General features: G+C 41.9%; 9 protein-coding genes and 1 non-coding gene across 23 annotated transcripts; 6 read left to right on the forward strand and 4 right to left on the reverse strand.

The window, feature by feature from the left end:
* The first annotated feature begins 8,904 nt into the window (after positions 1 to 8,904).
* On the forward strand, positions 8,905 to 12,774 carry LOC109888662 (insulin gene enhancer protein ISL-2B). The gene is made up of 6 exons (XM_020479826.2): positions 8,905 to 9,022; positions 9,378 to 9,567; positions 9,890 to 10,149; positions 10,995 to 11,278; positions 11,600 to 11,767; positions 12,072 to 12,774. Exons 1-6 carry the CDS (start codon positions 8,965 to 8,967, stop codon positions 12,186 to 12,188), a joined length of 1,077 nt encoding a protein of 358 aa, XP_020335415.1. The 5' UTR covers positions 8,905 to 8,964; the 3' UTR covers positions 12,189 to 12,774.
* Positions 12,775 to 15,103: 2,329 nt separating this feature from the next.
* On the reverse strand, positions 15,104 to 112,363 carry LOC109889365 (S phase cyclin A-associated protein in the endoplasmic reticulum). Of its 6 annotated transcripts, none has more exons than XM_020480756.2 (31): positions 112,068 to 112,363; positions 108,532 to 108,649; positions 103,871 to 103,947; positions 103,467 to 103,664; positions 91,842 to 91,942; positions 91,296 to 91,412; positions 89,387 to 89,514; positions 88,955 to 89,214; positions 84,840 to 85,163; positions 83,024 to 83,191; positions 82,807 to 82,870; positions 82,573 to 82,690; positions 82,320 to 82,431; positions 81,749 to 81,889; positions 81,346 to 81,501; positions 81,096 to 81,238; positions 80,810 to 80,891; positions 79,865 to 80,017; positions 76,806 to 76,913; positions 73,071 to 73,204; positions 66,566 to 66,628; positions 66,308 to 66,434; positions 56,514 to 56,629; positions 42,849 to 42,972; positions 36,997 to 37,220; positions 35,183 to 35,338; positions 32,312 to 32,552; positions 28,142 to 28,291; positions 20,862 to 21,053; positions 16,233 to 16,281; positions 15,104 to 15,986 (listed from the first exon to the last, which is right to left on the reverse strand). In XM_020480756.2, the coding sequence occupies exons 1-31, from the start codon at positions 112,230 to 112,232 to the stop codon at positions 15,883 to 15,885; spliced, it is 4,413 nt and encodes a 1,470-aa protein (XP_020336345.1). In that variant the 5' UTR covers positions 112,233 to 112,363; the 3' UTR covers positions 15,104 to 15,882. The 6 variants fall into 6 exon arrangements, with proteins under 6 accessions (XP_020336345.1, XP_020336344.1, XP_031678642.1 ...); XM_020480755.2 differs by having other exon boundaries at positions 82,573 to 82,708; XM_031822782.1 differs by lacking the exon at positions 112,068 to 112,363 and adding an exon at positions 110,527 to 110,632 and having other exon boundaries at positions 82,573 to 82,708.
* A 145-nt stretch (positions 112,364 to 112,508) lies between these two features.
* On the forward strand, positions 112,509 to 114,954 carry rcn2 (reticulocalbin 2). The gene is made up of 8 exons (XM_020479827.2): positions 112,509 to 112,652; positions 113,205 to 113,342; positions 113,427 to 113,529; positions 113,686 to 113,882; positions 113,985 to 114,098; positions 114,192 to 114,285; positions 114,385 to 114,527; positions 114,768 to 114,954. The coding sequence occupies exons 2-8, from the start codon at positions 113,205 to 113,207 to the stop codon at positions 114,909 to 114,911; spliced, it is 933 nt and encodes a 310-aa protein (XP_020335416.1). The 5' UTR covers positions 112,509 to 112,652; the 3' UTR covers positions 114,912 to 114,954.
* Positions 114,955 to 116,232: 1,278 nt separating this feature from the next.
* Positions 116,233 to 127,511, forward strand: LOC109889367 (proline-serine-threonine phosphatase-interacting protein 1). Its single transcript, XM_020480759.2, has 15 exons — positions 116,233 to 116,674; positions 117,963 to 118,063; positions 118,158 to 118,232; positions 118,365 to 118,399; positions 118,511 to 118,617; positions 118,865 to 118,927; positions 121,266 to 121,370; positions 123,872 to 123,917; positions 124,812 to 124,891; positions 125,092 to 125,190; positions 125,413 to 125,509; positions 125,749 to 125,836; positions 125,954 to 126,039; positions 126,531 to 126,640; positions 126,763 to 127,511. The coding sequence occupies exons 1-15, from the start codon at positions 116,645 to 116,647 to the stop codon at positions 126,889 to 126,891; spliced, it is 1,251 nt and encodes a 416-aa protein (XP_020336348.1). The 5' UTR covers positions 116,233 to 116,644; the 3' UTR covers positions 126,892 to 127,511.
* A 2,962-nt stretch (positions 127,512 to 130,473) lies between these two features.
* LOC109889368 (tetraspanin-3) lies at positions 130,474 to 147,780 on the reverse strand. Of its 2 annotated transcripts, none has more exons than XR_004209703.1 (8): positions 147,448 to 147,780; positions 146,996 to 147,106; positions 135,823 to 136,014; positions 135,479 to 135,553; positions 133,847 to 133,948; positions 133,584 to 133,736; positions 133,412 to 133,495; positions 130,474 to 131,470 (listed from the first exon to the last, which is right to left on the reverse strand). XR_004209703.1 is itself a non-coding variant. In XM_020480762.2 (8 exons), the coding sequence occupies exons 1-7, from the start codon at positions 147,508 to 147,510 to the stop codon at positions 131,378 to 131,380; spliced, it is 762 nt and encodes a 253-aa protein (XP_020336351.1). In that variant the 5' UTR covers positions 147,511 to 147,776; the 3' UTR covers positions 130,474 to 131,308; positions 131,354 to 131,377. The 2 variants fall into 2 exon arrangements, 1 of the variants encoding a protein (XP_020336351.1); XM_020480762.2 differs by lacking the exon at positions 146,996 to 147,106 and having other exon boundaries at positions 130,474 to 131,308; positions 131,354 to 131,470; positions 147,448 to 147,776.
* Positions 147,781 to 172,604: 24,824 nt separating this feature from the next.
* On the forward strand, positions 172,605 to 173,582 carry LOC109888846 (cholesterol 25-hydroxylase-like protein 1, member 1). Its single transcript, XM_020480011.2, has one exon. It carries the CDS (start codon positions 172,634 to 172,636, stop codon positions 173,489 to 173,491), a length of 858 nt encoding a protein of 285 aa, XP_020335600.1. The 5' UTR covers positions 172,605 to 172,633; the 3' UTR covers positions 173,492 to 173,582.
* Positions 173,583 to 176,179: 2,597 nt separating this feature from the next.
* LOC109889369 (zinc finger protein 592) lies at positions 176,180 to 183,918 on the reverse strand. Of its 3 annotated transcripts, none has more exons than XM_020480763.2 (10): positions 183,527 to 183,918; positions 182,849 to 182,922; positions 180,453 to 182,749; positions 180,165 to 180,343; positions 179,872 to 180,045; positions 179,601 to 179,760; positions 179,224 to 179,493; positions 178,922 to 179,031; positions 178,606 to 178,744; positions 176,180 to 178,519 (listed from the first exon to the last, which is right to left on the reverse strand). In XM_020480763.2, the coding sequence occupies exons 3-10, from the start codon at positions 182,727 to 182,729 to the stop codon at positions 178,049 to 178,051; spliced, it is 3,780 nt and encodes a 1,259-aa protein (XP_020336352.1). In that variant the 5' UTR covers positions 182,730 to 182,749; positions 182,849 to 182,922; positions 183,527 to 183,918; the 3' UTR covers positions 176,180 to 178,048. The 3 variants fall into 3 exon arrangements, with proteins under 3 accessions (XP_020336352.1, XP_020336353.1, XP_020336354.1); XM_020480764.2 differs by having other exon boundaries at positions 182,849 to 182,934; XM_020480765.2 differs by having other exon boundaries at positions 182,849 to 182,934; positions 183,523 to 183,918.
* Positions 183,919 to 195,809: 11,891 nt separating this feature from the next.
* Positions 195,810 to 215,845, reverse strand: LOC109889370 (titin). 2 transcript variants are annotated; one of them, XM_020480767.2, is made up of 15 exons: positions 215,660 to 215,845; positions 215,023 to 215,302; positions 214,668 to 214,700; positions 214,107 to 214,228; positions 210,891 to 211,008; positions 209,356 to 210,760; positions 200,222 to 202,793; positions 199,901 to 200,048; positions 199,154 to 199,281; positions 199,015 to 199,050; positions 198,295 to 198,569; positions 198,013 to 198,101; positions 197,649 to 197,866; positions 197,504 to 197,552; positions 195,810 to 196,836 (listed from the first exon to the last, which is right to left on the reverse strand). In XM_020480767.2, the coding sequence occupies exons 2-15, from the start codon at positions 215,160 to 215,162 to the stop codon at positions 196,470 to 196,472; spliced, it is 5,700 nt and encodes a 1,899-aa protein (XP_020336356.1). In that variant the 5' UTR covers positions 215,163 to 215,302; positions 215,660 to 215,845; the 3' UTR covers positions 195,810 to 196,469. The 2 variants fall into 2 exon arrangements, with proteins under 2 accessions (XP_020336356.1, XP_020336357.1); XM_020480768.2 differs by lacking the exon at positions 214,668 to 214,700 and having other exon boundaries at positions 215,660 to 215,844.
* Positions 215,846 to 218,729: 2,884 nt separating this feature from the next.
* On the forward strand, positions 218,730 to 238,307 carry LOC109888847 (mucosa-associated lymphoid tissue lymphoma translocation protein 1). Of its 5 annotated transcripts, XM_031822788.1 has the most exons (15): positions 218,730 to 218,900; positions 223,550 to 223,639; positions 224,030 to 224,152; positions 224,260 to 224,398; positions 224,544 to 224,719; positions 225,102 to 225,198; positions 225,876 to 225,896; positions 226,556 to 226,759; positions 228,265 to 228,442; positions 229,785 to 229,859; positions 229,943 to 230,070; positions 233,006 to 233,155; positions 233,856 to 234,010; positions 237,564 to 237,686; positions 237,793 to 238,307. In XM_031822788.1, the coding sequence occupies exons 8-15, from the start codon at positions 226,615 to 226,617 to the stop codon at positions 238,186 to 238,188; spliced, it is 1,350 nt and encodes a 449-aa protein (XP_031678648.1). In that variant the 5' UTR covers positions 218,730 to 218,900; positions 223,550 to 223,639; positions 224,030 to 224,152; positions 224,260 to 224,398; positions 224,544 to 224,719; positions 225,102 to 225,198; positions 225,876 to 225,896; positions 226,556 to 226,614; the 3' UTR covers positions 238,189 to 238,307. The 5 variants fall into 5 exon arrangements, with proteins under 5 accessions (XP_031678648.1, XP_031678646.1, XP_031678649.1 ...); XM_031822786.1 differs by having other exon boundaries at positions 225,876 to 226,759; XM_031822789.1 differs by having other exon boundaries at positions 224,083 to 224,152; positions 225,876 to 226,759.
* A 3,711-nt stretch (positions 238,308 to 242,018) lies between these two features.
* On the forward strand, positions 242,019 to 242,090 carry trnah-gug (transfer RNA histidin (anticodon GUG)). Its single transcript has one exon. It is a non-coding gene; the product is annotated as a tRNA-His (tRNA).
* The last annotated feature ends 662 nt before the right edge of the window (positions 242,091 to 242,752 follow it).

Here is a 242,752-nt window from a genome sequence, read left to right on the forward strand (position 1 = left end):
TATACTTCTGTGTATTGATTTTAAGAAAGGCATTGATGTTTATGGTTAGGTACAGTCGTGCAACGATTGTGCTTTTTCGTAAATGCGCTTTTGTTAAATCATCCCTCGTTTGGCGAAGTTGGCTGTCTTTGTTAGGAAGAACTGGTCTTCACAGAGTTCGCAACGAGCCAGGTTAGCAGGCAATATTAACTAAATATGCAGGTTTAAAAATATATACTTGTGTATTGATTTTAAGGAAGGCATTGATGTTTATGGTTAGGTACACATTGGTGCAAACCAGTCCTTTTTCGCAAATACGCACCGCATCAATTATATGCAACGCAGGACACGCTAGATAAACTAGAAGTATCATCAACCATGTGTAGTTAACTCGTGATTATGATTGATTGTTTTTTTAAAGATAATTTTAATGCTAGCTAGCAACTTACCATGGCTTCTTACTGCATTCGTGTAACAGGCAGTCTCCGTGTGGAGTGCAATGTAATCAGGTGGTTAGAGCATTGGACTAGTTAACTGTAAGGTTGCAAGATTGAATCCCCGAGCTGACAAGGTAAAAATGTGTCATTCTACCCCTGAACAAGGCAGTTAACCCACCGTTCCTAGGCCGTCATTGAAAATAAGAATGTGTTAACTGACTTGCCTAGTTAAATAAAGGATAAATAAAAGGTGCAAAAAAAAATCTAATCAAATACAAAATTGGGCCAAATCGGTGTCCAAAAATACAGATTTCCGATTGTTATGAAAACTTGAAATTGGCCCTAATTAAATCGGCCATTCCGATTAATCGGTCGACCTCTAGTACTCAGTGATGTGTTGTGTTTGCCCCAAACATATCACTTTGTATTCAGGACATACATTTTTTTCTTTGCTACTTTTTTGCAGTTTTACTTTAGTGCCTTGTTGCAAACAGGTTTAGGAATATTTGTATTCTGTACAGTCTTCCTTTTCCCACTGTCAATTAGGTTAGTATTGGAGTAACAACAATGTTGTTTATCCATCCTCAGTTTTCATATCACAGCCATTACATTCTAACTGTTTTAAAGTCACGATTGTCCTCATGGTGAAATCCCTGAGCGGTTTCCTTCCACTCCGGCACATGAGTTAGGAAGGAAACCTGTAACTTTATAGTGACTGGGTGTATTCACTGCTCGACTGAGGGACATTACAGATAAATTTTACAGTTGGGGTACAGAGATGAAGTAGTCACTCAAAAAGCATGTTAAACACTATTATTGCACACAGAGTGAGTTCATGCAACTTATTGTGACTTGTTAAGCAGCTTTACTCCAGAACTTACTTAGGCTTACCATAACAAATGGGTTTTATACTTATTGACTCAAGACATTTGAGCTTTTCCTTTTTAATTAATTTGTTTAAAAAAAAAATGTCAAACATAATTCCACTTTGACAATATGGGGTATTGTGTGTAGGCTAATGACACAAAATATAAATGTAACCCTTTTTTAATTCAGGCTGTAGCAACAAAATGTGGAAAAGGTCAAGGGGTGTGAATACTTTCTTTAGACACCATCTGATCAAACCCAAGATTTAGCATACCGTTGCACAGTCTGTTCCAGCAACTAAACAGGACACGTCTCCTCCTAGTTTCTTGGCTGCAGTAATAGCACTCAGCGTAATGGGGGTCAGCTTGTCATTGTTGTGCTCTGCCACCACCAAGGTGCTTTGAAACCTCTGGGAGACCAGACTACAGAGGAAATGTATTTTTCAATAAATGACATAACATAAGCGTAAACATAACTGCTCTCATGCCTATCAAACTTGAAAGCTACCATTACGATATGGACAATTCAGCAGCATTTTGTGTAGTCCAATAAACAGCAAGGCATTGAATCAAACAGGATACTACAGATTCTGTTCAGGTGTACCTTTTGGGCGAAAACAACATCTAATGGGTATTTTCTGGAGGTCAGCTATAGCAGAAAGTGTGAGCTACATAACACAGAAGGGGAGGAAGGATCTGGGCCAAACCCTTCTGTAATCAAGCTGACATGACATCCAAAATATGCACTGGCTTATACAACATTTTGACCGGGAGTATCATTCCTATCACCAACCTAAAACAGGAACAGATATATCTGAACCTGTGTCTGAAAGACAATTTGAATTACCAGAGTAAAGGTCATTCACACAGCAGTCTAGCCAACGTCACAGCACAAAACAGTACCAATTGGGAGCAAACTGTTAACCTTTCTATGGTTTCGTGCATGGGGAAGATAAGTTAGACATATAAGTTAGCTAGCATAGCTATCAGGCACCTACAACACCAGCTTGTACTATGTGTGGTTTTTTGTATTTGCCACATTGCGAATGAATAGCAAGTTACTTAGCTAGTTAGTCTGATATAATCATTTGCCTGTAACGTTACTTACCAACTGTTTGAAATGTGTTTTCTTGATAGCTCTGTGCATCTTTCACTCTGCTCCTCGATGCTCACCTCTTGAATGAACTCTGACAGCTGTAGAATGTTCTGGTTTGACTACAAATTTCCGTTTTGGGTGGAAGCAGAATAACCAAAGACAGTACAGTGTGAAGAAAGGCAGAAATTGATTTTCCAATAGGTGTCCGTGCGGGAGTTGCAGTGATGAGACAATACTGTAACTATCAATTGGATACCACAAAACTGGGGAGAAACGGGGTAAAAAATAAATAAAAAATCCCTGATCACACAGGTAGGCGACGTTGGTTAGTTTAAACTCATGCGCAGAAACATGTAATCGGGTCTAACTCGTGGTCTCCGCCAAACTGCGCATGTATCCAAGGCACTCCTTATATATAAAGTTGTTTTTGACGAAAAGGAAAACGTGTAAGTTTGTCACTGTCAGGTGGTTGTAGTAATGACATGTTCAACTACTTAAGACATTGTTTCGAATCTAGGTTGTGCCTTTAGACTTATAGATAATTAACAACTAAGGAATACTTTTCCCACTTCTCTCATTGACTTCTCAAACCTAGGACTGGTCTGCTTGGTCTGTTTCGAAGTATTCCCTATTGCGCCTCCGGGTATAGAAACATAACGTTGTATTTCAGAAGACCAGCCTAGATCCTGCCTGTACCACTCGGGTCCATGATGATGAACTCTGTTTCTTTTTGGTCTATGAACTATTTTACCTGTGATGTCACCAGGCAGGCCAAAACTCCATCCCACCAAATAAGGCTGAAATTTCAGGCAGGCTTTTCAAACAGCTAGTACACTAAAATGGCCTCATCAATTTCACAGTATTATTCCAACCTCATAGCGTGTAAATATATATCTGCAACACAAGAAAATCACATTTTTGACTGCACTGGGCCAAAGGTGAGGGTCGATACAAGTTCACAGTTTGATTTTCAGGAAATGGTTGATGTTGCCACATGTTCTTATGAATAAAGACATATTGAACAAATAAACCAATAATCTGATGACATATCATGCAGTTCTTTGCAATAATGTAATTATTTAGGGTGAGTATTGAAAATGTGCTTTCTGGAAAACCTTACAGAATCATCCCATTGTCATGTCCCCAAAATGATACTATTCTAAATAGCTTTGGAACTCTACTACAATATATAAAGGAAAAAATGAAGAAATATTAAATACAGGATGGATGATGTCTTCAAACACAAATTGTTCTGAGACCACATTTTTTCAGTCGATACTGGCAAATTTGAACACATTGATTGGCAAAGTGGGACACAAAATTATTTATTGTAAAGAAGGAGAAATGAGAGAATATATATCAGTAATTTCAATATTTTAATGACAAAACGTCCATTATTAATTCAAATTAAATATATTAAAACATTCTGTAGGTATTTTTGTGGAACATTAATAATTATAATTTATTGTTATCATTAATATCATCATACTTGATTATAATTATATGCCCTACAATACCAGTCACAAGTTTGGATACACCTACTCATTCAAGGGTTTTTCTTTATTTTTACTATTTTCTACATTGTAAAATAATAGTGAAGACATCAAAACTAGGAAATAACACATATGGAATCATGTAGTAACCAAGAAATGTTAAACAAATCAGATTTGCCTTGATGACAGCTTTGAACACTCTTAGCATTCTCTCAACCAGCTTCACCTGGAATGCTTTTCCAACAGTCTTGTAGGAGTTCCCACATATGCTGAGCACTTGTTGGCTGCTTTCCCTTCACTCTGCGGTCCAACTCATACCAAACCATCTCAATTGGATTGAGGTCGGATTATTGTGGAGGCAAGGTCATCTGATGCTGCAGTCCATCACTCTCCTTCTTGGTCAAATAGCCTTTACGCAGCCTGGAGGTGTGTTGGGTCATTGTCCTGTTGAAAACCAAATGATAGTCCCACAAAGTGCAAACCAGATAGAATGGCGTATCACTGCAGAATGCTGTGGTAGCCATGCTGGTTAAGTGTGCCTTGAATTCTAAATAAGTCACTGACAGTGACACCAGCAAAACATCCCCACACCATCACACCTCCTACTCCATGTTTCACCGTGGGAACCACACGTGCAGAGATCATCCATTCATCCACCCCTTGTCTCACAAAGACACGGCGGTTGGAACCAAAAACCAAATGACAGATTTCTTGGCCCAAGCAATTCTCTTCTCCTTTTTGGTGTCCTTTAGTAGTGGTTTCTTTGCAGCAATTCAACCATGAAGGCCTGATTCTCGCAGTCTCCTCTGAAAAGTTGATGTTGAGATGTGTCTGTTACTTGAACTCTGTGAAGAATTTATTTGGGCTGCAATTTCTGAGGCTGGTAACTCTAATGAACTTGTCCTCTGCAGCAGAGGTAACTCTGGGTCTTCCATTCCTGTGGCAGTCCTCTTGAGAGCCAGTTTTATCATAGCGCTTGATGGTTTGACTGACCTTCTTGTTTTAAAGAAATGATGGACTGTCGTTTCTCTGCTTATTTGAGATGTTTTTGCCATAATATGGATATCGTCTGTATACCACCCCTACCTTGTCACAACACAACTGATTGTCTCAAATGCATTTAGAAGGAAAGAAATTCCACAAATGAACTTTTAACAAAGCACACCTGGGTGGCAGGTAGCCTAGTGGTTAGAGCGTTGGACTAGTAACCGAAAGGAATCACCAAGCTGACAAGGTAAAAATTCTCATTCTGCCCCTGAAAAAGTCAGTTAACCCACTGTTCCTAGGCTGTCATTGAAAATAAGAATTTGTTCTTAACTGACTTGCCTAGTTAAATAAAGGCAAAAATAGAAATTCCAGATGACTACCTCATGAAGCTGGTTGAGAGAATGCCAAGAGTGTGCAAAGTTGTCATCAAGGCAAGAATCTCAAATATAATTTGTATTTGTTTAACACTTTTTTGGTTACTACATGATTCCACATCAAATCAAGTTGTCACATACACATGTTTAGCAGACGTTATTGCAGGTGTAGCGAAATGCTTGTGTTTCTAGTTCCAACAGTGCAGTAATATCTAACAATTCACAACAATACACACAACCTAAAAGTAAAATAATGGCAATTAAGGAATATATAAATATTATTAGAGTGACTAGTGTTCCATTATTAAAGTGGCCAGTGATTTCAAGTCTATGTATATGGGGCATCAGCCTCTAATGTGCAGGGTTATGTAACCGGGTGGAAGCTGCCTAGTGATGGTTATTTAACAGTCTGATGGCCTTGAGATAGAAGCTGTTTTTCAGTCTCTTTGTCTCAGTTTTGATGCACCTGTACTGACCTCGCCTTCCGGATGATAGCTGAGTGAACAGGCAGTGGCTTGGGTGGTTGTTGTCCTTGATGATCTTTTTGGCCTTCCTGTGACATTGGGTGCTGTATGTGTCCTGGAGGGCAGGTAGTTTTTCCCCGGTGATGTGTTGGGTAGACTGCATCACTCTCTGCAGAGCCCTGTGGGTGCAGTTGCTTTACCAGGCGGTGATACACCCCGACAGGATTCTCTCAATTTTAAATCTGTAAAAGTTTGTGAGGGTTTTGGGTGCCATGTGTTATTCATAGTTTTGATGTCTTCACTATTATTCTACAGTGTAGAAAAGAATACAACTAAAGAAAACCGTTGAATGAGTGGGTGTTTCCAAACTTTTGACTGGTACTGTATATGTAATTGTGTAGCCAATAAATACAATAAAATGAACATCTAGGCTTACAGTATCAGCACAACATTCTCAACACTACACTCTAGTGGACATTACATAGCATGCAACCTGAAAGACCTCTCACACCTCAATTTGAATGCCTTTTGTTATTGTTACAAGAGTCAAATACAGCAAAATAAAACAAAAATGATCCTATACCTGTATGGTTATGAATATAGCTAGCTAGGGTTTTTGTTGGTGAGTTAATATATTTCTAAGTAAATGCAGCTATGTTAGCTTTTGCTAGCAAGCTAGCCTCTCTGGGATAGGGGGCGGTATTTTCACATCCAGATGAAAAGCGTGCCCAAAGTAAACTGCCTGCTACTCAGGCCCAGAAGCTAGGATATGCATATTATTAGTGGATTTGGATAGAAAACACTCTGAAGTTTCTAAACCTGTTTGAATAATGTCTGTGAGTATAACAGAACTGATTTAGCAGGCGAAACCCAGAGCACAATCCATCCAGGGAAAATGTTTTTGAGGTCAATCTGTTTTCCATTGGTTTCCTATGGCAAGCCCGTTTTAGTAGAAATATGTTTGCAGTTCCTATAGCTTCCACTAGATGTCAACAGTCTTTAGAAATTGGTTGATGTTTTTCTTTTGAGAAATGAAGAAGTAGCCATTTCCTTTCTGGGTGTATAGCCAAGTGTACTCTTTTGTTTGGGGCGCGTGAACTGAAGCTCGCTCCACTTTCATTTTATCCGCTATTGAACGCAGTTTATCCTGTATTAAATTTGATTAATTATTTACGTTTTAAAATACTTAAAGTTGGATTAGGAAAGTTGTTTGAAATGTTTGGACAAAGTTTACAGGTAAACTTATTAGATATTTTGTAGTCATGCTGGGTGAGTTGGAACCGGTGTTTTTCTGAATCAAATGCGCCAAATAAATTGACATTTTGGGGATATAACGATGGAATTAATCGAACAAAAGGACCATTTGTGATGTTTATGGGACATATTGGAGTGCCAACAGAAAAAGCTCTTCAAAGGTAAGGCATGAATTATATCGTTATTTCTGAGTTTTGTGTTGCGCCTGGCGGGTTGAAATATGATTGTCATGTGTTTGTTTGATGGGGTGCTGTCCTCAGATAATCGCATGGTTTGCTTTCGCGCAATGCCCTTTTTTTTGCGTTAGTCATTAGAGAAATCTGACACGGTGGCTAGATTAACAAGAACTTAAGCTTTAATTTTGTGTATTGCACTTGTGAAAGTTAACTATTTCTAATATAAAAATAAAAAAAATTGCGTACTGCATTTTCACCGGATGTTGTCAATCGATCCCGATAACAGGATTTGATCCATAAGAAGCTAGCTGATAGTAGATTTAAGGTTAGTGTTAAGTTTAGGCGTTCATTTAAAGGGTTAAGGTTAGGGGAAGGGGAAGGGTTAGTTAAAATGGTTAAGGTTAGGGGAAGGAATAGCTAAAATGGTTAAGGTTAGGGTTAGAGGAGGGGTTATCTAACATGCTAAGTAGTCGCAAAGTACCTAAAAAGTTGTTGAAGTATGTTGTTGTAAAGTTGCTAATTAGCTAAAGTTCTCAGTGATGAGATTTGAACTCGCCACCTTTTGGTCATGCTACACGCCTACCCGTCCAACCTGGCTAACCCTACTTTCGTTTTTGCCTTAAGTAACCATCTGTCTTATGTGACCATACCAAACGTGACATATCAGACTAATTTTAGCGTCCAGGATTTACGTTTACTATGTCACCTCTAGTCTATGAGACCAGGCTGCTGGAGACGTGTGTCCACAATGATGAAATCATAGCCATTGAACCTATTGTTTATCATCACATACTTCCTCATTAACAGGCATGCATTAATTGTTGGTTATGTTAAAGATATCCATTACAAATGTTAAATGGTGCACTTTGCTACCTGTTCCTTAACCAATAGTGTATATCACATGCAAAAAAATGGATGGGTTTTCCATGTCAAAACGGGTCTTAAAACGTCCTGAAAAGGGTAAATCTTTTCTAAAGATTTCTTGATTTATATATCCAGACAATACTAATCAAATTTGAATTTTGATTATACAATATTGCAGAATGGGAACATCTTGTTATTATACTTATACATTTACAAAACGAAATTCAGAGTAATCTAATAATGTCAGTTCATGGAATGCGTGGCAAAATAGCTTCTTCATTTATTTTTTGGAGAGATTTTGTTAGATTTGTATAAATTGACAAAATAATAATATTGACTAAATAGTTTGGCTGTTATTAAAAACATAAACAACAAAATGGTCCTTTCTACTCCAAAAGGACCTTTCTGCTTCTTTTCCAGTAGAGGGCTCACTCATAGAACTCTAGTTCCTATGAGGCCTCTAGTCTAATCTTACTTAATGAAATCCAGGCTTTTAATATGATTTTGCAATGCATATTATACGTTTTTGTATTGTCACCAGGAAAAATAATAATGATAATAAAAAATTATATTAAGAATATAAAAAATGAATAGGTCTGCATAATCATTATCATCACCGTAATAATGATCACAATCATAAGTGTAGAAGCATAATCATAACAATGAAGTTCAACTTTCCACTCAACTTAGGCGAACTTATGTGTGAAAATCTCTTTATGTTAAAGAAAATAAAACCGTTTTTAGTATTTAGAATTTTTTGTCTTGGGCCTTTGAAACAAAGCCTTTGCATAGTTTACCCCCTCCCCAAACCCACAGAGGTCCAGGTTGACATGTGACGTCACTCTGCGCGTGGGACATTGCTCTTCTCTTCCCACCTCTCAATCGAGGAATAGAAGTTAGCAGTCAACCAGGAACGGGACCGGGCAGTCTTCCACTCAATTTCTTAATCTATCGGCCTGCACTATCCCTCCTGTATGGTGGATATTATATTAAATTCTTCTTTCTTGGGTGATATGGGGGATCATTCCAAAAGTAAGTAAACATTCGTGTCCTTATTTTAATTTTGACCCAGGCACATTTAAGATTGATTTGATCGTTAACAATATTGGGCTATTATTGGAACATTTCACGATTTTTTTGTTTGTTGCATTGGTCAATTTCGATAACTGAAAAGGGTGATGTGAATACATCTTAGGTCTACGGTCAGTTATACCCGTATATAACTACGGCCCTTCGTTCTGGAAATAACAAGGATAACAAAACAGGACACGACACGGTTGCATGCTGCAGAGTGGACACTGGACGAACATGCGGGGATTTAGCGAGTATATATGGTGATTACATTGGTGTAGGTGGTGGTAGCATTAATATACTGTGCATTCGACAGAGAAGTCTGGAATCGCAATGTGTGTGGGCTGTGGGAGTCAGATCCACGACCAGTATATCCTACGGGTCGCCCCGGACCTGGAGTGGCATGCTGAGTGTCTGAAGTGCTCGGAATGCAGTCAGTACCTGGATGAGACGTGCACTTGCTTCGTCCGAGATGGCAAAACATACTGCAAAAGAGATTATGTAAGGTAGGAGTTGACAAAATTTCCTCACTGACGTGATTTCAGAGCTTTGGAATTTCCAAAGGCCCCAATTGTGAAAGAAATTGTAGTTTGGCCTACTGAAGTGGAAATGTATGAGAAATTGTTCAAACTGCTTGTTGACACTAAACAGTATCCACATGAGAGAGAATAGCACAACCTGGTCAAAGTTTCTGGTTTATTTGGTAAAAATACAATATAAAAAGGTCGACTTGTGTCGTAGGCTATTCGTCTCCTTCATCTGACTAAATTGCATGTTTTTGTTATGCATTATAAGGTATTGAGACCAATGTTCCTATGTCCTTTTCAGATTATTTGGGATTAAATGTGCAAAATGTAACATTGGCTTCTGCAGCAGTGATCTGGTGATGAGAGCTCGTGACAACGTTTACCACATGGAGTGTTTTAGGTGCTCGGTGTGCAGCCGGCAGCTTGTGCCGGGGGATGAGTTCTCTCTGCGGGACGAGGAGCTGCTCTGTCGGGCCGATCACGGGTTACTTCTGGAACGGGCCTCAGCGGGAAGCCCCATTAGTCCGGGAAATATTCTCTCCAGGTCTTTTCATATTGCTGGTCAGTGAACGAATAATGGTGGTAATAATAATAACGAGAGTATAATATTAACGTTAATAACAACGAAAGGATATAGCATAATAATAATAATAATTGTAAAATATATATATTTTAAATAATAACAGTTATTATTATACTTGTCTGCAACATGTTCCTTTCACTGATCAAGTGTGCAGACTTTTAAGCCTATAGGTTTATTACATTACTTTCATTGGTAGACTAAACATTAATTAAAACATATTGGGTGTTGTTTGTATCTATTAAGTTGTTAAAGTGTATGTCAATTCGTTTATTTTGAAAACAATAAGGTAACATTTTGGCTGTGTAAAGGGGGTATGCTGCAATGGTCGATATATTTTTGTTAAGTCAAATACTGAAAGTTTTGAGTTTGTAGGTGTAAAGTTAGAAAAATACAGAATAAAAGACGTCGATCGAAATATGATTCTACAACAAAAAATACATTCATGTTCAATGGGAAGCATTTTAAATTGTATTTGTAATTCACAAAATGTTTTTGATTTAGTATTTGAAGGGATATTCAAATATTGTATAGCCTGTTTAATTAAAGTTTACCAAAGAATCTTGTCAATTATCACGAAATTACATGATCGTCGTTATTATTTTTGGTTGAGTACATCTTCAATGAGGAATGTGGGTGTTTTTTATGATTGTTTTTTTCTTTTTCTTTGTGAGTTTCCTATGCTCCTGCCTTGATTGTGTAATTACTAGGGAGAAGTAGGCAGAATAAGTGTATCTATCATCAGTTATGATTGCTTTTCTGAATTTGGCTCAGTCAGTGGAAATGACATTTCAAAGATATTTCCTTTTGAATATTTGTCCCACAGATCCTGTGTCAGTTCGACAGCCTCCTCATCGGAACCACGTCCACAAGCAGTCAGAGAAAACCACTCGGGTGCGAACAGTATTGAACGAGAAGCAGCTTCATACCCTTCGGACCTGTTACAATGCCAACCCAAGACCAGACGCTCTTATGAAAGAACAATTGGTAGAGATGACCGGTCTTAGCCCAAGGGTCATCAGAGTTTGGTTTCAGAACAAACGTTGTAAAGACAAGAAGAGAACTATATTCATGAAGCAACTTCAACAACAGCATCACATCGATAAAACTGTAAGTTCATTTAGACATTCTAATGCAACATAAACTAAAAATAAAGGTATTATTTAATTGGGCGTGCCAAATAAAATGTAATGAATGCATATTTTTTATTTAACTAGGCAGTTAAGAACACATTTTTACTTACAATGATGGCCTACGAACAGTGGTTTAACTGCCTTGTTCAGGTGCAGAACGTCAGCTTTTTACCTTGTCAGACTCCGGTGGCCCAATGCTCTAACCACTAGGCTACCTGCCGACCATATTGCACTTTGAATGCTGAGAAAAACAGATGGATGGTGGTGAGATGTGTGTTGTGATACATTTTATCTGTAGAATCTTCAGGGGCTGACGGGTACACCTATGGTGGCAGGCAGTCCAATTCGACACGACAATACGGTCCTAGGGAACCCAGTAGAGGTGCAGACTTACCAGCCCCCCTGGAAGGCCCTGAGCGAGTTCGCCTTGCAGAGTGACCTGGACCAGCCCGCTTTCCGGCAGTTGGTAGGCACACACACACACACAATCATTTTGCAATAAATGTATGTTTATTAAAATATCATCCACTCGATCACTGAATGGCCAATCTCGATTCAGATGAGAGAATGCGATTTTATTCAGTCAAATATTTCTAAATTAAATAAATGCTTTTCAGCATCAAATTCCAAGGCTGGTCGATTCACATGAATATTCATATTGGCCTAATATTTGCATTGGACTTCATCGAAACATAAGGGTCAATATCAATATGCAATAAGCAATATTGAGAGAAGAAAAACGCTAATTAAAACAACCGTTTCCATCGCAGGTGTCTTTTTCTGAATCGGGCTCCATGGGTAACTCCTCCGGCAGTGATGTGACCTCCTTGTCGTCGCAGTTGCCGGACACCCCGAACAGCATGGTACCAAGTCCGATGGACACGTGAGACCAGCCCAACAGTGACGCTTCGAACTCCAGCATGCTCCCGCGTGCTCTGCATGAGAATTGGCTAGTTAACAGCTTTGAGAGGAAAAGGATTTCATCTTATTTAAAGAACAATAACGCTGGATTTGTCTATGAGGATGCACAATTTGTTCACGGAGGGACCGGTCTGCATTGCTCAGGATCGGATGAATTTTAAGTTACCAGCCAGTGACAACCAAGGGCTATAACTAAAGCGGAGGCTGAGCCTCGGATCTTACCTACATGGTTGGACATAGCCTACGTGAGGATTATATCTACAAACATTCAACTTTATTATGAGTCGCTAGCTTGTAATGATGAACATATCAGAACATTATCCATAGTGGCCAACAGTTGTATAGTTTCATCTATGTAAGTTCCCTATGTCGGGTTACGACCATGACTCTGTAGATGTGCATGATTTCTAGAGATGATTTAAAATCAAGCCCTGTAAAATATTGTAATTAAGTGGATGGGATACAGATTGTGGAACCTTTCAAGAAAAAGTAAGTTATTGATATTTATTATGCGAAAATGTAGGCTATCGTAATAAACCCATATGAACGGTTTCATGTCTAATGAACTCTGCATGTGAAATCTCATAGATGCAGTAATTCAATCAAATATTAACTGACATTTCAAATGGACAAAATAAATCACTATGTATTTATGAAACGGCTATTTCATGGTGGTTTTGCGTTGCCATAAACCTATGGGCTTAATCTAAACTATGTAGCCAGGGTGAAAAACGTTTGAGATGTAATAGGCCTATAGAATCTAAAATTAATTTCGAACCATCCAAAATAAATCACTGTGATGTCAGTTAAGACCACAATCTTTCACAGAATCGCGTTAGTCATTAGAGAAAATCAATTTGATGGAAGCTATCATTTTAATGGCATATTCAAAAATCGTAACGCAACAGAATCACAGTTGGTCAAATGCAAGCATTTCTACGTTGAGGCCTGTTTGTTAAATACAATTGAGGATAACATATTGTTTATTTAATTGTCCTCCACATATGGATTTGCGATATGATCATTCCAGTTTCACTTGTAAAGTCACAAGTCTAGACAGAGGACAGGGCTCGGCGGCTTCTTATCTACGCTTGGCATCATCTGCAAACGATACATTGAATGGAACCACAACAAACCCACCTCTCTCTGTCGCTGGAGTCTGTGCTGAAGGGGACTCCCACCCTGCAAACGCATACTGGCATGTCTTGGGTTTATTTTCCTTCCAGGCAAAATCCTGGATAGCCTCTGGACAAGGAGTGCAGGTCAAGATACTGACGACATACTAGACCTCAACAATTTGTTGTTGTGGATGAACTTTCTGATCAGAGGACGCAACAGCATTCTAACCTCTTAATCACGATCGGAAACATGATCAGTCTTTCAGCACAGTACATAGTAGTCCTAGCTAGGTCTCTTTATGTGACTTCTGGCATCAAATCAAAAAGCCATTAGGCCTATCCTGCCATGCATAGTCTTTTATGTCCAATAATTGTAGCTATGCACCAGTAGCCTACTGACCAACAAATTCTGCCATTGTACCCCACCTAATCTTTCCTCTGGAAATATTTCATAATCGTGGTTAAAAGGCATTTTAGAAACAAATCATAGATTTGAGATACAGGCCTAATCAAATGATTTCCCCCTTAAACATAAGATATACACATTCATATTCATTTGATAAATGTTTTGCATATAAGGAAGGCAATGTCTAGAATAAAAGTTTATAACTTTCAAAGTCGCACAGAAAATAACAGCATCCATAGGCCTCACATTTTGGAATTGCTTTATCCATTAGCCTTGCTATAGGCCTAGATAGGCTATGTAGTTAGTTGTATTGTTGCATATTTCTGTCATTTACACAACTCATTAATTCGTCCATAAAGCCATTTAAGAGGGGGGGGGGGTTGCAAGACAACTGGCAAATAAATCAAGTGCGTAATGCATGTCTTTTGGCACGTCAGATCATGGTTTTACAGTTATCTAATTTCTATTTGATCAGATAATTATATAGTATGGAAATCTGCAGTTCACAATCAGCCATTTAGCTGTATCTGATAGACATTAGTCCAAACAACAGCCAACATTCGTTAATCCACTGTTGCGCTCCGAGCGGCAGAATGAAAATAGATGCTGTAAATTTCCTCCTGCGTCATTTCAGGATTTCACCTAACCGATAACAAATGATAAGAATCTAATGGACACATTTCCCATATTAATGTAATCAGTTGTCATAATTCTGATGTATAAATAATTAGGCTACTCCACATTTTGTGGTAGGCTACACTATTTCAGGGAAATAATAGACCTAGGCTACTTTTCAAGCAGTAGGCCCATTGTAGAGCTGCAGTATGCTGCATGTGAAATGCGTTTAAGAGTCTTATGCATTTACTATCCCTTAATATGAGAGGCCTCTTCAGTTGTTATTAAAGTTGAAGAGACACTTGGCAAGAATTGTGAGAATATACCCAGCCCTGTATAGGTTTATGTACTGAAAATAATTATTCAATATTGCATTCATTTCTAGGAGTTATCTTTCAAAAAATCACTGGTATGTCTCCTTGCTGGGAGCTCTGAATTAACTGTTGGGATTGATTGAGCTGCTCCAAGGCAAGAGCAGAGGATTGACTGGGTCTGCAGAACTGAGTCTGGTATAGAGAAGGACCAGCCATTTTCTTTTAACCCAGCTCCTCACACCACCTGGGATATTAATCACGATTACAAATGTTACAATGCTGTACAGGAACAACATTACACAGGCAGAGAGGCTACAGTCAGTAGTTCTCATTAATTGTCACTTGATCAGTAGACATAGGGGAAATCACTGAGACTTGAATGAGTGAGCCGCACAGTCTATAGATAAAAATAACTGGAGGACAATGAATGACGCCTAATAATAAATAATTTATTAAATAGGATAAAAATGTAATTTACTAAATCAATTATATTTTGTAAGTTCTTCAAAGCATAAAGGCAAGAACAAGGGAAACATTTGTACTTGAAATCAGGACAGCTCCTACTAGAGCAAATCTAAAATGTACAGAATAAACACATATAGACTACGTAACTTACATATTGAAGTACAAAACTGCCCAACGCCTGTAAAATAACTACAGGGGGAAAAAAAATCTGATCAGGTCATTCACATCTTAACTGTATATGAAAATATTAAAAGGAATTAACAGGAAGTACACAGTATTATTGATGAACATGTTATGTAATCTAACCATTATGAGAGTGCTTTTGATTATCTCTGCTCTCCTCTGCTACGTTGCCATTCTATCCACAATAGAAACACAACACGAAAGCAAATGACTTGGTTGGACAAGGAACATAATTATTGTGCGTGACTCACGGTAAAATACACAAGATACTCACTTCCAACTCAAACTCTTGTGGAAATCGCCATGGACATCGATGGATGACTTACACAAACATTTTAGTTATACATGTGCATCTCAAGTTAGGATTTATCCCTCGTCTTCTAGGATTTCAAGAGTTTTAGAAAGGCTAAGACTGCATTTTTAAAGAATAAGTCCATATGCAGACTTCAAATCTAAATGGGAAAGTATGTAGTGTAGAATGGAGGGTTAAGTGTCGGTTTCTAATTTGTAGTGTTTTTCATGTATATGTGCGTGTTAGAGGTCGGCATGCAATTCTGGATTAGTCCTCCTGCTTCTTGAGGAAGAACTGCAGTGCTGATTCCCATTGGTCTCTGGGAAAGCGGTCAGACAGCTCACAGTAATCCAGTGGCTGAGAGACTCTGTCTGCATGGTGACAAACCATAGAACATTGTTTTTTGTCTGAGCAAGATGCCTCACGATTATACACTAATATTTAAGAATTACAATCACCAATTGACCAAAACAATTCATGTAAATTCATATTTTGCAATTGAAAACACTGTACTGTGACCTTTAAAAAAAATAATAATTGGTGAATGCATTAATACATTTTAATGCAAAACTATCAAAAAAAATTAAAAGTGAAAAATGGCATTGAAGAATACCTACCTCCTTGTTGCATTCTGTTGTCTGGATGGTTCTCACTTGAGGCACCGTCCTGGAGGAAATAAAAGAGGAATATGTCAGAGTGATCCACAGTATTAAGACAGGAGTAGGGGAGAAGCCAGACACCATTGCTCACCAGCTGTGAAGAAATGGAACATTTTATCCACCATATCTAAGCAAACCATAACTCATCATGCTTGAAGCTAGCCAACCTAAATAGGTACGAACAGATAACTTTACCTTAAACATAAACTTTTGCATACATTTTGCAACGATTTCATGATGCCGGATTTGATCCTGACAACGGTGTGTTTTGAACATCCGAAATAACTCAGTGTATTTTACATACCCATACATTCTGTTTGCAGTCCCTGCATGTCTCCCTGTTCTGATTAACACACACATTAAAGCTTATAAACATGTCACAATATACTCATAATTTCAATACGAACCATATCCTTAAAGGGATATTTCACTCAAACTATAAAATGACACATTAGTTCCTTACCCTGTAAGCAGTCTATGTACAAGGTATGATAGCAAACCATGCTTTGGTTTAGTTTCCCTAGCACTAGCTGGTACAGTTTCCTAATGCTAACGTTTTAGCATTTGTGGCACAAATCCCATTCAATTCATAGAACCGATATTATACGGAACAAAAATATAAACGCAACATGTAAAGTATTGGTCCCATCTTTCTTGAGCTGAAATAAAAGATCCCAGAAATATTTCACCTGCACAAAAAGCTTTATTTTTTATTTTTTTAAAGAGCAAAAATGTATTTACATCATTGTTAGTGAGCATTTCTCCCCTGCCAAGATAATCCAACCACCTGACAGGTGTGGCATATCAATTAGCTGATTACACAGGTGCAACTTGTGTTGGTGACAATAAAAGAGCACTCTTATATGCAGTTTTGTTACACAAAACAATGCCACAGATGTCTCAAGTTTTGAGGGAGTGTGCAATTGGCATGCTGACTGCAGGAATGTCCACCAGAGCTGTTGCCAGATAATTTAATGTTAATTTCTCTACCATACGCCGCCTCCAACGTTTTTTTTGAGAATTTGGCAGTATGTCCAACCGGCCTCTCAACCGCAGACTATGTGTAACCACGCCAGCCCTGGACTTCAACATCCAGCTCCTCACCATGGTCTTGACCTGACTGCAGTTCGGCGTTGTAACCGGGCAGATTGCATGTATGGCATCATGTGAGTAAGCGGTTTGCTGATGTCAACGTCGTGAACAGAGTGCCCCCATGGTGGCGGTGGGGTTATGGTATGGGCAGGCATAAGCTATGGACAACAAACACAAATTAATCTTATCGATGGCAATTTGAATGCACAGAGGTACAGTGATGAGATCCTGAGGCCCATTGTCATGCCATTCATCCGCCGCCATCTCCTCTTGTTTTAGCATGATAACGCACAGCCCCATGTCGCAAGGATCTGTACACAATTCCTGGAAACGGAACATGTCCCAGTTCTTCCATGGACTGCATACTCACCAGACATGTCACCCATTGAGGATGTTTGGGATGCTCTGGATCAATGAGTACGAGTGTAAATGCGCACAGGCATTGAAGAGGAGTGGGACAACATTCCACAGGCCACAATCAACAGCCTGATTAACTCTATGCAAAGGAGATGTGCTGCATGAGGCAAATAGTGGTTACACCAGATACTGACTGGTGTTCTGATCCACCCCCCCACCTTTTTTTCCAAGGTATCTGTCACCAACAGATGCATATCTGTTTTCCCAGTCATGTGAAATCCATAGATTAGGGCATTAATTTATTTCAACTGACTGATTTCCTTATAAGAACAGTAACTCAGAAAAATCTTTGAAATTCTTGCATTCAAATTTTTGTTCAGTATAGCATTTTTGCATATCATGTTCAAATCATCCATAAGTGACTTTGGTGAATTTCACAATCAATTGTAGGTACTGTACTTTTGAACGATTTAAACATGATGTGCAAAAAATGCCAATATCAGGCCCACGACTTGAATGGGATGTGTGCCAGAAATGCTAAGAAGTTAACATTTAGAAACAACGCCAGGGAAACTAAACCAAAGCACGATTGCGGACATACTGTCCATAGACTGCTTATAGGTTAAGGAAACCAATATGTAATTTTGTCATTTGGGTGAACTACCCATTTAATACTATTAAAATAGCAAAAGTACTAGCAAAGCAAGTTTTTGCTTAATCGCAGGTTAATTCTATAATAAATAATGACACAGGGAAGGAGGAATCTATAGATCTTCCCACTGTTTGGCTGAAATGACAATAGCCTGTCCCTCTATTGTGCGAGATAATCTTAATGTAAATAATGGTGGTAGCTAGGCGGTGAGAGGCGATGTTGTCAGAGAAGATGAAGGAGACAGCCTGTTTACTGGAGGGTAAACCACTGGCAGGTAAATCCACTGAGGAAGCCATGTAGGTGCTAAATATCCACCAGGAGACAAACACATTAAAAAAGGTCCAATGCAGCCGCTTTGATCTCAATAACAAATCATTTCTGGGTAACAATTAAGTACCTTACTGTGATTGTTTTCAATTAAAATAGGATTAATAAGTAACTTAAAGAGCAATTTCTCATACAAGGATTTTGCTAGGACTGTCTGGGAGTAGTCTGAATGAGGTTGGGAAAATGGAAAACTAGCTTTTAAATGGCTGAGAGGTTTGTAACTCTTTCTTATTGGTCTATTGACTAATTTACCACCTGGGGATGTCACCGGGCAGGCCAAAATTCCATCCCACCAAAACAGTATACCTCCCCCCACCCTTTTCCCTCAGAACAGCCTCAATTCGTCGGGGAATGGACTCTACAAGGTGTCGAAAGCATTCCACAGGGATGGCCCATGTTGACTCCAATGCTTGACATCAATAAGGGATCATAGCGTTCACCTGGTCAGTCAATGTCATGGAAAGAATAGGTGTTCTTAATGTATACAGTGCTTTTGGAAAGTGTTCAGACCCTTTGACTTTTCCACATTTAGTTACGTTACAGCCTTATTCTAAAATGGATGACATTGTTTTTTCCCCCCTCATCAATCTACACACAATACCCCATTATGACAAAGCAAAAACAGGTTTTTAGAAATGGTTGCAAATGTATAAAAAATAAATAACTTAAACATCACATTGACATAAGTATTCAGAGTACTCAGTACTTTGTTGAATCACCTTTGGCAACGATTACAGCCTCCAGTCTTCTTGGGTATGACTCTACAAGCTTGGCACACCTGTATTTGGGGATTTTCTCCCATTCTTCTTCTCTGCAGATCCTCTCAAGTGCTATCAGGTTGAACGGGGAGCGTAACTGCGATGTTAGATCGGGTTCAAGTCTAGGCTCTGGTAGGGCCACTCAAGGACATTCATAAAACTTGTCCCGAAGCCACTTCTGCGTGGTCTTGGCTGTGTGCTTAGGGTTGTTATCCTGTTGGATTGTGAACCTTCGCCCCCAGTCTAAGGTCCTGAGCACTCTAGAGAAGGTTTTCATCATGGATCTCTGTACTTTGCTCCATTCATTTTTCCCTCGATCCAGACTAGTCTCCTAGTTGCTGCCACTGAAAAACATCCACACAGCATGATGCTTCCACCACCATGCTTCACTGTAGGGATGGTGCGAGGTTTCCTCCTGACGTGACACTTGGCATTCAGTTCAATCTTGGTTTCATCAGACCAGAGAATCTTGTTTCTCATGGTTTGAGTCCTTTAGGTGTCTTTTGGCTAATTCCAAGCGGTCTGTCATGTGCCTTTTACTGAGGAGTGGTTTCAGTAAGGCCACTACCATAAAGGCCGGACTAGTAGAGTGCTGCAGAGATGGTTGTCCTTCTGGAAGGTTCTGTCAGAGTGGCCATCGGGTTCTTGGTAACCTGCCTGACCAAGGCCCTTCTCCCCCGATTGCTCAGTTTGGACGGGCAGCCAGCTCTAGGAAGAGTCCAAACTTCTTCCATTTTAGAATGATGGAGGCTACTGTGTTCTTGGACCTTCAATGCTGCAGAAATGTTTTGGTACCCTTCCCCAGATCTGCGCCTGCAATCCTGTCTCTGAAGGACAACCATCAACCTCATGGTTTGGTTATTGCTGTGACATGCGGCGTTAACTGTGGGACCTTATATAGACAGGTGTGTGCCTTTCCAAATCATGTCCAATCAATTGAATGTACCATAAGGTGGACTCCAATCAAGTTGTAGAAACATCTCAAGGATGATCAATGGAAACAGGATGCACCTGAGCTTAATGTCAAGTCTCATAGCAAAGGGTCTGAATACTTAAGTAAATAAGTATCTGTTTTTATTTTTAATACACTTGCAAAAAATTCTAAAAACCTCTATTTTATTTGTCATTATGTGGTATTGTGTGTAGATTGATGAGGATTTTATTTAATCTATTTTAGAATAAGGCTGTAATGTTACAAAACATGGAAAAAGTCAAGGGGTCTGACTACTTTCCGAATGCACTGTATACAATACAGAAACATATTTTTTTTACTACACTGTGCCTTTAAACCAAAAAGACTGACTAAACCGGTGGCTCTATTATGTATTTGCTCTGTATACATTAAATGAGCTAGTTCTTCAGAAAATGAAAGCTTCGCCAAAACATCAGTGTGTGTGTTACCTGTATGAAGGTGGCCAGTAGCACACAGCTCATCTCCTGCTGCAGGATAACCTTGTTCTGGGGATTGTTGTAGCAGGCTGAGATGAGTGAAGGGAAGAGCACTTTGATGAGGCGCGGGTGGCTGAAGTACTGGAAGGGTAGCTGACACAGTTTCTGCAGTACGCTGGGCTGGCGGCCAGACTGCACTATCACCTGGAACACACAGAGCAGGGCCAGTCAGCCAGTGCCACCCGTAAATCACTGCCCTGCACCCCTCCCACCCATAAATCTGCCACTAAAACAACACACAAACACCCATTAGGAGGAGAACTGGAGGGCACAGCATCCCACCACACAATTACAGGCTATAAAACACAATGATGGGATGTTTTGCTCTTCCTTTGTACTGCAGGTAATTTCCAAGCTGTTGTGAAATGGGGGCAACAAGAAATAGTAATGTGAAATATCTTCTTGATGAGAAATATCTTTACTTCATTATCAAAATATATAGGCTTTTATGTATTACCCGGTAACAGTTATCTCCAACTGTGTGAGTGTCACTGAGATATTGAAGCCAACACCAGACCATATCCCTGTGGATGTGCACTGTGCAGCTTAGGTTAAGAGGGCATGCACTGCGTAGGATTGGGGGGGGGGGGGTGAACAGACCTCCACTGTAGCCTTGCCACCACCACTAAGAAATGAGCAATACCATTAATGGAGTTCTCACCCGGCTGACATCCTGCTCCCCTTTACCAGCGGCCAATCAATCACACAATTACATCCGGCCCACCAATATTAAAACCAAATCACGTCCAGCCTAGTTTGATTAGAGCGGGAACTGGTCCAAAGGAAGGGGTCCTGGCCTAATGCTCAGGGCATCTCCCCAGAGCCTGGGAAGGCCATCAGCACTTCTCTGAAAACTGGGGGGGGGGGGGGGGGGGGGGGTCACCACAGTAAATCCTGTCTGGAAAAACACCCCACTGCTTTACAGGTACAGAGACCCAGGCTGGGGCTCAGCTGAAATAGGAACCAGAAGGGCAGGGTGAGGTCCCCTGGCCACAGTGACATAAATTCAGAGGATTTACAAGATTTGGAGAATACACTTAACAATACTCTTCCAATGCATTCTCTCTTTGATAATGCACTTTAAGGTTTAAGGGTAGGATAAACAAAGCGATAATTCACTGCTTTTATAATTTCAAGGTGAAGCTCCTCAAAGCTCTGTTCTACAGCAGCGTTCAAAGGGCCACAGGCGATGCCTCTTCCTATTAATGTCTGTAAAGACTCTTTACTGACCAGCTAAAACAAAAGAGGCTTTTTAGGGGAGTTAAGTCTCCACTGGCACGCAACTAAAGCAAATTCTCAATGAGGTTAACAAAGATGAACTCACAAACATGCAGGTTCACTAGGAGGATACCGAAATACCCTGTATTTTCACTGTCATGTAATGCAAGAATCTAACGTTAACTCCACTGTACAGAAGGAAAAAAGGGCAAGATCTGATTGTTTTCAAAATAGAGCAGCTTATTTTCATTTTAGAAGCTAGCTGCAGGACTTCGCAAGATCCTAGATCACCGAATCAATCTTTACCGTTGCAACACTGCCGGAGGAGGAACGGCCAGAGAAGGTGGTCATACATTTGATTATGAGATCCCAGGTAAAGGAATCTTTCATCAGAATATTGAAAAACACACTTCAGAAACACTGCAGACTAACAATTTGTTGTTGCAGGGCCTGCTTTTGGACATCATAATCCTGAACTTTCATAGGTCTCAGAGATTCAGAAGTCAGCGTCTGTCTGTGTTGGGGCCGATGCTCTAAGGACTCAACCTACAAACCATACAGCAATCTCATAATCCTCCACTATGCAGTGTTCCATCCTCAGCTGCCGAAATTAATTGCCCACCCTCAAGTGCCCTCTGCAGGGAGGCATACAGTGCCTTCAGAAAGTATTCATACCCCTTGACTTATTCCACATTATGTTGTATTAAAGCCTAAAATCAAAATAGATTAAATGTTTTTTTAAACAATAGCCCATAATGACAAAGTGAAAACTTTGTTTTAGGAAACGTTTTCACATTTATTGAAAATAAAATACGGAAATATCTCAGTCACACAAGTAATCACACCCCTTAGTCAATACATGTTAGAATCACCTTTGGCAGTGATTACAGCTGTGTATTTCTGGGTAAGTCTCTAAAGCGCTTTGCACACCTGGATTGTACAATATTTGCACATTATTCTTTAAATTCTTCAAGCTCTGTCAAATTGGTTGATAATTGCTAGACATCCATTTGGAAGTCTTGCCATAAATCTTCAAGCTGATTTAAGTCAAAACTGTAACTAGGCCACTCATGAACATTCAATGTTGTCTTGGTAAGCAACTCCAGTGTATATTTGGCCTTGTGTTTAAGGTTATTGTCCTGCTGAAAGGTGAATTTGTCTCTAAATGTCTGTTGGAAAGTTGGACTGAACCAGGTTTTCCTCTAGGATTTTGCCTGTGCTTAGCTCTATTCTGTTTATTTTTATCCTAAAAAACTCCATAGTCCTTACCGATGACAAGCATACCCATAACATGATGCAGCCACTACCATGCCTGAAAATATGACGATTGGTACTCAGTGATGTGTTCCATTTACCCCAAGCATAACGCTTTGTATTCAGGGCATAAAGTACATTAATTTGCCACATTTTTGCAGTTTCACTTCAGTGCCTTATTGCAAACAGGATGTTTTGGCATATTTTTATTCTGTACAGGCTTCCCTCTTAATTAATACCGTTGCCATGCTCAAAGGGATATTCAATGTTTGTTTCTAGATTTTTTTTACGCATCTACCAAAAAGGTGCCCATCTTTGCGAGGCATTGGAAAAACCTCTCTGGTCTTTGTGGTTGAATGTGTTTGAATTTTACTGCGAGGCCTTAAATATACTTGTATGTGTGGGGTACAGAGATGAGGTAGTCATTCAAAAATCATGTTAAACACTATTATTTGAGTTAATTCACATCATTTTGTGACTTGTTAAGCACATTTTTCCTCCTGAATTTATTTAGGCTTGCCATAACAAAGGGGATGAATACTAACTTAACCTTTAATTAATTTGTAAAATTGTCTAAAAACATAATTCCACGTTGACATTATGGGGTAGTGTGTGTAGCCCAGTGACACAATCTCAATTGAATCAATTTAAAATTCAGTCTGTAACAACAAAATGTGGAAAAAGTCAAGGGGTGTGAATACTGTGAAGGCACTGTAAAACAAGGCCAGCTGGCAGCCACAGAGGTTACCTAGTCCTACAGAAACCAAGTCTACAGGCAACTTTCCAGGACTCTGTAGGCATCACCCCAGGTGAAGAGCAGTGCCCCACACGGTGTTCCTGTCCACTGGAAGTATCTATTCAAACCCTGACATCATAAAAAGGTCCAGCAAGCGTCTGTCTGAAGCCATGAATCAAGCCGCAGTTTAACACAGACCCGTAAAGCTCAAGTGCCTGGTGGTTCTGGTCTGTCTTAACTACAGAGATCTGCCTTTTCAAACAGGCATGCTCTTTTATGACTCGCCATTACATAACCACTTTGCTGTCCACTGACAACAGAGAGTGTGTAAAGTTAATGTTCCAAAATGCAAACAAAACCTTGGGAAAGCCCAAGTTGAAGCGGAAACCAGGCGGTATGGACTATCCAAATAAAGTGTTACCAAAAATAAAACTCTCATGCAATAACCAAGGTTAGCTAGCTAGCTAGATTTGACAACTTCTAAGAGTCAGAGTGAACCTGTACTGTAATTCCAGCACATTAAACATTTTAAATTTGAGATTCCTCCACACATAGGAAGACTACCGTGGATGAATGGATAGTGGAGTAGTCTCTGTTCCGCATGCTGTCTAGACAGACCCAGACACCTCAGCTAGAGGAACCATGTCAGCCTTCAAAACAGGGCAACAAACCTGAAGCTCTTGCCCACAACACAAGTCAGACCCTCTGCCAAGCCTCCCTCTACACACTGGGGTTACCCTAGTGAAGGAACGGCCCTACCGATAAGAGTGAGGGGCAGATGATATTAGAGGACACAGAATTTTTTCAGGAAGACAAGCTACTGCTGAATGTGCCTCTTAACAACTAGCTACCACCTGATTGAGATGATGTAAATTGTCAACTGACAATCAGATGTCGACATGGACATTGACTTAAGATATCCCCTGGACAAGAAGAGAAGATCCCACCATGGCTTTTAAGAGACAGACCAAGGGTATTCATCTCCTATAAACCACATGTGACACGGTGTTTGCCAAATAATGTGTAATTATTCTAGATTTATCTGCCTAATAACCTTGTCAACTTACAGCAGATGATGCCGTTCTGAAACTGCCAAGAGCCACAATCAAAATGAGTCATTCTGCAAATACAACCTCTTTAAAAAGATATGGAAGGTTTATGGGGAAAATGTCCCCTTAACTACACTGAAGTTAGTTGGACCTGGGCCCTCCCAATATGGAGTGTGTAAATCATCTACAGAGCTAACAATCAGCCCTTACCTGCCAGTCACCAGTCTGAGTTGGTGTGTGTTTACTGTGGTGTATAGTAGGAGACATAGGGTGCATTCCCTAGCACTGGGTTGGCTCCCCAGGAAGGCGTGAAGGTTTAGGGTTGTGTTGGCAGTAATGGGGAGTTGATCAGGGATTACAGGTGCAAAGCTGTGAGCTGGAGTCTGCAGGGCAGAGGAAACACCTTCGTACAGAATGGGAAGGACAGGGGCTGGTCTGGCTGCAGATAAAACTGATGTGTGGGATGTCAGTCTGGGAAGGGGCCTACTACAGTTCACAAGCAGATAGTTTTCTATTTTACAGTAGACTTCTTAGTGAACTGAAATATTGTATCCGAGTAGTAAATGCATTGCAAGTGTCGGGATGAATTAATGTCAATTTAAGTCAATTTGGGAAATTGCATTAAGCTCCTGAAAACTTTCCATAGTCTGGAACTGGTCATGAAATGGAAAGCAAGCAAAGCCAGTGGTCTGGGTTAACGTGTCAACATCGCTAGCATTTACTGTTCCTACATCTTAAAAGAACCTAGAGATCATCACCATGAATGACTCACAAATGAATCACTGGGGTGTTGGGAAGAAAAAGTTGCGGGAGCTTACCGGTACTTATCCCCTCATGAGACAAGGAACATGGCAGTTACAAAACAAGTTTAATTTAGCCCCTTTTTAGTGTGACTGTCTCTATGGGTTCTCCCAAAAGACAATGAAAACATATGGCCACATGGCCCTGTGAGCCGAAACACTTAAGCACACACAAGGCTACATGTGTCACTCTCCCAATGGCTTTCTATGTGACAGGCTGAGTTATTCATACCCTCAGAGCAGGGAGAATATATATCTACAAAGACCGTCTTCAAAGTTCTACGTTTTATGTGCAGCGTTATTTCTAGCGCAACACATATAAACAAAGGCTGGTGTGCATGCCTGCCGACAGTGAATCAGCAGTCTGTGTGACCGCACGGGCGGGCCTGCTTTTGTGCTCTGCCAATGCTTACATTAGTCTGAGAAAAGCTAAAGCTACTCCAAATATTCCCCTCTTCTCCATCCATCCTGCTCTTTTCAGGGCCCAGATCACATGGACAAATTCCAGGAACCGTGCCACTGGCCAGGATCAGTCCACGAAGGTTGCTCTTCACATTTCTTTACATTTTCTCAAAGGGTTCTCACACCTATCAAATAAACAATAAAAGGAACAAGTCCTAAACACTGATTTCACTCTCTGGGATGACATTGGAGTAGATAGACAAAGGCTACATATAACATTTACTAAATTGTCAGCAGCTTGTGCCCTGATTGGAAGTCGCAGGTTGAAGACTTTGCATTAGGGCATTTCAAATTAGCAAAGTGCGCTGGTCATAAATGAATATGCAAAGGTCTGCTACTCCCAGGCAGACTGTTAGGTTAACTTTGCTGGGCAAGTACAAAGCCCAATCATCTGTCACCCCCCTAATTCAATCATCGGTCCTCATTCAATTATCCAATATAATATGCAAATCAGGCCAACAAATGCTAATTACGTACATCAAAATAATTAAATTGGATAGGAGAAGCAGAGGAGAGCTGAACTGCCATAAAATGGAGACAGATTCTTTAATTAGGACTAAAACATCATGGAAATTAGAAACTGAAATCCGCCTATAAATTGCTGCGTGGTTGACCGCGCCTGTGAGGACATTAAAAAGGCAGAGGTTTGAGGTAAAGCTCGATGGCTGGCACTGAGGGTCAGGCTTCACTTAACTAAAGCCTGGCCAACTGTAGCACTTGTAAGCTGCTCAGGGGCTCAGTAGACAGACCATGCATGACAGCCAATTACACAGCAGCCAAGTCTGCTCCATCACATCCTGCTCACAGCCACATAGGCCCAGTAGCCTTAACACTAGGCCTGGGCCAACACAGCAAAGCACACAACACTAGAGAGAACTGGCAGTTCACCGGGACAGAACAATGGACCATGCTACTGAGGAACAATAGAGCACCCACAGCCCAACAGCACAGAGGTGGCAACATATGAATCTTTAAAGAGGTGGCTCTTGTTGCTTTTGTATGAACCACAAAAAACTACACCCTCTCTTCATCTAATGATACGTTATCAGAAGCATATAAAGGAAACAGAAGTATCATTATATGAACAGACTGTTGCAACAGGGCCACAATGCCAAACCAGATACCATTCATCTCATATTTCTGAAACAGAACAGATACAGTGGGAACTGAAATGATTGACACCCTTGATAAAGATGAGGAAAAAAATGACTGTATAAAATAATTCAAATACTGTCTTGGGGGTATGTCTAAAATGAGACAATACATTATTTACCATTAATTTCTATTGGGCACAACATAATCTGAAATACAACCAAAACGAACTACAAATGCATCCAACAAGTTTGTAGTCAAAAGCTTGATGTCATTGCATGCTAGGAATATGGGACCTAATACTACACTTTTGACTACTTTATATAGAATACTCTTTAGGGGTGTCAATTTTGCCCCCTACCTTTTTGAGAAAAATCTTTCTCTGAGCAATTGAATTAGTATTAAATAATCTCCCCACTTTCTGAGCATACAAAATAGCTCAGGATTTGAATTATATTTATTTATAGTCATTATTGCTCATCTTTATCAAGGGTGTCAATTTCAGACCCTACGAATGTCTCAAATTACAACAGTTTATGGTGATAACTAAAGAAAAGGCATGAAACAACAACATTGACTTTATTACATATTTGAGTATGTGTGTGTGTGTTAGACCTTTACCTGGTTGTCAGGGTGGTTGACGGTGAAGTAGCCCACACAGATGATGACTTCCTGCAGCAGCTCTTCAGAGGAGTGCTGAGAGCAGTACCACAGCAGGGAGCTCACTATGTGGCGGAAAGCAAGGGACAGGCCCTCTGCACCTAGAACAGTCTGAGACGGCACAGAAAAAACATCAGCATTCAAACACCACAAAAACCACAAACACAAAGCAGACACAATCTAGCTGGAGACATTCACTAAATCTAACTGGATAGCGAACAACAACCGTCCTAAAGAGTAGAAAATCAACACGATGATGGTAATATAAGTGAGGCTGGATTTGCTCAATTAAAAGAGAGGAGAGGGATGTGTGCTTTAGCGGGTAGAGATTCAGACTGGATGATGCAGTGTACAGGGACTCCTGCTAGGGGGTCTCTCCCCAGCACCAACACCAGAGGGTCCTACCAGAGGGACCCCAATCCCCCAGAAAATGAGATGCTATCAGAGGTCCACAGACAGTATTTATTAAACATGTCAGCATGACTGAGCACCACAGGGTAAGCAGAGAAAAAACACACTGGAATCAGGTTGGGGTGTATGTATGAGGTTTTGGGACTGATGGAGGGGAGGAGGTAAACAGTCTCCTAAATAGTACCTACCTGAGAGGCCCACCCCTGTTAGCAGACCTGAGCCTTACTGCTGTCTACACTCTCAATATAACACCCTGCAATACTGGAGACATAGAACTCTATTTCTCCCCAACTGTAATTAACCATACCCATCAGTCTTAGGACAGCGAGACAAACTGAACCCTATATTTTGTTAGTGAATGAATGCAAAGGCTGAATATACTGTCTGTTTTGATGTGCACCAAAAGGTTGGTGATTAAATACTAATATAGTTTATTAATTTACTTGAAAATATTTGCTAAATAACTCATCACCAGCAGTGTCCTTTTCAGCTTGAAATCCCCTCTAACCACACTATTTGGTGGTTGATTCTGGGGCCTAGCAAAATGGCCAATGAGAAGAGAGAGCAGCTCAGCATCTACTGTAGTGCTTATTAGTCGGCACTAGTGTGGGGTAATGTGAACCACAAGGTGATTACAACACAGGCCACAAAAAACATTATTTAAAATGTTCATAAAAACGTTGGTACTGAAAAGCTTTGAGTTCCAGCTGTTATGAATAGCCTGAGCATGGCGGAGCCGAGGGAGAGCAGCCTCTTTGTTAATTACCCACAGGTATTAAAATAATTAATAACTCTCCCACTTCCTCCCTTACGCCGTTCTGTTTATGCGCTGCCTGAGCACAGTGAAGCTGTCATTCTCTCTTCATCAGAGCTGGTAATGTATGGCTCAGGCAACAGCACTAATCACTCAGGTCCATCCGCATTTCTGACCCACAGTGCTCCATTTAACCTCAGCAGCTGACCCTCGGTCAGGGGACACTCATGTTTATGTCCGAGAGGTCAAGTTTATCCTGAGGATAAATACTCCAGTCCAATGGCAGCAGCTCTGAGACCTGACCTCTGCTGCCTGTCGAACAGTTACACATGGCCTTGTTGCTGCCAGAAAGAGGAAAGAGGGATATTTGTGTTGCACAGGGATATCAAATCAAATTGTATTTGCCACACACGCCGAATAAAAGAGGTGTAGACCTTACCGTGAAATGCTTAACCAACACTGCAGTTCAAGAAATCGAGTTAAGGAAAGATTTACTAAATCATAATGCATAGATAAACAGCGAGTAGGGGGGAGGATGCAAATTATCCAGCTGGCCATTTGATTAATTGTTCAGCAGTCTTATGGCTTGGAAATAGAAGCTGTTAAGGAGCCTTTTGATCCTAGACGTGGCGCTCCAGTGCTGCTTGCGGTAGCAGAGAAATCAGTCTATGACTTGGGTGACTGGAGTCTTTGACAATTTTTTGTACCTTCCTCTGACACCGCCTAGTATATAGGTCCTGGATGTCAGGAAGCTTGGCCCCAGTGATGTACTGAGCCATACGCACTACCCTCCGTAGCACCTTACGGTCAGATAACGAGCAGTTGCCATACCAGGCGGTGAGGCAACCGGTCAGGATGCTTTGATGGTGCAGCTGTAGAATTCTGAGGATCTGGGGACCCATGCCAAATCTTTTCAGTCTCCTGAGGGGGAAAATGTGTCTTGGTGTGTTTGGACCATGACATTTTGTTGGTGATGTGGAAACTCTCGACCACTACAGCCCTTTCAATTTTAAATGGGGGCCTGGTTGGCCCTCCTTTTCCTATAGTCCACGATCAGCTCCGTTGTCTTGCTCACATTGAGGGAGAGGTTGTTGTCCTGGCACCACACTGCCAGGTCTCTGACCTCCTCCCTATAGGCGGTCTCATCGTTATCGGTGACACGATTGTGTCATCAGCAAACTTAATGATGGTGTTGGAGTCGTGCTTGGCCATGCAGTCGTGGGTGAACAGGGAGTACAGGAGGGGACTAAGCACGCACCCCTGAGGGACCCCAGTGTTGAGGATCAGCATGGCAGATGTGTTGTTGCCTACCCTTACCACCTGGGGTTGGCCTGTCAGGAAGTCCAGGATCCAGTTGCAGAGCTAGGTGTTTAGACCCTTAGTTTAGTGATGAGCTTTGTGGGCACTATGGTGTTGAACGCTGAGCTGTAGTCAATGAACAGCATTCTCACATACTGAGGTGTTCCTTTTGTCCAGGTGGGAAAGGGCAGTGTGGAGTGTGATTGAGATTGCGTCATCTGTGGATCTGTTAGAGCCATATGCGAATTGGAGTGGGACTAGGGTTTCTGGCATGATGGTGTTGATGTGAGCGATGACCAGCCTTTCAAAGCACTTCATGGCTACTGACGTGAGTGCTACGGGGCGGTAATCATTTAGGAAGGTTACCTTCGTTTTCTTGGGCACAGGGACTATGGTATTCTGTTCAAAACATGTAGATATTACAGACTCGGTCAGGGAGAGTTTGAAAATGTCAGTGAAGACACTTGCTAGTTGGTCCGTGTACGCTTTGAGTCGAGCCCCGCAGCTTTGTGAATGTTGACATGTTTAAAGGTCTTGCTCACATAGGTTACGGCGAGCATGATCACACAGTCGTCCGGAACAACTGGTGATCTCATGCATGCTTCAGTATTGCCTTGCTTCAAAGCGAGCATAAAAAGGCATTTTGCTCGTCTGGTAGGCTTGCGTCACTGGGCAGCTCTCGGCTGGGATTCCCTTTGTAGTCTGTAATAGTTTTCAAGCCCTGCCACATCCGATGAGCATCAGAGCCGGTGTTGTAGGATTCAATCTTAGTATTGTATTGATGCTTTGTCTGTTTGATGGTTCGGGATTTCTTATAAGCGTCCGGATTAGTCCCGCTCCTTGAAAGCGGCAGCTTCCTGCTTTGTTTTTTGCTTGTAAGCAGGAATCAAGATGATAGAATTATGGTCAGATTTGACAAATGGAGGGCGAGGGAGAGCTTTGAATGCGTTTCTGTGTGTAGAGTAAAGGTGGTCTAGAGTTTTTTTCCCTCTGGTTGAGGAACGGATTTAACGGATTTAAGTTTGCCTGCATTAAAGTCCCCGGCCACTAGGAGTGCCGCTTCTGGATTAGTATTTTCTTGTTTGCTTATGGTCTTATACAGCTCGTTGAGTGTGGTCCTAGTGCCAGCATTGGTTTGTGGTGGTAAATAGATGGCTACGAATAAAATAGATGAGAACTCTCTTGGTAGATGGTGTGGTCTACAGCTTATCATGACTTTATAATATTAGACATCGCGCACCAGCAGTTATTGACAAATAGACACACCCCAGCCCCTCGTCTTACCAGACATAGCTGCTCTGTCTTGCCGATGCACAGAGAAGCCAGCCAGCTCTATATTATGAGGGTGCTAGTCAATAAAACTGTGAGAGAGGACATTGGTGACAAGGCCTTTTCATGGCACCCCCTATTTGGAATGTCTGTCTGTGGAATGTGTCCAGCATAATACACCTACGTAACCAGCAAGACCAGTATATACTGTATGGTATGTGATGTACCGGTATTGAAAAACCTGCCCCACAGGCAGCATAACCTTTGGAATTAGAGTCACTGTAATTAACACCACCTACTGGACCTGCAGGATGAGGGATTCAAGTGTGAGAATGTGTGCGTGTCTCTCTCTGTGTATGTCCTGTACCTCAGTATGAAGTGGTGTGTGTGTGTGTTACCTGGAAGGCAGACAGGTCGAGCAGGGCGAAGCTGTTGAGGAAGCGGAGGCCCGTTAGGGCCACCTGGATGACCCCTGGGGCGTAGGGCTCCTGTGGGCCCTGGGCAGCCGGCTCAGGCAGGGCGGAGCTGTGGAGCAGGATGCAGTACAGAGTGTGTACCACACCCACCAGGTCTGTGGACTGCAGCAGGGCCGTCAGCCCTGTGGGGTCTGTACGCTTGTTGTCAAATATACTGGGAGAGCTGCAAAGGACACAGGCAATATAAATAAACATGTGACATGATCATTTAATTTCTGCTCAATGAACATAGTGACAGTGAAATGTTATATAGGGAAATGAATGGGATCTGACTACTCCACATTAGAAGTTCTCCAAACGTATTATTTATTATTATTGGTTAAAATGCTTCACTTCATTCTAAATCAAGTAAAAGTTCAATTCACAACATAGCTTTTGTCTGCCCTCACCACAGTGACCAGAGACTCAGGATGTAAGAGTGAAGGGAGTCTGGTCCCTGTGGCTTCTAGATTTACTCGCTAGACCAGGGTTACACCTTCAAATATAAATAATAGGGCCTGCCCCCTTTACACTGCATGCCTATCGGGTTAAGTGGAGTAACTGGTTACACTGAGTGAGAGGGAAGTGCAGTCTGGGGGCTGTGTGTGAGAAGGTGTCTATGCTCAGCTGTGCACTGAAGATTATTTAGGCCTAATCAAGGATTGCAGTTAAAAGCTTGGTCATTATCACTACAACCACAGACTGAGAAATCCCTTAATGGTACAGCAGTGACACAGAAATGTGACTGTTATTTTAAACCAGTTCAGAATGTGAGTTTGAGCCTCCAAGCTGGGCAGAATGAACACAGGAATTTGGAAGTAGCTCTGACAGCTCATGGCAGTGGCTCATCCATGCCCTTGGCTGCAGAAAGCTTCCTGGCAAGGTGCTGTGTACTCAGGCACATTTAATTAAGGTCCACCTTACGTGATTGAAAGCAGCATGTTAGTGTGTCTTAGCAAGGAGGGAGATTAAAAGGAATTGGTAACATCATCCTCTCAGCACACATCACAGGTGAGAACAGAACGGGAGTATAACACTGATGGGATGGAAGGAGAGATCGCTCTGAGTTCCTCAGCTGCCCTCTTCATAAAACTGGAGGCCAGTCAATGTAAACTTCTATAGCCAGACTAACACCTGGCGCATAAGAGGAGTTTACCCTGATTAGTCCATGCTTTATAGATGGGAAAAGTATTCTGTTTAGCTGAGACTAAATACTGTAGGAAATTTACATCGGAGTCAATGGCATCAGGGAAAACATGTCAAATGGCTCCCACTGTTTTACAATTAGGATTCCTGCAAACCCACGAGTTCCATAAGCTTGTGCTGACAGGGAATTTAAGAATACCCCTGCTACACAGGATGTGATTTGCAGGCAGAGAATAAAGGCTGTTTGACCTCCTGATGGAACCCACTGTATGTTGGCCAACAACTCTGTGTGGGAATTCCTAGCTCTGCAAGTACATGGTCTCTAATGCCAGTTAAACCCCTCGACACAGCAACTGGCATGGCAAAAAATATTCCAGGACTATGGTATACATTCTCTCCAGTATAATCTCCTGAACACACAGAGGACAGGGTAAGAATGGAGATAGTTGACTGGATTAGCAGGGTGTTGATTATTACGCAACACTGCTCGGTGCACTCATTAAAGTGGCGAGGTTATGGCGCTGTGTTTTCTCACAGATATTCAGTGACACAGTCACAGCAGTGCTCCCTGTGTTGGTGTGAAGCAGCTGGGCACTGTTACAGCACACAGCAGCTGGAGAGGAGAGGTACACAAGCAGTACAGTGTGGGCACAGGAACGATACAGTCACAACATCTACAGTATGTGATAAAGACTTCTACACGGATGGGTTGTTCAGTAACAAAACCGATGCGTGTGCAACGTTTGGGCAAAACAACTGTCAACGCCAAAGGATTATTGAGATGGGAACTGTATTGTCTCCAAATGTTTATTGAAAACATAAATAAATGTACAAAATAAGCACTTGTCTCTCAAATACATTGTTACAGTTGTTGGTTAGCTAGCTAGCGAATTTAAGCCATATTAGCGTAGACGTGTCATCAGTCGAAACACTTCAAAACAAGACATGGTGTAAGAACAAGATGAAACGAGCCACTTAATATTCCCCACATGGCAGCTTTTTGTCATTGTTTCTAGCCATCTGACCGTTCAGAATCATAACACACACAGCCCCAACGATGCAAACACCTTTTCGTGACGTTGTCAGGCAACCCGTCTAGAATGTAAGGTTTTGGCAACAGACCAGCAAAATTTAGAGTTAAAATACCTCTGTTATAATTCAAACAATGACACTACAGAAACTAAAGGGATAAAATGTGCCCATATGACCACTGACGATATTTAACTATGAGGGCAGCATTCCTGTACTAAGGGTCATGCTATCTTCGTCGGTATTGTGTCTCAGTCTGTATGCTTAGCCTCTGTCAGCGGCGCCATTGAGCCTCTCTCGGGGCAGGTCACAGTAACACGTGGGTGGGCTTCCCCTGGCGTGCTGGAGGCAAGGGTTTATGGTGAGTGACAGAGCACGGGGGTCAAGTAGATGCCTATCTCGATCAACAGTAACGATGGCCTTGCCAGCGCTCAGACTAAAGGAAACCACTGAGTGTGATTGAAAAGGAGGCAGTGTCTTTGTTTGAGCTCCAACAACAAGTCTTTATGGGATGGCCGGGCGGACTTAAAAGATCCAACGGTGAGTCACTCCTGTCATTAGTCTTGTGAACAGCCGTGCATGATCACAGGGATGTCTGGAGAGGAGGGTCATAAAGGAAGGGAGACTGCTGCCACTCACCGGCTGGTCACAGCGAAGCACAGCTTACACATGGCGTGCAGCAGAGCGGTGGCCTGCTGGAGGAAGGCAGACATCTTGGGGCTCTCGTCCACTGGGCCCTGGACAGACAGGAAGCAGCTGTACAGCTTATCAATCAGACCCATGTTTACCACATAGCTGAGGGAGGGACACAAACACAAAAGGAGGATAAGAGTGAATCCACATGAACAAAACTACAAACGACAAAACTTTCACAATGAATGAAGTTTGTCCCGGTGAAATATGTTTTATCCTAACAAAGGCCCTCACTGATAGGAACTCACCGACAGCACAGTTGAAATGTGATCTCGCCCTCTGTACTCCCTGTTATTACTGTGATATTTGTCTTGCCAATGGCAGGTCTCATGACCATGTTCCCTCTGCTCTCTCAGCCACATATCACTGGTAACAGCATCATTAGAGGGTGGCTGTGCCCCCGTGCCAGCCCAGAGACAGGCCCGACTGTCCGCTGACCTGTGGCTGCCTCACGGCTAAGGTATGCCTCTCCCACCACTGCTCAGCCTCCTTTAGCCCTACCCACCATAGGGACAGACAAGGAGGCTCAGCTGTCAATCACAAGACCTCCCAGATGTACCAGACAGCTCAGTCAGGAATCAGGAAGCCAGCCACTGTTTTACGCTACAGGCATCCATCTATTCCTTTCCCTCTCCGTCTCCGCTTAGCTTACTCCCTTAACTTGCTAGCATACCTTTTTTTGTTGGGACTGTCAGTCAAAATGGCAGCCTTCTCCAGTCAGGTAATTTAAAAAAATGTGAAACCTCCACAAAAGGTCATCTGACACTTGAACCACGGCAACATGCTATGACTATCCTCTTCCACAGCTTCACCTAAGCTGAAAGGAGCTCACCCATAGTCTGTTTGAAAAGCGGTTTAGTGTTCGTTCTTGCCCCTGTGTTTCACAATTGATGCGCTACACACATCTGTACATTTCTGACACTTGTAGGAGATAAGTATAGTACAAAGCCTGGTGAGTGATTGGTAATAAGAAATTAAGACGTAGAAGCGGAATGCTGATGTTCTCTTTCTGTGTGATCTACAGTTCACCATAATGAGAAAAAGTGTTGCAAAAGCTACCATCTTTTTTTATCTTATTTCCTCCCTACCATTATATACATAATTTGAGGCAGTTGAGGTAAATCGTCCATTGCTTTGCAGGGATTACTAGACACCATTTGTCCTCAAGATCTCCCCTGTCTCCTGGGTTACGACTGGGACATAGTATGAGAGTTGGGCCTGTGCAGATGCTCTGGTCAAATTAATCATTGGCTGTGGGAGGGGATGGTTGGAAGACTCCACTCTTCCTGAAGGCTCGGGCCTGCCTTTCCTCACCGCCCCACGGTGCCAGGAGAGACAGCCCATAGCCCTTGCTACTCAAAAGCCAAGTTCAAGGGGATGTTGCAAACTTCCAGGAGTGTTCTTTGTTTATGTTGCCCTAAGTAAAAAAATGACTTATTACTTTGCTGAAGATTTTGATCCAGAATGTGTGAAAAAGTACTATTTGGACACATGCCAGAGGACGACCTCTCTCACCCTCACTGAAAGCCCCTGAGCAAGGAGGAAACAAATACAAACACTGGGACCTATTCCAAGGGCGCTGACATTTTGTAGGCTATTTCTGACAGTAACTAAGTTATAATATCAGTGGTTCCCCCATCAACCCTGTCAGTAAGAGAGTGGAGGGGGGACATAGGAGGTGGTGGGAGAGAGGTACAGTGAAAGGGAGGAGGGCCCCAATAGAGCGGTGTGTGGTTTGAGAGAGAGGAGGAAGAGCTTACCTGATGAGGTCCTGGGCACGGGTGTTGAAGGGCTCTATAGGGGAGGTCTTGGTGTCTGGTGACATGATGCGAGGGGCATCTCCGCGGCCACAGTCAGGGACATAGGGACGGAGAAGGCTCAGTACAGTGGCGCTGGTCTGCAGCAGGCCGGTGGTCAGTCCCTCAAACACCTGCTTGTTTACACTGCGACCAAATATGGTCTGGTCTTCATCTGGGACGAACAGCTGAAGGAGGAAAAGACTGGTCAGTCAAGAGCTCTAAACCTCCACCATGTCACAGACCAGTCTGTACCAGTAGCTCGATACCTGCATTCTCAAACAAGCTTGTATCACATATTGTATAGTGCATTCGGAAAGTATTCAGACCCCTTGACTTTTTCCACATTGTTACGTTATAGCGGATCCTAAAATGGATTAAATTGTTTTTTCCCCCTCAACAATCTACACACAATACCCCATAATGACAAAGCAAAAACAGGTTTTAAGATATGCTTGCATATTTATTCAAAATAAAAAAATGACATAAATACTTTGTTGAAGAAACTTTGGCAGCGATTACAGCCTCAAGTCTTCTTGGGTATGACGGTACAAGATTGGCACACCTGTATTTGGGGAGTTTCTCCCGGTCTTCTCTGCAGATCCTCTCAAGCTCTGTCAGGTTGGATGGGGAGAGTCGCTGCACAGCTATTTGAAGGGCTCTCCAGAGATGTTTGATCAAGCTCAAGTCCGGGCTCTGGCTGGGCCACTCAAGGACATTCAGAGACTTGTCCCGAAGTCACTGTTGCATTGTCTTGGCTGTGTGCTTAGGGTTGTTGTCCTGTTGGAAGGTGAACCTTCGCCCCCAGTCTGAGGTCCTGAGCGCTCTGGAGCAGGTTATCGTCAAGGATCTCACTGTACTTTGCTCTGTTCATCTTTCCCTCGATCCTGACTAGTCTCCCAGTCCCTGCCACTGAAAAACATCCCCACAGTATGACGATGCCACCACCATGCTTCACCGTAGGGAATGAACCAGGTCTCATCCAGATGTGACACTTGGCATTCAGGCCAAAGAGTTCAATCTTGTCTTCATCAGACCAGAGAACCTTGTTTCTCATGGTCTGAGAGTCCTTTAGGCTTTTTTGGGCAAACTCCTAGTGGACTGTCATGTACTTTTTACTGAGGAGTGGCTTTTGTCTGGCCACTACCATAAAGGCCTGATTGGTGTCTGAATAGTTATGTAATAAGTTATTAGTAAAAATGTATTAGTAAACATTTCTAAAAACTTGTTTTAGCTTTGTCATTATGGGATAATGTGAGTAGATTCAGGAAAATGTTTTATTTAACCCTTTTCAGAATAAGGTTGTAAAGTAACAAAATGTGGAAAAAGGGAAGGGGTCTGAATACCTTCCAAATGAAGTCCTTGTCAGCTTGACAAGTCCTCTATCAAAAAAGAAACCAACATTGATTGATCACAGTGCAAAACTGACAATACCCAAGGCAGTCACAGTATCCCCCAAAAGTTCAACAAAAGCCCTGGTCCAGAAAAAAGGGGTATTTTTTTTACCCCTTTTTCGTGGTATCCAAGTGGTAGTTACAGTCTTGTCCAATTGCTGCAACTCCTGTACGGACTCGGGAGAGGCCAAGGTCGAGAGCCGTGCGTCCTCCGAAACACAACCCAGCCAAGCTGCACTGCTTCTTGACACAATGTCCGCTTAACCCGGAAGCCAGCCGCACTAATGTGTCGGAGGAAACATAATATACCTGGCAACCGCGTCAGCATGCATAGCACCCGGCCCGCCACAGGAGTCACTAGTGCACAATGGGACAAGAACATCCCTGCCGGCCAGGATCTCTAGTGGCAGAGATAGCACTGCGATGCAGAGCCTTAAACCACAGCGCCACTCAGGAGGCCCCACAAAATACTTATTCCGCAAAAACATAAGACGCTTCTTAAGAAAAAAAGAAGAGGTTCGTAAATGCAATTCCTCAAAAATATCTTAAATGATTCTTACGAACTTCTCAAATATCTTCAAAGTTTTAAGATAGCTAGCGAAATCGGTTGACTAGCAACAACTATCTAGATAGCAACGGAAATCATGTTAGCATATTTCCTACTGAGATTACGGTTTTAAAACATGTTCAAAACATGTTTAAAATAAATCAATACTGAAACTTTCAGATGAAGTTTGAGAGTGAATTAAACATGTTCAATTGAGTTAATGAGCTTATTCTCTCACTGCCCAGAATTTAAGACAAGGGTTTAGCCTTCTTGGACTTAAGAACAAATCCAAAAACGTAATTTTCAAGAATCAAATTTCCTCAACTTTTTGCTTAAGGAGATACATAATAAACAGCGGAAAAACATTTCCAATAACGTTTTTGAGGAACAGCAACTTTGACTAACTTTCTTCAAAAGTCTATAGTTAAGGAAAAATGGCAGGTTTTGTGAATCTGGGCCCTGGTCATTTAAACCTCAGCCTGCCTTCTAGAACACAGACAATTAAGACGGAGGAAATATCCCTTTCTTTTGTTTACCGGCAAAGGCCATTTGTATTGGTTGGAATCCTGATACACCATGCCATAAACAACACACGTGTTATTGTATAATTCATCATTGTGTGCCATAAATCGGTAGTTAACAATCAGTGTGACATGGTTACTGTTGCCGTGCCAGACTGCTACCATATGAGAGGTCTCAGAGGTATTCCCTCTCTGGTAACAAAGAAAGCCAACCGAATACTGAGACTCTGTGGAGAAAACCACTGGACTGGAGCTAACATAGGGGAGGGTTCTGTATTAACCATCTGTGGGATTAACTAAATGCTCCCCTTAACCTCACTTTAGACAAATATGGGCTGAAAGAGGAAGCAGTATGCTCCAAGTTCTGGTATGATTTAGAAGAGCACAAGCATCTGAAAAATATTCCAATAAACATTTATTAATAAAGAGATTTTTAGAGAGATTCAGGGTATATAAAGACCAAAGATACTAGTGATGGGGGGGGGGGTAGATAGTTACATATCCCAATATTAATTTTGGATGATATATCGATAATTGGCTAAAAGTATCGGTTTGTACTGTAGGTAGCACTAGCTAGAGCTAGTTGGCTTCTTTTTAAATGGTGAGCCAACATGTTTTTAGCCATTTTACTTCACTGACAGATCAAAACTTGTTTTCTCATGTGCTCTCTTTTCTCTCTGCAGCAGACATATGGTGAGCAATAGGTTTGGATCATAAAAATCGCAATAAAATCACAGTATTGTATCGCAATACATTTTTTATCGTGATAATCACAATACATATCGTACCAGTACCTAAGTATCATGATAATGTTGAACTGTTAGGTCCCTGGCAATTCCCAATCCTAAAAAGGTATGGAGTTCCTGTGACAGGAGCACAGAGTGCATTTCCCCTTTTAGATATAGTTCCTTCAGAAAGAATTCATACCCCTTGACTTACTCCCCATTTTGTTGTGTTACAGCCTGAATACAAAATGGATTAAATAGATTTTTTCACACTCATCTACACACAATTCCCAATAATGACAAACTGAAAACATGTTTTTAGTATTTTTTGCAAATTTATTGAAAATGAAATCTCATTTACATAAGTATTCACAACCATGAGTCAATACTATGTAGAAGCACCTTTGGCAGCAATTACAGCGGTGAGCTTTCTACACCTGGATTGTGCAACATTTGCACATAATTCTTTTAAAAATTCTTCAAGCTCTGTCAAATTGCTAGACAACCATTTTCAGAAATATCTCATTTACATACACTACCATTCAAATGTTTTAGAACCACCTACTCATTCAAGGGTTTATCTTTATTTTTTACTATTTTCTACATTGTAGAATATTAGTTAAGACATCAAAACTATGAAATAACACATACAGAATCATGCAGTAATCCAAAAAGTGTCAAGTTGTATGTTGATCATTGCTAGACATCCATTTTCAAGTCTTGGCATAGATTTTCAAGCAGATTTAAGACAAACCTAACTCGGCCACTCAGGAACATTCACCCTTTTCTTGGTAAGCAACTCCAGGTAGACGTGGCCTTGTGCTTAAGGTTATTGTCCTGCTAAAAGGTGAATTAATCTTTCATCTAGTTGTGTTGTTTGGAATATTTAATTTTGTACGGGCTTCCTTCTTTTTACTCTGTCAATTAGGCTAGTATTGTAGATTAACAACAATCTTCTAGATCCATCCCCAGTTTCTACATCGCAGCCATACATCTCTGCAACTGTTTTAAAGTCACCATTGGCCTCATCCCTAAGTGGTTTCCTTCCTCTCTGGTAACTGAGTTAGGAAGGACGCCTGTATCATTGTAGTGACTGGGTGTATTGATACACCATCCAAAGTGTAATTAATAACTTCACCATGCTCAATGGGATATTCAATATCTGCTTTTTTATTTTTACCCATCTACCAATAGGTGCCCTTCTTTGCGGGGCACTGGAAAACCTCCCTGGTCTTTGAGGTTGAATCTGTGTTTGAAATTGGCAGCTCGACTGAGGGACATTACAGATAATTGTATGTTTGGGGTACAGAAATCATTAAAAAAAAAATATGTTAAACACTATTATTGGAAACAGAGTGAGTCCATGACTTGCTAACAAATCTTTACTCCTAAACTTATTTAGGCTTGCGATAAAAAAGGGGTTGAATACTTAATGACTCAAGACATTTCAGCTTTTCATTTTAAATTCATTTGTAAAAATGTCAAAAAACACAATTCTACTAAGACATTATGGGTGCGTAGGCCAGTGACACCTAAATGTAATCCATTTTCAATTCAGGCTGAAACTAAATGAGGAAGAAGTCCAGGTGTGTGAATACTTTCTGAAGGCACTATAAGTGACATTTTGGTGTGTGTGTTGTAGAAATAAGGAGATGGTCAGGTAAAACGTCTGAAAACATCTCATTTAGACTAATGGTTAGGGCAGCATGCTGACAGCGTTAGTAAATCCACCAACATTCTCCACAAATCTAATTAAAAAGGAGGGACAAGCACCGACGGCGGCACCCGCTACCCCCACCCACTTCCTAACACAAACACACGTGCGCACGCACGTACACACGTTTTTACAAGGACTATTCATGGGCCCCATATTTGTCAATATCCAACACAACTTGAAAAGTTAGCATTGTGCTGTTCAACATGTCAGTCGTCAGAGCAGCTGTGGGAATATGTTTTATATAAACTGAAGCATACAGGCTAATCTCCCCCTCTGTGCCCTCAGGAAATATGACAGCTTTGGATTGGAACTCAGGACTGGAAAAGGAAGCCCCAATAGAGTTCATGCATGTAGCAAAGGCCATGTCTGTGCCTCGTCTGGTTCTGTGAAGTGTGCAGCCGCCACCGTTAGATGTTTCGAGTCGGCTGATGTTTACAGTCTCAGAGAGTGCTGAAGGATATGGGCTGACAGGTAACCCAGCCGCCATATTGCCTCCCTGACAGGCTGCTCTTTCCCCTCCCGCTCTCATTCCCTAATCTGCGTGGCTAAGCCTGTGGCTGGGCCAGGATTTATACTGTAGCGTGTGTCTCTCTCTGTCTTTTATTAACACAGTGCCAGAAAGGAACAAATGCTGGTGATGAGGTCCTAGTTTCAGCACTTAAGTGTTGCATGTAGCCAGGAGGAGAATTTACAGAGACAATGGAAGGGATTCTTTAAACAGCCTGGTCCTTGGGTAAACTGGCTGCAGTTCTGATCATGCCATGTCACCTTCATAAGTATCACACAGACTTTAGTAGCTCAAGCTAAAATAATATGTGTTGTTTGAGAGAACATATATGTTAAGTAATGTTAACATATCAATAATGGTAGTAATAGGAGATGTTTTCTATGGTGTGGTGAAAGGACACTTACTGTAAGCTGATGTAGCAGCAGGTCCATGAGGAAGGCTATCTTGTTGCTGAAGATAACATATGTGCAGTTGAGGTGGCAGCGAGAGCATGCCAGATAGTAGGTGTTTATAGCCGCACATAGAGACCTGAGAGGAGAGAGAGAGACAAGAGGTTAGAACAAGATGAATCACTTGTCACAAGTAAAACTAAATAGTTCAAGGCAGAATGTTACGCTCTATACAGCTCATTCAAAACAACACGAGATACAGTTTAGCAGTTTATCACGGGCATTGACATGACTCAAGTGATCAAGAAACCAAAACGCACTACACCAAATGTGTGGTTCCTTAAAAGGTTGTTTTATCTTTGGCAGAGTTGAAAGCATATACATCACTGACAGCAAGAGACGGAAAGCAACATTCAGGAACCCAGTTATATTAACTACTACTTATGCTTACAACGAAACTACCTCACTCGTCAACTCCTTATCCAGAGTGGGACAGTAATAAGACAAGAGATCTGCATAACCAGAGAAGCTGCTGGATGGAATCTGCAATCACAGTGCCGGGCAGTCCAATCTGGAGTCAGATCCTGTAGTGTTTCCTCTGTGGAGATAAAGCCATTCCTCTCAGCAGCTCTTCAGCTCAGAGCCCCAAGGTACAGCCAGACAAAGCAGAGCAGTGAGCGGAACATGCCTCTGTATTATGTCTGCTTTAAACAAGCCCCAGAGATGATTAATGCTACAGATACCTGATGAATCATTCTACTCTTGACTGCTGCTCCCCCTCGCCCTTCTTTCATCACTTAATATTTTCTGACAACTGTATATTTTAGCCAATAGCAGAGTGGCGTGTCCTATCTGCTCTGAGGAAGAATGGAATCTGGCTTTCCTATTCTAAAGTAGGCCATGTTTATTTCAACTGGTAAACATTTTGATATCTACCGCAACCTTCACATCTGCAATGCATTTCGACTCCAACCTAGTCGGCATATAGAGACAAAATATCAGAGACTGATGTAGGCCTAGGTGGATAGGTCTGCCAATAACTTCCTCGTGACCAAAATATTCCAGTTGTTTCATATGCTAGTGGGCAGATCTGTCATTTGCTCCATATCACTATTGACAATGTAGTGTAAAGCTGTCAGACATAGAATGTGGTGATAATCTGAGAAGCATTACATTGTGAGTTATGGGAACATTTCCAAATAGTGGTTAAGCACGCCAAAACTTGCATCTTACTGTATGGGTATCATATGCCATAATGTGTATGGGCTTTCTAGACAAATAAAATGTTTGGGTCTTTTCCACCACCATTTATCAACACATTTCTGAGAAAACACAAACCACACCTGGTGTGTTGATCCCGGTTTCTGCCAATCACTACTTAATGACATCGGTTTATGTGTCAAGCACCAAAACACACTCATTATGTTATATTGATATAAAGTATATTATAAGGAGTGGTAGGTAGCCTAGTGGTTAGAGTTGGGTCAGTAACCAAAAGGTTGCTAGATCGAATCCCAGAGCTGACGAAGGTAAAAATATGTTGTTCTGCCCCTGAACAAGGCAGTTAACCCACTGTTCCTAGGCAGTCATTGTCAATAAAAATATGTTCTTAACTGACTTGCCGAGTTAAACAAAGGTAAAATAAAACAAATCAAAAAGTATTGAAATGGAGTGGTTAGGACAAGACAGCCATCATGGTTGAGTGGAATGATAACACAACCTCTATTGGGCCAGAGTGAAGTAACGTGAGAACCCCACCAAACTGTGCTCTCTGGGCAGCCGACCAGCACTGGGGCTGCCTGCCTGACTGATCCCCCCCCCCCCCCCCCCCCCCCAAAAAAAACAGATCCATGATTGAGTAACTCGGCAAGAAGTCCGTTTTTCACTGACACAATATCACCATCATTAGAAAGACTGTACCAATTGAATTAAATACTAGTTTTCCTCTCAGTCTGATGCTGTGCTGCTTTTAATAAGTCCATATCAAATCAAATGCTTAGTAAACAACAGGTGTAGACTAACAGTGAAATGCTTACTTGCAGGCCCTTACTAACAATGCAGATAGAAAAGAACTAGAACAATTAACGTACAGAGATTAAACCAAGCCATTGTCATTCCTATGCCTGACACAGTGGGGAGAAAGTCAGTTTCATATGAATATTCCTTCAGGTACTGTGATGGAATGTAAGGTGTCCTTATTGAATTAAACAAGACGCAATAGCAGGGTGTCAGGTCACCTGGTCAAATGACAGGGTTGGGCTGATCCTGTTACAGCTTCGACATGAAAAGGCCTGGGAAATCTATAAGACGTTATACAAATTATGAGGAGAGGGATCGCATCAGAGCAGTCAAACGGAATATGAACGACAACCTTACAAAAAAAAGGCAAGGTCAATATTTAAAAAAGATCTTGTAAATATTAGGTTACAAAAGCAACGCATGAAATAGGCAAACACCATCTTCACAGTGTCCATAAAAACCTGTCAACCATAGCACCCTGTTTCTTCACCATGTATAAGTAGAGGTTGCCCTGCCCAGAATGTCTTTATCCATGTAGGAAGATGGGGGGGGGGGGGGGGGGAGGCCAGTCCCCAGGTGGCTGCCACTCTTAACCAGCAGATTAAAGGGCACATCCCTCATTTATTTACTCTAATCTTATTAGGGAGAAAAACAGCCGTCGACTGCTTCCATTCTCTACAAGAAACCCATGTGAGAGAAACCAAGATGGATCCAAAGGAAAATGTTGCTGTACAAGTTAACATTGCAAATGTAGGCTGAAAATTATCCATCTAACTATATAGAATGTACATTTCCTTTTATAGCAGTTCATCTATTAATCATTATATTGATGATTTTAGTCTTTAATTCAATTCCATTCCCATTAGAATCACCACTAGGTTTGCAAAAGGAGGGTATATTAAAGGAAACTTTTGAACGTTTACTGGTAAACAACAAGAATTGTGGTAACTTAAGGATTTTATGTAATTTTTCACAAGACATCTGGTGGCCCTTTCTGGTACTTCAAATGATCCTCTTTGGCCTTCTGTGTGGCCTCGTCACATGTAAAATAAATACAATAATCAAATAAGATGATTACATTTTTTTATAATAATAGAATGACAAAGCTGTAAAACATTATCCTAAATATAAACCATAAATTTAGTGAAAACTAGGTGTTTAATATCTGAAATAAATAAAGGTGTAAGTTATATATACAATGAAAATAATACCAGTTGATTAATTCTTTTTTTCATTAATTATTTTCTCTTGAACCATATGGTCCATCTACTAGAAACTCATGGACACAGATCTTTTTTTAAATACTATATATGAATAATAAATCAAAAATAAATAAAACATTCTATACACACACATAAAAAAAAATATATATATATTTTTTTTTAAATCATATAGTATTAAAAAAAGTAGATCGGTGTCCATGAGTTTCTAGTAGATAGACCATATGGTTCAAGAGAAAATAATTAATGAAAAAAATATCTAATCAATCAGCAATGGTATTATTTTCATTTGACTCCACAACTCTAACTATTTACTTTTTTTCACAACTGCCCAACATTTACAATAAAGAAATATTGACACATACATGCATGCATACATGCATGTATACACACGTATATGTACACACACACACATATATATATATATTCATGTATAAAATTACCAAAAATACCATAGATTTACATAGATTACCTGTTAATTGCCGGAAGAATCTGGTAACTTAATTACCGGTAGCTTTGCAACCCTAATCACCACACTCTCAACCAGAGTCAAATCTGGAGTCATGAACTTCCACTGACTTCTCACAATCGACTCAGTTAACTACTCATGTAATGAGCATGCAATTGCTTTGTAACACAGCTAATCAGGCATGTTTTAGGCCCGCTAAACAAATGGCGACTGTCAGAGGTACGTTTGAGTAATGTCCTTACAGCAGCTCATGCAATGAGAAATCTCAGTGATCCATCTTTAGCTCCCTCCCACCTAATTGAGCTTAATTAGCATGACACCTGATATCATCCCTGTCCCTGGAATCTGTCGCTGTGCCCCCTTGATGACAGCCTATTTCAAAGATTTTGAGGAGCAATTTGGTAAGGGGCCATGCTATTCCGTCTCGTGTTACCCATGCACTATGTAGGCGGCGTTGGTTGATCCACGTATGCCAGTCCATCCTAACAGGCAGCATACCTCCACAGCTCTGGGTGCTCATTCGACAGCATGCCACAACGACTGCCGGACCCAAGGATTTGGTGCCTGCACCAACCGCCAGACTACACCCAGCGGGAGATACAACAGGTACATTGTTAATCTGGGATTAATGAAACCTTATTTTGTAGACGCGGGATTAGGTTCCACTGATGGCCCATACTGACAGGTTGCGGAGAGAGAGCAAGAGAGAGGAAATAGGAGAGAGGAGAGAGAGAGAGAGAGAGAAGAATAAGAAGCCTGGAGAGATGTAGATAATTAGCAGTGCAATCTGCTCACCTACTCTAAACTGCTTAACCTCAGACGGCCGGCCACAGCAAACCACCCTCCTGTTCTGATGAGGCCATAGACACACAGCCACCTCAAGACAGGAGCTATTGTAAAGGGCTAGATAGAGACTAAAGACACACAGACTGGACTAGAGCACACAGTATTCTGGGCCAGCCCCTTGGGACAACCATACACCATGGAGCCCCGTGGGGATCACCGTGGGTGGCCGACAGGCTTGGACATGACAAGGGGGCTGGGGGATTGGGAGTGTCACTGATCTCTGTGGCTGAATTAAAACTCTTAAGTTTAAACCATCCCAGAATCCATAGAGTATCCCAGGGGCTGATAGACAGATGGCTGGGAAGGGAAAAATTAGAGCAAAGGTCAGGACCCCCCGCAGTATAGTACTGCCCCAATATCCCAGAAAACACTTAGGGCTCAAGACACAACAGAAAACAAAACACAACAGAAACTGCACAATAGTTTTGGGTACTGGGAAAATAGCAGGTAGACTCCCCTTACAGGTAAATGTTTCCAATTTTCAGAAGTCGTCCCTTCTTGCAAAGATAATAGAACATCATCCATGTAAAAGACTCTTTATGCTTTTGTTACTGGGTTATCAAGCAGGAGATCGTTCCACCTGAACCTCAAGCTCACGTTTCCCAACATCTCAGTGCTTTTCCTATGTGCCCAGTCAGGCCTGACCATGGCAATGCTGCAGAAATCTGACCAACTTCCAGATCAGGTTGAACCCCTGCTTTTCAACAGGGAAAATGTGTGTTCATGGAAAGAAAACTAACCCTAAGCCAAAATACAAGGTGAGGAGCAAATCCATTTCCTGGTGCTGTCAAACAATCCCTTCATTCACTGCTATCTAAATGACACTTCCTTTGATTCTTCTGTTGATCTTTCCGATACCCTGAGTGCTTCCAAGACGTTCCACACTAGCTGGGTATGAACTGGGAGTAATCTGATGAGCCTTCATGCATCACACACTCACACCATATAACGACATCCTGAAATGAAACCTAAGGTAGCAGCTTTGATTACACAGCATACACTCAGTCATGTGACTGAGGTGGGTAACTAACTATAAGAGTGTTTTAACATGCAGTGTCCTAGCATAGCAGTGTCACTGGACTATTCATTTTTATTCATTTTATTTAACCTTTATTTAACTAGGCAAGTTGGTAAAGAACAAATTCTTATTTACAATGACGGCCTACCCCGGCCAAACCCTAACGACTCTGGGATAATTGTGCACCACTATAGGGACTTCCAATCATAGCCGGTTGTGATACAATCGAAACCATGGTCTGTAGTGACGCATCTCGCACTGAGATGCAGTGCCTTAGACCGCTGCGCCACTCGAGAGCCTTCTCGGGAGTTAAGACCTCTCTCTAAAACTAAAAAGCTTAAAAATAAGCCTGTTTCATTTTCAATGTGGTAGAACAGAGAGGACACTTAGATAAAACAGATACCAGATACCACAGTCAAACTGAATTGTATCATCAAGTGTCCTCTCCCGATTCTCTCAAATACAACTCTAAAAGTTATGACCTCTTCAGCCCTTCGGGTGGGTCAGTCTGTCTGTTCTGATGTTAGCTTCGCTTCTCTTCTCTTGTGCTGAGCCCAGACATCACTGGGAGAAACTCCCCCCAGTCCTGTCCCTCTCCTCCTCTACTCCCCAGTGACCCCTACTGGGAGACACAGGGACATGTCCCATAAACACACAGTAGTTGACACAAGGTTGGAATACTTGAAGACTGTATCCATCTTTCCTTGACAGAATTACACATCTGAGAAGTGTCAGATTTGTTAAAGTAGTGATGTGGAAACTTTGCTTTTGCTAATTAAATCATGCAGGGATTTCCCCAAAGTTAGGAAGGATGTGCTAATAAAGAATGAAAACAGGGCCAGAACGGCACCTCCGTTTACCCCCCCCCCATCTAACCACACCTCCAGACTGGGGCAAAACATTTCCTCAACATATAATAATAATGATGCTGAAGATAAGTGTCTCCAGAGGCAGAGAGAGCAAAGCTGTGGTTTTGCCTGGTGAGGATCTGTGATCATTTACAGCTTATTTTAGACAGCTCTGCCCCCTCCTCCCCAAGGGAGCACAACACACTCTCCACTCAGAATCACAAAGAGAAAACACATTCACACAGAGTAGGGCTCACACTTGCAAGGCCTTGAAGAAGATACGTAAAGCTCAAAGAGCAGTGATACTAGCAAGAGCAATGTGTGGGTTTCTTCTTTTTTCTCATCTTATTCAACTGTTGCCATGCACCTGCTGCAGAGATAGCTCAAATGTGCAAGTGCCTTTCAATTTTGAGAGAGCATTGTTAAAATTCCTCCAACAATGGATGTATATTGTTTTCTGTTTCAACTAGCAGGCTTATTTTTTCTCAAAAATACTCCCTCACCTTGAGATTTGAATATGCAAATTTAGCAGAAAGCGTGTGATAAAGGTAATCCAGGTGGAGAACAATTAAGTATCATCTACACACATAAGACCGTTTGGTTTATGGATGACTTTGCAGGTAAAAATCTCTGGTATATCATATATACTGTGTTATATTGATGTTAATGAGAGTTGTTACTCTGCTCGTCTAGACATGGATCCAGTGGCCACAGGGTTACACAGGGACATTAGCCGAGCCTCAGAGGAATTAGCTCATTAATGTAATGGTAACAAGTAGGAGTGGGCCTCCCAGGGGGGTAATATTACCCAAGCATCTCCGACTCGGCAGTTGACTTTTTTGTAAATCACTCAGCTTATCTGAGAGGAGGTGATCAATACGGCAGCATTACTGTAAACAGATAATGTAGCAAGCGCTGGGGTTAGCGTCTATCTCACAGACGCCGACCATTACGCCATACAGCCACCCAGATGAACAACAGTGATTAGTGGACAGACGGGCGATGTCCTTATGTTGAATCTCATCACTGGCTCCCAATATTCCCATCCCTTGCCCTGAATCCCTTACATTTCCCCCATATTGTAAAGGTGTGTGTTTATATATAATGAATGTGGGTGTAATACATGTTTAACCATGTACAGGACTACTATGAGTGTGGGCTTGATTTTTTATTTTATATCTGTTTTTAATTTAACCTTTATTTAACCAGGTAGGATAGTTGAGAACAAGTTCTCATTTGCAACTGCGACCTGGCCAAGATAAAGCATAGCAGTTCGACCTATACAACAACACAGAGTTACACACATGGAATAAACAAAACATACAGTCAATGATACAGTAGAAAAAAAATAAACAAAAAGTCTATATACAGTGAGTGCAAATGAGATAAATTAAGGGAGTTAAGGCAATAAATAGGCCGTGGTGGCGAAGTAATTACAATATAACAATTAAACACTGGAATGGTAGATGTGCAGAAGATGAATGTGCAAGTAGAGATACTGGGGTGCAAAGGAGCAAGATAAATAAATAAATACAGTATGGGGATGAGGGAGTTGGATGGGCTGTTTACAGATTGACTATGTACAGGTGCAGTGATCTGTGAGCTGCTCTGACAGCTGGTGCTTAAAGCTAGTGAGGGAGATATGAGTCTCCAGCTTCAGTGATTTTTGCAGTTCGTTCCAGTCATTGGCAGCAGAGAACTGGAAGAAAAGGTGGCCAAAAGGATGAATTGGCTTTGGGGGGTGACCATATACCCGCTGGAGCGCGTGCTACGAGTGGGTGCTGCTATGGTGACCAGTGAGCTGAGATAAGGCGGGCTTTACCTAGCAGAGACTTGTAGATGACCTGGAGACAGTGGGTTTGGCGACGAGAGTGAAGTGAGGGCCAGCCAACGAGAGCGTACAGGTCACAGTGGTGGGTAGTATATGGGGATTTGGTGACAAAATAGATGGCACAGTGATAGACTACACCCAATTTGTTGAGTAGAGTGTTGGAGGCTATTTTGTAAATGACATCGCCAAAGTCGAGGATCCGTAGGATGGTCAGTTTTACGAGGGTATGTTTGGCAGCATGAGGGAAGGATGCTTTGTTGCGAAATAGTAAGCCGATTCTAGATTTAATTTTGGATTGGAGATGCTTAATGTGAGTCTGGAAGGAGAGTTTACAGTCTAAACAGACACCTAGGTATTTGTAGTTATCCACATATTCTAAGTCAGAGCCATCCAGATTAGTGATGCTGGACGGGCGGGCAGGTGCGGGCAGTGATCGGTTGAAGAGCATGCATTTAGTTTTACTTGCATTTAAGAGCAGTTGGAGGCCACAGAAGAAGAGTTGTATGGCATTGAAGCTCGTCTGGAGGTTAGTTAACACAATGTCCAAAGAAGGGCCAGAATTATACAGAATGGTGTTGTCTGCGTAGAGGTGGATCAGAGAATCACCAGCAGCAAGAGCGACATCATTGATGTATACAGAGAAGAGAGTCGGCCCGAGAATTGAACCCTGTGGCACCCCCATAGAGACTGCCAGAGGTCCGGACAACAGGCCCTCCGATATGACACACTGAACTCTATCAGAGAAGCATCTTGGCCATGTTCTGTTATAATCTCCACCCGCCACAGCCAGAAGAGGACTGGCCACCCCTCATAGCCTGGTTCCTCTCTAGGTTTCTTCCTAAGTTTTGGCCTTTCTAGGGAGTTTTTCCTAGCCAACGTGCTTCAACACCTACATTGCTTGCCGTTTGTGGTTTTAGGCTGGGTTTCTGCAGAGCACTTTGAGATATCAGCTTATGTACGAAGGGCTATATAAATACATTTGATTTGATGAGTACGGCTGCACAGTAATGTCTCTTATCGATGGCGGTTATGATATCACTTAGGACCTTGAGCGTGGCTGAGGTGCACCCATGACCAGCTCTGAGACCAGATTGCATAGTGGAGAAGGTACGGTGGAATTCGAAATGGTCGGTAATCTGTTTGTTAACTTGGCTTTCGAAGACCTTAGAAAGGCAGGGTAGGATAGATATAGGTCTGTAGCAGTTTGGGTCTAGAGTGTCTCCCCCTTTAAAGAGGGGGGGATGACCACGGCAGCTTTCCAATCTTTGGGAATCTCAGATGATACGAAAGAGGTTGAACAGGCTAGTGATAGGGGTTGCAACAATTTCGGCAGATAATTTTAGAAAGACGGTCCAGATTGTCTAGCCCGGCTGATTTGTAGGGGGTCCAGATTTTGCAGCTCTTTCAGAACATCAGCTATCTGGATTTGGGTGAAGGAGAAATGGGGAGGCTTGGGCAAGTTGCTGTGGGGAGTGCAGGGCTGTTGACCGGGGTAGGGGTAGCATGTGGAAGGCATGGCCAGCAGTAGAAAAATGCTTATTGAAATTCTCAATTATAGTGGATTTATCGGTGGTGACAGTGTTTCCTAGCCTCAGTGCAGTGGGCAGCTGGGAGGAGGTGCTCTTATTCTCCATGGACTTTACAGTGTCCCAGAACTTTTTTGAGTTTGTGCTACAGGATGCACATTTCTGCTTGAAAAAGCTAGCATTAGCTTTCCTAAATGGCTGTGTATACTGGTTCCTAACTTCCCTGAAAAGTTGCATATCACAGGGGCTATTCGATGCTAATGCAGAATGCCACAGGATGTTTTCATGGTGGTCAAGGGCAGTCAGGTCTGGAGAGAACCAAGGGCTATATCTGTTCCTGGTTCTACATTTTTTGAATGGGGCATGCTTATTTAAGATGGTGAGGAAGGCACTTTTAAAGAATGACCCGGCATCCTCTACTGACGGGATGAGGTCAATATCCTTCCAGGATACCCGGGCCAGGTCGATTAGAAAGGCCTGCTCGCTGAAGTGTTTTATTAAGGACGGTTTGACAGTGATGAGGGGTGGTCGTTTGACCGCGGACCCATTACGGATGCAGGAAATGAGGCAGTGATCGCTGAGATCTTAAAAACAGCAGAGGTGTATTTGGAGGGCAAGTTGGTTAGGATGATATCTATGAGGGTGCCCGTATTTATAGATTTGGGGTTGTACCTGGTAGGTTCATTGATCATTTGTGTGAGATTGAGGGCATCAAGCTTAGATTGTAGGATGGCCGGGGTGTTAAGCATGTCCCAGTTTAGGTCACCTAGCAGCATGAGCTCTGAAGATAGATGGGAGGCAATCAGTTCACATATGGTGTCCAGGGCACAGCTGGGGGCAGAGGGTGGCCTATAGCAAGCGGCAACGGTGAGATATGTCTGAGGGGCCGGATTGATGTGCTCTGGAAGAGGTTCTGACCCAAGCTCATAGCTCTCAGGGGCCCAACAACAACCCCAGGCCTGAGGCAGCACTCTACTCTATAGCATGGAGGACAGAGAGAGCAGAGACAGCCCAAAGACAGCTAGCCTATCACAACCTGAGCCCACAGGTGCTGGGTAGACAGGAACTGGCAACACGTTGTCTGCTTTGCAACTGGTAACATCATGAATATACTGTTATTATGTACTATTCAACATATAATACCACTTTATCAAGTGGAACACATACTAAGAACTGTCAACAGAACTGGATAACTTTCTTGAGCTTTACTTTAGGAAGGTTACATTCTAACATTCCTATTTGTGATGACCCCACAGGAGTGACCTGCCCCTTCATGCTTGAAAGTTGTCCTCAGTCTTATGTATATTTCTAGAAGATCTGAAGAAGTTATTTTCAACATGTTCAGACAAGGTGGTAATTGAGTCCTGAAAGAAGGTAACAGGGAGGCCATTCCTTTGTCACTAGACATGGCACACTTCAGCTCTGGATTGGACTAGGAGCCCGGCAGAGGATGAAAGAAGTACCTCTGATCTTATTCAACTCCTCTTCCTCTGTACGTCAAGTGGCTGTCTCAAAGCGTAGGAACAACAGTGAGTGTGGGTGTAGTCTCCCGCTTCAACAAGAAGAAACAGTCCAATTGTGAGCAAAAGACTCCTAGCTACCTACAAGTAAAAACCTGTCCACCCAATTTAAGTTAATAAAATTCCTCACGATACGGAAGTCTGCTTCAAATTCTCCAGGATTAGTGATGGAGTGAATCATTTTTTATTTTTTTTAAAATCTATAAACACGAGATGGCCATATTTAAAAGCATTAGAAATATAAGAAGCATTTGTCCATTAGTAGAGGTTTGGGAAACAGTAAATGCTAATGAGTGTAGGAGAGAGGCCATTCCAGTCCATTAGAGAGTTCCAGTGTTGTGAGAATGGCGGTCTCTCCGAGGTTATCTACTGGCAGGCCACACTAACTCCAGACCCACAACTCAAAACCACGACAGAGTCCTTCTGATGGATTAGACACATGGCCTTTCTGTATATCAACAGAAAAGAATGAACACAAAATAGATGACCAAAATGTAATCCCTTTCTCCTTCTAAAAAGGTTGCATTATTATTCATGATCCATTCTGAAAGTATTGATTGAGATACGAGCACTATAAACAGAGAAATAAAAGGAAGGGTTGAGGTTACCTCACTCACTTTACGCAATTGCAAAAACATCACAAATTGTAAACAGAGGAGAGCCGTCACGGAGGTCAGAGTGTGGAACATGTCTTTAGAGGCTTACACAGCAGCTGATAAGGCTCATGGGTTTTAAGTGGAGGTCCGGTTGGACGACAGACAGTGAAATGTCGGCTCATGACTCATGAGAGCAGCAATAGGCCAGGATATTGGTTGTGAAGAGTATGGGAATATGGGGATGGGGATGGAAAAAGGACAAAAAAAATACAAAATGTCAATTTCAATGGATTCATGAAGTTGTATTGTATGGGGACCGTAGAGGTTCCAGCCAAAGTAAATGGAGTAATTTGACATCCCGTACACTTCCTCACAGCTGTCTCAGCAGAGGTGACATCACGAGAGGTCAGCAAGATGCATTATGACCAATGACGATGACCCTCACAGAGCCACATGCAGCAGCCACATACCCTTCATGAACAATTTGTATTAAAACATAGTGTCATTATACACTACTTGACCAAAAGTATTTGGACACCTGCTCGTCATCTCTTTCCAAAACCATGGGCATCAATATGGAGTTGGTGCCCCTTTGCTGCGATAACAGCCTCTACTCTTCTTGGAAGACTTTCCACTAGATTTTGGAAAATTGCTGCAGGGACTTGTTTACATTCAGCCACAAAAGCAGATCGGGCACCAATGTTGGGCGATTAGGCCTGGCTCGCAGTCGGCGTTCCAATTCATCGCAAAGGATTTCGATGGGGTTGAGGATCAGGGCTCTGTGCAGGCCAGTAATGTTCTTACACACCGATCTCAACAAACCATTTCTGTATCGACCTCGCTTTTTACACAGGGGCATAGTCATGTTGAAACAGAAATGAGCCTTCCCCAAACTATTGCCACACAAAGTTGGAAGCACAGAATAGTCTCGAATGTCATTGTATGCTGTAGCGTTAAGATTTCCCTTCACTGGAAGTAAAGGGGCCTAGCCTGAACCATGAAAAACAGCCCCAAATCATTATTGCTCATCCAAACTTTATAGTTGGCACTGTGCATTCGGGCAGGTAGCATTCTCCTGGCTTCCGCCAAAGCCTGTCGGACTGCCAGATGGTGAAGCGTGATTCATCACTCCAGAAAACATGTTTCCACTGCTCCAGAGTCCAATGGCGGCAAGCTTTATACCACTCCAGCCAACACTTGGCATTGAGTATGGTGATCTTAGGCTTGTGTGCGGCTGCTCTGCCATGAAAACCCATTTCATGAAGCTCCAGACGAACAGTTATTGTGCTGACATTGCTTCCAGAGGCAGTTTGGAACTCGGCTGTGAGTGTTGCAACCCAGGACAGACTATTTTTTACAAGCTACACGCTTCAGCACTCGACGTCCCGTTCAGTGAGTTTGTGTGGCCTACCACTTTGGCGGCTGAGCCGTTGTTGTTCCTAGACTTTTCCACTTCACAATAACAGCACTAATCCAACAAACTGACTTGCTGGAAAGGTGGCATCTCATGACGGTGCCATGTTGAATGTCTGAGCTTTTCAGTAAGGCCATGTCAATGTTTCCCTATGGAGATTGCATTGATGTGTGCTCAATTTTATACACCTGTCAGCAGCAGGTGTGGCTGAAATAGCCAAATCCACTAATTTGAAGGGGTGTCCACATACTTTGTATATATATATATATTGTAGTTTGTGTAAAACCCTCTAATCTGAATAGAAAGTGTATCAAAAGACAAGTGTGTGTGGAGACTAGGTTAGCTGTATTTGAATGTAAAAGCTGGAACTCACTTGATTGGAATGCGTGAGACTGCGGTGGGGGTGGAGGTTGCAGTGACTACCTGCAGAATCTGTTCTAGAGTAGAAAGTCCCCCTCCCACCTGGAATGCCACTTGATCTTCATTGTTCTGTGGAGGGAGAGAACAAGAACCGCAGTCAGGTAACAGGGAGCCGGATGGACAAGGGTATCACGTTGCTCTCACTGAGGACCCAACGGCTCTTTTCCCCTCACCTCCCACTTCCAAAGGGGAGTTGGGAGTGAAATCTGAAAAACACAGCGATCCCCAAAGCATTCCTGTTAAATCTCAAAAGTGCACAACCCCAGCTCCACCCCCACGCCAGCCAAGTCTCAGTGGAGGACAGTTACTCTGCAGAACTCCACACACACACACAAAACCAGGGTGGTCTGTGCTCACAAACACAGGCCGAGGAGAGACTCTAGACAAGTAAATAACTGAGAAATCAAACAAAAACTACTAAAGAAAATCATCAATCAAGATAAGAGTCTTGGATACATGCTGAATTGACCGATGTAGTGCACCCAGCTGAGGCTAGCACATGGGATTTAAAATGTATAGTAAACAATTATCATTAAACTGATCAACATGTTTAGTCTAACACAATACAGTGGTCCATAGAGTGAGTCATAGATCTAGCGATCAAACAGGCCCTAAATAAGAAGAGGGCCGTGCCCTGCTGTTAGGATAGGAGAAACGAGTCGGAGCTCTTGGCATTTGGTCAGATGCTGCTGCAGCTACACAGTCCCATAAATCAACAGCTCCGAAGCCCAGAGCAAGCGGCTGCTATCAGGCATGTTAGTGCCTGGGTCGACCGGGAGGATAGGGGCTGCAGGGCATCAGGGGAGGAGTGGGTGCTGATGGAGGGCTTTTCTCACACGGACGGAACAGCCAGGGGGGTGCACACCTCACCACATCACGCAAGGACGGACGGAGGTACACTGGAGGTTGCTTCTACACCTAATGAGGTCACCGTCTCCCAGGTAGTGTGACAGCCTCTATATCCAAGCACTTCAACGTGTTTTTGTTCCACAGATAAGGAGTTTGCCAACAAGCCTGAACACATTGAGGAAGCGCTTTGCAAAATTATATATAAGCCCTTCATCTGTCACTCACATGGAGTGCCAAGGCACAAGTCCTCAGGATCCGGTGACAAGTAAACACTGAACTCGGCTAGGGTTAAAGTATTTTGGACCAACACACTGAAAAGCACACCAGAAAAGCTCCTGCACTGAGGATTATAGAAATCTCTCCAATGGTCCAATCAGCACCGTGTGTGGTTGTATTCTGTTTGTAAGAGACCAACCTCCTTTTGTGGAGGTTACCAACACTCTTCATACTTAAATTACGATGGTCTCTAGCACTGAGCTGGGTTTAACCCACTCTTAACTCACCCATCAACACGCCCATCTGAAAGCTTCTGGGCTAAATGAGAAAAAGGCAGCTCTTTCATGGTAGTAATCAAATGGTCTTCTAAGGGAGTTAACTGGGACCTGCCCAGTCCTGGCTGTCTGACGTTAAAGCCAGACTGGGACATCTTGGCTGCGTCTGCCTTGGCAGCTTGACAGATCAATCTGCTGTGGCGATGGAAAAGAAGAAGAATGGGTGGAGAGGATTAACCTCCAATCATTTTAGGCAACATCTTAAGGCAGTCTACGTCTGCAATAACCATGGCATCCCTACCAGAGAGGACCAAGAGGAGACCTATCTGCTGATGTGGAGATATAAATCATTCATTTCGCAAAAGCACACCATCAGATCTAGGCTATTGGTGTTATCGGTGCAGGAAACCGTACAGTATTCAGTGAGTGGTCCTCTCTGTGGCGTTTCTCTAGCTATAAGACTTTATACTCTGCTGCCTCAGTACTGTGGATGGCAGTAGAGCAGAGCAGGAATAATAGGCCTTCCTGTTCCAGATCAATGAAGAATAACATTTCAACTGCAAGAACTAAAGAGAGCAAATTGCAAGAACAGCGGAATTACACGCCATATTAAACTGAACCCTCTGGAACTTACTTTTCAGGTACAGTAACTAAGTCATACAGGGAAACAATAAAGCTGTTGTTCATTAAATAACCCCTTGAACCACGCTGGGAACTGTATAACAACGTTAAGGTGAGATCTCCATAGGATGCGTGATGTAGTAACTGTTGTATCTATTGTTGCCAAATGATTATTTCATATAGCCAACAGGCTTCTGGTACCAAAGTCATGGTCACAACATCTGCATTTGATAGATCTTTTCAACAAGCCACATCAGGGAGAGGCAACAGAAAGTCTGTTTGTATATGATTAGTGACAGTGGCTGTACACACTGAAACAAGGTGACAGTGGCTGTACACACTGAAACAAGGTGACAGTGACTGCCTGTTGATAGAGGCTCAACACTCGGTCCCGAATGAAAACCAAAATGTTGAAACACAGCACTATGACAGACAAAGATACATCTTACTTAATCTCCCATTCCATGTTCCTATGAAGCAGTGTGAGATCTGTCTGCATCCTGTCACCCCCTGCTTGCCAGACTTTTATTTATTTAACCTTTATTTAACCTTTATTTAACTAGGCATGTCAGTTCAGAACAAATTCTTATTTACAATGATGGCCTACCCTGGCCAAACCCTAACCCGGACGATGCTGGGCCAATTGTGCGCCGCCCTATGACCCTCCCAATCATGGCCGGTTGTGATACAGCCTGGAATCGCACCAGGGTCTGTAGTGAACCCTCTAGCACTGAGATGCAGTGCTTTAGACTACTGCGCCACTCAGGAGCAGACACTCTGATGTCAGTGTAATATGATGAGGGGCTCATTTATTCTAGAGAGAAACCCCCAACATGACTGAAGACTTGAGGAAAGGTGAGGGGGCAAGGACAGACAGCCGAGTCCAAACTGAATTATACAGCTGGAGGAATCTTAAACAATTATTACCCCTGGTGACCATTATTACCCCAGCTAATCAGAAGGCCAGGCAGCTGCTAATTCCTGTGTCTGTGACAGAGGTGCTTTTGGGATGAGAGGGAGGGCCAGCAGGACATCTCTTTGTAGTTACCTCCCACCAGCCACTCTAATTAGACACAAAGACAGGGAGGAGGGGATACAGAGGAGGGGAAAGCCCCGATCCTCTGGCCCCTCCAACAGACGCTGGGGAACAACTGACTTGGGAGTTCATTATGGGTGTGACACAGGACAGCCTCAAACTGGTTTGCCCATCACGCAAAATAACAGATGGAGTGACCGGGGCAGACATACACTACCGTACATGCATTTCATCTTGGACCATGACTAAGACATAAACTTGCAAAAAAAAACCTGTGAGGAGTAAACAAAGTTAAGTAATCTAAACCAGCATCAGCATGTACGAGAGGAGTGACAAACCACAACAAGACTGCTGGGTTAAACATTTAGAGAGAGTAAGAGTTTGTATGTTTATCGGGTGTAAAGGAATGCTGTTTGGTACAATAAAGAGGGATGATTGGTTGAGAGACTGTAAATGAGAAACAAGTCTGGTGGAATTTATTCTATAAATTGGACTGACATTCATTAGGGACTAGTGAGGCGCAAAATCAGACGCACCACAGAAACCACAGCCTATGGAGGAACTACAACACAGAGGGATTTCAATGTATGACCCCGATTAAAGTTACAAAGAGTAAGCCATCCTTGGAACATATGAACTAAAATACTAAAAGGGCATATTCATAGACTTCAAGCAAATCTGTCCTGGTTAGGTCAGAAACATGTTGTCAAATGAAATGATTTCCCTGGCTTTTTTTACTCACTTTGGCAGCAACAACAAAGGCTTTAGTCCATCTGATAAATAATATATTACTCCTTCTGAACTCACAATAAGGCCGGTATTCAATAGAGCCTATTCAAGAGCAGGTAATATGAATGGGTAATATTCTGGCCAACGTAAGTCTGCCTATTCATTTATTGTAGTAAAATCCTTCAAGGATGGAAGCAAATAATTGTAGTTACCTGGTATTATTTAGTTGTTATGGTAAAAGGTATGGCAACATTCCAAATCAACTACAGTAGGCTAATCCAGAACCATGTATTTAAATACATGTTTCTGGTGTAGTCCAATAGCTTTCAAGACTAGCTTAAATAAACATAAACCTATAATTCAAATCTTGACACTTATTGTATAGGGGTAAGACAACATAAGTATTGAAAGTCATTGGAGTATAATAATCCTTATCCCTAGCCCCCCCCAAAAAAATACAATAATTATACTAATCATCACAAAATATGCAATTTCTTAAAAAAATATTTGTAATTAACCTGGTTGTGAAAAAACTAAGGCTGGGAATAATATACAATATTATCACAATATTTAGGTGGCGATACGGTATGTATTGCGATTCGATACTGTGATTATTACGATTCGATGTTCCAAATATATTGCTGCTGCAGAGGAACAAGAGAGAGCCATGATAAAAATAACTTTTGATCAGTCATGGAAATAAAAGTGCTGATAACTATTTTGCTCCCTATTTAAAAAGTAGATAGAAAACAAGCTATGAAGAAAACAAGCTATGAAGGAAAAATACTGGAATTCTTGTGCAGGTACAGCAAACTAGCGCAAAAAATACTATTGTGATATTGTCAAAACTATTTGATATACAATCAAAAATAATATCCCGATATGTAATTGTATTGCTTTTTTTCCACCCCCAGCACATGAAAAACTATTAATTAATACATTTGAATGCTTAATGTGAGCCCCGGACCAGACTATCGTGGGATAATAATACGTTTCCTGACACACTTGTCCATCATGTCAGTTTAGTTCTCCTAGTCTCTGACAAGTTCCTTAGATCTACTTTCTCAAATGTTTGTTTATGGACACACGTAACACTCCCAATCTAAGCCAAGGGGAACAAAGAAAACCCTCCCCAAGGGGGTGAGGAATTGAGAAAATTGTGATTTTCATCTACAGGACCACTATACTAGTCTAAGGTGAGAATTGCATTCAGTGTGCAGGAATCAAATATATACAGTTGAAATCAGAAGTTTAAATGTATTTGGCTAAGGTGTATGTAAACTCAAGTTTTTCACAATTCCTGACTTTTAATCCTAGTAAAGAAATGACTGTCTTAGGTCAGTTAGGATCACCACTTTATTTTAAGAATGTGAAATGTCAGAATAATAGTAGAGAGAATGATTTATTTCAGCTTTGATTTCTTTCATCACATTCCCAGTGGGTCAGAAGTTTACATACACCCAATTAGTATTTGGTAGCATTGCCTTTAAATTGTTTAACTCGGGTCAAACGTTTTGGGTAGCCTTCCACAAGCTTCCCACAATAAGTTGGGTGAATTTTGGCCCATTCCTCCTGACAGAGCTGGTGCAACTGAGTCAGGTTTGTAGGCCTCCTTGCTCGCACACACCTTTTCAGTTCTGCCCAAACATTTTCTATAGGATTGAGGTCAGGGCTTTGTGATGGCTACTCCAATACCTTGACTTTGTTGTCCTTAAGCCATTTTGCCACAACTTTGGAAGTATGCTTGGGGTCATTGTCCATTTGGAAGACCCATTTACGACCAAGCTTTATTAACTTCCTGACTGATGTCTTGAGATGTTGCTTCAATATATCCACATAATTTTCCTGTCTCATGAAGCCATCTATTTTGTGAAGTGCACCAGTCCCTCCTGCAGCAAAGCACCCCCACAACATGATGCTGCCACCCCTGTGCTTCACGGTTGGGATGGTGTACTTCGGGTTGCAAGCCTCCCCCTTTATCCTCCAAACATAACAATGGTCATTATGGCCAAACAGTTCTATTTTTGTTTCATCAGACCAGAGGACATTTCTCCAAAAAGTATGATCTTTGTCCCCATGTGCAGTTGCAAACTGTGGTCTGGCTTTTTCATTGCGGTTTTGGAGCAGAGGCTTCTTCCTTGCTGAGCGGCCTTTCAGGACTCGTTTTACAGTGGATAGATACTTTTGTACCGGTTTCCTCCAGCATCTTCACAAAGTCCTTTGCTGTTGTTATGACTCCATTTTGATTTGCACTTTTCGCACCGAAGTACGTTCATCTCTAGGACAGAATGCGTCTCCTTCCTGAGAGGTATGACGGCTGCGTGGTCCCATGGTGTTTATACGTGCGTACTATTGTTTGTACAGATGAACGTGGTACCTCCAGGCATTTGGAAAATGCTCCCAAGGATGAACCAGACTTGTGGAGGTCTACACTTTTTCTTCTGAGGTCTTGGCTGATTTCTTTTGATTTTCCCATGACGTCAACAAAGAGGCACTGAGTTTGAAGGTAGGCCTTGAAATACATCCACAGGTACACCTCCAATTGACTCAAATGATGTCAATTAGCCGATCAGAAGCTTCTAAAGCCATGACATCCTTTTCTGGAATTTTCAATGCTGTTTTAAGTCATCATAATGTATGTAAACTTCTGACCCACTGGAATTGTGATACAGTGAATTATAAGTGAAATAATCTGTCTGTAAACAATTGTTGGAAAAATTACTTGTCTTGCACAAAGTAGATGTCCTAACCGACTTGCCATAACTATAGTTTGTTAACAAGAAATGTGTGGAGTGGTTGAAAAATGAGTTTATGACTCCAACCTAAGTGTATGTATGTAAACTTCCGACTTCAACTGTATATACTACCGTTCAAAAGTTTGGAGTCACTTAGAAATGTCCTTGTTTTTAATTGCCATAAACTGAAGATCTTGTAAAACGCTGTGTACTTCTCCGTTCACAGAACAGCTCAAACTGGCTTTAACACAGGAGTGATGGTTGCTGATAACGGGCCTCTGTACACCTATGTAGATGTTCCATTAAAAAAGAAAATCTGCCGTTTCCAGCTACAATAGTAGTTTACAACATTAACAATGTCTACACTGTATTTCAGATCAATTTGATGTTATTTTAAAATGGACCAAAAATTTGCTTTTCTTTCAAAAACAAGGACATTTCTAAGTGACCCTAAACTTTTGAACGGTAGTGTATATACAAGTCAGTTAAGATCAAAATCTTAACAATGATGGCCAAACCCGGACGACGCTGGGCCAATTGTGTGCCACCCTATGGGACTCCAAATCACGGCCGGATGTGATACAGCCTGGATTCGAACCAGGGACTGAAATGATGCCTCTTGCACTGAGATGCAGTGCCTTAGACCGCTGCACCACTCAGGAACCTGGGCCTTTCACAAAATGTGGACACAGCTGATCTTGGCTGCATCCGTCAACTTTAGGCAGGCTCCATATTGTTGTTACTCTGCTACTCCATTCTCCCACTTCCACATCCCAGGTAGAACCAGTCACTTGTTGGCTACGAAGGGGAGCCCAACCAGCCCATGACAGCTGGCAAATGAAAATGTAAATACAGTCTCCATTCTCAGAGCGCAGTGTTTCTGACAGTCCCTCAAGTGTCATAAACGCTGTCCATCTCAGGCCAGCCTTTATTTGAAAGCAGTGAAAAACATTTGGGCCAGTGTGTAAATATGTGAGCTCATTACCAAGGTAAGAGAGGAGAAAGTTAAGAAATTATACTGGAGAAAAATGAGAGGAAAAGCTCTCCACTCCCCAACAAAAAGATCTAGTTTGACACAAAATAAACCATTAGTGGTCACAGAGGGAGAGGCGTGCTGGGGTCGGAGACTAGGCCCAGCCCAGAGAGCAGCAGCGAGGGGGGTGGTTAGCCTGACTAAGACTGCCTTGGAGGGGGGAGTGTTGGGTGTTGTCTAAGGAATTAGCAGAGAAAGTGGAGACTGAATCAGATATCGTAGAGAAAAACAAATCTCTAGGTGAGTCAATTACACACGAGAGATGCTTGTTAGGTCAAATAATCTAAACGGTCCCGACTCAGGGGGCAGACACCCATGCTGACGGAGACTATATTTATTTGACTTTGTCCAGGGATTAGAGGAGGAAGTGCCTCCCAGGCTGGTTCACAGGCTGGCCCCCATGTCCCACCCCACCCCCCTCAGTCCAGGCCTCACTCTGCTCTGGGCTGGGCTAACGGGAGAGTTTAACAGCAAGACTGAATGAAGTCTAGATTAAGCTCTTCCACCCCTCTACACAACCAAAACTAATGCAGAGTAGGGCTTTCCTCAATTGTTTTAATGCTCTATAAATATGTGAAGAGCTTTAACCACACGGTAAAGCCCAAACAGAGTTGTCTGACCTACCAATCCCAGTGTTGAATGGAGGAGGGCTCCTGGCCCAGTGACCCCTGACCTCCCATAGGGAGAGTATGGAGCTGAGGGGAGGAGCCCCCCCTGTTAGCGACAGCTTGAACACCATCACACTGGACTCCTCCTCTCCAATTACACTGTGCTGTGCCACCCACCCTTGCCACCTCTCTCTCCCTCTGGGGAAATTCAGTAATAGCCTCTCCAACCCTCCCCCTGTCAAGGACCAGACACCATCATCTCTCTATCCTCCCGCCCACCAAAATGCACAGTGTGCTTTATGATACCTTGAACAGCATCTTGGCAGGAGAATGATGGCTTGTCACTCACTGTATGTTCAGCCCTTCACAAAAAGTGACAGGTGCTCCATTCATCCCCCTTATTGATGAACACACACCGGGTGTGCTGGGGCTTCACTGTCAATAGAACTCAGTTCAACTCCTTAAAATAGCATCCAACGAAGCCTATCTTCTACAGTGGGTTTCTCTTATATTCCTAACATTGATTTAAGTCAACTGTTGTCATCAATGTCTGTCATTTATAGCTTTCTCGATAAGCATTGACTGTCAATGGAATACCTTATATTATGGGTTTTCAACCAGGGATCCGCGACCCGAGGCAAAGCGGGGGGGGGGGGGGGTCCACAAATGTTTTCTTTTATTTATTTAAATGTTTTTCTGAATATTTCTAGCAACATAATAAACACATTTAGAATAACATACCTACAGTAGAAGAGAGAAATGTCTTTCTAATGAAGATGACTATTTTTCAACTCCTAATATTGAGCAAATTACTCTGATTGGAGCCAAATAAACCCACTGGAATAGCTGACATAGGCCTTGAAAAAGCATCCATGAATAAATAGGCTACCAACTGCAGCTGGATGCTGGTAAGCTTTCTTGACTTGGACATACATGGCTAACCTTTGTTTAACCAGCTACACAGCTGCTCTTAGCGAAAATGTGTTTGAGTTACCTTTCGAGCTTATAGACTGTTAGAATTTACACTTCCTCTTCCAATTGTGATGTGGGAAGGTCAAAATAATAAAGAACCATGTACCAAATCTATTCATTTAAAAAGGTTAATTACTCCTTTTTGCCATGATCATTCGACTGATGATTTTGTAGATTTCTTTGCTAACGTATGATGAGGGTCCCTGGGTCGATGGTTTGCCTGGGAGCGGGTCCCTGGGCGAGAAAAAGCTGAAGACTCCTGCCTATATTCCATTGTAACTTGAGATCCTTTGGATTACATCTTCTAGGAAAACCTTATGTAATTATGTAACCTTATGTAATTGTATAAACCCACAAATACTTCTGAAGCATACAAATGTTTGCCTGTCCAGTGATGGGTAGCTCCTCTATTAGTAACATGTGGCCAATGAAAACACATAGCTAATCTGGCCTGCATTACAAATAACCCCGGGCAAGGAGTTGGGGAGTAACTGATACTCTACACTAGGACCGAGAGACACACAGATAGAGCTGCAGCCAAACAGAACACAGTTGAGAGAACTGCCCCCCTCCCTCCCTAACGCCGCTCCACACTCTGACTCTAAGCTCTGACAGAATGGCAGACAAGGAGCAAGTCTCAGTAGTGTGTTACAGCTAGGTGTTAGTGATGTACCTGTTTCTCCAGGATGCGGGAGATCTCTCCCAGGGTTCTGTCCAGGCCTGACACCCTGGTGTTGGCCCACTGACCACTGTCTTGGCCCTGGAGCTGCTTGACCAAGTCCTTCACCAGACGCTGGAGCCTGGGGAGGAAGAGAGGGGGAGAGGTTAAGTCCTGTCATTCATCCATCTATTCATCCACGCATAATTATCATTGTATCACTACAGTTAAATAGAAGAGATAGAATGCATAAACGTGTAGTTGGGAACTTACTTGGCCTTGTATGGGGAGTCGGGGACTGTCTTTGCCTCCATTGACGTCTCATACTCCTTTGCCCTACAGAGGAACAGAAGAACTCTTTGAATAAGAGGAAAAGAGTGCCCCAGCTTTCATTAAAAATGCAGGGGAGGATGAAAAGTCTGAAGGAACAGAAAAAGGTCAGGTTAAGACTTGAGTGTTTATTTTGCCTGTCAACTTTTCCCCCAGTAACTTGGCTCAAAATAATTTCGCATTAATTCTACAGGGGCATAGTGCCTCATTGCAACCTACTATTTTCATTCATAATGACATTCCACCCTCATCACTTGGCATATCACATTCTCTGTTCAACTGTATTGTTAAATAAATATGAATGGTATGCTTTAACTTGGGTAGCAAATACATCAGTGTTTTGAATCCTGGACATTCACAGATTATGGAGGTCATCAGGACTGTTCTCTGTGGCATTAGACCAGCAGAAATGGCAAAGAAGACAGGCTCAACTAGTAGCACACAGAACATCTCGGTCCATCAGTCAGACAGTCAGTCAGTTAGCATCCCAGAGCAGATAAGAGCTATTATTGATCCCAGTAACAGACATAAGGTCTTACGGTCAGGAAGCAGCTGATAAACTAACAGATCCCAGAAGAGGACAGGTGGAGCTTCCCCAGAGGACCAGACATATTCTGACAGAACAAGGATAAAGTCATTAGCATCAGCTAGATATAGAGGAGATCATAAACACTGTCAATGTCAATCTAGCTTAGAATTAAACCCAGAAATAAAAGGTTGTGTAGTCCCAGCGAAGTCAAAATCTTTAGGTAAACTGACTAGGGAGTTACCAATGTTTACTATTTCTAAGGTTAATTAGCAAACATTTATCCCTCAGAGAAATATCTCAAATGACCAACAGTCAGAAATGTATGCTCCCATCATCTTGGTAAGCAGCTTCAGTGTAGATTTGGCCTTGTGGTTTAGGTAATTGTCCTGCTGAAAGGTGAATTTGTCTCCCAGTGTCAACCAGATTTTCTGAAAGATTTTGCCTGTGCATAGCTGTATTCTTTTTATCCTAAAAAAAACTCCCTTGCAATGACAAGCATACCTATAACATGATGCAGCCACCACTATGCTTGGAAATATAACGAGTGGTACTCTGTGACATGTTGTGTTGGATTTTTCCCAAACATAACACTTTGTATTCAAAGTTAGCTTTAAAAAGCAGTATTAATAAATGCCTTTTTGCAAACAGGGTGTTTTGGAACATTTCTATTGTGTACAGGCTTCCTTCTTTTCACTGTGTCATTTAGGTTAATATTGTTGAGTAACTACAATGTTGTTGATCCATCCTCAGTTCTCTCATATCAACCATTATACTGTTTTAAAATCCCCATCCGCCTCATGGTTTAATACCCGAGCAGTTTCGCTCCTCTCCGGCGTCTGTGTTAGGAAGGACAACTATCTTTGTAGTGACTGGGAGTATTTACACACCATTCAAAGCCCAATTAATAACTTCACCATGCTCAAAGGGAGTTTTTTTATTTTCTTTATTTATTTTTAAACCAAATCGGTGCCCTTTTATGCAAAGGCATTGAAAAACTTCCCTGGTCTTTGTGGTTGAATCTGTGCTTGAAATTCACTACTCAATTGAGGGACCTTAAAGATAATTGTATGCGTGGGGTAGTCATTCAAAAATCATGTTTTTTTTTTAACTGATATTTTTGAACACAGAATGAATCCATGCAACTTGTGACTTTGCTAAGCACATTTTTACTTCTGAACTTATTTAGGCTAGCCATAACAAAGGGGTTGAATACTAATTGACTTTACATTTCAGCTTTTCACTTTTAATTTATTGGTAAAAAAATGGAAAAATATAATTCCATAATGGGGTATTGTGTATCAGTGGCACAAAAGCTCAATGTAATAAATGTTTTATTCAGGCTGTAACAACAAAATGTGGAAAAAGTAAAAGGGGTGTGAATACATTCTGAAGGTGCTGTACGTCTGCTGCAGAGAAAAGAGAGAGCCTGGGAAAATGAGTTTCGATCAGTCAGGGAAATAAAAGTGAGGAAAAAAATGTTGGCTCACCATTTAAAAAGAAGATGGAGAACAAGCTATATGTTGAAAATTCCCAGAGTTTTGGTGCAGGTACAGCCAACTAGCATCAGCAAACTATCTTTCTTTTAAAAATATAAATATATTATATACAGCGCATTCGGAAAGTATTCAGACCCCTTGACTTTTCCACATTTTGTTACGTTACAGCCTTATTATAAAATTTGAAAAAATATATTAAAATCCGTCAATCTACACACAATACCCAAATAATAACGAAGACAAATACGTTTTTTTTAGAAATGTCTGTAAACGTGTTAAAACCTAAAAACTGAAATACCCTATTTACATAAGTATTCAGACCCTTTACTCAATACTTTGTTGAAACACCTTTGTCAGCGAATACAGCCTCAAGTCTTCTTGGCCATGACGCTACAAGCTTGGCACCTGTATTTGGGCAGTTTCTCCCATTATTTTCTGCAGAACCTCAAGATCTTTCTGGTTGGATGGGGAGCGTCGCTACACAGCTATTTCCAGAGATGATCGATTGGGTTCAAGTCGGGCTCTGGCTGGGCCACTCAAGGACATTCAGAGACTTGTCGCAAAGCCACTCCTGCGTTGATTTGGCTGTGTGCTTCAGGTCGTTGTCCTTTTGGTAGGTCAAACTTCATCCCAGTCTCAGGTTCTGAGCGCTCTGGAGGATATTTTCATCAAGGATCTCTCTGTACTTTGCTCCATTCATCTTTCCCTTGATCCTGACTAGTCTCCCAGTCGCTGCCACTGAAATACATCCCCACAGCATGATGCTTCCACCACCATGCTTCACCATAGGGATGGTGTCAGGTTTCCTCCAGACGTGACACTTGACATTCAGGCTAAAGAGTTGGTTTCATCAGACCAGAGAATCTTGTTTCTCGGCAGCGTAGCCTAGTGGTTAGAGCATTGGACTAGTAACCGGAAGGTTTGCGAGTTCAAACCCCCGAGCTGACAAGGTACAAATCTGTCGTTCTTCCCCTGAACAGGCAGTTAACCCACTGTTCCCAGGCCGTCATTGAAAATAAGAATGTGTTCTTAACTGACTTGCCTGGTTAAATAAAGGTTAAATTTAAAAAAAATGTTTTATTGAGGAATGGCTTCCATCTGGCCACTCTATCATAAGGTCTGTCAGTAAATGACAAGAGGAAAACTGCCCATGCACTAACACATTTTGAAATTGCACCTTGTGCATCCTACTATCACAATTCAATAGCATTACGTTTTGGAACACACCGTCCACATTGACACCATTCTGGGTCCGGATCAGGACAGCGGTCCACCTGTTTTTCACTAACTTCTTCAGTTTATGGATAATGACAACCAGAAAATGGCATGACCTGTATCCCATAATGTACCTGCATTCCATACAGAACCAGCCTAATAATGACTAGCCATCTTTAAAATTAGTATGCCCTTGCAAGGCTTGACAGTCATGTAAATTTGCCAGTAGCACACCGGGCCAGTACCAACTGAAAGCTAAAGGCCCGAGTGAAAAGAATACTAGCCCGGGAAAGAGTATGATGCGCACATCATTTAAATGTTATTTTTAATTTGTGGGCTGAGCAAGTAGCCCATAATGACCTACCCTCCATTCACAATCACATTTTAACTTGGCAATATCATATTTACATTGATTGTTTGGAGGTAAAAATAAAAATCTCTGCGCAATCTCAAAAAGGGTGAATTTTTATCTTTTGGTAAATTCAGTTGTTATAGTTTCTAGTGTTTTCAGGTTTCCACTGTCAAAAATCACACTTTTTATAAACACACACACACACACACACACTATCAAATGTCCCGTGATTGATACAAACCATCATGATATCATTCTGCCAGGTAGGCCTATTTTGCAGTCAACATTTAAATCGGGAAGGTTAAGAAATGTTCAACCAAAAACATGTACTGGCACCCTAGCGACCAATAAAACAAAAATGTGGTATCGCACTTCCAAGTCAAAGGGCAAAAAAAAATGGCAGTATTTTGGTCTCAATTTTGAAGCCTGGTATGGCTGGTATACAGGATTGTAGAGGGATACATTTTGAGGGCTTAATGGAAGGTAATTCGATCACACACACTGGGCTCTAGAGTAGACCGTCACTGTAGGTGAATGGGTACGTACATTCCCACACAAAGATTACAGGATTAACCGAGGATGTATGCATTTTCACAATGCTTTCACAAACTTAATATGAAATACTATTAGTACTGTCGTTTCCGAAAGTATGAAAAACAAATCTTGTTTACAGAGAGAAAACACCATAAACTGCATTACCTGAGAGGCATTACCCTGAGATATTCAAAGCCAAGGTCAGGGTGCTTAAACGCTGTATGTACTCTGAGTAAACCAACCAGCAAAACGGCTAGTTGGGTGACTGAGGTCCATCATTCTATCACATTATTTACCATGTCCTCAAAGACAACTGAATAAAAAAAATGTTGCTGCCTCTCTTCCACCAGAAATTGAACTATACCTGGCCTGTTTGTCATTCTGATATTACAATATTCATCTCTGACAGGTTTACACCCACCCATGTTAAACGGGGAGCAATTGCTGAGCCATTCATCATGATCCGCAGCAGGCGCGGCTAAATGGGCTGCGGCTATAAATATTTGTAAACTGCAATAAGGAAAAAGCACAAATCTACAATGCAGAACTAATAATCAATTAATCAAGCTTCTTTATTCATCTGAACTGGCAGAGAGCCAATGCTGTAAAAACATCTACCTATAAGCAATTCAGTTTTAAACTGTTAAGCGTATATATACTGTTTGATGCTGTGTTCCTGTATATACTGCGCATTATGGATAGAAGCTAAACCGTCGGCTAAATCGTCGGAGTGGACTTCTACACTGTGCACCCAAATGGGACAGGTTGTTTAAACTAGGAGTAAGTTGGCTAGATGAGCATGAAATCTCTAGTGGCTTACCTTGGGCCTCATCTCACAGGAACATGGTGTGCATGTGTATATGGACCCCTCCAGCTCCTCCACTGGGTGAAATGAGTAAGGCTATGATCACCTCTCCAGCTTGCACACAGGGGTGTCTTTGTGTGCCCACCTCTTTCTGAGCTCCACTCACACACTACGGACTCTGTTCCCAGCCAAAGGAAACACACACAGTGGGCTACAGCCAAACAGCTTGCCCTACAGGAGCAGGTACACACTTCCAAATCCTTGTTTTAAAGTCAAGAACGCATCCTGACAAAATGACATGCTACTTACATGCCTTTTCAACAGCATATTTTCTTAAAAGAAAAGCAGCCCTATATGACTGAAGGAAAGACAGCCAAACCACAACAATTTGGGTTAAACTGTGTTCAGTAGTTTATGATGGGGAGTACAAGCCCGCCCCAGAGTCCAATGAAAACTTCTTGCATTTTACAGACACCCTGCCACGCTTCAATAAAACGGCTCATTTCCACCCAGCGGTGGAGCTGCTCACCTTTATGCTAGCAGGGGCTTTGTGTTATTTACTACCTCTGAAAGCCTTGTGCCATTGAGTGCTAGTCTCAGCAGGGCTCAGGTTGGGGCTGAGGCTGGAGAGAGGGCTGTGCCTGGGAGTGACAGTGAACAGGCAGATTATGTTGATGTTTTCTCAGCCCCAAGCCCTTGCATAAGAGAAGTAACAGCAGCAATACTAAATTATACATTTCACTGAAAGCAAAGTACTATTATTTAAAAATGGTGGATAAAAAAAATACAAATCAATGTGACAGTAGTAATGTTAAGGGAGAACTGTGTTCAGTTAAAATGTTAGCGAGCACTGCTAAAAATAGACTTCATAGCAAACATGGATCCATCACAATGTGTCCTGGTAATAAAAGTGACTACAATACAGGACTGTGTGTGAGTAAGAGTTAAGGATACAGCCCAGAGACGCATGTCATCTCTGGTGCTGCACCCCCCCCCCCCCCCCCCCCAGGCCCCCACACTCCAAACTGCCCCGTGACAAATAGCTCATCCCTCAACTTTTTCTCTACTCTGTCGTATCTATCTCCTGCCCCCAAACCCCATCCTCCCTCCCTTGTTGTGACCGGCTACTAAACTGATTGAGCCCATGCCTGGGATCCGACACGGTGGCACGTTGCCTCCTATTTGTTGATTACTATTGATTTTCTTTGATACTTCATTTAAAAATCAATAGCACAGAGAAAGAAAAATAGGCATGGTTTACACATACTTTAACATACTATTGTACACCGAAGGAGGCTTCAGTTTTGGCAGCACCGTGGCAGCAATTAGGGGGAAAGCTCTTAACAGGTGAAAGTCTGGGCCCTCAGATCGATTCCCAGTTTTTCTCCTCAATCACAGAAAGTGGCCATAAATTTAACTCATCAGTATTATTCTTTGGACAGCTGTGATGCACATAACGTCTGTTCTCACTGGAAACGAGAGAGGGGAAAGAGAGAGGGGACAGATGGATGCATCACCTGGAGTTCATGCGTGTGCGGAGCTTCTTTGCCTTCTTGCGTGCCTTCTGCCTCTCCTCTCCATCCTTCACACTCTCAGAGACAGTGTTGTCCGTCACAATGTCCACTATGTACTTCTTTAAGGAAAGATGCTCCTGAAATGCATGAAAACATTTAATTACAATCTCATTAGCTCATTCTGAAATTGAGATGGACACACAAGGAGTGAGAGGAAGAAAAAGGGTTCAACAGAAAAGTGCAAAAGTGTGACAATGAATTGGGCCTTATGGGACAGGAGTAATTATGTAGGTTCCCATATTCCCTTCCGTAGACATAACATCCAGCTACTGAGAGTCACCTGCTGCCAGCACCCACAAATATTTTCAATATAGCCTGCAGTCCCCTTTGTGAGGTCACCCATATCACCACAAGGATATCATAGACTGGGTGGATAGTCTATCAAACTAAAGCAAGGATCTTCAAAGCTGTAGGCAGTTAAACTGAGAACACAAAACCTGTTCTAACATAATATACATGTAGCTAAATTATGTCCATATCACAATAAAAAATAAGCAGTTGAATCTAAGCCCAGGCAATCTGCTATAAGTAGAAGCTTATCCATTGAAATGGCAGATGTGTGTCCATTGTGTGGCATATACACCTCTGGGCAGAGCAATTGTATCCTGTCATTATCAGGGCATCTGCAACAATTGCTGTTCGTTTGAAGCCACATACCCATGGTATTGCTGAAGGGGAAAGAGGTGTCGCTTCCAGTCTAGTGTGCACCACACCAGGCCTGTCAGATCAGATCAAGCTGATATCTCCACCAGGAGACAGAGAGAGGTAATCCAATTTAAAAGAACATGATGTATGTGCAAGAAACCAATTACCCAATTATGTTGTCATCCAAAACTCTAGAGGATGGGATGGTCCCACAAGATAACCGTTTCCATTCAGCAGCCAGCGTGTGGCATGCCATTCCTTTTTGTCAAGTTTTGGCAGTGCACCTGCTGCTTGAATAGGGGTTTCAGATGAAACCCTTGAAAAGACAGGTGTTGTCATCATAAGCACAACTAGAGAAGACCTACAGTTAACCAAGTGCTAAAGCGCTTAGCAATCCAGGAGTCATAATAGCAATCATAAACTTGACCGAGAATCAATTCTTATTCCTTTATTTGTTTGACTTATTGATTTGTGACCAACCTGATCAATCAGAGGGAGGTTCAGGGTGATTAGAAAGTAGCTCCTCTAAGATAAGTAGAGATACAGGCCTAACAGGAATACAATGTGACGTGGCAGGTGAATCAATGATAGCATGATTTTAAAGGGATTGAAGGGAAAAAAGGGATTGAAGGGTATTTACTGATGGGAAACATCACATGAAAATCTAAACTATTTTTCACTGGAAGTTGAACACATCTCGAATAAATGTCACCTGTCTTTAATGAATGAGTTAGATACAAAATAAGCACTTGTGTGCTGACATGTGTAGTGCAATATTGTTCAGCTGAGCCTTTCAGTCATGACCGTGGCTCTGCCTTGCTTGAGAGGCAGCTGTTCAGTATTCTCCCTGAGAGCCTATCCACTCCTGTGCTACTGCCGTTTACTTAACAGAATTGTTTCAGCAACACCTCAAAGACATTACTAATCTCAAAATCACATCAAAGACCATTTGAAAGGGAGCTTAAACATAAATTAATGTACATAATTATTTAATATCAAGATTATCATGTTATAGCCTAATACTTCTTCGTGAACTTAAAACTATTAGTGATTTTCTGTATCTTGTCAGGTGATCTGATGAGGCAGTGTGACAGACAGGTGTCTGGCTGAAGCAGGAGGACAATGGGCCACAGAGCCAGGCCTGAGGGCAGAGCTCCTTCACAATACCTACCACACACGGCTTCTCTTGTGTTCCATTCTGGAGGGAGTAACCAGAGAGCTGTCTAAACATTACACACCCACAGTGCCCAGAAAACAGGCCTCTTTAGAGACAGGCACAATCGAAGTGATATGTTCCCCCACCACCTCTTTTGTCCAAGACGAAGTTGGCTTTCCCACTTGGTGTGAAACAGACAGCTATATGTCATGTTGGGTACAATGTGATGGCATACTGAATCCAGTTACACACCATCTAAGCAACTGTTCACGGGACTATTTTTCAAATGGAGCTGAATGATTTGTGACATTCAAGTCCTGTAGCACTAGCAACACTGTACACATTAAGATGAAAGATTACATACTGATAACATTCCCAAAATATAATAACGTTTGTTCTCTACATCCTCTGAGCGCCTAATTCTTTAGCACGCTGTTCCTTAACAACTCTTTCAATTACATTTTTGTCTTTCAGGAAATCTGAACCGCAACTTCACTCCTTCGACTAGTGAAAAGACTTTCCAACTCTGTACACTTCTTTCTGATTGCCTGGCAGAGACGGGGTAACATCAGCCGGCACTCTGTGTATTTCAACAGGGCTCTCTGGCCACCAGAGGGGATTCATCATCAACAAGAACCTAATTTAGTGCTGGCTCCAGGAGGTCAACTCTTATACCCAGAGAGAGGCCTGAGTTCACCACAGCCTAGCGATCCCTCTGGAGGCCCAGGTCAGTCCCACAGCCCCACCGTCAGAGGCCCAGCTGAGAGTGCAGGAGAGGGGCTGGGGAGGGATGAGTAGTCCCTTGGAGAGTTCACTGGTGTTTTTGCGCCAATAAATAAATCCCACATGTCTAACACGAGGGGTCCTGGACATTTCCTATATCATCTTAAAACAGGACAGATGACAACTTATACGTTTAAGTAAAGAGAGTGATTGCAATCCCAGCCGTTATCTCTGCACATCGATCCAGCCCTGTAGATAATCATTGTATCCTCAATTTAATTTGTGAATCCTTCAAAACGGGAGAAGATGACTAAATATGAAGCTTTGGGGCATCTATGTAGTGAACCCTGTACAGTTCAGCCAACCATCTTCATTTGAATTAAAAATCTTTCATTCCAGCAAGAGTTATGGAACCAACAGCTGGAAAATAGTTGCCAGTTGCATGAATTAAATACTGCACACCAAAACGAGCAGGATAGCTAGGCCATTTCAAACCCCACCAGCCACTACTATTGTTAAAGCATAGCCTACACTGCATGGTTTAACGGCAGTCTGAAGAGATAATGTGATACCGTGGCCGTAGTACTGTATTGGAGATGTTCATGCCTTCATTGCAAATGCCTTGTTTATCATACTGTCAAACAGAGAAACGGGCTGCAGTTGGAAAGCAAATGATTTAGAGTGGAAGGTGGGGGGATTAATGATCAGCCTGTGAGAACAGGTTTGAATGAAGGAGCTGCTAGGGCCAAAGGTGATGCATATAGCACCAACAGTTGTCAGCCTCACAAAGAGCAGCATGCTGAAAAGGCAATCTCATATTGCAGAGCAGGCTGAGAAGCCTCCTTCCTTTAACAAGCAGTCTTCCCATGAAAAGCACTCTGTGACAGAATGGCCTGTAGACATGGGGGTGATGTCACCCCCTCTACTGAGTCACTGAACTCTAACTGTTTACATTTCAGGGCCCATTTATAATCTCACAAAGACCTGCGAGAAAGCTACTATATGACGGGATTCATAAACAATAATAATGAGCCTGTCATAAATGACAAATAACCTTGATTTAATATCACAGACAATATCTGAGTGGTATTATTTTGTTGGGATGGTGGATGGGGGTATCTTTCTATTTGAGGTAAGACTGTGGCGGTACGCACCACTTCCTCGTCTGAGAGCTCCCGTCCCTGGATGCTGCTGCTGTCCCTCACGGCCTGCTGGTGCCTCTTGCCCTTGGTGTGGCTGTACAGGTGCACTTCCGTGGTGATCTACAAACACACAGGTCAGAAGTCACTGCTGAGGACACAATGGAGACAGAGGCAGACAGGGTTGACAGGGTCCTCCCCATGGGAGGCCACTTAAACCAGTGTTGTAGTACTCGAGTCCAGGACTCTAGTCCAAATTTAGTCCCCATGACTTGTGATTCGACACGGATTTGACCATTGGTGACTCGGACTCACCTTCTTGTGACTTGTATTTGCAATTGGGACTGGATAGGCTATGATAAGCAGAATATTAGCAGCATGTGATGCGCAGCGAGGGTTCAGTTTTTTTCCAGCTACACCTTGTTTAGGCTACACTTTCTTCAGTCATGTAACCTCATTAGATAGCTAGCTAACAAACTGATCATGTTACCAGCAGCCTATATGTAAACATTTGGTGGCACAGAAAGAAAGGAAAAGGTATAGCAAAAAATGTATTTACTAAATAATTCCTCTTGCCGCTACACTATATCTGACTGGGAAAATAACTTGGTTTTGAGTTTGTGCACACTCCGTGAGCATTTGGACCAGAACTCGAGCACTGGGACTAGAACTTCAGCCATAGACAGTCGTGACTCGACTCGTGATTCGAACTTGGACTCTGGCTCGAGCACATGGGATTTGGGACTCGACACGGACTCAAGGTTTAGTGACTTACTACATCACAAACCACATTTTCATCCAAAGTTTATATGTGAGTAAAGTCATACCATAATAAAATAAAATCACGACAACTGTGATGGAAACAGGTAATTTTGCTATAATTTTATTAATGCAGACAGAGTTTGTTCGTTCGACATGGTGGTATATTTTTGTGTTGATAAAATGTACTATGAAAAAAATGGTGGTGGAAATGCCTTTATGCACAAATATTTATATAATATCAATCATATCCAAGCAAACTTGGAGTCACGCGATGAAATGGTGTGTGGTCTTCCCACTATTATTAGGCTACAGATTAAGTAAGTTATGATGAACTTCACAGGGTGGTGAAAGTGCAAGGTGATGAGCTTGATGCTCCTTTCCAATAAATATCCAGGTTCTTCTTCTGGTGACATGATCATCGCTGCTTGTCTGCCGTTTGACAAATAAAAAAATATTATTGCTCTTATCCATAATAATCTCATAATGTAGACTAGTCTACCCTCACTGTATCTGCCAGCTGTTGACTAGAGCACATGTGTCAAGACCAGAGTAGGTACATTTACTATTTAACTCAACAGAGTGTGTGTCAAAACGATCGGTAGAGTTGAAAATGCGATGGAAACACATTGAACTTTAGATTTTTCATTGGTACATAACTTTAAGCAAAAAAGTAAATGTGTGCACTACGTCATCACGCACAGACTTTTATCCGCAACAAATCCGTTTGGTGGAAACACCACTGGTAGGAAAATGTGCATATTTTCTTTATGTGGATTTTAGAATATTAGCATGAAAATCTGTCGCCAATTGGATGGAAACCTAACTACTGACTGACACTATACATTACAACTGGTTTTCAATAAGATCAGACAGACTTTCTCCTCCATCGGACCAAATAGTGATTCCTAATTTGTAGTAGGTGAAAGGAACTTAACTGCAGTCAACAAGCCTTTAGTGGAATGAATTGACATGGTTAAGAAGGTGACAAGGGTAGCCACGTAGTTTCTTCAAACAGCATGTGATGTGTCAGACAGATATGAGAGCATTGTTAAACTGAAGATGCCTTCATGGCTGTATTTAATGGCATTCTCCTTTCTGACAGCACAGCTGGATCATAGTAGTTACTGCAGAATGAAATCAGTGGCTGACAGGTCCACTAAGGATGATCCATCTCAACACAAACATTTACAGTGAACAAATGTAGCCTATATAACAACATTAATGTGATTGGCTCTAGGATGGTCTATTCCTTTTCTAAGTCAAGCAGAAGATGTTATCCCTGTACTCTTTTTGTTTGTGTCAATGACTCATCCTCACACTAACTGATGAACCAATGTCCCTTCGGTCGTTCTTGCTCCTCACACAGAGTGACTATATATAGTGTGGCATGTCTGGAAAACAACACTGAAAACACTGGTACAGTAAACCACAAACTGTGGGAAAAACTGAGCTGGACTATACACTGACAAAAGCATGGCGTGAAGATGAAGAATTGACACAAACAGCATGAGGTTAGGTTGATGTGGACGTGTTGTTTCCTCCCACCAAGGGCTAGAACAAAGCCCATTACGGAGGGCCTCGGTTTAATCTCATTAAATAGAGTGCTGGCTGCTGGCCTATAGATGATCTCTAGTGTCAGATGCTAGCCAAGGTCATCGGAAATGTTAACAAGATTCCCCCCTCCCCCCACACACTCCTGTCTATCTGATGCTAGTTGGAGCTCCCAAGGTGTCGCAACCTTGTTGCGGTGAGAGCCAGCCTGGTCCGTCACAGATAAATGTGCCTGCCAATAGATTTGTTGCCCGTCACTTGAAAAGCATAGTCATGCCCAGTCATAAATCTCCACCCCAGAGATCATGTTTAATCAATGCAGTTAAATCCTCATTTAAATACATTCTCTTCCAAAATCCACTGAATTTCCTTCTCATGAGCATTTATATGCATACAGTCTGCCAAGGGGGACTGCCAGAGCTGCTCTACTGCCACAAAGCTGCTGCTGCTCCTTTCCCCTTCAGTTTAGGTTAAGCATGTAAGCCAATCAGTCTCACAAATTAGTGCAAGGAATTAAGTTAATGAAGTAAAGGTTGAACTTCTCACTGGAGAGTGGATCAAGCCAATTAACCATTTAGTATATACTTTCTCTACTCAGCATGTCAGCATCTGTCTAATGTTAGCAGGTGTCTAGTGTGACAAGAAACTTGCCACAGACAAGTGGGAAAAATATCAATAATCATCTACACGAAGAACAATACAAAGACATCTTGTTAAAAAACTATGGAGAACCATTTGAAACTGGGACTTTGTGTACATACCACAACATTGCACAAGGAGCACTGTTTCTTGCGCTCATACGGTGTCAGTTTGGGGGCATAGTCAGTGTTGGCATGTCTGCCACTGCTGAGTTCTGCTGCCTTCTCCTTCCTCTGTTCAATCTGCTCCATGTGCCTGCGACTGCTCTCATCATGCTGGGAAGGAGAACAACCAAGAGATCATGAGATTAAGAGGGACTTTAGTCTGGTCTACAACAAGGAAATGTAAACTTTAGACAGGAGCCGTATCCACAAAGTGTCTCAGAGTAGAAAAATCGGTCCTAAGTGCTGAGAATAGAGACATTTCACTACCACACTTACAAGTAAAAATAAAAGCTATGCGTGAGGCCTCTTTGGTCATAAGAGTCCAACCTAGTCAATAGATCTTTAGAGGAGCACATAAGGTGTCCTGACCAGATAAGAGTTACCAGCAGGTGTTTTGATAAAGAAATAGTAGTCAGTGGTTCCTGCTCCACATGAAATTGCTTTGGAGTGGTTGAAGAATGTTTAGCTATTTCTATATTATCACTCCACAAATATTCTAGACTTACATGCTTATGAAAATGATTCCACATGAGCCCTATTTCACATGATATGAAACACTTATTTGAGGATCTAAACACTTAACCACATAGGCTAATAAATAATCACATTGTTTTCTTTAGATTATTTCATTAAACTACATCCCCTTGGAACGCAATAACACGTTAAAAAAAAGCTTAAAATTGGGCATGCCTATAAGGTGGACATTTAAAAAGGCATCTATCTAGGGCCTATGTTAGCTTTAATTGTGTTCGATGAAAATAAATGATAGACCTTTCAAACATTTTATGCAACATTATCAGCAAGTGATTAGATGTCAAAGTGTGTTGATATAACGGTGCTATACATTTTTGGGAGAGATGCTTTGTGGAAATATGAGTGAGATTGTGCAGCAGCCTCACTAACCTTCATCTGGATCTTCTTCTGCAGTTCCTCCATGGCCTCCTGTTGAGCAGCGCTGAGGGCAGCCAGACGCTCCTCTCTGTCTCTGTGGAGAGAACAACAGACTGGAACAGTGAGAAGAAGATCCTTCAGATTAGGGTGGGGGGAATATCTATTTCAGACAAAGCACATTGTCTGGTGGGTGAAATGCTGTTATGATTAAGGGCTGGTTAGCATGTGATGATGGAAGCACCTTAGGTAAGAATACAAAAACAGATAGTTGATTCCAACTGAGCAAGGGGGTACAGACCTGGCCCTCTCTCGTGCAGCGTCTTCCCTGGCCCTCTCCTTCTCCTGCTTCTGCTGCTCGATGCGTGTCTCCTGCTCCTTCCTCCTCATCAGCAGCTCCTCCACCCGTGCCTGCCGCTCTGCCTCCAGAGCCCGCTTACGCTCCTGGGGAGACAGACAGGGACCACAGCCAGTCAGTGGGACTGTACACTGTGGTGGTAAGGCAGAGACGTCTAAGGGGGAGAGGGGGAGCTGCTGCTGTCCACTGTTACCTGTACAGCCTCGTCTCTGGCCTGCTTCTCCTCCTGTCTCCTGCCTCTCTCCTCCTGCAGCTCGTTGAGGCGCTGCTCGTACTCGTTCAGCTTGGCCAGCACATCGTGCCTCTTGTTCTGAGCTTCCAGAGTGTTGATGAATGCTATCTCATTCACCTGCAGACAGACACAAGGGACTGGTCAACAAGCCTGACTCAATGAGCTACAAACAAAAGTCATTATTATAACAATAGTCTGCCTCTAGTAGAGTTTGCCGTTGCTTTTTTCTGTGATCCTGTTTCTTTGCTTTTAAGAACATTCTCAATGTCCAAAATTATTATCAAAAGAAACATTAGATTAGGAAAATACTTCAACTCTTGGACATGTAGCTAGGTGTGCAGAGTCCTAGGGGTCAGTCCTGTACCTTGGCCTCCTCCTCCTGAGCCTTCTTCACTATGGCCTGGAGCTGCAGCTCCCGCTTGAACTCTGCATGGAGTAACTTCTCCTCCATCATCCTCCGCCGCTGGTCCAACAACTCCTCCTTCCATTTCCTGACCTCCTTCTCCTGTGAGGGAAAGACAGCATGGGTCAGCTCATTTTACTCATGTACATTCTCTAACCAAGGCAGACACTATTATGGTGTCTTGCATTCAAAGCATTTGCTGCTACCCGCTCTGGTACGATGTCCACAGGGATTCATGTGAATATACACCACTTCATGTACTTATGTGGTTAATACTCAAGATTATTGAAGGGCACACTCATCTCATGAGGGCCTGGAGAACAAAAACAAACGTCATGAAAGATTGTTGAGTTTGGGCTACGTCTCTCCCAGACGTGTCTGTGGCCAGCTGGGCTGAGAGAGACTGAGAGCTGGCCTCTGTTATTTAGTGATTCTATTTGGCAGTGTGCTGACAGAAGCTCTCCACGTGGCCAGGCTGAGCTGGGCTAAGCAAGGCTGTGGTGTTTCCTGTTGGCTCTGTATGGCCACTCACCCTCTCCAGGAGCTTCTGCAGTTTGTGAGTCTTCTCATCTCGCAGTTTATCTCGGAGCTGCTGGGCCTTCAGCTGCTTCTCTTCATGTTTTTTCTTAGACTCTGCGATGGTTCTGCCAAATAAGACAGAAAAAACAACTTACACCTGCCATCCTGTCCTCTCCCCCAGTCGTTCAAAATAGGAGCGAACTTTGACATGCACCAAGATCTTTTCTCTGACAAACATCAGAGTGACATGAGGGTGTGTGTCTCACCTTTTGCGAGATGGGGAGGACAGTTTCTCGTGCATGTGGATTCCATGGCCAGGTGGTCTGGAAGGCTCCTCCTCCACGATGTCCCCCCAGGAGGTGCTCTGACGCCACGGCTCCCGCGCTGCAGAGAGAGGCGAGTCTGGACATTGACCACATCTGTGTCTTTAGCAAGAGCATCAACACTCAACCCATCTCCTTAGATTAGATATATTACAGTTAAACAGAAAAGAGATTTACCGTCATAGTCGGCTAGCATGTCACTCCAATCCATGTTGAATCCACCTCCACTGCCAATGCTGGCCTGGGGGAGAGATAATCAGTTCACGATCACTGGCAATCATATGGATATTACAAGGCGAGAAAAACTCAAGACCTGGGGGAAAGAGATCCTACCACTTCAAAAGCACTTCATATGACCAAAGAAAATTGAGAGAGTGTGAGGTATGTGTCTTACAGAGAAGTCACTCTCATTGTCAGTCTCCAGGTCATTGTTCTCAGCTTGGATCTCTCTGGTCAGCTGTTCCTCTTCAGCGATGGCGCTGGCGATAGCCTCCTCGTTGGCCTTCTCCAGGCGGTCAGCCAGCTCCTCCTTCTTTGCCAGGACCTCTGCCATGGACTGGGGCTGGACACACGGCACACACGCTCACATACAGCACTTTCTTACTCATTCAGGTTTCACTAAGCTCACTGGCAGTCAGGGTCTATCTGCACCTCTCTAAAATGCAGGAATGTTGTCTATTGCTTTTATCAAGATTTTGAAATATGTTATTACATGTATATACTGGTGGGCTTGGTGTGATCAACTTAAAAGATTCCATGAATTTTATATTCAAGAACAATGACTCTTAATTTCATACAGCTCTAAAGGTACTATTTAGAAAAGTTCCCAAGACCCTTAGTATCATAACATGTAAAAACAGAAAAGAACATCAAACCCAAAAGCACAAACCGCACCACACGATCAATCACAAGATCACAGGTGAGGAAGCATTCAGGAGTCATGCAGAACAAGTTCCCTGTGAGAATGATGAAATGGTGGAAGGAGGCACAACCATGGGACCAATTCACTGACATGGTGTAGGAATAAATAGTCTAAACAGCCTGATGAAGCCCAAAATGTCTCCATTTCTATTAGTCTTTACACTTACAACATGAACTTGACAAACTGCCTTTCCTTAGTCACAAATTACATTTACATTTTAGTAAATTTGAAAACGCTCTTATTTAGAGCGACTTACAGGAACATTTATGGTTAAGTGCCTTGCTCAACGGCACAGACAGGTTTTTCACCTTGTCGGATCGGGGATTTGACTCAGCAACCTTTCAGTTACACTCTTAACCTCTAGGCTACTTGCCATCCAATCACTATCAGGGAGGACAGACAGTTAACAGCACTCCAGTCCAGAGAGGCCAGAGCTCCAGTCTAACTTAATGAGGGAGAGGTTTCTCTCACCACTGAGGCAGTTTCTCTCTAACTAGGGGCCTGCAGTGCAGTCTAAACAGCACTGGGCTTATCTGAGCCACCCAAAGAGGCGTCTGGCCTGGCCCAGCACTAAGACCAGGTCTGCCTGTGTTTGATCTGAGCTTAGATAACTTCCCTGTAGACCATTTAGAAGCCCTCCATCTCTAGGTATAATGAATGGCCTTCAGAAGAGGTTCAGTTGCTGTGGAGGTATCTATGACAGTAGCCCTGCTAGTGAAGGAGGTTCTCCTCAATTAACTCCAGAGACTACATATGATGCCAAATGAGGCAGTAATAAACCTGACACAGGACAGTTGCTGATCACTTAATGCACAATGGAGACAGAAAACAAACTAATACCTGACACAGCCATTGTACACATGCCATGATCCCTGGCCCTTTGGGCTGAACCTGTCCCTGAACTGGATACCCTGTCACAGGTTCGCACCATTTCAGCTCAAAGCACAGTCGTTTTGATTAGTGGCCACTTCCTCAACACAGCATAACAACTGGGCCAGCCACTTCAGGAGTACCAGCAACAAGCATGATAGACACTGCTTTCTGAGCTCTCACAACAAGAGCCCCATGGACATCCTCTCACAGCCAACCACCAACACCCCCACACAAACTGTCCTGCCTACCTGGCACGGGGCTTTTCTGAGGGGGCTGTGCCGCCTGTCATGTTAGCACAATGTGGCTGGAGGCTCTGTAGATTGACTTTGTTTAGGCGCTGAAGGTCCATGGGGGATCCATGACCCCCTGCCCTGAGCCCTCCCCTCCCTCTGCTCCTCCATCTCTCAGCACTCACAGTGGAAAGCTCTTTGGGGTCCAGCACACTCTCCAGTTTCACCGCTGCCATGGGAGCCTCAGCCGGTCCTGGAGCAGATGTTGCCATGCCCTGTGACGTGCCCCCCGCAGTCCCCTTGTCCCCCAGAGCACAGGGCCCGTCCGTCTGGGCTGGGTCTAGGGATGGAGGGAGAGCTAGGGCAGGGACTGGTAGGGATAAGGCTAGGAATATCGTAGGGTCTGGGTCCTGGGTAAGGTAAAGGGTAGGGGCTGGTATGGGGGGAGGCGCGTCCTCACAGGGTGTGTTGACACAATGCCCCGAGTCTTGCGCACTGTCTGATGGGGGCTGTACCAACACAATCACACACACCATTCAAGGCATGCATATTCCAAACATTTCATGAGAGCAGTAAAAAACAAAAAGATTAAACACAGCTGAAAACACACATCATGCAAGGAGGTTGGCAATAACATGCCCTAAACATTCAATTCTCATCAAAACATCAAATAAACACAATGTGGAAATACATGAAATGTGTATTTCAAATAAGCAATGCCTAGAATACACCCATACCCAGTGTGTTCTGAGGCAATGAGTATTTATTTAATGAGAGGGAAAATAGCATATTTCTGCTTCTGAAGTGTCAGTGTACGAGCAATTGTGTTAAAACTGATATGCCCTGTCTGGAAAGGTTGTCTATGAATAATGTGGAGCCCAAAACCAAAACAATGTAAGTGATAAAACGGTCTTGTGTTACTCTGCTCCACGTCTCCTGTCGTCCTGAATAATTGATATCTGGGGACTGCTGGGAGGGTGAGTGACTTCAGGGCTCAGTACTAGGGATGTGCACGGTTATTTGAATATCCGAACAGACGTTAGTATTAGAATACTTGTGTGAGTATTCATTTTTGCAAATACATTTTTCTTTACCTGATTTGACTAAAAAGGCTTTTTCTAAATTAAATTGAAATATCAATGTGACATTCTTAGACAAGGACATACCATGACATTTCAAATGATTAATTTAATAAAACAAACTCTTCAATAGAATTTGGATGCACAGTGCTCCCCATAAAAAGACCGCTAGCCATCACGTGTGTAGCTTATGTTGGCCAATCAAAGTGGCAAAAAGGCTAAATGTGTAGCAAGTGGAGTGAGAGTTCACTCCCGCAGCGCAAGATGGAATACAATTACAGAATTAAAAGTTAGCGAAATGAGAATCAAATCCAATTTTATTAGCCACATGTGCCGAATACAACATGTGTAGGTAGACCTTACAGTGAAATGCTTACTTATGAGCCCCTAGCCAACAACGCAGTTAAAAAAATATATGAATAAGAAATAAAAGTAACAAGTAATTAAAGAGCAGCACTAAGATAACAATAGCGAGACTATATACAAGGGGGTACCGGTACAGAGTCAATGTGCAGCGGCACCGGTTAGCTGAGGTAGTATGTACATGTAGGAAGAGTAATTAACATGACTATCCATAGATGATAACAACAGAGAGTAGCAACGGTGTAAAAGAGGGGGAGGCGAGGCAATGCAAATAGTCTGGGTGGCCATTTTATTAGATGTTCAGGAGTCTTATGGCTTGGGGGTAGAATCTGTTTAGAAGCCTCTTGGACCTAGACTTGGCGCTCCAGTATTGCTTGCAGTGCAGTAGCAGAGAAAACACTCTATGAGGCTGGAGCCTGACAATTTTGTCGTGCCCTCTTCACGACTATCTTGGTGTGCTTTGACTATGTTAGTTTGTTGGTGATGTGGACACCAAGGACCTTGAAGCTCTCAACCTGCTCCACTACAGCCCCGTCGATGAGAATGGTGGCGTGCTCAGTCCTCCTTTTCCTGTAGTCCACAATCATCTCCTTTGTCTTGATCACATTGAGGGAGAGGTTGTCTGGCACCACATGGCCAGGTCTCTGACCTCCTCCCTATAGGCTTTCTCATCGTTGTCGGTGATCAGGCCTACCACTGTTGTGTCATCGGCAAACTTAATGATGGTGTTGGAGTAGTGCTTGGCCGTGCAGTCATGAGTGAACAGGGAGTACACGAGGGGACAGAGAACGCACCCCTGAGGGGCCGTGTTGAGGATCAGCGTGGCAGATGTGTTGTTACCTACCCTTACCACCTGGGGGCGGCCCGTCAGGAAGTCCAGGATCCAGTCGCAGAGGGAGGTGTTTAGTCCCAGGTTCCGTAGCTTAGTGATGAGCTTTGAGGGCACTATGGTGTTGAACGCTGAGCTGTAGTCAATGAATAGCATTCTCACAAAGGTGTTCCTTTTGCCCAGGTGGGAAAGGGCAGTGTGGCGTTCACTAGAGATTGCATCATCTGTGGATCTCTTAGGGCAGTATGGAAATTGGAGTGGGTCTAGGGTTTCTGGGACAATGGTGTTGTGGTGAGCCATGACCAGCATTCCAAAGCATTTCATGGCTACAGACGTGAGTGCAATGGGTCGGTAGTCATTTTGGCAGGTTACCTTAGTGCTCAGGGACTGTGGTGGTCTGCTTAACACATGTTGGTATGTTGGTATTACAGACTCGGACAGGGAGAAGTTGAAAATGTCAATGAAGACACTTGCCAGTTGGTCAGCTCATGCATGCAGTACACATCCTGGTAATCCGTCCGGCCCTGCAGCCTCGTGAATGTTGACCATGTTAAAGGTCTTACTCACATTGGCTGTGGAGAGTGTGATCACATAGTCTTCCAGAAAAGCTAGTGCTCTCATGCATGTTTCAGTGTTATTTGCCTCGAAGCGAGCGTAAAAGTAGTTTAGCTCATGTCACTGGGCAGACCTCGACTGTGCTTGCCTTTGTAGTCTGTAATGGATTGCAAGCCCTGCCACATCCGACAAGCATCAACGCCGGTGTAGTACGATTCGAGTCCTGTATTGACGCTTTGCCTGTTTGATGGTTCGTCGGAGGGCTTTGCACGATTTCTTATAAACACCTCCCTCTGCAACTGGGGTTAGAGTCCCGCTCCTTGAAAGCAGCAGCTCTGCCCTTTAGCTCAGTGCGAATGTTGCCTGTAATCCATAGCTTCTGGTTGGGGTATTACGTACGGTCACAGTGGGGACGACGTCGTCGATGCACTTATTGATGAAGCCAATGACTGATGTGGTGTACTCCTCAATGTAATCAGAGGAATCCCAGAACATATTCCAGTCTGTGCTAACAAAACAGTCCTGTAGCTTAGCATCTGCATCATCTGACCACTTTTTTATTGATCGAATCACTGGTGCATCCTGCTTTAAATTTTTGCTTGTAAGCAAGAATCAGGAGGATATAATTATGGTCAGATTTGCTAAATAGAGGGTGAGTGAGAGCTCTGTACGCATCTGTGTGTGGAGTAAAAGTGGTCCAGAGTTTTTTTCCCCTCTGGTTGCACATTTAACATGCTGATAGAAATTTGGTAAGACAGATTTAAGTTTCCCTGCATTAAAGTCCCCGACTACTAGGAGCACCGCCTCTGGGTGAGCGGTTTTCCTGTTTGCTTATGGCGAAATACAGCTCATTCCGTGCGGTCTTAGTGCTAGCATCAGTCTGTGGTGGTATGTAGACAGCTACAAAAAATACAGATGAAAACTCTCTAGGTAGATAGAGTATTTCATGATAAGCTGTAGAACACACTACCTCAGGCAAGCAAAACCTCGAGACTTCCTTAGATATCGTGCACCTATGTATTTTTGTAAATAACAGCTGAAGGAGTAGGATACAACGAGCAACCAACAGGTAGGCAGTTGTTTTATCTGAATGGGGTTGGGGAGAAAGCACAGCTTGTGGCCTCAATTAGCCTAGCTAGCTTCTCTATGCTACTACAGTCAAGACAGGCACTGTTTTACAGGATGATAAATAACATTGTGGCTGCTATAAGTTAGCTAGTCTTGGCTGTAACCGAGTTTCCTTGGCATCTCTGTCGCTCTCACTCAGTCTCCTCGCTACACACACAGCCCTTCGAAGCTGCAGCATTAGAGAAGAAGGGTCTGAAAGTGCGCCAGCCTCTCTCCCTCACGCAGCAGTGCTCAGTTTTAAAAACGTAGCTACGTACATGAAAAAAATACACAAAAAAAACATGTTATCCGACAAAAATACATGCCACTATTCGAATAGTAAAATTATTTTAACCCCCATCCCTACCTCCATCATGTGACCCTTCTCTGAGTCTCCTGTCATCTCCTCCAGGGGGTCGGGCTCCTCAGGGATTGGTTGTTCACACTGACCCTCGTCTTTGTCCAGGGGGCAGGGCCTGCCAGGGGGCTGCTGGTTCTCCTTGTTAATATCATCTTTAGGGCTGATGTGGGCCAGCACCGGGCTGACCTTCGCTACGATGGCGGCAGAGCGAGGCCGTGCCGGACGCCCACGCTGTACTGTCTCCCAGCCATCAGAGTCCTTCTTACCTGTACACAGTGAAGGACACACACACTCATTAGAAGTGTTGCTCCGCAAACATCAATCATAAGAGGATACACACCCTGAGGGGTTTACATGCACCAATTATTTAAAAAAACACGAAACCATGTAAGGATCATATAGTGCAGCCTCTAAATTTCATGCGGGGACTCTGCTTACCTGGTTTCTCTGCGGGATAGTTGTTGACTTGGCTGGGGACAGGAAGTGACTGGGAGGACTTGACCCGGTCAGCCCAGCTGGGGCCTGTGTGGGACAGACGAGCTACGGCCAGTGTGGGTGGAGGACCACTGGAGAGATGAACACAAATCACTCAAAACCAGATGAGCACAATGTCAACATACACAGAAGCATTTCACCACAGAGATCAGTATAAATTATTTGTTTTAATAGACAGCTTCTCCTCTACACAACTGCCGGTCCAACAGTACATTTTAAACCAGTGGTCACCAACCTTTTCTGAGTCGAGATCACTTTCGCAGTCAAAAAGCTAGCATCGATCCACCACTCAGATTAATTTTTTACATTACTTTTTTAATTTTTTTACATGACATTAATGTTACATTCTAGAAAGATGGAAACTAAGTTGGATGACCGTTCAAAACGATTTTCCCCGGAGGGAGCTAGTTTTTTTTCTTCCAGTGTTCCCAGTTGTCTTGAACGCACTGAAGTTCAGTTTTTAGTCTCAGCAGAGGGAGGGAGAGAGCAGCAGAGGGTCTGCCTCTCACAATCCCTGCTCTCTACTTCCTTTCCTCGGGTGAGACTGACCAGAAAGGGAACAGTCTTCCACCTGATGGCGAAACTCAAGTAGCACCGCATCTGCCTCATGCACAAATTCATGTTGTTGCTATGACCAGAGAAAGTGAAATATTCCTCAATATTAAAATACACAAGATGCTAATAATAAAAATGCAGGGCTATCGATACACCTGGCTACTCATTCATTGCAGCTGCAGCACGAGTGGAAGTAGGGAGAAGCACGTTTTATGCTTCGTAATAGTGTTGAACAAAAACAGTGTTGACAGTGCTGAATGAAATTGGACATAAACTCACTCATAAAAACTGCAGCGCTTTGGTATATTCTTTGACAGTTTCTCTCCGGTCATGATTTTAAAAGTTATGAAATCTCAGGAAGGCTAGTATCAAACTGTGGCTAGGGTCATGGAAGACATAGGCAAGGTGATTTGAGCTATCCTATTGGCCAGCGCAGTATGTGCACAGATCTCCCGGTCCTCTTTTCAAACAAATTAAGTGGTTCAAAATGGCAACACTTTGCTTAAGGTGCACAGGGCCTCTGAATCAAGTGCACCTACTGTACCGCCAACAGAGCAACACAAATAACAATAAATAAATAGACTAGGAATGCATTGAAGATCGACCGGTCGGTGACCACTGTTCTAAATAATGGCTGTGACGTCACTGACTACTCTAGCAAGAGTAATAAGAGGTGACCATAAGGTGAGCAGCGCCATCTGCCTCACCCAGGCTGGTGTCTGACCCAGGCTTTCCTCCCTACACACTCAGGGTCTACAAACCTCCCTAATGATCAATACCCATTTCCTGGAGCATCCGATTACAGGGCACCGCACATATTGAACCGATGGTTCAGCAGTCTTTAACCACACTTTTATCTATACCTCCCACTGTTTCTGTGGCGTGGCTAGTGAGACTTGACAAATTACATTAAACAAATGCCTCAACATCAGCAATCAATCCCCTTACCAGCAGATCACAGAGCAGCCACTACCAACCCAGACCAGTTGGCACATCATATTGCACATTGATTTATTAATTAGAAGTTTCTAATGCTATTTTTTTATCAAATTAGCATTGCTGTTCCCTTTACTCCAACTGTGAACATGTAATGATGGCTGACTGTATTACACAGAATATAGCTGAGAGGAAACAGAGGACATGCTGCTGCCCAGAATGTGCTGATGGGGAGTAAAGTGAGGAGGGATTTTGATGACTGCCGTATAATGGTGTGTGTTCATAATGACTGGCAGTCATTACATTAATATGATGGTAAGCACTTTGAGTTCAAACCAGAAAAGAGTTGGAGAAATCTTACCCAAAGTTTAGGGCGCGGCGACCACTAGGTGAGTGGACAATCCTGTCAGATGAGGGGCTGGGCATCACATGACGACCTGGGGACATCTTACGCACTTCCCAAGCCAAAGACGTGGGTCTGGATTCAGAGAGGACAAATAAAATAAAAATATATATATAAAATTGTAATATACTGTAGTACCATAGGGGGAGATTTGGATCTCACTTTAGATAAAAACAATTTAACTTATGGGAACACAGAAACATACACAAAAGTTGCAGGTTGACTGACCGATTAACAGCCTACTTTAAAATGTACAACTTGGGAGGCAACTTAAAAGCTTGGATTTTTATACCCATTTAAAATGGTGTTGTGGTCATTGTGTTAAAGAGGAGCCAATAAACGGGTGGATCACCTTGAATTACAGCCAAGGCAAGCCTATTGATTGATCTAGTGTGTTTGAGACTCAAAGCCAGGGAGCAGAGATGGCACTTAGAGGTTCCCCTCAGGGAGCGAGCGAGCGAGCCAGAGAGAGAAAAGAAGAGAGCCAAGGCATAGATAGATCACCTGTTCTGGGCATCTGTTTTCTCCAACTTCTCCTGCAGCTGGATCCAGTCAATTAGAGCTTTAAAGTCCCGCACATAGTTGTCCAACATCATCAGCACCTCCTGAAATAAAGACATGTCTTTTAGACACAGACAGGGGGACATTTCAGTGGAGCCATCATCCACATATCGGGTAGGCAGGTAGCCTAGTGGTTAGAGCGTTGGGCCAGCAACTGAAATGGTGCTGGATTGAATCCCCGAGCTGACAAGATAAAAATCTGTTGTTCTGAACAAGGCAGTTAACCCACTGTTCCCTGGTAGGTCATCATTGTAACTAAGAATTTGTTCTTAACTGACTTGCCTAGTTAAATAAAACAAATGCAAACATATCAGGACAATGAGAAACTACTTGGTCGATGGTTGTTGCTCAATATGAGATAATGTGACTAGAAAACAATTTATACAACAGCCAACTTTCTGGGACATAGACATGTCTTATATGGGCAAGAAATCTTAAATTCTTGTCAATCTAACTGCAGTGTCGAATTTACAATAGCTATTACAGAAGAAAATACCCTACTAATGTTTGAGGATAGTGCACAACAACTAAACACTTATCACGGCAACTGATTTGATACACTCACCACTGAAGGTAAATAATGTACTTACATTCAGTAATATTGCTCTCATTTGTCATCCTGAGGGTCCCAAAGATAAAATGTAGCATAGTTTCGTTTGATAAAATCTATTTTTATCTATCTAATTTTTTTTTTTTTACATTTTTTTTAACCTTTATTTAACTAGGCAAGTCAGTTAAGAACAAATTATTATTTTCAATGACGGCCTAGGAACAGTGGGTTAACTGGCTGTTCAGGGGCAGAACGACAGATTTGTACCTTGTCAGCTCAGGGGTTTGAACTTGCAACCTTCCAATTACTAGTCCAACGCTCTAACCACTAGGCTACCCTGCTGGGAGTGTGTAATTATTTGTATTTGTATGTTCTCTATAGTTATATATTGATGTATAATGTATAAATTGACCAATTTGGCACATTTGGGTAAACTCCTGGTAGACTTGATGAAAAATATTGTGTAGTGAGGTAATTCTTCACTGTAGCAGTCTGAAGCTTAGCACACACTACTGTCATCTTGTGGACAAAATCGAAATTACACCTAGAATCCTCTCTTGCATTCAGCAGATTTAAATAGAAAATGCATGTTCTTTGGTATATATTATCTTTTACCAGATCTAATGTGTTATATTCTCCTATATTAATTTCACATTTCCTTTCAAATGGTATCAAGAATATGCATATCCTTGCTTCAGGTCCTGAGCTACATGCAGTTAGATGGGTGCCATTTTAGGCAGAAATAAATAAATAAATAAATCACTTTGGAAGCTAAGCCCCAGTGAAGGAGAGTGGCACAGATATCTGCCCCCTTTGTAGTGTCTTTATTTGGGGAGAATCTCAGAGGCTCTATCCAACTCCAATCTAACAGCACACTGGGGCTCCAGTAAACCCCCCCTCTATAAAACAGAGAGGGATGGTTATCTGGGCCAGGCCCAGTGAGTGGAGCTCATCTCACCCGCACACACAGGTAGGAGGCCCGCTATTCAGCCCAGAACAAGGGAGGACAAAAGGAGCTCAGTAAAATACTTCTCCCTGCCCCACTGATCCACCACAAGAGGTGGGGCTGAAATTACCAATGACATTACTAGAGGGGCCAAGACAAATTGAATTGGCTTGTAATCATTTCTTGCTACTGGCACAGGAAGAGTCTGGTGACGCCACCTCATTGTCCATCTGATACCTAATCTCAGAGTTTAGGAGCTAGAACTCTACCCACTGTTCATTTCCCAGCCTCTGTGAAGGTAGCTATCGAAATACAAAATCTTATAGCAGTCAAACTGGTAGGCTACATAATGAGTCACATTTCTTTAAATTATTATAGGCCATCTAACAGGGTCAGTTGTGAAGACTAGAGGCTGTCCCCTCAGCCCAACACAGAGCTCTAGTGAAACAAACAGAGGGGGCATACTAGGATGGGAAGACTTGACAGGATTCTACACTAACATTATTACATTGATTTTGATAGATTTACTGTAACAGGAAAGGAGACAGACTGAAATAATAATAAATAAATAACAAGTGCAACATTATTTATTGCAGTTTTTAAAGTGCCATGTGTTCTTTTCTGAAAAATCCTCTAGAGGTCAGTTTTTGAAAAAATGATACTTCATACCAAAAGGATACCACAGTAACAGGATTTTGCTCTCAAAAATCTCACTTTTTAATAGAACATTCAATTGTGTTGTTTTTCAAAGTCCACAACAATGCTTAAACCATTTCAAGTCTTTAAAAAATGTGAGAAATGTTGAATTTTTTGTGTGCGTAGTTAGTTACCCTTCAATTCAGGTGTGCACAAGCCAGTCAGTTGTTTGGCTAGCTGTGTTTCTGTAGGGCACTCGTGATGGAGTTTTCAAAACAAATTGCCACAGGATTGATGCAAATAATCATGATTCTGCCAGGTAAGCATAGACTACTTTGTAGTTAGTTATCTTTTAAAAATTGCCTTTCTGTCTAATAGAAACTGGTTACTCTATCATTAGCATGCTAACCGCTATACAACGTGGTAGACATATAGACCCTATGCGCTGCCGCACACAGCAGGCAGCACACTGGGCCAGTGCCAACAGAAAGCTATTTGCCGGAATGAAAAATATACTGTCCTGGGTCAAGATCTGACAGGAAAAAAAACGAGACTGCATCATTTCAATAGTAGGTGATTTTATCTTTCATTTGCCGTCTGAGCAAGTAACCTATATCTGGTTCATACAGACATTGGAAAGTCAAAGTCAAGGCCTTTTTCAAGTACTGAATTCAAATTTTCAGGGACTGTATGCATTAATGTATGCATTACCACTTTTTAATAGGCCTACCCAATTGCATTATGCATTGACATTCACGTTATTTTTATATTTTAAAATATGTCAGAATAATGTGGCCATTGCCTGACTAAATAGACAGCATGCGAGACAAACACACTAATGAAGTCTGTCCATGTGGTAGCTAGTCAGTATCACCATTTGAGATGTTCAAGAGTTAGTGGTTACTGTATCATGTTTCAAAAAAGAGAAAGTGACCAAAAAGCAGTTTCCTATGCAATGAAACTTTACAAGGAAAATCAAGTTGAACAACACTCGTCTTGCTCACAGTGTCTCCTGACCCCTGCTGTCTCAGCCTCCAGTATTTATGCGGCAGTAGTTTATGTGTCAGGGGGCTAGGGTCAGTTTGTTATATCTGGAGTACTTCTCCGGTCTTATCCGGTGTCCTGTGTGAATTTAAACTATGCTCTCTCTAATTCTCTCTTTCTCTCTCGGAGGAGGACTTGAGCCCTAGGACATGCCTCAGGACTACCTGGCATGATGACTCCTTGCTGTCCCCAGTCCACCTGACCGTGCTGCTGCTCCAGTTTCAACTGTTCTGCCTGTGATTATTATTATTATTATTATTATTATTATTATTTGACCATGCTGGTCATTTATGAACATTTGAACATCTTGGCCATGTTCTGTTATAATCTCCACCCAGCACAGCCAGAAGAGGACTGGCCACCCCTCATAGCCTGGTTCCTCTCTAGGTTTCTTCCTTGGTTTTGGCCTTTCTAGGGAGTTTTTCCTAGCCAACGTGCTTCAACACCTGCATTGTCTGTTTGGGGTTTTAGGCTGGGTTTCTGTACAGCACTTTGAGATATCAGCTGATGTACGAAGGGCTATATAAATACATTTGATAATAACTACATGTGGTTTTACAGATTGGCACAACATCATTCAACGGCGGAAAACAAACGAAAGCACCTAAGCGTCATCTCTCATAACTGATCAGAAATTAAAATGACAGAATAATTATATCAGAGAAGTAGAACTTCTAATTTGGCTACCATAACTTCAATTAATTTTCAAGGACCAAAAGAGCCTAGAGGATTTTCAAGGCAGGCTATTCCATGATGAGTGAATTGCGCATCGCAAATATTCAACCAAGACTTTTGAAATACCAGGGGCCAATCAATATGAACCTTCCCTTCAGAGTGTGGTTAAAATGTACGCACAGTCATGACCATGCTTATACACAATGCCAACTGGTGGAATAAGGGAACTGCTTGTCAAGCGTAGCCTACTGAGTAAGGAAAATACATGCTGAAAATGTGTGAAATTGTGAAAGAGTAATAATTTCCATTCTGAATTCATGCAACATACAGTATCTTGACAGGCTAGATCATATCATTTGACACGGGAAAACGAGTGAGAGATGGCTGATGGCTGATCTTGTTCTGTTGGAAGATTTGGCACATGCTGCACTTAGCGCATTTTAGAGACAGGTGGGACTTTTTTTGCATTATCAGATATCGTTTTCCAATACCAATGTAACAGGATTTTTGCAATGATTTAAAACCTATTTTAGAAAGGCAAACTACTAATGCCATTCCGGTGCACATCCAAGTGCTACCCACCCTCCGGTATTTGGCAACGGGCACGTTTCAGCGGGAGCTTGCCGATCGGCATCTCACAACCACCAATGAGCTGATGTTTCAAGTCAAAGTTTATTTGTCATGTGCGCCAAATAAAACAGGCCTTACAGTGAAATGCTTACTTACAAGCTCTAACCAATAGTGAAAAATAGGGTATTAGGTGAACAATAGGTAAGAAAAGAAATAAAACAGTAAAAAGACAGGCTACATACAGTAGCGAGGCTAAAAACGTAGCGAGGTTACATACAGACATCGGTTAGTCAGGCTGATTGAGGTAGTACTATGTACATGTAGATATGGTTAAAGTGACTATGCATATGATGAACAGAGAGTAGCAGTAGCATAAAAGAGGAGTTGGCGGGTGGTGGGACACAATACAGATCGCCCGGTTAGCCAATGTGCGGGAGCACTGGTTGGTTGGCCCAATTGAGGTAGTATGTACATGAATGTATAGTTAAAGTGACTATGTATATACAGTGGGGCAAAATAGTATTTAGTCAGCCACCAATTGTGCAAGTTCTCCCACTTAAAAAGATGAGGCCTGTAATTTTCATCATAGGTACACGTCAACTATGACAGACAAAATGAGGGAAAAAAAATCCAGAAAATCATATTGTAGGATTTTTTATGAATTTATTTGCAAATTATGGTGGAAAATAAGTATTTGGTCACCTACAAACAAGCAATATTTCTGTCTCTCACAGACCTGTAACTTCTTATTTAAGAGGCTCCTCTGTCCTCCACTCGTTACCTGTATTAATGGCACCTGTTTGAACTTGTTATCAGTATAAAAGACCTGTCCACAACCTAGAGAAAACAGTCTATGACTGGGGTGGCTGGGGTCCATGGCAATTTTTAGGGCCTTCCTCTGACACCGCCTGGTGTAGAGGTCCTGGATGGCAGGCAGCTTAGCCCCAGTGATGTACTGGGCCGTACGCACTACTCTCTGTAGTGCCTTGCAGTCAGAGGTTGAGCAATTGTCGTACCATGCAGTGATGCAACCATGCTCTTGATGTTGCAGCTGTAGAACCTTTTGAGGATCTCAGGACCCATGCCGAATCTTTTTAGTTTCCTGAGGGGAATAGGCTTTGTTGTGCCCTCTTCATGGCTGTCTTGGTGTGTTTGGACCATTCTAGTTTGTTGTTGATGTGGACACCAAGGAACTTGAAGCTCTCAACCTGCTCCACTACAGCCCCGTCAATGAGAATGGGGGTGTGCTCCGACCTCCTTTTCCTGTAGTCCACAATCATCTCCTTGGTCTTGGTTACGTTGAGGGATAGGTTGTTATAATGGCACCACCCGGCCAGGTCTCTGACCTCCTCCCTATTGGCTGTCTCGTCTTTGATCAGGCCTACCACTGTTGTGTCATCTGCAAACTTAATGATGGTGTTGGAGTCGTGCCTGGTCATGCTGTCGTGGGTGAACAGGGAATACAGGAGGGGACTGAGCACGCACCCCTGGGGAGCTCCAGATTTGAGGATCAGCGTGGCAGATGTGTTGCTACCTACTCTCACCACCTGGGGGGGGGGGGGCGTCAGAGGGAGGTGTTTAGTCCCAGGATCCATAGCTTAGTGATGAGCTTTGATGCAACAATTTCTAAGATTTTAGTGAGTTACAGATCATATAAGGAAATCAGTCAATTGAAATAAATGCATTAGGCCCTAATCTATTGATTTCATATGACTGGGAATACAGATATGCATCTGTTGGCCACAGACCCCTTAAAAGGGGTAGGGCCATGGATAAAAATAAACATATTTCAAAAATCAGTATCTGGTGTGACTGACCACCATTTGCTTCACATAGCATTAGATTCAGGCTGTTGATTGTGGAATGTTGTCCTACTCAATGGCTGTGCAAAGTTGCTGGATATTAGCGGGAACTAGAATGCGCTGTTGTACATGTCGATCCAGAGCATCCCAAACATGCTTAATGGGTCACATGTCAGGTGAGTATGCAGGCCATGGAAGAACTGGGAGTGCTTCAGCTTCCAGGAATTGTGTACAGATCCTTGCGACATGGAGCCGTGCATTATCATGCTGAAACATGAGGTGATGCCAGCAGATGAACGGCACGACAATGGGCCTCAGGATCTTGTCACGGTATCTCAGTGCCTTCAAACTGCCATCTATAAAAATGCAATTGTGTTTGTTGTCTGTAGTTTATGCCTTGCCATACCATAACCCCACCGCCACCACGGGCACTCGGTTCACAGCATTGACATCAGCAAAACGCTCATCCACACAACGCCCGGAACAGTTGAAACCGGGATTCATCCGTGAAGAGCACACTTCTCCAGCGTGCCATTGGCCATCGAAGGTGAACATGTTCCCACTGAAGTCAGTTATGACGCCAAACTGCAGTCAGGTCAAGACCCTGGTGAGGACACCGAGCACCCAAATTAGCTTCCCTGAGACTGTTTGACAGTTTGTGCAGAAATTATTTGGTTTTGCAAACCCACAGTTTCAGGTGGCTGGTCTCAGATGATCCCTCAGGTGAAGAAACCGGATGTGGAAGTCCTGGACTGGCGCGGTAGTCTGTGGTTCTGAAGCCGGTTGGACATACTTGCCAAAATCTCAAAAACGACAGTAGAGAAATTAACACTGTCATCTGCTCTGGTGGACATTCCTGCAGTCAGCATTCCAATTGCACATTCCCTCAACTTGAAACATCTGTGGCATTGTGTTGTGTGACAAAACTGCACATTTTAGAGAGTGGCCTTTTATTGTCCTCAGCACAAGGTGCACCTGTGTAATGATCATGCTGTTTAATCACCTTCTTGAGATGCTACACCTGTCAGGTGGATGGATTATCTTGGCAAAGGAGAAATGCTCACTAACAGGGATGTAAACTAATTTGTGCATAAAATGAGAGAAATAAGCTTTTTGTGCATACGGAACATTTCTGAGCCTTTGATTTTAGCTCATGAAACATGGGACCAACACTTTACATGTTGTATTTATATTTTTGTTCAGTGTATAGCATTATTACCCAATTTTTTTTTTCCACGGGCCCAAGTGGGCCACTGACGGTTATGATGGACTGGCCCAGAGGGTTTCCAAAACCTCCCCTATAGGCTATGTCGAGCCCTGACACACACAGACAGGGGCATTCCAGTGCTGTTGTTGCCTCTTCCGATTTTTGGTCAATTGCACATTACGGTTTGAATAAAAAAAAAATAGTGAACCAAGAACTGTGACCTAGTAAACAGTGAACAATTAAAAATGTGACTGTTTGGTTGCAGTATCGAACCCTGCTAGAGCCTGTCTGTTGCCTGCTCAGAAATCAGCCCAGGCAGAGCTCTAGTGAAACAGACGTTGGTGATTGATGGGGAGTGTGGAGGGAGTGGTAATTGAGACTAAAGCTTCACAGTGCTTTTAGTTAATAGACAAGTCAGGCCAGTGAAAGATGTGTCCAGCAGCAGGCCTGCTGATTAGTTAGTTAACAGCATCAGCCAGGTCCTCCGCTGCTGCCGACTTCATTTGATTTTGAAGGGACCACAGCTGAAAGGAGGCAAAACAACTACATTCATGACAAACTAAAAACACTTACCCACAAATACTACTCCCCTAAATAGAAATACTTAAGATTTCCTGAGGACTGCATAAAGATCTAAACCCACTAGATAGAGGTCAAATGAAGCCTGGTGAGCAGTAAAAAGGTGGTCATTCTGGTAATAATTCAATTAAAACGTTTAGATGAGTGAAAGCCAATTCAATTTCACTTTTAGTTTCTAACAATATATTGTGTGTCAATTATCTGTTTTTGCCTTGAAGTTTCTCCAATGTCATACTTTATGATGCAGTAGATGCCTTCTACAGTAGCTCTCCATTCAAGAGAACTCAGAGCCTCCTCCCCTGCACGGTAGTGTAGTATGTGTCATAAATCAGGAACCGGACGGAACAAATGGTTGATAAGAACCAATTAGACCTGGGGGATGTGGGTTCAAGAGATGTGAACATTACCAATATACAAGCATGAATCAGATTGCGGCAGGCTCTACTGGCTGGGGGGGAACCACAAAAGATGAACCAGTGTTGATGAAAGTGCTGAATGGTCTCTGTTGGTCTGTTAGTCTCATTCAAAAAACACAAGCACACTATTGAAATCTCCTCACAGTTCTTAACACTCCCTGCAGAAATGTAAAAATGTCTCTTTAAACTAAAGATATCTGGGCTGAGTCTCAATCCAGCACATCCAACGATGTCGCCCTTCCGCATCTGCAGTGGTAGGTGACAGAGCTACAGCTGTGTTTGTCAGACTTTGAGACATCCCGAAAATCTGTCATCTCACAAAAAATGGTTTGGCCTACATACTATTACCCCTATATGGAAGATGAGACTCTCACGAACATGTCGGTTGTTTTGCTCTAAGAACCCCACAAGAGTCACAAGACTCATATGAAGTCAGTACAGCCGATCTGCCAACTTCTGTCTGTAGCATTAGAACAGTTTGGGCTACAAACTAATGACCCCATTATGGAAAGGCGAGTCTCTCACGAACAATTACATGTTGGACGCCCACAAGCCTCACTAGACTTGTCTGAAGGTACCCCAGTGCAAGTTTAAAAATGAATGTAAGTATACGGTGCATTCGGAAAGTATTATTTACTTAAGTATTCAAAACCTTTGCAATGAGACTCAGAGTTGAGCTCAGGTGCATCCTATTGTCCATTGATCCTTCTTGAGATGTTTCTACAACTTGGAGTCCACCTGTGTTAAATTCAATTGATTGGACATGATTTGGAAAGGCACACAGCTGTCTATATAAGGACCCAGTTGACAGTGCATGTCAGAACAAAATCCAAGCAATGAGGTTGCAGGAATTGTCCGTAGAGCTCCGAGACATCATTGTGTCGAGTCACAGATCTGGGGTAGTCTACAAACACATTTCTGCAGCATTAAAGTTCCACAAGAACACAATGACTTCCATTATTCTTAAATGGAAGAAGTTTGAGCTGGCCACCCGGCCAAACTGAGCAATTGGGGGAGAAGGGCCTTGGTCAGTGAGGTGACTAAGAACCCGATGGTCACTCTGACAGTGCTCCAGAGTTCCTCTGTGGAAATGGGAGAACCTTCCAGAAGGACAACCATCTCTGCAACCCTCCACCAATCTGGCCTTTATGGTAGAGTGGCTAGATGGAAACCAGTTGTACAACTGAAATGTGTCTTCTGCATTTAACCTAACCCCACTGAATCAGAGAGGTGCGGATTGCTGCCTTAATCGACATCCACGTCTTCGGCGCCCGGTGAACAGTGGGTTTAACTGCCTTTCTCAGGGGCAGGACGAAAGACAGCCCACTCTGAGTTTGCCAAAGGGCACCTATAGGACTCTGACCATGAGAAACAAGATTCTCGGGTCTGATGAAAACCAGATTGAACTCTTCGGCCTGAATGCCAAGTGTCACGTCTAGAGAAAACCTGGCACCATCCCTAAGGTGAAGCATGGTGGTGGCAGCATCATGCTGTGAGGATGTGTTTCAGCAGCAGGGACTGGGAGACTAGTCAGAATCAAGGGAAAGATGAAAGGAGCAAAGTACAGAGAGATCCTTGATGGAAACCTGCTCCAGGAACGACCTCAGACTGGGGTGAAGGTTCACCTTCCAACAGGACAACGACCCTAAGCACACAGCCAAGACAACACAGAAGTGGTTTCGGGACAAGTCTCTGAATGTCCTTGAGTGGCCCAGGCAGAGCCCGGACTTGAACACGATCAAACATCTCTGGAGAGACCTGAAAAACTCCCCAAATACAGGCGTGCCAAACTTGTAGCATCATACCCCAAGAGTCGAGACTCTAATCGCTGCCAAAAGGTGCTTCAACAAAGTACTGAGCAAAAGGTCTGAATACTTATGTAAATGCGATATTTAATTTGTGGGAAAAGTCAAGGGGTCTGAATACTTCCCGAATGCACTCTATATGGAAGTAGTTTAGTGCCTAAAATAAGGGGTTAAATACATTTAAAGAAATTGTTTCCTGATCTTTCTTATATCTCACTTTAAAACAAACTCTTTAATTTAATGTTTTATATATTTGTTTTGAGGGGTCCTAAAATTCAAATCAAATAGCGAAATAATCCTTTGTATGACCATTTTACAACAAATCCATATGTTAGATTAGAAAACCCCTCCCCCCCGGTTTAGAATCAAAACTAATCTATAGGCCCGAGTACAAAGTGATGCCAGGCCAGAGATGCGTGTCTGTGGGTGGCAGAGCGCAGAGGGGTGGTTTATGTTTGAGTGAGAGAGCAAAGTGCAGATTTACACTGCTCCAGGGGATTGTGGCCGGGTGGAATCAGAGCACTCTGCTTCTCCTTCAGCTAATTCTATCATTTATCAGAGTCAGTCAGTCCATTAGGGCCAGGCTGAGGCTGGCTGGGTGGGACTGACGGGGACAGGGGGTATATGAGCCCAGCTCATTAGACTTCACTGGGGTGGGAACACACAACATCCAGACTACATCTCACACAGCCTCACTGTCAGCATGGAGACCACAGGCAGGGGCAGTGTGTTCCAGCCCTGACCACACGCAGTCACCACAACCATGCTCAGCATAATGCTGCATGGCAGACTGATCGATACAGCAGAGCAGTGTATACCAAGATCAACATGGCAGGCCAGCCCTCAAGTAGGATTATACCACAGGCTCTGCCTAGTAAACAAAAGCATTACTGTGTATTATCAAAATCCCAATATACTTAGTGTGCCATCAGTAGCGGAGTACATAGAAATTCACATTCATAGTTGGCCTAAACAGAGACTCGGGCATCGTTCCACTTAGTAGGCCGGCCGGCCCCCATTCCAAGCCCACTAGCACAGCAGTTACAGCACACACCCACATTGTTTATACCATGTCATTAATATCCACTCCCTCCAGCCAAACCCAAGAGAGTGCCCTGTGATAATTCTCTCACTAGCAAGCCTTCAAAGGCCCTCTGACACTAACCAGAGAACAAGTGGAATGTGAGAGAGCAGAAGGAGAACCCTGTTAACTCAATATCTCCCTCTAGTGTTGATGAAGTGTGGTGCTCTGCAATGCCTCCAGTTGTTCCTATTTTGTTGTTGAGGACCCTGTTGAGGTAGGGGTGTTTAGGTTTTGGTTAAGGTCCAGAGCCCTACCTTACACTCCACCACACTCTGATCAGATTCACAGGTGACATAGATCTCATCCACTGCCCGCCGCAGGTTGTCGAAGAGGAAGGCCCAGTATCGTGCTCGCAGGTCCACCTTGCGCGGCTGCCTGGCTTTGGTGGGACTCTTCTCTGCTCCCTTGTCAAGCAAGGCCCCGGCTGTGCTCTTGTTGTCCAGCCCTGTATTCTGTAGAGACAGCAGAAGAGGAGACAAAGCATAATGTTGAGGCAAAGAATAGGATGTTGCTAGGTCTACAATGCTCTCTAGTGGTACATGTGCTTAACTAGCAGTGAGCAAAATATTTCATCCATCTTTAGGTTTTATTATTTCATAAAGGAGGCAAAATTAGAATAAGTATGTAAGCTAATATTAAAATATGACAATATGCACACCTGTTTCTTATTCCTATGCAGTCCAGAGTTAATTCTCTGATTCCTCAAATTGGCATTTGTATGAGTCTTGGACTTCCCTGTGAAATATTAAAAAAACAAAAAACATTTAATTGACAGAAAAACAAACTATTAGTCCTAAAAAAGCCACAAAAAAACTTTACATTGATCTGGTCACCCTTTGTTTTGCCAAAGATGGAATATGGCCTGTGGGAGTAACAAAACATAAAAGTACAGAACTGCACACACACAATACAGACTGACCCAAAGCCTTGCAGGAGAGAAGAGAACGCACTCTCTCCCTCCTCTCTTACACTGTTCTCTGCACAACATTGTCAGTAGGTAGCATTCCCAAATACTGTGGGGAAACAACCCTGATACAATGACCACACGGCTGTGTGCATGAGCAGGTTCAATCTGTGATACCAATAACATCTTTCTGGTTTGTTGTCCAGTTACCCATTGCAGAACCCATCCAGACAGTTATGAAATATTCTGCCAGTGTTCAATCAAAGGACTAACTGGGTTAATTGTTGTGTGTTCCTAATCATGATCAATCATGTTTAAAAGCTAGCAAACTGACTTTCTGTCAACCCATTAAACATTCCTCCACTACTAGAGGGTGTGAAGCTCATTAAATCAGAGTTATATTGATCTTTTAAATGTGACGAGGGACAAGTGAAATGACACATCACCTTGACACCTGTTTTGAATTCAGTCGTCTCAGGGAAGGGAAATATATGAAGGCCAATGCATAGAATAACAGAGATGAATCAAAGGCTGTCATTTTGTTAAGGGAGATATTGTATTACAGCCAAGAGTCTGGACTCACGTGATCTTTCCCCACCACAATGCCCTTTGCTGTGCCTAAGTTAATTGATTCCTTTGTTCCAAATAGACAAAGGGCTTGATTCATGCACTGTAAGTCAATATCAGCACCTGCCACTGGAGGTGAACATTGGTTTGCCCATCTAATTTTTATTTTACCTTTATTTAACCAGGTAGGCAAGTTGAGAACAAGTTCTCATTTACAATTGCGACCTGGCCAAGATAAAGCAAAGCAGTTCGACAGATAAAACGACACAGAGTTACACATGGAGTAAAAACAAACATACAGTCAATAATGCAGTATAAACAAGTCTATATACAATGTGAGCAAATGAGGTGAGAAGGGAGGTAAAGGCAAAAAAGGCCATGATGGCAAAGTAAATACAATATAGCAAGTAAAATACTGGAATGGTAGTTTTGCAATGGAAGAATGTGCAAAGTAGAAATAAAAAAATAATGGGGTGCAAAGGAGCAAAATAAATAAATAAATTCAAATTAAATACAGTTGGGAAAGAGGTAGTTGTTTGGGCTAAATTATAGGTGGGCTATGTACAGGTGCAGTAATCTGTGAGCTGCTCTGACAGTTGGTGCTTAAAGCTAGTGAGGGAGATAAGTGTTTCCAGTTTCAGAGATTTTTGTAGTTCGTTCCAGTCATTGGCAGCAGAGAACTGGAAGGAGAGGCGGCCAAAGAAAGAATTGGTTTTGGGGGTGACTAGAGAGATATACCTGCTGGAGCGTGTGCTACAGGTGGGAGATGCTATGGTGACCAGCGAGCTGAGATAAGGGGGGACTTTACCTAGCAGGGTCTTGTAGATGACATGGAGCCAGTGGGTTTGGCGACGAGTATGAAGCGAGGGCCAGCCAACGAGAGCGTACAGGTCGCAATGGTGGGTAGTATATGGGGCTTTGGTGATAAAACGGATTGCACTGTGATAGACTGCATCCAATTTGTTGAGTAGGGTATTGGAGGCTATTTTGTAAATGACATCGCCAAAGTCGAGGATTGGTAGGATGGTCAGTTTTACAAGGGTATGTTTGGCAGCATGAGTGAAGGATGCTTTGTTGCGAAATAGGAAGCCAATTCTAGATTTAACTTTGGATTGGAGATGTTTGATATGGGTCTGGAAGGAGAGTTTACAGTCTAACCAGACACCTAAGTATTTGTAGTTGTCCACGTATTCTAAGTCAGAGCCGTCCAGAGTAGTGATGTTGGACAGGCGGGTAGGTGCAGGTAGCGATCGGTTGAAGAGCATGCATTTAGTTTTACTTGTATTTAAGAGCAATTGGAGGCCACGGAAGGAGAGTTGTATGGCATTGAAGCTTGCCTGGAGGGTTGTTAACACAGTGTCCAAAGAAGGGCCGGAAGTATACAGAATGGTGTCGTCTGCGTAGAGGTGGATCAGGGACTCACCAGCAGCAAGAGCGACCTCATTGATGTATACAGAGAAGAGAGTCGGTCCAAGAATTGAACCCTGTGGCACCCCCATAGAGACTGCCAGAGGTCCGGACAGCAGACCCTCCGATTTGACACACTGAACTCTATCAGAGAAGTAGTTGGTGAACCAGGCGAGGCAATCATTTGAGAAACCAAGGCTGTCGAGTCTGCCGATGAGGATATGGTGATTGACAGAGTCGAAAGCCTTGGCCAGATCAATGAATACGGCTGCACAGTAATGTTTCTTATCGATGGCGGTTAAGATATCGTTTAGGACCTTGAGCGTGGCTGAGGTGCACCCATGACCAGCTCTGAAACCGGATTGCATAGCAGAGAAGGTATGGTGAGATTCGAAATGGTCGGTAATCTGTTTGTTGACTTGGCTTTCGAAGACCTTAGAAAGGCACGGTAGGATAGATATAGGTCTGTAGCAGTTTGGGTCAAGAGTGTCCCCCCCTTTGAAGAGGGGGATGACCGCAGCTGCTTTCCAATCTTTTGGAATCTCAGACGACACGAAAGAGAGGTTGAACAGGCTAGTAATAGGGGTGGCAACAATTTCGGCAGATAATTTTAGAAAGAAAGGGTCCAGATTGTCTAGCCCGGCTGATTTGTAGGGGTCCAGATTTTGCAGCTCTTCCAGAACATCAGCTGAATGGATTTGGGAGAAGGAGAAATGGGGAAGGCTTGGGCGAGTTGCTGTTGGGGGTGCAGTGCTGTTGTCCGGGGTAGGAGTAGCCAGGTGGAAAGCATGGCCAGCCGTAGAAAAATGCTTATTGAAATTCTCAATTATGGTGGATTTATCAGTGGTGACAGTGTTTCCTATCTTCAGTGCAGTGGGCAGCTGGGAGGAGGTGTTCTTATTCTCCATGGACTTTACAGTGTCCCAGAACTTTTTTGAGTTAGTGTTGCAGGAAGCAAATTTCTGCTTGAAAAAGCTAGCCTTGGCTTTTCTAACTGCCTGTGTATAATGATTTCTAGCTTCCCTGAACAGCTGCATATCACGGGGGCTGTTCGATGCTAATGCAGAACGCCATAGGATGTTTTTGTGTTGGTTAAGGGCAGTCAGGTCTGGGGAGAACCAAGGGCTATATCTGTTCCTGGTTCTAAATTTCTTAAATGGGGCATGTTTATTTAAGATGGTTAGGAAGGCATTTTAAAAAAAATATCCAGGCATCCTCTACTGACGGGATGAGATCAATATCCTTCCAGGATACCCCGGCCAGGTCGATTAGAAAGGCCTGCTCGCAGAAGTGTTTCAGGGAGCGTTTTACAGTGATGAGTGGAGGTCGTTTGACCGCTGACCCATTACGGATGCAGGCAATGAGGCAGTGATCGCTGAGATCTTGGTTGAAGACAGCAGAGGTGTATTTAGAGGGGAAGTTGGTTAGGATGATATCTATGAGGGTGCCCGTGTTTAAGGTTTTGGGGAGGTACCTGGTAGGTTCATTGATTATTTGTGTGAGATTGAGGGCATCAAGTTTAGATTGTAGGATGGCTGGGGTGTTAAGCATGTTCCAGTTTAGGTCGCCTAGCAGCACGAACTCTGAAGATAGATGGGGGGCAATCAGTTCACATATGGTGTCCAGAGCACAGCTGGGGGCAGAGGGTGGTCTATAGCAGGCGGCAACGGTGAGAGACTTGTTTTTAGAGAGGTGGATTTTTAAAAGTAGAAGTTCAAATTGTTTGGGTACAGACCTGGATAGTAGGACAGAACTCTGCAGGCTATCTTTGCAGTAGATTGCAACACCGCCCCCTTTGGCAGTTCTATCTTGTCTGAAAATGTTGTAGTTTGGAATTAAAATGTCTGAGTTTTTGGTGGTCTTCCTAAGCCAGGATTCAGACACAGCTAGAACATCCGGGTTGGCAGAGTGTGCTAAAGCAGTGAATAGAACAAACTTAGGGAGGAGGCTTCTAATGTTAACATGCATGAAACCAAGGCTATTACGGTTACAGAAGTCGTCAAAAGAGAGCGCCTGGGGAATAGGAGTGGAGCTAGGCACTGCAGGGCCTGGATTCACCTCTACATCGCCAGAGGAACATAGGAGGAGTAGAATAAGGGTACGGCTAAAAGCTATGAGAATTGGTCGTCTAGAACGTCTGGAACATAGAGTAAAAGGAGGTTTCTGGGGGCGATAAAATAGCATCAAGGTATAATGTACAGACAAATGTATGGTAGGATGTGAATACAGTGGAGGTAAACCTAGGTATTGAGTGAGGTAGGTATCTAATCAATTATATACCCACCAAGACAGCACAAATGTATCTGGTGAAAAACATAATGGAATCTACTTCAAAGAAACAAGCATCTGTAAACATAAAAACAGTCATTCCTTTTACATCAGACGGATACATACAGTATTATCAGGCCCAGTTGAGCGTGTGTGTGTGCATTTTCACTGACCTTCCTCCTCTTTGTTCTCCAGAGGAACACTCCAGGCAATGAGATTTCTCGCAGCACGGCCCTCTTCTGCCACAATCTTCCTCACCTTGTCATGGCTGTTTGACCGCCGAAAGGATGCCTGCAGACAAAATGGGGACCACATCAAATGGTACCAAATTTCAAAAAAACATGAAGGCATATAACCCAGCTGTAGGACTCCATGGATGAGTTCATAACATTGACAACATGCTGTGGATGAAAACTGGTGCTTTGTACAGAACAGTAGATTAATAGTACATTACTATGTAGCATAGTTTCCCTACATATACTGTAGGCTTGGCTACACTAGAGAATGTACACAAGTGTTTTATGGCCAAGGAGACCTGCCCCACACAGGTCATATAAAGCATGTGATGTTTTGAACAGCACAAGACAACATGGCTCTTCACACCTGCATGTGATGGTATGGTGCTTGGTAACAGGACATAGACACATATGTATGGGTTTAATTAACATGGGGGAATCAAATGCTTTGTCATAAATAAATGCAGAGTACTGTGCTATAATAAAGACGTCTCTGAACCCTGGGCATGTCATGTGACATTGAGTTAGTCATGCAAGTTGAGTGGATGCCAAAATCTCTTGCTCGCTCCGCTCTTTACCTCTTCCTCACACACTCACACACCAACGCACATGTGCACGAACACACACAAACACGTATGCATAGACAGACAAGCAGGCACATCACAGCATGGTCTAGATAGGATCCCATGCATGAATGCCAAGAGAAAGTCTGATTTACACTCTATAAGCACTGAGTCCCACTTTGCAATGCCAATTAAGGACTCTACCATTTCCAACTATTGAGAAAGCCTGGCATCTAGGTTTACGTTTTCTATAAGCACAAAATAAATTAATATGATTGTGACATTATCATACTGTATTGTTGTGCACTTCATTCCACACATTTGAAGATTTTGCATATTTTCCACATACAGAATAGAATTGATTGACAGCGACACGATTTCGAGTTTAAATGCAAAATAATCTCCCGGTGGATAACAAAGTTAAATCTACTGGTAACCCAATTAGACTATAAAAACTACTACCTAAATTTGGACTTGCATATCAAAATCGGGACCTGAACCAAGACTCAAGGTTCTCTGCATTCTGTCCGCAATAGCAACCGAGTCATGTCATGAGAGGTTGTTTTATGTCACTGCCATTCACAAAGACTACAACAAAATAATGACTTCCATGACACCTTTCAAAGAAACTAATTAGAACAACACTAATATTACCGTTTATCTACCAAATGAAGTGTCTGACAATACAGGAGGTACTTCTATGTTTTAATCAAGCCCATGGTATCTCTTCTCTGTGGAACTCCCACACTATAGTGTCCTAGCATGCTGACAGAACAGGCTACATGCTCATATGACTCATTAAGTTTTACACATGCATAAACAGCAAGCAGTGTCCTGGTCTGCTACCATTTCATGTCCTTCTGGAATATTCACAACTGACCTACTTTTAGTGAGCAAAAAAATATCCTTTACATAAGCTCCATTCTATTACTATAGAAGAGCATAAGGACAATAGGATCAAAAGCCAACATCACTGAGGCTGCACATCAAACAGAGTAGCCAAACCCCACTGAAAATTAATAAATAGCAAACTAGATTACCATCACAGCAGTGAATATACTGTACCGCCTGAGGCTGGCAATGCTTACAGAAAGGCTTTCCTGATCCACTTAATCAGCTGCTGCCAATTGGCCTTCACTATGGAATGTTATTTTTAGCTATTTTATTTATTTAACCTTTAACTAAGACGGTGCAGGTTGTTTTTTGGAGCATGTGTTATGCTAACTGGTTTATAAACTGAGCCTCTACATATGCACAGGAAAGGGCCGGTCCTGAGGAGCAGGTGTAGGGTTTTCATTCTAAAAGCAGGTCTACAGACACATGCAGCAAGTGGGAGTGAGAAGAGAGACAGAGATGAGAAGATACATACAGAATAGAAGTAGAGTCTGTAAGCAGGTTCCTCGTCCTTATCCGCCCCTGACATACTTTTGTAGCCAACTTCAGGCAAACCTGTTTCCCCTCGACGGCATTGCCACTTGTGCAAGGTGACAGTGAATCGAGCAGGACTAAAATAGACTGTATGTATCTTGAACTGCTATAGCAACTTGCCCAGCTGTGTCAACTACTCCAATTGTGATTGAGCGAGCCGGGTGCTTAGCGGGCTGACGGTCCATTCACCCCCGTCTGATCTGTCTAGTCAGTGCTGAGCTAGTAGCCACCCACCCCTGCTGCAGACCACTGCTGCCTTTCTGCCTGCCGGCTCTCCTCTCCTCTGCTCTGCTATCGGTTTACAGCGTCTCTCCTCTTCTGTCATCTCACAGCGCTGCATCGCAGCCCCCTTTCACTCCCTCTGCCACAGCACCGCGCAGTCATGTGGTATTGGAACTGACTAAAATATTTCCTGTATATAGTATGATTACTTAATTGTGTAGTTAATTTCTTATTTCTCATGTATTTTTTTTTAGTAATGCATTGTTATTGATTATTGTATTATTGGGTTGAGTTTGCAAGACAGGCATTTCACTGTACTTGGGCATGTGACTTTAAAACTTCAAAATTAAAACTTTAAATGTGCGCACACAGTAGGCCTGCCTCTCAGACCCTGTCCTCCGCTGCCAGTGATGTGTGAAACTGCAGGCTCAAGGAGTGTGCTAATGTAATCTTGCGCTCGCCAGTGAGGCTGAGGCTCAGCAACATCCTATTGGACTCGACAGTTGATGAATCATACAAGGCTGGAAGATAAACACAAAACCACATGGTCTTTCTGCAACTTTGTGCCAAATGAGTAGTTTCACAATGAATGTTGTGAGGTCTGCAGCAGATTTCATGTGACAGCAGGTTCTCTTTTTGAAAACACCACTTTGCCTAAAAAAAAAAAAACTGTTGGTGTCATCAGCAATGCATCCCTGTATTTTGGCAGGTCACTGTAACCAATACATACAAGTTCTATAGTATATATTTTCCTGTCATTACATCCTGTGTGAGGGCATCCTATACAATAAATGTAAAAAATAAAAAATAAGAACACCTGCTCTTTGCATGACATAGACTGACCAGGTAAATCCAGGTGAAAACGATGATGCCTTATTGATGTCACTTGTTAAATCCACTTCAAATCAGTGTAGATGAAGGGGAGGAGACAGGTTAAAGAAAGATTTTTAAGCCTTGAGACAATTGACACATGGATTGTATGTGTGTGCATTCAGAGGATGAATGGTCAAGACTAAATATAAATGCCTTCGAAGGCGCTACTACAGCCTGGGGTTCGGAGCTCAATATTAATAGGAAGGTGTTCCTAATGTTTAGTATACTCTTCGAATTATTGAAAGGTGGCTAGCCAGTAACTAGCCAAGTTAGTTAGCCATCAAATATAAACGTATTAGCTAGCTAGCTAGCTATCTGAACGCGGTCTTAATTTGCAGGTCATAGTAACATTATAGTAGAACTTGAAAATAGAGCTAGTTACAGTACCTTCAAGGCAACGGTTATTGGAGTATTCCTGCTTTTTCCTCCTCCATGCGAGGACCCTGAGCTGTTGCTGCCAGACCTCTCCCTCCCGTCCCCGCCTTGTCCAATTCTAATACCGAATCGGTGCTGGCCACGCCGTCGTCCATCGTTGCGACTGTCTTTTGACATTTACGTAATTCAATTCTCAGGGTAAAAGCTAAACTTCTTAGAAAATTAGCTAAATTGATGTGTTTTATGTGTTGACGGAAACGACATAAAACACCATTGACAGTTATAATCTATATAGCATTTTGCCGGAAGTGTATGATAAAATGTATGACAGTTTCAGACTATCCAATCATTCATTTGTTAGGCGGAAACAGAAGAAATATAAACCAATCACAAAACAAGAATTGAGGCTAGGGGGGGGATTTAAACTTTCAACCATGGCAACCAAATAAATGGGCAGGACACATATGAAGTAACGTTTTTTTTGTCAAGTCGATCTGCTCGTGTCCTCAAGCTCCTGGAATCCACATCATTATTGGACGTTACTCAAATTTTAACCAAGATTTTGCCAGCTGGAACGAGGAATTGGCACAAGCAAAGGTTTGTTTACGACATAATGTTCTCCTAAAATAGTCTGGAAGTCACTCGGCTAACTTTACCAAACGTCTGACCAGTTCATAATCCTCAAATTTTGTCAGACACTCATTGTCAACAACTCAGTTTATTTCAGGAAAATGCTCAGCATTATTAGCTAACAATAGCTAGTTAGCGTCCTAGTAACCGAACGTTACATCAGCCAAGAAACTTAGGTCTATTGTTTGTCATGGTATGACAAAGGGGGGGGGGGGGGGGGGGGGTCAATGACTGACAGCAACACTTTGGTTACTAACTATAGTTAGCTAACGTTAGTCGTTACCAAGCTAGCAACAGTACTGTATTGTTGTAGCCCAAACTGTCCAGTCTCTTTAATGTCGACCACACCAGGTAACTCAGCGCTATTGTTTTCGCGTTTCATACAGCTAATAGTAGGTGAACCAGACGGTTACACAATTGATATGTGAAATACATATTCTATGATTGTTAATCTATATTCTTCAAGTTTACGAAGAATGCTAAAATCATAACATGACGCTTTTTTTTTCTCCGTCATAGATGAAATACTCAGTTATACCCATTGCATTGCTTGTAATGCACTGTGCCTTTGGAGAGAGCTCCCACAATCATGAAGATCATTATGTGGGTCATCAGCACAGCCCCGAGCACGACATGGATCTCCTATTGGGAACTGAGGTTGTCATTTCTCTCTATCATCTGAATAATATCCCCTTTAAGTCATATTCGCTATCTCACCATTTCTATAACTTGGGTTTTTAGGAAGAAGATGGAATAAAGAAACTTAGTCCAGCTGAGCAAAGGAACAAAATTATGGAAATCCTGAAGAAGATTGATAAAGATTCTGACAAACATTTAACCTCAGGTAAAAATACATTTTAAAAAATGGCTTTGTTTTAGGATGTATTTTGACTTTCATATGAAAAATGAATCCCACATTGTTATAAAAAATTCATACAGTATGGATACTGTATGTGTAATCTACTGCCTGTACAGTATGTGTAATATTTTGTCACTACAGAGGAGATCACACTATGGATTCAACATGTCTACAAGAAATATGCATTGGATGATGCAGAGGAGCGCTTCCCTGAATTTGACACCAACAATGATGGTGTTGTGTCGTGGGAAGAATACAACATGGTTGTCCATGAACAAGTCATTAATATTGATGAGAATGCTTTTCTGGAGGATCCAGAGGAAGAGTCACTCAGATTTGTATGATCATCTTAGTTGTACCAGCCTTTATTTTATTGTTGACAACATATGGATTGCACATGCTCTACACCTCACAGTACTTATCAATCTTTTCCTTTTTAGCTCCACTTAAAGGAAAAGAAGCGCTTTGATTTTGCTGATATGGGTGGCACACCAGGCCTTAACCTAACTGAGTTTCTTGCATTTACACACCCATCAGAAGTGGATTACATGGCTGTAAGACATTTCCACAAGCTGTTTACATTTGTATCCACATGAGCAGAATCAAATGTTTGGTGTGGTAATATTTTGCTATTTTTTTTATTTTAGGATTTTGCCGTTGAAGATGTGTTAAGTGAATATGACACAGATAAAGATGGGTTCATCAGTCTACGTGAATTTATTGGAGATGTTCGAACTAATGGTAAGCACAGAATGCTTTCTGTGTTTTTCTCAACATATAATGGTTTGTAAAGGCTCAGTTGGCTTTCCTGCTGTAGTAATGTGTGTTTGTGTACTTCAGAGGAGGATGACCCATCAAAGTGGGAGATTGAGGAAACTGTCCGCTTTGACGACCTCTATGATCAAGACAAGGATGGCAAGTTGAATCGAGAGGAGCAGCTCCGCTGGGTGGCCCCTAACAGCTATGGCTCTGCACGGGAGGAGGTGAGTAACCCCTATACTACCGTGTCTCTGCATTACATGGACAGCCATGCCTCACTAGGGTGCTCTAGGAGTGCCATTTCTAATTTGATTATAACATATTAGTTCCTGTGAAGTGCAGTCAGGGTATGGAAACATTTATACATTGGTTGGTATGAATGGTATCCCCATTGAAAGTGGGTGTATCTATCAGTTCTCTTCAGTTTGCTTGAGTTCTTTTGCTTTGCTCTTATGTTTTAACAGGCCATTCACCTCATCAAAGAAATGGACCAAGATGGTGATGGGAAACTGTCAGAGGCAGAGGTTTTGAAAAATCAAGACATTTTTATGAATAGTGAAGTAACAGACTATGGAAGGCAACTGCATGTGTCACATGATGAATTATAACAGATTTTATTTTTTTAACAATAACAGTTAAGTTTGGACACGCCTACTTATTCCATGGTTTTTCTTTATTTTTACTATTTTCTGCATTGTAGAATAATAGTGATGACAAACTATGAAATAACACATGGAATCATGTAGTAACCAAATAAGTGTTAAACAAATCAAAATATATTTGAGATTCTTCAAAGTAGCCACCCTTTGCCTAGATGACAGCTTTGTACACGCTTGGCATTCTCTCAACCAGCTTCATGAGGTAGTCACCTGGAATGCATTTCAATTTACAGGTGAGCCTTGTTAAAAGTTCATTTGTGGAACTTCTTTCATTGTTAATGTGTTTGAGCCAATCAGTTGTGTTGTGAAAGTTTATTTTTTAAGTGCAGTCGCATAAACCATCAAGCGCTATGATGAAACTGGCTCTCATGAGGACCACAGGAAAGGGAGACCCAGAGTTACCTCTGCTGCAGAGCATAAGTTCATTAGAGTTACCAGCCTCAGAAATTGCAGCCCAAATAAATGCTTCAGAGTTCAATTAGCAGACTTGCCTAGATAAAGGTTAAATAAAATAAAAACAGACACATCTCAACATTAACTGTTCAGAGGAGACTGCGTCGAGACTGCATCGTCGAATTGCTGCAAAGAAACCACTACTAAAGGACACCATTAAGGAGAGACTTGCTTGGGCCAAGAAACACGAGCAATGGACATTAGACCGGTGGAAATCTGTCCTTTGGTCTGATGAGTGCAAATTTGAGATTTTTGGTTCCAACCGCCGTGTCTTTGTGAGATGCAGAGTAGGTGAACGGATCTCCGAATGTGGTTCCCACCGTGAAGCATGGAAGTGTGATGGTATGGGTGTGCTTTGCTGGTGACACTGTCAGGGATTTATTTAGAATTCAAGGCACAGTTAAGCAGCATGGCTACCACAGCATTATGCAGTGATACGCCATCCCATCTGGTTGATGCTTAGTGGGACGATCATTTGTTTTTCAACAGGACAATGGCTCAACATACCTCCAGGCTTTGTAAGGGCTATTTGACCAAGAAGGAGAGTGATGGAGTGCTGCATCAGATGACCTCAACCCAATTGAGATGTTTTAGGATGAGTTGGACCGATATGTGGGAACTCCAAGACTGTTGGAAAAGCATTCCAGGTGAAGCTGGTTGAGAGAATGCCAAGAGAGTGCAAAGCCGTCATCAAGGCAAAGGGTGGCTACTTTGAATAATCTAAAATATATTTAGATTTGTTTCAACACTTTTTGGTTACTACATGATTCCATATGTGTTATTTCATAGTTTTGATGTCTTCACTATTATCTTCACTATTATTATACAATGTAGAAAATCGTCAAAATAAAGAAAAACCCATGAATGAGTAGGTGTGTCCCAACGTTTGACTGGTACTGTATATATATTTTCTCAGTTCAAGAAGTCTTAATGATTTACATGTAACATTTCTGAATGGGTTTTTCAATGTTTTTAGGGTATCCATCTATCAAATGACAACCAAATTTTAATGTTATCTTGGATGCAGGCTGTCTGTGTTAGCTAACATCACACTGAAGCTCTTCCTCATTTGAGTCAAACGAGTTAACTTCAAGCCATGTCTACTGACTGGGTGTTTCCTGTGTGTGGCATTATAATTTTCACTGGCTTTGATCCGGCCTCAAAGAATCATAAGTGCCTTCTTTACTGAATGCCCTCACAGAGGATATCACATTTGATCTACTGCTGAGATGACTTTACAATTCCAAGATGTATTTTGGGTGAGTTCACTTTAATGTCTTTACTTTTGACTAACCACTTTGATGCTCAATCTATATGATCTTTATGGATAAGGTTGAGGTCATTTAAAAAAAAATGCGCTGCACAGAGGCTATCAGCAGAGACCGCTAAATTATTTACTGCTTGATCCAAACTGTATTGTGGTAACAGCACCTGAGGCAGTACACCTGTGTCAGATGAAGCCCTTTACTAAATTAAACTTTGTTTTTTTTTCATTGGCTCTCAGATTGTCGGCTTTACAAATGTTTGTTCTATGGTCTCACAGCCAACTTCGTTCTTTTTCTAAACATACTAGACTAAAACTTTATTTCGTATGCTATGATGAAGAAATGTACTTGTGTAATTTTATGTGGAAACTTAATAAGTTTAGCACATTAATAAATGTGCTAGTGTGTTTTATATTTAGTAATTTATCTAAATAACTAGGCCCACAGAACATTGTTTAACTTATTCTCTTGGCTGGATTGCTCATTTCTGAGTGTCAGTACCTCTATGCTGAGTTTCCTGTAAAACAGGCTCTTATCTTTCTGTATTTGATCTTCTGACTGTGATGCATTGTCAACTGTAATCTACAAAACTACAAATAGCTTCTGGGTTGATTTGCATAGCAGGCTCAGTGCAATAATCCCCTTCTAACCTTTGCAAATAAAAATTACTTTATTGTGCATTTTTTTTCTTATTACTTTGTATGAAATAGTTTGGCATTGAATTATGTTTGATATTGTATAACACTTGTGCAATACTAATACCTGTAGTTGTCATTCTGTATTGTACATTCATTTATACATGTTTTACTTCACATAGTACACAATCATGCATAAGCCAAAGTTCAGCTAACAGATGACAGTCAATGGTTTGCTGTTGATACATGAGGCGGTCAACAGTGGAATCCTTTGTGGCTGCTAAGGGGTTTTTATGACCAAACTACTATTTATGACTGTTTTCCTGTGGAAACTGGGTGGTATGTAGTATAAGGTATGAGTGATACAGTGTGGGCCAGCAACATCTCCACTGAAGGCCTACTACAGTATGTGATATGTGTCATTTAACTTATAACTGTCACCTGCACTGGCATTCAATACTATTATATACATGGCATCCATGAAAGCATTTTGTTTTGACAAACAACGTAAATCTGTAAAAGTGTCAAAAGCTGCTGTAACTGAAAGATTAATGTTGGCATCTATTTTTTGAAAAGGACTTTCTTTGTATTAAATCTATGCATTTTCTTTGAAGTTAAGATAATGCTATGATTCTGTATGGTTGTAGGGAGTGGATTTCATCAGTAATGTGGGATATGAGGCTCTCATCCAGAGACTCTGTGAGGGTCGACGGATGTGTAAAGACATGGAGGATCTCTTGAAGATGAGGTAGTTGGTGGCAGCAAAGCAGTTCCTACATTGTGTATGAAGTTATATTATGTCACAATTATAAGTTAGGAAATATTGTGTTTTCATTGGATAGGGCATCTGCTGAAGAGAGATATGGCAAGGAGTTAGTGATGATTGCACGCAAGGCAGGGGGTCTCTGTGAGATCAGGTGAGTAGCTCTGCTCTCAAGATTCATGGAAACGCAATGCCTTAAGTTTTGGTAGAGAGAGAGGTGTGTGTGATAAAGTATTGTGTAAAATAAATGTATTGGCACTTTCTCACAGTTATATTCTTTTCACAGCACTTTGAGAGCATCCATTGACCAACTCAAAGTCCGTAAGTAGAACAGAATTTTAATTGTCCACTTCTAGCTATGGAGTTGAAACATCTGTAAGCAGCACTACTTCATCCCAGATTTGTAATGTTGTGTTACCTCATGTTTTGTAGAAATTGAGAACATTGGGAACCTACACATACAGCTCTCTGGGATGTTAAAGGAAGAGGTCAAGAGGATGGAACAGTTCAGGGATCGACAGAAAGAGCAGAGAAAAAAGGTTTTGGTTTGACATTTTTAGCTTTCACCTAAACAAGGCCTAAAGACAATCTATTGTTTGTGCATGGTGGTAAATATCTACATAGAGCATGTTGTACTATTAAATCATGTACTTTGATTTCAAATGTTAACCATTTGCTGTTTAAGGACAGAGAAAGTATCCGTGGTTAGATGAGATGAATCCACTATGGATCTGTAATTGATCAGCTATTTTTGCATCAGTCACAGCATGTTTTTCTCTGTCTCAGTTTGAAGGCTTCATGGACAAGGTTCAGAAGATAAAGGTGTCTTTATACAAGAAAACAATGGAGGTGAGCACAGTTCCTACCAAAAACCTTCTTAATTTCTTTATCTGTATGCTCCTTTGTGTGACGTGAAACCCTATTCCGTATAGTTTGTCTGTGGTAGGTAGGGCTTAACTCAATGTGTCAGGGATATTTTAGCTTTACTTTCAAAGGTCCTTTAGTTAGTATGGTTCAGGAAAACCATAATGTTTTTCTGTCAGGTGAAATTATATACCGGTAAGGGAATTTGTAATGTTCTCGAATAATAGGTTGCACCAGTAAGAGCATACAGATAAGAAAGGAAACAAAGAGGGCCATTCAGTGGCAAGCCGAGGGAGCGCCTCTAAAACAGAACTCTCAGCTCAGGAAATCCTGCTCTATTTGTTTTATTTTAGTCTCCCTGCTTGCACATGCATCTCTCGCTCTTGATTGCACTTTCTGTTCCTTATTTGGCAGCAGCTTCATGAAAAGTGTCAAATAATAATAGCTGTCTTAATCTAGTAATTGGAGTTAAGTAGGACTGTGGCGGTCATTCAATTTTGTCAGCCGGTGATTATCAAACAAATAACTGTCAGTCTCATGGTAATTGACCGTTTTATTTTATTTAACACTTATTTTGGAATATCTACATTTTAAAAAGTTTAATAAATCCATGTAATATAGCCTACATCTTCACAATAAATCCATTATTTTAGACAGGTCTAAAGAAGTATGATATTAAGAAAATGTAGTCTATTTCAGGAGAACAGAATAGCATACTCTGAGTTGTCCTTTTGTTAGGTCCTGATCTGGCTATGCCAAATGGCTGTGGGCTACACTAGTTCATTTAGCAGACAAGATTTGCTTAGAATTATGTGGCATGCATTATTTTATATTATTTTATAGTATGAAGAAAACAATTTAACAAAGCTGAATAAAATAGAAAGTATATTTTCTCCAAATGATTTGAGTTCACACATGCTGCTATTCTTTGTTGAGTGGTTAACAAGGAAACGGTTACCCCTATATGCTTAATTTAGAGTTATTAATGTAACTTTAGTTGTTCTACAAATGTTGGGCAATATGTTTAGATTTTTATTACATTTTAAGGCTGCATGATGCGACTCAAATAATGATTTGAAAAAAGTTGCTTGAAAGGCATGAGCTCTGCTTAGTTTTTTTGCACAGACTATACACAATTCATCAGTCTCTCATTCACAATTTGACAACCACTTGATAATGCCTTGAATTTCACAGCTGCATCCCCTTTATGTGGCCGTAATGCACCCTAAAAAAATCCATGCCTTTTGCGGCCAGTGGCCGTGGTGCCCTTGGGCCCCGAGTGCTGCGTTGTGCCCTTCTCCCCGAAGCACCTCTCACTCACATGGCTCTCCATCACGTGATCGGGTCTATCCCCCAGATACAAGTGAAGACGGACACTTCCGGGACGCAACTGCGCGCGTCCTTATCGAATTCCGAGGTGCATATTGAAGATATTGGAAGAACTGTCCACATTTACTTTTCGTCAGCCAACAAGATGAGTAGGCTTAATGAACAGCAAAAGTACTAGCCTATGTCAATCTACTTTCCACTATAGTACAAAAGTTGACCTATTTTGTGCGAAAAATAAATATTCCGAACATAGCCTGGGGCAATTGTGGGATGCAATAGATCCCAAATTAGTACAAAAAAATGCAATGTGGCTGACCCAACAGATCTGAACATTTAGCGTAAAATGTTGATAAACTATTAGGCTTTTTCTTCACATTGTAGGTTCTAAGCATGAATGTTCCATTTGCTGGAAAACACCATTATCAAAAGTGCCCGCTAATGCGATTATGCATGTAATGCTTTTATTATAAAGGTGCATTTTTATGGTGAAAATTATCTTCCAAAAACTTGAAACTCATGCCCTGTTTACAGTGCCTTCGGAAAGTATTCAGACCCTTTGACTTTTTCCACATTTTGTTAAGTTACAGCCTTAACTTAAAATGGATTAAAAAAAATAAAACAAAAAGCAATCTACACACAATACCCCATTAAAAACAAAGCGAAAACAGGTTTTTTTTTTTTTTGCAAATGTATATTTAAAAAAAAGATTACATTTTCAATTACATTTGCATTGATGCAGTGATTAGAGGGACAATAGAGTGCTGAGGACCAGGCAGTTAGCAAGTTTGGTAGGCTACTAATGACCATTAGCAGCATCTGAGCTTGGAGAAACCTAATTACCATGACTAAACGGTCACATGGAATTTGACTGACTTCATGACTCGTGACCGCAGGTGTGGCAGTATTACTTTCACCGCAACAGCCCTAGAGGTAAGTACATTGTGTAGTATTGTAAACCTGATAACAAGTTCCCTTTCTGTGTGTCCGTTCCCAGTCTAAAAGGTCCTATGACCAAAGGTGCAGAGAGGCAGATGAGGCAGAGCAAGCTGCTGAGAGGATGAGCAGTGCAGCCACCACCACACCCAAGCAGGCTGAAAGGGTAAATCACTAAACTATCCATGCACACTGGACAACACATCTACTTAACTGACAATGGAAACCAGGCTTAGAAATATACCATTCAATTGTATGAAATCGTAACACAGTGCTCCCTGAGTATTTGTGTAAAATGTAACATACAGTAGTTGTAGGTCAGTCTGTAGGCTATATGTTTTGAATTGTAGGAATAATAACAGAGGATGTGAATTGCAATGAATGGTTTGACTTTCATCATAGAGTGAATGTAAACACATATTCTGAACTGTTGCTGTGTGGGGCATAAAGCAAAACCCATGTTCATGGGGATTCCTGCCACAATCCCCTTCAACTGAGTGATGAAATATAAATTGTTATTTCTGATTACTGTTCTACCATTTCATATCAAATGTTATTTGTCACATGCTTCATAGACAACATTTGTAGACTAACCATGAAATGCTTACTTACGGGTCCTTTTCCAACAATGCAGAGTTAAGACAAATAACATGAATATATATATATATATATAGGGAGTAGAAAATAACATGGCTAAAGAGGGAGTACCAGTGCTGATTTGATGTGCAGGGGTGCGAGGTAATTGAGGTAGGTACTTTACATGCACTTAGTATACCAAACATTAGGAACACCTTCCTAATGTTGAGTTGCACCCACCACTGTCGTGTTGTCAGCAAACTTAATGATGGTGTTGTCGTAGTGCGTGGCCACGCAGTCGTGGGTGAATTGTGAGTACAGGAGGGGACTAAGCACACACCCCTGAGGGGCTCCCGTGTTGAGGGTCAGCGTGGTGTATGTGTTATTGCCTACCCTGACCACCTGGGATCCAGTTGCAGAGGGAGGTGTTCAGTCCCAGGGACCTTAGCTTAGTGATGAGCTTCGAGGGATCTATGGTGTTGAGCTGTAGTCAATGAACAGCATTCTCACGTAGGTGTTCCTTTTGTAGAAGTGGGAAAGGGAGGTGTGGAGTGCAATCAAGATTGCATTCTCTCTGGATTTGTTGGGGCGGTATGCGAATTGGAGTGGGTCCAGGGGGTCTGGGATGATGGTGTTGATGTGAGCCATGACCAGCCTTTCAAAGCATGTCATGGCTACAGGTGTGAGTGCTACGGGGTGATAGTCATTTACCTTGGTGTTCTTGGCCACAGGGACTATGGTGGTCTGCTTGAAACATGTACTGTAGGTATTACAGACTGGGTCAGGGAGAGGTTAAAAATGTCAGTGAAGACACTTGCCAGCTGGTCTGTGCATGCTCTGAGTATGCGTCCTGGTAATCCGTCTGGCTCACACATGGTTCAGTGTTGCTCGCCTCGAAGTGAGCATAAAAGGCATTTAACTTGTCTGGTAGGCTCGTGTCACAGGGCAGCCGTTAGCTGGGTTTCCCTTTGTAATCCATGATAGTTTGCAAGCCCTGCCACATCCGACGAGTGCATGAGCCGGTGTACTAGGATTCGATCTTAGTCCTGTATTGATGCTTTGCCTGTTTGATGGTTCATCGGGGGACGTAGCGGGACTTCTTATAAGCATCCAGGTTAGTGTCCCGCTCCTCGAAAGCGGCAGTTCTATCCTTTAGCTCAGTGTGGATGCTGCCTGTAATCCATGGATATGTACGTATGGTCACTGTGGGTGCAACGTTGTTGATGCACTTATTAATGAAGCCTGTCACTGATGTGGTAAACTCCTCAATGCCATCGGATGAATCCCGGAATATAAACAGTCCTGTAGCTTAGCAACCGCTTCATCGGACCACTTCCTAATTGAGCGTGTCACTGGTACTTCCTGTTTGAGTTTTTGCTTGTAAGCAGGAATCAGGAGGATAGAGTTATGGTCAGAATTGCCAAATGAAGGGTGAAGGAGAGCTTTGTATGCACCTCTGTGTGTGGAGTAAAGGTGACCTAGAGTTTTTTTTTTCCCCCTCTAGTTGCACAGGTGACAAGCTGGTTGAAATGAGGTAAAACGGATTTCAGTTTTCCTGCATTAAAATCACCAGCCACGAGGAGCGCTGCCTCTGGATGAGCATTTTCTTGTTGGCTTATGGCCCTGTATAGCTCGTTATGTCTTAGTGCCAGCATTGGTTTGTTGTGGTAAATAGACAGCTACAAAAAATATAGATTAAGTCTCTCTTGGTAAATAGTGTGGTCTACAGCTTATCAGGCGAGCAGAACCTCGAGACTTTCTTAATATTAGAGATTGCGCACAAACTGTTGTTAACAAAGAGACACACCCCCGCCCTTGAGTTTATGACTCTTGAGCCATGACTCCATGAAGCATAGGATATTACTGTTCTTTAGGTCCCGTTGATAGAATAGTCTGGAACGTAGCTTGTCCAATTTGTTCTCCATTGATCGTACATTAACCAGTGGAACAGATGGTAGAGGCGGTTTATCTTGAAAAAATCACTTAATTATTTCTCATGATGTAATTGGGAGATCATTTCCGGACTCTTTAGCACTGACATTTATTTATTAGTTTCCTGTCAGTGACAGTAACTTCCCTGTTCGTTTGCAGATGCACAACAAGTCTAAGCAGTGCAGAGAGGCAGCAGGAGAGGCAGGTAAGAGATATTAGGCTATTGAGCTCCTATCATTCCCTGTTGTTGTACTCCAAATAAAGGCAGTCCATGACTTGAAATCAAGATTGCTGAAAAGCCATAGCATGATTTGACCATTTGTTTTTGTCTCCCTTTTATCACCATAATGCTGAGGTTTACCAGAAATGAACGGTTGTAAATGTTTTCAGTTTCAGTTCCTCTTTCATTAAGTAATCTTAAAATTTGCTTCCAATTTGCAGATTATATTTTTAAAGGCCATATTCACTGAGTGTACAAAACATTAAGAACACCTTCCAAATATTGAGTTATTAGGAAGGTGGGGTTTTTTGGCTGTCAGAACAGCCTCAATTCATCGGGGCATGGACTCTATAAGGTGTCGAAAGCGTTCCACAGGGATGTTGGCCCATGTTGACTCCAATGCGTCCCACAGTTGTGTCAAGTTGGCTGGATGTCCAAGTTGGCTGGAAACTGTTCAGCGTGAAAAACCCAGCAGAGTTGCAGTTCTTGACACATACTGGTGTGACTGATACCTACTACCATATCCCGTCCAAGGCAGTTAAATATTTTGTCTTGCCCCTTCACCCTCTGAATGACACACATACACAATCCATGTCTTAATTGTCTCAAGGCTTAAAAATCCTTTAACCTGTCTCCTCCCCTTCATCTACACTGATTGAAGTGGATTTAACAAGTGACATCAATAAGGGATCATAGCTTTCACCTGGATTTACCTGGTCCGTCTGTTATGGAAAGAGTAGGTGTTCTTAATGTTTGTTTTTTTTACACTTAAGTGTATATTGTCCCTCCACTGTGACAGAGGATCCAATGAATCTTCAAAAATGATTCAGTCAATAACTGCGTATTATCTGAATACCACCTTTGCTTCTTTGTCCTCAGAAAAACAATACATGTCAATCATTGAACAGCTAGACAAGATTCGCCAAGAATGGGAAACCACACATGAGAGCACATGTGAGGTACATTGAGGCATATTCTAATGTCATTGCAATGAATGCAATTTGGATTGTACAGTATGATCAGATAAACTTTTCTTAAATTACGTAAATATTTTCTGTCAAACCAGCTGATGGTCCACAGATTGTTGTAAACATGGGATATAGATATGGGATATAGCATTCTATATAGATATTTTGTACAATGGAGGATTGTTTTGCAGGTCTTTCAGCAGCAGGAGGGAGATCGTATCAACATCCTAAGGAATGCCATCTGGGTCCACTGTAACCAATTCTCAATGCAATGTGTCAAAGATGATGAGGTTGGTCAAGTTTGTTTTGTCTTACCAAGCCATACTGTAATCCACAATATCAGTAGTAGCATTAGTCAGCATTTTAAAGCATGGTACCATGTATACCACCCGTGTGTAAGAAAAATATAGAATTTGTCTCAACTGTATCATATAGTAGCTGTAAGACTACTCAGTAATGATGATAAAGAGTATACTGAATGTGTTTGAGCCGTGCCCAAAATGTACTTTCAGTGTTATGAGGATGTGAGGAAAACTCTAGAACTGTGTGACATCACGGTAGACAACAACTGCTTTGTTGAGATGAAAAGCACTGGCTCAAGTCCACCAGGTAGGTAGAATACACCACCTGTCCTGTTTCCTGGTTTGTGCACATTAATATGTTCCAGGTCTGAACATTTCAATATTAACTCTTTTAAATGTCATCATAGTAAAATATTGTGGCCTCATTGAGAAATAATATGTTTGCCCTTCATTTGAACTTTGCAGTGCAGCCATGTCTCTGTGATACACTCTTTACTTAGGCCTTGGGTGAGTTTGCTTTGCTGAATGCCTGTGGTTTCTCCCCAGCTCCCATTGTGTTTGAGAACTACTATGAGAGGGAGCCCTCGACAGACACCAATGGCAGTGCCCGCTTTGTAGGAGGAGTTATGAAGAGGTTAGAGATACTAAGATTTGTTTTTGCACTACAAGAATACACATTTGAACTCATGTAACCATCAAAACAGCATGTTTACAATGTGAAGCAAAGTAAACTCTGATTAATTACTTTTAGGTTTTCAAACCTTTTGCAAGGCAACTCCTCGACTGGCTCCAAAATTAACGTCAATGACTGTTCACAGCCATTAGCCCCACCTACTGGTTTGTATGCTGCTACAATTACTGTAAATAAATGTGGTACCAATAGAAACCATTTGTGGACGGGGAGAGACTGTGTTTTTTCACAGTCATTATATTGCTACTTGTCAGGTAAAAATACATTTGAGATGGAGAGGATAACGATGTATGTTCTCTTTTTATGCCTCCCCATAACAATGCATTGTGTTGATCTTGTTCTAATTATAATGTGAAAACATACATTAATAGCCCATAACCTGATCATGCAGGCTTTCCATCTATTTACATGATCACCAGGGGGCACAAACATCCACCTGATTTCAGGTCAATTGTCCCTTGACGCAAAAGTAGCTGTTGCCACAATATTAAGCAGGGTCTGACACTATATCACATCACACTACATTACATGGGCTTACTCTTTGAGTTCAGTCAATAGCTGTGGTACTGAGGTTTCAAACTGCCAGTGATTTGACCCAATAACTGCATGCCTCAACTACTTCATGTGTAATCCTTAGCCGACACATCAGATGGAGTGTACGCCTCCATTCCTGGATTTCAGCCAGTTGAGCCAACCATCTCAGAGAGCAGAGAGAAGTACCAGGCGCTATATGACTATGAGGCTCAGGTCAGAATGCTCTGACACCCTAAATGCCCGCATTCAACATCTAAGCCTACATCTAAGCCTACATTCACATTTCTGTGACATTTGAACCACAACTAAACCTAACCTGTCCTTGCCGTCTCTAGAGTGCGGGTGAGCTGTCCATGTCTGGAGGGGAGATGGTGGTGGTCATTGAGCAGGGTGTGGATGGCTGGTGGACTGTGGAGAGGAACGGCCTGTCAGGACTGGTCCCTGGATCCTATCTGGCCAAATAATGAGCTCCTCTTGGCACAAGTAGTAAGGCTGGAAGGCCCATAGCATAGCCCTACCCTGCATATGTCTTAGTTTGACTATTTCCTCTAAGCCTAACAGTGCTGATAATGTTAGCTCAGTCTTGGCTATACTGTATGTGTTGTTGAGTGACCTCACTGACCTGAGACCATGGCTTTATCTGTTGATGGAGATTATTAATTTATTTGTTGTCAAGATGGAAAGAGATGTGCACTTACCTGTTTTACTTTCCTCTCAAGTCAACAGGCAATACAGTTTGTTGTTGAACAATCCTACTGTAGCCAGGACAGCTGCAAAATAAAGCACTCTAGTTTTTACATTTGGTTGAGTTGTCAACTAAGGTGAATTCAAAGTGAAATCCAAAAAAAAAAAATGTCACTGTCATTGGATTAAGGTTAAAATAAAAAATTCCCTTACGTTGATGACTTTGCAAATCCAATCAGTTTTTCAATGTCATCACATATAATTTTTGTTGTTGAAATGGTTTGGAAACAACTTTGATTCAACCAATGTTTTTCCCAGTGGGTAGTCACTGACCTATTAATATGCTTTAGTATTGAATAACACCTTGTGTGTTTGAGCAACTAATAAACTGTCCACATGCTAACTGTCCAAAATACAATGGCTTAGATCAGGGGTGTCAAACATACAACCTGCGGGCTGAATCCGGCCCGTGAGGCGGTCTAATCCGGTCCCTAGTTGGTCTTGAGTTTTTTTTTTTTTAAACATGTATTTAATTTTTTAGAAATGTATATTTTTGTGGCTGGAAAACAAACTCGATAAACTTTTAAAAATACTCAAACTAAATTGAAACTGAGTAGAAATTATAATGGGGAGACGGTGGTGGTCATAGAGTTTCTTGTCTGTGTTCAGCACACACAAAAAATCACAGAAATGAAAGCTAGCCAGTCAAGGAGCATTGAAAATACCAAAACCGATGGATAGAGTATTTTTTTGCCAATTTTGCCAGTGATGAAGTATAATCAATTGTCAGGGCTCACAGGACCTCGTTGAAGACCAACTGCAGCCCCTGGGGCAAAATTGGTTTGATGCCCCTGGCTTAGATTAATATTTCTAATATCTCCTTCTACTACAATGCTAGCAGATACCCATAGACTTCCAGTCATTGCGCTAACGCAAATTAGCATTGGCTCGCGAAACTACCTCTAACTTCCTTCATACTAGACACAGACATAAAAATGGTATCCACTGGTTCATCTGACTCTGGAGAAGTAGATAAAAGGCCTCATTGTCAAAATCCTGAAGTATCCCTTTAAGCGAAAAATTCACCAGAAGCAGGCAGGCAGAGCAAGCAAAGGGAGGCGGGAGGAAAGGACCGGACAAGCAGAGCACTGACTGTATGCTAGCAGGATAGTCCATATCTCCAATCATCTTTGCTGATAGCGCTGTTGTTTCCATAAGTGGAAGAATTGGTCTAATTTAGCATGCAGCCTATGGTAAAGCCTCAACTCTACCTCTTCCAAATCAGATGAGATTAAATAAAAGTGAATAATTACATTTGTATTGTTTTGTGTGACTACAGCACCAGCGATAAATCGCAAAAATAGAGACGCGTTTTAATTGAGCGAGGCATCAAAGTGGCCAACCTGCCCGTCCGGCTTCAGTTGGGTCATTACAATGCATTCTAAAATAAATCTTGCACGCTCGCCTTTGGTGAGTTTAGGCCATTAGGGATACTATTAGACTTTGACCATTTTAAATGTATTTATGAAGTAAAGGAATCTAGCTTTGGACATGTTTACATAAATATTTAGAAATGTTGGGATGATGACAGCAATAACTAGCAAATTAAGATGCAAAGGTTAGCCAGGCTTGTTTGACTGACTCCATTTTTTATAAAATACCTATAATTTTCTCTGAAATACCAATCCTTTGATTATGTGTAAAAAGATGTGTATTTCAGAGGTTACACTCACACGAGTAATCTATGCTCTATTATGTATACTGGACTAAATTAAACATGCAACAATTTCAATGATTTTACAGTTCATATAAGGAAATCAGCCAATTGAAATAAATTCATTAGGCCCTAATCTATGGATTTCATGACTGGGTAGGGGCAGCTATGGGTGGGTCTGGGAGCCAATCAGAATGAGTTTTTCACCCACAAAAGGGCTTTATTACGGACATAAATACTTGTTTCATCAGCTGTCTGGGTGGCTGGTCTCAGACGATCCTGCAGGTGACAAAGCCAGATGTGGAGGACCTGGACTGGCGTGGTTACATGTGGTCTGCAGTTGTGGGGCCGGTTGGACGTGCTGCCAAATTCTCTAAAACGACTTGGAAGTGGCTTATGGTAGAGAAATTAACATTAAATTATCTGGCAATAGCTCTGGTGGACATTACTACAGTCAGCATGCCAATTGTATGCTCCGTCAAAACTTGAGACATCTGTGGCATCGTGTTGTGTGACCAAACTGCACATTTGATTGGACTTTTATTGTACCCCGGCACAAGTTGCATCTGTGTAATAATCATGCTGTTTAATCAGCTTCTTGATATGCCACACCTGTTAGGTGGATGGATTATCTTAAAGGAGAAATGCTCCCTACCAAATTTGTGCACAACATTTGAGAGAAATAAGCTTATTGTGCATATGGAACAATTCTGGGATATTTTATTTCAGAACATGAAACCAACACTTTACATGTTGCGTTTATATTTTTGCTCTGTATATTTCTTTGGGTCACAATTTGGCCTACTAACACAATGTGACCTCTACAGAATAGCTCAACCTTATAGGCTTTATTTTTGAAAACCCCACAAGCAGTTGTCCATTTGTGACTCAAGACTGTCCTGTGAGGATCACAATGGGTCAGATCAGCTTGGCAATGGCTGACAATAACCAGACCCTCTCCCACCTGCAAAGGCGGGGGGGGGGCACTGGGCCAGTTTTGACACCTCCACACCCAGTCGTAAATTAAGCAGGAGAGAACACTCTACCCTCCAGTATTGGCTAAAGGAATGTCCCTTTGAGCAATGCCCCTTTGTCTCCAGAGACTAACATTCAGAAAGTGAATAATGGAACAATAATTCTAACATAACGAATGTGGGGAATGGTTAGTGGGGAGATATGGAAAACTAATGTCATGTGGTTGATTATTTTGTGATGTCATTAAAAATCTTATGGAGGAAGTACTGTAACTTGGAAAGTATGGCTATTACAGGAATGAGGTTTCATCTGATACATTGAGCATATGACAAGTGATGAAGGCATGTGTTAAGGTAAGAATATGATTTTAGTTTTCTAATGAGATAATAGTTTTTGATATCCTTTGCACATTAAGTAGCCATGCCTTGAATGAGGTCAGAGAGCTTGTCAGCATGACGGAACGCCCCTTTTGACCAAGAGTGCATAAAGGCTTGGAAGAGAAATCAACCCTTAGACCAGGAAACATGAGGCATTAGCTACATGTTAGAAATGGTTTAAACTTTGTGGAGAAAACCACACAGCTCTAATGTCCAGGCATGGCTATAGTCTTGTTTGTGCAGAGAAACTTGAGCATATTTTTGTGATAGAGAAACAAATAAAAATACAGACAATATTCTGGATGGAATATACAGTTTATTTCCTTGTTAGTTTTACCCCATTCTATTTACATTCTTCTCTGGTTTACGTTTCTGTACATGGCTAAAATCAATTTTAAAACTAGGCCTACATAGTGTGCTCAACTCCACACAAAGTACAACAAAAGCTCAGTAACAGTGCATGTGGATTATTCCTAAATAAGCCTGTTTTATGCACTGAATCAAATGCCCACATTCTTACAAAGCAGATCAGTTAATTGACTGCACTTTGGTTACTGCTCATTCCTGGTGGGTCGATCCAGTGCCTGTAATTAATCTACGGTCTATAGTTCTACTGCTTCTTATCAGAAACAGAATGGTGCTGTTGAAGGGTGAGATCTGGACACAAACAAAGCAGTAGCACAAGGCAACCTCATACAAGGAAATCTTCAACTCAGTTATTTACATGATAGATTTAAATAGTTATAAAATATTCCAAGGCCATACACAGTGCAAACAGACATGAGGAAAGTATTCAGTCCACTTATTCCGTACAGTAGGTCCATCATTCACATCCTTGTCTACCTCAAACAACAAAGGGGTAAGTAGTCAGAGCAACAAATTAAACAAAAAACGTGTTTAAATCGCCATTTTAGAATTTGGCTTGTAGCGTTTTTAATAAGACACCTAAAACAAAACATCAACTTACATAGCATGTAAATAAATAGGTTTTTCACCACTTCACCATTGTGGAGTATGAGCCACTCTGTGTGAGAGGAGATTTTCAGCTTACAGTAGAGACCTGAACTTGGGCAAGCCAGTGAACCACTCTCCACTGACAAAGCCACGAGCCTAGGTGTGTGTGTGTGTGTGTGTGTGTGTGTGTGTGTGTGTGTGTGTGTGTGTGTGTGTGGTGTGGTGTGGTGTGAGAGTGTAGGGTCCTTATGCGTAGGTTCCCCCCGTCATGAGAAGTTCATAGGCAGGGTCACGGCTCCTCCGGCACAGCACAACAAAGGCACACAGCATCCCAAATACCTAGCAGAGGAAAACAGCAGGGGTTGAAATGTAGCGTCATCCATCCATACCTTCCTGACGAGGTCGCCTGTCAACCTCTGACCTGGACGCTAGGCTAACTAGTCTCCCAGGAAAGGCTGAGCAGGGACACAAGACTACATCAGCAGCAAACAGAGAAGCATCTGGGTCAAAAGCCTCTAGAATTACTGCAAACCAGCAGATGCACATGCACAGATGCCTCACCAGCCCATAGAATAAGATAATCTAATGATGAAATGCAGAGGTGACATTATAAAAGGAAGAAACTACAGGACATTGATAAACAGAAATTTAAATGTAGACTATGACCTTCTGATGTCCAGTAATTTCAATGAGAAAAACAAATCAAGTGATGAATGACAGTGCTTTAACGCAGCTCTCCCTCATATAGCTGCCCCCTCATTGTAGTCAAATGAACGGAATGAAAAAGGGGTCAATCTAGCAAATAACATGCCGTCTCAATCCACCGACTCAATTTCCCACAGACTCTAGAATCTAATTATGCACATTTTTAACAAATCAAACTAATATATCTATCAAGTCAAGATAAATTGGCTGGGGTACACCATTTTGTCTTAAGCCTCTATTTAGCCTAGTTTGAGATCACCTTGAATTCCTAGATTTTTCCCTGTCCCTATTGATGTGTTAGCTGACAATGTTATGAAAACGATGAGCATGCTTCAACGGGACAGAAGTCCATGAGTTGTTTTGATTCTAGTTGGCCAGATAGCCTACCAACAATGACAAGAAACTGCCATGTGGGGAATCATAAGTGACTCATTTCAGCAAGTTCCATCTTGTTCTTGATACCATGTCTTGTTTTGAGGTGTTGACTGATTTCATGTCTATGGCTAAAATTAGCTTGCTAGCTAACCAGACAATTGCAACAATGTATTTGAGAGACAAGTGCTCATTGTGCAAATGTATTTAATAATCATTGGAGACTAAATATAGTTTACACGACAACAATCTAAGCCAACCCAGTCTGATTTGCCCCATAGTTGCGCACGCGTCAGTTGTGTTGCTAAACAACCAACCCATCTATGAAAAATGTAACAGTCCCATCTGTGCCCTGTCCCTGTTCCTTGAGGCTTGCTGGAGTGTGGCAAAGGGGTTAACATAATATGGGCATACCCCAGGCCCACTCAGCCTCCATACTGAATAATTTCATGACTCATACCATAAGTGCTTTTCAGATAGCCAGCGGAAAATAGCTGAGTACCCCGCAGAGTATCCCACTTGTCCCTCTAGTCAAAGCGGCTAGTGCCTTCACACACTAGGGCAACAGCACAAATAGAACAATAAGACAGATATTTCACCGGATGTATACATGTGAAGCATGGCGTTTCCACAACCAAATATGGTAGTGAGAGGAAGCCCAGTGGCCGGCAGTGGGAGAAGATGGAACAAGATGGATTTTGGACGACATTCTGCAAATTTTCTCATCGACTAAACATTTGATCTCAATACAGTTTTCTGTTCCCAAAACTAGAATCTGTTACGAACAGAGTGGCTAAAGTTTTGTAGACTTTACCGAAGTAAAAAAAAAAAAAAACATTGTTTAGAAGGCGAGCAAAGGCAAATTGAGTTATTGCACACACGCACTTCACAAAGTAGACATTATTTAATGGAAATATGTGAATGTGCCAAAACACAATGTTTTTTATTGTTAAATGTGATTCTGTAAACTGATAGTTAGCCAGCTAGCTGGAGTGGGCAAATTAGCTGGTCCTACTGTTGGACGTACGTGCTGACGTATCACCATGTAGGCAACGTTTTCTACTGTGATTGGTCAACAACTCCGGCGCCGCTTGAAAAATAGAGCAGAATCCTATTTTCTCCGCCTTGGCTGAGAAGCTACCATGGGCACAAGCATCCCCCCATTAGTTGAATGAAAGAGAGCTGATGGAAGTTTTATTTTACCTGAATTGCAGCGAATGTCAGTGCAGCCCAGATGACATACATAATAATCTCCTTTAGTTTCTTCACAACAAGGGCTTCACAACCCTGGAGACACAAACAATACATTGTGTAAGAGAATCAATTTGTATATTATGCATGCAAGAAAAGCATAGGTACGTTTTGGATCTCTTACCTCTGGATAGAGGTCTCCAGGATGGGCTAGAGAGCCTGTACAGTTGCTGACGTTAGGTTTGCAGCAGCTCACTGGTATACTGTTGTTTCGAGACTCATTAAACCAGCGCGTGTTCCTCCAGTCGGAGTAATTGTGAATCCCACAACAGTGGAGCTGCAGGCATGACAAATGGTGATGGTCAATACTAGGTCAATTCAATACAGCTTTAAATTACTTTAAAACTGTTACACAAAACATGAATTGCTCAAGTTCCATGCCAACACCTGTCTTTGCACGTAGTCAATGGCACGGCTCGGAGCATCTGTGTTGGTGCCATTGTACTCATTGTACACCTTCTGGATCGAGTGATTGACCTCATCTTCAACCTGTAAACAAACAGGTAACTGTGCTTAATAGGTCCATATTACACAACCTCAATGCTTTTCTAATGAATATCACTATATCCAATCACTTTACTTTGGATAGCACTTTTCCTGTCAAGGGAAAATACATCTCCAAACATGTCTAAATAGAAAAAGACAGTGGCTACCATGTTTTTCATGGAGAAAATTGGTAATTTTTTTAATTAAATTTTTGTATTTAACCTTTAACTAGGTAAGTCAGTTAAGAACAAATTCTTATTTACAATGAAGGCCTACCAAAAGGCCTCCTGTGGGGACAGGAGCCTGGGATAAAATAAAATAAAATAAAATACAATATAGGACAAAACACACACCACAACAAGAGAGAGAACACAACATAAAGAGAAACGTAGGACAACATAGCAAGGCAGCAACACAGCAAGGTAGCAATACAACATGGTAGCAGCACAAAACAAGGTACAAACATTATTGGGCACAGACAACAGCACAAAGGGCAAGAAGGTAGAGACACACAAAGCAGCCACAGCTGTAATATTGTGGCTGGTAGAATTTTCTTTCCCCATTGGGAACATATCTTTATTGCACAAACACACTGTAAGCTTGATTTATATGTACTTTACTTAAGCCCTATTCACATGGAATTAGTTTTACTAGAGAATGTTGGTTATGTAATTATTACTCCAGAATATCCGTTATTCCAGAGGAAGAATCTGACAGGATTTGTTTTTTTCCAAACAGATGCCTGTAATTCTTTAATTCTGGAGGTTTTTAGTCTAGGCTTGAAGATATGCCAACATGTCCAGGTGATAACAGGCTACACTGATAACTAGAGCTTGGCTACCAAATATTCTTTGGTATAAGTGTCCCCACAATATTTAAATTGAGGAAGTGTGATCATAATCATTACTTTATAGATCTGCAGTAGACATCATAAATGCCCCACAGCCTGCAGATGGGAGCTAAACAGCACACACTTGAGATGCGCTTTTAGGCTATGGATGAGAAAGTGACCTTGTCATTGCCAAAAGTTTGCTCAGTTATAATGCTGCTTTGTCATCTATTAACAGCAAGGGTTGCATTAAATAGGAGCAATATTTTTTTTACTGAGACATTTGGTGATGTTCAATACTTTGGCACAAAACATATAAACAAATGCATTCACTGTGAAAGTTGATACAGTACGTCCTAAATATATCGGCAATGCGCAGAATTTTGTTTTAAGCATCAATTTATCTAATCAGTTATTGTTTTCTTGCTCAAACCACGAGCAACACCTGTCAAACTCAAGACATTTCTTTCAAAACACAGGGATGTCGATTCGCACGTGACTAGTATTTTCAGAGGACCTTGGAGTTAGTTGAAAAACAGTAGGTTTAAGGAATTATTACTCTCCTGCTATGTAAAAATTACCAACATGGCAGAGTCGGATGGGAGACTTAAATAATGGATACGGTGATTTGTGCTCGTACACATAATTACAGAACCCCATCTCTCCCAGTAAAACTAGTCCCATGAGAATAGGGTTTTACACACCTTTGACCTATAAATATAACCAAAAACCACCACAAGCACTTCCGTCACAAACACCAGCAGGAGAAGGACGACAAACTGTGGGGAGAAGAGGAATAATTAAACATAGAAGAAACTCCTGAAAATAAAATGGGTGCTTGGCATTCATAAGAGGCACATTTAAATCAATAAACTGTAATGAAGGATTATCCAACATAATACAAAACAATATGAACTCTTATCTCTGTAGCCTGAACTGGGTAAGCATTTAGTAATCAGTCATCTGGACAACGGGAACACAGAGGGATATGATATCTGAGCCCAGGTTGAACGCTGTAGTAGTAGGTGCTAAGAAAACATTCACTGACCGCTGCAAGCCCATAGTGGCTTTCTCGTATTGTGGCACAACATCCAATAAGACCGATGATGAAAAGGAGGCCTCCTACTGCAATTATGGTCACAGCAGGGATAAGGGTGTACACATCTTCAAAGAAGTGGTCGTAGTCATCATACGTGATGAACACGTAGGCTCCAACATAGCACAAAATCCCTGCTGCTGCCTGTATGATGGGTGGGGAGAGAGAAATAGTATTAATACCACAAAAACACAAATGAAATAAAATGTTTGAATGAGTACAGCCTCTGAGTCTGATGGTCCCTGAGAGGATATGAAAACCCAATGCATTAACAGGGCATTCTGCCTTATCCTAAGGGTTCTCTGCTACAAGCACCGCTTAATGTTTAGAAAAGTCCATCATCGCTTGTGATACAGGTTTAGAAACATGTATATGTATATAAGCAAGAAATAATCGTTCAAATAAAAAATATATACTTATCTTAGCAGGTTTGCACATATGGCTGTGTGCCTCCAGCCGACAAACTACACTTACTTCCCAGTTCGCTTACACACAGGTGTTTGAGCTCACTAGTGATCACCTTTATCTTCCGTGAAACATGCGCTGTAACGTGTAGATATGGCCGTGTGTGAACACTAACCCCAAAAAAAGGTGTGTTTAACCTTTGGTTTTTTGAAAATAATTTCTCACTGATGAAAAATTGGTCCTTACGTTTCTAAAACTGTACCGCAAGCAATGCGTGATAACATTCAGAAAGTGCATCAGAGCTCTTAACAAAACTCCCCCAGAAGACACCTTCATGAATAAAGCAGGGATGGGCAACTCATCATGAGGGGCCTCAGATGCTCACGGGTCTGAGTACTCACATCCACAACCCCTCCACATTGAGAGTAAACCTTTTAGTGCCCCCCCCTCTTGACAGTGGAGAGAAATGCTGTTGGTTTCGTGCAATTCTACACATTTTGCCATGGTGTAGAGAAAGTGTTGCAGTTTTAAAGAAAGTTCTTTGCTGCAATTGTACACATTTTGCCATGGGGCAATTTGCTGTTTTACAGCACATTTTCTGCAATTCTACACATTGGCATAAGGTTTATAGGTATTTTTGCAGTTTTGTTATATGAAATCTGAGTGAGACTGACTAACAAAATCAGTATTTAGACCATAGTTACAAGTTTAGATAGCTGTACACTAAACTAACTTAGCAATCCAAAAAATGTTAGCTGACTGGGGATAATAGCCAACACCTCATTTGGCCGCCTTTCGTTCCAGTACTCTGCTGCCTGTGACTGGAACGAATTGCAAAAATCGCTGAAGTTGGAGACTTTTATCTCCCTCACCAACTTCAAACATCAGCTATCTGAGCAGCTAACCGATCGCTGCAGCTGTACATAGTCTATTGGTAAATAGCCCACCCTTTTCACCTACCTCATCCCCATACTGTTTTTATTTATTTACTTTTCTGCTCTTCTGCACACCAATATCTCTACCTGTACATGACCATCTGATCATTTATCACTCCAGTGTTAATCTGCAAAATTGTAATTATTTGCCTACCTCCTCATGCCTTTTGCACACATTGTATATAGACCCCCCCTTTGTTTTCTACTGTGTTATTGACTTGTTAATTGTTTACTCCATGTGTAACTCTTTGTTGTCTGCTCACACTGCTATGCTTTATCTTGGCCAGGTCGCAGTTGCAAATGAGAACTTGTTCTCAACTAGCCTACCTGGTTAAATAAAGGTTAAATAAATAAAAAAATTGACTGACAGAGAGAAACTGCTGATGGACAACTACATTTCTAAATTGCACCTTGTGTTGCACCTTGTGTACTATTTGAACTTGTAAGTTGAGACCCTGACTCAGTTTAAACACCTGTGCTAAAGGTATCTCCTGAGTGGCACAGCGGTCTAAGGCACTGCATGTCACTACAGACACCCTGGTTCGAATCCAGGCTGTATCACAACCGGCCGTGATTGAGAGTCCCATAGGGCGGCGAATAATTGGCCAAGCGTTGTCCGGGTCTGGCCGATGTAGGCCGTCGTTGTAATGAAGAATTTGTTCTTAACTGACTTGCCTAGTTAAATAAAGGTTAAATAAATCAATAGTTTGTGTATATGAATGGACTAAACTAGGCCTATAAAAGAATCTGAGACCAATCTTGAGCGGGCTACGGATGGCCTGAAAGGTGTATGTCTGACAAATGCATAACTATTACAACCATCCCATTTTCACTATAATAACTCAAGCAAGATGGCAGCTTCGCTTCTAGTCCTTAGGAAACTGTACAGTATATTATTTTTTATGAATGTCTTACATCGTTAGCCCAGAAAACCTTAAGTGTTATTACATACAAACGGGAAGAACTATTGGATATCCGAGAGACATCAACTTACCAGCACTACAACCAGGAATACGACTTTCCCAAAGCGGATCCTTTGTCTGTACCTCCCAGAGCATTTGAACTGATTCCAGAGGCCGATCAAAAACAACGCCGCCCAAGGAGAGGGTGCTGGAAAAGTCTTCTAGTGAGGCTTTGGATGCGCGCACACCATCCACCACTTCCAAGCATATTACTCTCTAATGTCCAGTCCCTAGTTAACAAAGTAGACGAAATCAGGGCAAGAGTTGATTTCTAAAGAGATATCCGGGATTGTAACATACTCTGTTTCACGGAGACATGGCTAGCTAGGGACATGCTGTCGGAGTCCATACAGCCAACGGGATATTCAGTGCATCGCGCCGACAAGAATAAAGATCTCTCCGGTATGAAGAAGGGTGGGGGTGTATGTGTCAGGATTAACGACTCATGGTGTAATTGTAACAACATACAGGAACTCAAGTCCTTTTGTTCACCTGACCTAGAATTCTTTGTCGGTATTATCTCCCAAGAACTCTCCTCGGTCATCGTCACAGCCAAGTATATCCCCCCGCAAGAGGATACCAAGACGTCTATCAAGGAACTTCACTGGACTTCATGCAAACTGGAAACCATATATCCTGAGTAGAGGTCGACCGATTATGATTTTTCAACACCGATACCGATGCCGCTTATTGGAGGCCCAAAAAAGCCGATACCGATTAATCGGACGATTTTTATTTGATTTTTTAAATGTATTTGTAATAATGACAATTACAACAATACTGAATGAACACTTATTTTAACTTAATATAATACATAAATAAGATCAATTTAGCCTCAAGTAAATAATGAAACGTGTTCAATTTGGTTTAAATAATGCAAAAACAAAGTGTTGGAGAAGAAAGTAAAAGTGCAATATGTGCTATGTAGGGAAGCTAACGTTTAAGTTCCTTGCTCAGAACATGAGAACATATGAAAGCTGGTGGTTCCTTTTAACATGAGTCTTCAATATCCCCAGGTAAGAAGTTTTAGGTTGTAGTTATTATAGGACTATTTCCCTCTATACCATTTGTATTTAATTAACCGTTGACTATTGGATGTTCTTATAGTCACTTTAGTATTGCCAGTGTAACAGTATAGCTTCCGTCCCTCTCCTCGCTCCTCCCTGGGCTCGAACCAGCAACACAACGACAAGAGCCACCACATCCAAGCAGCGTTACCCACGCAGAGCAAGGGAAACAACCACCCCAAGGCTCAGAGCGAGTGAAGTTTGAAACGCTATTAGCGCACGCTAACTAGCCAGCCATTTCACTTTGGTTACACCAGCCTCATCTCGGGAGTTGATAGGCTTGAAGTCATTAACAGCGCAATGCTTGACGCACAACGAAAAGCTGCTGACAAAACGCACGAGAGTGCCGTTTGAATGAATGTTTACGTGCCTGCTTCTGCCTACCACCGCTCAGTCAGATACTTGTATGCTTGTATGCTCAGTCAGATTATATGCAACGCAGGACACGCTAGATAATATCTAGTAATATCACCATGTGTAGTTAACTAGTAATTATGACTGTTTTTTATAAAGATAAGTTTAATGCTAGCTAGCAACTTACCTTGGCTTTCTGCATTTGCGTAACAGGCAGTCTCCTTGTGGAGTGCAACGAGAGAGAGGCAGGTCGTTATTGCGTTGGACTAGTTAACTGTAAGGTTGCAAGATTGGATCCCCCGAGCTGACAAGGAGAAAATCTGTCGTTCTGCCCCTGAACGAGGCAGTTAACCCACTGTTTCTAGGCCATCATTGAAAATAAAAATGTGTTCTTAACTGACTTGCCTAGTTAAATAAAGATTAAATAAAGTTTTTTTTATTATTATTATATATATTTTTTAATCGGTGCCCAAAAATACAGATTTCCGATTGTTATGAAAACTTGAAATCGGCCATTCCGATTAATCGGTCGACCTCTAATCCTGAGGCTGTATTTATTGCAGCTGGGGATTTTAACAAAGCTAATTTGTGAACAAGGCTACCTAAATTCTATCAGCATATCGATTGCTGTACACGAGCGAGTAACACGCTCGACCATTGCTACTCTAACTTCCGCGATGCATACAAGACCCTCCACAGCACTACTTTTGGCAAATCTGACCATGACTCCATCTTGTTGCTCCCCCCCCCTATAGGCAGAAACTAAAACAGGAAGCACCCGTGCTTAGGTCAATCCAACGCTGGTCTAACCAATCGGATTCCACGCTTCAAGATTGCTTCGATCACATGGACTGGGGATATGTTCCCGGGTAGCCTCAGATAATAACATTGACGTAAACGCTGATCCTGGGAGCGAGTTTAGAAGGAAGTGTATAGGAGATGTTGTACCCACTGTGACAATTAAAACCTTCCTTAACCAGAAACCGTGGACTGATAGCAGCTTTCGAGCAAAACTGAAAGCACATGCCATGTCATGATTAAATGCGGTGGTAACTGGAAATATGGCCGAACACAAACAGTGTAGTTATTCCCTCCGTAAGGCAATCAAATAAGCTAACACGGAACCCAAACCGGCTGCTAGCGTGCGCCATCGTGTGCTATCGTGCATACATTTATTTTGTCCCCCTACTCCAAAACGTGATCATGACACGCAGGTTAAAATATCAAAACAAACTCTGAACCAATGACATTAATTTGAGGACAGGTCGAAAAGCATTAAACATGTATGGCAATTTAGCTAGTTAACTTGCTAGCTAATTTGTCCTATTTAGCTAGCCTGCTGTTGCTAGCTAATTTGTCCTGGGATATAAACATTGAGTTGTTATTTTACCTGAAATGCACAAGGCCCTCTACTCCGACAATTAATCCACACATAAAACGGCCAAACAAATCGTTTCTAGTCATCTCTCCTCCTTCCAGGCTTTTTCATATTTGAACTTATACGGTGATTGGCATCTACACTTTCATAGTATAACCACAACAACCAGCAAAACATTTAATCACCCACATGGGTATAACCAATGAGGAGATGGCACGTAGGTACTTGCTTCTATAAACCAATGAGGAGATAGGAGAGGCAGGACTTGCAGCGCGATCTGCGTCAAAAATAGGAGTTCTATTTTAGCCCTTGGCAACGCAGACGCTCGTTGGCGCGTGCAAGCAGTGTGGGTGCAATAATTGAATAACATGGATTTCTAAATGTATTTTGCGACGCTCGCGCACGCGATGTGTCTGGTTTGGTCAGCATGTAAATGTCAGTATAGAGACAAAGTGGAGTCGCAATTCAACGGCTCAAACACAATACGTATGTGGCAGGGTCTACAGACAATCAAGGATTACAAAAAGAAAACCAGCCCCGTCGCAGACATCAACGTCTTGCTTCCAGACAAATTAAACAACTTCTTTACACGCTTTTGGACAATACAGTGCCACCGACGCGGCCCGCTCCTTCTCCGTGACCGACGTGAGTAAAACATTTAAAATGTGTTACCATTGCAAGGCTGATGGCCCAGACGGCATCCCTAGCTGCATCCTCAGAGCATGCGTAGACCAGCTGGCTGGTGTGTTTATGGACATTCAATCAATCCCTATTAGAGGTCGACCGATTATTATTTTTCAACGCTGATACCGTTTATTGGAGGACGAAAAAAAAGCGATACATATTATAGAAATCAGCCAATTTTAATCTATGACAATTACAACAATACTGAATGAACAATGAACACTTTAATTTTAACTTAATATAAAACATTAATAAAATCCATTTAGTCTCAAATAAATAATAAAACATGTTTAAATAATGCAAAAACAGTGTTGGAGATGAAAGTAAAAGTGCAATATGTGCCATGTAAAAAAGCTAACGTTTAAATTCCTTGCTCAGAACATGAGAACACATGAAAGCTGGTGGTTCAATATTCCCAGTTAGGAAGTTTTAGGATGTTGTTTTATAGGAATTTTGACGCGTTGACTATCTCTATACCATTTGTATTTCATATACCTGACTATTGGATGTTTTTAATAGGCATTTTAGTATTGCCAGCCTAATCTCGGGAGTTGATAGGCATGAAGTCATAAACAGCGCTGTGCTTCAAGCATTGCTAAGAGCTGCTGGCAAACGCAGTGAGGTGCTGTTTGAATGAATGCTTACGAGCCTGCTGCTGCCTACCACTGCTCAGTCAGACTGCTCTATCAAATAATATACTTAATTATAAATGTAAACACACAGAAATACAAGCCTTTGTTCATTAGTCAAATTCAGAAACTATAATTTCAAAAAACAAAACGTTTATTCTTTCAGTGAATTACGGAACTGTTACGTATTTTATAAAAACGGGTGGCAACCCAAAGTCTAAATATTGCTGTTAGCATTGAAGGTGGTGCAATGTATGTTATAATTATGTAAACTTCTGGCAAATTAGTTCACAACGAGCCAGGTGGCCCAAGCTATTGCATATACCCTGACTCTGCTTGCACTGAACACAAGAGCAGTGACACAATTTCCCTAGTTAATATTGCCTGCTAACATTAATTTATTTTAACTAAATATGCAGGTATAAAAAGATATACTTCTGGGTATTGATTTTAAGAAAGGCATTAATGTCTATGGTTAGGTACATTTGTGCAAAGATTGTGCTTTTTTTTCAGCCATGTGTTTTTGTTAAATCATCACCCGTTTGGCGAAGTTGAAGTAGGCTGCGATTCGATGATAAATTAACAGGCACCGCATTGATTATATGCAACGCAGGACAACCTAGTTAACCTAGTAATATCATCAACCATGTGTAGTTATCTAGTGATTATGTGAAGATTGATTGTTTTTTATAAGATAAGTTTAATGCTAGCTAGCAACTTACCTTGGCTCCTTTTGACGCTGCACTCGCGTGGCAGGCTCACTCACGTAACAGGTGGTAGGCCTGCCACGCAGTTTCATCGTGGATTGCAATGTAATCGGCACCCAAAAAGGTAGACTACCGACTGTTATCAAAACTTTAACAAATAAAAAAATAAAAAATAAAAAAAATATATATAAAAATCGGGCATAATTAATCAGCCATGCCGATTAATCGGTCGACCTCTAATCCCTATCCCAGCCTGCTGTCCCCACATGCTTCAAGATGGCCACCATTGTTCCTGTTCCCAAGAAAGCTAAGGTAATTGAACTAAATGACTATCGACCCGTAGCACTCACTTCTGTCATCATGAAGTGCTTTAAGAGACTAGTCAAGGATCATATCACCTCCACCCTACCTGTCACCCTAGACCCACTTCAAATTTTATTTTTACCGACCCAATAGGTCAACATACAATGCAATCGCCATCACACTGCACACTGCCCTATCCCATCTGGACAAGAGGAAGACCAATGTAAGAATGCTGTTCACTACAGCTCAGCATTCAACACCAGAGTACCCTCCAAACTCATCATTAAGTTTGAGACCCTAGATCTCGACCCTCCTCTGTGCAACTTCCTGACGGGCCACCCCCAGGTGGTGAAGGTAGGAAACAACATCTCCACTCCGCTGAACCTCAACACTGGGGCCCCACAAGGGTGAGTTCTCAGCCCCCTTCTGTACTCCCTGTTCACCCACAACTGCGTGACCATGCACGCCTCCAACTCAATCATCACGTTTGCAGACGACACAACAGCTTGATAACCAAAAATGATGAGACAGCCAACAGGGAGGAGGTGAGGGCCCTCGGAGTGTGGTGTCAGAAAAATTACCTCACTCAATGTCAGGAAAAGAAAAGAGATGATCGTGGACCTCAGGAAATAGCAAAGGGAGCACCCCCCTATCCACAGGACAGCAGTGGAGAAGGTGGAATGTTTTAAAGTTCCTCGGTGTACATATCACCGACAACTGAAATGGTCCACGCACAGACAGTGTGTTGAAGGCGCAAAGCTGGGACAGAGATAGAAGCTGTTTTTCAATCTCAAAGCCATCAGATTGTTAAAACAGCCACCACTAGCACAGATCGGCAGCTGCCTACCTACAGACTTGATATCATTGGCCATTTTAATAAATGGAACACTAGTTACTTTAATAAATGTCTACACGCATTACTCATCTCATATGTATATTATGTAAATTGTATCTATTCTTTACTATCTATTGCATCTTAGCTGCTCGGTCACTGCTCATCCATATATTTTATACTTATAGTTGAAGTCGGAAGTTTACATACACTTAGGTTGGATTCATTAACTTCTTGACGCTACCCATCCCTGACGCGGGATCATTTGTCAGCAACCGCTGAATAGCATAGCGCCACAGTCAAATAATATTACAAAAAAATATTCATATTCATGAAATCACAAGTGCAATATTGCAAAACACAGCTTAGCCTTTTGTTAATCCACCTGTCGTCTCAGATTTTGAAATTATGCTTCACAGCGAAAGCAATCCAAGCGTTTGTGTAAGTTTATCGATAGCATCAGGAAGCTTGGTCACCAAAATCAGAAAAGCAATCAAATTAACCGTTTACCTTTGATGATCTTCGGATGTTTTCACTCACGAGACTCCCAGTTACACAACAAATCTTCCTTTGTTCCATAAAGATTATTTTTATACCCAAAATACCTCCATTTGTTTGTCGCGTTATGTTCAGAAATCCACAGGAAAGAGCGTTCACGACAACGCAGACGGAAATTCCAAAGTCTTCATAATGTCCACAGAAAAATGTCAAACGTTTTTTTATAATCATTCCTCAGGTAGTTTTTAAAATATATATTCGATAATATATCAACCGAGTGTGTAGGTTTTTCAATAACAGCGGGAGGAACAATGGAGGCTTTACTCTGTAGCGCAAAAACTCACTCTGAGAGCCCCCACCTATCCACTTACGCAATGTGATCTTTCAAGCTCATTTTTCAAACTAAAAGCCTGAAACTATGGCTAAAGACTGTTGACACCTTAGGGAAGCCAGAGAAAAAGGAATCTGGTTGATATCCCTTTAAAATGGAGGACAGACATGCATAGGAACAGAAGGGTTTCAAAATAAGAGGCACTTCCTGATTGGATTTTCCTCAGGGTTTCGCCTGCAATATCAGTTCTGTTATACTTACAGACAATATTTTGACAGTTTTGGAAACTTTAGTGTTTTCTATCCTAATCTGAGAATTATATGCATATTCTAGTTTCTGGGGCTGAGAAATAGGCAGTTTCAAATGGGTACGTTTTTTAGCCAAAAACGAAAATACTGCCCCCTACACGCAAAAGGTTAAAGCTCGTTTTACAACCACTCCAAAGTTCTTGTTAACAAACTATAGTTTTGGCAAGTCGGTTAGGACATCTACTTTGTGCATGACAAGTAATATTTCCAACAATTGTTCACAAACAGATTATTTCACTGTATCACAATTCCAGTGGGTCAGAAATTAACATACACTAAGTTGACTGTGCCTTTAAACAGCTTGGAAAATTCCAGAAAATGATGTCATGGCTTTAGAAACTTCTGATCGGCTAACTAACATCATTTGAATCAATTGGAGATGTACCTGTCGATGTATTTCAAGGCCTACCTTCAAACTCAGTGCCTCTTTGCTTGACATCATGGGAAAAATAAAAAACAATTCAGCCAAGACCTCAGAAAATAAATTGTAGACCTCCACAAGTCTGGTTCAACCTTGTGAGCAATTTCCAAACACCTGAAGGTACCACGTTCATCTGTACAAACAATAGTATGCAAGTATAAACACCATGGGATCACGCAGCAGTCATACCGCTCAGGAAGAAGACACGTTGTCTCCTAGAGATGAACGTACTTTGGTGCAAAAAAGTGCAAATCAATCCCAGAACAACATCAAAGGACATTGTGAAGATGCTGGAGGAAACAGGTACAAAAGTATCTATAACCACAGTAAAACGAGTCCTATATCGACATAACCTGAAAGGCCGCTCAGCAAGGAAGAAGCCACTGCTCCAAAACCCCCATAAAAAATACAGACTACGGTTTGCAACTGCACACTTTTTGGAGAAATGTCCTCTGGTCTGATGAAACAAAAATAGAACTGTTTGGCCATAATGACCATCGTTATGTTTGGAGGATAAACGGGGTGGCTTGCATGCCGAAGAACACCATCCTAACCGTGAAGCACGCAGGTGGCAGCATCATGTTGTGGGGGTGCTTTGCTGCAGGAGGGACTGGTGCACTTCACAAAATAGATGGCATCATGACGTTGGAAAATTATGTGGATATATTGAAGCAACATCTCAAGACATCAGTCAGGAAGTTAAAGCTTGGTCGCAAATGGGTCTTCCAAATGGATAATGACCCCAAGCATACTTCCAATGTTGTGGCAAAATGGCTTAAGGACAACAAAGTCAAGGTATTGGAGTGGCCATCACAAAGCCCTGACCTCAGTCCTATAGAACATTTGTGGGCAGAACTGAAAAAGCGCGTGCGAGCAAGGAGGCCTACAAACCTGACTCCTTTACACCAGCTCTGTCAGGAGGAATGGGCCAAAATTCACCCAACTTATTGTGGGAAGCTTGTGGAAGGATACCCGAAACGTTTAACCCAAGTTAAACAATTTAAAGGCAATGTTACCAAATGCTAATTTAGTGTATGTAAACTTCTGAACCACTGGGAATGTGATGAAAGATATAAAAATAAAAATAAATCACTCTTTATTATTATTATTCTGACATTTGACATTCTTAAAATAAAGTGGTGATCCCAACTGACCTAAGACTGGCTTTTAATCCTAGTAAAAATTCCCAGGGATTGTGATGTATTTGGCTAATGTGTATGTAAACTTCCAACCTCAACTGTATATACTCTTATCCCATTCCTTTACTAGACTCTGTGTGTTTGGTTTTGTTGTGGAATTGTTAGAAATTACCTGTTTGATAGTGGTGCACTGTCTGGTGGCTACCAGGCTAGTATTGTATGAGAAGTGGCATTTTAAAAAGGTTCAATGGGGTAGACTGCAGGGCAGGCAGTGGCTTTCGTCCTGGGAGAAATGGGGCACAAAAGCCATGCATTTAACTCCCTCTAGCCGCAGTAGCCAAAGCAACCAGACCAGAAATAAAACAGAGAAGCAAAGGAAATGTTCAGACAACTAGTTACATCTAAAAGGGGCAGCAACAACATGACTGCAAGAACATTGAATTATAATAGCCCAAATTCTCAAACAGTAACGTTAGCTAGCTATATTGATGCTACAAATAGACAAACATGGGCCGAGGTTGCCTTGAATGGCTAGCAGGTTGCTTGCAAATTTGCTGCGTATTATGGTTGAGGAAGGGATGTTGCGCATTCATTCCCAAACGACAAGATGTCGTTTTGACTTACCCAAAAAATTAAGTTCAGAAAAACCAGAACCGTCTTTGATGAGGTGATACCACACTGCCCCATGTTTAAAACAGGTATTGTCTATTATTATGGTAAAAACGTATTTGCAAAATGGCTGGCTATATACCCCTGCGTTTGTAATCCATGCCCGACTGGAGTAGATTCTCTGACTCACACACACCGGAGCGCCAGCACCACAAAAACCAACCAGTTGGAGGTCATGTGACCCGATGTTGCAACCTCAACTCATTTTATCAGCAAATATTTTTTATAACTAACTGTTCTATCTGTGCTAGCAGTGTTTGTATCATAATACATACATATGGATCAGTGAGTAAATTACATATGTAAAGGACGTACCACGTCCTCCCGATTCGTTTGTATGGGGGGTGATAAGTGCCAGAATTAAGCCTCCCGAAGCTACAGATACCCTTCACGAAGTCCCCTAAGGTCTTCCTTGTTTTTTTCTAAGTCTTCAAATTGCCGACATGTTCATGTCAGGAGACACGTACATGTCATGTAGATGTAGCGTGGTTCGTTCTGCGTTGTGTACTTTTAATTAGGATGCTGCCACAACTGAAGGTCTGCTAGTGGAATTATTTTTGCAATCACATTCAATGCACAACAGCACACCATACAAGTAAAATGATACAGAACATAATTCTGATAAAATAAAAGACATACCTGCACACGAAGAGACAACACACATTATGTTAACCCATGGCGCAGTTTGGATGAATGAGGTGCCCAAAGTAAACTGCCTGAGTAAGAAGCTAGGATATGCATATAATTGGTAGTATTGGAGAGAAAACACTCTAAAGTTTCCAAAACGGTTAAAATAATGTCTGCGAGTATAACAGAACTGATTTGGCAGGCGAGAACCCGAGGACAATCCATCACCCCTGATTACTATGGCTGTCAATGGGAATATAAAAGTAATACCGCCCAGATTGCAGTTCCTAGGGCTTCCACTAGATGTCAACAGTCTTTAGAAAGAGTTTCACGCTTGTTTTTTGAAAAATGAGCTAGAATTTGTAGTTTTTGTAATTGGCTCCATTTTGGCTGTAGTGTTTGTAGCGCGTTCCGGTGAGGGCGCGCACTTGGTTATTTATCTCCGGTAATGAATATACTATTCTTAGTCTTAAATTGTATCGTTTATTTACATATTAGGGTACCTGAGGATTCATTAGGAACGTTGTTTGACTTGTTTGGAAGAATTTCAATGGTAACTTACAAGATTCATTTGTATGCATTTTGAACGAGGGAAACCGGTGGATTACTGAGTCAAGCATGCCAACAAAACAGACTTTTTTAGGATATAAAGAAGGACTTTATCGAAACTAAACAACCATTTGTGATGTAGCTGGGACCCTTTGGATTGCAAACAGAAGAAGACCTTCAAAGGTAAGTGATTTATTTTATCACTATTTCTGATTTTCGTGATGCATCTGCTTGGTTGGAAAATGTTTTAAATGCTTTTGTTTGCGGGGTGCTGTCCTCAGATAATCGCATGGTATGCTTTCACCGTAAAGCCTTTTTGAAATCTGACAAAGCACCTGGATTAAAAAGAAGTTAAGCTTTTAATTTATGTATAACACTTGTATTTTCATGAATGTTTAACATTATACATTTTGTATTTTTGAATTTCGCGCTCTGAAATTTCAACGGATGTTGTCGAGACCGGGCGCCAGCGATACGACTTTCCCTAAGAGGTTTTAAGCGTCACGTGTTAGTTTAAGTGTCTGTTCAATTTATTATTAAAGATCTCACCATGAATGCCTTTACAAATGTATACATGTACATGATTTTTCAAAAAATATTTTGATTGCCAGAGTAATCTAATCAATTTCATTTGTCTATTTATCTAAACTAGGCATATTTTTTTTAACCTTTATTTAACTAGGCAAGTCAGTTAAGAACAAATACTTATATCACCATAATTCAAAAGTTATTAGGCTAGTTTATATTGCAGCCAGCCAACATGTGCTGACCAACTGGTAGGTGTCTCCACTGACATTTTCAACATGTCCCTGATTGAGTCTGTAATACCAACATGTTTCAAGTAGACAAACATAGTCCCTGTGCCCAAGAACACAAAGGCAACCTGCCTAAATGATTACAGACCCGTAGCACTCACATCCATAGCCATGAAGTGCTTTGAAAGGTTGGTAATGGCTCACATCAACACCATTATCCCAGAAACCCTAGACCCACTCCAATTTGCATACCGCCCAAACAGATCCACAGATGATGCAATCTCTATTGCACTCCACACTGCCCTTTCCCACCTGGACAAAAGGAACACTTATGTGAGAATGCTATTCATTGACTACAGCTCAGCGTTCAACACCATAGTACCCTCAAAGCTCATCACTAAGCTACGGAACCTGGGACTAAACACCTCCCTCTGCAACTGGATCCTGGACTTCCTGACGGGCCGCCCCCAGGTGGTGAGGGTAGGTAGCAACACATCTGCCACGCTGATCCACAACATCTGAGCTCCCCAGGGGTGCGTGCTCAGTCCCCAACACCATAATTAAGTTGGTAGACGACACAACAGTGGTAGGCCTGATCACCTACAACGACGAGACAGCCTATAGGGAGGAGGTCAGAGACCTGGCCGAGTGGTGCCAGAATAACAACCTATCCCTCAACATAACCAAGACTAAGGAGATGATTGTGGACTACAGGAAAAGGAGGTCAGAGCATGCCCCCATTCTCATCGACGGGGCTGTAGTGGAGCAGGTTGAGAGCTTCAAGTTCCTTGGTGTCCAAATCAACAACAAACTAGAATGGTCCAAACACACCAAGACGGTCATGAAGAGGGCACGGCAAAGCCTATTCCCCCTCAGGAAACTAAACATTTTAGTGGGTCCATGGGTCCTGAGATCCTCAAAAGGTTCTACAGCTGCAACATCGAGAGCACTGGTTGCATCACTGCCTGGTAAGGCAATTGCTCGGCCTCTGACCGCAAGGCACTACAGAGGGTAGTGCTTACGGCCCAGTACATCACTGGGGCCAAGCTGCCTGCCATCCAGGACCTCTACACCAGGCGGTGTCAGAGGAAGGACCTAAAAATTGTCAAAGACCCCAGCCACCCCAGTCATAGACTGTTCTCTCTACTACTGCATGGCAAGCGGTACCTGAGTGCCAAGTCTAGGATAAAGGACTTCTCAACAGTTTTTTCCCCCAAGCCATAAGACTCAGAACAGGTAATCAAATGGCTACCTGGACTATTTGCATTGTGTGCCTCCCCAACCCCTCGTTTTACGCTGCTGCTACTCTCTGTTTATCATATATGCATAGTCAATTTAACTATACATTCATGTACTTACTACCTCAATTGGGCCAACCAACCAGTGATCCCGCACATTGGCGTTCCGGGCTATCTGCATTGTGTCCCACCCACCACCCGCCAACTCCTCTTTTAAGCTACTGCTACTCTCTGTTCATCATATATGCATAGTCAAATCAAATCAAATGTATTTATATAGCCCTTCTTACATCAGCTGATATCTCAAAATGCTGTACAGAAACCCAGCGTAAAACCCCAAACAGCAAGCAATGCAGGTGTAGATTGCACAGTGGCTAGGAAAAACTCCCTAGAAAGGACAAAACCTAGGAAGAAACCTAGAGAGGAACCAGGCAATGAGGGGCGGCCAGTCCTCTTCTGGCTGTACCGGGTGGAGATTATAACAGAACATGGCCAAGATGTTCAAATGTTCATAAATGACCAGCAGGGTCAAATAATAATAATCACAGTAGTTGTCGAGGGTGCAACAAGTCAGCACCTCAGGAGTAAATGTCAGTTGGCTTTTCATAGCCGATCATTTAGAGTATCTCTACCGCTCCTGCTGTCTCTAGAGAGTTGAAAACAGCAGGTCTGGGACAGGTAGCACTTCGGGTGAACAGGTCAGGGTTCCATAGCCGCAGGCAGAACAGTTGAAACTGGAGCAGCAGCACGGCCAGGTGGACTGGGGACAGCAGGGAGTCATCATGCCAGGTAGTCCTGAAGCATGGTCCTAGGGCTCAGGTCCTCCGAGAGAGAGACAGAAAGAAAGAAAGAGAGAAAGAGAGAATTAAAGAGCTTTTTCTAAATATTTTGAGAGGAATGGAAGATTCGATATAGGCCGATAAGTTTTTTATATTTACTGCCACTTTTATTGAGTTTGGTACACATCCGGTGGATAGAGAGCCATTTATTATGTTCAGCATAGGAGGGCCAAGCACAGGAAGCAGCTCTTTCAGTAGTTTAGTTGGAATAGGGTCCAGTATGCAGCTTGAAGGTTTAGAGGCCATGATTATTTTCATCATTGTGTCAAGAGATATAGTACTAAAAGACTTGAGTGTCTCTCTTGATCCTAGGTCCTGGCAGAGTTGTGCAGACTCAGGACAACTGAGCTTTGGAGGAATACGCAGATTTAAAGAGGAGTCCGTAATTTGCTTTCTAATGATCATGATATTTTCCTCAAAGAAGTTCATGAATTTATTACTGCTGAAGTGAAAGGCATCCTCTCTTGGGGAATGCTGCATTTTAGTTAGCTTTGCAACAGTATCAAAAATACATTTCTGATTGTTCTTATTTTCCTCATTTAAGTTGGAAAAATAGGATGATCGAGCAGCAGTGAGGGCTCTTCGATACTGCACGGTACTGTATTTCCAAGCTAGTCGTAAGACTTCCAGTTTGGTGTGGCGCCATTTCCGTTCCAATTTTCTGGAAGCTTCCTTCAGAGCTCGGGTATTTTCTGTATACCAGGGAGCTAGTTTCTTATGAGAAATGTTTTTAGTTTTTAGGGGTGCAACTGCATCTAGGGTATTGCGCAAGGTTAAATTGAGTTCCTCAGTTAGGTGGTTAACTAATTTTTGTCCTCTGACGTCCTTGGGTAGGCAGAGGGAGTCTGGAAGGGCATCAAGGAATCTTTGGGTTGTCTGAGAATTTATAGCACACCTTTTGATGCTCCTTGGTTGGGGTCTGAGCAGATTATATGTTGTGATTGCAAACGTAATAAAATCTTGGATTATGAGGAAAAACATTAAGATCCACAACATTTATTCCATGGGACAAAACTAGGTCCAGAGTATGACTGTGACAGTGAGTAGGTCCAGAGACTTGTTGGACAAAACCCACTGAGTCAATGATGGCTCCGAAAGCCTTTTGGAGTGGGTCTGTGGACTTTTCCATGTGAATATTAAAATCACAAATTAGAATATTATCTGCTATGACTACAAGGTCCGATAGGAATTCAGGGAACTCAGTGAGGAACGCTGTATATGGCCCAGGAGGCCTGTAAACAGTAGCTATAAAAAGTCATTGAGTAGGCTGCATAGATTTCATGACTAGAAGCTCAAAAGACGAAAACGTAATGTTTTTTGTTGTAAATTGATGATGCTATCGTAAATGTTAGCAACACCTCCACCTTTGCGGGATGCATGGGGGATATGGTCACTAGTGTAACCAGGAGGCGAGGCCTCATTTAACACAGTAAATTCATCAGGCTTAAGCCATGTTTCAGTCAGGCCAATCACATCAAGATTATGATCAGTGATTAGTTCATTGGCTATAACTGCTTTGAAGTGAGGGATCTAACATTAAGTAGCCCTATTTTGAGATGTAAGGTACCACGATCTCTTTCAATAATGGCAGGAATGGAGGAGGTCTTTATTCTAGTGAGATTGCTAAGGCGAACACCGCCATGTTTAGTTTTGTCCAACCTAGGTCGAGGCACAGACACGGTCTCAATGGGGATAGCTGAGCTGACTACACTGACTGTGCTAGTGGCAGACTCCACTAAACTGGCAGGCTGGCTAACAGCCTGCTGCCTGGCCTGCACCCTATTTCATTGTGGAGCTAGAGGAGTTAGAGCCCTGTCTATGTTGGTAGATAAGATGAGAGTACCCCTCCAGCTAGGATGGAGTCCGTCACTCCTCAGCAGGCCAGGTTTGGTCCTGTTTGTGCGTGAGTCCCAGAAAGGGGGCCAATTATCTACAAATTCTATCTTTTGGGAGGGGCAGAAAACAGTTTTCAACCTGCGATTGCGTTGTTAGACTGCTGTAGAGCTCATCACTCCCCCTAACTGGGAGGGGGCCAGAGACAATTACTCGATGCCGACACATCTTTCTAGCTGATTTACACGCTGAAGCAATGTTGAGCTTGGTGCCCTCTGACTGTTTCATCCTAACATCGTTGGTGCCGACGTGGATAACAATATCTCTATACTCGCCAGTTTTAGCTTTAGCCAGCACCATCTTCAGATTAGCCTTAACGTCTGTAGCCCTGCCCCTTGGTAAACAATGAATGATCGCTGGATGATACGTTTAAAGTCTAATACTGAGGGTAATGTAGTCTCCCATAACTAGGGTTTTTGCCAGAGCTATTGGTGGGAGGCTTCGGTGTCTCAGACCCCGTAACGGGAGGAGTAGAGACCAGAGAAGGCTCGGCCTCAGACTCTGACTCGCTGCTTAATGTGGAAAACCGGTTGAAAGTTTCTGTCCCTGCTTAATGTGGAAAACCGGTTGAAAGTTTCTGTCGGCTGAATGAGAGACACCGGTTGAGCACTCCTACAGCATTTCCCTCCAGAAGCCATGAGAAAGTTGTCCGGCTGCGGAACCAGTACGAGGGGATTTATACTAACGTTACTATATGTACTTACTGGTGGCACAAATGCTGTTTCATCCTTTCCTACACTAAAATTACCCTTGCCTAACGATTGCGTCTGAAGCTGGGCTTGCAGCACAGATATCCTCGCTATAAGGCGATCGTTCTCCTGTATATTATGAGTACAGCGACTGCAATTAGAAGGCATCACGTTAATGTTACTACTTAGCTTCGGCTGTTGGAGTTCCTGACGAACCATGTCCAGATAAAGCGTCCGGAGGGAAAAAGTTGAGTGAGGGAAAAACAAAAAATATAAATGGTAACTAAAAAGTAAAAACCGTAAAGTTGTCAGGTAGCAAAGTAAGGTTGGCATAGTCACTTTAACCATATCTACATGTACATACTACATCCAAACAGCCTGACTAACCGGTGTCTGTATGTAGCATCGCCACTTTTATAGCCTCGCTACTGTATATAGCCTGTGTTTTTACTGTTGTTTTATTTCTTTACTTACCTATTGTTCACCTAATACCTTTTTGCACTATTGGTTAGAGCCTGTAAGTAAGCATTTCACTGTAAGGTTGTTGTATTCGGCGCACGTGACAAATACATTTTGATTTGATTTGATTTCTGTGTAGATATGCCTATTTCTCACATCAATACAGACACAAGGGCTTCTTTGCTGGAGGTAGCCCTATTCAGAAATAAGAGGTAGCCTAGGTCTCTAGTGGCGCATTCAAAGCATCTCGGAACTCGGCAATCTCTGACTTCCAACTTCAGTGCGTTCAAGACAATTGTGAACTCTGAAAAAACATGCTCAGACTGGGATTTCTTTTGGGGGGACCGGTCATCCAACTCGGAATTACAATTTAGAAACCTTGGCATCTTCTCTGACCTCATTTTTCCCCCTGAGTTCCTAGTTTAACGGTTTAACAGAATCACTGTCACCATGCAATCCTTAGGCTATACATTTCTGTAGAGATGTCTTATGTTTAAAAGCAGGGCTCAAATTGAGGGGGTATGTGAGGATATAGGCCTAACGCTTCAATGGAGAGCCAGGCACCTGTCGGGCGTTTCTAGCTCAGTGTGCCCTCATCTTTGAGCTTCAGCCCACCTCCTTCCCCTCGGACCGCTCTAAGATAGCCTACCTTATCAAACTCGACTGGGCTACAGCTGTATGGGAGCAACAGCCTGCCACATGCGTCAGTCTTGAGGAGTTTGTGGGAGAGGTAAAGAAGGTGTTTGATGCCCCATTCTCCGGGAGAGAGGCTGCCCGGAAGATACTCCAGCTTTGGCAGGACTCCCGCATTGTGGCAGACTATGCGGTGGATTTCCACAAATTGGCAGCTGAGAGTGCCTGGAACCAGGAAGCGCTGTTCGACATGTTCCTACACGGAGTCTCGGAGGAGGTCAAGGACGAGCTTGCAAGGATGGGACTTGTGGTCATTTTGTGTCCTCTTGTCCGTTAAAAGATCAGGCTCACCAGTAGGTGCGAGTATTCTGGTGGGCCATATGGAGAACTTTTCTGCTTCCCTTTCTTGCACTCAGTTTCCTGCCATTCCGCAGTGGGGAAACCAGTAGAAATCTCTCCGGGTCCTCATCGACTCTGGGGCCGATGAAAGCTTTTTGGACTTCGAGCTGGGCATCCCCACTCAGCCCCTCTCCATTCACAATTGACGTTAGATCGCTGGACAGGCACTCTATAGGCCGGGTCACCCACAGCACCACTCCCATCAACCTACGTGTGTCAGGGAACCACAGCGAGGCTATCCAGTTCCTGCTCATTAAGTCTCCTACAGATCCTGTGGTATTAGGTTTCTCTTGGCACCAGCGAACACAATCCCCTCATTAACTGGTATACTGGTGCCATCATGGGTTGGAGCCCATTCTGCCACATCCATTGCCTGAAATCAGCACAACCTGCCCCGGGACGTCTTCTGGGGGGCTCGGAAATTGCCCCGGACCTCTCCACCATTCCCACGGAGTACCAGGACCTCCGGGAGGTGTTCAACAAGGCCCGGGCCATTTTGCATCCGCCTCACCAACCATATCACTGCGGGATTGACCTTCTCCCTAGCACTGTACTTTCTGTCAGGACCAGAGACCAAGGCGATGGAGACCTACATTGGGTCCTTCTTCCTCTCCTGCCGGCGTAGGGTTTTTCTTTGTGGAGAAGAAGGAGAAGACCCTGCGCCCGTGCATCGACTACCGGGGTCTCAACGACATAACGGTGAAGAACCTCTACCAGGGGGCCACCGTGTTTTCCAAGCTGGAACTACAGAACGCCTACCACCTGGTGCGTATATGGGAAGGGGACGACTCCTGGAGATCCAGCTGTTTGTAAAAGCAGAGACGTGCTGGATTACTGACCTCTGCCTGCCCTTGACCCGCCTTTTGCCTGCCCCTATTCGATTTATAAACTGTTGTTACTTCGACGTTGTCTGCAACTTGGTCTTACCTGAAACGTGATAGTTACATTAGAAGTGCCCATCCAAGGCTCAAAGTCATTGGATCTATTGTAGCTTTGATTGGATTGATCATGTCAACATCATACTTTCAAAATCTTAGCTAGCAAGTTAGCAGTCATCATCATGAATCAAGTCAACAATCTACTGGCAAATCCTTTTCAATTCCTTGTCATACGAAAATAGATTATAGATAAAACGTGTCGGTGCTCATCGGCCATTGGATATAAACATTACACAACAAGTTGGAAATCGCAAATTCAAAAATGAGTGGTTTGGACGGAATCAGTGTCTAACTGCTATTCAGTGGAGTGGGTTTAAGTCTGGGTTTAAGGGTCTCTCAAGCGTATAAGGATAAACATTCAACACCATGGGCCATAAAAGTTTGAATTCATTGGCCATGCTGTCAATCCAGCATGACTTCTGCCGCGTTCAAAACAACGGGAAACTTGGAACTGGGAAATCTCAGACTTCAGTGAGTTCAAGACAACTGGAAACTCTGAAAAAAACAAGCTCCGACTAGGAAAATATAGTCATCCAACTCGGAATTCCAAGTCGGGTACTTTCTAGAGCTCCGACCTGAAGATCACCGACGTGATTCGACCTTGTTTTTTTTCAGCGTTCCCAGTTGTCTTGAAAGCACCAAATATCTAGAGAATGACAGAATTTGATGACAAAGGTTAATGACAAAATTTGCCACGAAGGATCACCATGCAATCTTCCTGTTCAAGTCAGCACAGCACAACAAGGTGAGTCCAAAAATGTATTGAATGCTACTGCATAATTTATGTAATATACCAGGGAGATACAGTTGAAGTTGGAAGTTTACATACACCTTAGCCAAATACATTTAAACTCAGTTTTTCCTGACATTGAATCAGAGTAAATATTCCCTAACTTAGATCAGTTAGGATCACCACTTTATTTTAAGAATGTGAAATGTCAGAATAATAGTAGAGATAATTATTTATTTCAGCTTTTATTTCTTTCATTATACACTCAATTAGTATTCGGTAGCTTTGCCTTTAAATTGTTTAACTTGGGTCAAACGTTTTAGGTAGCCTTCCACTGTTATGGCTTTCTAGTGGTGAAGGAGAGTCGGACCAAACTGCAGCGTGTCGATTGCGATCCATGTTTATTTAAACAAACGTAAACACGACTAAACACGAACACTACAAAAAAACAATAAACGAAACAGCCTATCTGGTGCAAACTAATAGAGATTACAAGGACATCAAGACACTCAGGACAAATAGGACAATCACCCACGACAAACTCAAAGAATATGGCTGCCTAAATATGGTTCCCAATCAGAGACAACGATAAGCACCTGCCTCTGATTGAGAACCACTCCAGACAGCCATAGACTTTGCTAGATAACCCACTAAGCAACAATCCCAATACCACCACCAAAACCCCAAGACAAACACACCACAATTACAAAAACCCCATGCCACACCCTGGCCTGACCAAATACATAAAGATAAACACAAAATACTTTGACCAGGGCGTGACAGAACCCCCCCCCCTAAGGTGCGGACTCCCGAACGCACCTCAAAACAATAGGGAGGGTCCGGATGGGCGTCTGTCCATGGTGGCGGCTCTGGCGCGGGACGTGGACCCCACTCAGTTAATGTCTTAGTCCCCTCTCCTTTCGTCCCTGGATAGTCCACCCTCGCCGCCGACCATGGCCTAGTAGTCCTCACCCAGAACCCCACTGGACTGAGGAGCAGATCGGGACTGAAGGACAGCTCGGGACTGAGGCAGCTCGGGACTGAGGGGAAGCTCGGGAGTGAGAGGAAGCTCAGGGGTGAGAGGAAGCTCAGGGGTGAGAGGAAGCTCAGGGGTGAGAGGAAGCTCAGGAGTGAGAGGAAGCTCAGGAGTGAGAGGAAGCTCAGGAGTGAGAGGAAGCTCAGGAGTGAGAGGAAGCTCAGGAGTGAGAGGAAGCTCAGGAGTGAGAGGAAGCTCAGGAGTGAGAGGAAGCTCAGGCAGGTAGATAGATCTACCAGATCCTGGCTGGCTGGTGGTTTCAGCAGATCCTGGCTGACTGGCAGATCCTGGCTGACTGGCAGATCTGGAAGATCCTGGCTGACTGGCAGATCTGGAAGAGTCTGGTTGACTGGCAGATCTGGAAGAGTCTGGTTGACTGGCAGATCTGGAAGAGTCTGGTTGACTGGCAGATCTGGAAGAGTCTGGTTGACTGGCAGATCTGGAAGAGTCTGGCTGACTGGCAGATCTGGAAGAGTCTGGCTGACTGGCAGATCTGGAAGAGTCTGGCTGACTGGCGGATCCTGGCAGGCTGAAAGATCTGGCTGCTCCATGCTGACTGGCGGCTCTGGCTGCTCCACGCTAACTGGCGGCTCTGGCTGCTCCATGTAGACTGACAGCTCTGGCGGCTTCTTACAGACTGACAGCTCTGGCGGCTCCGTGCAGACTGGCAGCTCCTTGCAGACTGGCAGCTCCTTACAGACTGACAGCTCCGTGCAGACTGACAGCTCTGTGCAGACTGACAGCTCCTTGCAGACTGACAGCTCCTTGCAGACTGACAGCTCAGGCTGCTTCATGCAGACTGACAGCTCTGGCTGCTCCATGCAGACTGACACCTCTGGCTGCTCCATGCAGACTGACACCTCTGGCTGCTCCATGCAGACTGACAGCTCTTGCTGCTCCATGCAGACTGACAGCTCTGGCTGCTCCATGCAGACTGACAGCTCTGGCTGCTCCATGCAGACTGACAGCTCTGGCTGCTCCATGCAGACTGACAGCTCTGGCTGCGCTGAACAGGCGGGAGACTCCAGCAGCGCTGTAGAGGAGAAAGGCTCTGGCTGCGCTGAACAGGCGGGAGACTCCAGCAGCGCAGGAGAGGAGAAAGGCTCTGGCAGCGCTGGAGAGGAGGGAGCCCCCGTAAGGATGGGCCGGATAGACAGCCTAGTGCGGGGATCTGCCACAGGAGGACTGGTGCGTGGAGGTGGTGACGGATAGACCGGGCCGTGCAGGCACACTGGAGCTCTTGAGCACCGAGCCTGCCCAACCTTACCTGGTTGAATGCTCTCGGTTGCCCTGCCAGTGCGGCGAGGTGGAATAGCCCGCACTGGGCTATGCAGGCGAACCGGAGACACCGAGCGCAAGGCTGGTGCCATGTAAGCCGGCCCAAGGAGACGCACTGGGGACCAGATGCGTAGAGCTGGCTTCATGGCATTTGGCTCGACGCTCAATCTAGCCCGGCCGATACGCGGAGCTGGAATATACCGAACCGGGCTGTGCACCCACACTGGAGACACTGTGCGCTCCACAGCATAACACGGTGCCTGCCCGGTCTCTCCAGCCCCCCGGTAAGCACAGGGAGTTTGCGCAGGTCTCCTACCTGGCATAGCCATACTCCCTGTGAGCCCCCCCCCCCCCCCCCCCCAATACATTTTTGGGGCTGACTCTCAGGCTTCCATCCGCTATGCCGTGCTGCCTCCTCATATCTGCGCCTCGCCGCTTTCGCCGCCTCTAGTTCTTCCTTGGGGCGGCGATATTCTCTAGGCTGAGCCCAGGGTCCTTTACCGTCCAGTTCGTCCAAATAGTGCAGCCTCTCCCACTGCAGCTGCTGCTCCTGCTGCTGCTGCCTCTGTTGCCTCCGTTCCTGCTGCTCCTTCGGGCGGCTACACTCCCCTGGTTTAGCCCAGGGTCCTCTCCCGTCGAGGATTTCCTCCCATGTTGCGATCCATGTTTATTTAAACAAACGTAAACACGACTAAACACGAACACTACAAAAAAACAATAAACGAAACCAAAACAGCCTATCTGGTGTAAACTAACAGAGAGTACAAGGACATCAAGACACTCAGGACAAATAGGACAATCACCCACGACAAACTCAAAGAATATGGCTGCCTAAATATGGTTCCCAATCAGAGACAACGATAAGCACCTGCCTCTGATTGAGAACCACTCCAGACAGCCATAGACTTTGCTAGATAACCCACTAAGCAACAATCCCAATACCACCACCAAAACCCCAAGACAAACACACCACAATTACAAAAACCCCATGCCACACCCTGGCCTGACCAAATACATAAAGATAAACACAAAATACTTTGACCAGGACGTGACATCCACAAGCTTCCCACAATAAGTTGGGTGAATTTTGGCCCATTCCTCCTGACAGAGCTGGTGTAACTGAGTCAGGTTTGTAGGCCTCCTTGCTCGCACATGCTTTCTCAGTTCTGCCCACATTTGTTCTATGGGATTGAGGTCAGGGCTATGTGATGGCCACTCCAATACCTTGGCTTTGGTGTCCTTAAGCCATTTTGCCACAACTTTGGAAGTATGCTTGGGGTCATTGTCCATTTGGAAGACCCATTTGCGACCAAGCTTTAACTTCCCGACTGATGTCTTGAGATGTTGCTTAAAAATATCCACATAATATTCTAACTCATGATGCCATCTATTTTGTGAAGTGCACCAGTCCCTCCTGCAGCAAAGCACCCCCACAACATGATGCTGCCACCTGCGTGCTTCATGGTTAGGATGGTGTTCTTCGGCTTGCAAGCCTCCCCCTTTTCCTCTAAACATAACGATGGTCATTATTGCCAAACAGTTCTATTTTTGTTTCATCAGGCCAGAGGGCATTTCTCCAAAAAGTACGATATTTGTCCCCCTGTGCAGTTGCAAACCGTAGTCTTGCTTTTTTATGGCGGTTTTGGAGCAGTGACTTCTTCCTTGCTGAGTGGCCTTTCAGGTTATGTCGATGTAGGACTCATTTTACTGTGGATATACATAATTTTGTACCTGTTTCCTCCAGCATCTTCACAAAGTCCTTTGCTGTTGTTCTGGGATTGATTTGCAGTTTTCGTACCAAAGTACGTTCATCTCTAGGAGACAGAGCGCTTCTCCTTCCTGAGCGGTATGATGGCTGCGCCATGAACATGGTACCTTCAGACCATTGCTCCCAAGGTTGAACCAGGGTTTTGGAGGTCTACAATTTTATTTCTGAGATCTTGGCTGATTTCTTTTGATTTTCCCATGATGTCAAGCAAAGAGGCACTAAGTTTGAAGGTAGGCCTTGAAATACATCCTCAGGTACAGTACACCTCCAATTGACTCAAATGATGTAAATTAGCCTATCAGAAGCTTCTAAAGCCATGACATTATTTTCTGGAATTTTCCAAGCTGTTTAAAGGCACAGTCAACTTAGTGTATGTAAACTTCTGATCCACTGGAATGGTGATACAGTGAATTATAAGTGAAATATTCTGTTTGCAAACAATTTTTGAAAAAATTACTTGTGTCTTGCACAAAGTAGATGTCCTAACCGACTTGCCAAAACTATAGTTTGTTAACTATTTGACATTTGTGGAGTGGTTGAAAAACGAGTTTTAATGACTCCAACCTAAATGTATGTAAACTTCTGACCGCAGCTAAGAAAGTAATACTAAGTACATGTTGTGAAGTAAACTGTTAGTAGTCCTTGTGCCTCGCCCAAATAATTTGTTACCTTTCCCCTCATAATTTCCCCTACTTTTCTGACTTGGTGGTCCACATATAGCCTATAGCCTGTTTTAGAGAAATGTTATCTTCGCATATTGAAAGTGAGCGCTACTGGAGGACTACTGGAGCTAAATTGGAGTGGATGAGAAGCCGACGCGCCAGCCTTTGGGAAACTCTCCACGCTCCAGTCAAATTGGGCATGCTCCACTCCTCACTATGCTCCAGCTCTGCTCCGTTCACTTACTGTACATGATAACATCATTATAGCAACACAAACAAAACCATTTAACGGAAAGCAGCCAGTGAGAAGAAATAATCAAAGACAAATATGTTAACATTATGGCAGACAGTGGTTGATTGATGAGCAGGCTTGCTCTATATGATTTAAGATCAACCCTTCTATCAATCAGTGGAGGCTGGTGGGAGGAGTTGTAGGAGGACAGGCACATTGTAATGGCTGGAATGGAATTCATGGAATGGTATCAAGCAGATCAAACACATGGAAACCACATTCTTGACTTCATTCCATTGATTCCATTCCAGCCGTTACAATGAGCCTGTCCTCCTATAGCTCCTCCAACCAGCCTCCACTGCTATCTCTGCCCTATTGTTTTCTAATAAATCAAGTGATTATTGTAATGTTATTCAGCTGCTGTGATTGGTGAGAAGTGTTTACATTCTTGTGAGGTTAGACCCCTAGTCTTGGAGTAGCCCTGGTGTTAACATGCAGTAAAGCACTCTCCAGCACAGCATAAGTGTGTGGGTGCCTGAGCTCACTGTAATCACAGGCACTCCCATTAAAAGCCTATTTACGCTTGCTCTGGCAATGCGCTCATCTGCTGATAATTTGGGCTGTGTTTAAGGGACTGCCTGCCATAGACGTCACTAGATTTTACACATACAATTGTGATATCGGTGGGTTTTGTAAATTACTCGGTTCCCAAATTACATTCAGAGGTGCTAAGTACTCTCTGCCAGCAATTGGCGTGTCTTAGCCCTTACAGTGTGTTACTTTTTATTAATTTTTTATACATACTTTGTTTTTATTGTAGGAACACAAAGAAAGTACAAATAAAGTCAAATAAAAGAACAAAAAAAAAAGATCTGGCAGTTACAGTGCACTTCATACCTTCATCATCATTTCATCATATTAGTTACATTGACATCTTTGAATTAGACATTTTCCAAGTACGAAACCCATTTGTCCCAGTATTCTTGACCTCTCTCCTGTTGAGTTCTTAAACCAAAGGTCATACTTCCAAGTGGTGTATTTCTTCTACAATGTCTATCCATTGTGTCATTGTGGGGGGGGGGGGGGGTCTTTTTGTAGCCATTTCCTAGTGATAGTCTTCAAGAGGTACTTTTCTCTATTGTGTAAGTTAACAGGTATTTCACCCATGTCAAATCCCATTCTTTTTCCAATGTTAGATCTTATTTCTCGCCAGTAAGTTTCTATTGCGGGGCAAGTTCAAAAGATATGAGAGTGGTCTGCCCTCAATAGACTGCATTCTCTCAAACTTATAACATTCTTCCAACAGAATTCTCTCCATGACCTTGAGTTGGTGGAGCTTTGTTGAGTCTCTAATATATTCAACCATGTTTCATCAGTTCTTTCAATGTTAAGTTCCTCCTCCCATTTCTTTTTAATATAGTTTGTATAATGTTTCTTTGAGGATTGAATACCCAAGTAGAGATTTGAAATAGTTTTTTTGTTACTCCCCATGTTGTATGCGTTAGTGAATACTTGGATTAATTTTGGGGGTGCTCGAGGGTCAGTCACTTTTATCTCCCTTAAGAAATAGTGTCGAACTTGTAGGTATCTGTAAAAATCTTGTTTATCCAAGCCATGTTTTTTACTTAGGTCCTGGAAGTTATCTAGGTTCCCATTCCTTATAATTGTACTGAATGACATGATGCCTTTCTGCATCCATTGTTTAAACCTGCGGTCTTGAGATGCAGGGATGAAGCTGGGGTCGTATGCGGGCCAACTCAGCAGTTTGATCTCTCTGTCTAAATTATTTTGCTTAACTACCCTAAACCATGTCTTCAGAGAGAAATTAATCCACTGATTTTGTCTATTGTATATTTATTTTACCATGTCCTTATTTCCCAAAACTGACTGTATGGATATCTCTGTCAAAGTAGTCTCGATGTCTTTCCATTTTGATTCATATTCTGAATTGCACCAACACACCAGAGGTCTCCATTATGCTGACACATAATAATCTTTTAGGTTTGGTAAGGCCATACCCCCACAGTGTTTTGGTAACTGTAATGTTGTATATCTAGTTCTTGGTCTCTTACTGTTCCAGATAAACCTTGATATCCGTTTATCCCATTCCCTAAACTGTTTAGGCAGGATTTCTATGGGCAGTGATTGGAACAAATACAGTAACCTTGGCAGGATGTTCATTTTGAATGTTTCAATTCTACTACTAAGATCTAAGGGAAGTGAATTCCACCTGTCTAGGTCATCAGATATTTTCTTGCTGATGTGATCGTAATTCATGCAATAAAGTTTGGCGGGAGAGGGGAGATCAATTGAGGGGAGATCAAGTGAGTTCAAAAAGTGCTCTATTGTCTGTGCATCTGCCTTCTCTGGTTGCTTGTACAGATTTGTGTAATATGATTCAAATGCGTTCTGTATTTCATCTAATTTGCATGTGATCTTTTTTGTTTTGGGGTCTTTTCTTTTGAAAATGGTATTCTGTGCTTGTTGTTTCCTGAGTCTCCATGCTAGTAATTTGGTTGCCTTTGAGCCTGCTTCATAATATCGTTGTTTCAGGAACCTAAACTTTTTCTCTACTTCTTCTCTATAAATCTGGTCAATTTCCTGTTTTACCTTTTGAATCTCTCGTAATATAAGAGGTTCTTTGTATTGACTATGAGATCGTTCTAAGTTTCTTAGGGTTTCCTGTAATTTCAGCAGTTTCTGTGCTTTAATCTTTTTCTTGAGAGATGATGTGGTTTTGATCTTCCCTCTAATAACCGCCTTAGCTGCATCCCACAATATAGCAGGAGATACTTCCCCATTATCATTATTCTCCAGATAGATGTTCAATTCTGTCTTTATTGATTCCTTGAATGCTGGATCATTCAGCATGCCTGTATTAAGTCTCCATATAGTATTTATTGGTTTGCTATCAAGGTGTAGAGTTAGGTAAACTCCATTATGATCTGATAAGTCGCTCTGCCCGATCCTACAATCCTTAAGCCTGTGTCTATCTGCACTGTACATGAAAAAGTAGTCTAACCTGGAGTATTCAGTGTGGCGGGCTGAGTAAAAAGTAAATTCCTTATCGGTCTTGTGGGTGTCACACCATACATCGAGCAGTCCTAGATCCTGCAGTATCCTATTGATCTTTTTGGCAACTAGGCTCATTTTCCTGTTTTGGTTTGTGCTGTCCAATTTTGAGTTTAAAATTGTGTTAAAGTCCCCTCCACAGATAAGAGTGCCAGAGGTTTCTGTGGCAATTAAATCAAACACCTTCCCGTAGAAGACCATGTCACTCGCTGGGGGTGCGTATACATTAAATAATGTAACTTCCTTGTTATCCAGTTTACATTTAACAAGTATAAATCTACCCCCCTTGTCTTTTATTTCTGACATAAACTCAAAATTAACTGAATTTGGGATGAGGATTGCAACTCCCCTTCTACCCATTTTGTAAGAAGAAGAAAAAAGTGTTCCTATATCCCATTATCTTGAGTTTCTCATGTTCAGGTGTGGATAAGTGAGTTTCTCATGTTCAGGTGTGGATAAGGGAGTTTCTCATGTTCAGGTGTGGATAAGTGAGTTTCTCATGTTCAGGTGTGGATAAGTGAGTTTCTCATGTTCAGGTGTGGATAAGTGAGTTTCCTGACAGAATATTATGTCAACTCTCTCCCGTTTCATCTTTGCTATCACCTTACTTCTCTTGATGTCACTCTCCAGTCCGTTTACAATGAGACTTATGACCTTACTTCTCTTGATGACACTCCTCAGTCCGTTTACAATGAGACTTATGATCTTACTTCTGTTGATGACACTCCCCAGTCCGTTTACATTGAGACTTATGACCTTACTTCTCTTGATGACACTCCCCAGTCCGTTTACATTGAGACTTATGACCTTACTTCTCTTGATGACACTCCCCAGTCCGTTTACATTGAGACTTATGACCTTAAATTCCCCATGATGCAGCGATATAAATAAAATAAAAACTGTGCACCATATCTACCTGCTTATCATGAACCTAAAAATCAAGAACGATAATAAAGTAAACCAAAGTGGGAAAATACTTTGGTATTTGGACTCCCATGTCAGAGGACTGTCTCTTGCCTCTGGGGTTTGAGGGGATGAGCAGGATGGGCCCCTCGCTCAGATATGAAAATGCGTGACGTAGACACAAACAAGACCTGGTGGAACCGAAAATAATAAGGCGCCTATTTCGTCGCTAATACACATCGGTTAATTACAAGTGAAAACTATATCGGTCATGCTTGCATATCATGAATCCTCCCCTTGATATGCCCTTCTGTCGCCCCGTTGTCAATGTGTCATTAATCCTTAGCTAATATATATGTTATTAACATGACGCTACTTAGTGTGTTCGTAAAGAACACATGCTTTTGGCTACTCACTCTTGTTCAGCATTGGGGGAAAATGGGTCATATATTTTACCTATTGTAATGTCAACCATAACAACCCAAAGTCTTAACAGCTCACGGTAACTATTAATTCTGTTAAATCCGATTCAGTGTCTTACATCTTCCCGTTGAAAATGCCTGAGTCTCTCTCGGATGTGAATGTCCTCTCGCTGAGATGGTTTCCCTCTTTCTCCATGACCCTGCTTGTCAGCAATGATCCATGGGAGAGCTTTCTCGAGTCTTTCGGCTGGTGATGTCGCCTTTCTCCTGGTGGTATACTCCACTGTATAAGCCCCTTGACTTCAGGTCCTCAGCCGCCTCGTCTGCATGCTTGTATGTAACCGAGCCATTTTCCAGAAATACCCGCATTTTTGGCGGGTATGGTGTTAAGAAGCGAATACCCTTCTCTTTAGGTGCTTTCTTAATGGGGGTGTAATTCTTTCCTTCTTTTCAGTATCTCTCCCGCATAGTCATGATCACAGAACACTCGTTGGCCTTGGAAGTTAACAGGCTTTTTCCAGGTTGCATGTAAGACTTTCTCTTTGACTGAGAATTTTAGGAACCGTACTACTATGGATCTTGGTGGGGCGCCGCTGGGGGGTTTTGAGGCCAGAGCTCGGTGTCCTCTCTCGATTCCCAGGTCAGTGTCGTCTTCAAGTATGCCCTTGAATAGACCCTCCACGAAGTTGGGCATAGAGTATTTTTCTGCGCCCTCTACTACGTTATAAAGTCTAATGTTGTTTCGACGTGAGAAACCTTCGAGTTCTGTCACTTTTGCCTGTAGTGTGTGTTGGCTTTTCAGTGACCGTTCAAGTATTTCCTTGACTGCGGAGTTCCAAGTGTCCGTTTCCCCAATGTACTGTTCTGAGTCCCCCATTCTTGTAGATATGCTGTGAAGTTATAATTTGTTTTCTTCCAGTTTCTGGTTAATGTCCTTATTGAACTCATTTAGTTATTTTCTTACATCTTCTCGAAGTTCCTCTCATAAGCCTGTGAGCGCCTCGCTCAATTCCTCCTTCATCACCTCACGAAATGAGGGTTATTTTGCTGCTGCTATCTTATTTGCACTAGCATTAGCCATTTCGGGTTCACCGATTATATATTCTGCTGTCTTGTTACGGGCTGTTGTTGTAGCTCCGCGACCTTTTCCTATTTCCCCCTTTTCCATTTTGCGTAAGTTATTATAATGCTCAGAGTAAATACTTGAATTTAGGGGGGGAAATACCCAACCAATTTGCAGTACGAAAAACTAGGCAGCCATTACCTAAGTTGCGTCACTGGAAGCGGCGGAGGAGTCTACAGTATGTTTCTTATCCCAGCAAAAGCCTCCCCAAGTACCTTGTTTAATCAATGTAATGCCCTACATTTACAATTGACTCCTCAGTGGCACAACTTTTCAAATTATCTCCCAATTTAACCCACACATTTACAAAGGATGATATTTTTATGTCTTTTAGGTAGGCAAGCTAGACAAAATCTTAGGAGTTTTCCTATTCAACAAAAGTGGGGCAATAGGTCTTGAAATTACTGAAATGCTTTCTAAATATGGTAACAATATTAGTACAAGATTGGCACTATTTCTGTAACGTAAAATGCTGGGAGTCAGGAAGCAGGTGCAGAAGGTGAGGTTAATAATGAATCGATGCAGAAAAACAAAACATGAGAAGCGTACAGAATGTGAGAGAAAACAATACTACATAATGACTGATGTCTACTGAGGGCTAAATAAAGGGGGAGTAACCAAGGAAATAATGATAACCAGGTGTGTGTAATAATGGGGAGTAGGTGTCCATAATGATGGGGAGCAGGTGTGTGTAATAATTGTTGCCGGTGGTTAGTAGACCAGCGAAGACGTGCACTGGAGAGAGGGAGCGGGAGTAGGCATGACAATTTCATGTAACTGCCGGCAGAGTTTGTGTTTATATAGGATGTACCGCCCCCACCTACCCTCAACCAATCATGTCAATATGGCGCTATGCAGAACCCACCGCATTGTTATACAATTTGGGAGCCACAGGGCATCGCCATACGGAGCTCAAATTGGCTTCCCGCATGCCTCTGGAGACTCCACAATTGCGTCACACCCTCCGGACCACATTGTCAGATCAAGAATAAAGATGGCTTTTAGACACAAGCACTTTGTACACCAAAATGACAGTCGGAACCGGTCCAGAACAGCGCTACGTCCCCCAAATAGGGAATTTATTGGGTTTAAAGATGGGACTGGCTTCGGCCACTCTAGTCATAGACTGTTCTCTCTGCTACCACACGGCAAGTGGTACTGGAGTGCCAAGTCTAGGTCCAAAAGGCTTCTTAACAGCTTCTACCCCCAAGCCATAAGACACTTGAACAGCTAATCAAAGGGCTACCCAGACCACTCTTTACGCTGCTGCTACTCTCTGTTTATTATCGATGCATAGTCACTAACTCTACCTACATGTACATATTACCTAAATGACCTCGACTAACCGGTGCCCACGCACATTGACTCTGTACTGGTATCCCCTGTATATAGCCTCACTATTGTTATTTTACTGCTGCTGTTGAATTATTTGTTACTTTTATTTTCATTTTTTTACTTATCTATTTTTTACTTAACACTTATTTTTCTTAAAATGTCTTAAAGCATTGTTAGTTAAGGCCTTGTAAGTAAGCATTTCACTGTAAGGTTTACACCCGTTGTATCCGGCAGATGTGACAAATGCGATTTGATTTGAATAACTGTGTCAGTGTTTTTCTCCCTTGAGCCCCTGACCTTAATTAAGTCTTAAGATTAGGTAAGATTACACATAAGATTAGGCTGCACAATATGTTTAGGTCATATTACATGAAATTGAAAGTTCTTAACTCACTAATCTTCTAAAATACATTAAGACCACATTGTAAAATAACAGATGGAAAATAACAGATTTCATGGACTCTGAACTAATTATATTCCACCTTGGCCCAAACATGATATTGAGAATCAAAATATTATTCTTGACAATTTTGATGATCTGAATAGGTCACCCCGGTGGTCTCCAATTGAGAGATACCAATACATATATGTAATGTTCATTAATGTTGTGGTGTTGTATATATTATTCATTTAATAAATTATACTGATAAAGACACATTGCAGTTTTGTTTTAACTTGTGATAGGTAATATGCATAATTAACTCATAACTCAAGCAGGGACCAACAGATCTGTATCTGGTACAGTATGACTTACCGTTTTTAATAAGCTGATTAACTGACTGGTCTGGGATAAACTGCAATTGGGGGGATGGTGCTGCAGGTCGGTCATTCCACGAAAAGAGTGCCCTTTTGATATTTTAAGTAGAAGTGGCATTTAATACAGTGCCTTGCAAAAGTATTCATCCCCCTTGGCATTTTTCCTATTTTGCCAAAAGGCATGTGGGAGACTCCCCAAACATATGGAAGAAGGTACTCTGGTCAGAATAGACTAAAACTGAGCATTTTGGCCATCAAGGAAAACACTATGCCCGGCGCAAACCCAACACCTCTCGTCACCCCAAGAATACCATCCCCACAGCATGATGCTACCACCACCATGCTGTGGGGATGTTTTTCACTGGCAGGGACTGGGAAACGGGTCAGAATTGAAGGAATGATGGATGTCGCTAAATACAGGGAAATTCTTGAGGGAAACCTGTTTCAGTCTTCCAGAGATTTGAGACTGGAATGGGGAGTCACCTTCCAGCAGGACAAGGACCCTAAGCATACTGCTAAAGCAACACTCGAGTGGTTTTATGGGAAACATTTAAATGTCTTGGAATGGCCTAGTCAAAGCCCAGACCTCAATCCAATTCAGAATCTGTGGTATGACTATAGATTGCTGTACACCAACGGAACCCATCCAACTTGAAGAACCTGCATTAGTTTTGACTTGAAGAATGGATAGATGTGTCAAGATTTTAGAGACCCCAAGAGACTTGTAGCTGTAATTGCTGCAAAAGTATTGAATTGGGGGGGGTAAATAGTTATAGTAAATAGTTATGCACACTAAGTTTTCTGTAATTTTTGTCTAATTTATTGTTTGTTTCACAATAAAAAAATATTTAGCATCTTCAAAGTCGTAGGCATGTTGTATAAATCAAATGATATAACCCCCCCTAAAATCTATATTAATTCCAGGTTGTAAGGCAACAAAATAGGAAAAATGCCAAGGGAGGTGAATACTTTCGCAAGCCACTGTATAGACCACATGTACAATTCAATCAATCTGGATTTGTTTATGAATAAAGAGTTGCTAATGTCCCTCTGTGGCCCCTCAAATCATAGTGTAAGAGTTCTACACTTTTCTACACTTTTGGGGAATTTTCTGGTGTTTTGGTATGGAAAACTGAGCAGGTTATGCATAACAAGTCAACCCTGTTACCTATAGATAGACAGGGTAGACATTTTTTAACGATTACATTTATTTTGTGAAGCTTGCATTCAATCCCCCTCCTTGTTGCACACAATAAACTTCTATTCCCCCTGTTACAAGGGGATTCATGGCTGATTTAAGATTCAATTGTCAATACTGTTACTTCATTTGGCACTGAATAGGCACTTACTATAGTAATTTGTTTTATTTAACCTCTTGAGACTGCACACACTTGGCATTCTCTCAACCAGCTTCATGAGGAATGCTTTTCCAACAGACTTGTAGGAGTTCCCATATATGCTGAGCATGTGTTGGTTTTCCACTCTGCTGTCCAACTCATCCCAAACCATTTCAATTGGGTTGAGGTCAGGTGATTGTGGAGGCCAGGTCATCTGATGTAGCACTCCAGCACTCTCCTTCTTGGTCAAATAGCCCTTACACAGCCTGTAGGTGGGTTTTGGGTCATTGTCCTGTTGAAAAACAAATGATAGTCCCATTAAGCGCAATGGCGTATTGCTGCAGAATGCTGGTTAAGTGTGCCTTGAATTCTAAATACATCACCGACAGTGTCACCAGCAAAGCACCATCACACCTCCTCCTCCATGCTTCACGGTGGGAACCACACATGCAGAGATCATCCGTTCACCTACTCCGCGTCTCACAAAGACATGGTGGTTGGAAACAAAAATTTCATCAGACCAAAGACAGATTTCCACTGGTCTAATGTCCATAGCTTGTGTTCCCTGGCCCAAGCAAGTCTCTTCTTCTTATTGGTGTCCTTTGGTAGTGGTTTCTTTGCAGCAATTCGACCATGAACGCCAGATTCATGCAGTCTCCCCTGACCAGTTAATGTTGAGATGTGTCTGTTACTTAAACTCTGTGAAGCATTTATTTGGGCTGCAATCTGAGGTGCAGTTAACTCTAATGAACTTATCCTCTGCAACCTTCCGGTTACTAGTCCAACGCTCTAACCACTAGGCTACCCTGTTTGATTGGCTCAAGCACATTAAGAAGGAAAGAAATTCCACAAATGAACTTTTAGAAAGGCACACCTGTTAATTGAAATGCATTCCAGGTAACTACCTCATGAAGCTGGTCGAGAGAATGCCAAGAGTATTCAAACTTCTCATCAAGGCAAAGTGTGGCAACTTTGACTAATCTCAAATCTCAAATATATTTTGGTTTGTTTAACACTGTTTTGGTTACTACATGATTCCAAATGTGTTATTTCATAGTTTGTGGGCACCGTTTGTCACGTGATAGTGTGTTGTGTAGTGGCTTTGCTGGCATGCATCCCACATTATCTTTTGCCCCACCAAGATTTACATACTAAAAACCCAACAGCTCGTACTGTATATATATATATATATATATATATATATATATAAGTTACACTACCGAAAAGGTACTCAATTAGTGGAACGGCCCAGGCACCAACTTAAACTGTTCAGTGTTGAAATCTTTGTGTTTTGTGGTGGATTTTGTTAATCTGACGGAAATGGACTTATTGTTGGAAATGGGTATTATGAAGGAAAAATCAGCTGTCTCATTGAAGTGGGAGCAAAGTACATAGCTAAGCACTATAAAAAGGGAGAATGTCTTCTTCTCTCTGCACATTACAATCACAGGCATTCAGAGTCACCAGGATGTTGAACATCACCAAGGTTCAGTTTACTTTGCAGCTTCCTACCTTTTCCAGATTCTCAGACAGGCTTTTGCAGCCTCTATGGGACTATTTCCTTTTCAATCACTACTCCCTCATCTCTTCTCCCTTATTCCCTGTCATGATCTGCTTCTCCAGTTACTTCTTCTCTAGTCTCCCCTTTGCTGTACTAGACCTCCTGGGAGATAATGTCCCCTCCATTCACCGCTACAAGATACAGCAAGAGAGACGTCCAACCATTCGGATGATGGCAAAGAGCTTCGGAAGGGCTGTATATAACCACTTGATCTTTGTTCTGCCTGCTGTGCTGATTCAGACCTGCTTTATGCCTTCAGTGGTGCTACCTACCAGTGCTCCAACTGTGGTAGAGGTGCTCATTGATGGACTGGCTGTCCTTCTTCTTTTTGACACACAGTATTTTATGTGGCACTTTGTGCACCACAAACATCCACAACTGTACCGGTGGGTCCATGCCATCCACCATGAATACATGGCACCCTTCTCCTGGTCCACTCAGCAAATCAGCATTCCAGAACTGATAACAGTTGGATTCTGGAGCAACCTGGACCCCATCCTGTTGAAATGCCACCCTTTTACCATCTGGTGCGTCACCATCTTAAGTATCTGGATGTCAGTGGAGGACCACATAGGCTATGACCTGCCATGGAGTCTCAACCACCTGGTACCATTTGGACTGTTAGGAGGAGCACCAGCACATGACATGCACCACCAGAAGCCCAACAGTAACTATGCACCTTTCTTCAGCCACTGGGATAGAATTTTTGGGACTGCCATCCTGGCAGGGAAGATAACTGAGAAAAAAGGGTTTTATTCTCTGTAAATAGAAAAATTCACTATAATTATTATGTTCATACTTACTTTTATTGCTTACTGTGCATTGTACATACAAATAAAATGTGTCTTTGTTTTTATTCATTTGTCAGTGTCGAACATCAATTGTATTAAAATGTACTGCAATGTTTGAAAATGTTCTACATTAATTAGATATAGTAATTGCTGGAATTAGAGCAAAAGTAATGGTCCTTGGTAGTAATACATAGTCAAAGGATACAACTAGACAGCCAACTCCAGTTTACCATTTGCCCCAGAGAATGGCAGCAAACCATAATTTAAGCATTTGTTTGCCTTGTCTGTTACAGTCTGATTCAGTAAAACATTTAAAAAAAAACTGGATTCTACACAATGCGGCACAAGCTTACGATTTCTTAAACAACTCAAACATACTTTCAGTCTTTGAAGACTTAGTAAGGATTTTCCTGTTTTCGTCTGGCTTTCCAATCAACAAATCTGTTTGTTGGCCAGGGGTCAAGATGAGCCACGGGCCAAGTTTTAAGTACAGGGCAAGGAAATGTTAGAGCCAATTGAAGAAATGTATTGTTAATCCATCGCTATGTGACAAAACTTGGTAAAATCAAAAATCTATATACAGTTGAAGTCGGAAGTTTACATACACTTGTTGGAGTCATTTGTTGGAGTTGCTGTAGGAGTCATTAAAACTCGTTTTTCAACCACTCCACAAATTTCTTGTTAACAAACTATAGTTTTGGCAAGTCGGTTAGGATATCATCTTTGTGCATGACACAAGTCATTTTTCCAAAAATTGTTTACAGACATATTATTTCACTTACTATTCACTGTATCACAATTCCAGTGGGTCAGAACTTTACATACACTAAGTTGACTGTGCCTTTAAACAGCTTGGAAAATTCCAGAAAATAGAAAAAAAAAAGTGCAAATCAATCCCAGAACAACAGCAAAAGACCTTGTGAAGATGCTGGAGGAAACAGGTACAACATTATCTATATCCACAGTAAAATGATTCCTATATCGATATAACCTGAAAGGCAGCTCAGCAAGGAAGAAGCCACTGCTCCAAAACCACCATAAAAAAGCCAGACTACGGTTTGCAACTGCACATGGGGTCAAAGATCGTACTTTTTGGAGAAATGTCCTCTGGTCTGATGAAACGAAAATAGAACTGTTTGGCCATAATGACCATCGTTATGTTTGGAGGATAAAGGGGGAGGCTTGCAAGCCGAAGAACACCATCCTAACAGTGAAGCACGCAGGTGGCAGCATCATGTTGTGTGGGTGCTTTGCTGCAGGAGGGACTGGAGCACTTCACAAAATAGATGGCAACATGAGGCAGGAAAATTATGTGGATATATTGAAACAACATCTCAAGACACCGAGTTAAAGCTCGGTCGTAAATGGGTCTTCCAAATGGACAATGACCCCAAGCATACTTCCAACGTTGTGGCAAAATGGCTTAAGGACAACAAAGTCAAGGTATTGGAGTGGCCATCACAAAGCCCTGTCCTCAATCCTATAGAAAATGTGTGGGCATAACTGATAAAGCATGTGCGAGCAAGGAGACCAACAAACCTGACTCAGTTACACCAGCTCTGTCAGAAGGAATGGGCCAAAATTCACCCAACTTATTGTGGGAAGCTTATGGAAGGCTAGCCGAAACGTTTGACCCAAGTTAAACAATTTAAAGGCAAAGCTACTAAATACTAATTGAGTGTTTGTAAACTTCTGACCCACTGGGAATGTGATGGAATAAATAAAAGCTGAAATAAATCATTCAACTATTATTTTGACATTTCACATTCTTAAAATATTTTTTTACTAAGATTAAATGTCAGGAATTGTGGAAAAACTGAGTTTAAATGTATTTGGCTAAGGTGTATGTAAACTTCCGACTTCAACTGTATTTAGTGCAACAGGTTTCCTCAAAAGTTTTGAGTAATGACATCTCATTGGGGTTTACAGTGAGGAAAGAGGGGCAGAGGCACTGCTGTCTAAACTATGTAAACGTGTGTCTCATGTCTCAACCGCTCTCTGCTCTCTCTGAGCTCTAGGCTAAAGCCATCAGAGGAAAACAGATGCTCTCACTCTACTCGAAGCTAGAGCCAACACAAAAGAAGACGATCTCTGCTCTCTCGGCTAAAGCCAACGCGAGGGAAGACCGGTCTCTGCTCTTTCTAAACTCTAGGCTCTTCTGAACTACATATTTTTGAGTTTAGTTAAATAACTATTTTGAATTTACTGGTTATATGTGAGTTCTGCTAATTTATAAAATTGCGGTAATCAGTTTCAATTTTTTTTAAATGTCAACTTAGTTACATTTCAGAAATGGTATGTTATAGTTTTTCAGTAAGGTTGGACTTTGTTAAACTCAAACATTTCAAGTATTGCAACTTATACTTAAGTGACTTTGACTTATAAAGATTGTCATGTTCATTTCACCATATTGATTTAATTTAACTTGTTTTTTTATGTAATAGAAAATCAAAATAACTAAGTTGATTTACATGAAAAATCTGAAATGGGCTGCCTGTGGAAACGCAGCAATATTGTTCAGTCTGTTGGGGATACTGGCCTGAGAAAACACATTTCGGAGGGAAAACAAATTGCCCTAGGTGAAGGTGTATTTTTTTCCAGCACATTGTCACCAGAGAAGGGATATCAATCATAGCAGAAGGGATCTTTTGAGGACAAAGGATGCTGATGTAGTCACGTACATGTTTATTTGCAATTATTTGAAGTAAACATTACAGCAAGGCACAATGGCCAATGCAGGTTGAATAGATATGTGATGGCTTAAGAAATAATGCTAATAAAATGTTAATTAGCTACTGTGTACATGGGTTAGCTTACAAGTCCTTAATATTGTACATATCAAAAGTACAAAGTTTCTCTTGACAGGCTATAAAATCACTGAGATGTGAAGTTTCATATCAGCCAGAGTTAACACTGGATCCATTTAAAGCATGAACACTGATTCATATAACCACTAGAAAATGAACAGTTCATATAGCACTTAAATAGAAATTTCACAAATAAGTCAATGTGACTATAAATATCTATCTCCAAAGTAATTTATAAAATTGAATATTGTGGGAGATAATATACATTTTGAGAATAATAATACATTTTTACATTGCAGTGAGACCAAAGGTGAAATCTCCCAGAACATCCAAAGTTTAACAATCACTGCCTTATACTGTGGAGGTAGGAAGAAAGAGCTGCACAGGTCTTTATATTCAGCTTATTTCACATTTTTCACATGCACTCAAACATGCTATAACCCTTTACATTTAATCATTGCTCTTTCAATTGCCTTAGTACACCGTTAGAAATGAGCCATTTAACACCCTGCAGTATCTTGCAAAACAGATGCTCTCTCACATTCAATGAACACTCGCCAAAGATCACAATTAACCAAGAAAAACAATGACATCGCTAAGACAAGTCACCACTACACTAAACATAGATATAAGAGCATTTTAAATGAATGAAAGCTCACTTTTATCAGGGTACAAAAGCAAGAGTACAGTAAAAAAAGAGTCCTATCTTTTAGCAAGGCATTTAAAGCAGCAGAAGAAATAACAAAGCGTTATCCCTGCCCATTTCAGTAAAAAACAGATGGGGCTTGAGAAATGTAAGCACTAGAAATTATAGCCATAGCTCTGGATGCAAGGACTGATCATTCATGATATCAAAATTATATATCTTTAACCATGTTGTACATGTTGGTTTACATTTACTAATGTATGACCATTTTTAAAAGCTCATGTTATATTTTAAGAATCAAATGGGTACATATAAATGTATAGCTCCAAAAATTGATGTAGCTGATTGCCTCTAACTCCAACACATATATTTTAACTTGTAGAAAAGTGCTATTTTGGTAGTTTAACCAGATTTTATAATAAATTCCATATCACATACCATGTGGTATGAAATTGATATCAAATATATCTTCTGTGCTAAGTGATACCTAGGTCAGTAAATATTTCAACATACACATACAGTATGATAGAAGTTGCAATACTGTTACATACTGTCAGTATCATCAAAACCTGCCTGAAGCACCATCTATTATAATGTACTTAAGTCGGAAATCAAACATATATGCCTGCTATAGACTAAAGCAAAGTCTATAGGCTTTTATTATTATCAAATTTAATGGGAGGTTAGCCTGAGGGACAGCTCCTTGACGTTCCTGAGTCGCTTGTCAGAGTAACTGGAGTCACTAGAGAATACTGCTGAACCAAACAGTGTGCCTTAACAGGTGGATGTGGTTATGTACCAGAGGCTCTTAAAGACACTTAATACAACACATGCAATCTTCAAAAGGTCAAATTAAAGTAAATAATTCATGATAATCTTTGCCCAAAATTACCTAAGATTAATTGTATATTTTCCGTTGATGTGGAACATCTGCCAGTCCCAAGGGCTTGAGAAACAAAAATGATTTTGTTTTAAGGCAAAAAAAGAGAAAAGCGTGACTACTATTTACCAAAGAAATGGAGATAGCAGCTTTTAAGAAGTTCAAAATTGCTCTTATTGATTCTTTTATGCCTGAAGATTATCCATGAATCTCTATGTCAGTGCTGTATGTGGATTTAAAGGTCAACCTGGTTGGATCCTCTTCCAGTGAAGGGTCAGATTTAACTAATGGAGAAGGCAAGTCCTCTCCCTCATTCACACCCACTGTTTTCCCCACGTCCTCTTCCTGCTTCTTTCTGCTCTCATACTCCACATCTATCATTTCCTTCTTCTCTTCCTCGGGGTCTTTGACTTTGTGCACAATAAACAGGTGTCTATTGAGAGACAGCTGAGATGCAAAACATAATCCACAGTGCAGACATTGGGGAGAATTTTTATCGGTTTTATGCTGAGGTATGTGCTGCTGGAACTGTGTGCCATCCTCTGAGGTGAAACCACACTTAGCGCAGCGAAAGTGAGATTTCAGACGTTTGGTAGAGGAGCCGTCTAGGGCAGCACCATCCTCCCCCTTCCTCTGGGATGCCACAGCAGGTCTCTTTGAAACAAGCCTCTGCAAGTCAAAGTTAATGATTAGATTTCAAGTGTCATTTTTGACAATCAGTAAAATGCAGAAAAAAAGAAGAACATTTATATCACCTCTCCCAAGGCTTTGCTGGTATCTAGAGGGGTTGATTTTGACAGACTAAAGTCTGGATTTTTGATCCCATGCATCAAACTGATGTGGTTCTTCAGCATGATGTTTGTGGTGAATGTTGTCCTCTCATCTGTGCAATACCTGCACAATAAGAACAGAATTATATCATATACAAAAAAATATTCAAAATGTGGTAACCACAGCTTTGTTTTTGCACGTTGGACCATTTCCTACAGTGCCACCCAGGGGGTGCCAGATATGACACAACCTTTCAGAAAGTAATGTACTTTGTAACATAGATTTCAGGATAAATCTCACCAGCAGGTAAAGGTTTTCTTTCCATTGTGGTCATTGCGAATGTGTCTTCTCAAACTTGTAGAGGAATTGAAAGACCTCTCACACTGCCGGCATGGATACCTCTTCAGTGACTACAGAAAGCACAGAGAGAAGATTGACTTAATTAGGGTTGAGCTGACTTGGGAATTATTTCCTTTCATTAAGGGCCTGAAAGATGAAAATCCCACATCTGAAATGGTCCCTAAATTATCATCTGTCCTATAGTACAATTGCTACAGCTAATTAGTTTGAATGAGCAATAGAATAACTAAGTTGCTCCTCACCCTCCCATGGTTGTTCTTCATGTGAGAGACGTAGACTTCTCGGTCAGGCAGCCAGTGTAGGCACTCTCCACAGGTCCAACCAGCATTTTTCAGATTGGTCTTCCTGTCCCGAGCGGCCAAGTTGGCCCTCTTTCTGGTTGCATCAGAGTGTTCAATGGGAGTGTTTACCTTTGGCTGGTGGAATGCAGAGGTAACATCTTGGTGCTGTGCAGTCATCTCTGTTGGTTTTGTGCTTTTCTCCACCTCTTTGAAGATTCCTTCATGCACCCCCTGTAATATAGGCAGACAGCGTTGAAAAAGACAAAACCAAAAACTTAACATTATGTGCCCCATTTTATGTCAATGTGACTAGATTGAATTTTAGGATGATGGCAAACCTTAAAATGCTGCATTAACGACTGCTTGTGGGTGAAGATTGAAGTGCACTCAGGGCACTTGAACACACAGGTTATAAGCTTTTTGGCGTTTTGATGGAAGTGCTGAAGCAATAACTGCTTTTTCTTGAACACTGTCTCACAAGAACACTTGAAGATTAACCTGCAACAGAAAATAAACAATTAGAACAAACAGCATTACAAACAATCATGTCAAACTTTAAGATGGGTTAGCAAATATGCAATTTCAGAACATGCATTTAGTTAAACTCACTGAGGAGACACTACGCTGGCGTTGTGCTTAGTTGTCAAATGAATTTGACATCCATCAGAAGACTTGAAGGCAACAGGACAGATAGTGCACTTATAGAAGACGTCACAGTGTTTCTCCTCAATGTGACTCTTCTGCACATTAAATGACATGAAAACCATATCACAGTGAAGACACCTGAAAGAAAATAAAGGATTTAGAAAAGGGGGCCAATGTTATAGAACACTTTTCTGATATGTATCCCCCGAGTCCCATTCAAGGTCCTAACAAAAGCATATACTTTAGTATTGATTTACTTATAGCCAGCCTTGCGTGCATAGTGAAGACAGTTCTCCTTCACATGCTTCTGTATGTCCACAGAGCGACTCAGCGCACCACACTCAGGGCAGCAGTAAGGAGACTTGTGGGCATGAATACGCTGGTGAGCCCGGAAGCTGCACTTGTTTGGTAGCAGCATCGGGCACACCTTACACATCTATACATGACAAAACAACACAAACCAAAACATATAAATACATTTTTACCTGGCCTATGATAGTGAACATCTCAGCAATTATTATCGTTTCAATTCAATCTTTACTCACCAGTCCCTCCATTTCTTCCGACAGCCTCTGGTAATGGCCTGCGAGACCTCTGTAATCTGATAGCTGCTTGTTACACTCCAGGCAGCAGAGTCTGTGGCGGATGACTTTGTCTGCATAGAGGGGCATGACTGGTTGGGTTTTAGGTGAGGATAATGGGGGCACATGGGAGCCCACATGCAAAGAGGATTCAGCGAGCAAAGGTACAAACATCTGTCCCTCTGCTATGGGCTTCATGGAGAGCTGTGTGCACTGCATCACCACACCTTTGTTCTTATGTTCCCGTGCATGTGCCAGCAGGGCACACTTGTTGAAGAATACCATGGTCTTGGCACAGTGGGTGCAGGCTACTTCAATGTGCACACTCCTCCTGCCATAATGATAGGCGAGACTCCTTTCTACCCCAAAGGAGTCCCCACATTCAAGACAGCAATATCCGCGTGGTGGCAAGTGGATGTTGCTCTCAGGTGGTGGGTTCAGGTTGGGTACGAATGTGGGTACAGGGTTCGCATTGTTTAACAGTCTGTTTAAAGTACCTGCTGCTGTACTAGGAATGGCAGCACATGGATTAGGGGTGGCTTTTTTTACTTGATGCACCAATGGGACAGTGCTGCACACCATAGAGGAAGAAAGTGCATGTTGTTGGCTCTGTTGATGGGAGGTGGAGCGTGCTGCGACTGATGCAGCAACACTGTGAGGGACTAGGTTCAGATTAGCTAAGTGCATTGCCTTAGGAAGGAAGCTTGCATTGGGCGAGTTGCCTGTTTGAACTGATGAAATCCTCTTTTGTGTAGAAGGCCCGTGCTGGGCAACCGGCATAGGTCTCATAACCGGACTACTTGTATTATGAAAAATAGTTGGGGACTGCATTGGTCTTGGCCTCTTGGAGTTCCCCTTTAATTTGTCATCAGTAACCTTTGATGGCAGATTACCAACTGGTGTACTTTTGATGGGCATATCAACAATGATATCGCTTATCACATTATGAGAGGGATAGGGAGACAAACTAGAGTAGGCCTCAACAATAATTCTCTGGGATGGGGAAGACTCAACAGACAGGACCTCCTCATTTTCTGAATCAGGTACTACACTGGTAACCATGCGCTGGATTTGCCCAGTCGTAGTTTTAATGGTCTTTATTCTGACCCTCGGTATGGCTGGGGGTGAGCCAGATGCCAGTGCTGGGGATCCCTTGCCACTGCCATCACTGCAAATGCTTACAGGACTGTCAGGTGGTTTCATTAACCGCTTCACAGCTTCAGGGGAACTCCGGGGACTTTGTGGTGACATGGGCATTTTTGGACTAACATTCATGGTGCCGTCATGAGCCACTGATAAGTCTCCAGAGTTTGGTGGTTCACTGGGATAATTTCTGGCATTCAGAGCCACTAATGCCTCAAGGCAAGACGATAGTTTGGATGTTGGGGTTTTGACACATGGATGAGAGGTGGGCATCTTAGACGTTGCCACTATATTGTTACTGCTTGACTCAATAATGTTATGATCACTTGCAGGGAGCACTGCACTATGACAATCTCCCTTGTCCTTCTGGTCACTGGCATTACTGTCAGGCTTCACCTCTGCTCTGGTATCCTTTGCTTTGATAGATTCTCCTTTGCACCTTGGAAGGTTCTCAAGTTCTTCACAGTCTACTTTATGGCACTGGTCAAACATGCTGTAAGACAGCTGTTTTTTCTGATTGTCTGACATTGGGGGTTCTGCAGACATAAATATAGAGGCAGCAGGGAAGTAGGGTCTCTCTTGTTTTGGATGGACATCAACCCCGTTGCTTGGGGTGTCTTCAGATTCTGGACTAGAGATGGGGCTAAACTGGGAAAAGGACTGAGAGAAGGAAGGTGTTCCTTCAGGTTTTTGCTGGACGGGAGTCTTCCCTAAGAGTCCTCTTGAGCCATCCCCCTTCAAAGCACACACAAAAGACTTAGAACCACAGTGGCTTATCTGATGAGAGTCCATGGAGGCCCCTGACCCCCTGAACCCATTTTGCAATGGGTAATTGAAATGTGGGCCCTCTCCACCACTATCAGTCGACTCCTGGTGACTTGTGTTCTTCACTATAACACTGACAGCAGGAACATCAGATGCACCCACAGCTTGGTGAACAGATACACTGTCCTCCATACACATATCTGTGTGATTCAGCTGACCTTCTGCCTCATCATGACTCTCCTGGACAGGCTCTTTAGCATCCAAACTGGTGGCATCAGGGATGTCAAAGGCAGCCAAAAGATCATCAAAATCAGGGGTCTTCATGTCACCCATGTTTGAAAGCTTACAAACACCTGAGGAAAACATAAGAGGTCAAATATGAGTACATAAACTGGGGTAGCAGAGATGTGGCACATTCCCTGATGATAGTGATGTTGAGGAGAATTATTTACCATTTGGCTCTCAATTATGTTTGTTGCTAAAATTCTGCAGGGTTGTCAGTTGGTGTCATGATGGGCTGCTCCATCTGTGCAGATACCTGAGATCAATTAATAGGTATTAGGTTTCCTTTTGTACATTATATACATACAGTGAGCTAGATAGCTTGTAATGCTATAAAGTGTATTTCACTGGTTAGCTGTCAAATAACTGCGTTTAGCCATGAGCCAAGTGGATAGTTAGATAACTAGTAACTTGTATCTTCAGCTGGCTAGCTAGCCACAGCAAAGTGTAATTGAAGTTGAGCATCAAAATTGATAACTAGATATACAATATATCACCAAACAACGCCTTGTGCTGCAACATAATTGTTTAAACTGTAAATAGTCCGAACATGTGAATACAGAGGCCGGAGTTATCATGCTAGCTGTTAGTTAGCAAGTTAGCTAGGTGTGTAGCTAATGTTAGCCAGTTTGCGTGCTAATTGTCTAGCTAACGTTAGCTGGCTCGCAAATTTGACACACGCAGAGCTAGCTACCATTAGCCAACTAGCGCAACATTTTCGAGTTAGCTAACGTTAAACGGCACGCTAAATCATCTGCTACCGAGTGAGTTAAGGTTAGCTTTCAGATTAAACACATATTGGAGCATATCGTTGTAGTCTAATGAGTTAAAATGAAGAATTCACCTACTTGACGATTAGTTAACGCGTTGCAGCCATAATTCATCCGATTCACAGGCCTCATTATTTCGGGTGGACTTCTTAATTTGCAACAAAACAGCTAGCTAGCTTCTAGTTTATTGCTTGCTAACTCGCGAGAGCTAAACACATATGTCATCTCGCGAGTCTGAAGTGAATAGATTGATAAATCACAAATCGATGCAATGTTGGAAGCTATCAATGCAAACTGCTTCAGTAAATTTGATATGGAAATTCTAGTCCCTCTGTTGTACCATTCCTTACAGCTAGCTAGTCGCTCAGAATAACATTTTTTTCTGAGCTCTCTAACTAGCGACTTTATGGCGCATCGCCAGATTCCTGACGCAATTCCTCTAGGATCAGTGCTGCTATCCGGGATCCTTGGGAAGTCCATACCTTAACCTTAACCTGAACCTTAATCCCAACCCAAACCCCAACCCCATACCCTAACCATAACCCCTGCCTAACCCTCATGCTAGCCTTAAACTGCAGTCCTAACCTTAACCTTAATCCTAATCCCAACCCCTACCCATAACCATAACCCTTGCCTAACCCTCATGCTAGCCTTAAACTGCAGTTCTAATCTTAACCATTAATCCAAACCCCAACCCCTACCCTAACCATATCCCTTGCCTAACCCTAACGCTGACCTTAAACTGCAATATCAAATCAAATCAAATTGTATTGGTCACGTAGACATATTTAGTAGATGTTATAGCGGGTGTAGCGAAATGCTTGTATTCCTAGCTCCAACAGTGCAATAATATCTAAAAGTGCATTAGTATCTAAAAATGATTCACAACCATACAAACCAATCTGAAAGTAAAATAATGGAATTAAGAAATATATACAGTATATCACAAAAGTGAGTACACCCCTCACATTTTTGTAAATATTTGAGTATATCTTTTCATGTGACAACACTGAAGGAATTTCACTTTGCTACAATGTAAAGTAGTGAGTATACAGCTTGTATAACAGTGTAAATTTGCTGTCCCCTCAAAATAACTCAACACACAGCCATTAATGTCTAAACCGCTGGCAACAAAAGTGAGTACAGAAGCTGAGGGTAAATGTGATGGACTGGCCAAGCATGTCTCCAGACCTATACCCTATTGAGCATCTGTTGGGCATCCTTAAACGGAAGGTGGAGGAGTGCAAGGTCTTTAACATCCACCAGCTCCGTGATGTCGTCATGGAGGACTGGAAGAGGACTCCAGTGGCAACCTGTGAAGCTCTGGTGAACTCCATGCCCAAGAGGGTTAAGGCAGTGCTGGAAAATGATGGTGGCCACACACAAAATATTGACACTTTGGGCCCAATTTGGACATTTTCACTTAGGGGTGTACTCACTTTTGTTGCCAGCGGTTTAGACATTAATGGCTGTGTGTTGAATTATTTTGAGGGGACAGAAAATGTACACTGTTATACAGCTGTACACTCACTACTTTGTAGCAAAGTGTAATTTCTTCAGTGTTGTCACATGAAAAGATATACTCAAATATTTACAAAAATGTGAGGGGTGTACTCACTTTTGTGATATACTGTAAATATTAGATTGTGCCATGTCGGAGTGGCATTGACTAAAATACAGTAGAATAGAATACAGTATATACATATGAGATGAGTAGAGCAGTAAACATGATTTAAACCTTAAAGTGACTAGTGTTCCATTATTAAAGTGGCCAGTGATTCCAAGTCTATGTATATAGGGCATCAGCCTCTAAGGTTCAGGGTTGTGTAACCGGGTGGAAGCCGGCTAGTGATGGCTATTTAACAGTCTGATGGCCTTAAGTTAGAAGCTGTTTTGACCTCGTCTGTACTGTACTGACCTCACCTTCTCAATGATAGTGGGGTGAACAGGCCGTGGCTCGGATGATTGATGTCCTTGATGATCCTTTTGGCCTTCCTGTGACATTGGATGCTGTAGGTGTCCTGGAGGGCAAGTAGTTTGCCCCAGGTGATGTGTTGGGCAGACCGCACCACCGTCTGGAGAGCCCTGCGGTTGTGGGCGGTGCAGTTGCCGTACCAGGTGGTGATACAGCCCTAAACAATGCTATCAATTGTGCATCTGTAAAATTTTGTGAGGGTTTTAAGGGCCAAGCCAAATTTCTGAGGTGGTTGGACAATTTCAGATCATCAGCGATGTGTACGCTGAAGAACAAACGTCAGTGATGTGTACGCCGAGGAACACATGTTTGGGGCGACCCATCCAAGATTAACATAGAAATGTGAATTGTAGATCTGTCATTCTCATTGAAAGCAAGTCTAAGAAGTGGTAGATCTATTTTATGTGAGCTATTTCTATGCTTTCTGTTTTTAAGTTTCATTTTGGGTCTTTTACATATGGTTTTGTACACCAGCTTCAAATGGCTGAAAATACAATATTTTTAGTTAGGGAAAATATATTTCACAGCAGTTTAGATGGTACAATGATTCTCTACACTATACTTGCTTTTTTTGTCACATAAACTGAAATGAGGTGAACAATTAGAATTTTGGCAACCAGGAAATGGTGGAGTGATTTATGCATAGTGAATCTTTAAAATATCCACATCAATGGGGGTTAGGGATGTCCCAAGGAACCCGGACAGCACATATCATTCCCCTAGTTGTAACCATTGAGATAGATATAGGACTCATAGAGATAGAGATAGAGGACTCGGCAGGTAGCCTAGTGGTTAGAGCGTTGGACTAGTAACCGAAAGGTGAAAATCTGTCGTTCTGCACCTGCACCTGTTCCTAGGCCGTCATTGAAAATAAGAATTTGTTCTTAACTGACTTGCCTAGTTAAATAAAGGTCAAATAAAAATACATTTAAAAAACAGCCCAAACTGGTTCTAACCAGAATAGAAAGATTGGGAGGCCCCGGTGCACAACTGAGCAAGAGGACAAGTACATTACAGTGTGTAGTTTGAGAAACAAAGTCCTCAACTGGCAGCTTCATTAAATAGTACCCACAAAACACCAGTCTCAACGTCAACAGTGAAGAGGCGACTCTGGGATGCTGTCCTTCTAGGCAGAGTTGCAAAGAAAAAGCCAAATCTCAGACTGGCCAATTAAAAGAAAAGATACAGATGGGCAAAAGAACACAGACACTGGACAGAGGTACTCTGCCTAGAAGGCCAGCATCCCGGAGTCGCCGGTGATGCCGAAACGAGTTTGAGACTCTCTTTATTTTGATCGTTTATAGTTTATTCACCATTAGTCATCATCTCGACACAAACAAATGTTTCTGTCTTTCACTAATTCATTCTAATTAACTTCATCATTATGACACACCCCTCACTATTTTCATTGGTTGCACTAATTGCACTGTTTGTCTACATAACCTGGTTCAAGTATTCATGATATTACCATGAAGAAGGCACAGTGATGCTGAAATGCTGGTAAATACATACATTTATATGGAGTGTGCGACTCTCTTTATTTTGATACAAAATCCGTTGGCACCACATAACATACCAAATATTACAGTGTCATGGACATTCATTTCAGTAGCACTCTGCCAACACACACACACACACACATATACCTCACTCTCTCTCTCACTCACTCACTCACTCACTCACTCACTCACTACAGTACATACACTACAAACTAGTGACAATATCACCCTATTACAGACATTTAACAGTTTTCTTTTGTCACACCAGACCACAATCCAAGTGCCAATCCATTGAAGAACCAGGGTAAGGGGATCAGTGTACTGTACTGTTCAGACTTAATTATAGCTTTAGGACATAATCTTGCCATAACAGAACATCTTAGAACATGCTATTCCACTAACATTAACAAGATACTGACCAACAAAAACTATTTCTACAGTGCATTCGGGAAGTATTCAGACCCCTAGACTTTTTCACATTTTGTTACGTTACAGCCTTATTCTAAAATTGATTAAATTGTTTTTTTTTCTCCTTCATCAATCTACACACAATATCCCATAATGACAAAGTAAAAACTGGTCTTTAGACATGTTTGCAAAAATACTGAAATATCACAAGTATTCAGACCCTTTACTTAGTACTTTGTTGAAGCACCTTTGGCAGCGATTACAGCCTCGAGTCGTCTTGGGTATGACGCTACAAGTTTGGCACACCTGTATTTGGTGAGTTTCTCCCATTCTTCTCTGCAGATACTCTCAAGCTCTGTTAGATTGGATGGGGAGCGTTGCTGCTCAGCTATTTTCAGGTCTCTCCAGAGATGTTTTATCGGGTTCAAGTCCGGGCTCTGGCTGGGCCACTCAAGGACATTCAGAGACTTGTCCCGAAGCCACTCCTGCGTTGTCTTGTCTGTGTGCTTAGGGTCGTTGTCCTGTTGGAATGTGAACCTTCGCCCCGGTCTGAGGTCCTGAGTGCCCTGGAGCAGGTTTTCATCAAGGATCTCTCTGTACTTTGTTCCTTTCATCGTTCCCTCGATCCAGACTAGTCTTCAAGTCCCTGCCACTGAAAAACATCCCCACAGTATGATGCTGCCACCACCATGCTTCACCGTAGGAATGGTGACAGGTTTCCTCCTGACGTGACGCTTGGAATTCAGGCCAAAAAGTTCAGTCTTGGTTTCATCAGACCAGAGAATCTTGTTTCTCATGGTCTGAGAGTCCTTTAAGTGCCTTTTGGCAAACTCCAAGCGGGCTGTCATGTGCCTTCTACTGAGGAGTGGCTTCCGTCTGGCCACTCTACCATAAAGGCCTGATTGGTGATATGCAGCAGAGATGGTTGTCCTTGTGGAACGTTCTCCCATCTCCACAGAGGAACTCTGGTCCTCTGTCAGAGTGACCATCGGGTTCTTTGTCACCTCCCTGACCAAGGCCCTTCCCCCCCGATTGCTCAGTTTGTCCAGGCGGCTAGCTCCCAGGAAGAGTCTTGGTGGTTCCAAACTTCTTTCATTTCAAAATGAAGGAGGCCACTGTGTTCTTGGGGACCTTCAATACTGCAGACATTTTTTGGTACCCTTCCCCAGATCTGTGCCTCGACACAATCCTGTCTCGGAGCGCTACGGACAATTCCTTCTACCTCATGGCTTGGTTTTTGCTCTGACATGCACTGTCAACTGTGGGACCTTATATAGACAGGTGTGTGCCTTTCCAAATCATGTCCAATCATTTGAATTTACCACAGGTGGACTCCAATCAAGTTGTAGGAACATCTCAAGGATGATCAATGGAAACAGAATGGACCTGAACTCAAGTTCGATTCTCATAGCAAAGGGTCTGAACATTTATGTAAATAAGTATTTCTAGAAAGGTATAGAAACCTATTTTTAGTTTGTTGTTATTGGGTATTGTGTGCAGATTTATAAAGAATTCAATTAATTTAATCCATTTTAGAATAAGGCTGTAATGTAGCAAAATGTGTAAAATGTCAAGGGGTTTGAATACTTCCTGAATGCGCTGTATTTAACCCATTTCTATATCTTGTGTTGTTTTTGCCTCCATTTGCCCATCCAGCGATATCTCTTCTTTAGTGTTGAGGCCTGTTCATAGGTATCTGTGCATCTCTGATTAATGCCTGTATTGCAGGTAAGTGCTTATTTTCACTTCAAAACTATTCTTGATATCACAGTTAACGCATCATCTGACTCTCCTTGGTGTAACATATCACACTTTTATTTTTCTAACCTAATGCTTTGTTCCTGCAAAGTGAACAATGGGACCATATCATTTGACAGCTCCTGGAGCACAGTGACCAACAGCACTTTGTACTTCACCAAATGCTGTGACCTCTTTAATAACACCGATTGTAACTAGGCCATCCTGTAAATCTTAAGTTGATTACCAGTGAGTAGATTAACTTATTCAATGTATGTACATATTTTTCATAACTTTTATTCAACGTTACCTGAACGCCCATCTGCGGTCCGCTAACCGTTAGCTGTCTTATCGGCTGCTATCTGAATAGACCTAGCGGAATTTTTAAATTTGTAAAAAAATGTATTATTATTTTTTCTTGGGCCTCTATAACTATATCTATTGTTTTTTTGTTGTTGTGTGATTTGGATTAATCCCCTCTACCACACGGAACCCCACTAATCTACCGACGGAACGAACGAGGTGGCTAATAACAGACCTCCATCCTATGCTAGCTTGCTACCGATGGGCTGGCTAGCTGTCTAAATCGCCGTGACCCCAACCAACCTCTCTACTCACTGGACCCTTTTGATCACTCGACTAAGCATGCCTCTCCTTAATGTCAATATGCCTTGTCCATTGCTGTTCTGGTTAGTGTTTATTGGTTTATTTCACTGTAGAGCCTCTAGTCCTGCTCACTATACCTTATCCAACCTATTAGTTCCCCCCACCCACACATGCGATGACATCTCCTGGTTTCAATGATGTTTCTAGAGACAATATCTCTCTCTTCATCACTCAATACCTAGGTTTACCTCCACTGTATTCACATCCTACCATATCTTTGTCTGTACATTATACCTTGAAGCTATTTTATCGCCCCCAGAAACCTCCTTTTACTCTCTGCTCCAGACGTTCTAGACGACCAATTCTTATTGCTTTTAGCCGTACCCTTATCCTACTCCTCCTCAGTTCCTCTGGCGATGTAGAGGTGAATCCAGGCCCTGTAGTGCCTAGCTCCACTCCTATTCCCCAGGCGCTCTCTTTTGATGACTTCTGTAACCGTAATAGCCTTGGTTTCATGCATGTTAACATTAGAAGGCTCCTCCCTAAGTTTGTTCTATTCACTGCTTTAGGACACTCTGCCAACCCGGATGTTCTAGCTGTGTCTGAATCCTGGCTTAGGAAGACCACCAAAAATTCTGAAATTTTAATCCCAAACTACAACATTTTCAGACAAGATAGAACTGCCAAAGGGGGCTGTGTTGCAATCTACTGCAAAGATAGCCTGCAGAGTTCTGTCCTACTATCCAGGTCTGTACCCAAACAATTTGAACTTCTACTTTTAAAAATCCCCCTCTCTAAAAACAAGTCTCTCACCGTTTCCGCCTGCTATAGACCACCCTCTGCCCCCAGCTGTCTCTGGACACCATATGTGAACTGATTGCCCCCCATCTATCTTCAGAGCTCGTGCTGCTAGGCGACCTAAACTGGAACATGCTTAACACCCCAGCCATCCTACAATCTAAGCTTGATGCCCTCAATCTCACACAAATGATCAATGAACCTACCAGGTACCTCCCCAAAGCCTTAAACACGGGCACCCTCATAGATATCATCCTAACCAACTTGCCCTCTAAATACACCTCTGCTGTCTTCAACCAAGATCTCAGCGATCACTGCCTGCATCCGTAATGGGTCAGCGGTCAAACGACCTCCACTCATCACTGTCAAACGCTCCCTGAAACACTTCAGCGAGCAGGCCTTTCTAATCGACCTGGCCGGGGTATCCTGGAAGGATATTGATCTCATCCCGTCAGTAGAGGATGCCTGGATATTTTTTTTAAATGCATTCCTAACCATCTTAAATAAACATGCCCCATTCAAGAAATTTAGAATCAGGAACAGATATAGTCCTTGGTTCTCCCCAGACCTGACTGCCCTTAACCAACACAAAAACATCCTATGGCGTTCTGCATTAGCATCGAACAGCCCCCGTGATATGCAGCTGTTCAGGGAAGCTAGAAACCATTATACACAGGCAGTTAGAAAAGCCAAGGCTAGCTTTTTTCAAGCAGAAATTTGCTTCCTGCAACACTAACTCTAAAAAGTTCTGGGACACTGTAAAGTCCATGGAGAATAAGAACACCTCCTCCCAGCTGCCCACTGCACTGAAGATAGGAAACACTGTCACCACTGATAAATCCACCATAATTGAGAATTTCAATAAGCATTTTTCTACGGCTGGCCATGCTCTCCACCTGGCTACTCCTACCCCGGTCAACAGCACTGCACCCCCCACAGCAACTCGCCCAAGCCTTCCCCATTTCTCCTTCTCCCAAATCCGTTCAGCTGATGTTCTGAAAGAGCTGCAAAATCTGGACCCCTACAAATCAGCCAGGCTAGACAATCTGGACCCTTTCTTTCTAAAATGATCTGCCGAAATTGTTGCCACCCCTATTCCTAGCCTGTTCAACCTCTCTTTCGTGTCGTCTGAGATTCCCAAAGATTGGAAAGCAGCTGCAGTCATCCCCCTCTTCAAAGGGGGGGGACACTCTTGACCCAAACTGTTACAGACCTATATCTATCCTACCATGCCTTTCTAAGGTCTTCGAAAGCCAAGTCAACAAACAGATTACCGACCATTTTGAATCTCACCATACCTTCTCTGCTTTGCAATCTGGTTTCAGAGCTGGTCATGGGTGCACCTCAGCCACGCTCAAGGTCCTAAACGATATCTTAACCGCCATCGATAAGAAACATTACTGTACAGCCGTATTCATTGATCTGGCCAAGGCTTTCGACTCTGTCAATCACCACATCCTCATCGGCAGACTCAACAGCCTTGGTTTCTCAAATGATTGCCTCGCCTGGTTCACCAACTACTTCTCTGATAGAGTTCAGTGTGTCAAATCGGAGGATTTTCTGTCCGGACCTCTGGCAGTCTCTATGGGGGTGCCACAGGGTTCAATTCTTGGACCGACTCTCTTCTCTGTATACAACAATGAGGTCGCTCTTGCTGCTGGTGAGTCTCTGATCCACCTCTACGCAAACGACACCATTCTGTATACTTCTGGCCCTTCTTTGGACACTGTGTTAACAACCCTCCAGGCAAGCTTCAATGCCATACAACTCTCCTTCCGTGGCCTCCAATTGCTCTTAAATACAAGTAAAACTAAATGCATGCTCTTCAACCGATCGCTACCTGCACCTGCCCGCCTGTCCAACATCACTACTCTGGACGGCTCTGACTTAGAATACGTGGACAACTACAAATACTTAGGTGTCTGGTCTCCTTCCAGACCCATATGAAACATCTCCAATCTAGAATTGGCTTCCTATTTCGCAACAAAGCATCCTTCACTCATGCTGCCAAACATACCCTTGTAAAACTGACCATCCTACCAATCCTCGACTTTGGCGATGTAATTTACAATATAGCCTCCAATACCCTACTCAACAAATTGGATGCAGTCTATCACAGTGCAATCCGTTTTGTCACCAAAGCCCCATATACTACCCACCATTGCGACCTGTACGCTCTCGTTGGCTGGCCCTCGCTTCATACTCGTCGCCAAACCCACTGGCTCCATGTCATCTACAAGACCCTGCTAGGTAAAGTCCCCCCTTATCTCAGCTCGCTGGTCACCATAGCATCTCCCACCTGTAGCACACGCTCCAGCAGGTATATCTCTCTAGTCACCCCCAAAACCAATTCTTTCTTGGCCGCCTCTCCTTCCAGTTCTCTGCTGCCAATGACTGGAACAAACTACAAAAATCTCTGAAACTGGAAACACTTATCTCCCTCACTAGCTTTAAGCACCAACTGTCAGAGCAGCTCACAGATTACTGCACCTGTACATAGCCCACCTATAATTTAGCCCAAACAACTACCTCTTTCCCTACTGTATTTTATTTATTTATTTATTTAGCTCCTTTGCACCCCATTATTTTTATTTCTACTTTGCACATTCTTCCACTGCAAATCTACCATTCCAGTGTTTTACTTGCTATATTGTATTTACTTTGCCACCATGGCCTTTTTTTGCCTTTACCTCCCTTATCTCACCTCATTTGCTCACATCGTATATAGACTTGTTTATACTGTATTATTGACTGTATGTTTGTTTTACTCCATGTGTAACTCTGTGTCGTTGTATGTGTCGAACTGCTTTGCTTTATCTTGGCCAGGTCGCAATTGTAAATGAGAACTTGTTCTAAACTTGACTACCTGGTTAAATAAAGGTGAAATAAAAAAAATAACTTTCACATTTTATTGTATATATTTATTGTGTTAGTAATATAGAGTAAATTCTGTCCTGAGAATACAAAATGAAGATAAAGCATGTACAGATTAAACCAGCCCTTTGACATGTTATTTTTTTAATGAGAAATATTTATTTCTTATGATTCACCCTTTCATTCAGTGTCAGAAGACAGATATTATGAAAATAAATGTAAAGAAATAATGAATTGTATATTGATTGTAAATTATAACATTGAGTAAATCTGTAAATACAGTACGTAAAAATATGAGTATGAACGTTTGACAAGAATGGTATGTACACTTTTATTTTACAAAATCTGTTGGCACCACATAACATACCAAATATTACAGTGTCATGGACATTAATTTCAGTAGCACTCTGCCAACAAGCACACACATATAACTCACTCACTCACTCACTCACTCACTCACTCACTCACTCACTCACTCACCTCACTCACCTCACTCACTCCAGTACATACACTACAAACTAGTGACAATATCACCCCATTACACACATTACAGACATTTAACAGTTTGCTCATGTCACAACAGACCACAATTTTCTTACAGTATTTTTGACACGGTCATCTACAGTTCATGAATAAGTAAACACCAGAAGTGTGAATGATGTGAATGCATATCAATTTCAGTCATAAAGATAAGCTACCAGGTGAGCTACTGCTTTACTGTGACCATGGGTCAGGTCTAACCCAGTTTTTACATGGTCCTCATATTATATAGCCATGTCTTTCACTTTGTAAGTTGACTCATGCGTGTAATTGGCACTAACAAAGTTAGTGTTAATTTCTATAAGCCCCTTCCCACTCTTCAACACTCAAAGCTTTGTCAGTTACATAACACAACAAGTGCCAATCGTTTGAGGAACCAGGGTAAGGGGATCGGTGTACTGTACTGTTCAGACTTAAGCTGTGAACATATTCTTTTCTAATTGACAGATTATGGGGTTTATAAAGTTCAACAAAAATTAACTGAACTACAAAAACCTGGCAATTTTCAAAAGGCAAGAAAACATTTGCAAAAAATGTGCACAAAAACAAATTCTCAGTAAAGAGGCAAGAGTAATATTGTCTTTGCTCAGTATTTGGAAGAGTGCATTACATAGTTTTAGGACATAATACTGCCATAATTAACAAGATCAAATTACTTAGCCAACAAAAACCATTTCTACAGTGCATTTGGACAGTATTCAGACACCTAGACTTATTTTCCACATTTTGTTACGTTACAGCCTTATTCTAAAATTGATAAAATTGATTTTTTTCTCCCTCAATCTGCACACAATACCCAATAATGACAAAGGAATACAGTTTTTTAGACATTTTTGCAAAAATACTGAAATATCACAAGTATTCAAACCCTTTACTCAGTACTTTGTTGAAGCACCTTTGGCAGCGATTACAGCCTCGAGTCTTCTTGGGTATGACGTTACAAGCTTGGCACACCTGTATTTGGTGAGTTTCTCCCATTCTTCTCTGCACATCCTCTCAAGCTCTGTTAGGTTGGATGGGGAGCATTGCTGCACAGCTATTTTCAGGTCTCTCCAGAGATGTTTTATCGGGTTCAAGTCCGGGCTCTGGCTGGGCCACTCTAGCACATTCAAAGACTTGTCCCAAAGATGCCACCACCATGCTTCACCGTAGGAATGGTGCCAGGTTTCCTCCTGACTTGACGCTTGAAATTCAGGCCATACCTCCGTGACCAAGGCCATTCTCCCCCTATTGCTCAGTTTGACCAGATGGCCAGCTCTAGGAAGAGTCTTGGTGGTTACATACTTCTTCCATTTCAAAATGAAGGAGGCCACTGTGTTCTTGTTTCTCATGGTCTGAGAGTCCTTTAGGTGCCTTTTGGCAAACTCCAAGCGGGCTGTCATGTGCCTTCTACTGAGGAGTGGCTTCCGTCTGGCCACTCTACCTCCGTGACCAAGGCCATTCTCCCCCAATTGCTCAGTTTGACTAGATGGCCAGCTCTAGGAAGAGTCTTGGTGGTTACATACTTCTTCCATTTCAAAATGAAGGAGGCCACTGTGTTCTTGGGGACCATCAATGCTGCAGACATTTTTTGGTACCCTTCCCCAGATCTGTGCCTCGACACAATCCTGTCTCGGAGCTCTACGGACAAATCCTTCTACCTCATGGCTTGGTTTTTGCTTTGACATGCACTGTCAACTGTGGGACCTTATATAGACTGGTGTGTGCCTTTCCAAATGTCCAATCAATTGAATTTACCACAGGTGGACTCCAATCAAGTTGTAGAAACATCTCAAGGATGATCAATGGAAACAGGATGCAATTTCAAGTCTCATACCAAAGGGTCTGAACACATATGTAAATAAGGTTTTTCTGTCTTATTTTTAATACATTTGTTTGGTATTGTGGTGTAGATTGATGAGAGAAAAAAAACATTTGATCAATTTTAGAATAAGGCTGTAACTTAACAAAATGTGGAAAAAGTCAAGGGGTCTGAATACTTTCCGAATGCACTGTATGTCCAAGACATATACAGTACATCACAGATGTACAAGGCAGTTGGTGCACTCCAATCCCCTTGCATCTGCATCAGGCTATTAGATTGCTGCTTACAGCCACCGCTTTTCATCCAGCACCATTGTTTCAACCACTTCATAAGTCTCTTCTCCTTTGCAGGGGACAGAGCACTGGGTTCTGGGCCTGAGGTGAATCACTGTGTCCCATTTCCTTAGTGCTGGAAGTTGAAGAGACCTTAAAAGTACTGTACCTCCACTCAATTAACCAGTTCAGCAGTTCAACAGTAAGCTGGAGAAGGGGGAGTATCTTACTACTGATTGTGATTGAGAAATTCACAGTATTGTTACACAACCATCCAACAGGGTCGGTCATTGACCTATTCCCTAGATTTGAACTAATCTCCCTGTTTTTCTCTTGGATGAGGACTTTTCAGGCACAAAGTTTGCTGCATTTTGTTCAAGGCCATGCTGGTCATCTTAGCTTCAACCAAACTAAATACAGTTATAGGTGACAGGAAAACAAAGTTGAATTTTTGCGTGAAGGAAAAGGGAAGCTGTTTTGATATGTATTCCCTTTTGTCGTTTTTACCTCATACCACAACTTTGAGTCTGTCATCGGCATTGGGTTTGGCTGTGGACTTGTTTTCTGTCTCCCCAGTCCTTCTTGGCACCTTTGGGCTGGAGGTTGGCTTTCTGGTTGTCAAGGGGCTGTTCAGTCCTTTTCTCTGTAGCTGGGGGCTGGATGAGAGCAACTTCCTGTTGAGCTGAGGGCTGGATGAGCCCAACTTCCTGCCGAGCAGGGGGCTTCGGGAGACTTTGATTTTGGGGGGCTGCTGCAGGGTGTCCATGGGCTTCAGGGTTCTCAGGCTGAGAAGCCCACAGTAGTAGTTACACTGATGCTGAGTCAGGAACTGCTCAAACACCTTAGGAGAACCATCCTCTGTAAGGCCTTGATACCTGCAATGCAGAAGTAATTTCCTTAGAGTTGGATAAGACGATGTGGACCAACTGGTAAAACATTTGCACGAATATATGCCTACTTTAAATAATAGCATCAACAGAGTTGGGGAGTAGTGAACTACATGTAGTTCAACTGAATTTAACTACATTTTGCCGTAGCTTGGTGGTAGTTGTACTGAATTCATATCTAGGTAGTGTTTTCTCTAGTTAATTACCTTTTTTCAATGTAGCGGTGTAGCTAGCTACTGGAAATACACACTACCTTTTTTTTTGCAAAAAGATAAGAAAATATGGGTGAAGTAAGCAAATCATTTCCTTTCTTTTTCGGCATCAGACCTGCTTAATTCTCACTTGAAATATTTAATAGGCTAAATTACACATTAAGTTAACTTATGACCCCAGAGTTATCTCAATTTGTAATTTGTAGTTTGACATTTCAGATTTACATATGATAATTTAAAAAAGAAGTAGTGAACTACTTTTTCAAAGTAACTATAGTTAAGTAAACTCGATTTTAATTAAGGGTAGCTGTAATGTAGCTTAACTTCTTCCAGTGTGAAGTAATCAGTAGCTTGGTAAACTATATTTTCAGAGTAGCTTCCCCAACACTGAGCCTTAATGTGTATTTCCATATGACAACCTAAATATGTAATGATATACAAACCCCTTCAATTTTGTGACGATTCTAACTTTAGTGATCTTTGGTCCAACACCTGAAATAAACAAATAACACAGATCATATTGTTGTTTGAACTGCCTTTTTTCATATTTTTCTTTTGAGAATGACCTTGTCTGCTAGTCTTTCTTACCCTCCAGCCCAGTGACCAGTAAGTTGCCGTTTGTCCATTGGTGGATCCAATGCTGGAAGGAGCAGCATTTCATTTCCACCTCTGAGGTGGCTCTGGTGATCAACCTGCCTTTGGCATCCATCATACAGTACTTGAGGAAGATGTCCTTCAGGTCAGCCTCTACAGTGGCATATGGGACCGAGTTGGCAGGGCGGTACATCAGATAAAGAGGGCTCACTCTGTGTAAGCATGCAGAAAAACAAAGGGAATGAATGACATAACCATATTCTGTCATTTTTTGTCATTGATTTACTCATACTATTGTGTATTGATAATGATCATTGATAATGATCAAAATTTGAATTGCAGTCATTATATTACTTACTCCAGTGAAAAGCCAAAGTTTTCAATCACCCTCGCCTCAGCAGCAAAGATTTTGCAATACTCCCGAACTGTGTTTTGGATTTTGCACTCCTGGTGAGACAAAAGGCAAAGACGCATTGCATTTGTGTCACATTTGTTTTCTCATATGCTTTTTCTCTATAATCACCAATTCAATGTTAAACTAGTGAAAACCCATTATGCACTGGTATGCACACTGGACTCTTTTTAGTTTCTTAAATCTGTACCTGAATGTCCTCATGATGTGATGTACAGTAAGACTCACCTGCTTAGTAATTTCCATGTTTCTCTCTGCAAGGTTGCTGTCCTCATTGGTCCCATAGGCGATGGGGTTTTGTACTTTGATGATGCAGTTGGTTCCGGACTCAAACACAGGGTCCAGGCCATAGATGACCTTCACCCTGCAGGCCTTGTGTGCACAGCCCTCTCCCAGGTGGGCCTCTTGTGTCATGATGCGCCCAAAGAACTTCTCCCCCCAGTATCCCGGGTCTGCTAGGCCTTTGGTGAATAGCATTTGAGTCATTTCTATCTCTTCTCCAACTGTAAAGGATGCAATATGAATGTCAGAAACTCTCTACAGAAGCAGTAACATTGTGTTATATCATAGCAAAAAGGTAGTCAACAATACAGTATGTTTAAGTTATTTAAGCAATAAGGCCTGAGGAGGTGTGGTATATGGCCAATGTACCACGGCTAAGGGCTGTTCTTTGCGCAACGCAACGCAGAGTGCCTGGACATGACGCAATACAGAGTGCCTGGACACAGCCCTAAGCCGTGGTATATTGACCATATATCATAAACCCCCGAGGTGCCTTATTGCTATTATAAACTGGTTATCAACATAGCTAGAGCTGTAAAATAAATGTTTTGTCATACCTGTGCTATACAGTCTGATATACCACGGCCATCAGCCAATCAGCATGCAGGGCTCGAACCACCCGGTTTATAATACTGTATAAACCTCCTCAGTGCCTATGAGGCTTACCTTCTAAATCCTCACGCAGGAAGTACTCTGAAAGTACTGCAGAAAAACAAAAAAACAAACACAATTAGTAACTGATGGAATAAATTGTTGAAGTAATGTTGTGGGATTTGAAATATGCCATTAGGTTAACATAATTTACAGTCTACGCTGAGAAGGAAGTCAGTTGAATCAGTCCCAAATTCGTTCTTGATTGTGCAGCCGTACACGCCACAATCTTGACTGGATGTCTGGACGATGGCCAGCGCTACTTGGCTCTCATCTCCTCCACTGGGAAATAAAAGAAGATAAAAAGGTTGACGTGACGCAAGACACACGCTCACAGCATATTCAATAATGTATTCACCTCCACAAGAGGTCACTGTGAGACTGAGACAGACAGTAGTGCTGCGTGCCATGCAAGCATGAGGGGAGATTTTGCTGACCTAGCAGCCAATAGCACAGATTTATATTTTAAAGCCCCCTGGTGAATAGCGAATTAGTGTCTCAGTTTTCAGTGGCTGTGTCTGGCCAAAGCTTCACCTCCCTGTGTCAGTCAGGATCAGAGCTGTGGGCTCCCTTGTCACATAAACTGGACACCTCCCAGAGTGAGAATGAGAGAATGACATGGCTGTGTGATAAACCCGCTGCTAAAATTAAAGGCTGTTCATCTTCAGAACATTAGTTCTTCAAATATAGCACAGGGCCCAGATGAACCAATCAATGGGGCTATTAATGAATGCTTACAGTAATACTGTACAAAGCAACTGTTTTCAGAGGGCAGGTGTCTATTACTGTAAATGCACGATGGCTTTGATCAGAGTGAATATAAATGCCATGTCACCGCTAGATAGATGTATTGCAAGCAGTTACTGTAAACTCTGGGTTGGGAGATGCCCTAGGGATTTACCTTCTTTTCACCTCAACTATCTCTTCCTCGTCCCTGTACCACTTGATGGAGGAGTCACTGAGCACGTTGAAGAACTGGCACCAGAGTTTCAAGTGTCCTGAGGCATCTGGGAAGGGCTCTCCCCTGATTTTACGGATAACCTGAGGAGCTGGGTGGGAGGACACCAAGGTAAAGATATACTGTACATGATTTCCTCTAACGTTTCTACATTCAGTAGCAGCTTCCTGATCAGCTCCTCCTGATAGGAGACACCAACACCAAGAGATGGACATAGAAACAATATTGGATTAATCTCATACATTTCCTATTTTATTGTTTTACCTTTAAAGGGGTTCAGCTTCTCCTTTTCAGGAGGTTTGACCTCAGTCTTTGGGCTCTCTGGCTCCTCTGTGTTGGTCTCCACAACTTTAGGCACCTCCAGAGTTGCCTTCCTACGGCTCAGCAGAGGGGAGCGTCTATCCAGCGGTGGAGTCTGTGAGCCTCCTGGGGCCTGCAGGAATGCTGCCCTGCGAGCCTGATTGGGCGACAAGTATGGAGCCGCCTCCTTGACCTGGGTGTCCAGTGGGCTACCACCCACACCCAGCGCCACCACTACCCCTTCTCCCTCCCTGGGGATGAAGATCTTGCGGCGAGCTCCAGACGCCAGCTCCTCAGGCGTGGCAGAGCGGATGAGGGTCAGACTGTCCCTTCTTTTCAGCTTGGGGCTGCTCTCACAAGACAGGGAGGACGTTGGGGTGTTTCCACCACTCTGCTCCAATCCTGCCTTCTCACTGTTAGCAGGGTCATCCACAGTAATGGCAGGGGGAGTCCTGGACATTAACCTACGAAGAGTACTGGGACTCCTGGGGGGTGTTGGGGGTTTGACAGCAAGCCTCTCAACAGGGGTTCTTTCTCTTGGTTCATCGCCAATGATGTAAGACTCTATCCTTGACTCTTTGAGTGGTTTTACCTTATCAGTTTCTGTAATACTGATGTCCTCAGCTTTTTGGATTGTTGTTTCTTCTGTTGGCATTACGGGTTTATATGACACAGAGGGGATATTGTCTATCACGCTACGTTCCTTTGTTTCTATAGTCTGTTTTTGTGGAATACTATGGGGTTTGTCAGACTCAGGGGTAGAAGAATTTTCTAAATCACTCTTGACCCCCCTGAGCATAGCCACGAAGGATTCTGATTCTTTACTCTCATTTTTAAGAAGCTCTTCGCTTTCGAAAGGGCTATCCTCACAGATTACAGAAATAGGAGGGACCACAAACAGAGGCACTTTGGGTACTTCCTCCGATGTTCCTGTATCTAAGACGAGGGACTTAACTTGTGGATGCTCATGGTCTAGTTCACTATCATCATAATATGAAACATTTCTTTTAGGAATTAACTTATTATCCGTCTTTGTGAGGCACTCACTATTCGTCGGTTTCTCTGCCGTAGGCGTTTTTGCCTCTTCAACTGGTGTAACTTCCTGCACTTTCTCCATTGGTTCGATGATAATATTATTCTGCTTACTTTCTTGAGTGGGTGTCACATCAATTATCACTGGGGTAACAGCTGCACTTTTTTCTGTGATCATTATGTCTAAAACATCTTTTGCATCATCCTTTTGGAAAATGGCTGACTCTGATGTAGGTTCATTGGGTGTAATACGTATTAATGGCTGTGTAGGCTCTTTGACTTCTGGTTCCGTAATCTCTATATTTGGTATAATCATCGGCTCTTCTTTTGTCTGTTGTTCTGTCACAATACTTTTGATTTTGGGGATTTTAAGAGCAGAATCTACAATTCTAATCTCTGTTACATTTCTAGAATATTCACCCAGATGAGTGGCATTAGCCTTTCGACTGGTAACTGATGCTGCCACTGGTTGCTCAGCGGGCACAATGGCAGACCCTCTCACAGGCTGTCTCTCTGAGTGGCTCTTAGATTCACCCAGCATTTCTACCTTTATCTCGGTCACAATTTCAACCCGTTTCTCCATAGTGAGGGTTGGCACCTCATTTCTCTGTAATCTCACATTCTGGTTGCCAAATGGACAGTCCACTAACCTATTCTCCAAAGCAGGAGTACATTCCACTTTTAAGGCACTTTCAATGCTTTTCTCTAAAGCTAAAATAGATTTCCTTTTTGTGTTGAGATCATGGTCCTCTATGCTCTCCCCTGCCACAGGAGGGTATTCATCTGGTATTTTTAGATCTCTATTCTTTAAACTCTTTTGCAGCAAAGTGGGAGAAGATTCCTCCAATCTTTTGAAATGTATCTCCTCCTCCTTGTTATGTATTTTCTCTTTACTCTCCTCTAAAACCGGGATGCATTCTATGTGTGCTTTTGAAGAAATTGTCTCTACATTCTCTTGCAAAGTATCAATATACTTGTCTTGGGACTTAGAATCGTGTGTACTAACTTTATCATCCAAAGTAAGAGTCTGCTGCTCTTGTGTTTTAAAATGGCATGTTTCAATTCTCTCTTCCACAGCAGGTGTTTTGATATCAAATATCCCTGCACTCACATTTAAAGTGGGGCATGGTTGATTCTCTGCTTTGACATCACCTTTCTCTCCATGATTCTTACAGACACTTTCAATGCCCTTGTCATCCACATGCATTTCCTTCTCTTTTTCACTTTCGATGAGGCACTGGCTGACTGTGTGTGGGACATTATTGTTAGGAGCACTCCCACCGTCATCCATACTAGTTAGGTTTGACATGTGGGGACCTGCTCCACTGCTGGGGTCTGGGTTCCGTGTAGAGTCAGATATACCCTGTTTGTGTAAATCTTCAGTTTTATCATTTAGTCTTGTCACCTGATCAGTCCCGGATGAAAACACTTGGATGTTTATCTCATGTGGGGCTGAGACAACCATGTGGGGGACTGAGTCTGCCTGGGTCTGATCCTCGGCAGCCTTGAGGCAAAAACAAACACAGCTGTTTAGTACCACATAACATCAAACACTCACATGGTATTTGTAAAGCCCTGAACAACACCATAATTAATAACAACACCATGATAACTACTATGTTAGGATTGACCTTAGTGGTAGCTGATATAATCATATTATCTTGTGACTATGAATCTTTATCGACATTTAGCTTTGGAGAAGTATCACAAACCAAAAAAGATTATCTGCAACGAAAAGGGTTTTTAAATCATTGACAAATTATTTGTTATGGCCAACCACATGACCAAGGCCAGTATGTTCACCTTTGACTATTGAACACTCAGTGCTTCTTTAAGACTGAGGAAAGTTGTTTTCCATAATAAATCAGTTTTAAAGAATGACCAGAGATATAACATAATTCCAGAATATTTAAAGATCCATATCAGAGTTTGGTAACACTTTATTTGGATAGATGGTTTGTAGATGTTCCGTAGATATTCAATAACTGTCAACAACATTTCTACTATCCCTAGCCCTAACCCTAATCTTAACCCTTACCATAACACTTAGTCTAAACCTTTACTGTAACCTTAGCAAGTAGATTCTTATCTATAGTTAGTTTGTTGATAGTATGATCATCTGAAGATAAAATACAGTATATGGGAATATCCAAATAAAGTGTCACCCAGAGTTTAACATACGTGAACTGTATAACCTTTGTGAATATGTTAAAATCGGCAAATGTGTACATAATGTTTGTGTGACCACGGACAATTTAATTTTTTTTTTTTTACGACCGGTCAGTTTTCATGAACTCTCCCTTACCCATTTCGAACAGGATCAAGGTTAATTGAAACCAAGTGTTGGAAAATGTCAAGTGTTTAAAAACGGACAGCTTTATCTGCACCAGATAAGGTAAACGGTTCCTCATTTTTTCCACACAAGGAAAAAAACCTGTAACCCAAACACTGCTACTGTATTACATATGGCAGTCTAATAAGGGAAATAATCATATGATCTGATGATACAATTAAAGAATCAATAAATTAAACCATTCTATCGTTTATTTTATTTCATGCTTCTCTATTTTGCAGTAACGTATTTAAAGGGGACCATGTGTTGGGATAATTCAGATGTTTTCTTGTCAGCTACAGTGGGTTAAAGGATGCTGTAAATGGACCTGTTGTGTTGAAGTTGGGGCTTTCCCCAGTCCTTTAACAGGTGTGTTGCTTGCACAGTGAGCTGAATGAATGAGTGCATATCTGTTGGCAAGGGACTATCATCCCACCTCAAGTGACTAATGCTCAAAGTAATTTGCCGTTGCTGAGCACATGCTTAGAAAATGTAATTGTCTTTGGGGAAATAGGGACAACACGTGACTTTAACATAAAAGTCATAAATTAAATTTGAAAAATGGAGCCTTTAAAAAGTAACATTGCCTGTGGCAAAAGCAATTTCCATGTTAATTAAAACAATCAGATGCATAAATGTTTTATTCTAATACAATATTTTTCCTGGATTACAGGTTTGCTTGAAGAGCAGTATGTAGTATAAATCTCTGAATAATAACGTTTATCATTTTGAGGAATCTATCTACAACTTCCCCTGGCTTTTTTCTCAGGTCATTCATTTTCTTATGTGATGTCAAACAGACCCCTTACAGTTCCATGACATGTTAGAGCAGGAGAGTCCGAGTTGTGTTAAATGAAGAGGAACTGGTGTCATGTTCAGTCTAAAAAATGTTACTCTAGCACGAACAAGGCCTCTTTAACAGACATTTTAGTCTTGTGCACAAACAAAGTTCTGTCGATTGTTATCAGTTCCTCCAATTGATTTGCCACAACTTCTAACATTAACTGGCCACAACAAGAAAGGGGAGTTGCAGTTCCACATTATGGAGAAACATATCCACAAAACCATTGTTTGTGTGAAGAGTGGAGAGCAGCTCCCCTTACTGCATGTTCTAATGTTCTAATCCAATATACACACAATGGGCAGCAGACTTCCAGGTTAATTGGAATTAGCACCGTAGGGGACAAATAGAATTAGTGTCATAATGTGTCACACTGGCATTGAGAGAGATGTTGATTCTAGTTACATTACTGAGACATTAAACAGAACCATATCACTTTGCCAGTGAAGTTAGTCTATGATGTGTCATATAGTTGCGTTGTGTACGGTATAACATTACATTGAACAACGTCAGTAAGTTGTGGGCAGGACTACAATCAAACAACCATTATATATACAGTACCAGTCAAAAGTTTGAACACACCTACTCAATCAATGGTTTTTCTTTGTTTACTATTTTCTACATTGTAGAATAATAGTGAAGAAATCAACACATATGGTATCCTGCAGTAACCAAAATAGTGTTAAAAAAATCTAAATATATTTTATATTTGAGGTTCTTCAAAGTAGCCATCCTTTGCCTTGATGACAGCTTTGCACACTCTTGCATTCTCTCAACCAGCTCCATGAGGTAGTCACCTGGAATGCATTTCAATTAACAGGTGTGCCTTGTTAAAAGTTAATTTGTGGAATTTCTTTCCTTCTTAATGCATTTGAGCCAAATTGGCAATTTAACTGCACCTCAGATTGCAGCCCCAAAAAATGCTTCACAGAGTTCAAGTAACAAAGACATCTCAACATCAACTTTTCAGAGGAGACAGCATGAATCAGGCATTCATGGTTGAATTGCTGCAAAGAAATCACTACTAAAGGACAGCAATAATAAGAAGAGACTTGCTTGGGCCAAGAAACACGAGCAATGGACATTAGACCGGTGGAAATCTGTCCTTTGTTCTGATGAGTCCAAATGGTTCCAACCGCCGTGTCTTTGTGAGACGGAGAGTAGGTGAACGGATGATCTCTGCATATGTGGTTCCCACCGTGTAGCATGGAGGAGGAGGTGTGATGGTGTGGAGGTGCGTTGCTGGTGACACTGTCAGTGATTTATTTAGAATTCAAGGCACACGTAACCAGCATGGCTACCACAGCATTCTGCAGCGATACACCATCCAATCTGGTTTGTGTTTCGTGGAACTGTTATTTGTTTTTCAACAGGACAAAGACCCAAAACACACCTCCAGGCTGTGTAAGGGCTATTTGACCAAGAAGGAGAGTGATTGAGTGCTGCATCAGATGACCTGCCCTCCACAATCACCGACCTCAATTGAGAGGGTTTGGGATGAGTTGGACCTAGGGCTGTGGCTGTCACGAAATTTAATCAGCTGGTGATGGTCAATTACCGTCGGTCTCATGGTAATTGCCTATTAATTAACATAAAGGAGTTCCACACATGCAAGCTGCTGATGCGTGACATCTACATTTTAAAAGTCTAAAGTGTAATAAATCCATTTAATTGCCTGTACACTGTCACAATAAATCCATTATTCATTTTAGGCAGGTCTTTCCTATGAAACATTACAATATGAAGAAGTGTTATTTTATATTATATGATTTTTTATTGTATATTATATGATTTTATAGTAAGAATATAATTGAACATCACTGAATAAAATTGAAAGAATATTTTTCCTTGCTAGTGCGTCCATGGCGCTGTTATTCTGTATTCAGCTTAAATTGTGATCATTTGAAACAGGTTATATGCTTGATTTTGAGTTATTTAAACTAGTACGGGCTGCTTGATTTTGAGTTATTTAAACATGTACGGGTGGTTATCTCGCCACCATGACAGGGGGTCAGCAGATGTGTCCGGTTCCTTCTCTTCCATAAAGCAGGTCATCGCGGTGTCGGCACGCACTTACAACTTTAGTTGTTCTACAAACGTTGAGCTATATGTTTTGATTTTTAATACATTGTAAGACTGCATGATGAGACTCTAATGATGATTTGAAAAAAGTAACTTGAAAGGCATGAGCTCTGCTTTCTTATTGCGCAGTCTGTACACACTCCAATAGTCTCTCATTCACAATTTGACAACTTGATAATACCTTGAATTTCACGGCGGCATCCCCTTTGTGGCCATAATGCACCCTAAAGAAATGCATGCCTTTTGCAGCCCGGAGTGCTGCGTAGTGCCCTTCTCCCTGAGTCACACGGCTCTCTGTCATGTGATCGGGTCTTTCTCACAGGCTACAAGTGAAGACAGTCACATCGGGGACGCACCTGGACGTGTCCTTATCCAACTCTGAGGTGCATATTGAAGATATTGGAAGAACTGTCCACATTTATTTTTCGTCAGCCAAGAAGATGAGTAGGCCTAATGAACAGCAAAAGCACTAGACTATGTCAATCTACTATCCCCCATAGTACAAAAGTTGACCAAGTCTATTCTGTATGAGAAATAAATATTCCGAACATCGTCTGGGACACTTGTGGGATGCAATAGATCCCAAATCAATATAACCACTAGCATCAAACATTTTTTTATGCAATGTGGCTGACACAACAGATCAGAATGTTTAGCTTATAATGTTGATAAACTATTTGGCTATTTCTTCACATTATAAGCGCTGCAATGCGCACATGGTAGTAGGCTATAAGCACCAATGTTCCATTAGCGGAAAACACCCTTATCAAAAGTGACTGCAAATGCAATTATGCATGTAATGCTTTTATTAAAAGGTACATTTTATGGTGAAAAATATCTTCAAACTTTTAAACCTACGCACTGCTTAGAAATGCTAGTTAGACTCTACATCCCTTGCTTAATTTTAAGAAGTTATTTGGCCACTTTAGTTGTGATATAAACCTTACTAAAACATATAGGCCTATGGGATAGGCTACATGAGATGTGCGACTATGATAAAAATAAATATTTAAAAAGGCATTCTTATTCACAAGTGATAATATCATTCACAAGTGGTAGGTTAATATTGTCACCCATCAGACTATCCTTGATTTAATCTTGTCTTTACATATACTAAATAATATATGTGTGACATTTGTTTTGATTTAGAATGTACCATTATCATGCACCTGTATAGAAACAGGGGCAGCGGGAAAAAATGCATGTCATCTATGCACTTAAATAGCATCTATGCTTTTCCCTGTGGTTAATTTTAAAAAAATGTAACATTTTAATTTTCATGCCAGCCAGGTAGGCTATACTCCTGTTGTAAATGTGAGCAATGTGCTTAATATAAGGAAAGTTCGACAAATAAATATAGCAGTCCTAGCCTATAGAAAGCTGATGGGATCCTCGTCTTTTTATTAGTGGCCATCACTCTGTTTTCTTGCGCAATTGCATAGCCTATAGAAATGTTGCGCAACATGAGCGCATGGGCTCTCATGAAGTGTTTGATAAAATTTTCAAATACATTTGCATTGATGTCAGAGTGATTAGAGGGACAATAGAGTGCTGAGTGCCAGGCAGTTAGCAAGTTTGGTAGCATCAGAGCTTGGAGAAGCCTAATTACTGTGACAAACGGTAATGTGGAATTTGACTGCCTTCATGACTGGTAACTGCCGGTGTGGCGGTAAATCGGTGACCGCAACAGCCCTAGTTGGACCATAGAATGAAGGAAAAGCAGCCAACAAGTGCTCAGCATATGTGGGAACTCCTTCAAGACTGTTGGAAAAGCATTCCAGGTGACTACCTCATGAAGCTGGTTGAGAGAATGCCAAGAATGTGGAAAGCTGTCATTAAGGCAAAGGGTGGCTACTTTGAAGAATCTCAAATATGAAATATATTTTGATTTGTTTAACACTTTTTCAGTTACTACATAGTTTGATGTCTTCCCTATTATTCTACTTTGTAGAAAATAGTACAAATAAAGAAAAACCCTTGAATGAGTAGGTGTGTCCAAACTTTTGACTTTTGGGGGGGTAGATCAGCTTTAATATTGTGGATAGATGATTATATTATCCAGAGCTAATTGTTAAAATATAATGATATTTCATGGTCACAACATAATGGTTGGGGACGCCTATCTTAATGTCTTCAGTACATGCAAATGTGTGCTAATACAACCCTAAGAGTTTGACAGTGATATAGATTTAGAGTTTTGTCATTACCATCAAAGCACAATGAAAACAGTGCACAGAGAACTACAGAATGTTTTTCATTTCAATTTCTAGGAGTTTTTGTAAATATTTTTTTTTTTCAGCTTATCCAATCTCCCTGAGAATTATTTGTATTAGTCAACACCAGACTGCCCGAAATGGTCTCATTCTTTTATACAAGTTGGGCAGATTCCCTGTTTCCCCCACTACATTGCTTGAGGTGTTGCTCTCGAGTGATACCGATGCATTGAAATCCACACTGTCAAGAGTCTAGATAGTCTGACAGAGCCTGGCTGACACACTTGCCCCCATGTTGCTGATAGTTTCTTGGTTAGTGTGTTCTGTCTGTTTTAGACAGTACAGTGGCTATGAACACACAACTAACAAACTAATAGTCTCTGTTATGATTCATCTGCATTCAGCATGTTCTTTGGACTTTCTCTAGCTATTTGCTGTGGCTTAATCATATGTACCATTTTAGCTGTTGGCCTGGAGTGGTTAGACTCAAGTCTTGTTGCACAAATGTACAATCTATAAATAGCCTTTAAGTGGCTCCCTACTGCAGTGTGCAACTGAGCGGTCAATGTAATCTTAGAAGCAACAAGGCACAACTTACCTCACTGAGGGCTGGAGGGCCAGACATGGGCACTGTCTCTCTAGTGTTGCTGATTACCCCCAGACATACATCCATGGCCCTCTGCTCAACATGCTTCAGTGAATGAGGCACACTCTCTGGTGCTCTTTTGGAAGCTGAAGGGGGTTCTTCTGGGTGTGAAATAGTAATTCCACGCTCGTGTTCATCTGGGTTCAACCGCTCCAATGAATCTGGCTGCTGGTGTGGTAACAGAGTTATCGGGGCTTTCTGTAGCCCATCTACCTCCATGGGTACTGTCTCCTCTGTGGGGGTTTTATACACCTCTGGTTGACCATCTTGCTCTTGTGGATGTGGATGGGGAAGGCTAGGGTATGGCTGTGTTGGGGCTAATGTATGACCTCTCTCGCTCTCCTGACCTTTCACATGATGATCATGAGAAGCATGATCCTTCTTGCTCTTACCAAAGAAAAAGAATTTGACTGAGTGGAGCACATTGGAAAGAGTTTCCTGCATGTGGTGGTGATCGTGATGATCTCCCTCCTTGTGGGCATGTGTCTTAGCCTCCATTTTGACTTCTGAGGTTGTGTCGCTATGTGCTGTTGTCCTATGCAACTGTTCTGCTTCTCTTGCTCTTTCTTTTTCGCTCTCAATTGACAGTTCTCCCCCTCTCATTTTCTCTCTTTCCTGTTCTCCAAGAATCCTCTCTCTCCCCTTTTCCTCTCTCACATCTATTTCAGGATCAGCAGCATTAGTATCCATTGTCTCTGCTGCCAATGTTTCCTCCACTTGTGCAGGGATCTTTTCTTCAGCAGTCTGCGAATGAAGGGTATCTGCCAGAAATTGAGACAAACTTATCCCTCCATCATATGAATTTTCTCCGGTGCCCGGGCCTGTATGACTACTGCCTGGTCCTGTATGACTACTGCTGACAACACCCGAATCTACACCATTTGAGATCTTTATTTTCTTTTTGGCTTCTCTGGTTTCTCTGTTGGGAATTTTGCCCCCATTCTCTGTAGGTTTTACTGGAGCCGGTTCACTGGCTTTAGCACTGACCCCATTAGGTTCTTCAACAGCAGGTGATAGCTGCTCCACAGCCTCTGCCCCCTGGCTGACTGTGATCTCCTCCCCGTCTGGTGGTGAGGAGGGGACGCTTGAGGCCCGGCGTTTCCTCTGAGATGGGATCGGGCTTCTTCGGAGAGGCTGCTGTTCCAGAGGCTCTTTCTGGATGTTCTCCTTGCCCCTTTTCCTGCTCTCCTCCAACTCCCTCTTCTTGTTCTCTGCCTTCTGTTTCAGCTTGGAAAAGAACCTCTGGTGGATCTTGTACTCGCTCATGGTGCCTACCTCCAGAACCCCAGAGCAGGAGACAATGCCTTTGCTGTTCCTGGCTGAAGCCTGATAGATGGCTGCATCATCCACTGTGCAGCTGCAAAAAGAGGCTCAAATAATTTAAGGAACTGTGCAGGCATCATTGAGCACAAGTTCAAATAGAAAACCCAAATTGTAATTGTTGAATTATATGGTTTCGGGTATATGGTTTTCTCTGTCTTACTTACTTGTAAATATGGAGTGTGTGAGTTTTTCCATTGCAGCCAATTTTATATTTTGGAAGACCGCAGTATCGGTCCAACTCCATGTCGTCTCGGTACCACGTCAGTTCTGGGGCTGGGTTACCTATGGACATCACATGGAGATGGTACATCACAGACATACAGTAAAATATAATGACTTGGTTTAATACTAAAATATATATATTTTTGATAAGATATTGATAGTTTCATGTTTATCTCTCATTAAGAGTACGCCCTCATTATCCTAATTTTTTTATTTACAAGTTACCCTTGAGATTTACACACAGTAGCCACTACTGTATATAAAAAAATATAAAAATAAAAAATTGAAGTTTTGAAATGAAATTGTATCAAGAACAAAGGCATGTTTCAGACTGTTGCATCATAGCGGTATGCAAGGCCACAAGTTTTACTGCTGTAGTTGAAAAGCAGCCAACCCAAGTGCCAGAGGGAAGGCAACAGCAAAACCTGCTTAGATTTTCAAACCTATTTTTGTCTTGATTCTCTGCGCCAACATTATGATATTGCATCATTTAGTCTCAGCTGCCTTTATTTTTTAACTGCTTTTTTTCTTTTCACGTTATTGAATACGCTTTAGAATAATTGTAAAGAACAGGAAGGCCTGCACACTTAATGCTCCCAATTTACTGATTTATTGACTATTCTTGTAGAGTACTCACATCCCAAAATATACACATTTCACCTCACATGACCATTACACACATGCAATGGTGGGTGAGGAAACAATTCAATTCACTTTTGTGCATAGTCAATCATAATTTTTCACAGAGGTACATATGGTCATATCGGATAATATACATACAAATGTGTCCAAGTTAAAGCCTAGGCAACAGTAAAAAAAAAAAAAAAGAGATTACATTGTAATACCCGTCCATATGACCATTACGCGCAGGACGTGTGGTGGCCATAGTTATAACTACAGTGACCTACACTACAGGACCAAATATATGAGGACATCTGCTTGTCGAACATCTCATTCCAAAATCATGGGCATTAATATGGAGATGGTCCCCCTTTTGCTGCTATAACAGCCTCCACCCTTCTGGAAGGCTTTCCATTAGATGTTGGAACATTGCTGTGGGGACTTGCTTTCATTCAGCCACAAGAGCATTAGTGAGGTCGGGCCATGATGTTGGGCGATTAGGCCTGGCTTGCAGTTGGCGTTCCAATTCATCCCAAAAGTGTTCGATGGGGTTGAGGTCAGGGCTCTGTGCAGGCCAGTCAAGTTCTTCCACACCAATCTCAACAAACCATTTCTGTATGGACCCTGCTTTGTGCATGGGGGCATTGTAATGCTGAAACAGGAAAGGGCCTTCCCCAAACTGTTGCCAAAAAGTTGGAAGCACAGAATCGTCTAGAATGTCATTGTATGCTTTCGTGTTAAGATTTCCCTTCACTGGAACTAAGGGGCCTAGCCCGAACCATGCCCCAGACCATTATTCCTCCTCCAACAAACTTTACAGTTGGCACTATGCATTGGGGCAGGTAGCGTTCTCATGGCGTCCACCAAACCCAGATTCGTCCGTTGGACTGCCAGATGGTGAAGGGTGATTCATCCCTCCAGAGAACAAATGTCCACTGCTCCAGAGTCCAATGGAGGCGAGCTTTACACCACTCCATCCGAAGCTTGGCATATATTAAGCAGGCAATATTAAGGCAATATTAACTAAATATGCAGGTTCAAAAATATATACTTATGTATTGATTTTAAAGAAAGGCATTGATGTTCATGGTTAGGTACACATTGGGGCAACGACAGTGCTTTTTTCGCGAAAGCGCTTGTTAAGTCATCACCCGTTTGGCGAAGTAGGCTGTGATTCGATGAGAAATTAACAGGCACTGCATCGATTATATGCAACGCAGGACACGCTAGATAAACTAGTAATATAATCAACCATGTGTAGTTAACTACTGATTATGTTAAGATTGATTGTTTTTAGATACGTTTACTGCTAGCTAGCAACTTAACTTGGCTTCTTGCTGCCCTCGTGTAACAGGTAGTCAGCCTGCCACGCAGGCTCCTCGTGGAGTGCAATGTAAGGCAGGTGGTTAGAGCTTGGACTAGTAACCGGAAGGTTGAAAAAACAAATCCCTGAGCTGACAAGGTAAAAATCTGTCGTTCTGCCCCTGAACAAGGCAGTTAACCCACCGTTCCTAGGCCGTCATTGAAAATAAGAATGTGTTCTTAACTGACTTGCCTAGTTAAATAAAGGTGTAAAAAAATAAAAAATATTAAAAAATCGTCCCCAATCGGTGTCCAAAAATACAGATTACCGATTGTTATGAAAGCTTGAAATCGGCCCTAATTAATCGGCCATACCGATTAATCGGTCGACATCTAGTTCTGAACTTTAGGAAACATGGTGGACAAACGGTGAATCCAATACAATTATCTTATCAGTAATAGATTATCAGTATCTCCCCCTCCTAGGAGTCTTAACATCCAATGTATCTCAGAGAGCTGATGTTGTGACGAGCTTCCATGAAATGCGCAGCTATAGGCGCTTCTCTGATCGAGAGTACTGATATTACTCCTGTGTTCTGCAATCCTTGTTTTCAGATCTTGGTAAATTTTTCCCTACATAGCATAGACCACAAATAAACTTGATCATGTATACCATATTTTTTGTGGAACACATAGTGATGCCTGTAATCTTAATGGCCTTGCCCGTGATAGGGGAATTGAACTTTTGTATTTGTTCGTAAAGTTACATGGCCGCATCTGTAATTATCGTTTGGCACATTTTGTCTAGGAAGGTGCTACGCAGCGTTGGTTGAAGATCAGACCTCACCACCATTTGACTGATGTTGGGGGCGCTTCTGAAAACTACCCGTGGGGGTTCTTTAAACGTCTTTTCCAGTTGTGGATCAGTGCTCAAGATGTGACATTGTTTTTTAATGATATGGTCGAACTGTTTGCCAAGTGGGGAGTATTGAAGGAAGCATTGAACTCGTTGGTCAGGGGGTTTGGGGTGGATAAGCATTTTTTGAAGTAACTTGTCTCTTTCCATTGTCTTCTGCAAGAAGAGCAAAAGTCAACGTTTCTCATGATTTATTGCCATTCTCACTTCATGTTTGCATCGCTGTTTAGAAGTTGGTTTGTTTCTCCGCTTTCTCCAAATCCTCAACTATCTAATGCATTCCAACACACATACACAACTCTGAAGGATGTAGGCGTACCTGTAACCACACATGTCAACTTCACATTACAATTCTCTGACACAGCCTTGGATTTAACGGTGGTCTCAAATACAGGCTGGGTGTCCTCAGTCAGCTGAGCCATCACACCGAACAATGTACTCCTGGAAAAAGAAAGGGTGCTTTAGCTTGAGTGTCTGTTCTTCGGGGCATGTGCTAAAGTACTTTCCAATGAGAAGGCCAATATTTCAGGGATCTTTTAGCCAACCTTTATTCTGTACATTGTTTATTCCAGGCAGGGGAAGAAGGCAGTTACTAATCATTACTGATTGTGAAGGGAGATTGCTCTCTCAAACATTAAACATTTCTCAGCAGTTGAAAAAGTGACATGGTAAAAGTACTTACAAAGTTATATTTTCAACAATGTCATATCAATGAAATTGTATATCAACGTCAATGTTCAATAACATCAAAGTCAATATACCAGGTTCACTTACAGTATTGTTAAAAACCGGTGTAGATTTGCTCTTTCACTCTTGGGGGTAAACCGGGATGTGTGGTTAAGATGTTAGTTGGAATAGGTGTTGTAAAAGTATGCATTACCTCGATGACCTGGATTGAGAATACCTTGAGTAGCTATTCAGAGAGAAGGCAAATAAAGGCAGCCCATCAGACATATTGGTGGTTTTGTGTCTTAGATTCTCTTACATGGGACTCAGTTGTATTTATAAAGTAGGCTACAAAAGAGATTATTACTGGTATTCTAAGAGATGTGCTTTTCTTAATAATGCTGAAATACTGTTCCTTGGTTATTACTTGCCATGTAGCATTTTGGACATTAGGAAACAATCCACAGATATGTTGAGATGGCCGAAATATCTAATGCATGTGTGTGGTGGACAAAGTCGCACTGAAACGCCAAGCGTCACAATGAAACAAGTAAGAAGAGGTGATCTACCTGTTTTCAGGCCTGACATTGGAGAGGTAGTTGCTGCTCTCCAAGCGGCCATTCGAAGAGCTGGGCTCCTCCTCATTGTGGCTGCCACCGGACCTCCCGTTGCCAGAGTAAGAACGGGTCATTGGTCTTCTGGAAGTCATTGTCCACTCAACAGATATTCCCTCAAATATAAAGGAAATGTGTCTACTACAGCAGACTGCTCCTTGAGTAAAAAAGGCTCAGCTTGTCATGTATCAAAGCCCCCGTTTCAAGTTGCAGTGTCTTACCGGTGTAAGAGTAGCTGGAAAAGAAAGGAGAAAACAGCTGTGAATACTGTTAAATGTTGGTCTAGGTTAGTCTGGGAAACCATTCACTCATTCAAATAGATCATCGAAGAAAATATTACCTGTATGCACCTTTCTCAAGCAATGAAACAATTATCAAAACTCCAAAGTAATTCAGACAGTGACAACTGCTTTCCTTTGACCAAGCTAAGCAGTTGCAATGAAAAAGGTATACATATGAACCGTTATCAGGCTCTACAAGGGTTATTAGGAGTCAAACTGAACGCTTAGACATTATTTTAGAATTTAGAGAACTAACATTGAACTCAAACACTTCTTGGTTGAAACAAAAGTTGATGAATTTGTGAACTTACCATTGATAGGCTTTTCAAAGTCCCAGAGGCAAAGCTCTGACTGCAATTGTCAATCAAACACATGCTTGTGGTGCCAGCAGGACCCTATTTATAGCAGGCCTACAAATAGGTGCAAGTGCACATCACATTTTCCGAAACCAGCCTTCAGACATGTATTCAACAAGAGAACGCTATTTTGCTCTGAGAACAAATTAATGTTCTCCAAATTTGAAAAAAACATTTAAAATAGATATACCAAGAGGAAACAGATCATTATACACTACCATAGTTGACCAAGAAAGGTCATGTCAAAAACACAACCTCTTAACATGTTGACAGCAGTGAGTATAGACTCACATCTAGGTGGGACACTGTGTTGGTGAAAGACTTATTGCAAAACACTGATATGTCATGTGTCCAGAGATACTTGGGGATTTATTTCATGAGGTAGATGATGACGACCTAAGCATGCTTGGTTCTTACCCAGGACAGCCCTCTCCCTTGATACTGCCTGCCCCTCAAGAGTTCTTCCAAAACACCCCTGAGAATAAATTCAGCCATCTGATCACATTGCTTCATTTTCCAAACATAAGATTGCCTAATTAGGTTACACAGTAAGGTCACAGAGGACTACCAGGGTATTACATAAAATAAATGAACTGTATTGCTGTAATGGTTGTCGTATGAAGAAGGTGTGGACCAAAGCGCAGCATGGTAAGTGTTCATGTTATTTTTATTTAAACTGAACACAAAACAAATTAAAGAGAATGAACGAAAACAAAAAGGTCCTGTCAGGTGCAGAAACACAAACCAGAAAACAACTTCCAACAACCCATAGTGGGAAAACAGGATGCCTAAGTATGGTTCTCAATCAGAGACAACGACAGACAGCTGTCCCTGATTGAGAACCATACCCAGCCAAAAACACAGAAATACAAAAACATAGAAAAAAGAACATAGAACGCCCACACTAGTCACACCCTGGCCTAACCAAAATAGAGAATAAAAAGCCTCTCTATGGCCAGGGTGTGACAGTACCCCCCCCCCCCCAAAGGTGCGGACCCCTCTAAAGGGGAGGGTCCGGGTGGGCCTTCTTACGGCGGCGGCTCAGGTGCGGGACTGAAGTGCGGGACCCTCGCAGCGGGCCCCGGATTGAAGACCCTCGTAGAGGGCGCCACTGGACTGAGGGGCTGTGATTCTGGCAGCTCCGGAGTGAAGGGCGACTCTGGCAGCTCCGGAGTGAAGGCCTATCTATTTTTATTATGAACTGGGTGGTTCAAGCACTGAATGCTAATTGGCTGACAGGCGTGGTATATCAGACCATATAGCACGGGTATGACAAAACATGTATTTTTACTGCTGTAATTACGTTGCTAACCAGTTTATAATAGCAATAAGGAACCTCAGGGATTTTGATATATGGCCAATATACTGTACCACGGCTAAGGGCTGTATCCAGGCACTCCGCGCTGCGTTGTGCATAAGAACAGCCCTTAGCTGTGGTATATTGGCCATATACCATAACCCCTCGGGCCTTATTGCTTAAATATACACTCCATATATGAAGAACAAAATCCTTCTTAAGTGCTTCAGAAGCAAGGTTGGGTAGGTTAGGCTACTTTCTAAATGTTTTCTGTTACATTTACTAGTTAACTGAACAAAATTGTAATCATTCATGTAATGTTTGGATTACCCAAACTCAGTAATGTAATCGGATTACTTTTACATTACTTTCCCCTTAAGCGGCATTAGAAGAAGAGAAAAACAATCCAGCAAATACATTTGGTGTGTCATCATAGTGGTCTCTGACTTGTGGTCAGACTCGCTCAGGTGGAGCAAACTTAAACTTGCTATTTTTTCAATGCTGATTTGAACGTCATTAAGAAAATTGAAAGGTGTCATAGTGTATTTCTTCGCAAACATCCTTTCTGAAATTAAGAGTAATCGAATAAATAATCATCAAAAGTACAGTGTCTGTAATCCGATTCCAATATTTTTGCTGGTAATTTAACTGATTATTACAGAAACTCAAAAAAGACAGTAACATTGGCTGTACTTTTTGTGATGAGCATACAGAAACAGTTTTGCATATATTTTGGCATTGTCTTCAGGTAAAACATATTATGGTAAGATATTTATATATTTATTGGTGATAATATTATTGATTACTTTTGTTTATTATGGGAGAATGTGCTGTTTTGTTTCCTTAACTACTCCTTTAAGGATGAAGAGAAAACAATTTGACCTCTTAAATGTAATTGTGCTCATGGAAAGGTCATATTCAGAAAATCACTAATAAAAAAACACTTCCTTGTTTTCTATAAGGAGTTGGAATAGTACATTAAGATCATTCTAGATGATTTGAATAAGAAAGCTGTAAAAACAGTCAATGTATCTTTTAAGGCCTTTGTATAGTCAGTGGTGTAAAATACTTAAGTAAAAATACTTTAAAGTACTACTTAAGTAGTGTTTGGGGGTATTTGTACTTTACTTTACTATTTATATTTTTGACAACTTTTACTTTTACTTCACTACATTCTTATTTAAAATAATGTACTTTTTTACTGCATACATTTTCCCTGAAAAAGTACTCGTTACATTTTTAATGCTTAGTAGGACAGAAAATGTGCCAAATTCCACACTCAAAATAACATACCTGGTCATCTCTATTGCCTCTGGTCTGGTGGACTCATTAAACACAAATGCTTAATTTGTAAATTATGTCAGAGTTTTGGAGTATGCCCCTGGCTATCCATACATTTTTTTTTAAACAAGACAATTGTGCCGTCTGGTTTGCTTGCTAATGTCTGTGCTATGCTATTTTGACCCATATGTAATTGTGGATGGATCTGGTTTTGGATCATTATTTCTGCTAATTGAATTACGATATGATTTTGCCTTTCATAAAATATTTAATCATATTCACATACACGCTTTACGTGTATGTGAATGTATAAAATGTGCCCTGGAGTCAATTCTTGTATTTAGAATGGATTTCCAATTCAAACATTTTGCGGAAGGATATCCCAAAATATTTGGCCTCATATACTACATACAGTATGGTAATAGGTGGGTAACATTGTTCCGGGAAAAGGATGTCCTGTTTTTTGTTGATATAATGTTGAGGATTTACAAGAGTTACATTCTCTACTATAGTTTGTAAAGGCCAACTTACATTCTCTACTCTAGTTTGTTTAATGTCATCGGGTCATCTGCTGTTACAGACAGTGTGGCATGTGCATGGTGTTTGGTCGCAGTTCAGGTATGTACACTACATTGATACAGGTAGCCTACACAATAACCCTCTCTAGCAATAGACATGTGTTGATACATTTTCCAATACAATACTATTTGCCTGTTTGACTTTAGTTTAATGTAAACATACCTCTCACAATTACAACAATTAACATAGGCCTAGTTTTTTATTATCTATGAAAATAATTGAGTAATTATCAATGCACACATAATTTTATAACATATATGTTTTTCTTGACTTCCAAGAGCTGATACACCATAACACAAAACATATGGGCTGAGTGTGCAAACAGGAATGTGTTGTGATTGTCTTGACCAGGGTTGCCAGGTCTAGCTTAAATTTTAAACGAAGACCACTCAAAACCCACCCACAGGGCCTCAAAACTGAGCCAAAAAATGTTTATGCGCAGCAGTAGAGGAGTTGCCATATTTATCCAATAAACCCCTTTTCGATAATGCTTTTGAGCTAATTTAGAAGGAATTTCGATTTAACATGTAATGACAAGAAGCAAAATTCAGATTTACATCAAAATAATAATTATTACAAGCTAACGTGACTAAAGGAATTTGAATAGTAGCAAGAGAAAGGATAATTTGCCTTTATTAACCTCACTAGGGTAGGGGGCAGCATTTGGAATTTTGGATGAAAAGTGTGCCCAAAGTAAATTACCTGCTACTCAGGCCCAGAAGCTAGGATATGCACACAATTAGTAGTTTTGGATAGAAAACACTCCAGGTTCTAAAACTGTTAAAATAATGTCTGTGAGTATAACAGAACTGAAATGGCAGGCAAAAACCTGAGGAAAATCCATCCAGGAAATGCTTTTATTTTGAAATGCCTGTTTTTCCATTGAAAGCCTATCCACCATACAAAGACTTATGACCCAGTTCACGATCTCTACTGCTTCCTCAACAGTCTCTAGGTATTGTTTCAGGCTTTTACTCTGAAAAATTAGGGAGAAACAGCACGTTCAATGAGTGGACAGTGGAAATTTCCAGACATGAGTCCAGTGTGTGACCGGGAGCGCGCATTTCTTGTTTCTCTTTTTCTATTGACGAAGCTTTTGTCCGGTTGAAATATGATTGATTATTTATGACAAAAACAATATGAGGATTGATTATAAATATCGTTTGACATGTTTCTATTAACTTTTATGTTACTTTTTAGATTTTTCGTCAGTCTGTTGTGACCGCGCTTTGTTCCAATGGGTTACTGAACAAAACGCACCAACAAAATTGAGGTTTTTCAATATAAAGAGGGACTTTATCCAACAAAACAAACATTTATTGTGTAACATGGAGTCTTTGAGTGCAATCATATGAAGATCATCAAAGGTAAGTGGTATATTTTAACGCTATTTCTGACTTTTGTTATTCGTCTTCTTGGCTGCTAACTGTTTGTGATGATTTGTCTGCTGGGCGCTGTTCTCAGATAATTGCATGGTTTGGTTTCGCCGTAAAGCCTTTTTGAAATCTGACACAGCAGTTGGATTAACAAGAAGTTTATCTTTAAGCTGGTGTATAACATAAGGTATCTTTTATGTATGTTTACTATGAGAATTTCTGTTTTGTTGACTTCCACGCTCTGCAATTTCACCGGATGTTGTTTGAGACAGTGTTTTACTGAACAAAATGCGGTAACAAAACTGAGGTTTTTGAGGAGGGACTTGATCCTGGGTGCTGTTCTCAGATAATCGCATGGTTTGCTTTCGCCGTAAAGTATTTTTTAAATCTGACACCGAGGTTGGATTAACAAGAAGTTCATCTTTAAAAAGATGTGTAACACTTGTTTGTTTCATGAATTTTTATAATGAGTATTTCTGTTTTTGAATTTGGCGCTCTGCAATTTCACTGGATGTTGCCCAGGTGGGACAGTAGCGTCCCACACCCCATAGAGAGGTTAAACTCGCCAGATCATTTACCATCCATCAATGGATGTCCATTTAACTGGTTTGACTGCTATGAATAAGCAATAATGCCCGAGGGGGTGTGATATATGGCCAATATACCACGCTAAGGGCTGTTCTTAAGCATGATGCAACGTGGAGTGCCTTGATACAGCCCTTAGTCGTGATATATTGGCCATTTACCACAAACCATGAGGTACCTTATTGCGATTATAAACTGGTTACAAATGTAATTAGAACAGTAAAAAGTAATGTTTTGTAATACCTGTGGTATATGGTCTGATATATCACAGATTTCAGCCAATCAGCATTCAGGGCTCAAACCACACAGTTTTGAATTGTAATTATAAACTGGGTGGTTTGAGCCCTGAATGCTAATTGGCTGTCAGTCGTACTTTTAGAAAGAGAGGGTCCAGATTGTCTAGCTCAGCTGATTTGTAGGAGTCCAGATTTTGCAGCTCTTTCAGAACATCAGCTATCTGGATTTGGGTGAAGGAGAAATGAGTGGTGGTCGTTTGACTGCGGACCCATTACAGACGCAGGAAATGAGGCAGTGATCGCTGAGATCCTGGTTGAAGACAGAGGACAAGTTGGTCAGGATGATATCTACGAGGGTGCCCGTGTTTACGGATTTAGGGTTGTACCTGGTAGGTTCCATGATAATTTGTGTGAGATTGAGGGCATCGAGCTTCGATTGTAGGACGGCTGGGGTGTTAAGCACATCCCAGTTTAGGTCACCTAACAGTACAAACTGTGAAGATAAATGGGGAGCAATTAATTCACATATGGTGTCTAGGCCACAGCTGGTGGCTGAGGGGGGTCTATAACAAGTGGCAACAGTGAGATACTTATTTATGGCAAGGTGGATTTTAAAAAGTAGAAGCTCGAACTGTTTGGGCATAGACCTGGATAGCATGACAGAACTCTGCAGTAGATTGCAACTCCACCCCCTTTGGCAGTTCTATCTTGTCGGAAAATGTTGTAGTTGGGGATGGGAATTTCAAAACTTTTGGTGGCCTTCCTAAGCCAGGATTCAGACACGTCTAGGACATCAGGGTTGACGGAGTGTGCTAAAGCAGTGAAAAAAACAAACTTAGGGAGGAGGCTTTTGATGTTAACATGCATGAAACCAAGGCCTTTACTGTTACAGAAGTCCACAAATGATAGTGCCTGGGGAATAGCAATGGAACTGGGGGCTACAGGGCCTGGGTTAACCTCTACATCACCAGAGGAACAGAGGAGGAGTAGGATAAGGGTATGGCTAAAGGCTATAAGAACTGGTCGTCTAGTGTGTTGGGGACAGAGGATTAAAGGAGCAGATTTCTGGGCTTGGTAGAATAGATTCAAGGCATAATGTACAGACAAGGGTATGGTAGGATGTGAGTACAGTGGAGGTAAACCTATGCGTTGAGTGGCGATGAGAGAGGTTTTGTCTCTGGTGGCATCAGTTAAACTAGGTGAGGTCTCTGCATGTGTGTGGGGTGGCACGAAAGAGATATCTAAGACATTTTGAGCGGTACTGAGGGCTCTACAGTGAAATAAAACAATAAAAACTAGCAATGTCTCCAGTGATATCGTCATTTTAACATATTTATTGTATCAAGTTGTAGGTAAGTAACCTACAATCGCATAGACATTAATAGGCTACTTGATGACCAACAGATGCAAATGTATCATTCTCCACGTTTATTGTGAGTTTCATTGTGGACTTTCCCCATAACAGAAGCACGCAAGGGAGTTCCATAATTTCTATTTGAAATTTCCAACTGCGCAGCGCTCAAGATCCAAGAACTGAGCATGCATAAAACCCTTTCCTTGCATGCAGTTTAAACCTCCTTCGAGCGAATTTATGTAATGCTCACTAGTGCGCCTAAAGTCGTTTCCCAGTGCTTTGTCACAGTTATTTCTTGATGTGCATCAGTTCTTGCACATTAATACTGTATGTTTTATGGAAAAAGGGTTGGAAATACTTGTCTCCATAATGAAATTGGCCTGTCTACAACTGGTAAAAAGTTGTCAGAACATGCTGCAGTTCTCTCTCAACACACACACACACCCCTCCGGCCCTCCCCTCCCCACCACTCACACACACTCAGCAACAGCCTTGCTTACTGCCTGATAGTGAGTTGAATTTAGAAGTAGCCCAGAAACCTGGTAAATTTTCATCCTTGACATCTTTTTCAAATGAACTAAATGTCTGGAAAACTGCGGACATGTCAACCCTGCTCTAGACATTTATAGGCTATTCATCTTATTGGTCCAGTTAGAGACCATATCATTTAGAGTCACAATTTGAGCTGTAGACTATAAAGGACATTATTTGGTCCTAATTTTACAGCCATTGATAAACTTGCAAATGTTCATAGTAGCCTATAATTGTTACTACTCTGTAGTAAGCCATTTTCAGGAAGATGTCCAGTTTGGCTGACCCTTTATTAAAGCACAGATTGTTTTGCAAATATGCTAACCTACCTACCAGTCTCAATTTCTCTTGAAATAGATTCATTGTTCCTTGTGTTATCGTATTTGTCACATGCTCGGTTGTGAAATGGGAAGTGGGGAGAAAATCTATTAGTGACACTTGTTGCGCACATATGAATGCACATTTTTTCCATGTGGCCCTTATCAGATGTCATCTCCATGACATGTTCCTGTGATTTTTGGCTGGATCTTGACTTGTTTTTGTTGATACACCGTTCACTCACCTCTGGCACAACTGATGCTCATATTCTGTCTTTTGCTTTAATAGGTAGCACAGTGCAGTAATGACCAGAACAGATCATACTTGAGGTTCAGAAGTTCTTATTTCACGTTGAAGTGATGAAAAACATGATCAGAGGTGTGTATTTGCCCTATTTATTGTGCAAGTTAACTATGTTCCATTTTATCAGTACACTGACATAACAATATTTTTAATAACAAAGCATAATATTATGTTATAGAACTTATCCTACAGTAACTGCGAAAGGGGCTATCTATTTTTAGACTTGTAAATGAATGATGTATACATAGTGATTCTTGAAGAATATAACTTCATGAGCTTAGTTCAAATGTCACACCCAAAATATAAGGTTGTTTTACTCCAATGTTTGTAAACACTGTAAATGTTAACAAACACTGCGTAGCCCTTGCATCCCTCAGGTTTTTACCAACACAGTTGGCTTTGTTATAGTTTCAACTGCGGATTGGCCCTTGAATCACTTATCACTTTATAAATGTACATTTTCAGACATCGTCATTGTGCAGCATCCTGTTTCTGTGTATGTACCACTGAACTATAAGGTGACTGAGTGTGAGAGCAGAGGGAACCGGTATCCTGAACTACCAGTGGTTCAAGTCTAGTAAAGAGGAGGTATGTGGTTGTTGAGGATTTTTGTAATTCTTGTCTGACACAGTATTATGTTGTCAATTCATAGAGTAACACAGTATATATCCAATGAAATGGTTAATGTTTTTTAGGTATTTGGTGGGACCAGAGCAGATCTGATTGTCACAGCCCAGAGGTCTCAGCTCTACATTTGTCGTGTGAATGACCAGTTCTGCAACTGTATGTTCAGTAAATGGGTCACAGTAAAGGTCCTGGACATTGCTAAACCAGGTATAGAAATCCCTTATATTACTTACCAGTTGAAAGATAATAACATGTTTGTAATACAGGTTATTAAATCTTCTTTGATCAATTTAGAGCACTATTTTGCCTATAATGTATTGCTATTGCATTTTTTTTTTAAATTTTTCTTCAGGTCTCCCAGTAGCATGGCGAGGGGAGCCCCATATCGCTGTACACCCTGCACCCCAGACTGTCAGACAAGGGGAGAGACTCACCCTCAGCTGCACCGCCTTTGGCATTCCCACCCCTCACTACCAGTGGTACAGAAATTGACTTCCTCTGTTGGGCAAGACCACGGACACACTGCAGGTAACACCAGTGTTTATCTACTCCTGCACTACTCTGTCTTATCATTTGCTGGCTGAGATACCATGCTTCACCATTCCTATCTAGTGATGGAGTGGTAAAAAAATAGGTGTGAAAACTCTGGTTGAGGCGAAAAAATGAACTCTCCCTATATTTTCAATGCAATTTCCCCCAGAAAGTGAGTGACAAGTGCCGAGGAAAAAAAGTGGGTTAACTGTGTTTACTTGTGTTTACCCTCCAATACACCACTTGTCCTATGTAAACATTGTAATTTAGAATAACTTCATTCATATTTAACATGAGGTTTAAATTCTAGGAGAGAAGTCTTATGTGTATGAGTAGAGCCAAACAGTGATGTGAATGCATTTGATTGTGTCCCTTGTAGATAGAGAATGCAGAGTCAGACCATAGAGGAACATATCTCTGCTATGTATCCAATGTTCAAGAGGAGAGATGGACAGAGGCAGCTGATGTTGAAATAGGTAAATGGAAGTGGGATGCTACTTGAAGGGCATCTGGGCAACAAAAAGGAAATAATGTTTACATGAATTGAACATAGTGTGAATTATGATGTCATATAGCCAAGTCTTTTGTGAATACTGCTCTGTAATTATAAACAGATGTGCAATAGTGAATATGAAACTCTCGCAGTAGCATATGACAAAGCACTAGCAGCAGTTATTTTACGTTTTCAGTGGCATGAGCTTTACTATTAGCGTTTTATATATTCCCTGACAAAGTCTACCACATAATTCACTGGAAAGTAATTCCCCACTTTTCACTGAGCTAGTGGAATAGCGGTAAGTTCAGATTCCTGCACATCCCTCCCACAAGTGGGTCTTTCCATTCTGCTGACGATTTAAGGTACTTTCCCTTTGTTAAAGACTGTACTAGAAGTTTTCAGGCTCTAAAAAGTGGTCAAGGAACTAGCCTTTGGATGTAGGTTCCCCTTTGTATGTGTTTTCTACATGTTGGCACATCAACAACATTCATATTTCAAAATCTTTATGAATTTGACCCAACCAGATTGAATGAAAACTAGGAGTCCTTTTACACTCTCATATTGCTTTTGATCTGGTTTGTTGTGTTAACAGATTGAAGTGTGAAGTGTTAGGTTATGCACTGATTATAACTTTTATTATTTTTCCATTTCTTTCAGTGCCATCTAATCAACTCACAGGTAGGGGTCAGTGGAAATACAGTGTTGTTTTCTTTTTCTTTTATTTGTTATTTTTTAAATTTGACCCCTTTTTCTCCCCAATTTCATGGTATCCAAATGTTTTAGTAGCCACTATCTTGTCTCATCGGAGACGAAGGTTGAAAGTCATGCGTCCTCCGATACACAACCCAACCAAGCCGCACTGCTTCTTAACACAGCGCGCATCCAACCGGAAGCCAGCTGCACCAATGTGTCGGAGGAAACACCGTGCACCTGGCAACCTTGGTTAGTGCGCACTGCGCCCAGCCCGCCACAGGAGTCGCTGGTGCGCGATGAGACAAGGACATCCCTACCGGCCAAGCCCTCCCTAAGCCGGAAAACGCTAGGCCAATTGTGCGTCGCCCCACGGACCTCCCGGTCGCGGCCGGTTACGACAGAGCCTGGGCGCGAACCCAGAGTCTCTGATGGCACAGCTGGCGCTGCAGTACAGCGCCCTTAACCACTGGTTTGAGGTATTCTTAGAATGCGGTTTGAGCATTATGTCATTGAAGTGGGGAACTGTTGTACCAGTATTTCCTGATATGTGTGGTTTCATGTTTCTATAGTATAATTAATTAGCTGTTCTCAAAGTACAGTAAGGTGACCCTGATTACAAATTCCACCATGGTCTTTTCGTCCAGCGACTGACAAAGTGGCCCTGCTTATTGGTAACCTCAACTACTCCCACCATCCGGACCTGATGGCCCCCACTATGGATGTCCATGAGCTGGCCAACCTGCTGCAGCAGCTGGGCTTCAGAGTGGTGTCTCTACTGGATCTCACCAGGGAGGAGATGCTGGCGGCTATTGACAAGTTCCTTCTCCTGCTTGACAGGGGCGTGTATGGTGAGTTCAATAATGTTCTGGTGGTTACATTACAATGGAGAATGTATTTTGAATTGAGGGTTTTTCAGAGACTCTAGAAAGCTAACGATGACACTATTCACTGAAAAGTTGCAAATGTATACAAAAATATTTATCTGTTATGCTGAAACCAGACATCTTAGTCTTGTTAAATGATGTCTGAGTGTTGGAGCATGTCCCCTGGCTATCAGTAAATGTTTTTTTTTTAAATATTACATTTTTTTGCTGTCTAGTTTGCTTAATGTAAGTATTAAATTGATTTATACTATATATACTATATTTTAGCAATTCTATTTACTTTTGATAATTAAGTATATTTGAAACCAAATACGTTTATACTTTTACTCAAGTAGTATTTTACTGGGTGACTTTCACTTTTACCTGAGTAATTTTCTATTAAGGCATCTTTACTTTTACTCAAGTATGAAAATCGGGCACTTTTTCCACCACTGGCTGTTTCTGAGGCCTATAGCACTTCGACTTGGCAGATTTATTTAGCACCTGTAAAGGGCCTTTAGCAACCTAGCAACTGTCAGCTTATTTTCCTTTTTATATTTGAGTCAAATAAGAGCATTACATTTTATGTGGCATGTAAACATTTGTAAGAGTTTGACATTTTCTGTCTCATCTAATAATCCATGCTTGTGTGTTGTATGGCTGTTATAGAAAACGAGGTCAGCTTAATATGAAAATCAATCTGAAAAGTAGCGATCTGGATTTTCTAGGAGCTTTAAGGACCTGCACAGTTTACAGATTCAAAACATGCTACTTGAAATTACTCAACTCAGCTGCACAGGGATGCAAATCTTCCGGTAGTTTACCAAAGTTACTGGAATCTTCCGTCATTTTGGTAATTAACAGAAAATCTATGGCAATCTATCATAACTTTTGTGATTTATACTTGGATAACTTTAAAAAAATCATACATATTCATGATACATATATTACTATATTTTATTTGATTAACATTTTTCAAGTGATAAAGCCACACAGAGGGACAGAGATAATTACAGGCGCCTGTAAAAAGTTGAAGTACCCAGAAGGGCCACTAGATGTCTTGTGATATATTACATAAAATCCTTGAAGGATACCAAAATTCTGGTAGTTGACTGGTAGTAACATACACTCCCTTTGCAACCCTACACATAATATATAGAGCACAAGCAACATAATATTTTATTGATGAAGGACAGGGTCAGTGTTCTACAGTATATGATTGCTAAAATGAAACATGGAGCCTTGTTTGACAGATGCCATATTAGATCTGTACCTCTCGCTGAACTGGAGTATCGGGTCCTCTGAATTTACCCTTATGCCTATGAGAGACATTGCTTTTCCTTTTCACGCCATGTAACATGCGTTTGCCACGGATTTGATTTTAATCTGATTAATTAACAGCGATCAATGCTAAATAACAAAATAGTTATTTTGGTGTATAAGTGAAATACACACAAAATATACAACTAACATAATGCTATCCCCCACAGCCCTGTTCTACTATGCTGGTCATGGGTACGAACGTTTAGGGAGAAACTATCTGGTGGCCATAGATGCTCCACAACCAAACCGTTCAGAGAACTGTGTCTGTGTACAGAGGGTCATGTGCAAGATGCAGGAGAGACGGACTGCATTGAATGTGGTCTTATTAGACACCTGCAGAACATGGTAGGCCTCCTGATGGACACCTCATGTCATTGTTTGTTGCTCGACATTGAATTGCAAAAGTATTCACCCCCTTGATGTTTTCCCTATTTTGTTGCATTACAACCTGTAATGAGATCTGGTGCAAACAATTACCTTCAGAAGTCACATAATCAGTTAGATTGCACACAGGTGGATTTTATTTAAGTGTCAAATGATCTGTCACATGATCTCAGTATATATACACCTGTTCTGAAAGGCTCCAGAGTCTGCAACACCACTAAGCAAGGGGCACTACCAAGCAAGTGGCACCATGAAGACCAAGAAGCTCTCCAAACAGGTCAGGGACAAAGTTGAGGAGAAGTACAGATCAGGGTTGGGTTATAAAAAATATCAGAAACTTTGAACATCCCATGGAGAACCATTAAATCCATTATTAAACAATGGAAGAATATGGTACCACAACAAACCTGCCAAGAGAGGGCCGCCCACCAAAACTCACGGACCAGGCAAGGAGGCCATTAATCGGAGAGGCAACAAAGAGACCAAAGATATCCCTGAAGGAGCTGCAAAGCTCCACAGCGGAGATTGGAGTATCTGTCCATAGGATCACTTTAAGCAGTACACTCCACAGAGCTGGGCTTTACGGAAGAGTGGCCAGAAAAAAATAAGCAAACATGTTTGATGTTCGCCAAAAGGCATGTGGGAGACTCCCCAAACATATGGAAGAAGGTACTCTGGTCAGATGAGACTAGAATTGAGCTTTTTGGCCATCAAGGAAAATGCTATGTCTGGCGCAAACCCAACACCTCCCATCACCCTGAGAACACCATCCCCACAGTGGAGCATGGTGGGGGCAGCATCATGCTATGGAGATGTTTTTCATCGGCAGGGACTGGGAAACTGGTCAGAATTGAAAGAATGATGGATGCCGCTAAATACAGGGAAATTCTTGAGGGAGACCTGCTTCAGTCTTCCGGAGATTTGAGACTGGGACGGAGTATCAAGAAAACACATTGTCATCCCTTTTGATCTGGCGGACTCACTAAACACAAATGCATCTTTTGTAAATGATAACTGAGTGTTGGAATGTGCCCCTGGATATCCATAAATAAAAAAATAACAAAATGGTGCCACCTGCTTGACAGTTGCTAGAAGGAATTTGAAATAATTTTACATTTACTTTTGATACTTAAGTATATATAGAACCAAATACTTTGACTTTTGCTCAAGTAGTATTTTACTGGGTTACTTTTACTTGAGTAACTTTCTATTAAGATATCTATACTTTTACTCAAGTATGACATTTATTACTTTTTCCACCACTGCTAAAACAGGTGTTAAGTTGCATATTTTTTATTTTCAGGTACAACCTAGATTGCATAACTTCTGAAATCAGGCCCTTGGTACCAATGGGAAACACCGTGTATGGATATGCCACGTATGTATTTTTACTCTATGTAACACCAATTGATTTATCAGTGTTCATTCATGGCCTGAAATCTAAATGACCTGCCTTAACAGATGTGAAAATGCAGAGGCTTATGAGGTAGAGGACGGAGGGAAGAGCACCGGAATCTTCACTAAATATCTGAACAAGCACATCCTACAGCCAGAGAAAGTCACCCACATCCTGGAGCTGGTGTCTGAGAGTCAGTGTTCTTGTATGATAGGCTTTGCTCTTGTGGAAGCCATTTTAACATATATTCATTGCATTTTTTACATCAATATTTGTATTTTTTATATCAATAATGGAATTTTCTGTATCAATAATTCAAAATGTTTATATACAAAAATGAATTGCTAATATCAATAATAATAATAAAATGATATCTATAATCACATTTTTTATATCAATAATTACCCATTTGATTCAATGGAGAAACCCATTGAATCATTCAAATTATTTATATAAAACATTTAATTTTTGATATATATTTTATTTGTAGATATATATTTTATTTGTTGATATTGCTCATAATTTTAAATATAAAACGCTAAAATTATTGAATTATTATTATTATAGTGATAATTGGAATTATTGATATCGATAATTCCATTTTTTATATACATTTTGTAAATTAATTATATAAGAAAATTCAATTATTGATATAAAAACAAATTCACCATTGAACCCTATGGGGAGTTATTGATATATTTAAAAAAATGATCTTGAAAATCTGAATTATTGTTATTGAAAATGACATTACTGATATCAAAAATACAATTATTGATATAAAAAAAGATATATATTAGCATTTATTTAGCTTAATTAAGACTTAGACCTGTATCTAAAATTGTATCTAAACATTTATTCAATTATTTTCCATTTCTAAAGTGAAAGAAAAATGATAGAAAATAAAAAAAGACAAAAAGAAAATGTCTTGATTACAAACTGTATGTCTTCACACCCCATAGTTAATACTTGGTGGAAGCACCATTGATAGCCATTACATGTGTGAATCATTTTGAAGAAAATGAGTATTGGGGTGGCAGCATCATGTTATGGGTATGCTTGTTACTGGCAGGGACTTGGGAGTATGTTAGGATCAAAATAAATATGAAAGGAACGAAGGACAGGTAAAAAGTTAGAGGAAAACCCTCCATAGTCTTCTGAAAACCTAACCCGGCGACAGTTTTATATTTCAGTGGAACAATTACAAAAAATCCTAATGCCAAAGACACACCACAATGGCTTTCATGAAGTGTTGAGTGTTCCTGAATGGTCTAGTAGTCTCAATCTTGGCCTAAATCTGCTTGAAAATCAGTGATAACAATAAACATTGAGTATGGCTGTCCATCAATGATTCCCAAGCAATTCCTTGAGCAATTTTGACAAAAACAATAGATATATGTTGCCCTAAGAGTTGCGTAAAGCTGGTAGAATCGTATTACTACGTACGGGAGTTGCAGCGATGGGACAAGACTGTAACTACCAATTGGATGCCACGAAATTGGGGGAAAAAAGGGGGAAAAAAATAAAATGTGGAGTAGGTTGTATACATCAGTAGGAAAAATATAAAATACAATTTTAAGGCAGCAAATGTCAAGACTGTGCAAGGGCCTTGTGTGTATGCTTTCAATAGGCGCTGTATGTAGGAGCATGCAAATGTAATACCACCCCCATGAAGGTCTTTAAAATATAGTTTTTATATCAATAATTCAGTTATCGATATCATAAATGTGAATAATTTATCTAAAAAAAGATATATATAACGGTGGCTTTGCTTTTAGCACTTCCCTCTAGTGGCCACATTCTGCATTCTGTGTGACTGACATTTCAGGATGGATGTTTTGACATACTATTAACACCAATCCATGACTCACATTGAAAATCCCAGGGTTTCTTTTGATAAATAGGAAAATTACTTTTGACAGAAATGAGAAGATATTATGCAAGAAATACTAAATTCCCTGCTAATAAGAGCAGAAGTGTGGCTTTTGGCTCCATTGCTCCTCTATAGGAGATGTACAGCAGTGTCTGTAAACAGGGTCAGTGTGGAACGTGTTGTTGTCTACTTGTTGAAGTACAGACATGTTGACATCTAAATGTTTATCCGTCACTGGGTACTCCCCCTGGTGTTTACCCTGCAGCAGGTAGCAGTGGGCGGAGCTTGGAGGGGTAGGCATGCTGTCCCCACTGGGTGCTTGTTTGTTTGTTTGATGGGTCTCTCTGGTAACATGACTTTGTGCGACAGAGCTGCATTAGCTTGTGACCTCATTCTCTAGAAATTCACACTGTTGGCCATAGCACAGCAGGAAACCTGAGAGGGGTAGAGTTAAAGACAGCTGCTCTGCCGTATGTGTGTGTGTGTACCTCCCTACACTGCTCTCCTGTGGTCACTCAGCTCCAGTGACAGTGATCCTGCATAGCTTAACACAGCCCATCAAAGGGGGTGGCGGCACAGTACTGTATATGTTGACTGATGAGTTGTCAGTGGCTGTAACAGTCAAACCTTGGCACAGAACCTCATGGCTTAGATTAGAGATATTTGCTGTATGTTAAGATTTCTCAGATGAGTTGCACCGCTACTCACAATAGGTTTTATTTCAGGGTTACAGCTGAAATACATTTCTGAAAGTGTTACAATTGTATCCATGTCTAGGAAATAGTATTCACTGAAGTGACAGATCATATCACAATCACGAGACCATTTCATGAACAATAAACACAGCGTTCCCAGAAACTCCTTTGAGGAATTATGATCTATGTCCTTCTTGTCTTAGACTTATTTATAAATGGAAAAATAGTTGATGTTGAACTGCTGTCCACTCAACTCTTATAGAAACATGGCGAAGACAGCTTGCTTAAAATATGTACTGAAGCCAAATCCTCTGCAAGAATAAGAGTAAGCCTGTATCCAGACACCTGAATAGGATTTCAGTGTATCCGTTTCTGCCTTTTACATACATGCTTTTGCCTAAACATTTCTGTAAGTTCACTCTTATCGTGCACATGTTTATAATTTAGGAGCCTTTACATCAGTCAAATAGTATTATTATTTTAATTTCAGTCCTACCATTAAACACTCCATAAGAACAGCTGTTACCTCGGCTGCGTAGGCTAACCTTTAACCTGTTCCTCAGATCTGGGCAGAAACCCTTTCATCATAGGCAAGCAGGTGGTGGAAATCAGACACACGCTAAAGGAGCCCCGCTCCCTCACAGATCCGATCAGGACCACCGGCCACACTGGAGAACTACATCTGAGAGACGCCTGCTGGAGACAGGCCAACGGTAAGCTTTAACACACCATAATATCCCCAATACAGACATGATCTTTACCCCATTTTTCACAATTGATAAATGACTGTGTGTATGTCAAGTGCTCTTTTTATTTCAGATGTTTTAGCCATGGTGTATCATTTGCTATGAAATCGTGTAACTTAAGTCAGTTTCTTGCCCTAAGCTAGTCTTAACAAGAAAGAGGAAAAAGCACTATTTTTCAGTTGTGTATGTGACATTGTTGTGGCTGTTATAATGTACAAACAGTGTGGTTTAGCATGAGTAATGACCATCACACCACCATTCAAGGTTTTACTGTTTATTTGTGGCGAACTTGTTTGTATATTTAAAGTCAGCCATCAGCTTATTTCACTCACAGTGTACCAGTATTTATAACATAAGGGAATATACTTTTGTCTTCCCCATCACATAAAAACGTACTTATCTTGTATTCTTTCTTCAAATTGAATTTTGTCATCACTAAAGTTCTTCAGAATCCCCATATATATTTCTGGCTCAGATAAATGAGAAGAAATAGTAACTGCTACTATAAACTTCTTCAAGGACAAGATGACGACCTTTAAAAGCAACATTTCTTAACATGGCTGCCTAACTTTCTTATCACGTCTATCTAGCCTGCATTCCAGAGATGCTTTGTTGCGTAGAATTTGTATCTTAAAACTGTCTTTCTACGTGATGTTCTCCCACAAAGAGCTACCACATCAGAAGTTGCTTATTTTCACCTGTGGAGTTGAGGTGGAGGTCAGCTTCTCAGCCTTGTTCTCCAACGTCATGGTTGCTTTTGGCAGAGTGAAAACCACTGGACCCAGAGCCCAGGACTGCACTATCACTCTGAGGAGCACACCTGTGAGTGACATCTTCACTCTTACTTGCCGCTACCTGCCACACTACCTAGAGAGCAGGACATGGTGTACAAACAGCCCTTATTAATAAGCAGTTTGATTTAGTTGCATGACTTCACATAATACTACACATAAATATTTTATTAAAATGACTTTTTAACTTCTTGTGAGACCTGAGAAATATATGTAACCCTGACAACAAAACTGAAAACCAAATGTTAGGAAAATGTGTTTAGGTGCTAAACTTTAGAAGGTTCTAAGAGTGGGTTCTGCACAAGGTGTATGAACTATTTCCTGTTGTGGTCACATCTCAATGCTAAAACTGTTGTATAGATATTTATCTGATCCTGACATGGCATTACTATTTATAATTTTGAAAATGTATTGCTCATAAAACAATGTTTTTTTAATATATATATATATATTTAAAAAACATTGTATATATATATATGAAGCTACAAAGGCTGCCAAGAGTGCACATGTAATCATCTCCTCTTTCCCCTGTACACTCGAGGCTGTGGTGGTTGGTGCCATTTAAGATGAGGGAGAAGCATTTTTTTTATGAGCATGGCCTTATTTCTATTACAGCATATTGGATGACTGTGATTCATATTCCATTCACCCAGCTCAATGTAACATTCATAGGTTTAAGCTACCACTTTATACACAAAATGTCCCTATACCCATCATGAGGTTGCTACAACCTAGCCTATGAATGCAAAATTACAATGTAGATGCTTTGGTCGAGAGAAAAATTAGAGTAATCAAGATGACAGACATTTAATACCGCCTTGCACACTCTTGCCGCCATCTAGCTGATCTAGGGTGTAATCATTAGTCTAACAGTTGCAAACGAGAGTTTCTTTTGGACAAATTCAGGTATGTTTATCCCCGTTAGGTTCTGTTTAAGAAATGTTTTTCTTAAACAGAGTAGGCTAAACTAGATAGCTGCATTCGCTAGCTAAGTAAAATAATAATAATAATACAACAAAGTATAGCTCTCTCTCCCTCATTTTAAAGAATTGTTTTATTATTTTTTCAGTTGAGAACAAATTCATATTTACAATGACGGCCTAGGAACAGTGGGTTAACTGCCTTGCTCAGGGGCAGAACAACCGATTTTTAGCTTGTCAGCTCAGGGATTCGATTCTAGCAACCTTTCAGTTACTGGCCCAACACTCTAACCACTAGGCTACCTGTTCAATTATTGTGTTTCTCTCTCTTTGAGCCTACTCACTACATTTTATGCACTGCAGTGCTAGCTAGCAGTAGCTTATGATTTCATAAATGGATTCATTCTCGGATCCTTTGATTGGGTGGACAACATGCCAGTTCATGCAGCAAGAGCTCTGATAGGTTGGAGGACGTAATAATTACTGTATAAGTCTATGGAAAGGGGTGAGAACCATGAGCCACCTAGGTTTTATATTGAAGTCAATGTACCCAGAGGAGGACAGAAACTAGCTGTCCTCCATCTACACCATGGTGTTACCCTTTAGACTGCTTTTGAGGCTACTGTAGGCCTTCGTTGCAAAACAGTGTATTTAAATAAATAATTTGGCGACATTTATATTGAGTATAGTTTTATCAAAAAAGGATACATTTATTAATGTTTTTATTATACATTCACTGAGGAGGATGACCCTCCCCTTCCTCCTCTGAGGAGCCTCCGTTGAGGCATACAGTGCATTCGAAAAGTATTCAGACCCCTTGACTTTTTCCAGATTTTGTTGTTACAGCATTATTCTAAAATGGATTCAACTGTTTTTATCCACTCATGAATCTACACACAATACCCCATAATGACAAAGCAAAAAAATTTTTTGTTTTTTTTGGTAAATGTATAAAAAAGATTGAATAAAATATAACATTTACATAAGACCCTTTACTCAGTACTTTGTTGAAGCACCTTTGGCAGCGATTACAGCCTCGAGTCATCTTGGGTATGACGCTACAAGCTTGGCACACCTGTATTTGAGGAGTTTCTCCCATTCTTCTCTGCAGATCCTCTCGAGCTCTGTCAGGTTGGATGGGGAGTGTTGCTGCACAGATATTTTCAGGTCTCTCCAGAGATGTTTTATCGGGTTCAAGTCCGGGCTCTGGCTGTGCCAGTCAAGGACATTCAGAGACTTGTCCCGAAGCCACTCCTGCGTTGTCCTGGCTGTGTGCTTAGGGTCGTTGTCCCGTTGCAAGGTGAACCTTTGCCCCAGTCTGAGGTCCTGAGCGCTCTGGAGCAGGTTTTTATCAAGGATCTCTCTGTACTTTGCTCGTTCAACTTTCCCTCGATCCTGACTAGTCTCCCAGTCCCTGCCGCTGAAAAACATCCCCACAGCATGATGCTGCCACCACCATGCTTCACCATAGGGATGGTGCCAGGTTTCCTCTAGATGTGACGCTTGGCATTCAGGCCAAAGAGTTCAATCTTGGTTTCATTAGACCAGAGAATCTTGTTTCTCATGGTCTGAGAGTCCTTTAGGTGCCTCCAGGCAGGCTGTCATGTGCCTTTTACTGAGGAGTGGCTTCCGTCTGGCCACTACCATAAAGGCCTGTTTGGTGTAGTGCTGCAGAGATGGTTGTCCTTCTGGAAGGTTCTCCAATCTCCACAGAGGAACTCTGGAGCTCTGTCAGTGACCATCGGGTTCTTGGTCACCTCCCTGACCAAGGCCCTTCTCCCCCGATTGCTCAGTTTGGCTGGATGGCCAGGTCCATGAAGTCTCGGTAGTTCCAAACTTCTTCCATTTAAGAATGATGGAGGCCACTGTGTTCTTGGAGACCTTCAATGCTGCTGTAATTTTTTGGTAGCCTTCCCCAGATCTGTGCCTTGACACAATCCTGTATCGGAGTTCTACGGACAATTACTTTGACCTCATGGCTTGGTTTTTACTCTGACATGCACTGTCAACTGTGGGACCTTATATAGACAGGTGTGTGCCTTTCCAAATCATGTCCAATCAATTGAATTTACCACAGGTGACTCCAATCAAGTTGTAGAAACATCGCACCTGAGCTCAATTTCGAGTCTCATAGCAAAGAGTCTTCATACTTATGTAAATAAGGTATTTATGTTTTTTATGTTTAATACATTTGCAAAATGTCTAAAAACATGTTTTCGCTCTGTTATTTTGCGGTATAGTGTGTAGATTGATGAGGGGGGGAAAATATTTAATGCATTTTAGTGTAAGGCTCTAACATACCAAAATGTGGAAAAAGTCAAGGGGTCTGAATACTTTACGAATGCACTGTATCTTATGAACAGCAGTTATTTTCATAGTTTTCATAGTTTGCCTTATGTCCTCTCATTTTTCATGACAACCTTGCTATTAGAAATGGCTGAGAAACAAGAGCAGGACATTTTGGCACAACAGCTTATCAGGTTTCTGCTTCTGTGAAGTAATAATTCCTTGGAGCATACTGACATCTAGTGGTTCAATGCATTATGTTCTCCCTACTTACTTCAGTAGTCTGCCACTTGTTATGCACTTTGTAAAATAACAAGTGGGTATCACAGGTTTTGCTGTAGTTGCCTGATGTATTTAATTCCTGACTTCTGTGTTTAGGCAATGGAGGATATATTCTCTAGTCCTGGGAGGTCAGGTGAAATGGACTCTCTGTTGCTAAATAACTTGGTTGCTGAAAACCCTGACTGTAGCCTCAGACTTTGTGGCCTTCAAAAGCTTCAGGTAGGTTTACTATGTCTGGGACCCCATATTTAATATGTGCAATTATATGTCTAGAAATGTATAAATTCAATCTGTATTATGTTTTTTCTCTCTCCCTGTTGTAAAGGGATCCTTAGTGATAAAGGTGGACCTACACTATACCCACATGGACAGGAAGCTGTGGCTACAAGAGAGCAAACAGCTGGACATAGGGAAGCCTCTTGTGGCATCCTGTGATCTGCACAGGGGACAGCAAGCAATGGTTGCCCAGAGACGAGATGGTGCCCCTGCCCAGAGTATGGGACACAGCCGCATCTCACACAGCAAGCAGCGCCCACGTCAGACATTGGGCCAGCCAGGCTCAATGTCTGACGTGGGCGCTGCTTGCTGTGTGAGATGCGGCTGTGTCCCATACTCTGGGCAGGGGCACCATCCCTTCACTAAGAGTGCAGAGTGTGCTGCCAAAGTCCCCACTGCAAGGAGCAATGAACCAGGGGAGAATGATGAGACTGAGCCCCATTGATTTCCCCTCTCCACGTCTATGGAAAAAGGATAGTCTAGTAGTAGTGACTAGTGTAGTCCATCGGATATTTGCTGTTTAGGCTTTAATCAATGTACATAATAAAATCAGCATGATACATTCCCTTTCTCTGGTTAAATTCTATCAGTCTAATTGTGGTTATAAAGGTGTGTATGTACTGTATACATGGGTGCATGTGAGTTTGAGGAGATGACATTCTGGATTATGTTCCTCTCAATAAGCACTATTGTTCTGTTCTCAGCATGACAGTCAAACAAATGAAATATGTATTATTTAAAATGATCACAGAATTAAATAAATTACACAATATAAATGGGACAATATTTTCATGTTGCATATCGTTGTAGACCTAAATTGTAGACCTACACAAGGCTGGGATGGGCTACAGGACAATAGGCAAGCAGCTTGGTGAGAAGGCAACAACTGTTGGCCCTATTTCGTAAAAGAACAAGTCCATATAATGGCAAGAACAGCTCAAATAAGAAAAGAGAAATGACAGTCCATCATTACTTTAAGCCAGTCAATCTGTCTTAAAGGACAGTCAATCGGGAAAATGTCAAGAACTTTGAAAGTTTCTTCAAGTGCAGTCGCAATAAGCAACAAGCGCTATGATCAAACTGCCTTTCATGAGGACCGCTACATGAAAAGAAGACCCAGAGTTACCTCTGCTGCAGAGAATAAGCTCATTAAAGTTACCAGCCTCAGAAATTGCAGCCCAAATAAATGCTTCACAGAGTTCAAGTAACAGACAAATCTTAACATCAACTTTTCAGAGGAGACTGAATTTTGAAATTTATTTTTTACCTTTTTTTTAACTAGGCAAAACAAATTCTTATTTTCTATGACGGCCTAGGAACAGTGGGTTAACTGCCTGTTCAGGGGCATCAGGCCTTCATGGTCAAATTGCTGCAAAGAAACCACTACTAAAGGACAGCAATAAGAAGAAGATACTTGCTTGGGCCAAGAAACACGAGCAATGAACATTAGACCGGTGGAAATCTGTCCTTTGGTCTGTTGAGTCCAAATTGGAGATTTTTGGTTCCAACCGCCGTGTCTTTGTGAGACGCATTGTAGGTGAACGTATGATCTCCGCATGTGTGGTTCCCACCAAGAACTATCAAGGAGGAGGTGTGATGATGTTGGGGTACTTTGCTGGTGACTCTTTCTGTGATTTATTTAGAATTCAAGGCACACTTAACCAGCAAGGCTACCACGGCATTCTGCAGCGATACGCCATCCCATCTGGTTTGCGCAGAGTGGGACTATCATTTGTTTTTCAAAAGGACAATGACCCAACACACCACCAGGCTTTGTAAGGGCTATTTGACCAAGAAGGAAAGGGATGGAGTGCTGCATCAGATGACCTGGCCACCGCAATCACCCGACCTCAACCCAATTGAGATGGTTTGGGAAGAGTTGAACTGCAAAGTGAAGGAAAAGCATCCAACAAGTGCTCAACATATGTGGGAACTCCTTCAAGACTGTTGGAAAAGCATTCCAGGTGAAGCTGGTTGAGAGAATGCCAAGAGTGTGCAAAGATGTCATCTAGGCAAAGCGTGGCTACTTTGAAGACGGCAGGACTTAGAAAACCGATCCACAACGATCAGGATCATGGTGTTACCCTGTGAGGGAGGGAGATCCATCAGGAAGTCCACCGACAGGTGCGACCACAGCCGTTGTGGAATGGGGAGGGGTTGTAACTTCCCCCTGGGCAGGCTCACACCAAGCAGGAGGAAACATAAACCCTCATGTCCTTAGCCAAGGTGGACCACCAGTACTTTCCACTAAGACAGCGCACTGTCCGACCGATGCCCGAATGACCAGAGGAGGGTGACGTGTGGGCCCAATAGGTCAAACGGTCGCAGACAGCAAACGGAACGTACAGACGCCCAGCTCGACACTGGGGGGGGAGTGGGCTCTGTACGTAATGCCCGCTCGATGTCCTCGTCCAGCTCCCACACTACTGGTGCCACCAGGCAAGAGGCCGGGAGTATGGGAGTGGGATCCATGGACCGCTCCTCTGTGTCATACATCCGAGACAGTGCATCTGCCTTTGCGTTCTGGGAACCTGGTCTCTAGGACAGGGTGAAAACAAAACGGATAAAGAACATGGCCCACCTTGCCTGGCGAGTGTTCAGTCTCCTCACCGCCCGGATGTAGTCCAGATTTCGGTGGTCTGTCCAGATGAGAAAAGGGTGTTTAGCCCCCTCAAGCCAATGTCTCCACGCCTTCAAAGCCTTGACGACAGCCAACAACTCCCAGTCCCCCACATCATAGTTTCACTCCGCCGGGCTGAGCATCTTCGAAAAGAAGGCACAGGGGGGGGGGGGGGGGGGGGGTTGGTGGCGAGAGAGAGAGAGAGAGAGAGAGAGAGAGAGAGAGAGAGAGAGAGAGAGAAAATGTTATTTGGCCCTATACCTGACTGCTGTGACTGACCCAAACTTAAGGAAAACTTTGACTATGTACAGACTCAGTGAGCATAGACTTGCTATTGAGAATGGGCGCCGTAGGCAGACCTGGCTCTCAAGAGAAGACAGGCTATGTGCACACTGCCCACAGAATGAGATGGAAACTGAGCTGCACATCCTAACACATATTTCCCTCAGATTAAACAGAACCAAACATTTGAAAACAAACCCAATTTTGATCAACTCACATATCTACTGGGTGAAATATCAGTGTGCCATCACGTCAGCAAGATTTGTGACCTGTTGCCTGTTGCCACAAACACCATTCTAAATACAACCCATATTTATTTTCCAATTTGTACTTGAACTATTTGCACATCGCTACAACACTGTATATTGACATAATATGGCACTTGAAATGTCTTTATTGTTTTGGAACTTCTGAGTGCAATGTCTACTGTTCATGTTTATTTGACTTTTGTTTATTATCCATTTTACTTGCTTTGGCAATGTTAACATATGTTTCCCATGCCAATAAAGCCCTTGAATTGAATTGAAAAATGGAGAAAGAGAGAGCAATGACCTGGTGCTGGTGCACATACTGTATCTAGCCAGTAACTCCTCCAGGATGTGTTGACGTCATTTCACAGAATTTATTTTTGGACGGAAGCTAGTTGTCGTGTCTTTAATATAATTTTCAGTTTTTAATCAAAGATTCTCTGTAATTAAGTATTACACGATTAAGTATTACACAACTTGAAGGAACTGCTGGAGCAGTTTTGCCTTGAGAATAGGCAGAAATCCCAGTGGCTAGATGTGCCAAGTTTATAGAGACATACCCCAAGAGACTTGCAGCTGCAATATCTGCAAAAGGTGGCTCTACAAAGTATTGACTTAGTGAATAGTTATGCACACTTTCAGTTTGTTTGTTTTATTTCTTGTTTGTTTCATAATAAAACATATTTGAATCTTCAAAGTGGTCGGCATGTTGTGTAAATCAAACCCCCCCCCAATAATCAATTCAATTCCAGGTTGTAAGGCAACAAAATAGGAAAAATGAATACTTTCGCAAGCCACTGTATAGCCTATTTAACATTTTAAGAAGTCTACAATTCCATTGATTGAAAGAAAAAACAACACATTGAAGTTTAAGGACAAGCGTCAGCATCCAACCTTAGCTAGGCTAGTTCTAAGCTACTTCAGATTCAGTATATCTGAATAGTTTACTAAACATACCATTCGAAATTTGTAATGAATATAAAATACAGAAAGGTTCAACCTGATCAAGAATACGTTATCAAGCCACATATTTATCAATTGAAATGGCTTTCTGCAGTTGAATGTGTCACCGCTGGCTAGGTTATATGCCCAATATCTCACCATAAATATAATCCCTGGTAGCTCGCCGTGATCGTATAGTGGTTAGTACTCTGCGTTGTGGCCGCAGCAACCCCGGTTCGAATCCGGGTCACGGCATTGCAAACACAATGTCACGGCATAAGGGTATATTTTTGTCCTTATGCTTATTATTTGACATATTTAAGAAGCTCCAACTTATATGATACATTATCCTTGTTCAGTCATTGCGTTGTCGAACCAATACTCCGAACACAGCGAAGCTACCAAATCGGCTGGAGTGTAATTCATATAAGAATTGTGTTATATGTCCACTAGGGGGTGAAAGCGTCTCGTCGATATATTGTGTTGCTGTGCTGTTGTCCTGTGACTGTGTGAAAAGACATTTTTTTAAATGTATGTCATTCAAGTAATATTGAATGAAGCTATCATATTCGGAATGGTAGGCTACATAAAAACCTGTCTTCATACCTGCCCGCAAATTGTATACGATTTAGTCCGGCTAATTTATTGGGCCTAAGTATGAGAAGAGCCACCTGCAGCCCCATTTATTGTCTTCTTTTTATACTATTGTTAACCCCCACAATTTTTAAAATTGTTTTATATAGTTTCATGCACATACCGTCGCCTATATGAATGTTTCATGACTGCTCTGACTATAGGTTAACTCGTCACTGCAATTGGGAAAGAAAATATTGCCATTGTGAATGTGCAGTACACCATTATTGTTGCCGACAACCATTGCCTGTCAAGTCTACTCAACTGCTTTATTGTGATCTATG

This window comes from Oncorhynchus kisutch, linkage group LG4, assembly GCF_002021735.2.
Source record: "Oncorhynchus kisutch isolate 150728-3 linkage group LG4, Okis_V2, whole genome shotgun sequence".
NCBI classification, from domain to species: domain Eukaryota; kingdom Metazoa; phylum Chordata; class Actinopteri; order Salmoniformes; family Salmonidae; genus Oncorhynchus; species Oncorhynchus kisutch.

What these genes read in the sequence shown, in the direction of transcription:
- LOC109888662 (XM_020479826.2), top strand. Translation starts at nt 8,965, where the DNA reads ATGGTGGATATTATATTAAATTCTTCTTTCTTGGGTGATATGGGGGAT. An exon ending in TGCAAAAGAGATTATGTAAG is followed by an intron (nt 9,568 to 9,889) that starts GTAGGAGTTGAC and finishes TGTCCTTTTCAG; the next exon opens with ATTATTTGGGATTAAATGTG. An exon ending in CAGGTCTTTTCATATTGCTG is followed by an intron (nt 10,150 to 10,994) that starts GTCAGTGAACGA and finishes TTTGTCCCACAG; the next exon opens with ATCCTGTGTCAGTTCGACAG.
- LOC109889365 (XM_020480755.2), bottom strand. Translation starts at nt 112,232, where the DNA reads ATGTCAAAAGACAGTCGCAACGATGGACGACGGCGTGGCCAGCACCGA. An exon ending in CGCCGCGCCCTAAACTTTGG is followed by an intron (nt 89,515 to 91,295) that starts GTAAGATTTCTC and finishes TCATCTCTCCAG; the next exon opens with TGGTCCTCCACCCACACTGG. An exon ending in CCCGCATCCTGGAGAAACAG is followed by an intron (nt 56,630 to 66,307) that starts GTACATCACTAA and finishes CTCCCTCCACAG; the next exon opens with AACAATGAAGATCAAGTGGC.
- rcn2 (XM_020479827.2), top strand. Translation starts at nt 113,205, where the DNA reads ATGAAATACTCAGTTATACCCATTGCATTGCTTGTAATGCACTGTGCC. An exon ending in ATCTCCTATTGGGAACTGAG is followed by an intron (nt 113,343 to 113,426) that starts GTTGTCATTTCT and finishes TTGGGTTTTTAG; the next exon opens with GAAGAAGATGGAATAAAGAA. An exon ending in CAGAAGTGGATTACATGGCT is followed by an intron (nt 114,099 to 114,191) that starts GTAAGACATTTC and finishes TTTTTATTTTAG; the next exon opens with GATTTTGCCGTTGAAGATGT.
- LOC109889367 (XM_020480759.2), top strand. Translation starts at nt 116,645, where the DNA reads ATGACTTTACAATTCCAAGATGTATTTTGG. An exon ending in GCCATTAGCCCCACCTACTG is followed by an intron (nt 126,040 to 126,530) that starts GTTTGTATGCTG and finishes TGTAATCCTTAG; the next exon opens with CCGACACATCAGATGGAGTG. An exon ending in TATATGACTATGAGGCTCAG is followed by an intron (nt 126,641 to 126,762) that starts GTCAGAATGCTC and finishes TGCCGTCTCTAG; the next exon opens with AGTGCGGGTGAGCTGTCCAT.
- LOC109889368 (XM_020480762.2), bottom strand. Translation starts at nt 147,510, where the DNA reads ATGGGGCAGTGTGGTATCACCTCATCAAAGACGGTTCTGGTTTTTCTG. An exon ending in TTCTGAACTTAATTTTTTGG is followed by an intron (nt 136,015 to 147,447) that starts GTAAGTCAAAAC and finishes CCCATCATACAG; the next exon opens with GCAGCAGCAGGGATTTTGTG. An exon ending in TGACATTCGCTGCAATTCAG is followed by an intron (nt 131,471 to 133,411) that starts GTAAAATAAAAC and finishes TTCCTCTGCTAG; the next exon opens with GTATTTGGGATGCTGTGTGC.
- LOC109888846 (XM_020480011.2), top strand. Translation starts at nt 172,634, where the DNA reads ATGTTGAACATCACCAAGGTTCAGTTTACTTTGCAGCTTCCTACCTTT.
- LOC109889369 (XM_020480763.2), bottom strand. Translation starts at nt 182,729, where the DNA reads ATGGGTGACATGAAGACCCCTGATTTTGATGATCTTTTGGCTGCCTTT. An exon ending in CGGAAGAAATGGAGGGACTG is followed by an intron (nt 180,344 to 180,452) that starts GTGAGTAAAGAT and finishes TGTCATGTATAG; the next exon opens with ATGTGTAAGGTGTGCCCGAT. An exon ending in GCACGCAAGGCTGGCTATAA is followed by an intron (nt 180,046 to 180,164) that starts GTAAATCAATAC and finishes ATTTTCTTTCAG; the next exon opens with GTGTCTTCACTGTGATATGG.
- LOC109889370 (XM_020480767.2), bottom strand. Translation starts at nt 215,162, where the DNA reads ATGACTTCCAGAAGACCAATGACCCGTTCTTACTCTGGCAACGGGAGG. An exon ending in AATGTCAGGCCTGAAAACAG is followed by an intron (nt 214,701 to 215,022) that starts GTAGATCACCTC and finishes CTCTCTGAATAG; the next exon opens with CTACTCAAGGTATTCTCAAT. An exon ending in TCTCAATCCAGGTCATCGAG is followed by an intron (nt 214,229 to 214,667) that starts GTAATGCATACT and finishes TTCTTTTTCCAG; the next exon opens with GAGTACATTGTTCGGTGTGA.
- LOC109888847 (XM_031822787.1), top strand. Translation starts at nt 226,615, where the DNA reads ATGGCCCCCACTATGGATGTCCATGAGCTGGCCAACCTGCTGCAGCAG. An exon ending in ACCGTGTATGGATATGCCAC is followed by an intron (nt 229,860 to 229,942) that starts GTATGTATTTTT and finishes CTGCCTTAACAG; the next exon opens with ATGTGAAAATGCAGAGGCTT. An exon ending in CTGCTGGAGACAGGCCAACG is followed by an intron (nt 233,156 to 233,855) that starts GTAAGCTTTAAC and finishes TCTCCCACAAAG; the next exon opens with AGCTACCACATCAGAAGTTG.